This window comes from Globicephala melas, chromosome X (genome assembly GCF_963455315.2).
Source record: "Globicephala melas chromosome X, mGloMel1.2, whole genome shotgun sequence".
NCBI classification, from domain to species: domain Eukaryota; kingdom Metazoa; phylum Chordata; class Mammalia; order Artiodactyla; family Delphinidae; genus Globicephala; species Globicephala melas.
The window spans coordinates 58,015,154-58,303,511 of record NC_083335.1 but is presented as its reverse complement, the minus strand read 5'-3'; the positions used below and the strand labels follow the sequence as shown (position 1 = coordinate 58,303,511).

At 36.2% G+C, this 288,358-nt stretch overlaps 1 protein-coding gene across 6 annotated transcripts; it reads right to left on the bottom strand.

The window, feature by feature from the left end:
• Window positions 1-78,453: 78,453 nt before the first annotated feature.
• On the bottom strand, window positions 78,454-250,403 carry RPS6KA6 (ribosomal protein S6 kinase A6). 6 transcript variants are annotated; one of them, XM_070044684.1, is made up of 24 exons: window positions 250,284-250,403; window positions 249,825-250,094; window positions 248,061-248,170; window positions 218,408-218,467; window positions 182,068-182,184; window positions 175,101-175,182; window positions 174,355-174,435; window positions 163,913-163,992; window positions 153,363-153,469; window positions 153,032-153,069; window positions 145,816-145,958; window positions 143,139-143,209; window positions 142,816-142,904; window positions 141,737-141,795; window positions 139,943-140,045; window positions 139,182-139,312; window positions 138,619-138,741; window positions 137,999-138,088; window positions 136,659-136,817; window positions 134,206-134,367; window positions 129,492-129,568; window positions 127,583-127,700; window positions 85,515-85,655; window positions 78,454-84,238 (listed from the first exon to the last, which is right to left on the bottom strand). In XM_070044684.1, the coding sequence occupies exons 3-24, from the start codon at window positions 248,139-248,141 to the stop codon at window positions 84,113-84,115; spliced, it is 2,238 nt and encodes a 745-aa protein (XP_069900785.1). In that variant the 5' UTR covers window positions 248,142-248,170; window positions 249,825-250,094; window positions 250,284-250,403; the 3' UTR covers window positions 78,454-84,112. The 6 variants fall into 6 exon arrangements, with proteins under 6 accessions (XP_069900785.1, XP_060148431.1, XP_060148432.1 ...); XM_060292448.2 differs by lacking the exon at window positions 250,284-250,403 and having other exon boundaries at window positions 249,825-250,247; XM_060292449.1 differs by lacking the exons at window positions 248,061-248,170; window positions 249,825-250,094 and having other exon boundaries at window positions 250,284-250,344.
• Window positions 250,404-288,358: the final 37,955 nt, after the last annotated feature.

The following is a 288,358-nucleotide window of genomic DNA, read 5'->3' as shown; positions in this document are numbered from 1 at the left end:
AGATGCAAGAAAAGTTTAACAAAAACCTAGAAGAATTAAAGAACAAACAAACAGAGATGAACAATACAATAACTGAAATGAAAACTACACTAGAAGGAAGAAATAGCATAATTACTGAGATAGAAGAACAGATAAGTGACCTGGAAGACAGAATGGTGGAATTCACTGCTGTGGAACAGAATAAAGAAAAAAGAATGAAAAGAAATGAAGACAGCCTAAGAGACCTCTGGGACAACATTAAATGTAACAACATTTGCATAATAGGGGTCCCAGAAGGAGAAGAGAGAAAGGACCCAAGAAAATATTTGAAGATATTTTAGTAGAAAACTTCCCTAACATGGGAAAGGAAATAGCCACACAAGTCCAGAAAGTGCAGTGAGTCCCTACAGGATAAACCCAAAGAGAAACACACTGAGACACATAGTAATCAAATTGGCAAAAATTAAAGACAAAGAAAAATTATTGAAAGCAGCAAGGGAAAAATGACAAATAACATACACAGGAACTCCCATAAGGTTAACAGCTGATTTCCCAGCAGAAACTCTACAAGCCAGAAGGGAGTGGTATGATATACTTAAAGTGATGAAAGGGAAGAACCTGCGACCAAGATTACTCTACCCCACAAGGATCTCATTCAGATTCGATGGAGAAATCTAAAGCTTTACAGACAAGCATAAGCTAAAAGAATTCAGCACCACCAAACCAGCTCTCCAACAAATGCTAAAGGAACTTCCTTAAGTGGGAAACACAAGACAAGTAAAGGACCTACAAAAACAAACTCAAAACAATTATAAAAATGGTCATAGGAACATACATATCGATAATTACCTTAAACATGAATGGATTAAATGCTCCAACCAAAAGACACAGGCTTGCTGAATGGATATAAAAACAAGACACATATATATGCTGTCTACAAGAGACCCACTTCAGACATAGGGCCACATACAGACTTACATTGAGGGGATGGAAAAAGATATTCCATGCAGATGGAAATCAAAAGAAAGCTGGAGTAACAATACTCATATCAGATAAAATAGACTTTCAAATAAAGAATGTTACAAGAGACAAGGAAGGACACTACATAATGATCAAGGGATCAATCCAAGAAGAAGATATAACAATTATAAATATATATGCCCCCAACTTAGGAGCACCACAATACATAAGGCAACTGCTAACAGCTATAAAAGAGGAAACTGACAATAACAAAATAATAGTGGGGCACTTTAACACCTCACCTACACCAGTGGAAAGATCATCCAAAATGAAAATAAATAAGGAAATGGAAGCTTTAAATAACACAATAGACCAGATAGACGTAATTGATATTTATAGCACATTCCATCCAAAAATAGCAGATTACACTTTCTTCTCAAGTGAAAACAGAACATTCTCCAGGATAGAAAACATCTTGCATCACTAATCAAGCCTCAGTAAATTTAAGAAAATTGAAATCATATCAAACATCTTTTCTGACCAAAATGCTATTAGATTAGAAATTAATTACAGGGGGAAAAAAACACAAACACATAGAGACTAAACAATACGTTACTAAATAACCAAGAGATCACTGAAGAAATCAAAGAGGAAATCAAAAACTACAACAATCCAAAACCTATGGGATGCAGCAAAAGCAGTTCTAAGTGGAAAGTTTATAGTCCTTAAAGTCTACCTCAAGAAACAAGAAAAATCTTAATAAACCATCTAACCTTACACCTAAAGGCACTAGAGAAAGAAGAACAAACAAAACCCAAAGTTAGAAGAGGGAAAGAAATTATAATGATCAGAGCAGAAATAAATGAAATAGAAACTAAGAAAACAATAGCAAAGATCAGTAAAACTAAAAGCTCGTTCTTTGAGAAGATAAACAAAATTGATAAACCATTAGCCAGACGCATCACGAAACAGAGGGAGAGGACTCAAATCAAGACAAGGATGACCACTCTCACCACTATTTTTCAACATAGTTTTGGAAGTCCTAGCCATGGCAATCAGAGAAGAAAAAGAAATAAAAGGAATACAAATTGGAAAATAAGAAGTAAAACTGTCACTGTTTGCAGATGACATGATACTATACATAGAGAATCCTAAAGATGCTACCAGAAAACTACTAGAGCTAATCAATGAATTTGGTAAAGTTGCAGGATACAAAATTAATGCACAGAAATCTCTTGCATTCCTATACACTAATGATGAAAAATCTGAAAGAGAAATTAAGGAAACACTCCCATTTACCATTGCAACAAAAAGAATAAAATACCTAGGAATAAACCTACCCAGGGAGACAAAAGACCTATATGCAGAAAACTATAAGACACTGATAAAAGAAATTAAAGATGATACCAACAGATGGAGAGATATACCATGTTCCTGGACTGGAAGAATCAATATTGTGAAAATGACTATACTACCCAAAGGAAACTACAGATTCAATGCAATCCCTATCAAATTGCCAACGGCATTTTTTATGGAAATAGAACAAAACATCTTAAAATTTGTATGTGGATACAAAAGACCCCGAATAGCCAAAGCAGTATTGAGGGAAAAAAAACGGAGCTGGAGGAGTCAGACTCCCTGACTTCAGACTATACTACAAAGTTACAGTAATCAAGACAATATGGTACTGGCAAAAAAACATAAACACAGACCAATGGAACAAGATAGAAAGCCCAGAGCTAAACCCATGTACCTATGGTCAACTAATCTAAGACAAAGGAGGCAAGGATATACAATGGAGAAAAGACAGTCTCTTCAATAAGTTGTGCTGGGAAACCTGGACAACTACATGTAAAAAAATGAAATTAGAACACTCCCTAACACCATACACAAAAATAAACTCAAAATGGATTAGAGACCTAAATGTAAGACCAGACACTCTAAAACTCTTAGAGGAAAACGTAGGAAGAACACTCTTTGACATAAATCACAGCAAGATCTTTTTTGACCCATCTCCTACAGTAATGGAAATAAAAACAAAAATAAACAAATGCAACCTAATGAAACTTCAAACCTTTTGCCCAGCAAAGGAAACCCTAAGCAAGACTAAAAGACAACCCTCAGAATGGGAGAAAATATTTGCAACCAAATCAACGGACAAAGGATAAATCTCCAATATATATAAACAGCTCATGCAGTTCAATATTGAAAAAACAAACAACCCAATCCAAAAATGGGAAGAAGACCTAAACAGACATTTCTCCAAAGAAGAGATACAGATGGCCAGGAAGCACATGAAAAGCTGCTCAACATCACTAATTATTAGAGAAATGCAAATCAAAACTACAATGAGGTATCACCTCACACTGGTCAGAATGGTGATCATCAGAAAATCTACAAACAACAAATGCTGGAGAGGGTGTGGAGAAAAGGGAACCCTCTTGCACTGTTGGTGGGAATGTAAATTGATACAGCCACTATGGAGAACAGTATGGAGGTTCCTTAAAAAACTAAAAATAGAATTACCTTATGATCCAGCAATCCCACTACTGGGCATATTCCCAGAGAAAACCATAATTCAAAAAGACACATGCACCCCAATGTTCATTGCAGCAGTATTTACAATAGGAAGATCATGGAAACAACCTAGATGCCCATCGACAGATGAATGGATAAAGAATTTGTGGTACATCTATACAATGGAATATTACTCAGCCATAAAATGGAATGAAATTGGGTCATTTGTTGCGTTGTGGATGGATCTAGAGACTGTCAAACAGAGTGAAGTAAGTCAGAAAGAGAAAAACAAATATCGTATATTAACACATGTATGTAGATGGAACCTAAGAAAATGGTACAGATGAACAGATTTGCAGGGCAGATGTTGAGACATAGATGTAGAAAACAAACGTATGGACACCGAGGGGGGAAAGCCGCAGGGGGATAGGTGTGGGAGTGTGATGAATTGGGCAATTGGGATTGACATGTATACACTGATGTGTATAAAATTGATGACTAATAAGAACCTGCTGTTTAAAAAAAGAAATAAAATAAAATTTTAAATAAAGTTTGCCATTTCATGAAAAGAAAAACAACAACAAAAAAAAAAACCTTGGTTTTTATGAAGCTTCAAGCCAGAATGCTGATGATGAAATCAACCCCTCCCTAATTTAACAGTACTACATATGACTAAAGAAAGCTAAAGTCAGCAAAATGATAGGAACTTGATATGTTATTATTCAAGTGTTGTAACCCTCTTCAAATGTGTTTTGTTGGCATCCTTTTTAAATGGTCTTATTAAAGTTTGCTACAGGATCTGTCCTCTCCTCTCCTTCCCCAATCCCAGGCTTATTTACATATAATTGACACATAACATAATGTAAGTTTAAGTTGTATAGCATGATAATTAGATACATATATGTATTGTGAAATGATTACTACAGTAAAGTTAGTTAATACATTCATCACCTCAAATAATTACCGTTTTTGGTAATGAGAACATTTAAGAACATCTCTTAGCAATTTACAAGTATATAATGCAGTATTGTTAACTACAATCACCATGCTGAATATTAGATCCCTGGAATTTATTCATCTTTTAACTGGAAGTTTATACCATTTGACAAATATCTCTGCATTTCTCACAACCCCCAGCCCCTGGCAAACATCATTCTATTCTGTTTCTATGAGTTTGAGTTACATATTTTTTTAGATTCCACACAATAGTGAAACCTTTTGATATTTATTTTTCACTATCTGGTTTACTTCACTTACCATAATGTCCTCAAGTTCCACTCATGTTATCACAAGTGTCAGGATTTCCCATTTTTATGCCTGAATAATATTCCATATACACCACATTTCCTTTGTTTATTTATCCATGGATGAACACTTAAGTTGTTTCTATGCCTTGTCTACTGTAAATAATCTGCAATGAACATGGGGTGCAAATAACACTTTGAAATGGTAATGTCATTTCTTTGGGATATATACTCAGAAGTGGGATTGCTGAATGATATGACAGGTCTATCTTTAATTTTTTGAGGAATCTACATACTGTTTTTTATAGTTTTTGTATCAATTTACATTCTCATCAAAAGTTCATTAGGGTTCCCTTGTCTCCACATATTTGCCAACACTTGTTCTCTCTTATTATTTTGATAATAGCCATTCTAACATGTTTGAGGTGATATCTCATTATGATTTTGATTTGCTTTTGATTTTTATTTCCCTGATTATTATGGGAAATGATTATGATTACATGATTATTATGGATATTGATCATCTTTTCACATACCTGTTGGACATTTGTATGTTTTCTTTGGAAAAATGCCTATTCAGAATCTCTGCTCATTTTTAATTGGATTATTTTGGGGGATTGCTATTTATTTGTAGGAGTTTCTTATATACTTTGGATATTAACCCCATAACAGATATATGATTTGCAAATATTTTCTATTCTGTAGATTGCTTTTAATTTTGTTGATTATTGCTTTTGCTGTACAGAAACATCTTAGTATGATGTAGTCCCATTTGTTGATTTTTGCTTTGGTTGCCTATTGTTATAAAATTAAAAAAAAATCTTAGCCAAAAGCAATATCAAGGAGCTTTTCACCTGAGTTTTCTTCTAGGAATTTTACGGCTTTGGGTCTTACAATTCAGTCTTTAATCCATTTCAAGCTATTTTTTGTGAGTGGTGCAAGATAAGGTTCCTGTTTCATTCTTTTGCATGTGAATATCCAATTTTCCCAATATCATTTATTGAAAACTATCTTTTCCCCACTGAGCTTTTTTGGATTCCTAGTCAAATATTAGTTGACCATATATGCATTGGTTTCTTTCTGTACTCTGTTTTCTGCTCTATTGGTATATGTTTCTGTTTTTATGCCAGCACCATACTGCTTTGATTGCTAATGCACTATAATGCAGTTTGAAATCACAAAGTATGATGCCTCCAGCTTTGCTCTTCTCTCTAAAGATTGCTTTAGCTATTTGGTGTCTTTTGAGATTCTATACTAATTTTCATATTGCTTTATTCTATTTTTTGTGAGAAATGCTATTGGACTTTTGCAGGAATCAAAACAAATCTATAAATGGCTTCGGATGGTATGGACATTTTCACAATATTAATTCTTCTGATCCATGACTATGGGAAATCTTTCTATTTATTTGTATCTTCTTCAATTCATCTCATCAATGTCTCATATTTTTCAGTGTACAGACCTGTCAGCCCCTTGGTAACATTTATTCTTAAGTATTTTATTGTTTTTGGTGCTACTGTAAGAGGAATTATTTTATTTCTCTTTCAGATATTTCATTGTTAGTGTACAGAATAGCAAATAATTTTGCATGGTGATTTTGTATACTGCAACATTACTGAATTTGTTAATTCTTATAATTTTTTGGGTGGCAGCTTTGTGGTTTTCTATACATAAGATCATGCCATCTGCAAACAGAGACAATTTTACTTCTTTGTTTCTGATTTTTGTGGCTTTTGTTTCTTTTTTCTTACCTAATGGTTCTGGCTAATACTTCCCACACTATGTGGAATAGGAGTGGTAAGAGTGGGCACTTTTTCCTTGTTCCTAATTTTAGAGGGAAAGCTTTTAGCTTTACACCATTATGATGTTAGCCATGGGTTTACAATTTATGGCCCTTATTATGTTGAGGTACATTCCTTCTATACCAGTGTTGATAGCTTGTATCAAGAAAAGATGTTGAATTTTTTCAAATGCCTTTTCTACATCCATTAACAGGATCATACAATTTTTATCCTTTCTATTAATGTGGTGTACCACGTTCACTGATTTGCATATATTGAACTCTTCTTAGATTCCAGGGATAAATCTCACTTTTTCATGGTGTGTGATCTGTTTAATGTGCTGTTGGACTCACTTTGCTAGAATTTTATTGAGAATATTTGCATCTATATTCATCTCTTTACTTAGCCTGTAGTTTTCTTTTTTGTAATGTCTTTATCTGGGTTTTGGTATGAGAGTAATGCTGGCCTTATAAAAGGAGTGTTTCCTCCTTTTCAACTTTGTAGAAATGTTTTAGAATTCTTAATTAGTGCTGTTAATTCTTCTGTAAATATTTGATAGAATTTTGATCCCAGGGGTCTCTGTTTTTAATTTTTATTATTTATATTAGAACACAGTTGATTAATAATGTTGTTAGTTTCAAATGTATGGCAAAGTGATTCAGTTATACATATACATGTATCTATTCTTTTTTCAAATTCTTTTCCCATTTAGGTTATTACAGAATACGTTTCTCTTTGATGGGAAACTCTTGATTGCTGTTTCAATATCCTTAGTTGTTATTTGTCCTTTCAGACTTTCTATTTCTTTGTGTTTCACTCTTCATAGGCTTAATGTTTCTAGGAATTTATCCATTTCTCTTAGGTTATCTAATTTGTTGACATTTAATTTCTCACAGTAGATTTTATGTTCCCTTGTATTTCTGTGGTGTCAGTTGTAATGTCCCCACTTTCATTTGTCATTTTGTTTATTTGAATCTTCTTTTTTTTCTTGATTAGTCCAGCTAAAGATTTATCAATCTGGTGTATCTTTGCAAAAAAAATCTTAGTTTTATTAGTTTTTTTCTGTTGTCTTTCTTGTCTTTCTTTCACTTATATCTGTGCTAAATTTTATTATTTCCTTCTCTCTGCTAACTTTCGGTTTGTTCGTATTTTTTTCTAATTTCTTGAGGTGTAAAGTTATGTTGTTTATCTGAGACCTTTCTTTTTTTTATGTAAGCATTTATCACTCTAAACTTCTCTCTTAGAATGGCTTTTGCTGAATCCCATAAGTTTTAGTATGTTGTGTTTTCATTTTCATTTGTCTCTAAATATCCTTCTTATTTCTCTTTTGATTCCTTCTTTCACCCACTGTTTGTCAGGAGTATGCTGTTTAATTTCTATTTATTTTGTGGACTTTTGTGTTTTCCTCCTGCTGTTGATTTCTAATTTTATACTATTATGGTCAGAAAAGATTTTAAATATGCTTTTCATATTATTAAATTTCTTAAGGCTTCCTTTTTGTTCCAACATATGGTCTATCCTGGAAAATATTCCATGTGTGCTTGAGAAAAATGTGTATTCTGGTGCCGTTGGATGAAATGTTCTTTATATGTTTTTTCTGTCATGTCCATTTCATCCATAGTGTTACTCATTTCTGCGGTTTCTTTATTAATTTTCTGTCTGGATGATCTATCCAATGTTTAAGATGGAGTATTGAAGTCCACTACTATTATTGTAATTCTGTCTTATTCTCACTTACTTCTGTTAATATTTGCTATAAATATTTAGGCACTCTACTGTTGAGTGTATATATAATAGTTACATTCTCTTGATGAACTGATCCCTTTATCACTATATAGTGATATTCTTTGTCTCTTCTGACCAATTTTGACAGAAGGTCTATTTTATCTTTTTTAAGTATAGCACTCCTATTGTCTTTGGGTTACCATTTGCATTGAATATCTTTTAACATCTTTTCACTTTCAATATGCATCCTTAAAGCTAAAGCAAGTCTCTTGTAGGCTTGCTTTAGCTTGGATTTTACTTGGATCTTTTTTTTTGCCAAAAGTCTTACTTTCAGTTTCAAGGTTTGTTGGATTTGCTGGCAAAATAACCTCTATACACTCAGCTAAACAAGAATTTAGAGAGAGTTTAATGAATTAGCAAAGACTACGGTATATTAATTAAGAAAAGAATGGTAGACTCATCAAAAAATCTAGAAACAATAAATGCTGGAGTGTGTGTGGAGAAAAGGGAACACTCTTGCACTGCTGGTGGGAATGTGAATTGGTACAGCCACTGTGGAGAACAGTATGGAGGTTCCTTAAAAAACTACAAATAGAACTACCATATGACCCAGCAATCTCACTACTGGGCATATACCCTGAGAAAACCATAATTCAAAAAGAGCCATGCACCAAAATGTTCATTGAAGCTCTATTTACAATAGCCCAGAGATGGAAACAACCTAAGTGTCCATTATCAGATGAATGGATAAAGAAGATGTGGCACTTATATACAATGGAATATTACTCAGCCATAAAAAGAAACAAAATTGAGCTATTCGTAATGAGGTGGATAGACCTAGAGTCTGTCATACAGAGTGAAGTAAGTCAGAAAGAGAAAGACAAATACCATATGCTAACACATATATATATATATGGAATTTAAGAAAAAAATGTCATGAAGAACCTAGGAGTAAGACAGGAATAAAAACACAAACCTACTAGAGAATGGACTTGAGGATATGGGAAGGGGGAAAGGTAAGCTGTGACAAAGCAAGAGAGAGGCATGGACATATATACACTACCAAACATAAAGTAGATAGCTAGTGCGAAGCAGCCGCATAGCACAGGGAGATCAGCTCGGTGCTTTGTGACCGCCTGGAGGGGTGGGATAGGGAGGGTGAGAAGGAGGGAGACGCAAGAGGGAAGAGATATGGGAACATATGTATACGTATAACTGATTCACTTTGTTATAAAGCAGAAACTAACACACCATTGTAAAGCAATTATACTCCAATAAAGATGTAAAAAAAAAAAAAGAACACACGTAACAAATGTTGGTGAAGATGTGGAGAAAAGGGAACTCTTGTACACTGTTAATGGGAATGTAAATTGTTGTAGCCACTGTGGAAGACAGTATTAAGGTTCCTCAAAAAACAAAAATTAGAACTATCATATGACCCAGAAATTCTACTCTTGGGTATATATCCAAAGAAAACAAGAGTACTAATTTGAAAACATACAAGCACCCCAATGTTCACAGCAGCATGATTTACAATAGCTAAGACAAGGAAGCAAACTATGTGTCCATCAACAGATGAATTGATAAAGATGCAGTACATATATACAATGGAGTACTACTCAGCCATAAAAAAGAATGAAATTTTGCCATTTACAGCAACATGGATGGGCTTGTAGAGTAGACAGAAAAATACTGTATGCTAACACTTATATGTGGAATCTAAAAAGTACAACAAACTAGTGAATACAAAAAAGAATGAAAAGACTCACAGATATAGAGAACAAAGTAGTGGTTACAAGTTGGGAGAGAGAAGGTGGAGGGGCAATATAGGGGTAGGGTATTAAGAGGTACAAACTATTACGTATAAAATAACCTACAAGGATATATTGTACAACATGGGGAATATAGCCAATATTTTATAATAACTATAAATGGAGTGTAACCTTTAAAAATTGTGAATCACTATATTGTACACTTGTAACTTATATAATATGTACAACAACTATATTTCAATAAAAACTTTAAAAAAACAAGAATGGTATAACTAAGAAAGAATAGTAAAGGGAGAGGTTTATACATCACCGAATTGGAGAAGCACCTACATCCAGATCCAAGTAGTGCTGGGAAGTCCCAAGTGACAGCAATCTGGAGCCCCAGTTGGGAAGGGTCCTGGGTGGTGCATCCACCCCACAGGTGAGACTTCAGATTGGAGTTCTGGGGGCTTCCGTTTAGAATTCCAGGCCACAAAATGACATCAGTTTGCATGCAAAAATGCAACTCTGGATTCACTTTAACAATGCTGTTGGTTTCACCATGTGAGTCACAGTATTTTATAGACCCCGGGGGACTGGCCAGGTCCTCAGGGCTCAAGAAATTCCAAGACATATTCCCTTTCGTATTGTAAGTGCTGCTTGACTTGCTAGCAGCAATTCTTATGTGTGCAACCAGGCATGCAGTCCAGACAAAGTCACAGGTCAGTCAGAGGTCTGCTTCTGCCTCTGAAGCCTGAACAACACTACTTTATTAATTTTTCCAACAATCTTGTTTCTTCATAATTCAGCTACATTTTTGCTTTTTGATTGGTAATTTAGTCCATTTTGCCTTAAGTAATTATTGATAGATGAGGACTTACTATTGCAATTTTGTTAATTGTTTGCTGATTTTTTGTTCCTTCCTTCCTCACTGCTGTCTTGTTTTTTGATTTTTTTTGTAGTAGTATAGTTTAATTCCTTTCTCTTTATCTTTTGTGTATCTATTATAGTTTTTTTTTCTTTTTGGTTGCCATGAGGCTTACAAAAAGCATATTATAGATATAACAGTCTATTTTAAGTTGAAAACAACTTACCTTCAATCTCATACAAAAACTGTACAATTTTACTTCTCCCCTCATGTTTTATACAAATGAAGTCACACTATATTTTTTATATTGTGCATCTATTACCAAATTATTGTAGCTACAGTTATTTTTAATATTATTGTTTTCAACTTTTATACTAGAGATAAAAATAATTTACACATCACAACTACAGTATTAGGATATTTTGAATTTGACTAAATGTCAAATTCAAAAGGAACAGTCAGTTTTATACTTTTATATTGCTAATTAGTGTCATTTCATTTCTACTAGAAGAACTGTCTTTAGTATTTCATGTAAGGCAGATTTAGCAATCCCACTCCTGGGCCTATAACTGGAGAAAACTATAATTTGAAAAGATACATGCACCCCAATGTTCATAGCAGCACAATTTACAATAGCCAAAACATGGAAGCAACCTAAATGTCCATCAACAGATGAATGGATAAAGAAGATGCAGTATATATACACAGTGGAATATTACTCAGCCATAAAAATGAATGAAATTATTCCATTTAAAGCAACATGGATTGACCTAGAGATTATCATACTAAGTGAAATAAGTCAGGTAGAGAAAGAGAAATATCATATGATACCGCTTATATGTGTAATCTAAAAAATGATACAAATAAACTTACCTACAAAACAGAAAAAGGAACAGACCTTCAAGGTTCATCCATGTTGTTACAAATGGAAGGATTTCATTCTTTTTATGCGTGAGCAGTATTCCATTATACATCTATATAACTATGTATACAGATATACATAGATAACACATATTTTTCATCCATTCATTCATTGATAGATACTTGGGTTATTTCCATATCTTGGTTATATAATGCTGCAATGGACATGAGGGTGCATATATCCTTACAAATTAGTGTTTTTGTGTTCTTTAGATAAATATTCAGAAGTGGAATACCTGGGTCATATGGTAGTTCTATTTTTAATTTTTTGAGGAATCTTCATACTGTTTTCTGTAGTGGCTGCACCAATTTACAGTCCAACCACCAGTTTACAAGGGTTACTTTTTCTCCACATCTTCACCAACAGTTGTTATTATTTATCATTTCAATAATAGCCATTCTAACAGATGTGAGGTGATATCTCACTGTGATTTTGATTTGCATTTCCCTAATGATTAGTAATGCTGAGCATCTTTTCATGTGCCTTTTGACCATCTGTATGATCTCTTTGGAAAAATATTTATTTAAATCTTCTGCCAATTTTCTAATCAGATTGTTTGGTTTCTTGCTATTTAGTTGTTTGAGTTCTTTATATATTTTGGATATTAAAACTTTAGCAAACAAATTTGAAAATATTTTCTCCCATTTATTACATTGCCTTTTCATTTTGTTGGTGGTTTCATTTGCTTTCCTTTGCTGTGCAGCTTTTTAGTTTGATGTAGTTCCACATGTTTACTTTTGCTTTTGTTAGCTTTGTAGTATAGTTTGAAATCAGGGAGCATGATACCTCCAGATTGTTCTTTTTTTCTCAAGAATGTTTTGGCTATTCAGGATATGTTGTAATTCTTTACAGATTTTAGAATCATTTGTTCTAGCTCTGTGAAATATGCCATTGGAATTTTGATAAGGATTGTGCTAAATCTGTAGATTGCTTTGGGTAGTAGAAACATTTTAGCAATACTAATTCTTCCAAGCCATGAACATAAAATACATTTTCATTCATTTGTGTCACCTTCAATTTCTTTAATCAGTGTCATAGCTTTCAGTGTACAGGTCTGTTACCTCCTTATTGAAATTTATCCCTAGGTATTTTATTCTTTATGATGCAATTGTAAATGGGATGGTTTTCTTAATTTATCTTTCCGATAATTTGTTATTAGTGTATAGAAAAGCCATAGATGCCTGTATATTGGTTTTGGATCTGGTGACTTCACTGAATTTATTTATTAGTTCTAAAAGTTTTTAGTGGAGTCTTTAGGTTTTCCTATATTTAATATCATGTCATTTGCAGCTAGTGATAGGTTTACTTCTTCCTTTCTGATTTGGATGCCTTTTTTTTCTTGTCTAATTTCTGTGAGTAGGACTTTCAATACTGTGTTGAATAAATGTGGTGAGAGTGGGCATCCTTGTCTTGTTCTCTGATCTTAGAGGAAAATCTTTCAGCTTTTCACCACTGAGTATGATGTTAGCTGTGGCTTGTCATATATGGCCTTTAATATGTTGAGGTAAATTTCCTCTAAACCCATTTTGTTGAGAGTTTTTATCACAAATAGATGTTGAATTTTCTCAGTTGCTTTTTCTGCATTTATTGAGAGGATTTTATGGTTTGTGTCCTTCATTTTGTTAATGTGATGTATCATGTTGATTGATTTGTGGATGTTGAACCCTCCTTTCATCCCTGAAATAAATCACACTTTGTCATAGTGTATGATTCCTTAATGTATTGTAGGATTCAGTTTGCTAATACTTCGTTGAGGATTTTTGCATCTATGTTCCTCAAGATGATTGGGCACAACTTTTTACTAAGAAATCTGGGTGATGTGGTAAAGTTCCACCTTCTTTTCAGCAACACAGAATCATCAAATACATTCAAATTTTCCTAGTCTTTGACATTCATTAGGCCTTATGCCAGGCTGAAGGCACATAAAACCAACATTATAATTGAAGGTCACAGATTAATTCACTGAATTTAGTTATGGGTGAGGTATTTTAAATGTTGAAGATGATCTTCACCCTGCAAAATTTTCTACAATAATAACTAACCTTCACTGAACATTTTTGATATACCAAATTTTATGTTTTATGCTTTATATGGATGATCTCATCTAATCCTCAAAACCCAATGAATTGTGTTGTTATTATATCTGTTTCATAAATGAAGAAACCTAGATTCAGTAAATTTTAGTAATGTGCTTAGGGTCATAAAGGTAGTGTGTGTCAGATAAATTTCAAAGTCTACTCTTCTAACCACTGTGCTATGAAGCCTACATGAACTCTGAATTACAATAGCTATTAATAATATAAATTGGAACCACTGGTGACATAATGAAATTGTTGGTTTAAGGAGGAACCTATAATCACTGTAAGATACCTTTGAAGTTATTTCTCCACATTGATCCCAGAAAAAAAGAACCAACTGATTTGGGAGACAAAACATAGGGAAAGCCACCTTTGAAGCATGGAGCTCCAGGAACAAGTAGATTCCTTCTACATATCAAATTCAACCCCTGGAACTTAGATGATATCATATAGTGACATTTTTTTCCAAGAGAAACTTGAAAATATCTGGATGTTTTGAAATCTTCCAATATTTAAATATGGGTGATTATTTTTTTAAAAAAGCATTGTGTGGGTCAAACTAAACATGTGTGAAAGCAGTTTTCAGAATGTAGACCACCAGTCTGGAATCAATAGCTAATATATTCATGAAATATGAATATTTTAATCCTCAGAAATGACCCAATGAAAGGTGCTGTTATTAACTCCACCTCATAAATGAAACAACTAAGATTCAGTGATCTTTAATAATTTAACTAAGGTCACAGAGCTAGCAAGTGACAGAGGATATTATTGATTACTGATCTTAACTCTATCACTGGCTTGAAACTATCTTGACTCTGGTGAACACACTGAACAAGATAGCCCAATTTGTGTTTGGTCACCTTCAGCCCTGGAAAGTACAGTCTGGTTTATATATGATGTCTTTCAGCTTCATAAACTGGCCAAGTATAGTGACTTGAGCCTGGAGCTCAACATATATCTTAAATTTCAAGGACCTTGTTTAGGAGATTGAAGGTGTAATTCCACTTCTCTACTCCACATAGTTGATAAACTATGTTATAGAAGAGGACACAGGTACTTCATTTATTCATGCATTCACTCATGTATTTATATGAACACATATTAAGCATCAAGCACTATGCTGGACAATAGATATACACGGTCTACTACCTGTCAGTCTTCAATTTTCTCTATAGGAAACTAGGAAATAACCCAATCCAAGAAGTAGAAACAATCTAAAAGATTTGTGAAAACTTTATGTATCAAACCTCAAGGGAAAACAATGTTCAACATAAAATTGACAATTTTAACATAATTACAAATTAACTGCCCTTTGACCAATTTAACTTCTAAAACTTTATCCTATAGATATACTGACACATTTTATAAATGATAGATCTATAAAATTATTCATTATAGTATAGTCCGTAATGTCATTATAGTACAGATATCATAGAAATTAATGGAGTAAGAGTCTCCAAAATTTCTCTCCTCCATAAAAGCAGTGAGAAAGCTGGTAAAATAAAAGTCAGAAACCACTTTTTTTTTTTTTTGCAGTACGCGGGCCTCTCACTGTTGTGGCCTCTCCCATTGCGGAGCACAGGCTCCAGCTGCACAGGCTCAGTGTCCATGGCTCACGGGCCTAGCCGCTCCATGGCATGTGGGATCCTCCAGGATCGGGGCACGAACCCATGTCCCCTGCATTGGCAGGCAGTCTCTCAACCACTGTGCCACCAGGGAAGCCCAGAAACCACTTTTTTAGAATTCTAAAAATTAACCAGAGGCTTGCAGCAATCTGGGGAGTGTTTAGTTTTTGTAATGGCTTTAAATAAGTTATTTAAAATATTTTTGAAGAAGTAAGAAAACTATATTTTTAGAACTAAAGAAAAGAATATGAGAATGACTTTTCAGCAAAGGGAATATCAATAAAGAGGTAGAAATTATTTTTTTAGAAAACAATAACTAAATAGAAATTCTGGAGTTGAAAAGTATAATTATTTAAATAACTCCTCACCACAAGAGGTCAACAACAGTTTAAGCAGACAAAAGAAACAATCCATGAACTTGAAGATGGGTGAATTGATGTTACCAAGTCTGAGGAACAGAAAGAAAAATGATGAAGCAAAATGAACAGAGCCTCAGGGACCTATGGATACCATCAACCTATTAAAACACACATACTAGGAGTCCAGAAGGAAAGGAGAGAGAGGAGGTGAAAGAAAGACTATATGAAAAAATAACCTCACAAAACTTCAAAATTTGATGAAAACATTAATATATGTATCCAAAATCTCAAAAAATTCTAAGGTAAACTCAAAGAGATCATACCTAGACATGTTATTACCAATCTGTCTAAAGACATAAAGAAGATCTTGAAAGTAGCCAGGGAGAAGTTGACTCATTACATGCAGATGATTCTCAGTAGAGTGGGTTTCTCATCAGAAACCATAGAGGCCAAAAAGCACTGGAATGACATTTTCAAAGTGATAAAAGAAAAACACTGTCAACCAAAAATTCTATATCTAATAAAAGAAAGATTTTAATCAGTAACTCAATTTTCTGCCTTAAGGAATTAGTAAAACAAGAGCAAACTAAACCATAAGCAAGCAGAAAGAAAGGAAAAAATAAAGATTATAGTGGGAAAAAATGAAATGAAGGGTAGAAAAACAACAAACCAAAAGTTGATTCTTTGAAAATATTAAAAAGAAATTTAAAAGCCTTTATTTAGGAAAAATATAGAGAGCAGAAAAAAGATGACTAAAATTACTAAAATCAATAATGAAACAAAGAACATTCACATTACAGAAATAAAAAGGATTATAAGGTAATACAGCAAAAAATCTTATGTAAACAAATTACATAACTTAGAAAAAGAAAAATTCCTAGGAAGAGAGAAAATATCAAAACTGTATCCAAAGAAATGGGAAATCTGAATAAATCTACAAAAGTAAAGATATTTAATTAGTAATTTAAAAGCTACCAATAAGGTGTGACCAAATTGGCCGAGGAAGACCCTGAGCTCACCTCATCTCAGTGACACTCCAAAATCACAACTATTTACAGACTACTGATGAGGAGAACAACCTAACAACTAGTAGAAAAGATCTTCTACAACTACAGATGTAAAAAAAGGAACCACAAGAAGATGGGTGGAAAAGACAGAAACATGGTATAGTCAAGACCCACACCCCAGTATAGGTGACCCATAAATGTGAGGATAACCACAATTGTAGAGAGTCTTCCTAAGGAATGAAGGGTCTGGACCCTATATTAGTCTCCCCAACTCAAGGGTCCTGCATCAGGAAGAAATCCCAGAATATTTGGATTTGAAGGCTAGTGGGGATTGCTTTTGGGAGAGCAATAGGACTGTAGGAAATAGCGACTCTGCTTTTAAAATGTGCATACAAAATATCACATACTCTGAAACCCAGGGCAAAAGCAGTAATTTTAAAGGAACCTGGGTCAGACCTACTTGCTAATCTTGGAGAACCTCCTTGAGAAGCAAGAGGAAACTGGGACTCACCCTGGAGAAATAGAGATGGAAGCACCCATTTTGGGAAGCTAATTCTACCATGAGGGTACGGGTGCTGGCAAGTGCCATTTTGGATTCCTTCATCTAGCTTATAAGTACTAGGATCCAACCTGCCCACAAGCCAATCGGCACCAGTCCTGGGGTCCCCAGGCAAAACAACTAGCTTTACAGGGACACAACTAGCCTTGCAGCCTTCCCACCAGGAGGTTGACAGCTGCTGTAGGCCTCTCTGAGACTCCAGCCATCCCAGGACTTAGCCCTACCTACCAGACAACCCAGGATCTGGTACACCTTACAAGAGAACAAATACCAGCTCCAGGGCCCTCAGCCTGAGACCCTGGGATACAATACCATCCATCAGTGGGCTGGCACTAAGCCTAGGACACATCCTCACCCACCTGTGGGCAGGCACCAGCCCCTTGACTACCTGGGTCCTGGTACCACATACAAGGAGCAGAAACCAGCTCCCAGACATGTTGCATACCTCAGCCAGTAGTCCCAACCATCAGTGGGCTGGCACTAGCCCCAGTGACCTGGCCCTATCTATGAGCAGGTGGACCCCTGGCCCAATGCCAGCCACCCAAGGATATGTTTCTGTACATCAGTGGGCCAGCACTAGTACCAGTAAACCCTAGGGCTCCACAGCCAGTCATCCCAAGACCTGGCTCTGCTTACCAACAAGCTGGCATCAGCCATGGGGCTACTTGCCCCTGAATCCAGCCACCTGTGATGCAGCACTGCCCACCAGCAGCTGGCAGCCTTTGTCCTAGGTAAGGCCTGGAAAGCAACTGGGCCAGGAGCCAGTCATGCTTACCAGCATCCCCATTGTAATCAGCCCCACCACAACAGAAGGGCCCATGCAGTCCATATAAGGGGCACCCCTAGAGAATATAGTTCCTGTGAACAGAGGGGGTGTTCTGCTGGACACCACAGGACATCTCCTACATAAGACTACTTCTCAGAGATGCAGAAATGTAACCGACTTACTTAACACATAAAAATAAAAACAGAGAGTCAGACAAAACAAGACAAAAGAGGAATGTTTGGAAATGAAGAACAAAACAGAACCCTAGGAGAAGATCTAAGTGAAGAGGAGATAAGCAGTCTACCCAAAAAAGAGTTCAAGATAATGATGATAAAGATGATCAATGAACTTGGGGGAATGGATGAACACTGTGAGAAGTTTAACAAAGAGTTAAAATATATAAAGGAGAACTAAACAGAGCTGAAGGATACAATAATTGAAATTTAAAAATACACTGGATGTAATATACGTAATATACAGTAGATAATATAGAGAAATGGATCAACAATTTGGAAAACAGAATAGTGGAAATCAATCAAGCTGAACAGAAAAAATAAAATAAAATCTAGGACAGTTTAAGAAACCTTTGAAACAACACCAAGACTACTAAAATTCACATAATAGAAGTCTCAGAGAGAGAAGAGAGAGAAAGGGAAAGAACATATTAGAAGACATAATAGATAAAAACAACAAGTTATGTACAAGGGAACTCCCATTAGGCTATCAGTGGACTTTTCAGCAGAAACTGCAGACCAGAAGGAAGCCGCATGATATACTTAAAGTGATGGAAAGAGAGAAACCACAATTAAGAATACTCTACCTGGAAGGGCTATCATTCAGGTTTGAAGGAAAGACAAGCAAAAGCTAAAAGAGTTCAGCACCACTAAACCAGCTCTATGAGAAATGTTAAAAGAATTTCTCTAAGTGGAAAAAAAGGCCACAACAAAAATTTGAAAATTACAAAAGGAAAAATCTCATTGGTAAAGACAAGTATACAATAAATGTAGTAGATCAAACTTTTATAAAGCTAGTAAGAAGGTTAAAAGACAAATGAAGTAAAATCATCTATATCCACAATAAGTAGTTAAGGGATACACAAAACCAAAAGATGTAAAATATGATGTCAAAAACAGTAAATGTGGGAGTGGACTTAAGGGAGTTAAGGGATACACAAAACACAAAGTTATTAGATGGAAAGAAATAATAAAGATCAAAGCAGAAATAAATTAAATAGAGACTAAAAAACATAGAAAAGATCAATGAAACTTAGAGCTGATTCTTTGAAAAGATAAAATAATAAACATTTAGCCAGACTCATGAAGAAAAATGAGGGGGCCCAAATAAATAAAAGTCCAAAATGAAAAAGGAGAGTTACAACCAATACCACATAAATACAAAAGATCAAAAAGAGATTACTATGAAAAATTATATGCCAGTCAAATGGACAAGCTAGAAGAAATGGAAAATTTTCTAGTAATGCACAATCTCCCAAGACAGAATGAGAAAGAAATAGAAAATATGAACAGATCAATTATCAGTAATAAAATTGAATCACTAATAAAAAATACCTAACAATAAACAAAAGTCCAGGATAGATGGCTTCCCAGGTGAATTCTATCAGACATTTAAAGATGAGTTAACAACCATTCTTCTCAAACTATTCCAAGAAATTGCGGAGGAAAGAATGCTTCCAAATTCATTCTATGAGACCTGCATCACGCTGATACAAACACCAGAAAAAGATATCACAGAAAAAAAGTAAATTACAGCCCAATATCACTGATAAACATAAATGCAAAAATCCTCAAAAAATTATTAGCAAACCAAAATCAACAACACATTAAAAGGATGAAATTCCACGATCAAGTGGGATTTATCCCAAAGATGTAAAGGATGGTTCAATATCTGAAAATCAATTAATGTGATACACCACATTAACAAATTAAAGAATAAAAACCATATGATCATCTCAATAGATGCAGAAAAAGCTTTTGACAAAACTCAACATCCATTTATGTTAAAAACTCTCAAGAAAGTGTGTATAGAGGGATTAAACATCAACATAATAAGGGCCATATATGACAAGCCCACAGCTAACATCATACTCAATGGTGAAAAGCTGAAAGCATTTCCTCTAAGATCAGGAACAAGACAATGATACCCACCCTAGCCACTCTGATTGACTTTAGTATTGGAAGTCCTACCTACAGCAATCAGATAAGAAAAAGAAATAAAAGGAATCCCAGTTGGGAAGAAAGAAGTAAAATAGTCACTGTTTGTAGACGCCATAATACTATATATAGAAAATCCTAAAGAGACCACCAAGTAATTATTAGAACCCACTAATGAATTTGGTAAAGTTGCAGGATTCAAAATCAATATACAGAAATATGTTGTGTTTCTATATACTAACAATGAAAGATCAGAAAGAGAAATTGAGAAAACAATTTCATTTACAATTACACCAAAAGAATAAAATAACTAGAAATAAATCTAATGGAGGTAAAACACCTGTGCTCTGAAAATAAGACACAGATGAAAGAAATTAAAGACAGCACTAACAAATGGAAAGATATACTGTATTCATAGATTGGAAGAATTAATAATGTTAAAATGATCATACTACCCAAGGCAATCTAGATTCAAAATAATCCCTATCAAAATACCAATGGCATTTTACAGAGAACTAGAACAAGTAATTCTAAAGTTTTTATGTAAGACACAAAAGACCTGAACAGCCAAAACAATGATGATATAGAAGAACAAAACTAGAGATATCAGACTACTGATTTCAAATGATACTACAAAGCTACATTTAAGAAACCAGTATGGTACAGATACAAAAGCAGACACATAGATCAATGGAAAAGAATAGAGGGCCCAGAGATAAACCAATACTTATGTGGGCAATTAGTGTATGATAAAGGAGGCAAGAATATACAATGAGGATAAGACAGTCTCTTTAATAAATTATGCTGGGAAAACTGGACAACTACATGCAAAAAAATGTCAAATTGGACTACTTTCTCAAACAATATACAGAAATGAACTGAAAATGATTAAAGACTTAAATGTAAGACCTGAAATCATAAAACTTCTATAGGAAAACATGCACAGTACATTCTTTGACATAAGTCTTAGTAATATTTTTTTGGATATGTCTCCTCAGGCAAAGGAAACAAAGGCAAAAATAAACAAATTAGACTACATTACATTGAAAAGGTTTTGCAAAGCAAAGGAAACTAGGAACAAAATGAAAAAACTGCCTACTGAATGAGAGAGCATATTTGCAAAGGATGTATTTGAGAAGGGATTAAGATCCAAAACATACAAAGAACTCATACACCTCAACATCAAAAAACAAACAACCTAATTAAAAAATGGGCAGCAGACTTTAATAGACATTTTCCCAAAGAATACATACAGATGGCCAACAGGCACATGTAAAGGGGCTCAATATCACTAATCAAAACTAATCACCTCACACCTGTCAGAATGTTTATCATCAAAAAGGCAACAAATAACAATTGTTGGCAAGGATGTAGAGAAAAAGGAACCATCGTACACTGTTGGAGGGAATGTAAATTGGTGCTGGCAGCCAATCTGGAAAGCAGTATGAATATTCCTCTAAAAAATAACATAGAAGTACTACATGATCCAGAAATTCCACTCCTGTATATTTATCTGATGGAAATGAAAACACTAATTTGAATAGACATATGCACCCCTATGTTCACTGAAGTATTATTTACAATAGCCAAGATATGGAAGCAACTTAAGTGCCCATCAATAGATGAATGGATAAAGAAGATGTGATATATATGTATATATGTGTGTATATGTATACACACACACACACACACACAGTGGAATCACTATAATGTGTGTACCAGGAACTAATATTGTGTTTAGGTCAATTATACTTCAAAAGAAACCAAACAAGTGGGACTTCCCTGGGAGTCCAGTGGTTAAGACCCCATGCTTGCAATACAGGGGGCATAGGTTCAATCCCTGGTCAGGGAACTAAGATCCCACATGCCACGTGGTGTGGCCAAAACAAACAAACAAACAAACAAACAAACTCATAGAAACAATGATCAGATTTTCAGTTATCAGAGGTGGGGGTGCAGAGAAAGGGAATTAGATGAAGGTGGTCAAAAGGTACAAGTTTCCAGTTATAAGATAAACAAGTACTAGGGATATAATATACAACATGATAAACATATAACACTGCTGTATGTTATATATTAAAGTTGCTTAGAGAGTAATACTAAGAGATCTCATAACAAGGAAAATATGTTTCTCTATTTCTATAATTTTGTATCTATATGAGATGATGGATGTTCACTAAACTTACTGTGTTAATCACTTCATGATGTATATAAGTCAAATCATTATGCTGTACAACTTAAACTTATACAGTGCTGTATGCCAATTATATTGTAATAAAACTGTAAGGAAAAAATGAGTTAAAAAGTAAAATCTACCAACAAACAATTGTTCGGAACCAGATGGCTTAACTGGTAATTTCTACCTAACATTTAAATAAAGATTAACACCAATCCTTTAGAAATGCCTCCAAAAAATAAAAGGTAACACTTTCAAATTCATTCTATGAGGACAGTATTACCTTGATACCAAAACCAGACAAATATATCACAAGAAAGTAACACTACAGACCAATATCTGATATGAATGTAGACCCTCAAATCCTCAACATAATAACAAATAGAATCCAGGAATTTATAAAAATGATTATACACCATCACCAAGCGTGATTTATCCCTATATTGGAAATTGGTTCAACACACAAAAAAATCAATTAATATAATACACCATATTAATAGGATAAAGGACAAAAACCAGAAAAATGACAAAATTCAACACCTTTTCATGATAAACACTGAACAAATTCGAAATATAGGACAACTTTCTCAAACCGATAAAGGGCATCTATGAAAAACCTACAGCTACCAATGTACTTGCTGGTGAAAGATTGAATGCTTTCCCTCTAAATTTTGTAGCAAGACAAAGATTTTTGTCTCAACATTTCTATTTGAAATTGTACTGGAAGTTCAACTCAAGGCAATTAAACAAGAAACAGACATAAAAGGCATCCAGTTAGGTGAGGAAGAAGTAAAACTATCTCTATTTGAGGATGACATGATCTTATATAGAGACAATTCTAAGGAATCCACACAAAATATTACATGTAATAAACAAGTTCAGCAAAGTTGCAAGATACAAGATCAGTTTATAAAAATCAGTTCTACTTCTATACATTAAGAATTTAAATTCAAAAATGAAATTAAGAAAAAAATTCTATTTACTATAGTATCAAAAAGAATAAAATACTGAGGAATAAATTTAGCAAAAGAAGTACACTGAAAACTACAAAACATTGTTGAAAGAAATTAAAGAAGAACTTCATAAATAAAAAGACACTCTGTGTTTATTGATTGGAAGACTTAATATTATTAGAATGGCCATAATCCCCCAAATCAATCTATAGATTCAAGCAATCCCTATCTAAATTACAACTGCAAAAATGTGGAGAAATTGGAATTCTTGTATACTGCTGCTGGGAATGTAAAATGGTGCAGTCACTTTGGCAAACAGTCTGACAGTTCCTCATAATATTAGAGAGTTACCATAAGAACCAGTAATTTCACTCCTATATATGACCCAAGAACAATAAAAACATATGTCCACACAGGAACATATATACACCAACGTTCATTGCAGCATTATTTATAATGGTTAAAAATTTTAAAGAACCCAATTGTCAAACAATTGATGAATGGGTAAACTAAAGGTGTTATTCTATACAAAGAAATAATATTCAGCAATAAAAATGAAGTACTGATACATATTATAACATGGATGAACCTCAAAAACATTATGCTAAGTGAGAAAAGCAGAAACAGCTACATATTGTGTGATTCCATTTATATGAAATGTCTAAAACAAGTAAATCCATAGAGACAGAATGCAGATTAGTGGTTGCCAGGTGTAGGGGAGAGAAGGGAATGGGGAGAAAATACTAATGAGTACGGGATTTCTTTTGGGGGTATGATGAAAATGTTATGAAATTAGTTGTGATGGTAGTACAACTTTGTGAATATACTAAAAATCACTGAATCATACCCTTTTAAAGGGTGAATTTTATTTTTTCCAGTTCTATTGTTATATAACTGACACATAGCATTGTATTAGCTTAAGGTATACAACACAATTATATATATATATATATATATATATATCACATTTTCTTTATCCATATATTAGCTAATAAACATTTAAGTTTCCATGTCTTGGCCATTGTGAATATTGTTACAGTGAACCTGAAGGTGCAGATGTCTCTTTCTTAATAGTGATTTCATTTCCTTTGAATATATACCCAGAAGTGGAATTGCTGGATCATGTGGTAGTTTTATTTTTAATTTTTGAGGAATCTCCATACAGTTTTCCATAGTGACTGCACCAACTTACATTGCCACCAATAGTGCACAAGCGTTCTCTTTTCTCCACATCCTAGCCAGCACTTGCTATCTCTTGTCTTTTTGATGATAGCCATTCTAACAGATGAGAGGTGATATTTCATTGTGTTGGATTATATTTTTTAATTCATAAAATATAATTTTATTGTTTTAAATATTTTTCCAGCTTTATTGAGATACAATTGACAGAAAACTTTGTGTAAGTTTAAGGAGTACAGCAATGATAATTTGATATACATATATACTTTGAAATGATTACCACAATAAAGTTATTTAACACATCCATCACCTCACATAATTACAATTTGTGTGTGTGTGGTGAAAACATTTAAGTCTTGGCAAATTTCAGTATATAATACAAAACTGTTAACTATTGTCACCATGCTGGATTAGCTCCCCAGAACATGTTCATCTTAAAACTGGAAGTTTGTACACTTTGTGCAACATCTCCCCATTTCTCCCACCCTCCATGCCCTGGCAATCAACATTCTATTCTCTACTTCTGAGGTTTTTTTTTTAAATTCCGCATATAAGTGAGATCACACAGTATTTGTCTTCCTTTTTCTGTTTATTTCACTTAGCATAAGGCCCTCAAAGTCTTTCCATATTTTCACAAATGGCAGGCTTCCCTTCTTTTATATGGCTGAATAATATTCCAAAGAACCTGCCTATTTTCATATTGGGTTATTTGTTTTTTTGTTATTGAGTTGTAGAAGTTCCTTATATATTTCAGATAGTAGCTCCTTATGAGATATATGATTTGCAAATATTTTCTCTCATTCCATAAGTTAACTTTTAATTTTGTTGATTGTTTCCTTTGATGTGCAGAAGCAATCTGGATTTAAAACTTGAGGTTGTGGACTTCAAGCTGATGTCATGATGGAATGAGACTTAACTGGCCTAATAGCTTTTGCTTCCTCCCTCTGGGAGCCCTGAGCTGCCATTTTACAAGTCTGACAACCTCACTGGACAGAAATTGTCTACATGGCCCTGTATCTACATGGAGAAGGAGAGAGAAACAGAAGAGCCTGGTCTTTCAGCCATTCCTAACAAGACCATTCATATGAGTGAAGTCATCTTAGACCCACCTTAAAATCCCAATAGTCAGCTGAATAGCAGAGAGTGACCTCAGTCCATGTCACATGGAATAGAAGAATTATTCAGTCAAGTTCTGCATAAATTAATTACAGTCAGATACAGAACAGTGTATGGTGAGATATAGCCCTGTATGTGGACAGATACAGGATTGTGTATCATCAAACATAGACCTGTGTATAGCAAGATACAACCCTGTGTGTAGACAGATACAGACCTGTATGTGATCATGTGAAATACATATGCATATACATATACAAATGCATTGATATAGGTAGTCAGATATTGATTGATCCATGTGTTGTCAGACACAGGCCTGTGTTCACATATAGACACATATGTGCAATTGGATACAGACTAACATATCACTGAATATGTACATACATGAAGTCATACATCCACATGAGGTTGCATACAGATCTGAGTGTGTGGTGGGATACACACACGTGTATTGGTGAATACAAGCCTATGAAGGCTTGGATAAGGACATATCCTCATGACTTTGAGAATTGTGTGGTAATTCATCCCAGCAAAAGACACTAAGCCCTTTCTGACCAGCTCATTGAAAATGTGAGTCAAATGTAAATAAGAGAATCTTCTTTTTAAATAAGAAAACCAAAATGCAAGACTTATGTACAATCTATGGAGATGGTTACAAATTTTTATTGAGACATCAATTAATTTTTCACAATATATGTCTTATTCTGTTTGGTAAAAGAAGATATCAAAGCATGTAATATTCCACAAAGTAAATATGCAGAGTTGTGACATTCTAAATATATATATTTTTGTGATGAAAGAAATCAAAAGTGACACAAAGACATGGAAATATATACTGTGTTCTTGGATTGGAAGAATCAATGTTGTTAAAATTACCATACTACCTAAGGCAATCTACAGATTCAATGCAATCCCTATCAAATTAGCAATGGCATTTTTCACAGAAATAGAACAAAAATGTTTACAATTTGTATGGAAACACAAAAAAACCAGAATAGCCAAAACAATCTTGAGAAAGAAGAACAGAGCTGGAGGAATCACACTCCCTGACTTCAGACAATACTACAAAGAAACAATAATCAAAACAGTATGGTACTGGCACAAAAACAGACATATAGATCAAAGGAACAGGATCAAAAACACCAAGAAATAAACCCATACACCTATGATCAATTAATCTACAACAAAGGAGGCAAGAATATACAAAGCAGAAAAGACAGTCTCTTCAATAAGTGGTGCTGGGAAAACTGGACAGCTACATGTAAAAGAATGAAATTAGAACATTCTCTAACACCATATACAAAAATAAGTTCAAATAGATTAAAGATCTAAATGTAACACTGGATACTATAAAACTCCTAGAGGAAAACATAGGCAGAACACTCTTTGATATAAACAGCAGCAATAATTTTTTGGCTCTATCTCCTAGAGTAATGGAAATAAAAATAAACAAATGGGAACTAACTAAACTTAAAATCTTTTGCACAGCAAAGGAAATTATAAACAAAACAAAAATACAAACACCGACTGGGAGAAAATATTTGCAAATGAAGCTACAAACAAGAAATTAATTTCAAAAAAAATTACAAACAGCTCATATACCTTAATATCAAAGAAACAAACAACCCATTCAAAAAATGGGCAGAAGACCTAAAAAACATTTCTCCAAATAAGACATACAGATGGCCAACAGACACATGAAAAGATGCTCAGTATCACTAATTATTAGAAAAATGCATATCCAAACTACAATGAGGTATCACCTTACATCAGTCAGAATGGCCATAACTAAAAAATCTACAAATAATAAATGCTGGAGAGGGTGTGGAGGAAAAGGAAGCCTCCTACACTATTGGTGGGAATGTAAATTGGTACAGCCACTATGGAGAACGGTATGGAGGTTCCTTAAAAAACTAAAAATAGAGTTACCATATGATCCTGCAATCCCACTCCTGGGCATGTATCCTGAAAAATCTCTAATTCGAAAAGATACATGCATCCCAATATTCATAGCAGCTCTCTTTACAATAGCCAAGGCATGGAAGCAACCTAAATGTCCATCAACAGATGAATGGATAAAGAAGATGTGGCACATATATACAATGGAATATTACTCAGCCATTAAAAAAAATGAAACTGAGTTATCTGTAGTGAGGTGGATGGACCTAGAGTCTGTCATACAGATTGAAGTAAGTCAGAAAGAGAAAAACAAATACCATATGCTAACACATATATATGGAATCTAAAAAAAAAAAAGATTCTGACAAACCTAGGGACAGGATAGGAATAAAGACACAGATGTAGAAAATGGACTTGAGGACACAGGGAGGGGGAAGGATAAGCTGGGATGAAGTGAGAGAGTAGCATTGACATAGATCCACTACCAAATGTAAAATAGATAGCTAGTGGGAAGTAGCTGCATCGCACAGGGAGATCAGCTCAGTGCTTTGTGACCACCTAGAGGGGTGGGATAGGGAGGGTGGGAGGGAGATGCAAGAGGGAGAGGATATGGGGATATATATGTATACATATAGCTGCTTCACTTTGTTATACAGCAGAAGCTAACACAACATTGTAAAGCAATTATACTCCAATAAAGATGCTTAAAAAAAGAAAAAAAAGAATAAAATAATGTAATTTACAGCAACATGGATGGACCTAGAGATTATCATATTAAGTAAAGTAAGTCAGGCAGAGAAAGACAAGTATAATATATCACTAATATGTGTAATCTAAAAATATGATATAAATAAACTTATTTACAAAAGAGAAATAGACTCACAGACCTAGAATACAAACTTATTGTTACCAAAGGGTATTGCAGGGTGTGGGGGTAGCAATAAATTAGGAGTTTGGGATTGACATATACACACTACTATATATAAAATAGATAAACAACAAGGACTTGGAACTATAGCACATGGAACTATATTCAATACCTTGTGATAACGTATAATGGAAAAAAATCTGAAAAAGAATATATATATATATATAATATATATATATATGCTCACATGTATATATATATATGTATGTATAAGTGAATCACTTTGCTGTACACCTGAAACTAACACAATATTGTAAATTAACTATACTTCAATTTTAAAAATAGTTAAAAATAAATAAATATATTTTTATGGGAAGTTTTCAAACTTTATGAAATGACTCTAAAGTTTATCAGGAAAAATAAATATTTAGAAACGGCAGGAAGCATTTGAAAAATGTGAGTAATTAGTGGAGGTTATCCCTACCAGGTATAAGTACACATTAGAAATCCTTGACTATTGAAATATGTTAGTTGTAGGAGAATATATCAAAGTAGAAGGAGGAAGGGGCAGAGGGGAAAGAGGAGGAGAAAGAGGAAGAGAAATGGCACCAAAATTGAACCTTCTAGATGGTGTATAACCAGATATATTAAATAGAAAATTTTCAAAATATTACTTAATAATGTTGCCAGGTTATTTCACCTGTTTGGGATATATAGGCTTAGATGTTTCCTCATCAAACAAAAATACATTCTAGATGGGTTAAAAAATAAAGTGTTTTGAAAATTTATTAAAAAAACATGAGGCTAAAATTTATAAAAATCAGTGGAAGGAAATTGAATTTTCCAAGAGCAATGTGACGGAAAATATCAAAAAGTAAAAGCATATTAATATGTAAAATCTTTGTATAAAAATACCCATAATTATAACATAAATAATATATTTATAGCAAATGCCAAAAAAGAGTAAATATTTGTAGCAAATATGTATATTTAACATAGAAAGAGTTAATCAAAAGTTATCAATAAATATTCTAATTCCAATAGATCAAGAAGAATTCAAGTAATTGAGAAGTTTTGTGGAGTGAATTCTACATCCCATATATTGTGCAAGGAATAGAGAACACAAAGACAATTAGTAATTTTCCTGACTTCAGGGAGCTTATAAACCAATGAACATAGACAATTAACACATTTTTATCTCATCACTTGAAATAACTCTACAAATTTCAAACTTAATTAAATTTCTAACTTGGTCGATTTGGGCTGCTATTACAGAATACCACAGACTGAGTGGAACAACAAAATTTATTTTTCACACTTTCAGAGGCTTGGAAGTCCAAGATCAAGGTGCCAGCAGATTTCCTGTCTGGTGAGGGTCCACTTTCTGGTTCATAGACAGCCATCTTTTTGCTGTGTCCTCACATGGCAGAAGAGTCAGGTGAGCTCTCTGGGGTCTCTTATAAGTGCATTAATCCCATTCATGAGGTATCCACCTTCATGAAGTAATAATTTCCAAAAGGGCCCAACTCCAAATACAACCACATTATAAATTATTTAACTTATGAATTTGGACACAAGCTCTCAGTCTATAACAACACACAAAAGTAGGAGGAATTAATTATATGAACTCTGATAAACTCAAGTGCTTGATATTAATTGGTGAATAGTATTATGTTTGGGAAAATTTTGAGATAATATAATAAATCTCCATGTAATAATAATAGGGGTAAAACTCAGGATATGATGTTTCTCATACAGTTTGATTTACCATTGAAAATCACCCATTGCCCCATAGCCTAAAGCCCTCATGAATCCAGACTAAATAAGGGAGGCAGAATAATAAGTTCCTTTTGCCGCATGCTTCCAAACATAGTAAAGGGTGATAATATTTTGTTTCAAGCCTGACTTGGACAGAGAGAGGATTTTATGAATGATGTCTCTGTCAAATAAAACAATATATTCTGCCCTCTTTTTTTTTTTTCAAGTATTTACTATGAAGGTACAGTAATCAAAAGAATGGGGTTTTGGCGTAAGGACAGACATGTAGGAACAGTGTCTAGAAATAGACCCACACATATACAGGCCATTGGATTTTGACAAAGGTTCCATGATAATCCAATGGAGAATAGTCTTTCCCACAAACTTTTAAAAGATCCTGAACACTTACAAGATATACAAAAAATAATTCAAAATCATAGACCTAAATGGAAAAGCTAAACTATAAAATTTATAGAAGAAAACATAGGAAAACCTTTGTCACTTGTGTTAGGCAAAGTATTTTTAGACAAGACACTAAAAGCATGAACCACAAAAGAAAAAAAATTGGTAAACTGCACTACATCAAAATTTTAAATTTCTGCTGTTTAACATGAAAAAAACAAGCTATAGACTTAAGAGAAAATATTTCTATAACACATATCTGAGAAAAGACTTGTATCCAAAATAAATAAATGAATCTTCCAATTAAATTATAAGAAGGCAACCCTACAAAAACTGAACCAAAAATTTGAATAGATGTTTCACTAAAGTTATATGTATAGAAAATAAGCACGTGAAAATAAGCTTAGTATTATTTTTCATTACAAAAGTGCATATTAAAACCCCCAATTCAGGGGAGGGATAAATTAGGAGGTTGGGATTAACAGATACACACCACTATACATAAAATAGATAATCAACAAGGACCTACTGCATAACACAGGGAACTCTACTCAATATTCTGAAATAACCTATACAGGAAAAGAATCTGAAAAAGAATAGATACTTAACAATCTGTGTTTCATTAATAAGAGAGATGAGAATGGTATATGTTTCCAGTAACTTTCTTAAAAGTGATATACGAAATATCTGGTGTCAAGTCCTCTGGTGCATGTTTTTAAACTGAAGTATAATTGAGTTAAAAAATAATATTAGTTTCAGGTGTACAACATTTTGATTCAATATTTTTATAGATTGTACTCCATTTAAAGTTATTAGAAAATAATTGCTATATTTCTCTGTGCTCTACAATATATCCTTGCTGCTTATAAATTTTACAGATAGTAGTTTGTATCTCTTGAACACATACCCTTATCTCACCCCTCCCTCATTCCTTCTCCCTTCTGGTAACCACTAGTTTTTCTCTCTATCTGTGAGTCTGTTTCTGTTTCGCTATATAATCCCATTTTTTAATTTATTTAGGATCCATGTATAAGTGATTACATAGAATATTTCTCACTATCTGAATCATTTCACTAAGCATAATACTCTCTAAGTCCATTCACATAGTTGCAAATTTCATTTTTTATGGCTGAGTAATATTCCATTGTGTGTATATATATATATATATATATATATATATATATATATATATATATACAAAATCTTCTTTATCCATTCATCTGGTGATGCACATTTAGGCTGCTTCCATAATTTGGTTATTATAAATAATGCTGCTATGAACATTGAGGTGCATGTATCTTTTCTAATTAGTATTTTCATTTTATTCAGGTATATACCCAGGAGTAGAATTGCTGGGTCATATGGTAGTTCTTCTTTTAGTTTCTGAGAAACCTCCAAACTGTTTTTCACAGTGGCTGCACCAATTTACATTCCCACCAACTGTGTAAAAGCGTTCCCTGTTCTCAACATCCTTGCCAACATTTGTTATTTGTCATCGTTTTGATGATAGCCATTCTAACAGGTGTGAGGTGATATCTCACTGTGGTTTTGCATTTTTCTGATGATTAGTGATGAGCATCTTTTCATGTGCCTTTTGTCCATTTGTATGTCCTCTTTGGGAAAATGACTATTCAGTTCTTCTGCCCATTTTTAATGGAGTTGTTTGGGTTTTTTTGCTGTTGAACTGAGATATTTATATATTTTGGATATTAACCCTTTATCAGTCATAACATTTGCAAATATTTTCTCCAACTCAGTAGGTTGTCTTTCATTTTGTCGATGGCTTCCTTTGCTGTGCAAAAGTTTTTATATTTTATTATGCTGCATTTATTTATTTTTACTTTTCTTTTGTCTTAGGAGATAGGTCCAAAAAATATTGCTATGATTTATGTCAAAGAGTATTCTACCTATGTTTGCTTTGAGGACTTTTATGGTTTCTGGTCTTACAGTTAAATCTTTAATCTATTTTATTTTGTTTATGTATATGGTATGAGAAATTGTTCTAATCTCATTTTTTTCCATGTAGCTGTTCAATTTTCCAGCACCACTTATTGAAGATAATGTCTTTTTCCATTGTATATTCCTGCCTTCTTTGTTGTAGATTAATTAACCATAAGTGGGTGGGTTTATTACTGGGCTTCCTATTTTATTTCATTAACCTATGTGTATATTTTCATGGCAGTACAATTCTGTTTTGACTACTGTAGCATTCTAGTATAGTCTGAAATCAGGGAGCATGATACCTCCAGCTCTTTCTTTTTTCTCAGGATTTCTTTGGCAATTTGGGGTCTTTTATGGTTCCATAAAAAATTTCAGATTATTTGTCTAGTTCTGTGAAAAATGTCATGGGTATTTGATGGGGATTGCATTAAATCAGTAGATTGCTTTGAATACTATGGACATTTTAATAATATTAATTCTTCCAATCCAAGAACATAGGATACCTTTCCATTTCTTTATATCATCTTCACATTCATTCCTCAATGTTTTATAGTTTTCAGAGCATAGGTCTTTCACCTCCTTGGTTAAGTTTATCCCTAGGAATTTTATTCCTTTTTAATGTGAATTTAAATGGGATTGTCATCCTTTCTCTTTCTGATTGGTCATTAATATTGAATAGAAAAGCAACACATTTCTATATATCTTGTATCCTGCAACAGTACTGAAATCATTTTTTAGTTCTAATAACTTTGTAGTGCTTTTTGGGGAGACTTTGGGGTTTCCTACATGTCATCATGTCATCTGCAAATAATGACAGTTTTATTTCTTTCCTTCCAAACTACATGCCTGTTATTGCTTTTCCTTGTTTGATTCCTGTGCCTAGGACTTCTAATACTATGTGAAATAGAAGTGGTGAGAGTGGGCATCCTTTTCTTTCCCTGATTTAGAGGAAATGTTTTTAGATTTCACCATTGAGTGTGACGTTGTGGTAGGTTTGTCATAAATGGCCTTTATTATGTTGAGGTATGTTCCCACTATGTCCACTTCCAGGAGAGTTTTTATCATAAATCGTTGCTGAATTTTCTCAAAAGCTTTTTCTACATCTATTGAGATAATCACATGATTTTTATTCTTCAATTGGTTGCCTTATTGATTTTCTGTCTGGATAATCAATCCATTGATGCCAGTGGGGTGTTAAAGTCTCCTACTATTATTGTATTATTGCCCAGATCTCCCTTTATATCTGTTAGTATTTTCTATATGTAGGTGCCTCTATATTGGGTGCATATATGTTAATGAGTGTAATATCCTCTTCTTTTACTGATCCCTTTATCATTATATAATACCTGTCTTTCTTTATGGCATTCATTTTTTTTAAACATCATTATTGGAGTATAATTGCTTTACAATGGTGTGTTAGTTTCTACTTTATAACAAAGTGAATCAGCTATACATACACATATATATCCATATCTCTTCCCTCTTGTGTCTCCCTCCCACCCTCCCTATCCCACCCCTCTAGATGGTCACAAAGCACCAAGATAATCTCCATGTGCTATGCGGCTGCTTTCCACTAGCTATCTATTTTACATTTGGTAGCATATATTAGTCCATGCCAATCTCTCACTTCGTTCAAGCTTAACCTTCCCCTCCCCATCTCCTCAAGTCCCTTCTCTAAATCTGCATCATTATTCCTGTCCTGCCCCTGGGATCCTCACAACCATTTTTTGAAATATTCCGTATATGTAAGTTAGCATATGGTATTTGTTTTTCTCTTTCTGAATTACTTCACTATGTATGACAGACTCTAGGTCCATCCACCTCACTACAAATAACTCAAATTCGTTTCTTAGTATGGCTGAGTAATATTCAATTGTATATATGTGTCACATCTCCTATATCCATTCATCTGTCCATGGACACTTAGGTTGTTTCCATGTCCTGGCTATTGTAAACAGAGCTGCAATGAACATTTTGGTAAATGACTCATTTTGAAATATGGTATTCTCAGGATACATGCCAAGCAGGGGGATTGCTGGGTCATATGGTAGTTCTACTTGCAGTTTTTCAAGGAACCTCCATACTGTTCTCCATAGTGGCTGTACCAATTCACATTCCCACCAGAACTGCAAGAGTGTTCCGTTATCTCCACACCCTCTCCAGCATTTATTGTTTCTAGATTTTTTTGATGATGGCCATTCTGACTGGTGTGAGATGATATCTCATTGTAGCTTTGATTTGCATTTCTCTAATGATTAATGATGTTGAGCATTCTTTCATGTGTTTGCTGGTAGTCTGTGTATCTTCTTTGGAGAAATGTCTGTTTAGGTCTTCTGCCCATATTTGGATTGGATTTTTTGGTTTTTTGAGCTGCATGGGCTGCTTATAAATTTTGGAGATTAATCCTTTTTCAGTTGCTTCATTTGCAAATATTTTCTCCCATTCTGAGGGTTGTCTTTTGGTCTTTTTTATGGTTTCCTTTGCTGTGCAAAAGCTTTTAAGTTTCATGAGGTCCCATTTGTTTATTTTTGTTTTTATTTCCATTTCTCTAGGAGGTGGGTCAAAAAGGATCTTGCTGTGATTTGTGTCATAGAGTGTTCTGCCTATGTTTTCCTCTAAGAGTTTTATAGTCTCTGGCCTTACATTTAGGTATTTAATCCATTTTGAGCTTATTTTTGTGTATCGTGTTAGGGAGTGTTCTATTTTCATTCTTTTACATGCAGCTGTCCAGTTTTCCCAGCACCACTTATTGAAGAGGCTTTCTTTTCTCCATCGTATATTCTTGCCTTCTTTATCAAAAATAAGGTGACCATATGTGTGTGGGTTTGTCTCTGGGTTTCTATCCTGTTCCATTGACTTATATTTCTGTTTTAGTGCCATTACCATACTGTCTTGATTACCGTAGCTTTGTAATATAGTCTGAAGTCAGGGAGCCTGATTCCTCCAGTTTCATATTTCTTTCTCAAGATTGCTTTGGCTATTCGGGGTCTTTTGTGTTTCCATACAAATTGTGAAATTTTTTGTTCTAGTTCTGTGAAAAATGCCAGTAGTAGTTTGATAGGCATTGCAGGGAATCTGTAGATTGCTTTGGGTAGTAGAGTCATTTTCACAATGTTGATTCTTCCAATCCAAGAACATGGTACATCTTTCCATCTGTTTGTATCATCTTTAATTTCTTTCATCAGTGTCTTATAATTTTCTGCATACAGGTCTTTTGTCTCCTTAGGTAGTTTTATTCCTAGGTATTTTATTCTTTTTGTGGCAACCATATATGGGAGTGTTTCCTTAATTTCTCTTTCAGATTTTTCATCATTGGTGTATAGGAATGCAAGAGATTTCTGTGCATTAATTTTGTTTCCTGCTACTTTACCAAATTCATTCATTATCTCTAGTAGTTTTCTGGTAACATCTTTAGGATTCTCTATGTATTGTATCATGTCATCTGCAAACAATGACAGCTTTACTTCTTTTCTGATTTGGATTCCTTTTATTTCTTTTTCTTCTCTGATTGCTGTGGTTTAAACTTCCAAAACTATGCTGAATAATAATGGTGAGAGTGGGCAACCTTGTCCTTTTCATGATCTTAGTGGAAATGTTTTGTTTTTCACCATTAAAAACGATGTTGGCTGTGGGCTTGTCATATATGGCCTTTATTTTGTTAAGGTAAGTTCTGTCTCTCCCTACTTTCTGGAGGTTTTTTTTTTTTTATCATAAATGGGTGTTGAATTTTGTCAAAAAGTTTTTCTGCATCTATTGTGATGATCATATGGTTTTTATCCTTCAATTTGTTAATACGGTGTATCACATTGATTTATTTGCATATATTGCAGAATCCTTGCATTCCTGGGATAAGCTCCACTTGATCATGGTGTATGATCCTATTAATGTGCTGTTGGATTCTGTTTGCTAGTATTTTGTTGAGGATTTTTGCATCTCTGTTCATCATTGATATTGGCCTGTAGTTTTCTTTCTTTGTGACATCTTTGTCTGGTTTGGGTATCATGGTGATGGTGGCCTTGTAGAATGAGTTTGGGAGTATTCCTCTCTCTGCTATCTTTTGGAAGAGTTTGAAAAGGATAGGTGTTAGCTCTTCTCTAAATGTTTGATAGAATTCACCTGTGAAGCCAGCTGGTCCTGGGATTTTGTTTGTTGGAAGATTTTTAATCACTGCCTCAATTTCAGTGCTTGTGACTGGTCTGTTTATATTTTCTATTTCTTCCTTGTTCAGTCTAGGAAGGTTGTGCTTTTCTAAGAATTTGTCCATTTCTTCCAGCCTGTCCATTTTATTGGCATACTGTTGCTTGTAGAAATCTGTCATGATCCTTGTTGACCATTGAGGGGAGCCAGGTCTTTGTGTTGAGATGGAGACATCTGGGAGACCTCTTGCCAATTAATATTCCCTGGGGTTGGGACTTCTTTGGGAATCCAATGTCCTGGACTCAGCTCTCCCACCTCAGAGGCTCAGGTCTCACCCCTGTCCAGAGAACCATGACCCCGCAAGCTGTATGGTGTGGAAACAAAGGGAAAAATAAAGAAAACAAACAGACACACAGAAGGACACACACACACACACACACACACACACACACACACACACACATACACAAAGGAGAGAAAACAAAAAAGAAGAAAGCAACCAAATAAACGAACACAAAAGTGAAAACAAACACTGAAAATAAATAACAAAAGCATAAAACCCAAAACAAATTAAAAGCAGAAAGCAAACTCTAGGTAGGTCTCTGGACCTTCTGTGTGCACTGTGGGGCCAGCTCAGACTCTGACCTGGCCTTACTCCTCCATGTACTTGCCCCCAAAGTCCACAGGCTCAATTGTGGGAACACTCATTATCTATTCAGATATTCCACAGATGCAGGGTTTACCAGGCTGATTGCAGGGATTTAATCTGCTGTTCCTGCAACTGCACAGAGAGAGTTCCCTTTCTCTTCTTTGATCTCACTACCCCTGGAGTTCAAATTTGGTTTTGGCCCTGTCTCTGCACTGGGTCACCCTCAGGCGTCTGTTCCCCACCCAGGCAAGGGGGGGCAAAAGCAGTGGCTAATTAGGGCTCACTTGCTCACTCAGGCCAGGGAGAAGAAGGGATACGACAGTCACAATTAGGATATTCAGGGACTGACTTCAGCAGCAGAGACCAGCAGGAAGTTGCAACAGTCTGAGGTGTGCCATTTGCTCTCCCTGGGAATTTGGCCCCAGCTCGCAGGACCCTTGGCAGTGGTGGGTTGCACAGACTCCCATGAAGATTTGGTCGGTGACCTGTGCTTGCTCACAGGAACCCTGGTGGCAGCAGCGGCTGTGGTAGGTAGCCGTCGTGCCTACCTCTGGGGTCCTAGATAACAGCTGTGGCTTGCACCCAGTCCTAGAGGTCATGTAGGTGGTGCCCTGCTCTCTGTGAGCACACAGAGAAAGAAGCTCCTATGGCGGGCACACCCCTCTCCTCATGAACCCAAAACAATGGTCTTGCCTCTCTGGAAGGCCCAGGTTTCTTCCTGGACTCCCTCAGCTGTAGCGCACTAGCCCCCTCAGGCTGTCTTCATGCAGCCAACTGAAGTTCTCTTCCTGGGGTCTGACCTCTGCCTAAGCCTCAGCACCCAGTCCCCACCAACCCTGGCAGGCAAGCAAGCGTCTCAGGCTGGGGAGTGCTGGTTGGCACCGATCCTCTGTGCGGGATTCTCTCCATTTTGCCCTCTGCACTCTTTTTGCTGCACTCTCCCCTGAGGCTCTGAAGCTCTCCCATGTCCCTGCCAGCCAGGGGGCTACCTAATCTGTGGAAACTTTTCCTCCTTCACACCTCCCTCCCAGAGGTGCATGTCCTCTCCTAATTCCTTTGTCATTTTTTTTCTCCTGTTTTCTGTTGCCTTACCCAATTATTGGAGATTTTCTTGCCTTTTTGGAAGTCTGAGGTCTTCTGCCAGTGTTCAGTAGGTGTTCTGTATGAGTTGTTCCACATATAGATGTATTTTTGATGTATATGTGGGGAAGAAGGTAAGCTCCACATCTTACTCCTCTGCAATCTTCCCAAAACTCCCATCCTTTCACTTTCAATCTTTGTTTGTCTTTCACCCTAAAGTGAGTCTGTCATAGGCAGCATAATGTAGGTTCTTGGGGGGGTTTTTTATGCAATCTCTAACTCTGTGTCTTTTGATCAGCACATTTATCCCATTGACATTTAAAGTAATTATTGATAGGTATGTAATTACAGACATTTTAATCCTTGTTTTCCAGTTGTTTTTGTAGTTCTTCTTTGTTCATTTCTTCTTCTTTTTGTTTTTCATTCTGTGGTTTGATGATTTTCTTTTGTAGTATGCTTGAATTCCTTTCTTTTTATTCTCTGTGATTCTACTGTATGTTTTTGATTTGTGGTTATCATGTAGTACAAGTATGTTGGCCCATAACTATACATATCTGCTTTAAACTGATAGTCATTCAAGTTCAAACTCATTCTAAAAGATCTACATTTTTATACTCCCCTCCCCCACATTTTGTGATTTTGATATCCTATTTTACATCTTCATACTTACCCTTTTACTATTAATTGTGGTTATAATTGCTTTTACAATTGTTTGTTTTTTAATCTATGTACTGGTTTATTTAAGTGATCTTCAATCCTTTTATATATTTAGCTTTTGTATTGTTATTTTCCCTTTCCTATAGATTCTCACTTCTTTTCTATTTAGAGAAGACCCATCGATATTTATTTTATTGTAGGTTCAGTAGTTCCGAGTTGTTTTAGTTTTTTCTTGTCTGAGAAATTCTTTATCTCTCCTTCTATTCTAAATGATAATCTTGCTGGGTAGTGTATCCTACATTGCAGGCTTTTCTGTTTGAAGACTTTGCATATATCATGACACTCTGGCCTGCAAATTTCTTCAGAGAAATCAGCTGATAGCCTCACGGGGGTTCCTTTCTAACTGACTCTTTGTTTTTCTCTTGCTGCCTTTACAATCCTCTCTTTAAATTTCACCTTTTTAATTACAATATGTCTTGGTGTGAAATGGTTTGAGTTTGTCTTGTTTGGGACCCTCTGTGTTTCCTATAACTGGATACCTATTTCTTTCTTTAGGTTTGGACACTTTTCAGCCATAATTTCTTCAAATACATTTTTGATCTCCCCTCTCTCTCTTCTCCTTCTAGAACCCCTATTATGCATAGGTTGCCATACTTTATATTAACCCATAGGTCTCATATGTTGCTTTTACTTTTTTTTTTCACTTGTCTTTCTGTCTGTTGTTCTGATTGGATGATTTCTATTATTCTATCTTCCAGATCACTTATTTGTTTTTCTGTATTACTTAATGTGCAATAACATCACTTCTAGATTGGTTTTTATCTCAACAATTGACTTGTCTATTTTTGATTGGTTCATCTTTAAAGTTTCTAGTTCCTCGTTACAGTGATCTGCATTTCTATTGATAACCTTTCTTAATTCCTTTAGCATTGTAATTACCCTCTTTTTGAACTTGCAGTATAGTAGATTGGTGAGGTCTGTTTCCTTTTTGTTCTTTTAGGGGATTTCTCTTATTGTTTAAATTGGGAGTAGTTCCTCTGCATTTTCATTTTACCTAACTTCCTCTCTATATATAAATTTAGGAGAAACAGTTAACTACTGTGGCCTTGAAGGGGTGTTTTAATTTGGGAACATCCCTTTGTAGATTGTGTGTCCAATATATTTGGTGCAAAGGCTGGTTTTGGTATGGATGCCAGCCACATCTTTCCTCAGAATGTGCTGACTGTTATCCCCTTGATAGGGCATGTGGTTGGTGTTTTGGTGTCCAGAGACTGTGCTGGATGTGAGGCAGGTCTTCCTCTTTGCTTCATGGCTATCTCTGTACCTGTAACCTGTGTGGCATGGTGTCTGCTCTGCAATTGTTAAGGTAGAGGCCCTAAGGGTTGGAGTCCATTAGGCTCCATTGCCCTTGAGTAAATGTCCTACCTTAAAGGAAGTGATTGTTGAAGCATGTGAAGCCAATGAGGTCTCAGCAAACTTATGCACTGCCCATGTATGTGTCCATGGTTCTGCTCAGAAGCAGCCCAAGGTCGAGTCCTTTCTCTGCTGTGTTTGTCCCAGATCTGGTGCAAGACTTTGATGTGGAGTAGGCTGTGGTTTGCGATTTAGGGTTGTGGCTGAGGGAATTGAGTTGGCCTTTGTGCTTCCTGAGATCTGGGCTGCCTCTATGGCAGACTTCTCCCAGGACCTGTCTGCCCCAGATCTAGGGCTAAGCTACGGCATGGAGTGGGTGGAGGCAGGGTGCTTTTGCTGGGCAAGGAAACACTGCATATTCCTGTCCAGGTCCTGTCTGACCAAGATTCAGTGTTAGCACATTCTTGTGATGCCGACCACTGTGTACACTGACAGGGTTTGCCCATCTAGTTTCACCTCCTTGTGCACAAACTGACAGTGTCTACACAGACTTGCTACCCACACCAGTGCATGCACTGAATGGTGTCCACGGCTCTGCCTAGATCACACCCCAGGCACCTGGGTCTGTCTCTTTGTAGCTAGACTGAATCTTTGCCTTGATCTTGTGCTAGGCTGTGATGTGGAATGAGCAGAGCTGGGATGTTCACCCCCTCAGATTGGGAAATATAGTGAGGTGGCAGCAGCCAGTGCAAGGCTCTCTCTTCTCTGATTTTTAGCAAGCCAACATGCTCACACTCTTCATGAATAGAGTCTAGGTTTCTCCAGCCCTTCTATCTGTCTCAGTAGATTTCCCAGGAGGCAAGGGGGCTTGTCTCCTCTGTGCTGGACCTCAGGACTAGGTTTCCCAGATTGTGAGTTGACCTACTCACAACCCAGGGTGAGGGTCCACCTGTATGGATCTTCTTCTTCTTACAGATCCCTCCCAGGGGCACATGTCCTGACATGATGCCTTTATTTACTTGTCCTACCCAGTTACATGGAGATCTTTTTTGCAGCTTTGGTATTATAGGAGTTCTCCTGCCACTTTCCAGTTAGTTTTCCATGAGAATTTTTCCACGTGTAGATGTATTTTTGAGGTATTTGTAGGGGAAGGTGAGCTCCAAATCCTCCTATTCTGCTGTCTTGACCCCCTCTCAATAGTTATTTTAATAGTCATCTTTATTATGTGAATATACTGCAATACACTTAAGCCATCTTGTTTAACATTCAGTTTTGTTCTTTGTATTTGCCTTTGATTCATTTGACAAATATTTAATAAGTGTTTGCCATATGTCAGGCACTATGTATGTCACTAGGAATATAGCAGGGGTATGTGTGTGTGTTTGTGTGTGTGTGTGTGTGTGTGTGTGTGTGTGTGTGTGTAGTCTTCATAACGCTTCAGTTCAAGCTATTATAAATAATGCTACGACAAAAAAACTCGAATAATAAATCTATATCTGTCTTTTCTCAATATGTCTTTTGCATAGACTCTTAAGAGTGGAATTACTAAGTTAGAGGATATGAACATTACAAGGCTGTTGATATAAATTGCCAAATATCTCATTAGAAAGGTTGTATCATTTTATGAGCTTGTAAAAGTTATTCAGGCAGGCATCATGTCTGTCTTCCTTATACAACTATATTCTCATCACGTAAGACAATGCCTGGAACATTTTAGATGGTTTATACATGTTTTTAAAAAGTAAATGAGTAAACAAAACCTCATCAACAATCTATTAGATAGTGGCTATCTCACCTCTCTTCGCCATAATGTAGTTTAATGGCTAAAAGTGTACTTTCTAGCCAGGCTACCTGGTTGTGCATTTTTCCTTTGTTTCTTAGTAGCTTTGTGAGCTTGGGCAAATTACTTGACCTCTGTAAGTCTCAATTTTCTCATCTGTAAAGTGGAGCTAATGCAATTGTTGACCTCTTAGGGTTGTTGTAAAGGTTAATACACTGATCCTTAAATATTGCCTGCCATATAATAAGCACTCAATAAATGTTAACTCTAGCTATTTTTATAGTTTTTAAAATTCTATATTAAAAGACTAAATTTACCAGTATAGTATCTCATTGTTATATGCTGAAGTCACTTGATCATGATTATATATACACATTCTGAGTCTTAGAGTTTCTCTTATTAATTTGTATACATTCTGTGTTAAAAAAAAGAAAATGAAACAAGCAAACAAACCTTAGAATCTTGAGACATATAGATCTTTTTGAATTCTGATTCTATCACTAACTTTGTGAATTTGAGGGAGGTAATTAACTTCTCTGTGCCTCCATTATGTTGTCTATATCATGAAGATAGCAAAAACGTCTACTTTAAAAGCTTTTGCTAATGATTAAATGACCTATACTTACAAAGCACTTTTTAAACTTCCAGATATATAGTACAGTAATGGCTCAATCAGTGTTAGTTATTTCCACATCTCACCAAGACTGTGACCGTCCTCTTGTTTCAAAATCACTTTCCATCCCTATTCCTTTTCCCATACTACTTCTAGACTAGTCTTAACAAAGGACAGCTTTGCTCACGATATTTATCTCTCTCTGCTCAAAAACCTAGACTGTCTCCCCATTACTTACTAAATTAAGTCCAAACTTAGCCTAGCATTTTAAATCTTTCCACTTTCTGATTTCAAATTACCTTTACCGCCTTCTCTACATCAATGCCTCTTCCCCAAATTGGACCCCTTGCTGTTCTCTGAATCATCACTTTCACTTCTCCACACATTTACTGTTATGGACTGAGCATTTGTGTGCTCCTAAAATTCATAGGTTGAAGACCCAACCCCCAGCGCAATGGTATTAGGAGGTGGGGCTTTGGGGAAGTAATTAAGTTTAATGAGGTAATGAGGGTAGAACCCCCATGATGGTTTCAATGCCCTTATGAGAAGAGGGAGAGACACCAGAGCTTCCTATCTGTCCGCCATCTGCAAGCCATGAAAAAGCTCTAACCAGGAACCAAAACTGACTGGCACCTTAATCTTGGGCTTCCTAAACTTCAGAACTATAGAAATAAATGTCTGTTATTCAAGCCACCCAAGCCTATGGTATTTTGTTATGGCAAAACAACCTAAGACACTTACTTATGCTAATCTCTTTGCTTGAAATGCCTTTTATTCCATGTATATCTAGCAAAATTCATGCAAGTCTGATTCAAATGCCATCTGTTCCAAGTAAGGTTTCTTGTCCCCTTGATGAAAAGATGTGCTTAGTGCCTCCTCTGAAGACAAATTGCAGTACTTTGTATACTTGTGTTATCCTCCATGGGACAATAAGCTGCTTAAGGCAGGGACATTGTCTCCTTTATCTTCCAGTGCTAAATACCCAATCGGTGCTCAACATCAACTTGTTAAATTGAAAACCTAGTAATTATAACTGGAATGCAAAAAAGAAGACTAATTCCTGGGCTTGTTTCTCAGAATTCCAATACTAAGTTGCTTTGGTGAAAAGTAGGGGACTGTTGAATACGTTCTAGGAAGAAGATGAAAAGATTACTGAAAATATTTTTAGAAATGTATTTATTTGATAAAAAAAGTTTTATGGAGAACCTACTGGGTATATGTAAGGTGATTCTGTTGTAAGCATAGTCTTTGGTCCTAAAAGCTTAAAGCTTCTCAGACTAATATGTTTCAACTCATTTGCCAGGCAAGAGAGAAAGGGAGGCAGAGCAAGTGTGCAGGCAAGAATGGGTTAAAAAAAAACTTGCCAAAAGTTTTATAAAGATGCAATAGAGTTAGAGGGAGTAAAACAAAAACAAAACAGAAACTTGATTGAGATGTCCAAATACAAGAAAACCACAGAATTTCTCCCTTCTTCCTACCCTGGCAGCCTAGCCTGAATCACTCATTCATCTTTTATTCATTCATTTGTTCTATTCAACAAACGTTTACTGAGTGACTATTATGTGGAGAACTGTGCTTGGCCTGTAGGGGAGAAAAGGGAGCTCACAGTCTGGGAGCAGAGGTAGCTACATAAATAACAATTATACTAGCCAGACAGCATAAAGAGTGTGTATTCTGGGAGATCAAGAGAAGCAGGGGCCATTGGGCTGGAGTTAACTCACAGAGTGAAGCAAATCATAAAGTTTCTTCCTGCTGCTATTCAGGCAGCTCCAGAATCCGTGAGGAGCATCTCTGACATTTGTGGAAATTATGGCATTTGTGATCCTTTGACCGCATATTTTCTTGTCAGTTTTTCTCCAAACTGGTGCAAAAAGGGTTCGGGGTGGCATTTGGGGATTTTACTTCTCTTTGTTTTTGTTTTCATTCTTAAATTTGAATTCATTATATGTGCTGTCCATTCTTTCTCTGAATATGGTTTCCCCAATTTTAAAATGGTAGTTGGTAGGAAAAATACAGTACCATACACTACACAGCTTTTGCTTTATTGCCAGTGTTTCTGACACAGTCATGGATGCCTTTTTATTATAAAAGCCTAGCTGACCAGTTTTTCTGTACATCTGAGAGTTTGATTCATTATAATCAGCTGCCAAATAAGTTCTTATACAAATAATTCCTATCTAAAGAAGGTGTTTCATTTCTAGGGGTTTTATATCTTATGAGCCAGTCAACAGCACTTGTGGCACAGCTTCTAGGTGACAATGTATCAAGTGCTTTGAGGAATTTTTGAAACAGCACATGCAGCCCATGTGCACAAACAACAAAACACTCACAGCTATAATCAGCCATAAACGGCAAAAGATTCAGGATAAAGGGAGAAAGCAAGCCAGATCAAGCTAATGGAACTAGTAGGCTGACCACAGACCACCATTTGGTGGGCACCAGTGTCTCATCACAAAGGCAACTAAACATTCAAGTTACATCTGTCTGCTTCGTCTCAAATCATTGGGACAGATGGTCTCCATTCCTTAAGCCCTTTGCTTCTAGAACACAGCATGAAGAAGACAGATCTGGTGTTGGAATTGGATTGATGAAGATTTGAATCCTGGATCTGTCACGTACTAACTCTGTGGCTGTGAGTAATTAATTGATTTCCCTTCTCCCATTGTGCAGAATGGAGATGGCAATCACACCTGCTTCACTGAATTATTTTGAAAATTCAATGAAATTATAAATACAAAGTGCATGGAAGATAGTTTATGTACCCAACAAATACAAGCTCTTTTCCTTCTGACCTTTTCATGAGATGCAAAGAACACAGCATTTAGGAGTCAGAAGATATCAACTAGTTATGTGACTCTGGTCAAGTCATACAAACTTTCCAGGCCTCAGTTTTCTTACCTTACTTACAAACTTGTTGGAAGTGCTCCAGAGCAAAATGGATGAGAATATAAAATTATTTTGCAAAACCATTATGCAATGGAAATGTAAGGTGTTCTCATTAGTATGCTCAGCAGCACTTCTATTATCATGAGGAAGATAATCTAGTTATTGCCACTCTCCTAAATTTATTTTCAACCTTCCTTCCTCCTAAATTTATTTTCAACCTTCCTTCGTCCTAAATTTATTTTCTAATAGAATGAGTCAAACCTGCTGCTGTTGCTAATTAAAATGCTCTTATAGGTGAATGAAAATATCACTCGCCGTGTGCGTGTGTGTGTGTGTGTGTGTGTGTGTGTGTGTGTATGTGAATGGGTGATTGAGGGGTTGGGCGTTTCATATATCAATCTACTCTTTTAAGCACCTCATTTCTTGGAAGTTTGAATTTCAGGCCATTTTTTTTCCTCTGAGGCTCAGACTAAACTAATTAGATTTGTTTTGTCCAGTATGTGTGTTTCTTTTTCTTATAAATGTATTTTTATTGCAGAAGAAATTATGCAAACTAAAGAAAAGAATAAAGTAACCCATTGCCCTAGCACATCCACTGTGAACTTTTTGGCATTTTGATACTTTTGCCAAGTGTTTCTCTCCATTGTGAAGGTAGAAATAAAATCAAAAGGAGAGAACAATACACAGCTCAATAAAAAACAGATTTCCCTAAAATTAACAGCCATTCAGGAATCTTTTTTGCCTTGTCATTCTGTCCTATGCTCACAGGCAAGGACTCTCTTATACTCTGGATATTCCTTACAAAAGCCCTTGTCAAAGTGTGGTTTTAGAACCACCTGCATCAAAGTCATCTAAGAGCATGTTAAAAATGCGGTACCACAGGACCCACCCAAGACCCATTGAATTAGAACATCTCGCAGTGGTGCTGCCAAACTACATTTTTAACAGGCTCCCTAGATGATTCTATAACAATAATGAATGTCTCAAATAAATTTAATAGAAAAACTTTATAAAATATGCAAACATGGTAAAAAATTCAAACAGTTCAAAAGAGTATACAATGAAAAATAAACCTTCATATATCCCTGGTTGTACACTGCTCTCCTACCCAGACACAACCACTGTTACCCATTTGTTGAATACCCTCCTAGAAGTATTTTTTTAGCATATATAAGCATTACGACTATATAAATATGTATATGAATATGTATATGTGTATATATACATGTATATATATGCTTGATAATCTGCATGTCAATAAACTAGACAATTGTGATACACACTCCAGTTACACAATCATTATAGATACTGCCTAGTATAGTGTTTGGCATGGAATAGCTGCCCCAAATACTTTTTAAATTGAGATATAATTATAATATCATATATTTCACTCATTTAAAGTATAAAATTCAGTGGAATTTAGTATATTCACAATGTTGTGCAACTATCACCACTATTTAACTTGAGAACATTTTTATCATCCCCAAAAAGAAACCCCATACCCATTAGCAGTCACTCCCCATTCTTCTTTTCCCCCAGCCCCTGGCAACCACCAATCTACTTTCTGTCTCTTTGGAATTGATTATTTTTGACATTTCATATAAATGAAAACATACAGTAAGTGACTTCTTGTGTCTGGCTATGTGCACTTAGCATATTTTCAAGGTTCATCCTCATTGTACCATGTACTAGCACTTTATACTCACTTCCCTCAGCACCATTTGTTTAAAGACTATTCTTTTCTCCATTGAATTATTTTGGCATCCTGGTTGAAAACCAATTAACCACGAATACATCATATTATTTCTGGACTCTAAATTCTATTCCATTAATCTATAAATCTATTCTTATGCCAGTACCACAATGTATTTATTACTGTAACTTTGTAGCAAGTTTTGAAACCGGGAAATATGAGTCCTCCAATTTTATTCTTATTTTTCAAGACTGTTTTGGCTATTCTGGGTACCTTACATTTCCATATACATGATTTTTTTTCCATTTACTTAGGTCTTCTTTAATTTACTTCAACAATATTTGCAGTTTTTTTCCTTTTGTATTGAAGTATAGTTGATTTACAATGTTTCAGGTGCACAGCAAAGTAATTCAGGTACACACATATATTATATTATATATATATATATTTTTCAGATTCTTTTCCATTATAGGTTATTACAAAATATTCAATATACTTCTCTGGGCTGTACAGTAGGTCCTTGTTTATCTATTTTATATATAGTAGTGTGTATATGTTCATCTCAAATTCCTGACTTATCCCTCCCCCCTTTCTTTTTTGGTAACCATAAGTTTGTTTTCTATGTCTGTAAGTCTATTTCTGTTTTGTAAATAACTTGATTTGTATATTTTTTTAGATTCCACATATAAGTGATATTGTATGATATGTGTCTTTCTCTGTCTGACTTAGGAGACACTAGGTCCATCCATGTTGCTTCAAATGGCATTATTTCATTCTTCTTTATGGCTGAGTAATATTCCATTCATATGTATGTATGTGTATATATATGTATATATGTGTGTGTATATGTAACATATATATATGTGGTATATATATATATATATATATATATATATATATATATATATATATACCACATCTTCTTTTTCCATTCATCAATGGACATTTAGGTTGATTCCATTCTTGGCTATTATAAATAGTGCTCCTATGAACATTGGGGTGCATGTATCTTTTCGAATTAGAGTTTTCATCTTTTCCAGATATATGCTAAGGAGTGGAATTGCTGGATCATATGGTAGCTCTATTTTTAGTTTCTTAAGGAACCTCCATACTTTTCTCTATAGTGGCTGCACCAATTTACATTCCCACCAACAATGTACAAGAGCTCCTTTTTCTCCACACACCCTCCAGCATTTATTATTTGTAGACTTTATTTTTATCAGAGTATAGTTGCTTTACACTGTTGTGTTAGTTTCTGCTGTACAGCAAAGTGATACAGCCATGCATATACATATACCCCATTTTTCTGGATTTCCTTCCCATTTAGGTCACCACAGAGCACTGAGTAGACTTCCCTGTGCTACACAGTAGGTTCTCATTAGTTATCTATTTTATACATAATAGTGCATATATGTCAATCCCAATCTCCCAATTCATCCTACCCTCACCCTCTTTCCCCCTTGTTATTGATATGTTTGTTCTCTTCATCTGTGTCTCTATTTTTGCTTTGCAAATAAGATCATCTTTACCGTTTCTCTAGATTCCACATGTATGAGTTAATATATGATATTTCTTTTTCTCTTTCTGACTTACTTCACTCTGTATGACAGTCTCTAGGTCCATCCACGTCTCTGGAAATGACACAATTTTGTTCCTTTTTATGGCTAAGTAAGATTCCTTTGTATACATGTACCACATCTTCTTTATCCATTCATCTGTTGATGGACATTTAGGTTGCTTTCATGTCCTGGCTATTGTAAATACTGCCACAATGAACATTGGGGTGCATGTATCTTTTTGAATTATGGTTTTCTCTAGGTATATGCCCAGGAATGGGATTGCTGGTCACATGGTAGTTCTATTTTTAGTTTTTTAAGGAACCTCCATACTGTTCTCCATGGTGGCTGTATCAATTTACATTCCCACCAGCAGTGCAAGAGGGTTCCCTTTTCTCCACACCCTCTCCAGCATTTATTTTTTGTAGATTTTTTGATGATGGCCTTTCTGACTGGTATGAGGTGATACTTCATTGTAGTTTTGATTTGCATTTCTCTAATAATTAGTGATGTTGAGCATCTTTTCATGTGTTTGTTAACCACCTGTATGTCTTCTTTGGAGAAATATCTATCTACGTCCTCTGCCCAATTTTTGAATGGGTTGTTTGTTTCTTTGATATTGAGCTATATAAGCTGTATATTTTGGAAATTAATTCCTTGTCAGTTGCCTCATTTGCAAATGTCTTCTCCCGTTCTGTAGGTAGTCTTCTAGTTTTGTTTATGTTTCCCTTTGCTGTGCAAAAAGGTTTAAGTTTAATTAGGTCCTATTTCTTTATTTTTGCTTTTGTTTCCACTACTCTAGGAGATGAAGCTAAATTAATAATGCTGCCATTTTCAATTTTCTGCATACATGCTTTGAAGTTCTTTTGTCTACTTTATCCTTATATATTTTATTATTTTTAAGTTACAGTAAATGTAATTATTTTCTTAATTTCATTTTTGAATTGTTTATTCCTAGTGTATAGAAATATAATTGATTTTTGTATATTGATCTCATATCTTGCAACCTTGATGAACTCATTTGTTAGCTCTAATAGTTTTTTAGTTAATCCTTATGATGTTTTCTATATAGAAGATCATGTCATCTGCAAATAGAGGTAGTTTTATTTCTTCCTTTCCAATCATGGATTACTTTTATTTCATTCTTCTTCCTAATTGCCCTAGTTAGAATCTCTAGTACAATGTTGAATAAAAATGAGAGTCCTCATCCTTGTCTTATTTCTGATCTTATGGGGAAAACATCTAGTCTTTACCATGAAATATTAAGTTAGCTGTGGGATTTGTGTACAGGCACTCTATAAGGTTTAGGAAGTTCCTTTACATTCCTAGTATGTTGAGGGTTTTTACCATTAAAGGGTGTTGGATTTTAACAAATGCTTTTTTCTGTGTCTATTGAAATGAACATATGGTTTTTATCCATTAGTATAATAATATGGTATAGTACATTAATTGATTTTCACAGGTTGAACCAACCATGCAATCCAGGGATAAATCCCACTTGGTCATGATATATAATCCTTTTTATATGTTGTTGGATTTGTTTTTTTTTTTTAGTATTTTGTTAATGATTTCTGTGTCTATATTCATAAGCAAAATTGGTCTGTAGTTTTATTTTATTATCAGGTTTTGATATCAGACTAATACTGGCCTTAAAAAGTGAGTTGAGTGGCATTCCTTCCTCTTCTATTTTTTGGAAGAATGTGTGAAAATTTGGTATTAATCCTCTTGTTATTGATTTCTAATGACATACCATAGTCAGGGTAGATATTTGGTATGATTTCAATCTTCATGAATTTGCTAAGAATTGTTTTATGGCTTAACATGCGGTCTATCCTAGAAAATGTTCCATATGCTCTTGAGAAGAATGTGTATTCTGCTGTTGTCTGATGGATTGGATTGTTCTGTGTATGTCTGTTAGTGTTATTTGATCTATAGTGTTTTTCAAATTTGCTGTTTCCTTATTGATTCTCTGTCTGGATGATATATCCATTGTTGATAGTGGAGTACTGAAGTCCCCAGATACCACTGCATTACTGTTTATTTCTCCTTTTAGCTCTGTTCGCTTTTGCATTATATGTTTAGGTGCCCAATTTGGTGCATAAACATTTACAATTTTTATATCTTCTTGACATATTGTCCCTTCATCATTATATGACCTTCTTTGTCTTTTTTTTACTGATATAAGAATAGCTACCCCTGCCTTATTTGGTTATCATTTGCTTGAAATATCTTTTTCCATCCCCTCACTCTTAGTCTATGTGTGTCTTTAAGGCTAAAATGAGTCTCTTGTGGGCAGAATTGTGTTAGATTTTATTTATCCATTCAACCATTCTTTGTCTTTTAATTGGAGAATTTAATCTATTTACATTTAAAGTAATTATTGATAGGTAAGGAATTACTATTGCCATTTTGTTGATTTCTGGTTGTTTTGTAGATCCCTTGTTCCTTGCTTCTTAACTTGTTGTCTTTTTCTGTGTTTTTGATATCTTTTGGTATCAGTATGCTTTTACTTCTTTATCATGTTCTTTTGTGTAACTGCTTCAGGTTTTTCCTTTGTGGTTTCCATAAGGCTTACAAGAAAAACCTTAAAACACCCTGTTTTAAACTAATAACAACTTAACGTCAATAGTATTCATGAGTTTTACACTTTTACTTCTCCTCTCCTTCACATTTTAGGTTATTGATGCTACAATTTATATGTTTTATACTGTGTAACCAATAACAGATTATTGTAGACATGGTTATTTTTAGTATGTTTTTTTCTTAACTTTTAAACTGGTGTTGAAAGTGAATTACACACCACCATCACCATATTGCAGAATCTAACTTTAACAATATATTTACCATTACCACTGAGTTTTATGTTACCTTCTTATTTTATTTATTTATTTATTTTTCGGTACACAGGCCTCTCACTGTTGTGACCTCTCCCATTGCAGTGCACAGGCTCTGGACACGCAGGCTCAGTGGCCATGGCTCACGGGCCCAGCCGCTCCATGACATGTGGGATCTTCCCCGACCAGGGCACAAACCCGTGTCCCCTGCCTTGGCAGGTGGACTCTCAACCACTGCACTACCAGGGAAGCCCCTTTCTTATGTTTTTATGATGTTGATTATCATTCTTTTATTTCCACTCAAAGAACTCCCTTTAGGAAGATAGGTCTTAAAGGGGGTATGGCAGATCTAGTGGTGATGAACTCCTTTGGCTTTTGTTTGTTCAGAAAAACCTCTATCTCTATTTCTGAAGGACAGCTTTGACAGGCATAGAATACTTGATTGACTTATTTTCCAATATTTTGAATATATCTTTTCATTTTCTCCTGACCTGAAACATTTCTGTGAAAAAAGCCACTGATAGTCTTATGGGGGTTCCTTCGTATGTACTTAACTCTTTTCTCTTGTTGCTTTCAAAATTATTTCTTTATCTTTGGATTTTGACAATTTAATTATAATGTGTTTCAGTGTAAACTTATTCAGGTTCAACCTATTTGGCATCTTTTGGGCTTCATGGATCTGAATGTCTTCCCAGGTTTGGGAAGTTTTCGGCCACTATTGCTTTAAATATACTTTCTGTCCTGTTCTCTTTCTCTTTTCCTTTTGGAATTCCCATAATGAGGATATTGTTTCTTTTGTTTGTCTCTTATAAGTCCCACGGGCTTTCTTCACTCTTTTTCATTCTTTTTTCTTTTTGTTCCTCTAATTTCAAATGTCCTGTTTTCTAGGTCACTGATTCTTTCTTCTGTATGGTCAAGTCCACTTTTGAAGTTCTCTATTGATTCTTCACTCCAGTCATTGTATTTTTCAGCTCTGGAATCTCTGTTTAATTTTTTATTGTTTCTATTTCCTTGTTGAACTTCTCATTTTGCTCATTTATGGTTTACCTAATTTCATTTAACTGTCTGCCTGTGTATTCTTGTAGTTTACTAAACTACTTTAAGAGAATTAGTCTGAATTCTTTGTCTGACAGTTTATAGGTCTCCATTTATTTAGGGTCAGTTACTGGAGTTTTATTAATTTCCTTTTGTGTTGTCATGTTTATCTTATTTTTCATGATCCTTGATTTCTTAAAAGGGTATCTGTGATTTTTAGTAACTGGTCTCCTCTTTCAGACTTTACAGGTTTGCTTTGGCAGAGACAGTTCTTCAGCAGTCAGCTCAATTTGAGTGTCTGGGCATGTCTGCTGATAATGTCCTTCTGCAGGTGGGACTTGCTATAAAGGACTATTTAGGGGTGAGGTCACTGACCAAGCTCTGATATCTGGGGGAGGGAATGCTGCTGACTGAAAACAGTTGCATAGGACTGCTGTCTTGGTTCTCTGCCCAAGTGAGATGGAAGAATGGGCTCCATGGTTGACTGGGTTCTTTCATAAGGTTTTCTACACTGTCAGAACTGGATACTACACTCAGAAGTAGGCAGGGCTATGAATTGTCTTTCCTAATATGACAGGGCAGCAGGACAAGCCACAGGGCCTGCCCATCTTGCTGTTTGGAGACCAGAATTAGGCAGGACTCTGCATTGAATTCTACAGCCAGACAGGGACACCAGTTTTGCTCTGCAGATGAGGAAAGCCACAGGTTGTGCTCTCTGTTCAAGTGCCATTGTATGTAGTATTGGTTGGGCTATACAGCTTTGGCTATTTCTCTGGTCAGGCAGGCCAAAGACTGTATTCAGCAATGGGAGAAGCTATGAATTAGTTTCCCTGCCTGGGTGGAGGAGGAGAACCAGCTCTAAGGCTTGCAAGGTTTTTTTTTTTGTCATCTTGACTGAAGCCAACCTGTGTCCCAAGTAGTCTGGCCAAACAGGGATACTGGTCTTGCTCTGCAGATGATCAGCTCTGCCTGCTGAACTTTGTTCATGTGTCACTGAGCTACACAGCTTCCAGTTGTCCTGATCAGCCTTTTTGATCTGGCAGAGCTGTAAGTTACACTCAGTAGTTGACCAGGATATGACTCAGGTTCCCTGCCTGGGTGGGATAGGAAAGCTAGTTCCAAGCAACCTACCAGATATTCCAGATCAGGCATTTTGGTCAGGAGGGGCCAGGAGCTATACTCAGCAGTGGCAGGGATACGAATTAGCTCCCTGCATGTGTGGCATGGGAGGGCCCACTCGAAGCAGGCTCCCAGGTGTTCCAGATCAGACTTCCTGGTCAGGAGGGGGCCAGAAACTACACTCAGAAGTACGTGAGGTTGTGACTTAGTTCCCTTTCCTGGGAAGAGCAACTGAACTGACTCCACGTCCAGCAAGACTCTTTGCTTGTGATCTTGAATCAAGCCAACCTGATCCCCACATTCCCTGGTTGAACAGGGTACTGGCTTTGCTCTGTGGATGATCAGTTTTGCCTGTTGTACTCTCTGCTTGAACGTTGTTGGGCTACACAGCTTCCAGATATTCTAGCCAGCCTTTCTGGATCAGGTGGGGCTTGGAGCTACACTCAGAAGTTGGCAAGGTTATGACTCAGTTCCCCTGCCTTGGTGGGGGCCAACCAGATAACAGTGTTGATAATGTTCTTCTTCTGAGGACCCAAATCAAGCAGACCTGAACTTTGCCAAGTTCCCTGGTCAGACTGTGCCACCATTTGACTCTGCAGATGAGCAAAGCTGCTGGTTGGGACTACTACTTGGGTGCTGCAGGAAGGAACTTGGTTTGCTAAGATCTGAATGTTTGTTGTTTCAAGCCCTTCCCACCTTCTCCATCACAATCAGATTCCTAGTGGTCAAACCCTGCATATTCTGCCATATTCTCCACAGGGCAAGATCAGAGTGGGGGCTCCCTAGAAGTGGCACACGATGCTGGAGGAAATGGATGTCCTCCTGGGCTCTTTTTTCCCACTGGAGGAACTATAGACTCAGAGGGGCCTTCTCAGTGCAGCACTACACGCGTCTGGGGGAGAAGCAATGCAGTTTGCATGTAGCCACTCTTCTTATCCTTTTAATTCAGTCTGTCTTGGTCTCTGTAGTGCGTGAGGATGCTTCAGCCTCACATCCATGTTCTAGAATTTTCTCAGTGGTGTCTTGTCAATGAATAGCTGTTAGTTTTTCTTCTTGTGAGGGGAAATGAAGTCAGGAACAACCTATGTTGCCAGGTTGGTGACATCACTCCAGTATTAATTCTTTCTAAATGTTTGTCAGAATTCTCTAGGGAAGCCCCCTGAGCCTGTACTTTTCTTTGTGTGTAGTTGTTTTTATTACTAATTCAATATTTATACTTACTGTAGTTCTGTTCAGATTTTTCTATTTTTTCTTGAGCCAGTTTTAGTAGTGTGTTTTTCAAAGAATTGTTCATTTTATCTATGTTATCTATTTTACCAACATGTTCATGGTATTCCCTTATTATCCTTTTTATTTTGGTAAGATAAGAAATAACATCTTTTTCATTCCTGATATTAGTAACTTGAATTTTTTTTCTTAGTCAGTATAGCAAAGTTTTGTTTATTTTATTGAACTTTTCCAAGTACTAATTTTCTGTTTCTTCGATATTTCCTTATTACTTAAAAAAATTCTCTATTTCAATAAACCTACACACATACGGTCACCTTATCTTTGATAAAGGAGGCAGGAATGTACAGTGGAGAAAGGACAGCCTCTACAATAAGTGGTGCTGGGAAAACTGGACAGGTACATGTAAAAGTATGAGATTAGATCACTCCCTAACACCATACACAAAAATAAGTTCAAAATGGATTAAAGACCTAAATGTAAGGGCAGAAACTATCAAACTCTTAGAGAAAAACATAGGCAGAACACTCTATGACATAAACCACAGCAAGATCCTTTTTGACCCACCTCCTAGAGAAATGGAAATAAAAACAAAAATAAACAAATGGGACCTAATGAAACTTAAAAGCTTTTGCACAGCAAAGGAAACCATAAACAAGACCAAAAGACAACCCTCAGAATGGGAGAAAATATTTGCAAATGAAGCAACTGAAAAAGGATTAATCTCCAAAATTTATAAGCAGCCCATGCAGCTCAAAAAACCAAAAAATCCAATCCAAATATGGGCAGAAGACCTAAACAGACATTTCTCCAAAGAAGATACACAGACTACCAGCAAACACATGAAAGAATGCTCAACATCATTAATCATTAGAGAAATGCAAATCAAAGCTACAATGAGATATCATCTCACACCAGTCAGAATGGCCATCATCAAAAAACCTAGAAACAATAAATGCTGGAGAGGGTGTGGAGAAAAGGGAACACTCTTGCACTGCTGGTGGGAATGTGAATTGGTACAGCCACTATGGAGGTTCCTTAAAAAACTACAAATAGAACAACCATATGACCCAGCAATCCCACTACTGGGCATATACCCTGAGAAAACCATAATTTAAAAAGAGTCATGTACCAAAATGTTCATTGCAGCTCTATTTACAATAGCCCAGAGATGGAAATAACCTAAGTATCCATCATCAGATGAATGGGTAAAGAAGATGTAGCACATATATACAATGGAATATTACTCAGCCATTAAAAGAAACGAAATTGAGCTATTTGTAATGAGGTGGATAGACTTAGAGTCTGTCATACAACGTGAAGTAAGTCAGAAAGAGAAAGACAAATACCGTATGCTAACACATATATATATATGGAATTTAAGATAAAATTATGTCATGAAGAGCCTAGGGGTAAGACAGGAATAAAGACACAGACTTAGTAGAGAATGGACTTGAAGATATGGGGAAGTGGAAGGGTAAGCTGTGACAAAGCAAGAGAGAGGCATGGACATATATACGCTACCAAACATAAGGTACATAGCTAGTGGGAAGCAGCCGCATAGCACAGGGAGATCAGCTTGGTGCTTTGTGACTGCCTGCAGGGGTGGGATAGGGAGGGTGGGAGGGAGGGAGATGCAAGAGGGAGGAGATATGGGAACATATGTATATGTATAGCTGATTCATTTTGTTATAGAGCAGAAACTAGCACACCATTGTAAAGCAATTATACTCCACTAAAGATGTAAAAAAACCCAAACAAACAAATTCCTTGTGATCCTGCATGAAATAAGCTACAGCTATATAGTAACACAGGATTCTAATTTTTGAAATGAATGATAGATGATTCAATGAAGCATTGATAAAGGAAGGAAAAGCATGTTGCTTAAGGAAAAATTTCTTTATAACATGGGACAGATAGATAGGGATGCATGGAAAGAAATGAGGGAGGGATAGAGGGAGGAAGGAAGGATAGATGGGTGGATGGATGGGTAATAGGCAGATAAATTGATGGATGGATAAATGGATAAATGGACAGACAGACTGAGTTACCCTCATCCAAGGGCACAGCTAAGGTCGCTATAACATCAATAACTATGGTCATCCTGCACTGTGTCTCCATTCACTGAAATAACCCAGATTAGTAAAAGCAGCTGGCCTTTTCTGTTTTTGATTAGGAACTGGAAGAAAGCTATTCAAAAATGTTAGGATAATTCTAATATTTTGACACCAAACAGCTTCCGGATTAGGCAAATCAGAGAGGGAAACTACCTTACAAACTAAATGATTGTGTTGTTCTGGAGAATGGATAGCTCTTCAGATAAGAGAGAAAAGCAAAATCAGTTTGGTTCTGAGGCAAATGATGGGCACAGATGAAAAAAAAATGTGTCTATTGAGGAGAGACATCAGCGTATTCCAGATCTGAACATACATATCTGAAAACCTGTCTTCATAAAAACACATTTGGAAGGAGGCAGAAAGCTCTTCAGAGGCCCTTTATTTTACGGAAGGGAAAAGAGTGGTCCAAGTAGAGAAGTAAGCTGCTGGGCAAGGCCACAGGCTGGCTGGCGGGACAGCAACATGACCACTGGCATTGATCCAGCCATCCTGTTTCTCTGCCATGATGCCTCTGAACTCATCCTGAAACCTCTCCCTGTCTCAAACTGGGTCATCATCTCACTCCTATGGGCTAATGTACTATTCACTCTTAGTTCTTTCTTGCCAGTCCCACGGAGACAGCCCATTACTTATGATAGTGGCAGAAACCACCTGCCCCATGACCCACAATGTCAGAGGCAGCTCAGGGAGGACCCTCGACCCTGGCCAGGGACCTGGTTGCAGGTCAGATGTTTCACAAAGCTGCTCCTGTACTTCTTCTTAGGAAATCTCTGTCTATCCTGAAAAACATTCCAAAATGATGCACGTTACAGAAGGAATGAATATGAAAGTATTCATATGACAGCTGAACTAGCTTTTAAGCCATTTTACTTATAAACAGGATTTATCTGATTGGAGATGTGAAGGTGGCTTTTCTAGAGCTTTCCATCCCCCAAGAAATGCTTAGAGTGAAAAAAAATTAACTAAATGGTTTAGAGAAAAGAGAAGGGCTTGAGGGAAGTACTATTGATTTTTTTTTGGAAATTAGATTACCACATTATTGCTTTTTAGGAGGTTATATCCCTATTAAACAATAATTTATTCTTCAACAAACTTCTTTGACAAAAGTTTTGTAATTGGAAGCAGGAATGAATGACTGAAACTAAGCATGCTTTGCAAACAGTGAAATAAGGCAAACTGTATCCCCAAATAGTTAATAAATTATTAAATAGCTACAAAAAAGAAAAAAATATTCTCTATTTCACTTATTTCTGCTCTCATCTTTATCATTTCCTTCTTTCTGCTTGCTTTGGAGTTAGTTGTTTGCTCTGCTTGTTCTAGTGCCTTAAGATGGAAAATTAGGGTACTAATTTGGGATCTTCCTCCTATCCAGCCTAGATGTCAAAGAATACCATTTCAGTAGTGTATTCAACAGCAACCTAAATTTATTACTTTTTGATCCTGGGTAAATCCAAGAAACCACATTTGTCACTCTCGTACCTAGGCTGTAGAGCATCTTAGAAGTGCTGAGCTAGAGTGAAAATGCACATTAGGTCCCACATTCTTAGAAATTCAATATGATAGCTATTGGTATTTAAAATATACTTTTCAAGTTTTTCAACATTGAAGAATTGGCACTCACACATACATACTTAGTGGGAGTGAAAATTGATAACTTCCTGGAGGACAAATTGGCAATATCTTTCAAATTTTAAATGTATATCCTTGACGACCCTATGACCTAAAAATCCCACTTATAAGAATCTATCATGTGTGAATACTGATATAAATTCACATGGTTATTCTTTCTAGTATTGTTTATAACATGGGAAAATTGGATGTGTTTCAAAAGACTATCAATAACAGACTAAATGCATTATTGCACATCCACAGAATGGAACATTAGGTAGACATCGAACAAAATGAGGTATGTATTGTCGTGGAAAGAAATATTGTTAATTAAATAAAATCTCATTATGTTTGAAAAAATCAGGTATACAATATGTATAGTAAAGAAAAATGTGCACAAAATTATTTTTACATACATAAGAAAGTATTTGGAAAGATACACTCTAAAATATTAATGCAGGTTACTTTGAGGGGTGGAATGGAGAGAAAAGAGGTGGGTGGGGTGGGATTTGACTTCTTACTAAAACAGTTCAGTAATATTTGAGTTTGTTACAGTAAGCATGCATCCTTTCATAAAAAAATAGTAATAGTACCAGATTTTCACATTTTAAGTCAAGAACTAAACATTGATCTGTACACTGAACTGAAAGGTATAGGCACTCTATATCCCTCACTGTCTATAAAAGTTACGGGAAACAAAGTTGGGGTGACTGAAGATAACTTTCAAAGCCATACAATACCTTTTTCTGATGGTACAAACTGAATTTCTCTTACAAAGATTATCTTATTTCAATACCTATAATTTACATTGAAGGGCTCTTACTTTGATCTGATATTAAGCCTCTTTTTAGAAACACTCCTAAAAGTCTCCTACAATGGAGTTAAACTAATCTTCTTTAGAAAAAAGGTAACAATTCAACCACCTATTCTGTATGAGAGAATAGCCCAAGGCAAGGTTTTGGAGACAAGGTCCTGAGGAGGGGGAAGGAAATATGGAAAGCATAAGATGGTGAAAAATAAAAGGAAGAAACACAAGGGATGCCAAATATTCTGCTGTTTGGGTTTGGAGAGCTAAAGTGTATACTTCAGAAATAACTGGCAGAACTCACTTTCTTGGTGTGTACAGAGCTTTCACACACGGCTGCACTCTCTCCCCCAAACCTCACCCAACCTATGTTTCAGTGCCAGACAAAGTTAAATCAAGTAGGATGAGGTAAGAAAGGTTTAATTCTACTTGAGTTACCATTGACATTATCATTTATTTCACAAGTATAAAAACAAGCTACAGGGGACTGTTTCTGAAACAGAGTCTTTTCTCAAAAAACAGTAAAGTGTACCAACTAACTAAAAGGAAGCTCTGCTTAGTAGTTTAATTTTTCAGAGAGAGGAGTAAGGAAAAAAATTCCTTTCTTCTCCCACACAGGCTACTGTCTTCCTAATTAGGCTAATGAGAGATTTCTAGCCCTCTAAAACTCTGTGTCCTGAGTCAGTCTCCACTTAGCAAGGCCTCCCCATTTCACTGGTGCATAAGAATGAATTTGGCTTCTTAACCAGAGTTGAATGTACTCCACCCACACAAATTTAAAGCTCAAGAAGAGGCTCAATTTTTTTTGTCATGTCCATTTCTTCTCTTTTCTTAATTTCAAAGTCAAAAAAAAAAAAAAAAGAAAAAGAAAAAACAGGGCTATAGCCATAAAATTTCCTCTGCACTGACCATTGGGTATTCTTAGTGAACTGTAGGAGTACTGTTTATTAGGTAGAAATATCAGGGTCATTTTTAATCATCAATTATGTTAAACTAATCTCTCTGTGGCCACAGCACCCTAGACACATAGGACGCATTCTGACATATAATCTTAGAGGCTTACTGGCATTTTTTTCCTTGCTTTGTTAATTGCTACAAACTACTTACCTAGAATTTTATAAGAAAGTTCTCAAAGGACAGTGTATCCAATAATAACTCTCCAAGGATCATGACACTTCTAAAAGTAATTTCTAATTTTGTTTCTATAAGGTGTATATTTCCATAACACAATGACACCAATTTTTAAGATTGTAGATTCAACCCTACATCCAAAGACAAAGAAGATGCCACTACAAAATGGTAGGAGGGGGGCAATCATGATAAAATCAAATCCCATACATGCCAGCTGGGCAACCCACATACTGGAAAATAATTCTACCACAGAAGTTCTCCCATAGGAGTGGAAGTTCTGACTGAGCCCCACATGAGGCTCCCAGTCTGGGGTCTGGCAATGGGAGGGGGAGCCCCCAGAGAGTCTAGCATTGAAGGCCAGCAGGGATTGAACACAGGAAATACACAGGACTGGGGGAAACAGAAACTCTACTCTTGAAGGGCACACACAAGTCTTGTGCACACCAGGACCTGGGCAAGAAAGTGGTGATCTCATAAGTGACTGGGGCAGACTTACCTGATAGTAGTGGAGGGACCCCTGCAGAGATAGGGGGTGGTTATGGCTCACTGTGGGGAAAGGGACACTGGCAATGGCAGCTCTGGTGAGTGTCATTAATATGGGTCCTATAGAAGGCTGCCATTTTCTCACCAAGACCGGGCCCCACCCAACACCCTGCATGCTCCAGTGCTGGGACACCTTATGGCAGACAACCAATAAGTTGGGAACACAGCCCCAACAATCAGCAGAAAGGCTGCTTAAAATCTTCCTGAATAAACAGCTGCTTGATAATAAACAAATCCCCAGACACAGCCCTGACAACCAGAGGGATAAGACCCAGCTCAACTTGCCAGTGGGTGAGAAACAGTCCTTTGCACCAGGAATCCTGCACAAGCCTCTTAGCCTCATCCACCAAGGGGCAGACATAAGAAGATAGAAGAACTATAAACCTTCAGCATGCAGAAAGGAAACTGCAATCACAGAAAGTTGGACAAATGAGACAGCAGAGGAATATGTTCCAGAAGAAGGAAAAAGATAAAATCTCAGAAGAACAACTAGGTGAAGTGGAGATATACAATCTACCTGAAAAAGAATTCAGAGTAATGAGAGTAAAGATGATTCAGGATCTTGGAAAAAAATGGAGGCACCAATCGAGAAGATTCAAGAAATGTTTAAGAAAGACCTAGAAGAACTAAAGAAGAAACAGACAGAAACGAACAATACAATAAATGAAATAAAATGAAAAATAAACTAGAAGGAATCAATAGTAGAATAACTGAGGCAGAAGAATGGGTAAGTGGTCTGCCAGACAGAATGGTAGAAATCACTGCCATGGAACAAAATAAAGAAAAAATAATGGAAAAATGAGGACAGTCTAAGAGACCTCTGGGACAACATTAAACACACCAACATTTACATTATAGGGGTTCCCAGAAGGAAAACAGAAAGAGAAAGGAGAAAAGACCTGAGAGAATATTTGAAGAGATAATAGCTGAAAACGTCCCTAACATGGGAAAGGAAAGAGTCATCCAAATCCAGGAAGCACAAAGAGTCCCAGGCAAGATAAACTGAAGGAGGAACAGGCTGAGACACATAGTAATCAAATAGACAAAAATTAAAGACACAAAAAATATTAAAAGCAACAAGGGAAAAGCAACAAATAACATACAAGGGAACTCCAATAAGGTTATCAGCTGATTTCTCAGCAGAAATTCTTCAGGCCAGAAGCGAGTGGTATGATATACTTAAAGTGATGAAAGGGAAGAATCTACAAACAAGAATACTCTACCTAACAAAGTTCTCATTAAGATATGATGAAGTAATCAAAAACTTTACAGAAAACCAAAAGCTAAGAAAATTCAGTACCACCAGACCAGCTTTGCAATGAATGCTAAAGAAATTCTCTAGGTGGAAAAGAAAAGGTCAAAACTAAAAACAAGAAAATTATGAATGGAAAAGCTCACCAGTAAAGACAAACATACAGTAAATGTAGGAAACCATCTGCACACAAATATGATATCAAAACCAACAATGGTGAGGAGAGTACAAATACAGGTTGTTGGAAATGCATTTGATAGTAAATGACCAGCAACTTAAAACAGTCTTATTTATACATAGACTGCTATATCAAAACCTCATGATAAATGCAAAACAAAAATGTAAAATAGATACCACACAAAAAGAAAAAGGAATACAAAGACAACACGAAAATTAGTCATCAAATTTCAAGAGAAGAGAACAAAAGAGGAAAGGAAGAAAAAAGACCTATAAAAAAACAATCAAAACAATTAACAAAATGGTAGTAACAGCATATGTATTGATAGTTACCTTAAACATCAATGAATTAAAAGCTCCAACCAAAAGACATAGAGTGGCTGAATGGATACAAAAACAACAATCATATATATTCTGTCTACAAAAGACCAACTTCAGATCAAGGGACACATACGGACTGAAAGTATGGGGATGGAAAATTATATTCTGTACAAGTGGAAATCAAAAGAAACCTGGAGTAACAGTACTCATATCAGACAAAATAGACTTTAAAATAAAGACTGTTACAAGAGACAAGGAAGGACACTACATAATGATCAAGAGATCAATACAAGAAGAAGACAGGATTGCGGTTGGGTCTGAGCTCCTGTGGTGGGAGCACGAGGCCAAAAATGATAGACTAACAAGGAAGTTCAGACCCCAGGGAATATTAATCATTGTAAGGTCTCCCAGAGGTCCTCATCTCTGCACCAAGACCTGGCTCTACACAAGAGCCTGCAAACTCCAGTGCTAGAAGCCTCAGGGCAAAGAACCAGTAAGATAGGAAAGGAGCCCCATCCATCAAAAAAAAAATTAGATGCAAAAATATATGTTACTGAGGAAGGAGCAAGGTAAAAACCTACAAGACCAAACAAATGAAGAGGAAATAGACAACCTATGTGAAAAAAAATTCAGAGTAATGATAGTAAAGATGATTCAAAATCTCAGAAATGAATGGAAGAAATGATCAAGAAAATCAAAGAAATGTTTAACAAACACCTAGAAGAACTAAAGAAAAACCAAACAGTGATGAACAACACAATAACTGAAATGAAAAGTACAGTAGAAGGAATCTATAGCAGAGTGACTGAGGCAGAAGAACGAATAAGTGAGCACGAATTTAGAAACATGGAAATAACAGCTGAGGAGCAGAATAAAGAAAAAAGAATGAAAAGGATTGAGGACAGTATCAGAGACCTCTGGGACAAAACTAAATGCACCAACATTCAAATTATAGGGATCCCAGAAGAAGAAGAGAAAGAGAAAGGGTCTGGGAAAATATGTGAAGAGATTATAGTCAAAAACTTCTTAACATGAGAAAGGAAATAGCCACCCAAGTTCAGGAAGAGCAGAGAGTACCATACAGGGTAAACCCAAGGAGAAACACAGTGAGACACATATTAATCAACTAACAAAAATTAAACACAAAGAAAAAATATTAAAAGCAGCAAGGGAAAAGCAAAAAATAACAAACAAGGGAATCCCAGTAAGGTTATCAGCTGATTTTTCAGCAGAAACTCTGCAACCAGAAGGGAGTGGCAAGATGTATTTAAAGTGATGAAAGGAAAAAACCTACAACCAAGATTAATCTACCCAGCAAGGATCTTATACAGATTTGACAGAGAAATCAAAAGGTTTAGAGACAAGAAAAACATAAGAGAATTCAACATCACCAAACCAGCTTTACAACAAATATGAAAGGAAATTCTCTAGGTGGAAAACACAAGAGAAGAAAAAGACCCACAAAAACAAACCCAAAACAATTAAGAAAATGTTAATAGGAACATACATATCGATAATTACCATGAATGTAAATGGATTAAAGGCTCCAGCCAAAAGACACAGACTGGCTGAATGGATACAAAAACAAGAACTGTATATATGCTATCTACAAGAGACCGTCTTCAAACCTAGGGACACATACAGCATGAAAGTGAGGAGATGGAAAAATTTCCCAGGCAAATGGAAATAACAAGAAAGCTGGAAGGAGGACCTTCAAGATGGCAGGGGAGTAAGATATCGAGATCACCTTCCTCACCACAAATACATCAAAAATACATCTACATATGGAACAACTCCTATAGAACACCTACTGAACACTGGCAAAAGACCTCAGACTTCCCAAAAGTCAAGAAACTTGCCACATACCTGGCTAGGGCAAAAGAAAAAAGAAAAATCAGAGACAAAAAGTGTAAGGATGAGACCTTCACCTCTGGGAGGGAGCTGTAAAGGAGGAAAAGTTTCCACACACTAGGAAGCCCCTTCACTGGTGGAGACGGGGGTGGGGAGGGGGGAAGCTTCAGAACCACGGAGGATAACAAAGCAACAGGGGTGCAAAGGGCAAAGTAGACACATTCCAACACAGAAGATAGGTGCCAACCAACACTCACCAGCCTGAGAGGCTTCTCTGCTCACCCGCTGGGGCGGGTGGAGGCTGGGTGCTGAGGCTCAGGCTTCGGAGGTCAGATCCCAGGGAGAGGACTGGGGTTGGCTGCATGAACACAGCCTAAAGGGGGCTAGTGCACCACATCTAGCAGGGAGGGAGTCCAGGAAAATGTCTGGACCTGCCTAAAAGGCAAGAGACCATTGTTTCAGGGTGCTCGAGGAAAGGAGATTCAGAGCACCACCTAAACTAGATCAGAGACCGGTGCGAGCCATGGCTATCAGTGCAGACAACAGAGACGGGCATGAAATGCTAACACTGCTGCTACAACCACCAAGAATCCTGTGTGCAAGTACAGGTCACTATCCACACCTCCCCTCCCAGGAGCCTGTGCAGCCTGCCATTGGCAGGGTCCTGTGATCCAGGGACAACTTCCCCAGAAGAAAACATGGCATGCCTCAGGCTGTTGTAATGTCACGCCAGCATCTGACACCACAGGCTCACTCCGTATTGTGTATCCCTCCCTCCCCCAGGCCTGAGAGACCCAGAGCCCACTAATCAGCTGCACTTTTAACCCTCCCTGTCTGTGCAAAGAACAGATGCCAGAGGGCAACCTACATGCAGAGGCAGGGCCAAATCCAAAGCTGATCCTCAAGAGCTGTGCAAACAAACCAGAAAAAGGGAAATTTCTCCATGCAGCTTCAAGAGAAGTTGATTAAATTTCCACAATCAACTAGATGAACCCTGCAACTGTGGAATACATGAATAGACAAACAATGATGCCAAAATTGAGGTGGTGGACTTTAGGAGTAACTATACACTTGGGTTTTGCTGTATGTGACCAACTAGTTTCTGATTTATATATTTATCTTAGTTTAGTATTTAGCACTTGTTATCATTGGTGGATTTGATTATTGATTTGGTTGCTGTCTTATTTTTTAATTACTTTTAAATACTTTATTTTAATAATATTTCCTTAATTTTTATTTTAACAACTTTATTTTATTTTTCTTTCTTTCTTTTTGTTTTTCTCCCTTGTCTTCTGAGACGTGTGGCTGACAGGGTCTTGATGCTCTGGCTGGGTGTCAGGTCTGAGCCTCGGAGGTGGGAGAGCTGAGTGCAGGACACAGGCCCACCAGACATCTCCCGGCTCAACATAGTATCAATTGGCATGAGCCCTCCCAGAGATCTCCTTCTCAAAGCTACGACCCAGCTCCACTCAACAAGCAGCAAGCTCCAGTCCTGGACACCCCGTTCCAAACAACTAGCAAGACAGGAACACAAACCCACCCAATAGCAGAGAGGCTGCCTAAAATCATACTAAGTTCACACACGCCTCAAAACACACCACCCGACATGGCACTGCCCAACAGAAAGACAAGATCCAGTCACACCCACCAGAGCATAGGCACCAGTCCCCTCCACCGAGAAAACTACAAAAGCCACTGAGCCAACCTCAACCACTGGGGGCAGACACCAAAAATAACAGGAACTAAGAATGTGCATCCTGCAAAAAGGAGACCCCAAACACAGTAAGTTAAACAAAATGAGAAGACAGGAAAATACACAGCAGATGAAGAAGCAAGGTAAAAAACCTACCAGACTAAAGAAATGAAGAGGAAATAGGCAGTGTACATGAAAAATAATTCAGAGTAATGATAGTAAAGATGATCCAAAATCTTGGAAATAGAATAGAGAAAATACAAGAAACGTTTAACAAGGACCTAGAAGAACTAAAGAGCAAGCAAAGGAGGAGCTTCAAGATGGAGGAAGAGTAAGATGCAGAGATAACCTTCCTCCCCACAAATATATCAGAAATACATCTACATGTGGAACAACTCCTAAAAAACACCTACTGAATGCTGGCAGAAGACCTCAGACCTCCCAAAACGAAAGAAACACCCCACGTACCTGGGTAGGGCAAAAAAAACAAAACAAACAAACAAACAAAAAAAAAACAGAAACAAAAAAACAGAGACCAAAGAATAGGGACAGGACAAGCACCAGTGGGAGGGAGCTGTGAAAGAGGAAAGGTTTCCACACACTAGGAAGCCCCTTTGTGGGCAGAGACTGCGAGTGGTGGAGGGGGCTAGCTTTGGAGCCATGGAGGAGCACACAGCAACAGGGGTGCAGAGGAAAAAGAGAGATTCCTGCACAGAGGAGCGGTGCCAACCAGCACTCACCAGCCCGAGAGGCTTACCTGCTCATCCGCTGGGATGGGTGGGGGTTGGGGGCTGGGAGCTGAGGCTGGGGCTTCGGTTGGATCCCAGGGAGACGACTGGGGTTGGCTGCATGAACACAGCCTGAAGGGGGCTAGTGCGCCACAGCTAGCTGGGAGGGAGTCCGGGAAAAAGTCTGAAGCTGCCAAAGTGACTAGAGACTTTTTCTTGCCTCTTTGTTTCCTGGTGTGAGAGGAGAGGGGATTAAGAGCGCTGCTTAAAGGAGCTCCAGAGACGGGCGCAAGCTGCAGCTACCAGCGCAAACCCCAGAGATGGGCCTGAGACACTAAGGCTGCTGCTGCAGCCACAAAGAAGCCTGTGTGTAAGCACAGGTCACTATCAACATCTTCCCTCCTGGGAGCTTGTGCAGCCCGCCACTGCCAGGGTCCAGTGATCCAGGGACAACTTCCCCTGGAGAACACATGGCACAACTCAGGCTGATGCAATGTCATGCCGGCCTCTGTCATCGCAAGGTCACCCTGCATCCATACTGCTCCTTTCTCCCGGCATGAGTGAGCCAGAGCCCCAAAATCAGCTGCTCCTTTAACCCTGTCCTGTCTGAGAAAAAACAGAGGCCCTCAGGTGACCTACACGCAGAGGTGGGTCCAAATTCAAAGCTAAACCCCTGGAGGTGTGCAGACAAAGAAGAGAAAGGGAAATTTGTCCCAGCAGCCTCAGCAACAGCGGATTAAATATCCACAATCAACTTGATGTACCCTGCATCTGTGGAGTACTGGAATAGAAAACACATCACACCAAACTGAGGAGGTGGATTTTGGGAGCAACAATATATATATTTTTTCCCTTTTTCTCTTTTTGAGAGTGTATATGTGTAAGTATCGGGGTGTCATTTTTTCTGTATAGCTTTGCTTTCACCCTTTGTCCTAGGGTTCTGTCTGTCCGTTCTTTCATGGGTTTTTTTTAAATAACTTAAAAAAATTCTTTCTTAATAATTACTTTTCATTTTAATAACTTTATTTTATTATACTTTTAAATTTAATTTAATTTAATTTTTTCTTCTTTCTTTCTATCTTTTTTTTCTCCCTTTTATTCTGAGCCGTGTGGAGGACAGGCTCTTGGTGCTCCAGCCAGGCGTCAGGGCAGTGCAGCTGAGGTGGGAGAGTCAAGTTCAGGACACTAGTCCACAAGAGCCCTCCCTGCTCCACGTAATATCAAACGGTGGAAATCTCCCAGTGATCTCCATCTAAAGGCCAATACCCAGCTCCACTCACCACACAGCAAGCTACAGTGCAGGACACCCTATGCCAAACAACTAGCAAGACAGGAACACAACCCCATCAATCAGCAGAGAGGCTGCCTAAAATAATAATAACACCACAGCCACCCCAAAACACACCACCAGACATGGACCTGCCCACCAGAGGGACAAGATCAAGCCTCATCCACCAGAACACAGGCACTAGTCCCCTCCACCAGGAAGCCTACACAACCCACTGAACCAAACTTAGCCACTGGGGACAGACACCAAAAACAACGGGAACTACGAAACTGCAGCCTGTGAAAAGGAGACCCCAAACACAGTAAGTTAAGCAAAATGAGAAGACAGAGAAACACACAGCAGATGAAGGAGCAAAGCAAAAACCCACCAGACATAACAAATGAAGAGGAAATAGGCAGTCTACCTGAAAAAAAATTCAGAATAATGATAGTAAAGATGATCCAAAATCTTGGAAATAGAATGGAGAAAATACAAGAAATGCTTAAAAAGGACCTAGAAGAACTAAAGAGCAAACAAACAGTGATGAACAACAAAATAACTGAAATTAAAAATTCTCTAGAAGGAATCAATAGCAGAAAAACTGAGGCAGAAGAACGGACAAGTGACCTGGAATATAAAATATTGGAAATAACTACTGCAGAGCAGAATAAAGAAAAAAGAATGAAAAGAATTGAGTACAGTCTCAGAGACCTCTGGGACAACATGAAATGTACCAACAATTGAATTATAGGGATTGCAGAAGAAGAAGAGAAAAAGAAAGGGATGAAGAAAATATTTGAAGAGATTATAGTTGAAAACTTCCTGAATATGGGAAAGGAAATAGTTAATGAAGTCCAGGAAGCACAGAGATTCACATACAGGATAAATCCAAGGAGAAACATGGCAAGACATATATTAATCAAACTATCAAAAATTAAATACAAAGAAAACATATTAAAAGCAGCAAGTGAAAAACAACAGATAACACACAAGGGAATCCCCATAAGGATAACAGGTGATCTTTCAGCAGAAACTCTGCAAGCTAGAATAGAGTGGCAGGAAATATTTAAAGTGATGAAGGAGAAAAATCTACAACCAAGATTACTCTACCCAGCAAGGATCTCATTCAGATTTGACAAAGAAATTTAAATCTTTACAGAAAAAGCTAGGAGAATTCAGCAACACCAAACCAGGTTTACAACAAATGCTAAAGGAACTTCTCTAGGCAAGAAACACAAGAGAATGAAAAGACCTACAAAAGTAAACCCCCCAAAGTTAAGAAAAGGGTAACAGGAAAATACATATCGATAATTACCTTAAATGTAAAAAGATTAAATGCTCCAACCAAATGACATAGAGTGACTGACTGGTTACAAAAACAAGATCCATATATATGCTGTCTATAAGAGAACCACTTCAGAACTAGGGTCACATACAGACTGAAAGTGAGGGGATGGTAAAAGATATTCCATGCAAATGGAAATCAAAAGAAAGCTGGATTAGCAATTCTCATATAAGACAAAATAAACTTTAAAATATAGACTATTACAAGAGACAAAGTAGGATACTACATAATGATCAAGGGATCAATCCAAGTAGATATGACAATTGTAAATATTTATGCACGAAACACAGGAGCACCTCAATACATAAGGCAAATACTAACAGCCATAAAAGGGGAAATCGACAGTAACAGTATCATAGTAGGGGACTTTAACACCCCACTTTCACCAAAGGGCAGATCATCCAAAATGAAAATAAATAAGGAAACACAAGCTTTAAATGATACATTATACAACATGCACTTAGCCGATATTTATAGGACATTCCATCCAAAAACAACAGAATACACATTCTTCTGAAGTGCTCATGGAATATTCTCCAGGATAGATCATATCTTGGGTCACAAATCAAGCCTTGGTAAAAATAAGAAAATTGAAATCATATCAAGTATCTTTTGTGACCAAAATGCTATGAGACTAGATATCAATTACAGGAAAAAAATATGTAAGAAATACAAACACATGGAGGCTAAACAACACACTACTTAATAACCTAGAGAACCATGAAGAAATCAAAGAGGGAATCAAAAAATACCTAGAAACAAATGACAGTGAAAACATGATGATCCAAAACCTATGGGTTGCAGAAAAAGCAGTTCTAAGAGAGAAGTATATAGAAATACAACCTTCCTCAAGAAAAAAGAAACATCTCAAATAAACAACCTAACCTTACATCTAAAATAATTAGAGGAAGAAGAAGAACAACAACAAAAAAACCAAGTTAGCTGAAGGACAGAAATCATATAGATCAGATCAGAAATAAATGAAAAAGAAATGAAGGAAAAAATTGAAAAGATCAATAAAACTAAAAGCTGGTTCTTTGAGAAGATAAACAAAATTGATAACCCATTAGCCAGACTCATCAAAAAAAAAAAAAAGGGAGAGAAAAGAATCAAATCAACAGAATTAGAAATGAAAAAGGAGAAGTAACAACTGACACTGCAGTAATATAAATGATCATGAGGGATTACTACAAGCAACTCTATGCCAATAAAATGGACAACCTGGAAGAAATGGACAAATTCTTAGAAAAGCAGAACCTTCCATGACTGAACCAGGAAGAAATAGAAAATATAAACAGACCAATCACAAGCACTGAAATTGAAACTGTGACTAAAAATCTTCCAGCAAACAAAAGCCCAGGACCAGACGGCTTCACAAGCAAAGTCTATGAAACATTTACAGAAGAGCTAACATCTATCCTTCTCAAACTCTTCCAAAATATAGCAGAAGGGGAAACCCTCCCAAACTCATTCTATGAGACCACCATCACCCTGATATCAAAACCAGAAAAAGATGTCACAAAAAAAGCAAAGTACAGGCCAATATCACTGATGAACATAGATGAAAAATTCCTCAACAAAATACTGGCAAAAAAAATTTCAATAGCACATTAAAAGGGTCATACACCATGATAAAGTGGGGTTTATCCCAGGAATGCAGGACTTCTTTAAGATTCAGAAATCAATCAATTGACACACCATATTAACAAATTGAAGGATAAAACCATATGATAATCTGAATAGATGCAGTAAAACCTTTCAACAAAATGTAACACCCATTTATGATCAAAACTCTCCAAAAATTAGGTGTAGAGGGAACTTACCTCAACATAATAAAGGCTATGTATGACAAATCCACAGCTATCATCGTTCTCAATGGTGAATAACTGAAACCATTTCCACTAAGATCAGGAAGAAGACAAGGTTGCCCACTCTCACCACTATTACTCAACATAGTTTTGGAAGTTTTAGCCACAGCAATCAGAGTAGAAAAAGAAATAAAATGAATTGAAATTGGAAAACATTTAAAACTGTTACTGTTTACAGATGGCATGATACTATACATAGAGAATCCTAAAGATGCTACCAGAAAACTACTAGAGCTAATCAATGAATTCGTTAAAGTAACAGGATAAAAAATGAATGCACAGAAATCTCTTGCATTCGTATACAATAATGACAAAATCTATGAAAGAGAAATTAAGGAAACACTCCCATTTACCACTGCAACAAAAAGAATAAAAAACCTAGGAATAAACCTACCTAAGGAAACAAATGATCTGTATGCAGAAAACTTTAAGACACTGATGAAGGGAATTAAAGATGATACAAACAGATGATGACATATACCATGATCTTGGTTGGAAGAATCAGTATTGTGAAAATGACAATACTACCCAAAGAAATCTACAGATTCAATGCAATCCCTATCAAATTACCAGTGGCATTTTTTATAGAACTAGAACAAAAGATTTCAGAATTTGTATGGAAACTCAAAAGACCCCAAATAGTCAAAGCAATCTTGAGAAAGAAAAACGGAGATGGAGGAATCAGGCTCCCTGACTTCAGACTATACTACAAAGCTACAGTAATCAAGACATTATGGTACTGGCACAAAAACAGAAATATAGATCAATGGAAAAGGATAGAATGCCCATAGATAAACCCACCCACATATGGTCATCTTATTTTTGACAATGGTGGCAAGAATATATAATGAAGACAGTCTCTTCAAGAAGTGGTGTTGGGAAAACTGGACAGCTACATGTAAAAGAATGAAATTAGAACACTTCCTAACACCATACACAAAAATAAACTCAAAATGTATTAGAGACCTAAATATAAAGCCTGATACTCTAAAACTCTTAGAGGAAAACAGTCAGAACACTCTTTGCCATAAATTACAGCAAGATCTTTTTGGATCTCTCTCTTAGAGTAATGTAAATAAAAACAAAAATAAACAAATGGGACCTAATTAAACTCAAAAGCTTCTCACAGCAAAGGAAATCATAAACAAAAGAAAAGGAAAACCCACAGAATGGGAGAAAATATATGCAAACAATGCGACTGACAAGGGATTAATCTCCAAAATTCACAAAAAGTTCATGTGGCTCAATATCAAAAAAACAAACAACCTAATCAGAAGAATGAGCAGAAGACCACAACAGACATTTCTCCAAAGAAGATATACAGATGGCCAACAGGCACATGAAAAGATGCTCATCACCACTAATTATTAGAGAAATGCAAATAAAAACTACAATGAGGTATCACCTCACGCCAGTCAGAATGGCCATCATCAAAAAGACTACAAACAGTAAATGTTGGAGAGGGTGTGGAGAAAAGGGAATCCTCCTACGCTGTTAGTGGGAATGGAAATTGGTACAGCCACTGTGGAGAACAGTATGGAGGTTCCTTAAATATCTAAAAACAGATCTACCATATGACGCCACCATCCCACTCCTGGGCATATATCTGAAGAAAACCATGGCTCAAAATAATGCATGCACCTCAATGATCATTGCAGCTCTGTTTACAATAGTCAAAATGGAAGCAACCTAAATGTCCATCATCAGATGAATGGATAAAGAAGATGTGGTACATATATACAATGGAATATAACTCATTCATTAAAAAGAATGAAATAGGGCTTCCCTGGTGGCACAGTGGTTGAGAGTCCGCCTGCCGATGCATGGGACATGGGTTCGTGCCCCTGTCTGGGAAGATCCCACATGCCGTGGAGTGGCTGGGTCCGTGAGCCATGGCTGCTGAGCCAGCACATCCGGAGCCTGTGCTCCGCAACGGGAGAGGCCACAACACTGAGAGGCCCGAGTACCACAAAAAAAAAAAAAAAAAGAATGAAATAATGCCATTTGCAGCTACATGGATGGACCTGGAGATTATCGTACTAAGTGTAGTAAGTCACACAAAGGAAGACAATATCATATGATATTGCTTACATGCAGAATTAAAAAATAATAATACAAATGAACTTATTTACAAAATAGAAGCAGACTCAGAGAACGAACTTGTGTGGAAGGGTGGGGAGGAGGAATAGAGTGGGAGTATGGGATTGCCATATACACACAACTCTATTTAAAATAGATAACCAACAAGGACCTACTGTATAGCACAGAGAACTCTACTCAATATTCTGTAATAACCTAAATGGGAAAAGAATTTTAAAAAGAATAGATACATGTATATGTATAATTAAATCACTTTACAGTACACCTGAAACTAACACAGCACTGTTAATCAAGTATGTTCCAATATAAAATGAAAATTAAAAAAAATAATACAACACTGTAAAAAAATCTGTAAAAATCTGTAATCTCCAATAAAAATTGGAAAAGAACTTGAAAAATAATAGATACATGTATATGTACAACTGAATCACTTTGCTGTATGCCTGAAACTAACACAACATTGTTAATCAACTATACTCCAATACACAATAAAAATTTTAAAAAAGTACCGAAGTCCTTCAATATACTCGGCTGATGAGGCTAGGAACAACAGGTTATCTCATACATGCTGGGGAGAATGCAAAATAGCTTTATGACTTTGCAGGGAATTTTGGCAGTATGTAATAAAACTACATATTTACTTACCGTTCAATCGAGCAATCTCACTTTTAGAAATTTACTCTGACCATGCAACTTCAAAAATAAGAAAACTTATATACTCCCATGCTTTCACATTTATGTAGTTTCCAATATTTTACAATAACAAATTAAGCTGCCATAAATAACAGTAAAAAGGAATATGGAGGATATCTATAAACCTATACGAATTTCCAAAATATATTAAGTGTAAAAGCAAAGTGCAAGAGAACACAGAATATTCGATCTTTTATGCAAGAAAAGAGGGAAAATAATAAAGCATGCATGTATCTGTTTATCTTTACATAAAGAAACACTGAAAGGATGAACCAGAAAACAATGAAGTTGGCTACCTATAAGGGGTGTGGGAAAATGGGGTAGAGAGGATACTGAAGGGAGTGATAGTTCTCTGAGTATACCTTTCTGTACAGTTTTGACTTTTGAAAACACTGAAATTCTATGTATTCTTAAAAATAAAATTAATACAATAGGTGAAGATCGTCAAAAGGTTCAAACATCTAGCTATAAGATAAATAAGTAATGAGGATGTAATATACAGCATGGTGACCATAGTTAATACTGTATTGTATATTTGAAAGTTGTTAAGAAACTAGATCTTAAAAGTTCTCATCACAATAAAATAAATTATAACTTGTGTGGTGATGGATATTAAACTAAATTTATTCTGGTAATCATTTTGCAATATATACATATATCAAACCATTACGTTGTACACCTAAAACTAATACAAGCTTATATGTCAATTATATCTCAAATTAAATTAAATTAAACCAATAAGAATAGAAAGGGGGAGGTAAAATTCAAATGAAATTAAACAAACCCAAATGAACATCAAGTGAAAAACATAACCACACTAAAGAGAAACAACAACAAACTTAGTCATAAGTCATCCAGCATCCCTACCTGACTGAGGAAACTGCACGTCACCTAGAGTTCATGGTCCTGAAAGTACATTGTTTAAGTGGAAGATACTTTAAGTATTCTGTTTGGGGAAGAGTGGTATGTGAATTTTATGTAGACATAGGCATTTAGAAAAGTGTATATGTGGGAAGGATACTGGGTAGCCAATAGGGGAATAGCGGACATGATATGTTATGCTGCATCAATTTGCCCTTATTATGGCTACATCAATTTCCATCTGAAGGATCACTCCTCTTCCCATTTTCTATTCAAGTATTTCTTACAGAGTTGACTCTAGCCCCAAGAGTTAAACATGAGGGAAAAGGTAATGTTTGGACCTGTTACTGCCATCTTGCCATCATGTAGAGCCTGAGAATGGGTCAGCATTGAAAATAGATCTGAAGGATGGAGAAAAAATGTCCTCATGATACTGGCTAAGACATGAATCCAGTCAACAAACCCCCTTTGCTTGTTTAAGTCAGTTTGAGTTAGGTGTTAGCATTGCAACTAAAAAGATCCTAATGGATTTGCTACAACACCATGGTTAAAGACATTATTTAGTTCAGTGCCCCTTATATAAGGTTATCCTATGTTAAATACTTTCAAAACTTCAGCATCAGCAAAAAGCATCTCTTGCAGAACTGGCATGCTTCTTGTCACGTAATTGTTATCTAATCTGCTGAGTTTCTCTTCTTGCCTTCCCTGTCAGGAAGCTCAGAGCTCAATTTAATGTTCAATTAAATGACCTGTTAGCCCTGGCTCTCAGCACACTTTCCTTATCATTTTTCACAGTTTTGTTTTTGTGTTTCAATTTTAACGGCCTTATTGCATACATATTTATTACTATAAATAACCTTGAATCTCCTTTAGAAGAATGAAGAATAAAATCAGTAATAGTGTCTGGCAAGAAAACACACCATACATCTGTTAAGTAAAAATTGCAACTATTAACAAAGAGAATGTATTTTTTGTCAGAATCTGAATAATCAGAGGAAGTAAAATACAGTGGCTTACTTTACAATACTAAAAGAAAATGTAAAATACCTATGTTTAGAAAATATAACAAATGTATCTGAGAGTCTTGAAGCAAAAGGAGAGAGAAAGGCAAGGCTTGGCTCCTAACCTGTGCTTAGGCAGGGAGATGGGGCATGGAGATGAGGGAAAGAGATAAAGAAACAGAGGCTGTTGTAGGCTTGAATAGAGCAGGTTCTAATTCTAGAAAAATCCAGTGGTAAAAGAACATAAACCTTACCTTCACAAATAGGTCCCCAAAATTTTCAATCTATCTCTCCAAGTAAATAGGAGGGCACTGGGGGAATCATGGGAGAAACAAATTGTGGTCTGCTTCTTCTACCCCTCACCCTACCCTCCAAGTCAACCTAAGAAGATTAAACCAAGTTGAGCCTGGTAGGACTAAATTATTTCAGGACACCAGTCAACAAAAATGCATTCTTTATCCTGGTAGCTAATGTTTAAAAGACAAATGCAGAATGAAGTATACTTTAGTGGGAAGAAGTTTCTTAAAATATTATGATGTATAAGCAGTGATCAGATATTTTATTAAGGGATGGGGTAGATGGGAGGCATGAAAGAAGCAAAAGCATAAGAGTGATGAAAAAGATGTGGCCAATGAGAAAGCAAGTTTTGAAGTCTTCGCAAAGTTGTACTAGGGTCTATCTATTTACTTTTAGGAAGTTGAGAAAAACAGAAGAGGTACGTGGAGATTCTGACTGCCAGGCTCTAGATGCATTTCTGAACCTCATATGAAATTAAATTTCTACATGTGTATGCATAGCTGCTATAACCTAACATGGCCTACAAATGTTAGGGGATATAATTTCTGTTATTCTACTTGATTTCAAGCTTAAAATAAATTTTCCAATATTTAGAGACTAAGATTTTCATTTGTCCTTACTGTAGAAAAGATTAAGTTGTCACCTTAACTTACAGACAGATGAATTCTCCTGATAAGTCCTAAAAATACTGTAAGTTTTCATCTTTATTTTCTTGAATTCCCATGCCTTTTAATAACATTAGAAGAGTAATCCTAAAGTGGGAAAACATTACAGTTCAAATATCAAGGTTATATGCATAAACAAATGATATCTTGATACGCCTTTTTTACAACTGGCTCCTGAACAATGTATAGCAATTTTCAATGAAATATGAAAGAAGATATACGTGTGTATAAAAGCTGACACAATTTTATATCCATAAATGATCAAGCAAGGTCTAATGTAAAATGTTAGAAAGTTGCAGCCTTTTTATTTAGTACCCAGAGAATGCTAGTAATTTAACATGATATCTTGATAAATGTTGCTCACAGAGTTTTAACAAGAATAAAAATAAATAAAATTTCTATGTCATGTTTGGCATGCTGTAAATTCAAAATGATAGCTATTTCTTTAGCAGCACTATGAGGGGGAAAAACACTATAAATGCAGTACTGGATTTGGTCTTACACAAAAAATGTAATACAATAAAAACTTTAATGTCAAAAGGAACAGTATCTTAAAGAAAACATTTATAAAATAAATTATGGTATAAACTCCATAATGCAGGCAGAAAAAGAAAATACTAAAAATCTGACTACTGAGGACCTTTTCTTTCAATTTCAGCTTTTGAGTTTTTAAGTACACGTGAATCAAATATACACACAACTTCTACTTAATGCCATTTCTGTCTTGAGAAGTGCAAAAAACATCAGTAAATATCATATTTCTTACATCAGAAAATAAGCCGATGAATCCCAAAGTGCTTGGGAAGTGTTGGCAGGACAATTGTTTTTTTTTTTTTTTTTTTTGCCACTGTGGCTATAGCAAACTATGCTCTTTCTGCATAAATCCTATGTAACTCACAACTACCAACACTATTTACTGTTAAAAAAAAATCAAACACAGGAAAACCTCTTTTTCCTTTTCTTGTAGTACGGAATTTAATGCAAAATAAATTCTCATTTCCAAACCATGCTTGCATTTGGATATTTAATCAAAGTTTCTTGTATAACTTTTATTTATTTATTTTTAAAATATTTATTTATTTATTTATTTTTGGCTGTGTTGGGTCTTCATTGCTGTGAGCGGGCTTTCTCTAGCTGCAGCGAGTGGGAGCTACTCTTCCTTGCAGTGCGCGGGCTTCTCATTGCAGTGGCTTCTCTTTTTGTGGAGCATGGGCTCTAGGTGCACGGGCTTCAGTAGTTACAGCATGTGGACTCAGTAGTTGAGGCTCAGGGGCTCTAGAACACAGGCTCAGTAGTTATGGTGCTGGGCTTAGTTGCTCCACGGCATGTGGGATCTTCCTGGACCAGGGCTCGAACCCGTGTCCCCTGCATTGGCAGGCAGATTCTTAACCACTGCACCACCAGGGAAGTTCCCTTGTATAACTTTTAAAATGGTTGTTTCTTGCTACACTGCTTCCATGATGTTTAAAATGATTTTATCATACTAAAAAACAAACAACATTTTTGCTATAAGTGGTATCAATTTCAGAGGGAGAGAATTTGAAAAGAGAACTCAAATGTGACCTGAGAAATATTAGTTGATAGGAAAGAAAAGAAGCAAATAAATCTAATTGGTCACATTCTGACAATTTATTAAGAAACTAATGCACTTTGTACATTCTCTAAAACTGTCCCACATAAACTTAGATGCTTAATAAGACATTTTTTGACGAGTAAATTAGTTCATGTTATTACACAAACAAAATGAAAGCAAAAGTCATCCAAAGAAGTTCTATTGTACACGGTTTAGAAATGTGAATATAAAACAAATTCGAATGTGTCTATCATATACATATGTATATATACATATATATGTCTATATTCCTAAGCATTCAGCTAAGACTTCTTGCTGGTCAATAAACTAAAAGGTACATAATTTGTGGAATATTATCTAACTAAGCAATCTTGAATTTCTATATTATAAAAATTATTTTCCTTTGTGTTTTTCTTCATATTTCAAAGAAGCTTATGCCTATAATTTAGGGTTTACTATACCTTCAAGTATTAGCAATCAAACTGAATTTTAGATGATCAAGCTTTATCATTTCATTCAAATTATATGATGGACTTCACTATATTGTATGACTAAAACCAGGAACAGTGCATCCATGAGCATAATGTATTGATAATAATGTATTTGATAATAATCACTATCAATGACACTACACTCTTGCATAGGAAGGCAGGTAGCACACTACTGAATTATTCTGTTAATTCATTTTGAGATACACGCCAAAAATACTTGAATAAGCTTTGAAATGTAAGAACCTGTTCTAAAGGAGTTTAAGTGTAGTTGACAAATCTATACCTAATATGGCTTGCATTCTTGTTGAGGAATAACATTGTGATAAATAGGTTCCCTGTGTCCTGAAATCTAGTCAAAGGATCTGGAGACTTTGACTGCACTGATAGTTTGCATTCAATCTTTCTGTGCTCTTGTTTCTCTATCAATAAAATAGGAATAGAGTCTGGGGCTAGGGGGGAGACTACTTATGTTATATGGACTATGTAATATGAGAAACAAGAATACAGATAAATATGGGCTTAACAACAACTGCCTCCCTCCACACAATTCTGTCATAAAAGTTCATTGTGAAGTTCATTGTGATGAAAGAGCTTGGAAGTTTTTAAGAGAAAATGTAGATTGAGAAGTAGTAAGGAAGGAGCTGTGCAAAAAAACAAAAAACAAAAAAACCACAAAAAGGACACTTTTTTTTTTGATAATCTGATACTAGGGGCACGTTGTGTAAGTTCCTTGCCCCAAAATATCTTCCCTGATAATAACTGATTTTAAAATTATTCTCATCTGGCTAGACTGCCTGAAAATCCAGCAACTAGAAACTCATTTGATTAATGGACCTCTTCCTTGAAAAATGTCAAATTATCTATTAGCCACTGACAGGAAAATGTGAATTAATTTAATAAAATCGCTTTCCTTTCACCTTTTTAGCTGAAAATAGCTGCTCTGTGAGAATGGAAGTTCTGATTCATGGAAGGGGAAGGGTAGAGGTCCTTTTGGAGCACAGAATCCTTCTGGATTAAGCTTTAATAATTGGAGTCCTCTGTGAGCTACTCAAGTAGGATAGCATGCAAGAGCTGGAAAGTCAGGAGGAAGAGAATGTAGAGAATGCCAAAGACATACTTTGCCTAGTTTAAAGCCTAAGTTTTCTAGTTGATCTTAAAGCCAAGGTAAGTGGTTCTTTTCCTTCTTCATATATGAAGGGCCTCTTACTGTCAGGAAAATGCTACTCAATCAGTATGAATAAGTTTCTGTGGGAAGTACTATTTTAACATGACGTTTCAAAGAGGAGACATTATAGACCAGAAGTCCCCAACCTTTTTAGCACCAGGGACTGGTTTCATGGAAGACAATTTTTCCATGGATCGGGGGTGGGGGGGCGGGGTGGTTCAGGTGGTAATGCAAGTGATGGGGAGCGATGGGGAGCAGCAGATGAAGCTTCGCTCGCTTGCCCACCCACCGCTCACCTTCTGCTGTGTGGCCTGGTTCCTAACAGGCCGTAGACCGGTATGGGTCTGTGGCCCGGGGGATTGGGGACCCCTGTTATAAACACCAAGCATCTATTCTTAAGGTTTCAAGTTGCCTATACATATAAAATCTCTTTGGGCTAACCAGAGGTGCTATCAAAATGCTTTACTATGTTTAATTACCAATGGCAATGAATGACAAAAATCAAAGTTTAGGCATTCATGGATCTAAGAAAATAGGCTAAAGTTTGATTTTCATGAAAGAATTAAAACCATTGCTTTTTTCCACAAAATCACCAATACCAGCACTACATTTTAATTTTCATACAAATGGTTTCCTGAGTTTATTCATAATAATATGTGCTTTAGTACAATAGATGGTAAAGTCTATCTGGGAAAATCTGGTTTTTCCCTTCGAGAAAAACAATACAATATCCTCTCCTTTCCAGAACAACAATAAAACCCCCAAACTGTGCTATGATTAAATACTACCAAGAACCATCAACTAGAAAGAAAAGCAATGCAAAATAGTGTTCACAAATCCATTAGAAACCAAAGTATTCTAAAGTCTCAAAGAAAGGATTTGTTTATACTGGTTAAGTATTTGTAGAAATCCCATCAAAAAAATGTCCCGTTCATATCTGCTCTTGTTGCTCTAGAGTTCTAACCAAAATAGACATGGTTAGGTATCCCTACCTGGGTTCCTCCTACAGAATGAGGGTGTAATTTGAAGTTTTCCCTTATAATAAGGTTGCCCCCTACTACTGTTAAGCTACCATGTTTGAATTTTCCAGAAGAAAGCTCTCACAATTATTGGAAAAATCCACTAGCACATCTGCATCTTTTATACACTGTCAATCTTCACTGAGTGATAAGGAATCATGCTGTTCATTGCTTATTTCTGATCACGTTCCTTTCAGGAAGGGACTGTATGACATGATCTTTCTGAGCATACTCATTGAAAAATTAAGATCATCTACTTTCAAAAACTACTGATTATTGAAAGACTGAAAGTTATTTTGTGGTCATTTTTCATTTTCCAACTTTACTTACCCTAATTCTACTACTACAAAAGCATACATGGAAAGAGCATCTCTGTCCTGAAAAGCTGAACACCAAAATCTTACCTCTGAGTTTGTCATATCAATTCTGATAAGAAGATATAACATCACAAACAAGATAATGACAAGAGGAAAATAAGCCAGAATATAAGAACACAAACTGTCACACACAAGTACTTCTAGTAATAAAGCAAAATGAGGAAAGAAAAAGCCAAACTGGGACATAAAAATCTACAAGATATGATCCCAGTATGTATCTAAGTAATGTTTTACATGTAACACTAGATATTCTTTAATGTCTTTCCATTATTGCAAAAAGACACCTCAAAATAAGGATACATACTTTTATATATCACACACAAGAAACAGACCTTTGTGAATGGAATATACATCACTTACATTATAAAGAGAATTATGTATAGTTTCTTTTATTAAATACTGAAGTTACAAGTCTCCTAGACTAAATTGTATACTTCAGCACTCAATAATCACCTCTCTCTGAACTAAGCAAAATAAAATACACAGCAAACAGAATATCAAGCATGCACAAGTAGATCACTTATATTCACTAAAGAAAAGTATAATATCCTCCAGTTTACATTCATGAGTTCCTTCTGTCAGTAGCAGTAGCAGTAGCAGTAGCAGCAGTAGTAGTAGCAGTAATGGTATTTAAAGTAGTAGTAATGGTATTTTCTTCAACAACACAAAAAGATTCTTTCAAATTCCATCATTTAGAGAAAACAATACATACTACGCAGTGGTTCTGAATCATAAAATTTAATAATAGGACAAATTTGGCCAGAGCTTTTTATTATAAATATGATTTTAAAATGTGTTCAAATTTTATGCATATCATTAACATTACTTCCTATTTAAAAAGACTTTATCTTCTTGAAGTAAACTATTATGTAGCATTATCTAAAGTTTACTGAAGTGCATTATAACTATATGATGTGTGCTAAGCTCACAAGTCCACTATAGTAAAGTTTCAACTATATGACCATAGGATTAAAGATATATTAATATGCTACACTGTAATTCAAAGCACATGGAAGTCCAAAAAACAACAGTGTAGTTCATTATAAAGGGACAGATGATAATTAAATCCAATTGGTTAACTTGAAAGTCAGCTTACATAACACCAAGGTAGTGCCAACACCATGTACTTTATTTTCAAAGGCTTAACTATGACCTATTTAGTAGATTACAACACCAATATAAAGCCTTTGGCTAAAATTTTCTTCACTTGTACTACAATTCCATTAGATGTAAAATTTACAGAAGCCTTATGAAAACCTTTATTTCTAGATGAGGCCCTTTATGGATAATACACAGGTCTGTCGGCACACATTATCTGTGATTTAATTCTCCTGTAAAATTTAGCATCAACCATATTAGGAGTTAACATATTAGCATAAATGATTTTTTAATCTGGCACCAAACTACTATGTTTACATTTTAGTAACTACAGAGAGTCAAATGAACGGAGTCCTTTGGTTACACATAATAAGCTTCTACAATACATTTTTTGTTTGTTTTTCTTAAAAAAAAAAAAGAAGCCTATCCTTTCAGGATCTAATGTTAAAAAATACTGACATTGCTTGGCATTATACTATTATACTTCCATCTTAATTGTTGGTAATGATTCCCCAAGCCATTATTTTACACAACCAGAAAGACTATTAAAGTAACTTTATTTGAAAGGAACTTTAGAAGTTAGTGTGCAGAGAAGTTGGTAGGACCTTGTAGACACCAATTTTATACTTAAATAAACACTTGGACACTACTGAAAAACAATGCGGTATGAATATTGTGGACCTGTATATGTTTTTAATCTCACTCCCCCTTAAAAAAAGGAAGCTTAAACAGAATATTCAAGTAATGTAGTAGAAAACAATGCCTTTGATATAGGATTAGACAAAAAGCCACACATTTAAATTTTTATTCATCCAGTTAGGCTGAGGAACACTAAAAATCTTACAGACCAGTCGATGTTCGCTTTTTCATGCTCCGTCGTTGAGCTAAGCTTGAAGCAGCAACAGGCTCTAGGACTGGTTGAAAGGTCTTGTGAGTCAGGGCAGAATATGTGGCGACCACTGCTCCCTAAAATAATGAAAAATATCACAAAATGAATAACAATCTCTGGAAGTAAGAAAACTTCCACATTATATCATGAGAAATTTAACTAGACTACAACTTTTTCCCCCCAGGAAAATAATTGAGAATCCTTAATCTGTGCATTGATGCTCCCTTGATTAATTAACACTTGATTACTTGTATATTTTTTGCTTCAATAACTATGCTTCTTATAAATTTTTAAAACACTAAAATGTATTATTTTTATCAGTCTTTCAAAACTCTTTGAATTTGCTTTTAAATATCTTTTTAATCTTATTTTTAATAAGAATTGTATACATTTAAGGCATATAACATGTTATTTTGATATCTATAGTAAAATGATTACTACAGTCAAGCTAATCAACATATTTTCTCTTCACACAGTTATCACTTTTTGTGTGATGAGAGCACCTGAAATCTTAGAAAATTTCCAGTACTCAATATAGTATTATTAACTATAGTCATCAGGCTTCACATTAGATCTCTAGACTTATTCATCCTACATAACTGTAACTTTGTATACCTTAACAAATATCTCCCCATTTCCACCACCTCCGTGCCCCTGGTAACCACTGTTCTACTCTCTGTTTCTACATATATGACTTTTTTAGATTCCACATATAAGAGAGATCATGTACTATTTTTCTTTCTGTGTCTACATTATTTCACTTAACAATAATGTCTTATGGGTTCATCTATGTTGTGGCAAATGGCAAGATCTCCTTTTAAAAAGCTGAATAATATTCTATTATATATAATATATTCCATACACACACACACACACACACATATCACAATTTCTTTACCCTCAGAGATTATCTGCATTCCCATGTTCATTCCAGCAATATCACAATGGCCAAGATATGGAAACATCTTAGTGTCCATCAAGAGATAAATGGATAAAACACTAAACTTTAAAATCTAGGTTCAATGTCTATAAATATGGAAACCAATGGTTATTAATTTAGGAACCACTAGCCATCTTTTGGTTCCATACAAAACTTGAATTTAGTCTGCTCCTAGCCCCAGTATCTCTTAAGAGCAAGTCAAATACAATCAAGAAAATTTTATTTATCATCAGTAGGGCAGTAGCTAAAGAAGTTTGTTACTTAAAAAAGCAAACCAAAACAAAAAATCTATAAATATACCTTTAAAAAATAAAGATACTTTAAAGTAATTATATGTGTCATCAGTGGATGGCATGCAATGGCATTATTAGTATCAAGCATTTAGAAAGTGCTTAAAAGTATGTTTGTTTTACCTTAACAACATGTGATGTATCATTTCTACTTGGCTGATCATTTGGCAACTGATCTCTGTGGGTTATCCATGAGTGTTTTAATACTTGTTCTGTAGTGTACCGCTGCTGTGGGTCCATATGCAGCATATGGGAAAGCAAATCCTAAATTAAAATGAAAAAAATATATATATACATACATGAAACTACATATCATTAAAGGTTTTAATAAAATATATCATTTCACATTTTCTCAAAGTATGAGAGGATTAATAGCTTTGCAATCTGTTTTAGTTGACCTATCATTAGGGTAAACAAAACCCATATACTGCATAGTTAACTGTCAAAAGAGAATCTTAAAACAGATTTTTCAAAATACAGCATATCCTTATTTACCATTCTAAAATCAGGGGATACCAATGCTGTGTAACTTGAATGTGGTTAGTGAGGGAGGAGAAAAATGTAAAGTAGCAGGAACTATGGTGGAATATGCTAAATGGTCAGGAGGAGAAAGGAACTATAGATCTTTGCTGGTAATCTGGGCCCCAAAGTATAAGTGTATCTGTATACAGATACAACATCATAGAATGGGGGTCCCATGTTGTTAATATGCTCAGTAACTGGTGGTTTACTGTATAAAATACTAAAGAAAGCAAAACATAAATCCAAGGTTAGCAGCTGATTTCTAGCAATGTAGTGGTCAGAATATCATATATTTTTCATCAGAGTAAATGTAAATATGCTTATTTTCTCTATGTTGTAATAAAAACTTATAAATGTAATATAACCTCATAGTAAAACACAATTTTAAATTTATTAAATGATGTAACAATTTAAAATAAACTCTCTACCAAGCATCTTTTATAGAAAGGAGAATTAAACTCTCCTTAACAAGCATCTTCTAATATAGAAACAAAAGCATTTGTGAACTTTTTATCACTAGCAGAGGTAGTGAGAAACCAAAGACTACACTGTAATGTCAGAATTTGAAGAATAATGTAATTGGTTGAAACTATGTAGAGGAGTAGAACAACCAATCAAAAAAATCTATTGGAAAAAGAACATATGTGCAGAAATAAATGAAAAAATAATATTAAAAAGAACATAACAGTGAATTACATCAATAAAACAGACATAAATGATAATCATAAAAATGATTAAAGTTCCCAGAACTTCTGTGCCTCTGGCCAAGATGTAAAACCAGGAACTGGATTCACTCACCTGGTTGAAACCCAGCCCCTCCAAAAAAACATACCCATAAAATATAGGAAGCAACAGTTTTCAAGAGATCAGATATTAGGCAATGAAGGAAAGTAACCCCTAAAAGATGGGAAACAAATCAAGTAAGCCCTATGATTGCTCTAGCTTAGAACCTTGAAAGAGTTTTCAGGATGCTGGGTAGGTAAGGAAAACTCAGGCAGAGCCTGGCAGATTCCCTGTGGTGATGAAGCAGAACTGAGAGTCAGGGAAGACCAGGGCAGAAAAAGCAAGAAAGATTAATGAAGAGGTAAGAGGAGCAGAGAGAGAACCCTGTAGGGGGTCTCTTTCAAGTTTCTTCATTACAAACCCATATGTGGTGAAAAAAATAACAAAGGTCATGGGAAGAACTGTATGAAAGGATTAGAGGGAAATGGGAGTTCATACAGGGTGAAGAATATTGCCTGTTCCCACCAGTCAGACTGGAAAAATCTCATATTCATTGAGTATTTGGTAGAGAACTTGAAAGAAACCTGCCTGAGTAGTGAGTATCCCTAGATTAAACACTACTCTGGTCCTGCCTAAAAATATCTTAAAAGGAAGGCACAAAAGTATCAATTGTTTTCCCTAATTTAACTCAGAAAGTAGCTCAAGAATGGGAATACAAAAGCATCCAGCACTCACCAAGGTAAAATTCACTATGTCAAGCTTCTTATCCAAAATTACAAGGCATACAAAAGAGAAGGAAAATACAATGCAAAATGAAAAGAAAAAAATCAATCAATCAAAATTGACCCACAACTGAAACATATGTTCAAAAGTTAAGTAGAGAGACATAAAAAGAAACAAATAAAACAGAGATGAAAACTAAAATGTGAGACAAAAAAAAATAAAAAGAACCAAATAGGATTAATGGCAAATTTAAGATGGCAGGTAAAAAGACTGGTGAAGACACGGCAATAAACACTATAAAAAAGAAAAAAAAAGTGCAAAACAAGCAAGCAAAAAAGCAGAGCATCAATGAGCTATGGGACAACTTCAACTGACAAAGCACACAACTACAATTAGAGTCCCAGAAAGTAAGAGGGAAGAAAACAATATTTGAAGAAATAATGTCTCTAAAATTTCCAGATTTTATGGAAACTATGAACTCACATATCAAAGGTCAGTGAACCCCAAGTAAAAGAAATAAAGAAAATTACACCAAGGGACATCAAACCAAATTGCTCAAAACCCAAGACAGAGAAAACTTTAAAAGTAACTGAGAAAAGAAAAAGACATGTTACATATGATGAAACAAAGATAAAAATAAAAGCCCCATAGGCACATACATTAAGCTGCCCTGGGACAACCCCACCCACCAGTGGTGAGGTACCAGCCCTAGGTCCCCCCAGACCCTGCAGACAGTCACCTAGGCCCCTGGTCCCCCCTACTAACAAGGCAGCACCAGCCTTGGGACCACTGGGGCTGAACAGCCACTCATGCCAGGACCCAGCCCTGCCCAACAGTGGGCTGGCAGCCACCACAACACAGGGCCTGGCAACCAACTGGGCTGGGAGCCAGCCCTGTCTGCCAGCACACCCAGAGTAGTGGCCCCACCACAACAGAAGAACCCACGCAGCACACACATGGGGCACCCCTAGGACATATAGCTCTGGTGACCAGAGTGGAGTATGCTGATTGGCCCCATAGGATATCTCCTACATAATGCCACTTCTCCAAGATCAGGAAACATGACTGACCTACTTAATAAATAGAAATAAACACAGAGAACTGGGCAAAATGAGGAGACAGAGGAATATGTTCCAAACAAAGGAATAAGACAGAATCTCAGAAGAACTAAACAAACTGGAAGAGAGCAACCTACCCAATAAAGACTTCAAGGTAATGATCATAAAACTGCTCAATGAACTTGGGAGAATAATGGATGAACACAGTGAGAAGTCTAACAAAGAGTTACAAAGTATAAAGAACCATAAAACAGAGCTGAAGAATACAATAGTTGAAATTAAAAAAAAAATAACACTAAGAAGGAATCAAGAGTACATGACATAATACAGAGAAACAGATCAGTGAACTGAAAGACAGAATAATGTAAATCACCCAAGCTGAACAGAAAAAGGGAACAAAAGAATTTAAGAAATGAGGATAGCTTTTAAAAGATTTCTGGAAAAAATACCAAGAGTACAAATATTCACATTATAAGGGTCTCAAAGGAGAAGAGAGAAAGGGACGCAATTTATCTGAAGAAATATTAACTGGAAACTTCCCCTACCTGGGAAAGGAAATGGACATCCAGGTCCAGGAAGCAACTGAGTCCAAAACAAGCTGAACGAAAAGAGATCCACACCAAGGCACACTATAACTAAAACGGCAAAAATTATAGATAGGGAATCTTAAAAATGGCAAGAGAAAAACAACTAGTTACATACAAAGGGATTCCCATAAGACTTTCAGTTGACTTTTCAGCAGAACCTGCAAGCCAGAAGGGAGTGCCAAAGTGATGTATTCAAAGTGATGAAAGGACAAAACATACAACCAAGACTACTCTACCCAGCAAGGCTATCTTCAGATTTGAAGGCGAGAGAATGTTTTACAGAGAAGCAAGCACTAAAAGAGTTAGGTATCACTAAACCAATGGCTCTCCAAGAAATGCTAAAGGGACTTCTATAAGTAGCAAAGACAAGACCCAAACTAGAAATATAAAAATTACAAAAGGCAAAATCTCACTGGTAAAGGCAAAGGCACAGTAAAAGTCAACCACTTATAAAACTACTAGGAAGGTTAAAAGACAAGAGTGGTAAAATCACCTATATATACAAATAAAGTAGTTAAGAAATACACATAAAAACATGGAAAATATGATGTTAAAAACATTAAACATAAGAGGAGTATAAAAATGCAGCGTTTTTAGATGAGTTCAAACTTAAGAGATCATCAACTGAAAATAATCATATATATTGTGAAATACGAACATCATGGTAACCACAAAGCAAAAACCTGTAACAGACACACACACACACACACACACACACACACACACACACACGAGAGAGAGAGAGAGAGAGAGAAAGGAATCCAAACATAACACTAGTGATAATCATCAAATCACAAGGGAAGAGAGCAAAAGATGAAGAAAGATAAAAAAGACAAAAACAACCAGAAAAAAATTAACAAAATGGCAATAAGTATTGATACATACCTATTGATAATTATTTAAAATGTAAATAAATTAAATGTTCCAATCAAAATACATAGAAAGTGGCTGAATGACTAAAAAAAACAAGACCATCTATATGCTACCTATAAGAGACTCACTTCAGATGTAAACACATACAAAAACTGAATGTGACATGATAAAAAAGGTATTCCATCCAAATGGAAATGAAAAGAAAGCTGGGGTAGCAATACTTATATTAGATGAATAGACTTTGAAACAAAGACTGTAACAAGAGACAAAGAAGGACATTACATAATGATGAAGCGGTCAATCCAGCAAGATGTATATCAATTGTAAATATATATGAAACCAAAGTTGGAATACCTAAATACATAATGCAAATACTGATATTAAAAGACAAATTGACAGTAACACAATAATAGTAGTCAATGTCAATATAACACTTACATCAATGGAGAGATCATCCAGACAGAAAATCAATAAGGAAAAACTGGTTTTAAATGACACATTAGACTAGATGAAAATAATACAAATATACAGAACTTTTTTATCCAAAAACAAAAAAACACACATTTTTTTCAAGGGCACATGGAACATGCTCCAAAGACAGTTCACATGCTGGGTTGCAAAACAAGCCTCAATAAATTTAAGAAGACTGAAATCATATAAAGCATATTTTCCAACAATGGTATGAGACTAGAAATCAAGTACAAGAACAACAACAAAAAACTTCAAAAAAAAAAAAACCCACACATGTGGAGTCTAAACAACATGCACTAAACAACCAATGGATCACTGCAGAAATCAAAGAGGAAATCAAAAAATAATTAGAGACAAATGAAAGCAAAAACACAATGATCTACAATCTATGGGCCACAGCAAAAGCAGTTATTAGAGGGAAGTGGACAGTGATCCACACCTATATCAGGAAGCAAGAAAAATGCCAAACAATCTAACCTTACACTTAAAGGAACTAGAAAAAGAAGAAAGAAACAAAACTCAAAGTTAGTAGAAGGAAAGAAATAATAAAGATCAGAGCAGAAACAAATGAAATAGAGATTAAAAACCTCTAGCCAGACTCATCAAGAAAAAAAGAGAAAGAGCCCAAATCAATAAAATCAGAAGGGAAAGAGGATAAATAACTAATAGCACAGAAATAAAAAGGATCATAAGAGATTATTACAAACAGCTATACTCCAAAAAATGGACAATCTAGAAAAAAATGGATAAATTCCTAGAAACATACATTCTTCCAAGACTGAACCAGGAAGAACTAGAAAATGTGGACAGACCAATTACCAGTAATAAAACTGAATCAGTAATAAAAACAATTCCCAACAAACAAAAGTCCAGGACAAATGGCTTCACTGATGAATTCTAAAAACATTTAAATAAGAGTTAACACACATCCTTCTCAAAGAATTCCTAGAAAATTAAACAAAAAAGAATACTTTTGAACTCATTTTATAAGGCAAGCATAACCCTGATACCAAAACCAAAGATACCACCAAAGAAAGGAAAATTACAAGCTAATATCACTGATGAACATAGATAAAAACCCTCAATAAAATATTAGCAAACTAAATTGAACAACCTATTAAGTGGAACACAAAATGATAAAGTAGGATTTATCCCAGAGATGTAAAGGATGCTTCAGTATCTGCAAATCAATCAATGTGATACACCACATTAACAAATTGAAGAAGAAAAATCATATGATTATCTCAATAGATGCTGTAAATGCATTTGAAAAAAATTAAACATCATTTTTTTTTTTTTTTTTTTGGTATGCGGGCCTTTCACTGTTGTGGCCTCACCCATTGTGGAGAACAGACTCCGGACGCGCAGGCTCAGCGGCCATGGCTCACGGGCCTAGCCGCTCCGCGGCATGTGGGATCCTCCCTGACCGGGGCACGAACCCGTGTCCCCTGCATCGGCAGGCAGACTCTCAACGACTGCACCACCAGGGAAGCCCCTAAACATCATTTATGATAAAAACTCTAAACAAAGTTGGTATAGAGGTAATATACCTCAACATAATAAAGGCCATATATGACAAACCCACAGCTAGCATCATAGTCAATGATGAAATCTAAAAGTGTTTCCTCTAAAATCAGGAACAAGATAAAAACGTCCACTCTCACCACTTGTATTTAACATAGTACTAGAAGTCCTCACCAAAGGAATCAGACAAGGAAAAGAAATAAAATCAATAAAGAACACAGTCCTTAAGTGACACATTACACCAGATGGACTTAACTGATATCTATAGAGTGTTCCATCCAAAAGGATCAGAATACACATTCTTTTCAAGTGCACACTGAACAGTCTCCAGGATAGATCACATGCTAGGCAACAAAGCAAGCCTTGGTAAATTTAAGAAAATTGAAATCATATCTAGCATCTTTTCTAACCATGATGCTATGAGATTAGAAATCAACTACAAGAAAGAAACTGCAAAAAGAACCACAAGCACATGTAGGCTAAACAATATGCTCCTAATCAACCAATGGATCACTGAAGAAATCAAAGAAGAAATAAAAAAAAATACCTAGAGACAAGTGAAAATGAAAGCATGAAGATCCAAAAGATATGGGATGCAGCAAAAACAGTTCTAAGATGGAAGTTTATAGCAATACAAGCTTACCTCAGGAAACAAGACAAATCTCAAATAAGGAAGCTAACCTTACACCTAAAGGCACTGGAGAGAGAAGAACAAACAAAACCCAAAGGTAGTAGAAGGAAACACAAAGATCTGAGCAGAAATAAATTAAATAGACACTAAGAAAACAATAGAAAAGATTAATGAAACTAAAATCTGGTTCTTTGAAAAGATAAACAAAATTGATAAACCTTTAGCCGGACTCATCAAGAAAACAAGGGAAAGGGCCCAAATTAAGAAAATTAGAAATGAAAAAGGAGAAGTTTCAACGAACACCACAGAAATACAAAGGATCATGAGAGATTACTACAAGCAACTATATGCCAATAAAATGGACAACCTAGAAGAAATGGACAAACTCTTAGAAAGGTACAATCTCCCAAGACTTAATCAGGAAGAAATAGAAAATACGAATAGACCAATTACATGTAGTGAAATTGAATCTGTGATTTAAAGCTCTAAACAAAATCCCTATGACATTATTCAAAGAACTAGAACAAATAATCCTAAAATTTATATGGAACCATAAAAGACCCAGAATTGCCAAAGCAATCCTGAGGAAAAAGAACAAAGCAGGAGGCATAACCAACCCTCCCAGATTTCAGACACTACTATGAAGCTACAGTAATCAAAACAGCGTGGTACTGGCACAAAAGGAGACAGATCAATGGAACAGAGCAGAGAGCCCAGAAATAAACCCACACACCTATGTGCAATTAATCGTTGACAAGAGAGGCAAGAATATACAATGGGGAAAAGACAGTCTCTACAGCAAGTGATGCTGGGAAAGCTGGACAGTCACATGTAAATCAATGAAGCTAGAACACACTCTCTCACAACATACACAAAAATAAACTCAAAATGGCTTAAAGACTTAAATATAACACAAGATACTATAAAACTCCTAGAAGAGAGTGTAACAGGGAAGAGCCAATCCTGACTCCATGTTGGATCTGTTTCTTTACTTTAACCTTTGCTTCCTGTTACTTTTGTTCACTGACAGGATACTGTCTATACATAATGGCCTGCCTTGCGGAACCCTGCCCCTCTGCATGAATGTTAAACCAAAGTGCCTTTGTTCAGGGAAACATCCTGATCCTGTCTACCTGTGAATGGCTGCAAAAAAGAAGAAATTAACACATCTCCTCCCCAAGGCTGGCCATTCCAGGAGATATTTGCAAGACACAGCCTTTTTATTTTACTTCCTCACCTCCTCCCTCTTTCTCTTCTATAAAACAAGTGGGCATCCAGACCCCGATAAGATGGTTTTTTGGAGACATTAACCTGCCATCTTCTCGGTCTGCCAGCTTCCAAAAAAAAGTCATATTCCGTGCCTCAACACCTCATCTCCCAATTTATTGACCAGTCATGCGGCAAGCAGAGTGAGCATGGATTCGGTAACAAGAACACAGGCAAAACATTCTCTGACATACATTCTACTAATGTTTTCTTAGGTCAGTCTCACACAGCAACAGAAAAAAAAGCAAAAATAAATAGGACCTAGTCAAACATATAAGCTTTGGCACAGTAAAGGAAACCATAAACAAAACGAAAAGACAACCTACGGACTAGAAGAAAATATTTGCAAATCATGTAACCAACAAGGGTTTAATTTCCAAAATATACAAATAGCTCCTACAATTCAATAACAAAAAAACACAAATAACTCAAATGAAAAATGGGCAGAACACCTAAATAGACGTTTCTCCAAAGAAGACATACAGATGGCCAAAAGGCACATGAAAAGATGCTCATTATCACTAATTATTAGAGAAATGCAAATCAACATTACAATGAGGTATCATCTCAAACCAGGCAAAATGGCCATCATTAAAATGTCTACAAATAATAAATGCTAGAGAGGGTGTGGAGAAAAGGGAACCCTCTTACGCTGTTGGTGGGAATGTAAATTGGTGCAGCCATAATGGAAAACAGTACAGAGGTTCTCAAAAAACTAAAAATAAAGGTGCCATATGATCCAGCAATCCTACTCGTGGGCATATACCCAGGCAATACTATAATTCGAAAAGATACATTCACCTCTATGTTGATAGCAGCACTATGTACAATAGCCAAGACATGGAAGCAACCATTGCTAAGTGTCCATCAACAGATGAATGGATAAAGAAGTTCTGGTACATACGTAGAATGGAATATTACTCAGCCATAAAAAAATAATGAAATAATGCCATTTGCAGCAACGTGGATGGACCTGGATATTATCATGTTAAGTGAAGTAAGTCATAAAGAGAAAGACAAATACCATATGATATCACTTTTATGTGGAATCTAAAATAGAACACAAATGAACATACCTACGAAAAAAAACCTAACAAATACAGAGAAGAGACTTGTGGTTGCCAAGGTGGGGAGGGTGGGGGAAGGAAGGATTGGGAATTCTGGATTAGCAGATACAAACTATTATATGTAGGAGGGATAAACAACACGGTCCTACTGTATAGCACAGGGAACCATATTCAATATCCTGTGATAAACCATAATGGGGGACTTCCGGGAAGATGGCAGAAGAGTAAGACATGGAGATCAACTTCCTTCCCACAGATACACCAGAAATACATCTACACGTGGAACAACTCCTACAGAACACCTACTGAACACTGGCAGAAGACCTCAGACCTCCCAAAAGGCAAGAAACTACCCATGTACCTGGGTAGGGAAAAAGAAAAAAGAATAAACAGAGACAAAAGAATGGGGATGGGACCCGCACCAGTGGGAGGGAGCTGTGAAGGAGGAAAGGTTTCCACACACTAGGAGCCCCTTCGTGGGCAGAGATTGTGGGAGGCGGAGGGGGGGAGCTTCGGGGATGTGGAGGAGAGCGTAGCCACAGGGGTGTGGAGGGCAAAGCAGGGAGATTCCCACACAGAGGATCAGGGCCGACTGGCACTCACCAGCCCGAGAGGCTTGTCTGCTCCCCCGCCGGGATGGACGGGGCTGGGAGCTGAGGCTTGGGCTTCGGTTGGAACACAGGGAGAGGACTGGGGTTGGTGGCGTGAACACAGCCTGCAGGGGGTTAGTGCACCACGGCTGGATGGGAGGGAGTCTGGGGAAAAGTCTGGACCTGCCGAAGAGGCAAGGAACTTTTTCTTCCCTCTTTGATTCCTCAAGCGTGAGGAGAGGGGATTAAGAATGCTGCTTAAAGGAGCTCCAGAGACGGGTGTGAGCCGCGGCTAATAGCACGGACCCTAGAGACAGGCATGAGACACTAAGGCTGCTGCTGCTGCCACCAAGAAGCCTGTGTGCGAGCACAGGTCACTATCCACACCCCCCTTCCAGGGAGCCTGTGCAGCCCGCCACTGCCAGGGTCCTGTGATACAGGCACAACTCCCCAGGGAGAATGCACGGTGCGCATCAGGCTGGTGCAACGTCACGGTGGCCTCTGCCGCCGCAGGCTCGCCCCGCATTCCGTGTCCCTCCCTACCCCTGGCCTGAGTGAGCCAGAACCCCAGAATCAGCTGATCCTTTAACCTCATCCTATCTGAGCGAAGAATAGACGCCCTCCAGCGACCTACATGCAGAGGCGGGGCCAAATCCAAAGCTGAGCCCCTGGGAGCTGTGAGAACAAAGAAGAGAAAGGGAAATCTCTCCCAGCAGCCTCAGAAGCAGTGGATTAAAGCTCCACAATCAACTTGATGTACCCGGTATCTGTGGAAAACATGAATAGACAACGAATCATCCCAAATTAAGGAGGTGGACTTTGACAGCAAGATTTATGATTTTTTCCCCTTTTTCACTTTTTGTGTGTATGTGTATACTTCTGTGTGATTTTGTCTGTATAGTTTTGCTTCCACCATTTGTCCGAGGGTTCTATCCATTCGTATTTTTTAAAAAAAATTTTCTTAATAATTAGTTTTTATTTTAATAACTTTATTTTATTTTACTTTATCTTTGTTCTTTGTTTCCTTCCATCCCTCCTTTAGACAACGAATGATCCCAAATTGAGGAGGTGGACTTTGAGAGCATGATTTATGATTTTTTCCCCTTTTCCTCTTTTTGTGAGTGTTTATGTGTATGGTTCTGTGTGAGATTTTGTCTGTATAGCTTTGCTTCCATTTGACCCAGGGTTCTATGCGTCTGTTTTTTTGTTTTCTTTTTCTCTTAATAAATATTTTCTTTATTTTAATAACTTTATTATATTTTATCTTACTTTACTTTATTTTACTTTATCTTCTTTCTTTCTTTTCTCCTTCCTTCGCTGCTTCCTTCCACCCTCCCTCCTTCCCTCCATTCTTTTTTTCTTTCTTTCTTTCTTTTCTTCTTTCTTTCTTTCTTCCTTTCTTTCTTCTTCTACTAATTCTTTCTTTCTACTTTTTCTCCCTTTTCTCCTGAGCCATGTGGATGAAAGGCTCTTGGTGCTGCAGCCATGAGTTAGTGCTGTGCCTCTGAGGTGGGAGAGCCAACTTCAGGACACTGGTCCACAAGACGTCCCAGCTCCACATAATATCAAACAGTGAAAACCTCCCAGAGATCTCCACCTCAACACCAGCACCCAGCTTCACTCAACGACCAGCAAGCAACAGTGCCGGACATGCTATGCCAAACTACTAGCAAGAGAGGAACACAACACCACCCATTAGCAGAGAGGCTGACCAAAATCATAATAAGTCCACAGACACCCCAAAACACACAACCAGACGTGGACCTGCCCACCAGAAAGATAAGATCCAGCCTCAACCACCAGAACACAGGCACTAGTCCCCTCCACCAGGGGGACTACACAACCCACTGGACCAACATTGGCCACTGGGGACAGACATCAAAAACAACGGGAACTACGAACCTGCAGTCTGCAAAAAGGAGACACCCAAACACAGTAAGATAAGCAAAATGAGAAGACAGAAAAAACACACAGCAGATGAAGGAGCAAGATAAAAACCCACCAGACCTAACAAATGAAGAGAAAATAGGGAGTCTACCTGAAAAAGAATTCAGAAAAATGATAGTAAGGATGATCCAAGATCTTGGAAATAGAATAGACAAAATGCAGGAAACATTAAACAAGGATCTAGAAGAAATAAAGATGAAACAAACAATGATGAACAACAAAATAAATGAAGTGAAAAATACTCTAGATGGATTCAATAGCAGAATAACTGAGGCAGAAGAATGGATAAGTAATCTGGAAGATAGAATAGTGGAAATAACTACTGCAGAGCAGAATAAAGAAAAAAGAATGAAAAGAACTGAGGACGGTCTCAGAGACTTCTGAGAAAACATTAAATGCACCAACATTCGAATTGTAGGGGTTCCAGAAGAAGAGAAAACGAAAGCGACTGAGAAAATATTTGAAGAGATTATAGTTGAAAACCTCCCAAATATGGGAAAGGAAATAGTTAATCAAGTCCAGGAAGCACAGAGAGTCCCATACAGGATAAATCCAAGGAGAAATACGCCAAGACACATACTAATCAAACTGTCAAAAATTAAATACAAAGAAAACATATTAAAAGCAGCAAGGGAAAAACAACAAATAACACACAAGGGAATCCCCATAAGGTTAACAGTTGAACTTTCAGCAGAAACTCTTCAAGCCAGAAGAGACTGGCAAGACATATTTAATGTGATGAAGGAGAAAAATCTGCAAAAAAGATTACTCTACCCAGCAAAGATCTCATTCAGATTTGATGGAGAAATTAAAACCTTTAAAGACAAGCAAAAGCTGAGAGAGTTCAGCACCACCAAACCAGCTCAACAACAACTGCTAAAGGAACTTCTCTAGGCAAGAAACACAGGAGAAGGAAAAGACCTACAATAACAAACCCAAAACAATTAAGAAAATGGGAATAGGAACATACATATCGATAATCACCTTAAATGTAAATGGACTAAACGCTCCAACCAAAAGACACAGATTGGTGGAGTGGAGACAAAAACAAGATCCATATATTTGCTATCTACAAGAGACCCACTTCAGACCTAGAGACACATACAGACTGAAAGTAAGGGGATGGAAAAAGATATTTCATGCAAATAGAAACCAAAGGAGAGCTGGAGTAGCAATTCTCATATCAGACAAAATAGACTTTAAAATAAAGACTTTTAGAAGAGACAAAGAAGGACACTACATAATGATCAAGGGATCAACCCAAGAAGAAGATATAACAGTTGTAAATATTTATGCACCCAACATAGGAGCACCTCAATATAAAAGGCAAATACTAACAGCCATAAAAGGGGAAATCGACAGTAACACATTCATACTAGGGGATTTTAACACCCCAATTTTACCAATGAACAGATCATCCAAAATGAAAATAAATAAGGAAACACAAGCTTTAAATGACACATTAAACAAGATGGACTTAATTGATATTTATAGGACATTCCATTCAAAAACTACAGAATACACATTTTTCTCAAGTGCTCATGGAACATTCTCCAGGATAGATCATATCTTGGGTCACAAATCAAGCGCCTTGGTAAATTTAAGAAAATTGAAATTGTATCAAGTACCTTTTCCTACCACAACGCTATTAGACTAGATATCAATTAAAGGAAAAGATCTGTAAAAAATACAAACACATGGAGGCTAAACAATACACTACTTACTAACGAAGTGATCACTGAAGAAATAAAACAGGAAATAAAAAAATACCTAGAAACAAATGACAATGGAGACACGATGACCCAAAATCTATGGAATGCAGCAAAAGCAGTTCTAAGAGGGAAGTTTATAGCAATACACTCCTCCCTTAAGAAGCAGGAAACATCTCGAATAAACAACCTAACCTTGTGCCTAAAGCAATTAGAGAAAGAAGAGTTAAAAAAAAAACAAAGTTAGCAGAAGGAAAGAAATCATAAAAATCACATCAGAAATAAATGAAAAAGAAATGAAGGAAATGATAGCAAAGATCAATAAAACTAAAAGCTGGTTCTTTGAGAAGATAAACAAAATTGATAAACCATTAGCCAGACTCATCAAGAAAAAAAGGGAAAAGACTCAAATCAATAGAATTAGAAATGAAAAAGGAGAAGTAACAACTGACACTTCAGAAATACAAAAGATCATGAGAGATTACTACAAGCTAATCTATGCCAATAAAATGGACAACCTGGAAGAAATGGATAAATTCCTAGAAAGGCACAACCTGACAAGACTGAAGCAAGAAGAAATAGAATATATGAATAGACCAATCACAAGCACTGAAATTGAAACTGTGTTTAAAAATCTTCCAACAAAAGCCCAGGACCAGATGGCTTCACAGGCAAATTCTATCAATCATTTAGAGAAGAGCTAACACCTATGCTTCTCAAACTCTTCCAAAATATAGCAGAGGGAGGAACACTCCCAAACTCATACTACAAGGCCATTATCACCCTGATACCAAAACCAGACAAGGATGTCACAAAGAAAGAAAACTGCAGGCTAATATCACTGATGAACACCGATGCAAAAACCCTCAACAAAATACTAGCAAACAGAATCCAAAAGCACATTAAACGGATCATACACCATGATCAAGTGTGGTTTATTCCAGGAATGCAAGGATTCTTCAATATACGCAAATCAATCAACATGATACACTATATTAACAAATTGAAGGAGAAAAAACATATGATCATCTCAATAGATGGAGAGAAAGCTTTCGACACAATTCAACAACGATTTACGATAAAAACCCTCCAGAAATAGGCATAGAGGGAACTTTCCTCAACATAATAAAGGCCATATATGACAAACCCACAGCCAACATCATCCTCAATGGTGAAAAACTGAAAGCATTTCCACTAAGATCAGGAACAAGACAAGGTTGCCCACTCTTACCACTCTTATTCAACATAGTTTTGGACGTTTTAGCCACAGCAATCAGAGAAGAAAAGGAAATGAAAGGAATTCAAATCAGAAAAGAAGAAGTAAAGCTGTCACTGTTTGCAGATGACTTGATACTATACATAGAGAATCCTAAAGATGCTACCAGAAAACTACTAGAGCTAATCAATGAATTTGGTAAAGTAGCAGGATACAAAATTAATGCACAGAAATCTCTGGCATTCCTATATACTAATGATGAAAAATCTGAAAGTGAAATCAAGAAAACACACCCATTTACCATTGCAACAAAAAGAATAAAATATCTAGGAATAAACATACCTAAGGAGACAAAAGACCTGTATGCAGAAAATTATAAGACACTGATGAAAAAAATTAAAGATGATACAAATAGAGGGAGAGATATACCATGTTCTTGGATTGGAAGAATCAACATTGTGAAAATGACTCTACCACCCAAAGCAATCTATAGATTCAATGCAATCCCTATCAAACTACCACTGGCATTTTCCACAGAACTAGAACAAAAAATTTCACAATTTGTATGGAAACACAAAAGACCCCGAATAACCAAAGCAATCTTGAGAACGAAAAACGGAGCTGGAGGAATCAGGCTCCCTGACCTCAGACTATACTACAAAGCTACAGTAATCAAGACAGTATGGTAGTTGCAGAAAAACAGAAAGATCAATGGAACAGGATAGAAAGCCCAGAGATAAACCCACGCACATATGGACACCTTATCTTTGATAAAGGTGGCAGGAATGTACAGTGGAGAAAGGACAGCCTCTTCAATAACTGGTGCTGGGAAAACTGGACAGGTACATGTAAAAGTATGAAATTGGATTACTCCCTAACACCATACAAAAAATAAGCTCAAAATGGATTAAAGACCTAAATGTAAGGCTGGAAACTATCAAACTCTTAGAGGAAAACATAGGCAGAACACTCTATGACATAAATCACAGCAGGATCCTTTTTGACCCACCTCCTAGAAAAATGGAAATAAAAACAAAAATAAACAAATGGGACCTAATGGAACTTCAAAGCTGTTGCAGAGCAAAGGAAACCATAAACAAGACCAAAAGACAACCCTCAGAATGGGAGAAAATATTTGCAAATGAAGCAACTGACAAAGGATTAATCTCCAAAATTTACAAGCAGCTCATGCAGCTCAATAACAAAAAAATAAACAACCCAATCCAAAAATGGGCAGAAGACCTAAATAGACATTTATTCAAAGAAGATATACAGACTGCCAACAAACACATGAAAGAATGCTCAACATCATTAATCATTAGAGAAATGTAAATCAAAACTACAATGAGATATCATCTCACACCGGTCAGAATGGCCATCATCAAAAAACCTAGAAACAATAAATGCTGGAGAGGGTGTGGAGAAAAGGGAACATTCTTGCACTGCTGGTGGGAATGTGAATTGGTTCAGCCACTATGGAGAACAGTATGGAGGTTCCTTAAAAAACTACAATTAGAACAACCATATGACCCAGCAATCCCAGTACTGAGCATATACCCCAAGAAAACCAAAATTCAAAAAGAGTCATGTACCAAAATGTTCATTGCAGCTCTATTTACAATAGCTCAGAGATGGAAACAACCCAAGTGCCCATCATCGGATGAATGGATAAAGAGGATGTGGCATATATATACAATGGAATATTAGTCAGCCTTAAAAAGAAACGAAACTGAGCTATTTGTAATGAGGTGGATAGACCTAGAGTCTGTCATACAGAGTAAGTCAGAAAGAAAAAGACAAATACCGTATGCTAACACATATATATGGAATTTAAGAAAAAAAAATGTCATGAAGAACCTAGGGGTAAGACAGGAATAAAGATGCAGACCTACTGGAGAACGGACTTGAGGATATGGGGAGGGGGAAGGGTGAGCTGTGAAAGGGCGAGAGAGAGTCATGGACATATACACACTAACAAACGTAGTAAGGTAGATAGCTAGTGGGAAGCAGCCGCATGGCACAGGGATATTGGCTCGGTGCTTTGTGACAGCCTGGAGGGGTGGGATAGGGAGGGTGGGAGGGAGGGACACGCAAGAGGGAAGACATATGGGAACATATGTATATGTATAACTGATTCATTTTGTTATAAAGCAGAAACTAACACACCATTGTAAAGCAATTATACTCCAATAAAGATGTTAAAATAAAAAGATGTGGCACAAATATACAATGGAATATTACTCAGCCATAAAAAGAAACGAAAATTGAGCTATTTGTAAGGTGGTGGATTGACCTAGAGTCTGTCATACAGGGTGAAGTAAGTCAGAAAGAGAGAGTCAAATACCGTATGCTAACACGTATATACGGAATTTAAGAAAAAAAATGTCATGAAGAACCTAGGGGTGAAACAGGAATAAAGACACAGACCTACTAGAGAATGGACTTGAGGAAATGAGGAGGGGGTAGAGTAAGATGTGACAAAGCGAGAGGCATGGACATATATACACTACCAAACGTAAGGTAGATAGCTAGTGGGAAATAGCCGCATAGTACAGCGAGATCCGCTCGGTGCTTTGTGACCGCCTGGACAGGTGGGATAGGGAGGGTGGGAGGGAGGGAGACGCAAGAGGGAAGAGATATGGGAACATATGTATATATATATAACTGATTCATTTTGTTGTAAAGCAGAAAGTAACACACCATTGTAAAATAATTATACTCCAATAAAGATTTAAAAAAACATATTGGAAAAGAATATGAAAAAGAATCTATCTATCTATCTATCTATCTATATATATATATGTAACTGAGTCACTTTGCTGTACAGCAGAAATTAAACACAACATTGTGAATGAACTATACTTGAATATAATTACAAAAGAAACACTCCCAACAAATAAGAATCTTGGACCAGATGGCTATACAGGCGAATTCTACCAAACCTCGAGAGCACAATTAGCACCTATCCTTCTGAACCTAGTCCAAAATATTGCAGAGGGGCTTCCCTGGTGGTGCAGTGGTTGAGAGTCCTCCTGCCGATGCAGGTGACCTGGGTTCGTGCCTTGGTACAGGAAGATCCCAAACGCCACGGAGCGGCTGGGCCCGTGAGCCATGGCCGCTGAGCCTGCACATCTGGAGCTTGTGCTCCGCAATGGGAGAGGCCACAACAGTGAGAGGCCTGCATACCGAAAAAAATAAGAAAATAAAAATAAAAAACAAAAACAAAAATTGCAGAGGAAGGAACACATCCAAACTTATTCTGTGAGGCCACCATAACGCTGATACTAAAACCAGACAAAGATATCATAAAAAAAGAAAATTACAGGCCAATATCACCAATGAACAAAAGACACAAAAATTTTCAACAAAATATTAGCAACCTGAAAAAAATGATACATTAGAAGAATCATACAAGAAGATCAAATGGAATTCTTCCCAGGGATATGAGGATTTTTCAATATCTGCAAACCAAACATTGTGATACACCACACTGACAAGTTGAAGAATAAAAACCATATGATCATCTCAACAGATGCAGAAAAAGCTTTTGACAAAACTCAACATCAATTTATGATAAAAACTCTCCAAAAAGTGAGCATAGAGGGAACCTACCTCAACATAACAAAATCCATATGTGAAAAACCCACAGTTAACATCATACGCAACAGTGAAAAGCTGAAAGCTTTTCCTCTAAGATCAGGAACAAGACACGGATGTGCATTTTGCTACTTTTATTCAACATAGTGTTGGAAGTCCCATCCACGGCTATCAGAGAAGAAAAAGAAATAAAAGTAATTCAAATTGGAAAAGAAGTAAAATGGTCACTGCCTGCTGATGACATGATACTATACATAGAAAATCCTAAAGATGCTACCAGAAAACTACTAGACCTTATCGATGAATTTGGTAAAGTTTCAGGATACAAAATTAATGCACAGTAATCTCTTTCATTCCTATACACTAACAATGAAAGATCAGAAAGAGAAATTAAGGAAACATTCTCATTTACCACTGTATCAAAAAGAATAGGAGCTTTAAGATGGTGGAAGAGTAAGACGAGGAGATCACCTTCCTCCCCAGAGATACATCAGAAATACATATGCATGTGGAACTGCTCCAATAGAATACCTACTGAATGCTAGCAGAAGTCCTCAGACCTCCCAAACGGTGAGAAACTCCCCACGTACCTGGGTAGGGCAAAAGAAAAAAGAAAAAACAGAAACAAAGAATAGGGATGGGACCTGCACCTGGAGGGAACTGTGAAGGAGGAAAGGTATTCACACACTAGAAGCCCCTTCACAGGCAGAGACTGTGGGTGGTGGAGGGTGGAAGCTTCAGAGCCACCAAGGAGAGCACAGCAACAGGGGTGTGGAGGGCAAAGCGGAGAGATTCCTGCACAGAGGATCGGTGCCGACCCGCACTCTCCAGTCCGAGACGCTTGTCTGTTCACCCACCAGGGAGGGCGGGGGCTGGGAGATGAGGCTTGGGCTTCAGAGATCAGATCCCAGGGAGAGGACTGGGGTTGGTTACATGAACACAGGCTGAAGGGGGCTAGTGCACCACGGCTAACTTGGACGGAGTCCAGGAAATAGTCTGGACCTGCCGAAGAGGCAAGAGACTTTTTCTTCTCTGTTTCCTGGTGCGTGAGGAGACGGGATTAAGAGTGCCGATTGAAGGAGCTCAGAGATGGGTGCAAGCCAGCGCTATAAGCGTGGACCCAAGAGACGGGCATGAGATGCTAAGGCTGCTGCTGCAGCCACCAAGAAGCCTGTGTGTGAGCACAGGTCACTATCCATACCTCCCCTCCCAGGAGACTGTATAGCCCGCCACTGCCAGGGTCCTGAGTACCAAGGAAAACTTCCCTGGGAGAATGCACGGTGTGTCTCAGGCTGGTGCAACATCACGCCGGCTGCTGATGCCACAGGGTCGCCCCACATCCGTACCCTCCCTCCCCCCAGACTGAGTCATAGCTTCCGAATAAGCTGCTCCATTAACCCCATCCTGTCTGAGGCGGAACAGATGCCCTCAGGTGACCTACACGGAGAGGCGGGTACAAATCCAAAGCTGAGCCCCTGGAGCTGTGCGAACAAAGAAGAGAAAAGGAAATCTCTCCCAGCAGCCTCAGAAGGAGCAGATTAAATCTCCACAATCAACTTGAGGTACCCTGCATGTGTGGAATACCTGAATAGACAACGAATCATCCCAAATTGAGGGGGTGGAGTTTGGGAGTAAAGATATATTATTTTTGCCCCTTTTTCTCTTCTTGTGAATGTGTATGTATATGCTTCTGTGTGTGATTTTGTCTGCATAGCTTTGTTTTCACAATTTGTCCTAGGGTTCTCTCCATCCATTGTTTGTTTACTTTCTAAAAGTATTTTCTTAATAATTCTGTCTATTTTGTATTTTAGTAACCTTATTTTACTTTATTTTATTTTATCTTTTTTCTTTCGTTCGTTCTTTCTAAATTTTCTCCCCTTTATTCTATGCCATGCGGATGAAAGTCTCTTGGTGTTCCAGACAGGAGTCAGTGCTGTACTTCTGAGGTGGGAGAGCCAACTTCAGGACACTGGTCCACAAGACACCTCCAAGCTCCAGGTAATATCAAATGGGAAAAAACTCCCAGAGATCTCCATCTCAATGCCAAGACCCAACTCCACTCAACGACCAGCAAGCTACAGTGCTGGACACCCTATGCCAAACAACTAGCAGGACAGGAACACAGCACCATCCATTAGCAGAGAGGCTGCCTAAAATCACAATAAGGCCACAGACATCCCAAAATACACCACCAGACGTGGACATGCCCACCAGAAAGACAAGACGCAGCTTCATCCACCAGAACACAGGCACTAATCCCCTACAACAGGAGGCCTACATAACGAACTGAACCAAACTTAGCCACTAGGTACAGACACCAAAAACAACGGGAACTATAAACCTGCAGCCTGCGAAAAGCAGACCCCAAACACATTATGTTAAACAAAATGAGAAGACAGAAAAAACACACAGCAGATGAAGGATCAAGGTAAAAACCCAACAGACATAACATATGAAGAGGAAATAGGCAGTCTACCTGAAAAAGAATTCAGAATAATGATAGTAAATATGATCCAAAATCTTGGAAATATAATAGAGAAAATACAAGAAACTTTTAACAAGGACCTAGAAGAACTAAAGAGCTAACAAACAATGATGAACAACAAAATAAATGAAATTGAAAATTCTCTACAAGGGATCAATAGAAGAATAATGGAGGCAGAGGAATGGATAAGTGACCTGGAAGATAAAATAGTGGAAATTACTACTGCAGAGCATAATAAAGAAAAAAGAATGAAAAGAACTGAGGACAGTCTCAGAGACCTCTGGGACAACATTAAACACAACAACATTCGAATTATAGGTGTCCCACAAGAAGAAGAGAAATGGAAAGGGACTGAGAAAATATTTGAACAGATTATAATTGAAAACTTCCCTAATATGGGAAAGGAAATAGTTAATCAATTCCAGGAAGCACAGAGAGTCCCATACAGGATAAATGCAAGAGGAAATACGCCAAGACACATATTAATCAAGCTATCAAATATTAAATACAAAGAATATATATTAAAAGCAGCAAGGGAAAAACAACAAATAACACACAAGGGAATCCCCCCCCTAGGGTTAACTGCTGATCCTTCAGCAGTAACTCTGCAAGCCAAAAGGGACTGGCAGGAAATATTTAAAGTGATGAAGGAGAAACACCTACAACCAAGAGAACTGTATCCAGCAAGGATCTCGTTCAAATTTGATGGAGAAATGAAAACCATTACAGACAAGCAAAAGCTGAGAGGGTTCAGCATCACCAAACCAGCTTTACAACAAATGATAAAGGAACTTCTCTAGGCAAGAAATACAAGAGAAGGAAAAGACCTACAATAACAAACCCAAAACAATTAAGAAAATGGGAAAAGGAAGATACATATCGATAATAACCTTAAATGTAAATGGATAAAATGCCCCCAACAAAAGACGCAGACTGGCTGAATGGATACAAAAACAAGACCCATATATATGCTGTCTACAAGAGACCCACTCTGACCTAGGGACACATACAGACTGAAAGTGAGGGGATGGAAAAAAATATTCCATGCAAATGGAAATCAAAAGAAAGCTGGAGTAGCAATTCTCATATCAGACAAAATAGACTTTAAAATAAAGACTTTTAGAGGAGACAAAGCAGGACACTACATAATGATCAAGAGATTGATCCAAGAAGAAGATATAACAATTGTAAATATTTATGCACCCAACATAGGAGCACTTCAATACATAAGGGAAATACTAACAGCCATAAAAGGGAAAATCAACAGTAACACAATCATAGTAGGGGATTTTAACACCCCACATTCACCAATGGACAGATCATCCAAAAGGAAAATAAAAAAGGAAACACTAGCTTTAAATGATACATTAAACAAGATGGGATTAATTGATATTTATAGGACATTCCATCCAAAAAAAAATACAGAATACACATTCTTCTCATGTGATCATGCAACACTCTCCAGGATAGATCATATCTTGGGTCACAAATCATGGCTTGGTAAATTTAAGAATTATAAATTGTATCAAGTTATTTTCCGACCACAATGCTATAAGACTAGATATCAATTACAGGAAAAGATCTGTAAAAAATACAACACATGGAGGCTAAGCAATACACTACTTAATAACCAAGTGATCACTGAAGAAATCAAAGAGGAAATAAAAAAATACCTAGAAACAAATGACAATGGAGACATGACGACCCAAAACCTATGGGATGCAGAAAAAGCAGTTCTAAGAGGGAAGTTTATAGCAATACAATCCTACCTTAAGAAACAGGAAACATCTCAAATAAACAACCTAACCTTGCACCTAAAGCAATTAGAGAAAGAAGAACACAAAACCCCCAAAGTTAGCAGAAGGAAAGAAATCATAAATATCACATCAGAAATAAATGAAAATAAAATGAAGGAAACGATAGCAAAGATCAATAAAACTAAAAGCTGGTTCTTTGAGAAGATAAACTAAATTGATAAACCATTAGCCAGACTCATTAAGAAAAAAAGGGAGAAGACTCCAATCAATAGAATTAGAAATGAAAAAGGAGAAGTAACAACTGACACTGCAGAAATACAAAAGATCATGAGAGATTACTACAAGCAACTCTATGCCAATAAAATGGACAACCTGGAAGAAATGGACTATTTCTTAGAAATGCACAACCTTCCAAGACTGAACCAGGAAGAAATAGAAAATATGAAAAGACCAATCACAAGCACTGAAATTGAAACTGTGATTAAAAATCTTCCAACAACAAAAGCCCAGGACCAGACGGCTTCACAGGCGAATTCTATCAAACATTTAGAAAACAGCTAACACCTATCCTTCTCAAACTCTTCCAAAATATAACAGAGGGAGGAATACTCCCAAACTCATTCTACGAGGCCTCCATCACCCTAATACCAAAAGCACACAACGATGTCACAAGGAAAGAAAACTACAGGCCAATATCACTGCTGAACATAGATGCAAGAATCCTCAACACAATACTAGCAAACAGAATCCAACAGCACGTTAAAAGGATCATACACCATGATCAAGTGGGGTTTATCCCAGGAATGAAAGGATTCTTCAATATATGCAAATAAATCAATGTGATACACCATATTAACAAATTGAAGGAGAAAAATCATTTGGTCATCTAAATCAATGCAGAAAAAGCTTTTGACAAAATTCAACATGCATTTATGATAAAAACCCTTCAGAAAGTAGGCAGAGAGGGAACTTTCCTCAACATAATAAAGGCCACATATGACAAACCCACAGCCAACATCATCCTCAATGGTGAAAAACTGAAGCCATTTCCACTAAGATCGGGAAAAGACAAGGTTGCCCACTCTTACCACTAGTATTCAACATAGTTTTGGAAGTTTTCGCCACAACAATCAGAGAAGAAAAACAAATGAAAGGAATCCAAATTGGAAAAGAAGTAGTAAAGCTATCTCTGTTTGCAGATGACATAATACTATACATAGAGCATCCTAAAGATGCTACCAGAAAACAGCTAGAGCTAATCAATGAATTTGGTAAAGTAGCAGGATACAAGATAAATGCACAGAAATCTCTGCCATTCCTATACATTAGTGATGAAAAACCTGAAAGTGAAATCAAGAAAACACTTCCATTTAATACTACAACAACAAAAAAAATATCAAGGAATAAACGTACCTAAGGAGACAAAAGACCTGTATGCAGAAAATTATAAGACACTGATGAAAGAAATTAAAGGTGATACAAATATATGGAAAGATATACCATGTTCTTGGAGTGGAAGAATCAACATTGTGAAAATGACTCTTCTACACAAAGCAATCTACAGATTTAATGCAATCCCTATCAAACTACCACTGGCATTTTTCACAGAACTAGAACAAAAAAATTCACAATTTGTATAGAAACACAAAAGACCCCGAATAGCCAATGCAATCTTGAGAACGAAAAATGGAGCTGGAGGAATCAGGCGCCCTGACTTCAGACTATACTACAAAGTTACAGTAATCAAGACAGTATGGTACTGTCACAAAAACGGAAATATAGATCTATGGAACAGGATAGAAAACTCAGAGATAATCCCAAGTACGTATGGTCACCTTATCTTTGCCAAAGGAGGCAAGAATATACAGTGGAGAAAAGACAGCCTCTTCAATAAGTGCTGCTGGCAAAACTGGACAGGTACACATAAAAGTATGAAATTAGAACAGTCCCTAACAGCATACATGAAAGTAAACTCAAAATGGATTAAAGACCTAAATGTAAGGCCAGACACTATGAAACTCTTAGAGAAAATCATAGGCAGAACACTCTATGACATAAATCACAGCAAGATCCTTTTTGACCCACCTCTTAGAAAAATGGAAATAAAAACAAAAATAAACAAATGGGACCTAATGAAACTTAAAACCTTTGCACAGGAAAGGAAACCCTAAACAAAACCAAAGGACAACCCTTAGAATGGGAGAAAATATTTGCAAATGAAGCAACTGACAAAGGATTAATCTCCAAAATTTACATGAAGCTCATGCAGCTCAATATAAAAAAAAAAAATCCCAATTCAAAAATGGGCTGAAGACCTAAAGAGACATTTCTCCAAAGAAGATATACAGATTGACAACAAACAGATGAAAGAATGTTCAACATCATTAATAATTAGAGAAATGCAAATCAAAACTAAAATAAAATATTATTTCACACTGGTCAGAATGACCATCATCAAAAAATCTAGAAACAATGAATGCTGGAGAGGGTGTGGAGAAAAGGGAACACTCTTGCACTGTTGCTGGCAATGTAAATTGATACAGCCACTATGGAGAACAGTATGGAGGTTCCTTAAAAAAATAAAAATGGAACTACCATATGACCCAGCACTCCCACTACTGGGTATGTACCCTGCGAAAACCATAATTCAAAAAGAATCATGTACCAAAATGTTCATTGCAGCTCTACTTACAATAGCCAGGACATGGAAGCAACCTAGGTGTCCATCAATAGATGAATGGATAAAGAAGATGGGCACATATATACAATGGAATATTACTCAGCCATAAACAGAAACGAAATAGAGTTATTTGTAGTGAGGTGGATGGACCTAGAGTCTGTCATACAGAGTAAAGTAAGTCAGAAAGAGAAAAGCAAATACCGTATGCTAACACATATATATGTAATCTAAGAAAAAAACAAAAAAGGTCATGAAGAACCTAGGGGCAAGAGGGGAATAAAGATACAGACCTACTAGAAAATGGACTTGAGGATATGGGGAGGGAGAAGGATAAGCTGTGATAAAGTGAGAGAGTAGCATGGACCTATATATACTTCCAAACGTAAAATAGATAGCTAGTGGGAAGCAGCTGCAGAGCACAGGGAGATCAGCTCGGTGTTTTGTGACCACCTAGACGGGTGGGATAGGGAGTGTGGGAGGGAGGGAGATGCAAGTGGCAAGACATATGGGAACATATGTATATGTATAACTGATTCACTTTGTTATAAAGCAGAAACTAACACACCATTTTAAAGCAATTATACTCCAATATAGATGTTAAAAAAAAGAATAAAATACATAGGAATGAACTTACCTAAGGAGGCAAAAACCTGTACTCTGAAAACTGTAAGAAAATGATGAAAGCAATGGAAGATGACACAAACAGATGGAGAGATATACCATGTTCTTGTATTGGAAGAATCAATATTGTGAAAATGAATATACTACCCAAGGCTATCTACAGATTCAATGAAAACCCTATCAAATTACCAATGGCATTTTTCACAGAACTAGAACAAAAAATTTTTAAATTTGTATGGAAACACAAAAGAACCTGAATAGCCCAAACAAACTTTAGAAAGAAAAACAGAGCTGGAGGAATCACACTCTGTCTTCAGACTATACTACAAAGCTACAGTAATCAGAACAGTATGGTACTGGTACAAAAATAGAAATATATATCAATGGAATAAGATAGAAAGCCCAGAAATAAACACACACATCTTTGGTCAATTAATCTACACCAAGAGAGGCAAGAGGATAGAATGGAGAAAAGACAGTCTCTTTCATAAGTGGTGCTGGGAAAACTGGATAGATACATGTAAAAGAACGAAATTGGAATATTCTCGAACACCATACACAAAAATAAACTTAAAATGGATTAAAGAACTAAATGTGGGGTTTCCATGGTGGCACAGTGTTTAAGAATCCACCTGCCATCCATGAACACAGGTTCGAGCCTGGGTCTTGGAAGATCCCACATGCCATGGAGCAACTAAGTCTTTGTGCCACAACTTCTGGGCCTGTGCTTTACAGCCCGCGAGCCTAGAGCCTGTGCTCCACAAGAAGAGAAGCCACCTCAATGAGAAGCCCATGCACCTCAACGAACAGTAGCCCCCACTCCCACAACTACAGAAAGCCTGTGCACGGCAACAAAGACCCAACACATTCAGAAATAAATTAAATAAAATTTTAAAAAATGACCTAACTGTATGACTGGACACCATAAAACTCCTTGAGGAAAACACAGGCAGAACACTCTTTGACATAAATTGCAGCAATTTCTTTTTGGCTCTGTCTCCTAAAGTAATGAAAAAAAAAATAAACAAAAGGGACCTAATTAAACTTAAAACCTTTTGTACAGAAAAGGAAACCACAAACAAAATGAAAAGACATCTTATAGACTAATTAAAGGATTAATCTCTGAAATATACAAACAGCCCAGGTAGCTCAATATCAAAAAATGAAACAACCCAATCAATAAATAGGCAGAAAATCTAAATAGACATTTCTCCAAAGAAGACATACAGATGGCCAACAGGCACATGAAAAGATGTTTAACATTGCTAATTATTAGAGAAATACAAATCAAAACTACAATGAGGTATCACATCATACTGGTCAGGATGGTCATCATCAAAATGTCTACAAACAGTAAATGCTGGAGAGGGTGTGGAGAAAAGGAAACCCTCCTACGTTGTTGGTATAAATGTAAGTTGGTGCAGCCATTATGGAGAGCAGTATGGAGGTTCCTAAAAAAAATTAAAATATTGTTACCATACGATCCTGCAATCCTACTCCTGGGCATATATCTGGAGAAAACCATAAATCAAAAAGATACATGCATCCCAGTGTTCATTGCAGCACTATTTACAATAGCTAAGACTTGGAAACAACCTAAATGTCCATCAACAGATGAAATGAGAAAGATGTTTTATATACAATGAAATAATACTCAGCCATGAAGAAGAATGAAATAATGCCAATTGCAGCAACATGGATGGACCTAGAGATTATCATACTAAGTGAAGTAAGCCAGATAGAGAAAGACAAATATCATATCATTTATATGTGGAATGTAAAAAAAGGGATTCAAAATTAACATATTTATGAAACAGAAACAGATTTACAGATGTAGAAAACAAACTTATGGTTACCAAAGGGAAATGGTGGCGGGGGAGGGAAAAATTGTAGGTTTGGGAGTAATATATACACACTAATATATATAAAATAGATAAATAACAAGGACCTACTGTATAGCACAGGGAAGTATACTCAATATTTTGTAATAACCTATATGGGAAAATAATCTGAAAAAGAATATATACATGTATATATACAACTGAATCACTTTGCTGTTCACCTGAAACTAACACAGCATTGTAAATCAACTATACTTCAATTAAAAAAAAAAGAAATAAAATACATCAAATTGCAAGGGAAGGAGTAAAACTGTCACTATTTGCAGATGACATGATGCTATATAGAGAAAATTCATGTCTCCATTTATTAGAATAAATTTAGTAAAGTTGCAGGATACAAGATTAATATTCAGAAATCTACTGCTTTTCTATACATGAATAATAACCTATCAGAAAGAGAAAGCAAGAAAACAATCCCATTTAAAATCACATTAAAAAGAATAAAATACTTAGGAATAAACTTAACCTGGGAAGTGAAAGACTATCCTCTGAAAAGTGTAAAACATTGATGTAGGAAACTGAAGACAATAAAATGAAATGAAAGATATCCTTTGTTCTTGGATTGAAAGAATATTGTTAAAATGTCCATACTACCCAAAGCAATCTACATATTTAATGCAATCTCTATCAAAATACCCATGACATTTCTCGGAGAACTAGAACAAATAATCTTAAAATTTATATGGAACCAGAAAAGACCCCAAATTGCCAAAGCAATCTTGAGAAAAAATAACAAAGCTGTAGATATCATGCTCCCTGATGTCAAATTATACTACAAACCTACAGTAATCAAAAAATTATGGTACTGGCACAAAAACAGACACATAGATCAATGGAAAAGAACAAGCCCCAGAAACAAATTGATGCATATATGGTCAATTAATCTCCAACAAAGGAGGCAAAACAATACAGTGGGGAAAAGACAGTTTCTTCAATAAAAGGTGTTGAGAAAACTGAATAATTACATGCAAAAGAATCAAACTGGACTACTTTCTCACACTGTATACAATAAGAAACTAAAAATAGATTAAAGAATTAAGACCTGAAACCATAAAACTCCTAGAAGAAAACATAAACAGTACACTCTTTGACATCAGACATAGCAATATTCTTTGAACATGTGTCCTCAGGAAAAGGAAACAAAACCAAAAATTAAGAAATGGGACAACATCAAACTAAAAAAAAACTTTTGCACAGAAAAGGAAACTATCAAGAAAACAAAAAGGCTGCCTACTGAATGGAAGAAAATATTTGTAAATAATATTACTGATAAGGAGTTAACATCCAAAATACACAAACAACTCATACACTCAACAGCAAAAGAACAAAATCTGATTAAGAAATGGACAGGAGACCTGAATCAACATTTTTCCAAAGGCCTACAGATGGCCAGCAGACTAATGAAAAGATGCTCAACAACACTAATTATCAAGGAAATGAAAATCAAAACCACACTGAGATACCACCTCACATCTGTCAGAATGGTTATTATCAAAAAGACAACAAACAACAAGTGTTGGCGAGAATGTGAAGAAGTGTTGGGAGAGAATGTGGAGAAGAGGGATCCCTCATGCACTGTTGTTGGTAGGACTGTAAATTGGTGCAGCCACAAAGGAAAACAGTATTGAGGTTCCTCAACAAATTAAAAATAGAACTGCCATATGATCCAGCAACTTCATCTGGGTATTTACCCGAAGAAAACAAAAAACACTAATCCAAAAAGTTATATGCAGTCCAATGTTCATTGTGGCAATTTTTACAATAGCCAAGATATGGAAGCAACCTACATGTCCATCATTAACAAATGCATATATATGTGTATATATATGTGTGTATATATACACACACATTCAATGGAATTTTAATAAACCATTAAAAATGAAATCTTGCCATTTGCAAGAACATGAGTGGATCTAGAAGGTACTATGTGAAGTGAAATAAGTCAGAGAAAGACAAATACCACATGATATCACTTATATGTGGAATCTACAAAAACAAAATGAACACACATAACAAAACATAAACAGTGTTATAGATACAAAGAAGCAGGTGTTTGTGAGAGAGGAGGGGAGTACAGTGAAGAAAGAAATAGGTAAGGGAGATTAAGAGGTACAAACTTCTAGTTGTGCAATAAATGAGTCATGGGTATGAAATGTACAGTGTGGGAAATATAGTCAATCTTTGGTGACATATTGTAACTAGACATCGTGGTGACCAATTTGAAATTTATAGAAATATTGAATCACTATGTTGTGTAACAGGAACTTAACACAGTGTTGTAGGTCAATTATATTTCAAAAACAAACAAGCAAATTCATAGAAAAAGAGATCAGATTTGTGGTTACCAGAGGCAGGGTGTGGGGGAAATAGAACTGTGTGAAGTAGCTAAAAAGTACAAACTTCTAGTTACAAGATAAGTAAGTACTAAGGATGTAATATACAACATGATAAATATAATTAAAATGCTGTATATTTTATATGAAAGTTGTTAGAGTAAATTCTAAGAGTTCTCATTACAAGTAAAAAATTGGGTTTTATTTATTTAATTTTGTATCTATATGAGATGCTGTATGTTCACTAAACTTACTGTGACAAATATTTCATGATGTATATAAGTCAAATCATTATGTTGCACACCTTAATCTTATACAGTGCTGTATGTCAATTATATCTCAAAAAACTGGAAATTAAAAAAAAACACAAAGAAATGAAAATCTAGAATTTTATACTGAGTATCTTTCAATAATATCTTTCAATAATATCTTTCAATAATAATGGAGAAAATTACCAGGGATTAAGAAGGTCATTTCATAATGATAAAGGGGACAACTAATCAAGAGGTCAAATTTATAAACGATTTATGCACCTAAAAACAGAGCTTCAAAATACATGAAGCAAAAACTGATATATCTGAAAAGAGAAAAAGACCAATCCATAATTATGGTTGAAATATGAAAGTAGACATCACGACAATGTCTACAGACACTAATAGATTAGTAAGGAGATTTTATGAAAAACTTTATGACATCATATTCAACAATGAACAATTTCCTTGAAAGGAAAAGAATACCAATGCTCACTCAAGGAGAAATAAAGAAAACCCCAAGCCCAGATGAATTCACTGGTGAATTATAACTGTAAAATAAATAAAGGAAACCTCATTTAAAATGGAGTCTTGCCTATAGGTTGCCCTAGTTTGCTTGTCCTGAATTGCAATTCTCTGCTTCTCCCCAAATAAACTCATTTTCCTGGTAAAATAACTGGCTCTTCTGTTTTTTTTTTTAAGGTCAATATAACAAATATTTTAAAAGCAATTCCAATTCTAAATAATTCTTCCAGAAAATTGAAGAAGAGGTAATGTTTCCCAACTCATTTAATGAGGCCATTATTACCCTGATACCAAAATCAGAAAGATATTACAAGAAATCCACAAACCAAAATCCCTCATCAACATAATATAAAACTTGTGAACAAAAATTTAGCAAATCAAGTTCAGTTATATGTACATATAAAAAGGATAACATATCACGACGAAGTGTTTATCCTGGGGATACAAGGTTAGTTTAACAATTGAAAACCAATGTAATTATAAATGTTATAATAAAAAACAAAAAAAAACATGTAATTTACCTCAACAGATATACAAACAGCATTTGAAAAAATCCAACATCCATCCCTAAGAAAAATGTTCATCAAACTGGGAACAGAATGGAACTTCCTCAACCTAATTAAAAGCATCTATGTAAAATCACAGCCAACATCATACTTAATGGTAAAAAAATGAATGATTTCCCTCAAGACCAGGAACAAAATAAGAATGTCCATCCTCTTCACTTCTGTAACACTATACTGCAAGTTCTAGCCACTGAAAATAAAGAAAATACATCCATGAGAAAGAATTAAAACTCTTTATTCATGAATGGCATGATTGTGTACATTGAAAAACTGATGAAATCTACAAAAAAGCTATTAGAATGTCATTTTATCAAAGTTGTAGTATACAAGTTCAATATAAAAAAAATTGTATTTCTAAATACTAGCAGCAAAAAAAATTGGAACATGAAATTATAAACAATGCCATTTATGATAGCATGAAAAATAGGAAACAGGTAAAATACACAATAAAAGATGTGTAAGATGTGTACATTGACAACTATAAAACACTGATGAAATTAAAGAAGGTCTAACGAATTGGAAAGAGATACCATGTTCATGGATCAGAAGACTCAGTGTTGTTAAAATGTCAGTTCTCCCCCAATTGACTTATAGATCCAACCCCATCTCAATCAAAATCCTAGTAGCCTTTTTTGGTGGAAACTGAAAAGCTGACTCTAAAATTCATAAAGAAATGCAAAGGACACATTTCAAAACAACTCTGAATAAGCAGAAAACGGTTGGATGATTAGCAGTACCTAATTTCAAAACTTAATTATAAAGAAACAGTAATGAAGGCAGTGTGGCAACGGAGTAAAGACAGACAAACAGATTAATGGAACAGAATAGAAAGTACAGTAAGTCCCCCACATACAAACCTTTAAGTTGCGAACTTTCAAAGATGCGAACATGCATTCGCATGTCCAATCATGTACAAGTGGCTGTGCTTTTGTGTACTTTACTGTACAGTACTGTATAGAGTACAGTAGTACAGTATCTTTATTTCAAGCCCAGGATGTCTGGAAGTAAGTGTAAAAGCAGTGGTGATGTAGCTGGTACTGCTAAGAAGCGCCAGGAATTGGAAGCCCAGAGAAAGGACAAAGAGAGATAATAGGAAGAAGAAGTAACTGAAGAATCAAAGAGATTCACGACACAGGAAATGGCAAGGGGATTTTCTTTATTTGAGGAGGCACTGTTAGTTTCTGAGGCACAGGATCTGAATGTAGAATGGTACACGAAGGTTGCAGCAGCCGTTCAGAATGCAATCCAGTGCTGTGTCATTTATGACGAGAAAAAAAGAGCTACTACCAAGATATCACTGGATCATTTTTTCTAGAGGGTAGATAAAATTGAATCCAGCAAGGAACCAGAACCTGTGTCATCAACGTCAAGCATGAGTGAAATTGCAGCTTTCCCTCTGTCTCCTACTGCTGATGATCCTTCAGCTCTACCATCTCCCACCTCCTCTCCCTCCTCCAGTCAGTAACGCTTCTTACCTCTTCACTCAATGCCAATGCCCTGTATGCCAGCTGTTGTACTATACTACTGTACTTTTCAAGGTACTGTACAATTAAAAATGTTTTATTTTTTTGTTTGTTCATTTTTTATGTATCATTTGTGGGAAAATATTATAAAGCTATTACAGTACAGTACTATAGAGCCAATTCTGATAGTTGGGTACCTATGCTAACTTTGTTGGACTTACGAACAAACTGGACTTATGAACGTGCTCTTGGAGCGGAACTCGTTCATATGTAGGGGACTTAATTTATAGAAATAGAACCATGCATATTTAGGCAGCTGATTTTTGATCAAGATAGAAATGTAATTCCACAGAGAATGGATAGTATTTTCAACAAATGGTGCTAGAATAATCAGGTGTCTGTGTGGAAAATTTAGTTTTGAACCATATATTTGCACCAAAAACAAATACTGAATCAAAATGTATCATAGATCTAAAGATAAAACCTAAAACTATAAAACTTCTAAAAGAAAACACAGGGGCAAACACTTGAAATTTTGGGCAAGGCAAAGATTTCTTAGCTATAACACCAAAAATATGCTGCAGAGAAGAAAATAAAAGTGAAACACTGTCTTTATCAACATTAGAAACAATTAAGAGAATTAAATGACAATTTATAGACTGAGAGAAAATATTTGTAAGGCATAGCTCTGATAAAGGACTTACATCTAGACTATATTAGGAACTCTCAAAACTCAATAATAAAAAAAGTGACCAAAATAAAAGAAGAGGGTAAAAGATGTCAATGGGCAATTCAAAGAAGATAAATGGATGGCAAGTAAGCACATGAAAAATGCTCAACATCGTTAGTTACTAGGGAAGTGCAAATTAAAATAATATGAGATACCATTACATACATTTTAAAAGAGCTAAAATTAAAAAAGAATGATCATTATCAAGTGTTGGTGGGGGCTTCCCTGGTGGTCCAGTGGTTAAGAATCCACACTTCCAATGCAGGGGGCGCAGGTTCAAACCATGGTTGGGGAACTAAGATCCCACATGCTGTACGGCCAAAGAAGAAGAAAAAAAAACAAACAACAACAACAAAAAAACAAACAAATCAAGTATTGGCAAGGATATGGAAGAACTAAAACTCTCATACACTGCTGGTGGGAATGTAAAATGGTACAGGAACTAAAAAACAGTTTGGTGGTTTCTTAAAAAGTTAAATATATGATCCAATCATTCTACTCCTGAGTATTCATACAAAAATGAAAGGCATGCATCCATGTAAACACTTTCACATGGATACTCACTGCAGCTTTACTGGAATATCACAAAACTGCCAACAACCCAAATGTCCATCAACAGGTAAATGGACAAACTGTTGTGTATCCATACAATGGATTATTATTCAGTGATGTAAAGTAACAAAATATTGATACACTCCAACAACATGGATGAATCTCAAAATAATTATGAGAGAAAGAGACAAAAAAGAGTATACATTATATGCTTCCATTTATAATCATTTCGAGAAAATGTAAACTAACCCGTAGCATCAGACAGTAGGTCCCTGGTTGCCAGGGAGTGAGGGGCGGGGGATTGTGAGTTCAGGATGTGAGGCAGGAGGGAAGGATTATAAAGGAACATGAGGAAACTTTTAGGGGTGATGCATATGTTTATTATCTTGATTTTGTGATGGTTTCATTGGTGTGTAAATATGTCATGACATTAAATTATATACTCATTTTGTTGTGTAGCACCCCTCAGTAAAGTTGTTTTAAAAAATCAATGGTCTAGCCCAAAACAATAGGTTTCTCTACTCCCACTCACCAAAGTATGTTTCAACATATAAACTAACTATACATACTAAAATTTAACACTACTCTGCTCCTCATTAAACCTTATTTGAGCTTTAGTACTTTCCTGTGGATTCTGAGGGTTTACTGAAAGGTACAGGTAGTGATGGTGAGAGAATGAAAAAGAATTTTAGGAGATGGGCCTATACAAATATTGAAATATACTACTATGGCTTTAATTTCACTCATGAGGGTTTTTATTGCTAATGGGAATTTCAAAGATTAACATTTGATCATCAAAGTGCTTTATACATTCTTAATGATATTCGCTAACACTAACTGAACACTTATTATGACTATGTGCTACATTTATTAACCTGGTTTATCTTCATAACAACCCTGAGGTAGGTACTATTACTATCTTCACTTTACAGATGTGAAAACTAAGGCATGAAGAGGTTAAGCACCATTCCCAAGGTCACATAGCTTTTAAGTATGTAACACATAACTAGTAAGTAAGGATAGGCATCCAGGCAGTCAGTCAGAGTCTGGCTCATAAGTACTAAACTATACTACCTCTCAATCTTCCCTATTAAACTCAGTATTGATGTCTGAATTTTACATAATTAATTGCTGCTTTCTTTCTAAAGTAATAACTATCATATACACACAATAAGTGCTCAATGTTCACAGCACTAAGTAAGCATTCATGAAAAATATCAAAATCTGTTTCAGAAAAAAAAATCAGTTTTTCATAACAAAGTTCAACAATATTGCTTTATTATATATTCATTCAAAAAATTTAACTGAAATTAAGGACAGTTAAAGCTAAGATGGCCATACAATTTGTTATCCAAAATGGGAAAGTTGAGAGCCAAAGGCATAAACCAGGACTGTTCCAAGCAAACTGTGATATATGGTGAACCCTGTTAAAGCAAAAAGGATATAATTATTTCTGGGGTAAAATTCAGCTAAGTTATATAAGACTGAAATTGTCAATTTATATTTGGAGACAAAGACTGACTTCCAAAAACAAAGTGGATTCTCCTTAAATGAAAATGAAAATGCAGTAAACATGGCCATATCCTAAATGCTTATAAAACTTTTTAATTATTGTTTCCTTGGAAAGATGAACAAAATGCTGTTTAGTTTACAATATCAAATAGCTTCATAGCACAGTATCAACATTTTGCTACTTTCTTTTAAAGAACTTGAAGTTGTTTTAATAGGGCTTAATCTATCTTACTTCTTTTTAACCTCCCTGAAAAATAAGTAAAATCTCCTTGACAGAATGACGAGAGGATGGATGACAGATGAAAAAGCAAATGTGTCATTATCTTAGGTAATATTCACTGAATTTTCTTGATAGCTAAGAGGAAAATGAGCTCACCCACAGTACACAAAAATCTGTCCCTACATTATGAATAATTTTGCACTTTTTTCAAAGTAGATATAGTAGTGTTGGCCAGTTTTAAGAAAAGATACTGAGCTATGACAAGAATGATCACTTATATACAATCACTGGGTATTTAGTTAGATAATCTAGTTGGAAGAAAGCCATTACTAATTAAAATGATTAACTTAATCTAATCTAGACTTAAAGATTTCCTATTTTTTTAATATCCATTTTAAGTAAAAGTCAGCAAAACTCTAAATTCTTTGAACAAACACTAATACGGGAGAATAGCAATTTTCCTATTCTTCTCACAGTACTCAGATGGCAAATTCATTAAAGCTTGGAAACTACTGATTAATAATTCATCACTTCTATTTCAAATTTAATCATGTGACTGAGATAAACCATTATTTTCACTGCAGTTATTACTAATTATACTGCAAGCATTTTAATTTGGTCAAATGTATTACAATTCATACTTCCTCAGTATAAAAGACTGAGTTCCATACATAAGTAACACTTTCTGCCCTGATTAAAGGTAACAACAAATTATCCCTCACAATTAAATAAGAATAAAATTCTAATTATTGAATTTGCTAGTGCATTTCCCTAGCTTTGTTTAGACATTGTAGTCTTTCTCTAGTATTATTTGGCACAAGGTGTTTGAAAGCTATAGTACTAGAAGTTCTAGAAGTATTTCAGTATAGTGTTTTCGTTTTTGTTTTAAATTTTTATTGGAGTATAGTTGATTTACAATGTTGTGTTAGTTTCAGGTGTACAGCAAAGTGAATCAGTTATACATACATCATATATCCAATCTTTTTTTTTTTTACATTATTTTCCCATATAGGTCATTACAGAGTATTGAGTAGAATTCCTTGTGCTATACAGCAGGTTCTTATTAGTTATCTATTTTACATATAGTAGTGTGTATATGTCAATCCCAATCTCCAAATTCATCCCCCCCCATTATCCCCTGGTAACTGTAAGTTTGTTTTCTACATCTGTGACTCTACATCTATTTTGTAAATAAGTTTATTTGTACCTTTTTTTAGATTCCACATATAAGTGATATCATATGATATTTGTCTTCCTCTGACTTACTTCACTCAGCATGATAATCTCTAGGTCCATCCATGTTGCTGCAGTTGGCATTATTTTGTTCTTTTTTATGGCTGAGTAATATTCCATTGCACATATGTACCACATATTCTTTATCCATCCCTCTGTTGATGGACATTTAGATTGCTACCATGTCCTGGCTATCGTAAATAGTGTTGCAATGAACATTGGGGTGCATCTATCATTTTGAATTATGGTTTTGTCTGGGTATATGCCCAGGAGTGGGGATTGCTGGGTCGTATGGTAGCTCTATTTCTAGTTTTTTTAAAGAAGCTCCATACTGTTCTCCATAGTGGCTGTACCAATTTACATTCCCAACAACAGTGTAGGAGGGTTCTCTTTTCTCCACACCCTCTCCAGCATTTATTGTTTGTAGATTTTTCGATGATGGCCATTCTGACCGGTGTGAGGTGATACCTCATTGCAGTTTTGATTTGCACTTCTCTAATAATTTGTGATGTTGAGCATCTTTTTATGAGCTTTTTTTTGCCACCTGCATGTCTTCTTTGGAGAAATGTCTATTTAGATCTTCCACCCACTTTTTGATTGAGTTGTTTGTTTTTTTGATATTGAGCTACATGAGCTGTTCATATATTTTGGAGATTAATCCCTTGTTGGTTGCTCCATTTGCCAATATTTTCTCCCATTCTGAAGGCTGTCTTTTTGTTTTGTTTATGGTTTCCTTTGCTGTGCAAAAGCTTTTAAGTTTAATTAGATCTCACTTGTTTATTTTTGTTTTTAGTTTCATTACTCTAGAAGGTGGATCAAAAAAGATCTTGCTGCAATTTATGCCAAAGAGTGTTCTGCTTATGTTTTCCTCTAAGAGTTTTATAGTGTCCAGCCTTACATTTCAATATAGTGTTTTAACTGTAAAGCTGCTGTTCAATATAGACTAAGTAACAAGTAATAAGCTTTGGTATACTTAATTTCCATATTATAGGAAAGAAGTAGGTGAACGATAACACCTTTCCTCTGAGCCTTAAAGGGTTATAGACCTCTTTCTTCTCCATTCCATCCACATAATCCAAGCTAATCAAGCCTTTCTTCCTCCAGAAAGTCTTCCCTAACATGTGGTAGACTGAAAAGAGTACTGGAATGAAAATCAATTCCAGCTATGCCACTCAGTGTATGACCATGGACAAGATAAATTCTGCACACCTTGGTTTATCTCTCTGCAAAATGATGGACCAGATCCCACCTAGCTCTAGAAATCTATGACTTTTAAATATGTGAACAAAAAACTTCACTTAAAAGCAACTTCAAGCCAAAAATGGTAAAGAAATATTTACATAAAACCTGACCACTTATTTCGAATTTATAGCCATTCACAGTGGTACATATATACAATAGAATATTACTTAGCCATCAAAAGGAATGAAATTGGGTCATTTGTTGAGACGTGGATGGATCTGGAGACTGTCATACAGAGTGAAGTAAGTCAGAAAGAGAAAAACAAATACCGTATATTAACGCAGGTATGTGGAACCTAGAAAAATGGTACAGATGAACTGGTTTGCAGGGAAGAAATTGAGACACACATGTAGAGAACAAACGTATGGACACCAAAGGGGGAAAGCCGCGGGGGGCTGGGGGTGGTGGTGTGATGAATGGGGCGATTGGGATTGACATGTATACACTGATGTGTATAAAACTGATGACTAATAAGAACCTGCTGTATAAAAAAAAAAAGAAAGAACCAAAACAGCCAAGACAATTTTGAAGAGGAAGAAGATGTGGTAGTGATAAGGTGTGGAGACTTATTTATGCAATAACAAGACTTTTAAAATAAAAGTAGTGTAATGTTGGCATGGGAGTGGGCAAGTACCGTATGTCAATGTAACAGTTCAGAGTGCTCAAGAAATGACCCACATATAATGAGAACTTGGTGTTATTATAAATTGGCATTATATTGATTAATCAAAAAAAACCGACCACTTATTTCAAATTTATAGTCATTCACAATAGGAAAATATTTATATTTCTATATTGGACAAAAAAAAGCTTAGAGTGTAAATTAACAATGCAAGGTATACTTGAGGAAAAGATTAAATAGCTTGTGAAAAGAGTATTCAATTAAGTATTTATTATGCTAGGTATGATAGGAAATGCAAAAGTGAATATGACATTTAAAGCTCCCTGAGTGGGAAAAGTAAAAATGCATACAAATGAATATATAACCAGGGAGAAAGTGATTAAGTACTAATACTCTAATAAAAGTACATACAATGCAGTAATAGGAATGCAGTTGAGGAAAAGCACAAGTTGCTCTTTTTAAAGAAGGCAAGGGAGGAAGCCACAAATAACCGTCCTGTAAAAACTTCTACTGGGCAATTCTTTTTTTGGTCAAGGGTGTATGTATTTGAAATAAGTGACATTTTACTTACTTAAATTATTGTAAAATTTAGATAGAAATGCCTTGTAATTAATCAGGTATTACTGTGTTTATTTTTAATATATTGTGACACCATGAAAATTTCATTACTCTCTTGCCTCTTCTACTTTTGTTTTGTTTACCAGATTCTTCTCCTTGTCCCCACTGTTTAACAAAAGGGAAGCAGCAATGTCAATGTTCTCAATGCTGAAACTATTGTAGCAATAAGACACACAAAGCTAACATGACTTCCACTATCACCCCCACCCCCACCCCATTTAATTGAATGAACAAATTCTAGGAACTGTGCATGGACAGGAGGCAAACAGAATCATTTTCTATATGCTTCTGATAGTGATACTCACCAATGTCAAGAAAAGTACTGGAGGGAAAAACAACTTATAAGGAACTATAATTGAGTAAAACAATTGTCATGAGGTGACAGTAAATGTTACAGTTCTCCCAACTAAAGGGAACTAGTATAAGGAGTTATGGGTAACTGAACAATAGTTTACCTTCATCACTAATTTAAAACAGACAAGAAATTATCGAACTGTTAAAATGTACAGATTTTTTTTAAAGTTCATATAGCTCATTTGCTCAGTAATCTGCCACCATTTTCAGAAAAATTCCAAAGACAGAACTAAAGTAATTTAATCCATAAAAAGGGAATACATGAAAGACCTTGTGAAATATTTCAACATCCCCCAATATATTTTTCTATGTTAATTTCTCCAGAATATCAGACTAAATGAGTTAAGAATAAAACTGAATTTTGATATCTATTATTCCTTAAGCATTACACAGACGCAAACATAAAACACATAGAACATGGAAAACCAAAAATCTAAGCACAAGTGGCATATAAATCTCTATTTCAGCATTAGATTCACTGTTGCTAGTTATTTTTTTTTTAGAGGAACACAAGAGTTTCATGTGTATAGCTTTAAACATTGGAATTGTTCCTTGGGAAAATGTACTTTTTGACGCATGACCTGGCTGATTAGAAAATACATATATTTAATGAATAATATTAGTAGTTTAAATCACTTTATAAAGGGAAATCTGACAAATTATAAATAAACCAAATTGCATAGAAATGGAATTTTGGAATTGGAAGGAACCAAAGGGAGAACTTAATCCCCAAATTTTACAGATGAGCAAACTGAGGCAGGCAGTTAGTAGATCAAAAACTAGCACTCAGTTCTCTTGGCTTCCAATCAGGTGTTCCTTTTACTACACCACACAGCACACTTGTGTTATGGCTAAGATCCAAACACAATCCCCTCCCTGTGTTTCTAATGTTTGAAAGGTAATGATAATCAAATCCCTGATTTTTTTATTCTACAGTGATCAGGATACAAGATTTACTACATAATGTATCCTACAGATTAGCTAATGTCCCTGAGACAATTAGGTTTTATCATTAGCAGATATTAAATACAAGCAAATCCTTTTGTCTTAAAATGTTTTCTACTTCAAAATGTAGCTTAAAAGCTTCAGGGCCCTATAAACCACATGCTGACAACTTTGGGTTGTTGTTTTAAAACTTAAAATTTTTAGACTATAAATGTAAGAATTAATATTCAAGCCTTGACCTATTATTTTTTCCCTAAATTAAGTAAGGCCAGTTACTTTGAAACTTCACTAATAATGACAGCCACTAGCCACCTGTGGCTATTAAGCACTTTTAAAATGTAGGTACGTCCAAATTCAGACGGGCTATAAGTATAAAATACACACAAGAATTTGAAAAATTAGTATGAAAAAAGAATGTAAAATCTCACTAATTTTTAAAATATTGATTAGATGTTGAAATATTTTGGATATACCAGGTTAAATAAAATATATTATTAACATTAATTTTGCCTGTTTATTTTTTTTTAATGTGACTACTAGAAATTTTAAAATTACATAAGTGGCTTGCATATTGAACATTTCTATTGAACAGCTCTTAGCCATCAATCGTATATATCTAGGTACAACTGATAAAAAGTTTGTATATTCTCTAAGAATAAGTTAACATATAAAAATCACCTACATAATCACTAGTCAATGTCTGTGCTAAAGAAGATATGATGTGTAAAAACATATTAAATGCAGAAACCAACTTTAGTTGGCTTTATGTATTTTTCCTCAGTAGATTTACATTTTTGGTTTTGGTTAATACTGGAAGTGGTTTATATTCCCTGATCACATGTGAACTGATAAGAGAGAAATGTGTCCCAGAAGCATGGCAAAAAAAAAAAAAATTCAGCCTTTGTCTTCTTCAATCCACACATATATGTGAGTTGACTTAAAAACAAATACTGTGATTTAAAAACAAATACTGACATAAAACACCATCAGATACTCTGCGAATGCAGACTAGGCTATAACTTAAAGATTTCAGGAATTAACAGTAATTCAACAAAACAAAACATCTATAATTTATACCTTTGCTCCATCTGAAATACTGTCCCAGTTTCCACCACTCAAAGAGAACTTTCCATTGCCTATACGCAGCAGTATCTCTTCAGGAGTATCATTGGGGCCATTAGCAAATGGAGTATATCTATTAATAAAAAAAGATTTAAGTATACATAAGGGCCTAACATATATATTAAATCTAATTGAAAGTGATGAGTATAGAACTACAAGAATATATTTACTATAGCAAATTAAGAATACCACCTAAAATTTCCCTTTACTGTTCATATCAAATTTTATATTTCAAACAATAAACTTAATCCTAATGAATTATTTAATAAAATGAAGAGTCTTGCCTACAGCAATCATTTTTTTTTGCCTTTGATCAGTTAATCAATGTAAAATAAAATAAAGGTAGCTTTTTATGTAGCTCTACATTCTGAAAATCAGACCAGAATGAAACATGCAAATTTTATATTCTCACGGGCATAAGTTAGCAAACCAAATATACCTACTATGAAGAAATTGTTAATTTTATATATTCATAATATATTTATTGAATTGGCTCAAATTTATTCATTAGCATTTTATCAATATTATCAGTGAAAACAAGTTAACAATAGTTTTAATTAATGTTTATGAAAAACTGGTTAAATATTTATATCAATGTAACAGAAAAATCCTCTATAGCCATTAAAATTATTACATGGATCAGTATTCACAGACAGGAAGACAAATACATTGTATGAAGTTAAAATAGTTTAAAAAATAATTATAGAATGACAAAAAGTGATCAGTTTTATACCATTGTAACAAATGGAACTAAAAATGGTATTCAAATTTGGGAACAGAAAGACTTATGGTTAAAAAGTATGAGGAAGATGTCTTAATATGTTAATGTGTTAATTCTCTCATGTAACCATTAAGTTGACAAAAACACACATACATATGCACACACACAAAATGTTTTGTTTAGTCATAAAGTAAATATTTGAAAGCAGCTATCTAGAAATTGTATCCCATGGTTTGAAACCAATACTGCTGATTGCTGTTCACATGAAAACTTGAGCTACCCTTAACTTTAGCACTTGCTGTGGTCTATAACTATTTTGCCTATGTCTAAAAGTACGTGGAATATACTGACATGTAATTATCACCAAGCCAATAAATAATTTAGAGTCACCATTTTCATAACTTATCTTTATAAAGCTCCTGCTACATCAAGCATATTTAATTATACTAAATGGCTTCTTTAAAAACTCACACCTAAGTACAATTATATTATAATTCTTCAAATTTCATTCTACACATTAGACTTTGCTAAACCTAGCCTTTATCTACGGCTACACATTTTTACTCCTAAATAAAAGTGCTACTCATTATTAAAACAGCACTTGTATTATTTATAAATTAACAATATTAACACAATCCAATGGTTACATTTTTTAGTATTTCTTTATCCTTTTAAAAGAAGGCAGCTGTGCGTGTTTCTGTAGTTTAGTATTGTTACCACTTTATTTAGCTTTGTTATAAAGCTCGATCTTACTAAATCTCTATTGCCAAGAGAACCAAAATTCAAGTACTTAAAAAAAATTAACACCAGCAAGTTCAGGGGTAAGCATCTGCTGAACCATGAAATTATTTCATGCTCAAGTAAACATTTTCAAAAAGTAATGCACTCAAATGTAAAATATCAAAATAAAAATAAATGCTTTATTTTGAAGTTTTAGTTCTAACTGAACAATCTTGTAATTATATATCTAAATAATGCCTCCTTAAACACCTTATGTTTTTTTAATTTTATAAGTATATAATATTTTGAAATATTGATAGCATTTTCCTTAAGGTTATTTTCATCTGTCCTCTTTCTAGATGAAAATATACAGGTGAAATTCAAATAATGATGTGAATTAATTTGAGTATATAAATTTCTTACCCAGCCAACATTGTGTAAAAAAGGACTCCCAGACTCCAAATATCACAAGCAGCATCATAGCCTTGTTGCATAAGAACCTGAGAAAGAAATACTCATCTGGTACTACTCAGTATAAACTCAGTTTTCTCATCTAAAAGAAAGTTGTGCTTCTAATAATCTCACAAATGTTCACAATTTAGCTCATTTTAATCTTTTCAAAAATAAATTCACAATGTTAAAGGGAAAGTCTTCTGCAATTAACAAGCATTCAATAAGTGGCTATTAATGTGATTAAGCAACATGAGTGATACAAAAAAACAGCCTTTAAAGATATGATCCCTGACCTCAATGAGCTTTCACTCCTCCTCTCAGGAAATCCAGACACATCAAAATTTAAAATAATATGTATAGAGAGCTTAATATATTCTACACAGAGTACTGTCTTTTAACCCTAACACTGACTCTATGAGATAGATATTACTTCCATTTTGAAGATGAGGAAACTGACGTAAATGGTAAGTAATTTGCCCAATATCACAAAACTAGTGAGTAGTGGAGCAGGCATTCTTACTCTAGTGTCTGTGATTTTAATATCTATGATAATTGCCTCCTTATTACACAAGAGGTGGTAAGATAATATATAATCTCATGAAAGCAAGATGAATTTATATTTTATATACAAGGCTCATGTCTTAAAAAAATCAGTATATTTCTGGATCACAAACACACATTTGATAAATTCTGAATGGTTTTGTTAATTTTTCATATAATAATTTAGGTAGCTTTTTTCTTTTGAGACTAGTATTAATAAAAATCAAATAACATATTTATTATATATTCATGTGAATATTCTCTGTGAAGTTAATAGCTAGTCTGAGGTGAAATGAGGCCTTTTTTTAAATTTAGAAAAACAAGCCCACTGCTAAAGCCTTTAGACATAGGAACAAAATAGAAACATTATTAATGCGTTAACACTGGGGACTGTATAACCACCAGAATGGACATTTCATTTATAAAAGGCTAAAAATATTAATGTTTAGCTTTGACAATGGCCAGACTTGAATAATACGTATCTAACTAACTTAAAATTCAAGATATAATGTTTTTTTCATAGTCAAAGTGTATTTATAAGAGCACACGTATCTGCAAACTTGGGAAGCTGAATAGGCTATCAAAATACCTATTTAACTGGCTTATGTAAATAACACTAGTGGAGACTACAAAGGCCCTAATAAATAATGAGGTAGAGCTAAACAATTCACATCACGATAAGCCTAACCTGGCATCCTCTAGTGAAACATAAACCTCTCCTGCTTTTTTCCCTTATCTCTTTCCTTTTCTCATCACTTCCTTTTTTTTAAAAATACATTTATTTATTTAATTTATTTATAATTCTTGGCTGCATTGGGTCTTTGTTGCTGTGCGCAGGCTTTCTCTAGTTGCGGTGAGTGGGGGTTACTCTTCGTTGCGGTGCACGGGCTTCTCATTGCAGTGGCTTCTCTTGTTGTGGAGCATGGGCTCTAGGCATGTGGACTTCAGTAGTTGTGGCTTGTGGGCTTCAGTAGTTGTGGAGCACAGGCTCTAGAGCACAGGCTCAGTAGTTGTGGTGCACAGGCTTAGTTGCTCTGCGGCATGTTGGATCTTCCCGGACCAGGGCTCGAACCCATGTCCCCTGCATTGGCAGGAGGATTCTTAACCACTGCTACATCAGGGAAGCCCTCTCATCATTTCTTGCAGTTCTGGGCATCACCATGTTTTCCCTGGTTCCCTTAGGACAATATTTTTAAAGGTTCCCGGATGATCCAATGCAAAGCCAAGGCTGAGGGACTGCTTAGTGAACTAGTTGGACAGGCAAGGGTTAATCAGTGAGTCAGCTATAGGTATTTCATACTCCCAAAACCTTCAGAGTTAATGAGAAGAAAGGCACTGGAGGGATCATATTGCTTAATCTAATTAGGATCAATCATGAAAAACTTGGTTTAGCTTTACCACACACTTAAACCCATTTTGTATCTGTAAAGGAGAGGCAGTCTACTTTTGTTCTAGATCTCAATGTCCTATTAATAGTAAGAACATACAGCCATAAAAAAAAAAGGCAAGGTAGCGGGATGAAGGAAAGAGTACAATGTAGAAAGTAACGTGCTTCATACCTTCTTACTTGCATCAAGTTAAATACAAAGAAGATAGAAGTCAAAATTAAAGTAGTTAATGACTTTACTTTCTCTCTCATTTGGCTTCCCAAATCATCAAAATGTAAAATAGACAGAGATGCTCATTCAGATAAATTCATATTTGGAGGAAAACATATGACAGCCTAAAGCCAGAGCAAAGCAGGGTAATTTCACATTTACTTTTTAAAAAGAGTTGCAGGCATAGCATCCATCCAATATATTGTAAATTCCTTTAGTTCAGGATCATTCTTAGACCTCAGTAGACATTAAATGTCAGTTGAATAATATGATAGATTTGCTTTTATAAAAGAATAAATATTTTTTGAGATACATTAATTTTTGTGACATAGGTATAGTACAAAAGCACATCTATTAAGTAAATAAGCCTTAAGAGGTTGACTGAATTGATGCATATCAAAAAAGTGAATGAATATTCCTATTGTTCAGCTGAAATTAGTACTACTAATTAGTTTCTCTTTTAGCAAATAAGGGATCTTAATGAACTGTGATGAATAATGAATTTATACTCTCATAAATGCTATTATTTATTCAAATATCTGCATGGATACTTGAATCTTTCTGATTCTAGTTGAAAAGATAATGCATTTCACTTCACTAATAATTTTTGAAGGGGTCTGAAATTTTAGAAACAAATCTTACCCCAAACCTGTTTTACATTTATAACAATTTACAAATATGCATTGATTGCTAGCAGAGGCTTCAGCTCTTGATAATAAAACTTTTCAAAGCATTTTGAAAATACAAATTATAACCTAGCCAAAGGTAGTTCAGACACTAGAGGCATTAGTTACAGACAAGTGGTCTCCACAAGCCCACCTGAAAACCTTCACTATTACAATGGTGAGAGTGTCTTACTACAATGGAAGTCTGTTAGGATAAAAAGTATCAATGGGCTGTATTCTACTCTGCAGATTTGTACTCATTTACCTAGGAAAATGTTTACCTAGCCATTAATCTAAAAATGTTTACCTAACCATTAATCTAAACACAGACATACTGTATATTTTTCATTTTAATGAAATGAGAAATATACAGTATACCCTATATTTAACAGAAGAACCTTAATCTCAAATTTCTATCTTCCTATTCTATAAAACCATTAAAATGCCCTAGAAAAGCTAATTTTTTATGCCTAAGATATCTCTTACATCTGGGGGCAGTACAATAACCCCTTCTTGGATCATGCATGCATCCCAATTTTTGTTTTGGGACATACAGTTTCTATATATTTTAATGTGATAAAAATTTGTACATTCATTATTCTATGAATATAATTAAAATATAGATTAGAGCACATTCTCTGCATACATACACAATTTCTTACAGGGAAAATCTTATCATAAAAACCCTGTAAAGCAGGGTTCTTCCTCAACATTAACATCTTAAAGGAAGATTTAATAAATTTTAACATGGGAACTTTTCACTATTAGAAAGTTATTTTCCTATTTTCTATGTTTCTATTTTCATCACTAGAAATATTATTTTTCTAATAGCTACATTAAAATACAGATTTATTGATATTTCAATATAAGAAATATGCTGTGTCTTGTATTATATCTGATGTGCAATATTATCCATAAAGGACTAGTATTTAATGCAAAAAAAAACATGCACATGAGATAGGAATTCATCCTCAAATTATTTTATTCTTCTTCTGACTTGGAAAATTCAATTTTTCTAACCTGAGGATATCTGTGTATTTTCATTTGTGTTAAACATCCGATAATTCATATGACTTAGCATTATTCATAACATATAAGAACAGTTCTTGACTTTTACAAAGAAAACTTATAAACAATCTATATGACCAATGCCATCCCTGATTCATTTTTCATCACCCATACTTTCACTGCTGTGGGAGTTGCTACTGTCAAAGCTCCCATCCCCATTATCAGAACTGACAGACTGCTGGAGCTTGCCAAATGTGAAACGTGCACCCCTTGACTTCCTCATCTTCACCTTTCCTGTCTCTTCTAAGATCTACATACGAATGTTATTTGCCAAGAAAAACCCTACCGCTTATTAAAAAAACCCTGTGAAGCTGTTTTCTCCATGAATTAGAAGATCTTAAAGATAATCGGGGATGGCATTGCCCATGTTATGTATAATGCTAAACAATATAAATCACTTCATGTTCAGCACAAACCAAAATATCTGAAAATCTATCCTGGCTTTGTTACACAGTGAATGCTGATATTAAGTATTTTGAGCCTCAGTTTCCTCCTTTAGAATATTTAATATGTTTAAGGTGAGGTTATCTTCACTCTCTGCCCTGCTCTAAAAGGGTATGATTCTGAAACCACCATGTAACCCAGCAGAATAGAATAATCTGATTATTACATTCAGGTTGGTTTCAGATGCTAGTTATTAGTTTGAATATTTATATTGGGAGTTATCAGAATTCAATGATTTAAAGAGCTTTATAGCTGGGAAAGGACAAGATAACTCAGCTTTTACCTACCTACCATAACATATACATGATATCAAATACATTTAACTAAAGGAAAAGAATGAAAGGCAAATACTGAAGTTTTAAAGAATACCTCAGGTGCCACAAAGTTTGCAGTGTAGCATGGAGTTAAAAGAAGTCCATTTTCTCCTCGAAGTTGTTTTGCAAACCCAAAATCACAGATCCTAATGGAGTCTGCATTGGCTGATTCATCCACGTATAAAATATTACTGGGTTTAAGATCACGATGAACAACCTTGAACATTAAAAAAAAAAGCTTTACAATTCTATAGCTAACTAAATATCTGTGGAATAAAACATTGTAAGTTAATATATTTCCAGGAAAGGGAAATGTCTCAATCATAAAATTTTGAAAATGATACTTTCTCCAACCATGATGGCCCTGACAACCTGAAGTACACAGACAAAATTATCTCTATCAGACAGATGTGCCAGGTTTTTTATTTTTGTTTTTTTCTTTTTGCGGTACGTGGGCCCTCACTGTTGTGGCCTCTCCCGTTGTGGAGCACAGGCTCCAGACACGCAGGCTCAGCAGCCATGGCTCACGGGTCCAGCCGCTCCGTGGCATGTGGGATCCTCCTGGACCGGGGCACGAACCCGTGTCCCCTGCATCGGCAGGCGGACTCTCAACCACTGCGCCACCAGGGAAGCCCCAGATGTGCCAGTTTTTATCAAGCCACCAGTTTTGTTAACCACTTCCAATCTCAAAACTCAATTATCAGTTCCACTTGTAGATATAATGGACTAAGACCCTACTCAACACCCCCTCCCCACGGTAAACAACTATAAAACCTAAGTAGAAAAATCAACTACCTTGAAGGTACTGGGGAATGAGCAAAAGGAGACAAGACTCTGGTGGGGAGTACATACTTGTCACAAAGCAGATTTTTCAGCACAAACCCTCCTAAGAAAATTACCCACTGAAAACAAAACAAAAAATAATCACTGGAGAAAAATAACAGAATATAATAAATCTCCGTACGTTAATACACAAATGTGCAGTACACAATCCAAAATTATCTGATATACAAAGAACCCCTCCCCCCAAAACAGATCACAGTTTCAAGAAAAAAGAAAATCAATTCCAACTCCAATATAAACCATGTTGGACCTAACAGCAAGCATTTTAAAGTGGCTATTATTGTGATATGATAGATGTGCTAGGTAATGCTATGGTGGCAAAATAACATATAAATGTCTCAAATCAACATGTACACCTTAAACGTACACAATGTTGTATGTCAATTATAGCTCATCAAAATGCCTTTGTTCAACATTCACAAGACTAAATAAATATAAGAGAAATTTAAAAAAATAACGTAGTAAAACAAAACACTTTCAATGCATGAAAACTCGGCAGAAAAACAGAAACAGTAAGAACCAAATGAAATGCTAGAAATGGAAAATATTCTGAAATTCTCTGTGATGATTTTCTTTCTGATACACTATCTACTTCATTCAATCTAGTCCTATTTTTAATCAGCAGTTTACTACATTAAAAGGTCTTTCAAGACAAGGATCAAGACTTAAACCCATGGTTGAATCTGCAATACCTTTTATAATGTCTGGCATGTAGAAATGCTCAACACGTTTGTCATTAATTTACCTAATTGATGTAGTGTTTAATTTCTAAAATAATAAACAAAAGAGATGTTTATCATTTTCTTCTTCTCAAAAATTCTGGTCATCCTTTATTTTAGAGTGTGTTGATAAAGACAATCAAGGAATTAAATTATTATAGAACTACTCCTTTAGCATTATACAATTTACATTTCAAAATGCTGAAAACGTACTCTGTAAAACCACACTCAAAAATGAGTTCTGGCCCCTGTAGAATTTTCATTATGTCATTTCTGAGTCGTTCATTGTTTTATTGTTTATATGTAAGTGGGTACATATCTACTACTACAACTATTCAAACTTACATTTTTAAATTATTTGTGACTCTCTTTTCTTGTTTAGCTATATATATAATAAAAGTTACCTTGTTTTGATAACTCAGTTCATTTGCTTTCTTTATGAAGAGATAGGAAGCAAAATAACAGGCCTGCACCTCCACTAGAAATTTCAATATAGTAATACTTCAAATGTTTAAAATCCAAATTTCTTACTGTATTGGGGGAGGGGCTGGCAACAATCAAGTTATGCAGTCTTGCCAGAACTTTCATGCTAGGCATAGTATAATCTGAATAATATTCACAACATGCCCTTGGATAACTCTTTTATGTTTCACTTTTAAGTTTGATTAGGTTTAATAATTTAAAAGTCAAGGTTAGATATATAATTCAAACCACTTTTAAAACTAATATGCTATTAAATTAGGGCTAACAGGTAGAGTGAAGAAAATTAATAAGGTATTACCCAATTTCCTAATCCTATAACCTTCACTAAATTATGAATTTTATTAGGCTATTCCATATAAAAATATGTGATAAAAAGTAATTCATTTTAGGTGTCATATCCTATATATTATTTTGTGAAGATATAAGCCCCAGAATTAAAAGGAAGACTATAACTACAACTTACTCCTTGACAATGAAGATAGTCAACTGTGTTAGTTATTATAAACAGTACATCACTAGCTTCCCGTTCTGAAAAACATTTTTGTTTGAGAATACGGTCAAGTAGCTCTCCTCCTTTCATCAAATCCGTAACAAGGTAAACATATCTACCATCATCATAAACCTAAAAAAGAACATATTTTCAAAATGATATTATTTATAATTACAATTCTGAAATGTTTTAAATTATATTTACTTTGCTTTTCTAATGAACCTCTAGTGTTAAAAAATATTATTCCTTTAGTATTAATATAGTGCAGGCTCTATTGAAGGTTAAACTGGCTAAATGGACTCTTACACCATTCTGTGAGACCATGTTAAACATATAATTGTATTAGCTTTTGAAGTTTTCTGTTATACTTCATCAAAGAATATAAATGGAAAAATAGAACTTTGTGCCTCTCAAATGGCATCTGTCTCACTTTTTTACTGTATTATAGGCACTTTCCTTCCTTAATGATAGTAAGCTTCCTTCTGGCAGTAAATATATTATTTGTTTTTTAATATCTTCCCCATAGTCTATTATCTGACATGGTGTCTTAAATATTTGTTGAATTCAAATACTATATCAAGGAGAATATATTAAAAATATGTACACCCTTTTATTCAGAGCACGTGATATCTACATCTACACATACAAACACATATGTGTAGACATATATCTATCTATCCACACACATACATACATTTACATATATATAAAATACTATTTAAGGATTATAAATCAAAATGTATATCATATTATCTGAAACAAACTGATCAAGGTGATGGTTTATTGTCTGCCTTTTCTACAGAGGAAAGAGCATTATTTTCTTTACATGAAAAGTCAGCATTCAGTAACATCTATTACTATGAGTCATATGTTCACTTTTAAAAAAGTAGACTAATACTATTTCAGCCAAGCAACAATACACAGTGCTACAGCCAACTGCTGTACAATCAAGAAAGTAAAATCTCCTAGAATTTGGCAGATTCCCAATCTCCTGTATCTTCTATACTTGTAGTACTAGAGAATAATAAATGTTGCTGGTGATAATGTTAACTAGTTAACAGCTAGAATACATTCAAGTAATCAGGACACTCTCATTTACCAACCGTCATAGTTCCTTTCTGACGTTTTATAAGAAGGGTAGTAGTATAAAATCATCAGGGGAAAAAGAAGAACTGAAGTGGCAAATTTAAGAGTCTTAAGATTTTGTGGCATGAAAGTAAACATACCATGGACATGAAAAGTTTCAATAAGAAAATAAAGTGCCAAGTCATAACTTCATTAGCTTAGCTGATACACAGATTTTAAATACCTACATCCTTTAAAGTGATAATGTTAGGGTGTTGTCCATAGCGCATCAAAATTTCAATTTCTTCTGAGGGGTCTCTTTTACTTTTGTCAATGATCTAAGAAATAAGACAAGAAAAATCTCAGAGGAAAAATATTTTCTTTGTCTAAAAATGAATGACATAATTTAAATTTGGTTATATTTTCAAGCAAATAATAAAACTCCAGAGTAATGTTTGTCTCACATTATTTTAATATTTAAAAATTTCCTATAACTGAAACAATAAAAAACAGAGCACTTTCTTCAACATTATATTCCATCTAACTAAAACTATACTGATAATTTGATCCAAATGTGACAGTAATTGTCACAATTGCTCAATCTTAACATACTACATTAAAATAAAATTATTCAAAAGCAAGACATTCATGAAACACACTGTTCCTCCAAAATAAGTCTTTTTTTATTGAACAAAATAAAGTCTTGGAAAGAAATTCAAAATGAAAATATTAAGTCTTAAGAGGTTTTCCTCATCATTTTATCTTTGCTTTCTCCACTTGCTCCACTGAAAAACTGTCTGTCAGTTGACCTGCAATTTAACTTACACATATAAAACAAACAAAAAAAAGTTAGCCTCAGAGACAATACCTTCACTGCAAATTCCATGTTGGTAGCAGTGTGTATGCATCGTTTGCAAACAGAATAGGAGCCAACACCAATATCCTCTTTCAATTCATACGCTTCACCAAATTGTGCAGCATTTCCATTTATCTGTTTTTGTTAGAAAGTAAAATACAAAATAGAATGATATGGTTTCACATTTTTTATCTTCTCTCCTAAGTATACATTCTTCTTAAATCTTTTAAAAATCAAGAATAATTCTAGAGAAGTTTTATCAGTATTTATAAATGGTTTACACAGATTCTGAACTGATCCTAAATTGTAGACTTTCTAGATCCCCAAAGCCAATACAATAATTAAATCAACTAGCTAATACATCACCCATTACATTTTCTTGCCAAAAGAGATCACATAAATATAATTAAAGGTTACTACTGTCTGCTTTTTTCCAAAACATATGGAGACATCTTTAATTCATTATACAGAGATAAATGAAGCAGTTGAAAATCACTTAAAAACCACTGTAAATCCATTAGCAATAACTGAAAGAAATAATTATCCCCAATCTGAATAATCTAAGTGGAATTTACCTGAACAATTGGTAATACATTTGCACTTGTGATTGAAGTGATTTTGTATTCTTCTGCAATAGAAGTTGCAACAAAGCTGAATCCTTTGAAGAGTTGATGAGCATTAGCACTAGCTGGCAAACCAGGAGAATCTAATGTCCAAATAATTATATTTAATTAGAACTACACAGAATTTTATGATATGAAATGTGAACATTTCTTTGAATATAAAGGAAACCATTAAATGTTATCATCAGACATACTATATTAGGTATTTGATTTATTTTATATTATCTGTTTCCCCATACTATTATGCAAGCTCCATGTAGATTATAATTTTTGTCTGTTCTGTTCACTTCTACACTGTCACTGCTTAGTACATAGTATGTATTCAATATTTGTTGATGAATGTATGAAACAGATGCCAATAAAAGTAAACCTCATTAAATTGTAAACTATAAGAGTCAGAGTGATATATCTCATATCTTACCTCTTATCCCCATCCTTTAATGCATTAGCATGTCAAAAAACTTTTAAAGTAAGAAAAAAAGAAAACGTTCACCCTTTGCTCTAGTCTCTGCTTCCCTAGTAAATACTTCCCATGTAAAGCCTCTGTTTGAAAGGTGTCCAAGCAATGCTGTATATAGGATCCACACTTCCACACAGGGCAAACCACCCTCTGCAAACTTACAATTCTTTTAGTTTTTACCTAAGAAGCTAGTTTACTTTTTTAACCATCTAACTGAATAAAAGCCCTTATGTTACACATAAACATGCATTACCTTTAGGTGTTTTTGCAGTAAATTCAGGATCAAAACAAAAAGTATCATCTGGTTTTCCAGAAGCCGGTTTGAAAGGAGGCTGAACTTCTCTCTTATATAATTTCTAGAAGAAATAACAGAATAACACAGAAATGTATTAATACTTGAAAAATTATTAAAGCAGAACATGATATTCACAGTCCTTAACAGAAGACTCACAATTTCATAAATGAAATTTCAACAGGCTTCAGATACCTGTTAACCAAATTCTAACCTGTTAACCAAATTCTGTGTATCATCTAAACTTGAGAGATAATGTACAGAATCAAATGAGACCAAGAAACACAGCAGCAATGCCACAGGTTGCATTCACGAGGAATAATTCTGTTCAGTTTTGGATTTCAAAAACTGACTTGAATTCTCACTGGTAAAAAAACCATACAGAACATATCACAATGTTACCATGCAGAAATAACTAATAACATTCTAGGATATCAAAATTAATAATTAGTCTAACTCCAAGAAATATGCATTATACCTATTTTGTTTTCACATAATAATATGTATTAGATGCACTGATTAGAGCTCTTTTTATAGAACTCAAAAATTGAAACTTGTCTAACAATCTAACTTCCTAAAATTTATGTTTTGGAAAGACATATAAAATATCTTACAACATAACTATTTTTTGGAAATCTACTTTTTTAAAAGCTCACAGTCTCACAGTGAGGGAAAATTAATAGAGGATTACTTTAAAGTAATTTTCATTTATTTAAACATGTACACATTCCACTCTTATTATTTAAGAAGAATAAACAAATTGTTTAGATATAAAAATAATGGAAAAATCATTTCTAGTTTTTTCTAGTTAAAGAAAAAGGAAGAGCAGAGAAGCATTAGAAAAAAATGACAAGGGAATGCAAGGACACCGAAAGAGGGATGCACACAGATGTGACAAAGGGCAGACTCCCATGCAGTATGTTCACTGTGTGGCCTTTCAGGTTATTAATACTATTAATGTGTTGCAGTTTTACAACTATAAAAACTAAATCAAAATATTAACTTCTGAAACCTGTTCTACAAGCCAGAAGAAATAATAATTTGGTCAGTGACTAGTGGCTCTCTACCTCTGCCTTAGAAACCAAAAGAGACACTTTTTCTTTAGGGATAATTTTCAATACCAGTGCCAGAATTAAATAATCAAAAACACTTACCTATGATGATTAATAGTACATAAAATACATAAAGCTGAGTTGTAAACAACAATAAAAAGTGAGCTTTTCTAAGAAAAGCTCATTAGTCTGGGAGTTGCAACTTAAAAAAATTTAATACATGACTTTGCAGAATTTCACAGTGTTTCTGTTTTCATGTTCTCTCAAAATTTAGTAAAATACCTATATACAAAGATTTTCACTTCTTAACAAATTAAATTTGTTCTAATACATGACAAAGAACCATTTGAAATCAAATAACATCTTAGATTCTTTAGAATTCATTTTTCTATAAGAATCTGTCCTATGATTCATCCCCTTTCTCCTTTCTCTTCTTCCCCCCACATTCCCCAACCTAGAATAGGGGAGAATATTAACCATATTTAACAGGTAAGACAAATGAGCAACAAAAATTTACTACATATCATCCACACATCTACTGGTTCAAGGTAATTGCATGAAATGCTACACCTGTAAATAAAATCTCATACTAAAAATAAAACAAATGGATTAAGTTTATCAGCAAAGTCCATATATTACCATTTACTCTTGAGTTTTTGCTTTTATTAAAGGTACTCAGTAACGAACTTGCTACTGAACTTACATTCCAGTCAATATTTGCAAAAAAAAGATGTCTTTTGATTTCGTCAACTCCTTCTGAACCTATAAAAATGGAAAGCATTTTTTTACCAGTCTGAATTTTTTAATCTGCTTACCTGGCTTCCAGGCTATTATCTGTAAATAGGAGTACACACATTTCATAGATTCCTTGAAGTGAAAAGTTTACAATTTCTTATCTGATGTTTTATTAATTGGTCCTCTGAATTCAATATAATAAAAAAAATAGTTGATGTTCATGCTGAAGCACATAGGGTATCATGAAATACTAAAATACCTTCCGAATCAAATAAAAATCATGTCTAACATAGCATTAAAATTTAAGCAATTTTCATTTTCTTTTTTTTTTTTTTTTTTGCGGTACACCGGCCTCTCACTGTTGTGGCCTCTCCCGTTATGGAGCACAGGCTCTGGACGTGCAGGCTGAGCGGCCATGGCTCACGGGCCCAGCTGCTCCATGGCATGTGGTATCTTCCCGGACTGGGGCACGAACCTGTGTCCCCTGCATTGGCAGGCGGACTCTCAACCACTGCGCCACCAGGGAAGCCCCTTCATTTTCTTCATAATTCAATTTATGATCTCATATCTATAGGCCAAATTAAAAATGCAATGAATAAAGTGGCATCGAAATTTTAACACATGGACATAAACAGGATAATAGGATCACATTTGGATCCAGGGAAAGGCTACTAGAAAGTAGCCAAATAATGAGCAGTTATGGAAACATAACATTTATCTTGATGAATATTGGAAGGGACAAAATAATTATCTTCAAATATCTAAAAGGATTACCTATAGAAGGGAGAACTCTGTGAATTATGTCAAAAGAGACATTCATATGATATAATGATATACATTAAACATAAGTTCTGAATAACTAGACCACTCCATTTTTAATGATGGGTATAACAGAGTTTACTGGAATCTTTGCATACATAAAACATAGAATTCTACGTATAAACACATAACAGTAGTAAATGAACTTAGGCCAGAAAACATAAAGTCATAATTATTCTCCCAAAGCATGTAGTATATTGTTATAAAAGCTAAGAAAATAAATAATACCCAATCTATTTGCTGGATTCCTTTTGAATAACATCCTTAGAAGACTTTGTGCTTCAGCACTAAGAAACTGCGGCATTCCAAGTTTTGCTCTGGAAAAGAGGATTTCAGAAAATTTCATTTAAATCTAGCCATACTTCTAAATTTATAAATCCCAAAAATAATTTTAAAGAATGCTATCACAATGGCAAATAATGTCCCCTATACGGTGGAAGGGAATGAGACAGTGAAAAATGTTCTTTTGTGTCAAATGAAAACCATAACAAGTTTCTCAAAACTGAAAGCAAGGAATTTTTCCCAAAAGAAAAAAAAATGTTTACACTTACTTTAATATCATATTCATGGTCTCATTTCTGTCTTTACCTTGAAATGGCAGAGTACCAGTAAGCATTTCAAACTAAAACAAACAAAAAATACCACAAGTCAACTTATTAAAACTTAGAATTTACAATGAAATTCTTCAGGAAAAAAAATGAGACTTGTAATACATGATCATCAAATCATGCAGAATCTACATGATAGTAGGTCAAAACAGGACCAGAAAACTAGGTCACTTAAGGAAATACACCTCTGGTACCCCACAGTATATAGGCCAAATGAGAGGTGATTTGTAGCAAATGTAACCAACCATTTTTTCAATCCTAAATTCCTCAAACCAAAGCAATGTGGAAATAGACACAAGGCATTTTCTTTTAAAACAAAGATAAGCTTTTAAAGCAAACATTTAACAGTGAAAGAAAAGCAAAAATAAGTACTGAGCCATTTCAAATTCATACATGCTCAAGAAAGATAATCATTCTCATTCCCTTTGCTCTCTTTACGAAAAAAAAAGGAACCAAACAAGAAGCTACACACACAGATACACACACCACACACTGATATATGTATTTTAATTTGAGACAGTTGTACACAGCATAATGAAAACTTTTTCCCTAAGAGAGTTAATTGAAATGTGGATAACTAGAACATTAAATAATCATATTTAAAAGAAAAAGTAGGTCTGAAAATGAAGACCATTATAACTCACTAGAGAGAAACGTTTTCATATCCCTAATATTTAAATCTTAAGCTTAGATTCAAAAATGGCTTTGGCCTCAGTCCTCTGTTCATTTATTTGAACTTACAACCTTAGTTAGCTTATGCATTCAACTCTCTCCTGATGACTGATGACTCTCAAATCGATTCCAGTTTCAATCTCTCTCAATCCCCAGTTTTCCCTTCCAAATCTAAAGTAATGGTTCTCAACTGGAGCCTGAAGAGACAGGGGTAGGAGTCATAGAAAGGGAATGAAGACGAAGGGAAGTATGGTGTATGGGGATCGTCTTTCTCAAGCTCCAGTCCCCTGCCCCCAAACCTAAAATAATGGTTCTCTCCTGGGGACTGGAGGAATAAGAGGTGGAAAGGCAAGAACAAAAAGAAAAAGAGAAGGATAGTACATTGGAATCACACCTTCCCCTCAAATAAACTATATGCTGGCTGGCAGAGTAATTTTTTGTTGTTGCTGTTGTTGTTGTTGTTGTTGTTTTTTAAGGTCTTCAGATGATTCTGATGCTCTCTCCACTGCCCTCTCCTAATTCATTACTATCAAGGGGTTAAACACTAACCCACAGTAACCTATGCAACGTGTTAAAAATAAATTATTTCCCCACTTTCAAAATCATCTGTCCTTCCAAGCTATCTCTTTTCTATTGAACTACCTTTCTTTCGATCCCCTGAAGTTTTAGAGGTATCTCTATCTTTGACCTTTCCCCTCTGCTTCATCTGTGGCATTTAATCTGTTACTAAGGTCAGCCACTTCTTACCTTGAAATGTCTTTAAGATCTCCTTTTTTTCATTCTATAATCTTACAACTGTCTTCTAAGGAGAACTTCTTGGTCTCCCTACTTTCAGTTTCCTCCATTTGCAAGCCATTTATATAATGCTACCAAGGCTAATTTTCCTAAAATACATTTTTTCTCTAATTACTGTCGTGTTCAAGAATCTACAAAAGTTTCCAACCACCCAGAGAATTGCGTGCAAATCCTTATAGGCTTATAGCCTCATTTCCTCCACCTTCACCCTCATTCTCCACTACTACTCTAGTCAAACTGGTTCTCCAGGTCTTTCCTAATACTATCACAATACTATTCTTCTTGACACACAGCTATTTGAATTTTGTCCATTCTTTAGGGCTTAATTTAAGTTCTATCTCCTCCGCTTTTCTTACATCAACTTATATGAATTCTTGCCTTAACTTCTAAGGTATTTCCAGGCAGTTTATTTAGCTATTCCATTTGTTTCCCCAACCAGATAGCATGCTTTCTTAGGTCATGGAAAATGCCAAATATTGTACTTCTATCTGTTCCCACCCCACTGCCCTTACCAAATCCCAGGCTTATAATAGCCACTTAATATATTGATACATCATACGGTAATTCAGTGATAAAGAGGCAAAAATGGATTATCAGGCTTCTAGAGCAAATTGTATCTGATTCAACAGCTATTCACTGATCACCCTACTTAATACTACAAATTCTATGCTTAATCTTATGCCAAATCAGTCAGTCCATATGCTCATTATGCTAGATACTGTGGGAGATTATAAGTAGTAGAAGACAGGATTGCCCTCCTTAAGAGGTTTACAATCTTTCTAGGGACATGCTTGAAAAAATGTGACAATAAGATAATATACCATAAGGTGCTAAATTCTGTGATACCTAGTTAAAATACCATGTAACTACTAAACACAGTATTCTGAAATCTAAAATCTGGTAGGCCTTTATCTAAGTTTTAAATTTGAATAACTTGTAAAAGAATGCTGCCATTTACCTTTTAATCTAGCAACTAAAAGAAATCAGAACACCAAAACCCTAATTTTTATTGTATAACAGCTAGCCAATCAAGTTTTTTAACAGTCATGAACTTGAGAACCCTATTCTCACCTAACACATCCCAACACTCAGATTAAAATTCTAAACAATACTAATTGTATATTGGCATAATTAAAAAAAAAACACTACTTACCATAAGGACACCATATGACCACCAATCAGCGCTCTGGGAATGACCTCTTCTATTTACTACTTCAGGAGCCATATACTCCACTGTACCACAAAATGAGTAGGCCTTCTTCTCCTGATCTACTGATTCTTTGCTGAGTCCAAAATCTATAATAACAATATTACACAAAAAACATATCTGAAGATCTTCAGAAAATAGAAAATACCAAAAGAAACTAAACGATGAATTAAACCTACTCATGATGGCCTACGATTACCATTAAGAAAGCTCCTTACCTCAGTTAAACCTCATCCTCAAAATACATGTTTTCATGTCTATACAGGAATATGATTCAACAATTTTGAAAGGACAATTAAATTAAATCAACACTGTCATAGTGATCTAATTTTTAAAACAGACTAAGACAAAAAATGATAGTAATTTGCACTTTTTAAAATATTAGGAAAGCAAATTTTGCTTTGGTTTTGGTGAACTTCCACTTTGTTTTATGGTCTTAGAAGAGCTAAAGGTACTAATATATAAAAATCAATCTTATTTCTATATACCAGAGATAAAAAATTGAAAGGTGAAATTTTAAAAGTACTATTTATAACATCACCAAAAAACCCTCATGAAATCCACAGGTATAAATATACAAAGAATGCATATACAAGATCTGCATGCTGAAAACTATAAACATCAATGAAAGGAATCAGAGTAGATCTAAGTAAATGGAGAGAGATACTGGTCATGATTTGGAAGATTCAATGTTGTTAAAGATGTCAATTCTCCCTAAACTGATCTACAGAGTCAATGAAACATTAATAAAAATCCCAGCAAGATTTCTTCTGTAAAAATCAACAAGCTGAATTTAAAATTTATATAAAAAGACAAAGTAAATAGAATAGCCAAAACAATTCTGAATAAAAAAGGAAAATTCAAGGACTCACACTACCTGACTTCAATACTTACTATAAAGCTATAGTAATCAAGACAGCGTTGTACTGGAGAAAGACTACACACACACATACATATATGAATGCAACAAAACAGCGTCCAAGAATAGACTGACATATACAGTCGCTCTGCTATTCTTGTTTTAAAACTGCAAATTTGTTCCAATGCGATTGATACCTTATTGTTACCTTTCAGAGATTTATACCACTCCACAAATGTCCTTTGCTGTACTTTTCTGACAAAACTGACATTTAACACTAGAGTTTGCTTGGCGAATATAACATGAATTTCAAATTTCAGCTTGGTTTATGTGCAATTTTGCCCACAAGAAATAATAGGTGAAACACTAGAAAACTGCACCTAGTTGAACTGAGCCAAGCAGAAATACATACATGCACACACGTCAAATATCTACCAGCTATTTCAGCACATCATGTGTGTTACAAGCCACTTCTGTTCACCTGTAGTATTAGAACTCCCAATTCCAGATAATTTACCTCCCACTACTTCACAATAACTTACAAACTGCAACCTTTCTGATGCCAATTATAGAAGCAAATTTCAGGATTTTTTCAAGGTAAGGTATCATATTTATTGTAGTATTTATCTATTCTTAATCAGTTAGAACATATAAAACAATGCCATCATTTTTAACAGCCTCCTATCTTTCTTTAATGTGTCACTGGTTATATATTTTAGTGTTAAACCCCGAACACCATTTTCTCCATAAGTCATATTTTTTACTATGCAATTATGCATAGTACAGTGATTTTTAAGATCATATGTGTTGCATTATAACAGAACTGGCTATATATATAGCCAACTGATTTCTGACAAAGATGTAAAAGCAATTCCATGGAGAAAAGGTCAGTCTTTTCAACAAATGGTGCCAGAATAACAGAATATTGATATACAAAAATCCGTCCTCATACCATACCTCATAAACAAACATTAATTCAAAATGAATAATAGACCTAAGTGTAAAACCTAAAACTACACAATTTCCAAAAGAAATACAGGATAAAATCTTTGTGAGCTTGGGTTAGGCAAAGATTTCTTAGATACAACATCAAAAGTATAATCCAGGGCTTCCCTGGTGGTGCAGTGGTTAAGAATCTGCCTGCCAATGCAGGGGACATGAGTTCGAGCCCTGGTCCGGTAAGATCCCACATGCTGAGGAGCAACTAAGTCTGTGCGCCACAACTACAGAGCCTGCGCTCTAGAGCCCGTGAGCCACAACTACTGAAGCCCACATGCTACAACTACTGAAGCCCGTGCGCCTAGAGCCCGTGATCTGCAACAAGAGAAGACACTGCAATGGAAGCCCATGCAATGCAACGAAGAGTAGCCCCCGCTTGCCGCAACTAGAGAAAGCCTGGATGCAGCAACAAAGACCCAATGCAGCCAAAAATAAATAAATAAAATAAATATATATATTTTAAAAAGTATAATACATAAAAGAAAAAAGTTGATAACTGGATTTTATCAAAGTCAAAAAGTGCTCTTCAAAATATATTGTTCAGAAAATCAAAAAGAAACTAGAGACTGGGAGAAAATATTTGAAAATCACATATCATATAAAGGACTTGTATTCAGAGTATATTTTTAAAAACTCAAATTCAGTAATAAGAAAACAAACAACCCAATTTTTTTAATGGACAAAAAAACCTGAACAGACACTTCTCCAAAGAAATACATGAAAAGATGCTCAATGTCATCATTTGTTAGGGAAATGCAAAATAAAATCACAGTGAGGTACTACTCTATGCCTTTTACTAGAGCTAAAATAAAAAAATACTGACAATACCAAGTAATGGCACGGATGCAGAGCAACTGGAACTCTCATACATCGCTGATGGGTATGCAAAATGGTACAAGCACTTTGGAAAACAGTTTGGAGGTTTTTCATTAAGTTAAACACACACTTCCCATATGATCAACCAATCCCACCACTTGGGTATTTACTGATGTGAAATAAAAAATTATGTTCACATAAAACCTGTACAAAAATATTTCTAGTTGCTTTATTTGTCACTGTCAAAAACAGGAAACAACCCAAAAGCCCTTTTATTGGGGATTGGATAAACAAACCATGGTACCATCATAAAATGGAATACTACTCAGCAATAAAAAAAGAAATTACTGATACACACAACAATATAGATGAATCTCAAATGCATACTAAATAAATAAAGCCAGATTCAAAAGACTATATACTGTCTTCCTATTTATATTATTTTGTGGAAAAGGCAAAACCATAGGACCAGAAAGCAGATTGGTGGTTGTCAAGGGGTAAAGGGAGAATTGATTTATAATGGGAAAATTCTGGGGGGTGAGGGAACTGTTTTATATCTTGATGCTGACTGTATGCATTTGTCAAAGTTTGCAGAACTATACACAAAAAAGTAACTTTAAAAAATAAACTTTTGTATTTTGAGGCAACTGTAGACTCACACGCAATTATGTGAAATACTACAGAGATCCCGTTTACCCTTTAGCCAGTCTCCCCCATGGTATTATCTTACAAAGCTATATTACAACATCACAACCACAATAATGACAATGATGCAGTCAAGATACAAATTAGTTCCATTATCACAAGAACAATGAGTTTTACTCTATGTAAATTATACCTTAATTCTATAAATGAAAAAATTATAAGCCCTATAATTCTCTTTTAAAATAAAATACAATATTAATACTTAATTTTAGGACCCCTTGAAACTGATTTTTTAACCATAATCAATATTTTCATTTAAAAATTACTTATTCTTGTATAATAACTGAATGCATTATGATTTTCAGCATAATTTTAAAAAATCTTTTCAATGTACTATGCTCTTTCTCCACATTTTAAGGCTTTTAAACTCTGCAATTCCATTTCAAAATTAAATTTAATGAAACCTAGTCTCTGAGGTCAGTTCAGCTGAATATAACAACATACCTTGTAGAGAAGAACACTGGCTTCTTTGGCCAGTCCACAGAGAAGGAAGAGGGGAAGAGAATTTTCTTATCCTCTGTTACCTTTCAGAGATTACACCACTCCATAAAGGTCCTTTGCTGTACTATTTCTGACAAAACTGACATTTAACACTAGAATTTGCTCAGCAATCAACGGACAAAAATTTTTACAATAATAAGAGTTAGCTACAAGATTAAATAAGACATATGTTAATCAGTGTTTTTTCCAAAACACTAATTTGAAAAGAAAATGTAGAAATCAGCTATATAAAGGGTTTTTGGCGGGGGGGGGGTGAGATATACCTTTGTTTCCTTAAATGACTCTTTTAAAGATGTTAAATTTTAAAAGCATGTCCAAAACACAACACTTTTATGAGTATCTACTATATGTAAAAGTAATTTCAGTGCCTAATTTTCAGATAGCCATAAAAATTACTTAAAACTATTTTCTTATGTATACATTTTTTTCTTAAATATTCAGCTCAAGTACTGTGTGATTTAATTTCTGACACTGCATATTTTATCTTCCCTCTCTTTATCAAAATTACTTCTGAATTATGTCCCTCAGAAGTGATTCTGGAGACTCCAGATTCCCTTTCCCACCCAGGTTTGTGATACTCTTACATCCATCCTTGTCCAAATGCCCTGACCCTCCACATCCATAGCACCCTCTCCTCACACCTGATTCCCAGTTCTGGCCTCTCCTGCCTTTTCATTTACAGGGCTGTGTTGTTAATTGAGTTAATGTCTCAGAGAAATTAGATCCTTTGCCTAAAATGAGAACCCTAAGGGCTCACTGAAAGTACTACACATGACTTAGCACATTTACCAGACCAGCCAAAGCATGCAAACTTGAACAAGGAAAACTGAACTCAGGAAGAGACAGCTATGGAATCTTTCTGTCTGCTTCTAAAAAGATGCCAATGTGACCTGTGCTTCCTCTACAAATTCCACAGGCTGTGATAGAAATGAATAACATAGTTCACCAAATAAACCAAAAGAATAACCATAGTTCATCGAGCAAATAGTACTCGATGATAGTATTCAAAATGGAAGGAAGGAGATAGGAAGAGAAGGAGGGAAAAAAGGAAGGGAAGGAAGGAGGAAAAAGGCACAGCAGGTAAGAAAGCAAGAAAGGAAGAAAAAGAAAATAAAGAAAAAGAAAGGAAGTATAAAAATAAAAAGAAATTAAAGGAAAGAATGAAAAAAAATGAAATGTCTTAAAACACTTGCTATGAATGGTCACACTTTAACCAACCTTACTGGAATGTTGTGAGGTTACATCCATAAATTTATTATTCATTACAAGACTTTGAATTCTGTTATGATCATGAAACTGTAAATTATCTAATATTTATCATTGTGTACTTTCTTTAAAGAAATATTGGTGTCACTTTAAAGGAAAATAGATTAAATTGTTTAAAAATATATATAAATCACAGTTTCTTCCTGTCACAAGCCTTGTGTCCCTTGCTTATAAATTAACATTGATTCTAACTACTCTTTACTCCTCAGCCCGTTTAAGTCCAAAAGGTGTAAAAGCAGAATTCATATTATAAGACTAAATATAAAACAAGTTGACATCATTATTCACCCAATTAACCTTAATGTAGAAGAGAGATATAGGTAGAATTTATTCTACTCTTTCCCCACCTTTCTTCCTCACCCATGACAAAACAGGCATAACTTATTAAGAAAAATGAAAAGAATTAAATTCTAATTAGCATTGCAACTAAAGATTGACTGTTGTAAAATAAAAATTATGTATTATATAAAATTTCAAAACTCTACTGTTCTCTTCATATTTCTCTTCCTTATCCTCTTTGAATCTCTTTAAATCTGCTTTGCTTCTTTCATATAGTAGAAAGAGAATCAGGCTATGAATCAAAAAAAGATTTACTAAACTTTACTTGAACTTTGTCACATTTACTTGAGCTTTCAAGTTAACAACTTTATACTTTATTTTTACATTGAAGAAGTATACTTAGGAATTTAAAGCAACTTACCTTTAAAGTGTACTGGTCCAAAATTCTCTGTAAAGCCCACATCTTCATTTTATCTCTGTTTTAACATTCTGATAATTAAATACAGAATTTACTATCTATTTAAAACATAAGTAACCTTTTGAGATTGGCTCACTCAGCACAATGCCCTTGAGTCCATCCAAGTTGCTGTATATATCAAGAGTTATTTCCTTTTTATTGCTGGGTAGTATTCCATTGCATAGATGTATCACAGTTTGTTTATCCATTCACTCTCTGAAGGACATTTGGGACATTTCCAGCCTTGGGCTATTACAAACAGAGCTGCTATGAAAATTCATGTTTAGGTTTTTTGTGTGCATGTAAGTATTTATTTCTCTAGGATAAATGTTCAGGTGTGTGACTACTATACAGTTCTATTTATATCATATTCTTAAAATAACAAACTTAGAGATATAGAACAGATAAGTGGTTGCCAGGATTTAGGGAAGGTGGGAAGGGTGACTATAAATGGGCAGCACAGGAGAGTTCTTTTGTGGTTATAGATCAGTTTTGATTATTGATTGTGGTGATGGTATTTGACTCTACATATGTGAATAAAATGTCATGGAGATATACACAAAGATAAACAAAAAAAGAATATGTGCAAAAACTGGTGAAATTCAAGTAAAGTATATAGTCTAGTTAGTTGTAACTGTACCTATCAATTTCCTGGGTTTGATAATGCACTGTAATTTTGTAAAGTGTCACCATTGGGGGAAGCTGGGTGACGATACACAGGACCTCTTGGTACTATTTTTGCAACTTATTGTGAGTCTATAATTATTTTAAAAGTAAAGGTTTTTTTTAATGGTATAATAAGGATACCTTATGCCTAAAGGTCCTGTGAAAATTATCAGTGTTTCACATACAGTAAACACTCAACATTCAAAATAAAGTAAAATAAAATGTGTTTTTACAAAAGAAAGAATAAAATGAACCTCTTATTATGAAACACTTCGTTCAGAAGTTTATAATTCACTATATTTCAACTGTGATAACTACTTATGATAAATCTTTCAGCCTAGACTGAAACAAAAATGATGTGATTTTTCCTAGAAAACCAAATGTCATTTCTTAATGAGGACAGTGACTCTACCATATAATTTTTTGGTATTACAATTAGAGCATACTGAGAGTTATCTTATCCACCCTTTAAATGAATTTTAGTTCACCAAAGAAATAAACAAAATGCAAATTAAATCAAGAAAGAGGGAAAAGAACAGGCTTAGACAAATATATATATTAAAATAACAAAAAATATAAAACAGGCTTAGGGTAGAATGAGAAAATTTGCATACCTGTTAACTTGATATGTCCTATTTCATCAAGCAAAATGCTGTAAAGCAAAATTCACATTCAACAACGTGGGATAAAATATTTTTACATAAAACATTTACATAAAAATCATCATAAAAGAAGTCAATATCTATTTGATATACTGGAAAATTTTGAAATGACTAATTTAAAATCAATGGGTATCTTATGAAGATTACTTTTTAAAGTAAGTTTCATATAACTGCATAATTCACGTATATTTTCATATAATCTTTAAAATATAAGACTTAATGGAGAAAAAAGTAGTTATAGAAATACTGGTAACAGGGATACATAAAGACAATATAGCTTTACTTTTCTGGCTTCAGGTCTCTATATACAATTCCTAATCGGTGCAGATGATCCAAAGCAAGGGCCAGTTCTGCGAGGTAGAATTTCACATCTTCCTCTGTAAACAGAACCTAGAATAAAATAATAATTTACCATTTGATCTTTTTTTTTTTAAGGTTGAATTTATTTAAAATTTCTTCTTTAAAAACCAGTAAACAGACAAGTCTAGGCAAACAAGAAAATAAAAGAAGTATATAGATGGAACTAAACTATTTAAGAATCCTTCTCAGACTTCCCTGGTGGTGCAGTGGTTAAGAACCCGCCTGCCAATGAAGGGGAAACAGGTTGGAGCCCTGGTCCGAGAAGATCCCACATGCCGCGGAGCAACTAAGCCAGTGCGCCACAACCACTGATCCTGCGCTCTAAAGCCCTCAAGCCACAACTACTGACCCCATGTGCTGCAGCTACTGAAGCCCACGTGCCTAGAGCCCGTGCTCTGCAACAAGAGAAGCCACCATAATGAGAAGCCTGCACACCACAACGAAGAGTAGCCCTCGCTCACTGCAACTAGAGAAAGCCCGCATGCAGCAACGAAGACCCAATGCAGCCAAAAAATAAAAGTAAATAAATAAATTAAAATAAATAAAATAAAATATACTGAAAAATTTTTTTAAAAATCCTTCTCTTCAACATTTTAATGTAGATCTTCCTAAAACATATTATGTAGCTTGCATATCTTTTTACCCTGAATGTACTGCACAGGATTTACCTTTTTAAAAATGACTTAGTGTCATAATTCGGTTATTATATTTAGTACACTACTATATAGGGATGCTCTCAGGATCTTTGCAGTATATTAGATATTTTGTTTTAGCATTGGTAATTCCACTATTTCCACTATTTTCTCTTTCACTGTCTACTATCACTTCTCAGGAATTTTGCTTTTAGCAGCTCTACTAACCTAAAGCTTCAATTATACCAACAAAAGTTGTCAAATTAGTAACTCATATTAAACACGGTTCTAAACCCAATCTCTGACCTAAGGGGTAGCTCCAAGACTCTTCTGCTAGTAGAATACATGAGCTTAAAGGCACTGAATTCCTCAATCTTTTTCTGCCTGGGAACAGTGGTGCTATGATGAAGTGAAAAGTGCACTGGACTTAGAATTAGAATTAGCAGTGTAATGTTTGACATTTCACTTAGCCCTCGGGGCTTCAGTTTCCAAATCTGTAAAATAAGGATAATAGTATCTGCTACATCTACTTAACAAGGTTGTTTTAAGAGTCAGCTTAGTTTATGTGGGGAAAAATACTTTGTAAATTGTAAAATCCTATGTGTGTAACCATGAGGTATTATTGTTATAGGTTTATGTCTATATCCATTCAAAAGTGAGTGTTAATTTACACACAAAATTGGGCATTACTCAACCATTAGATGTAATTGTTAAGATTTATCAAGGGCTTCCAATTGGCAAAACAAATAACTTGTCTAGAAATTGGTTATTTTCATTAAAGAAATATCTAGATTATTAGGAAAACTCAAAATTTTAATGAAATATCATAAAATCTTATAACTGGCTTGCCCACTTAGAATTATGGCCACTGAATTACATTATGCAGACTCAGGTACTAGTAAAATTTCTGAGAATGAACAATGAAAGATAAATTTTGATATTATACCCACTTTTTAAAATGTTCTATAGAAAAACAGTGATTGTTCATTATCTAAGTTTCAGGAGAATTCATTTGAATATTATAATGGTAAAAGTATAAGAACATCATTTTCACTTGGTATTTTATTAAGAAGAAAAACAGATGTTACCTATTTCACTTCTGAGGAAGGCTAATCAAAACGTTCATGGAAATTTAACACATAAGAAAACCCTAAACAAAAGTCTTTCAAACGCTAAAAGAAGAAAACTGCCTAGTTTACAGTTTATGACAAGCATATTACCTTGTCATGAAATTGTCTCTGAGGAAAGCTTCATGATGGACACAAATAAGAAACTTATTAAGTAACTATCACGTGCCAGCCACTTTTCATTATGTTATTACAATCTGTTATTACAATCTTCTAAACAACCCTATGAGGTAGGTATTATCACCACCTTACATATGGAGACTCAGAGTGATAAAGTAACTTGCCTAGAAAAACACAGTAAGAAGCAGGCAGGATTTGAACTCAGAAATAATTGTCCCTAAGAACTACCTCTTCCCCAGAAGCCACTTCTGCCATATGTTATGTTACAACTTTTTAAGTTTCAGGTTCACTACCATTAATGTTTTTCTATTCACTAATTATCCTGAGTCTCCCCCTAAATAAAAATCATCTAAAGCCCCAGCACCGTGAGGAAAGGACTGCTAGTCTTTCTGTCTGCTCTTCAAGTCGTTCACGTATGTATCTATGAGGGTGTGTGTTTTAACATATTTGAGATCACACTACATAAACTATTTAGTGGCCTCCTTTTTCCCCACTTAATATTATATTATAGGCATTCTTCTATATCTTTAACTTATTAATAAAGAGTTTTCAATAGCTGTACAATCTCAACATACTAATTTACTATAATTTACCTAATGTTCATTTAGGTTATTTCCAGTTTTTCACTATTATAAATAACTCTGTAAATGCATATATATTTTTGATATTTATGGTTATTTCCCCAAAATGGATTTCTGAGAAATAAAAAAGCAAATACTAGGCAGTCAAGGAGAATAAATAGTCCAAGACTCTCGACATACAGAACAAAATTATTTGTCAAAGGGTTACAATAACTTACATTCCCATCAGCAGCTTATGAAAGCATTTGTCTTACCACATTCATGATAGCATTGAATATATCCTTTTAAAATATCTTTTCTAATTTGATATATAAAAATGGAATCAATTGTTCTGATTCTTAGGCTATATAATTTTCCATGTCTAGTGGCCTTTCCATTTTTTTAGTGAATTATCAGCAATGTTTTTGCCTATGTTCCATTATTTACTTACTGTTTTTTCAATTGGTACAAGCCCTTTAAATATTAAAAATGTCAGTCCTCCATCATATTATTTGTAAACATTTTCCCCACTTTGTGCTGGTTTTTGATGTTCAGTAATTCTTAATTTTATGTAGTCAAATTTATATATAATTTCTGTATGATTTTACTTCATTATTTTAATGATTTAGGAGACCTCCATTCAATAGTCAACTACACATTCAGTTGCATTTTCTTTTAGCATGAGAAGTTTTCCAGATTTAGCTCTTTAATGTAAGTAATATTTATCTTTGTATGTGGTAGTGATAACAATTTAAAATGTTTTTTTTCTGAAATTCCTAACCAATTTCTCATATACGGTTTACTGAACAATCAATCTCTTTGCCATTAACTTGTGATTCTTCCTCTATTATAATAATATATGGTAAGTCATATATACCAGAATATTCCTGGACTATACAGTATGTTTCTAATCTTGTGTTGATACTGTGATGGTTTGCTTATAGCAGTAGCTTTATAAAGTTTTAAACAAGAGGTAGGGCAAGGAAATGGTGTTCTTTATTTTCAAAATGTCTTAGTTCTTTTCACTTGTTTACTTTTCCAAACACGCTGATAAAATCATCTGTCAATTCAAACAAGAATTCCTATTGGGACTTTGTTTGAAATTTTGTTAAGTCTACAAATTGATTCTGGAAGAAATGGAAGTTTTATAATTCTCAGCCATTCATCTCATTGTATTTTCTTGACATTAGCAAAATATGGTATGATCTAAGAGGTGTGTGTGTGTGTGTGTGTGTGTGTGTTTGTGAGGAGAGAAATTTGGGGAGGTGCTGTTCCCTTTAAAATATATATGATATACATTATAAATTTCTTTAACAAATACAAAAATGTATTTTTAAAAGTCTTTTTCTAAGGCATAAAGTTCTCATTTTTGATGATATAGCAGTTTTTTGTACATACACATGAAGTATAACCAATAAAAAACTTATTAATAAGCTGTCTATAGAAGTAACCATTAAATCATTTCTTAGCAGCCTGTTCAATGAATATACGGATTTATTGTCTTTTGGGAAATGCATTTAAAATGCTTGTTCTTACCTAATATTCCAGACTTAGGAATCAAAACTTACTGACTGCATCTCTGTGCTAGTATGGGTTTAGATAGTCCCACATCGAGAATGGAGGTCTGAAGAGTTTAAAAGAAAATTAGAAATGACTACAAGTAAGAATTTCTCAAACATATTCTTCACGCTTCTACAATCTAACACAAGAAATCATGAATACTTGTTATACTATTGTCCCTCTGTGTCTTGGAACCAGCTTTTAATAAGGTCCTTTAAAGACCCACTGGGAAGGGGGTCCTAGACAGACCCCATCACGTACTGAACTCTGTTTTAGAGTAAAGAATATACCAAGGTCACAGTCTATGTTCATGCATGGAATGTTCTATACTGGAGGTAGACAGGTAGAGGCAGACAGAGAGACAGGTTTTAGCCACTTAAGCACTAGCTAGCATCCCAGAATCACACTGTTCCTTTCTCACAGCAAGTTCTAGAATTCTGAGAATCAAGAGTAGTTTTCTCATATTTTAATTATGGAAGTGAAATGTTGAACCACTATTACCCAATTAAAATTCTACTCCCAGACTACCACTTCAAGACAAAATAAGGTAGACAAAGACAGGATTTAATCTCCCATCTGAAACAACTAAAACACAGGACAAAATATATGAAATGACACTTTTCAAGACACTGGACATCGCAACAAAGGACAGTGAATATTGAGAGATGGAAACAACCATACAACTGTCCTAGCTCACTACCTGGAAAGAGTTCTTAAGCAGCAATGCAGGGAGGGCAAAGTCAGGCCAGAGCCTGGAAGGCTCCTGAGTTGATGAGATGGAGCTGAGAGAGTGGGGAGACAAGAAGGACAGAATTCATAAGATAGAGTACAGAAGGGAGAATTACAGAGAGAGAACCGTAGAGTTATGTAGATGGTCTCTCTCAAGTATTCAGCAGAGAAATGCTCAGCGCATGTGAGTGAGGAAACCTGAGCCAGAAAAATAACCAATGGAAGTATTAGAGGGACTAATCCATGGAACTCACACAGGGCCAGGAATAGTTCCTATTACCTCCACACAGAGCAGAAAACCTCATAATTCACAGGGCACTGGACAGAGTAATCAGATGCTTCACAGTGGTGTAAAATCATCCCGATTAGACACTGCTCTGGTCCAGTTGAACAATCTGAAATAAACTAGTTCCGCACAAATTCCAGAACAAAGTTCAATAATATTTATAGGAATACAAAACAATCCATCACCTAACAAGGTGAATTTCAGGATGTCTGCCATCCAATGAAGAATTCCCAATCATGGATCTAAGGAAACTACTTGAGCCCAGGAAAAGAACAACCCTAAAAGATTTTTAAAAAAGAATTCACAGAGCTCACAAAGGACCAGGATAAGTCCTGTACCAAACAGTGAGAGTGAAAAATCTCATAATTGATAGGCTGGTTAGAGTACTAAGAAGGGTCATGTTTCAGTATTGGGAAAAATTAATCCTAAATTCTGCTTTGGTACCACATAACAAAGGTTAAAAGCAAAACTCAACAGGTTACCTGCATCCCAGAACAAAGCTAAATACTACTTATAAGAAAACACAAGTATCTAGAGTACAAGAAAATTAAATTCATAACACCTGCCATCCAATAAAAAATGACCTGCCATCCAATAAAAAATGACCATACAACTATGCTGCCACTGAAGCACAAAAGCAACCATAGACAATACTTAAACAAATTGGTGTGGTTGTGTTCCAATAAAACTTTATTTACAAAAAAATCAACAGGCCATATTTGGCCTGAGACTATAGATTCCTGACTCCTGAGTTAAAAATTTATACTACAAACCCTAAAGCAACTATTAAAATAAGACAACAACAAAATGTTATTTTGATAAAAAGCCAACCAAAGGTATAAAAATAAAATCATGTAAAATAATTAATTAAAAATAAGGCAGCAGGGCTTCCCTGGTGGCGCAGGGGTTGAGAGTCCGCCTGCCGATGCAGGGGACACGGGTTCGTGCCCCAGTCCGGGAAGATCCCATATGCCGCAGAGTGGCTAGGCCTGTGAGCCATGGCCGCTGAGCCTGCATGTCCAGAGCCTGTGCTCCACAACGGGAGAGGCCACAACAGTGAGAGGCCCATGTACCACAAAAAAAAAAAAAAAAAAAAAGAGGCAGCAAAAGAGAAATAAAAGAACAAAGAACAGAAGGGACAAAAATAACTCCGTGAATAGAAAGATGGAGATTCAAACCCAACCATATCAATAGTCAGATTAAATGTTACAAGTCTGACACACCCATTAAAAAGCATAGATTTTCAGACTGTATAAAAGACAGGGACAATTACATGCTGCCTTAAGTACTGCACATTAAATATAAGGACAAATAGATTAAATAAAAATATGGAAAACAATATACTAAACTAACACTAATTTTTTAAAAACCTGGAGTGCCTGTATTAATATTGACGTAGATTTCAAAGCAAAGAACATTAGCAGGGATAAAATAAGTCATCTCATAATGACAAAGTGTAAATTCACTAAGAGGGAATGATAACCCTAAAGGTTTACACACTTAATAACAGAACTTTGAAATACATGAAGCAAAATCTGACAGAAATTCAAGAAGAAATAGATAAATCCATAATTATAGTAAAAGGTTTCAATCCCTGTCTCTCAAAAAATGTTAGAACATGTAGAGAAAAAATTAGGAAGAATATAGTAGACTTAATACCACTATCAACCAACTTAATCTAATGGACATTTACAGAACCTTCTACTACCCAAAAGCAGAATACACATTCTTCTCAAGTACACATGGAACATTTACCAAGATATACCATGTTCTGAAGCATAAAATAATTTAAGTGAATTTAAGAGAATTCAAGTCATACAAAGTGTGCTTTATGACTACAATAAAATTAATTTAGAAATCAATAATAGAAATTTATCTGGACACTGCCTAAATATTTTTAAATTAATTAGCATACTTCTAAATAACCCATGAGACAAAGAAGAAATAAAAGGAAATTAGAAAATACGGTGAACTAAAAGAAAATAAAAACATAACATATCAAAATTTGTGAGATGATGCTAAAGCAGTATTTAGAGGGAAACTTGTAACACTATATGCTTATATTAGAAAAGAAGAAAAGGTCTCAAATCAATAATTTCTGCTTCCATCTTAAAAACCAGAAAAGCTAGTGAAACACAAAATTAAGTAGAGAAAAATGAAGTAATAAAAATTAAAGTGGAAAACAATGAAACAGAAAACAAATACAATAGAAAAAATCAGTGAAACCAAAAGCTGGCTGATTCTCTAAGAAGAACAATAAAATTGATAAACCTCTAGCAAGGCTAAGTGAGATAAAAAAAGAAGACACAAAATACCAACATCAGGAATGATGATATCAACATCACTAACGATTCTATACCTATAAAAGTCATAAGGGGATATTATGAAAACTTTATGCCAGTGAATTTGATAACTTTGATGAAATGGACAAATTCCTTAAAAGACACAAGATACTAAAGCTCATTCAAAAAGAAAGATGAACCGAATGGCCCTAAGTATATTAAATAAATTGAATTTATAGTTAAACACCATACCATTAAAAAAACACTTCAGGCCCATATAGCTTCACTAGTGAATACTACCAATCATTTAATGACAATTTAACATTGAACTTTTCCAAAATATTGAAGAGGAGAAAATTCTACCCAACTCATTCTATGAAACCAGAATTGCTCAGACACCAAAATTAGATATAAACAATAAAGAAAACTACAGTCAAATATCTCTCATGAAAATAGATGCAAAAATTCTTAACAAACTTTTAGTAAATAACGTCCAATAATATGCAAAAAGGATAATACATCATGACTACATGGGGTTCATCCACAGAGGCAAAGCTGCTTCAACATTTGACAATCAATCAATGTAATTCACCATATTAAAATATTAAAGAAGAAAAAAACATGATCATTATCTCAATAACTGCAAAAAAAAAAGGATTTGACAAAATCTAACATACATTCCTGATAAAAACCCAACAAACTAGTAATAGAAGGGAACTTTCTCAACCTGATAAAGAACATGCAAAAAGACCTATACTTAACTTTGTAATTTATGGTGAAAATATGCTTTCCCCCCTAAAATCGGAAATAAGGCAAGAATGTCTGCTCTTACCAATACTTTTCAACACTGATCTGGAGGATCAAGCCAGTGTAACAAAGACAAATAAATGATGCCCATAATGGAAAAGAAGAAGTAAAACTCATGTGCAGACTACCAACAGAAAGTTCTAGTTGTAGTCTACCAAAAAGTTGCTAGATAAAATCAGTAATTTTAGTTATACTGTGGGATACAAAGTCCAATATACAAAAATAGTAATCATATTTCCATCCAATTTGAAAATAAAATTAAGAAAGTAATTCAAGTTACAACAGCATTTTTTAAAAAGAAAATACTTGGAGATAAATCTGACAAAAGACATGCAAGACCTGTACACTGAAAATGACAAGACACTGCCGAGAGAAATTACAGAAAACTTAAATAAATGGAGAGAGATACTATGTTCATGGATTGGAAGACTCAATACTGTGAAAATGTCAATTATCGGAAAATTGAACTACAGATTCAATACAATCCCAATCAAATTCCCAGCAGGCTTTTTTGTAGAAAGTGAAAAGCTGATTTTTAAATTGATATGGAAATGCAAAGGACCTGGAAGAGGCAAAACAACTTTGAAAAAGAAGAGCAAAGCTCAAGGATTTGCAGTACCTGACTTTAAGACATATTATAAAAGTACAGTAATCAAGAAAGTGTTGTATTGGCATAAAGACAGACAAACAGATCAACTGAACAGAACAGTGTCTACAAATAGATCTTCACATATACGGTCAATCGATTTTCAACAAAAAATGCAAGGTAATTGAGTGGAGAAAGCACAGTATTCTCCAATGATGCTGCTAAAACAATGAGATATCTATATACGATAAAAAGGACTTCAACACATATTTATCACCATATATGAAAATGAACTCAAAATTGATTATAAACATAAATGTAAAACCAGAAACTACAAAACTTCTAGAAAATATAAGAGAAAATCTTTGTGACCTAGGATTAGGCGAATATGCCTTAAGCAGGACACCAAAAAACACAATTCATAAAAGGAAAAAATATATATAAATCAGACTTCATCAAAATTAAGAACTTCTGCTTTTTGAAAGACCCTGTAAAGAGTATGAAAAGACAAGTCATAGACCAGAAGAAAATATTTTCAAACATACATGATAAAAGACTTACCATCCAAAATATATAAAGACTCAAAATTCAGTAAGAAAATTACCCAATAGAAAATGGGCCAAAGATTTAAACAGACATTTCATCAAAAAAGATAGATATATGTCAACTAAGCACATGAAGAGATGCGTAACATCATTAGTTATTAGGGTAATGCAATTCAAAACCACAATATGGTATCACTACACACTTACCAGATGTTCAAAATTAAAACAAGACTGACCATACCAAATGTTGGTAAGGAGATGGAGCAACTGAAACTCTCATATACTGCTGGTGGGAATGTAAAAATTATATAACAAATTATATAACAATTTTCTTTGGAAAACAGTTTGACAGTGTCTTTAAAATGTTAAAATATAGACCTACTATATAACCCAGTCATTATACTCTTAGGTATTTAACCATGAAAGACGAACACATGTCCATACAATCACTTGCACATGAAAGTTTGTAGCAGCTTTATTAGTAATATCCAAAAATTGCAAAAAAACACACATATCCATCAACAAGTGAATGAATAAACAAATCATTGTATATCCATACAGTGGAATACCACTCAGCAATAAAAAGGAACTACTGATACGTGCAACAACTTGGATGAATCTCAAAATAATTATGCTGAGTTTAAAAGCCAGACCAAAAAAAGAACACATACTATATGATTCCATTTATATAAAGTCCTAGAACATGCAAACCAAACAGTGACAGAAAGCAGATTGAGTAGGGGTCAGGCAGGAGGGAAGCATTAAAAAAGGGCATAAGAAAACTGTTGGGGATGATGAATAAACTAAATATTTTTATTGTGCTGATGGTTTCACAAGTTTATACAAATGTCAAAAATTATCAAAGCATGTACTTTAATATGTGCAGTTTAGTGTATGTCAACTGTACCTCCATGAAGCTGTTTTAAACATGAATAAATTAAACACTACTCCCAGAGGCATTTTGGTAGCTTGAGTAGCCAAAGTCCTAGGTTTGCCCCTAGCTACTTCATCCAGTTATTTATACTGATCTTGTGCCTAAGAGAAAAATGAGTAACACATTGAGATGATCTAAATGACAGGCAGACAGAAAATGCCATTAACTGGCACATTCACTAAATACTATGTAACAAAAAAAGAATAATTAAAATTTCCGTAGGAAAAAAATTAGCAAAAGAAAAAAAAAACAATTATTCTTAGTTTTGTTTCAATAAAGTATAGCAAAAATTTACAAATACTCACTTCTTTGGATAATCTTGTGAAGACATCTCCTCCCCTGAGAAAATCCAGTATTAAATACAGCTTCCCTTCAGTCTGAAAGGCTAATTAGAAATTAGAATGTAGTAATAATAATTTTTAAGGCTTACAAAGCTTAGCATAGTTTTTAATTAATATATATGTTTAGAATTTTATTACTGAACACTATAAAACAATTAAGCATTTACTCACATGGTTCATGATTGGATAACATTATCTCAAAATTAAAACTAGTGTTGAAAAAGCTATAAACCCCTTGCCAGAACATAATCAACCTTGGATGTAGCTTTACACAGAAACTTGTACCACCGTCGTTTTCCTGATTTATGGAGCACCATGTTCTACTGCAATTGCCTTAACTCTACTTCCCCACCTACTGAAAATCTACTAATTCTGTCAAGCTCAACAAAAATGCCACCCCCTCTATTTAGCTTTCTTCTATTAAGGATTTCCCTCTTTTCACATTTCCCTGTAGCATCCTTAACCTCTTCCCCATCAGAATTACTTGTTACTACTTTTGAGATCTCATTGCACTTCATTTATGTCTCTCTTATGGTACTTAATCCATTTTGATTTATACAATTAATTGGACTCACATGTCTGTGTTCCCTATAGATTATAAATTTCTTGAGATCAGAGATTATTTCACCTCTAGAGCCCACTGAATTGAATAGAATGTTTTGAACACAACTGGTCTTTAGTGATTAATCTAATGATATCCTAGAGACTCAAGGAAGGAAATCTTTAGATAATACGACTACTCTCATTCCATTAGGGTAATGGGGAATAAAAGAATAATAGGTGGAAAATTCTAGAGGAATTTTTACAGAGAGAGTTGGGTACATACTATAATGCATTATTTGTCAAAATTACCTAAGAATAAAATCAATAGCTGCTATCTTTTTAAATTTCAAAAATTGAGAGTGACATAGTAGATTGGATCAATGATTTAATAATGTATATGCCACTGAATTCTCCAGGAAAGCCAAATGCCACAATCTCATGCATACATTAAACTAGCAATGGAGCCATGATTAAAACTCAGAACTGCATGGATTAGAAGAATTAATATTGGTGACCCAAAGCAATCTACAGATACAATGCAATCACTATCAAAATAACAATGGCATTTTTCACAGAAATAGCACAAATAGTTTTAAAATTTGTATGGAGACACAAAAGACCCTGAATAGCAAAAACAATAATGGAAAAGAAGAATAAAGCTAGAGGCATCACACTTCCTGACTTTTAGACCATGCTAAAAGCTACAAAAATCAGAACAGTATGGTATGGTCACAAAAAGAGCCATACAGATCAATGGAACAGAATAGAGACCACAGAAATAAACCCATGCACTTATGGTCAATGAATCTACGACAAAGGAGGCAAGAATATACAATGGAGAAAAACAGTCTCTTCAATAAGTGGTGCTGGGAAAACTGGACAGCTGCATGTAAAAGAATGAAATTAGAAAATTCTCTAACACCACATACAAAAATAAGCTCAAAATGTATTAAAGACCTAAACCATAAAATTCCTAGAAGAGAACACAGGCAGAATACTCTTTGACATAAATCGTAGCAATGTTTTTTTTGGATCTGACTCCTCAGGAAATGGAAACAAAAGCAAAAATAAGCAAATGGGACCTAATTAAAATTAAAAGCTTTTGCACAGCAAAGGAAACCATCAATGAAATGAACAAACCTACTGAATGGGAGAAAATATTTGCAAATGATATGACCAATAAGGAATTCATATCCAAAATATATAAATAGCTCATATATCTCATCATCAGAAAAAACAAACAACCCAATTAAAAAGTGGGCAGAACACCTGAATGGACATTTTTCCAAAGAAGATATACAGATAGCCAACTAGCACATGAAAAGATGCTCAACATCGCTAATCATCAGAGTATCAAAACCCCATATCAAAACAACGATGACGTATCACCTCACACCTGTCAGAATGGCTATAATCAAAAAGTCTACAAATAACAAATGTTGGAGAAGATGTAGAGAAAAAGGAACTCTCATACACTGTCAATAGGAATGTAAATTGGTGCAGCCACTGTGGAAAACAGTATGGAGGTTCATCAAAAAAATAAAAAATATAACTATCATATGATCCAGCAATTCCACTCCTGGGTATATATATGAAGAAAAAGAAAATATTACCACAAAAAAATATATGCACCCCAATGTTCACAGCAACATTTTTTACAATAGCCAAGATAGGGAAGCAACCTAAGTGTCCATCAACAGGTGAATGGATAAAAAAGATGTGGTGGGAGGAATCGGGAAGATGGCAGAAGACTAAGACGTGGAGATCACCTTCCTCCCCACAGATACACCAGAAATACATCTACACGTGCAACAACTCCTACAGAACACCTACTGAACGCTGGCAGGAGACCACAGACCTCCCAAAAGGCAAGAAACTCCCCACGTACCTGGGTAGGGCAAAAGAATAAACAGAGACAAAAGAATAGGGATGGGACCCACACCAGTGGGAGGGAGCCATGAAGGAGGAAAGGTTTCCACACATTAGGAAGCCCCTTCTCAGGCGGAGACTGTAGGTGTCGGAGGTGGGAAGCCTCAGAGCAGCGGAGGAGAGCACAGCAACAGGGGTGCAGAAGGCAAAGCAGAGAGATTCCCACACAGAGGATTGGTGGAGACCAGCACACACCAGCACTAGAGGCTTGTCTGCTCACCCACCGGGGCGGGCGGGGCTGGGAGCTGAGGATCGGGTTTTGGTTGGAGCGCAGGAAGAGGACTGCGATTGGCGGCGTGAATACAGACTGCAGGGGGTTAGTGCACCACGGCTAGCCGGGAGGGAGTCCGGGGAAATGTCTGGACCTGATGAAGAGGCAAGAGACCTTTTCTTCCCTCTTTGTTTCCTGGTGCGTGAGGAGAGGGGATTAAGAGCGCTGCTTAAAGGAGCTCCAGAGACGGGCATGAGCCGCGGCTAATACTGTGGACCCCAGAGACGGTCATGAGATGCTAAGGCTGCTGCTGCGGCCACCAAGAAGCCTGTGTGTGAGAACAGGTCACTATCCACACCTTCCTTCCAGGGAGCCTGTGCAGCCCGCCACTGCCAGGGTCCCAGGATCCAGGGACAACTTCCCTGGGAGAACGCACTGCGCACCTCAGGCTGGTGCAACGTCCCGCCGCCCTCTGCCACTGCAAGCTCACCCTGCATCCGCACCCGTCCCTTCCTGTGGCTTGAGTGAGCCAGAGCCTCCGAAGCAGCTGCTCCTTTAACCCCTTCCTGTCTGAGTGAAGAAGACATGCCCTGCGGCGACCTACACGCAGAGGCAGGGCAAAATCCAAAGCTGAGCCCCAGGAGCTGTGCAAACAAAGAAGAGAAAGGGAAATCTCTCCCAGCAGCCTCAGAAGCAGCAGATTAAATCTCCACAATCAACTTGAAGTACCCTGCATCTGTAGAATATATGAATAGACAAAGAATCAGCCCAAATAGAGGAGGTGGATTTTGAGAGCAAGATTTATTATTTTTTTCCACTTTTCCTCTTTTTGTGAGTGTGTATGTGTATGCTTCTGTGTGAGATTTTATCTGTATAGCTTTCTTTCACCATTTGTCCTAGGGTTCTATCCATCCGTTTTGTTTTTTCTTTTAAAAAAGTTTCTTTCTTAATAATTATTTTTATTTTAATAACTATTTTATCTTACTTTATTTTATTTTATCCTTTCTTTCTCTCTGTATTTCTTTCTTTGTTTCATTCTTTCTTTCTTTCATTCTACATTTTCTCCCTTTTATTATGATTCATGTGGATGAAAGGCTCTTGGTGCTGTAGCCAGGAGTCAGTGCTGTGCTTCTGAGGTGGGAGAGCCAACTTCAGGACACTGGGCCACAAGAGACCTCCCAGCGCCACATAACATCAAAAGGCAAAAATCTCACAGAGATCTCCATCTCAACACCAGCACCCAGCTTCACTCAATGACCAGCAAGCTACAGTGCTTGACACCCTATGCCAAACAACTAGGAAGACAGGAACACAACCTCACCCATTAGCAGAGAGGCTGCCTAAAATCATAATAAGTCCACAGACACCCCAAAATACACCGCCAAACGTGGACCTGCCTACCAGAAAGACAAGATCCAGCCTCATCCACCAAAACACAGGTACTAGTCCCCTCCACCAGGAAGCCTACACAACCACTGAACCAACTTTAGCCACTGGGGACAGACACCAAAAAAAACAGGAACTATGAACCTGCAGCTGGCAAAACGGAGACCCCAAACACAGTAAGATAAGCAAAATGAGAAGAGAGATAAACACACAGCAGATGAAAGCGCAAGATAAAAACCCACCAGACCTAACAAATGAAGAGGAAATAGGCAGTCTATCTGAAGAAGAATTCAGAATAATGGTAGTAAAGATGACCCAAAATCTTGGAAATAAAATACACAATATGCAAGAAACATTTAACAAGGACCTAGAAGAACTAAAGATGAAACAAGCAATGATGAACAACACAGTTAATGAAATTAAAAATACTCCAGATGAGATCAATAGCAGAATAACTGAGGCAGAATAACGGATAAGTGACCTGGAAGACAAAATAGTGGAAATAACTACTGCAGAGCAGAAGAAAGAAAAAAGAATGAAAAGAACTGAGGACAGTCTCAGAGACCACTGGGACAACATTAAACGAACCAACACTCGAATTATAGGGGATCCAGAAGAAGAAGAGAAAAAGAAAGGGACTGAGAAAATATTTCAAGAGATTATAGTTGAAAACTTCCCTAATATGGGAAATGAAATAGTTAATCAAGTCCAGGAAGCACAGAGAGTCCCATAAAGGATAAATCCAAGGAGAAACATGCCAAGACATATATTAATCAAACTGTCAAAAATTAAATACAAAGAAAATATATTAAAAGCAGCAAGGGAAGAACAACAAATAACACACAGGGAATCCCCATAAGGTTAACAGCTGATCTTTCAGCAGAAACTGTGCAAGCGAGAAGGGAGTGGCAGGACATATTTAAAGTGATGAAGGAGAAAAACCTACAACCAAGATTACTCTACCCAGCAAGGATCTCATTCAGATTTGATGGAGAAATTAAAACATTTACAGACAAGCAAAAGCAGAGAGAGTTCAGCACCACCAAACCAGCTTTACAACAAATGCTAAAGGAACTTCTCTAGTCAAGAAACACAAGAGAAGGAAAAGACCTACAATAACAAACCCAAAACAATTAAGAAAATGGGAATAGGAACATACATATCGATAATTACCTTAAATGTCAATGGATTAAATGCTCCCACCAAAAGACACACACTGGCTGAATGGATACAAAAACAAGATCCATAAATATGTTGTCTACAAGAGACACACTTCAGGCCTAGAGACACATACAGACTGAAAGTGAGGGATTGGAAAAAAATATTCCATTCAAATGGAAAGGAAAAGAAAGCTGGAGTAGCAATTCTCACATCAGACAAAATAGACTTTAAAATACAGACTATTACAAGAGACAAAGAAGGACACTACATAATGATAAAGGGATCGATCCAAGAAGAAGATATAAGACTTGTAAATACTTATGCACCCAACATAGAAGCAGCTCAATACATAAGGCAAATACTAGCAGCCATAAAACGGGAAATCGACAATAACACATTCATAGTAGGGGGCTTTACCACCCCACTTTCACCAATGGACAGATCATCCAAAATGAAAATAAATAAGGAAACACAAGCTTTAAATGATACATTAAACAAGATGGACTTAATTGATATTTATACGACATTCCATCCAAAAGCAACAGAATACACATTTTTCTCAAGTGCTCATGGAACATTCTCCAGGATAGATCATATCTTGGGTCACAAATCAAGCCTTAGTAAATTTAAGACAATTGAAATTTTATCAAGTATCTTTCCCAACCACAACGCTATAAGACTAAATATCAATTACACGAAAAGATCTGTAAAAAATACAAACACATGGAGGCTAAACAATACATTACTTAATAACAAAGTGATCACTGAAGAAATCAAAGAGGAAATCAAAAAATACCTAGACAAATGACAATGGAGACACGATGACCCAAAACCTATGGGATGCAGCAAAAGCTGTTCTAAGAGGGAAGTTTATAGCAATACAATCCTACCTTAAGAAACAGGAAACATCTCGAATTAACAACCTAACCTTGCACCTAAAGCAATTAGAGAAAGAAGAACAAAAAAACCCAAAGTTAGCAGAAGGAAATAAATCATAAAGATCAGATCAGAAATAAATGAAAAAGAAATGAAGGAAACAATAGCAAAGATCACTAAAACTAAAAGCCGGTTCTTTGAGAATATAAACAAAATTGATAAACCATTAGTCAGACTCATCAAGAAAAAAAGGGTGAAGACTCCAACCAATAGTATCAGAAATGAAAAAGGACAAGTAACAACCGACACTGCAGAAATACAAAGATCATGAGAGATTACTACAGGCAACTCTATGCCAATAAAATGGACAACCTGGAAGAAATGGACAAAATCATAGAAATGCACAACCAGACAAGACTGAATCAGGAATAAATACAAAATATGAACAGACCAATCACAAGCACTGAAATTGAAAATGTGATTAAAAATCTTCCAACAAACAAAAGCCAAGGACCAGATGGCTTCACAAGCAAATTCTATCAAATATTTACTGAAGAGCTAACACCTATCCTTCTCAAACTCTTCCAAAATATAGCAGAGGGAGGAACACTTCCAAACTCATTCTATGAGGCCACCATCACCCTGATACCAAAACCAGAAAAGGATGTCACAAAGAAAGAAAACTACAGGCTAATATCACTGATGAACATAAATGCAAAAATCCTCAACGAAATACTAGCAAACAGAATGCAACAGCACATGAAAAGGACCATACACCACGATAAAGTGGGGTTTATTCCAGGAATGCAAGGATTCTTCAATATATGCAAATCGATCAATGTGATACACCAGATTAACAAATTGAAGGAGAAAAAATATATGCTCATCTCAATAGAGGCAGAGAAAGCTTTCGACAAAATTCAACACCCATTTATGATAAAAACCCTGCAGAAAGTAGGCACAGAGAGAACTTTCCTCAACACAATAAAGGGCATATATGACAAACCCACAGCCAACATCATCCTCAATGGTGAAAAACTGAAAGCATTTCCACTAAGATCAGGAACAAGACAAAGTTGCCCACTCTCACCACTCTTATTCAACATAGTTTTGGAAGTTTTAGCCACAACAATCAGAGAAGAAAAGGAAATAAAAGGAATCCAAATCGGAAAAGAAGAAGTAAAGCTGTCACTGTTTGCAGATGACTTGATACTATACATAGAGAATCCTAAAGATGCTACCAGAAAACTACTAAAGATAATCAATGAATTTGGTAAAGTGGCAGGATACAAAGTTAATGCACAGAAATCTCTGGCATTCCTAGATACTAATGATGAAAAATCTGAAAGTGAAATCAAGAAAACACTCCCATTTACCACTGTAACAAAAAGGATAAAATATCTAGGAATAAACCTACCTAAGGAGACAAAAGACCTGTATGCAGAAAATTATAAAACACTGATGAAAGAAACTAAAGATGATACAAATAGATGGAGAGATATACAATGTTGTTGGATTGGAAGAATCAACATTGTGAAAATGACTCTACTACCCAAAGCAATCTACAGATTCAATCCAATCCCTATCAAACTGCCACTGGCATTTTTCACAAAACTAGAACAAAAAATTTCACAATTTGTATGGAAACACAAAAGACGCCGAATAGCCAAAGGAATCTTGAGAACGAAAAAGGGAGCTGGAAGAATCAGGTTCCCTGACTTCAGACTATACTACAAAGCTACAGCACTCAAGACAGTATGGTACTGGCACAAAAACAGAAATATAGAGCAATGGAACAGGACAGAAAGCCCAGAGATAAACCCATGCACATATAATCACCTTAACTTGGATAATCAAGGCAGGAATGTACAGTGGAGAAAGGACAGACTCTTCAATAAGTGGTGCTGGGAAAACTGAACAGGTACATGTAAAAGTATGAGATTAGATCACTCCCTAACACCATACACAAAAATAAGCTCAGAATGGATTACAGACCTGAATATATGGCCAGAAACTATCAAACTATTAGAGGAAAACATAGGCAGCACTCTCTATGACATAAATCACAGCCATATCCTTTTTGACCCACCTTCTAGAGAAATGGAAATAAAAACAAAAATAAACAAATGAGACCTAATGAAACTTCAAAGCTTTTGCACAGCAAAGGAAACCATAAATAAGACCAAAAGACAACCCTCAGAATGGGAGAGAATATTTGCAAATGAAGCAACTGACAAAGGATTAATCTGCAAAATTTAAAAGCAGCTCATGCAGCTCAATAACAAGAAAAAGCCAAACAACCCAATCCAAAAATGGGCAGAAAATCTAAATAGACATTTCTCCAAAGAAGATATACAGATTGCCAACAAACACTTGAAAGAATGCTCAACATCATTAATCATTAGAGAAATGCAAATCAAAACTACAATGAGATATCATCTCACACCGGTCAGAATGGCCATCATCAAAAATCTAGAAACAATAAATGCTGGAGAGGGTGTGGAGAAAAGGGAACACTCTTGCACTGCTGGTGGGAATGTGAATTGGTACAGCCACTATGAAGAACAGTATGGAGGTTCCTTAAAAAACTAAAAATAGATCTACCATATGACCCAGCAATCCCACTACTGGGCATATACCCTGAGAAAACCATAATTCAAAAAGAGTCATGTACCAAAGTGTTCATTGCAGCTCTATTTACAATAGCCAGGAGATGCAAACAACCTAAGTGTCCATCATCGGATGAATGGATAAAGAAGATGTGGCACATATATACGATGGAATACTACTCAGCCATAAAAAGAAACAAAATTGAGTTATTTGTAGTGAGGGGCATGGACCTAGAGTCTGTCACACAGAGTGAAGTAATTCAGAAAGGGAAAGACAAATTCCATATGATAACACATATATATGGAATATAAGAAAAAACATATGTCATGAAGTACCTCTGGGTAAGACGGGAATAAAGACACAGACCTACTATAGAATGGACTTGCAGATATGGGGAGTGGGAAGGGTAAGCTGTGACAAAGTGAGAGAGTGGCATGGACATGTATACACTACCAAATGTAAAATAGATAGCTAGTGGGAAGCAGCCGTATAGCACAGGGAGATCAGCTCGGTGCTCTGTGACCACCTGGATGGGTGGGATAGGGAGTGTGGGAGGGAGGGAGATGCAAGAGGGAGGAGATATGGGAACATATGTATATGTATAAGTGATTCACTTTGTTATAAAGCAGAAACTAACACACCATTTTAAAGCAATTATTCTCCAATTAGAAAAAAATAAGAGAAAAACAAAAAGATGTGGCGTACACACACAAACACACACACACACACACACACAGATTATTAATCAGTCATAAAAAACAATGAAATATTGCCATTTCAACAACATGAATGGACATAGAGAATATTATACTTAGTGAAAATCAAAGACAAATATTATATGATATCACTTCTAAGTGGAATCTAAAAAATAAAACCAACTAGGGAATATAACTAAAAAGAAACAGACTCATAGATATAGAGAACAAACTAGTGTTTACCAATGGGGAGAGGGAGGGGGATGGGGCAAGATAGGGGTAGGGGATTAAGAGGTACAAACTACTATTTATAAAATAAGTAACCTACAAGGATATATAGTACAACACAAGGATTCATCACCAATATTTTATAGTAAATATAAATGGGATATAACCTTAAAATTGTGAAACACTATATTGTACACCTGAAACTTATATAATACTGTAAGTCAACTATATCGCAATTAAAAAAAAAAAAAAAACCTCAGAACTGTCTGACTCCAAATTCATGTTCTTTCCATTGTACCTATTGCTTCTCACTTGTATTCCTCTCCTGCCAAACATAAGAAAAAATAACTCAAATAGACTAATATACCATATGGTCCTCTTCAACAGAATGAGGAAGTAAGATTAATATGCTCATTATGAACATGTAAGAGGGGCCCTTCCAAACACAAAAATGTTTTGAAGAAATTGTCACAGTAGTTTATAGCCTAAGATCCCTGGAGGTATAGCCTAGTACAGAAATACTACTAGACAAGTAATCAGAAGACACTATCTTGTTACCTTAGACAAGTTAACCAACAAATACAGGAAAGACAACTAAAAGCTAGATATTAATTCTTATTTCAGATAAATACATTTTACATAGTTGAATGTATTAAATCATTCCATATTCATTTCCTGTTTGAAGTATTTATATCCTGTTATATTATTGTCTGAAAGGAAATCTTAGTTCTCTAATTCCATATTTTTTTTTAAAAAAGATTACATACCATAGTGCAACTTGACAATAAATGGATGATTTACTTCCACCAGTATATCCCTCTCCATCTTTGTCCGAACTCTGTCTCGAACTAAAAATTACAGAAGGGTAGAATATATTGCTCTCGTATATAATTTCAGTAGAGATCCCATCAGTAATTCACCCAACAAAAATACAGAAATATAAAACATAACTTTATAAGTGCCCAAATTTGCAGTCTATATTCCTAGACAGTAATTACCATATTCTCAGAAAGCTAACAAATTCAGTTTAGATCTAGAGATGTGTTAAGGAGATACAAAGTTATTTGGTGAATAAGCATTTATTATATATTAGTCTCCAAATTGTTCAAATGAGTTTATTGATTAAAACTGAGCACAGTGTTATTGTTATCACAGCCTGGAAGACAGTGTATATAAGTGTATGCAGGTGGCTGTGCTTTCTCAATATGCAATACCAAAACAGATAGAAAAAATAAGAATCTTGAAATAAAAGAATATAGTTTAATAAAATAAGTTCACTTTAAATAAAACATGTCACTTTTTATCCCATTAAATTTTTACTAGGGTACACTCTCACTAAATTAGGGTATATGCCAATATCAAACCTAGAAATATCACTTACCACTAGAAATCTGTAACAATTACTAATGTTAAAAGGAAACTAAATCTACTCATCTTATATAAGCAGTGCACAGCATATTTCTTAAAACAAGCTTTACCACATTCTATTTTAATAAGGTTTCCAATTTTCTACCTTTTAAAGAAGCTTTCTTTAACACCTTCATTGCATAGAGCTGTCCAGCATCAGGACCAGTCTTCTTTCTAACAAGAAAAACCTAATAGGAGAATTAAAATTAAAACAGTGAAATTCACATCCCAAGCCATTCCTGCTAAACATATACATTAGCACATACATACGGCCCTGCATTTTCTCTAATTTTATAAAGATATACCTTTCTCTATAAATTATACTTGGTTAATATTTTCTCACTTTCAGTCACTTAGTGAATCACACTCCCGTACATCCTATTGTGGAAAAGAAAATTTAAAAGAACATTTGAGAAGTTTCTGATGTAAGAGATAAATAATATAACGAAAGACAATTTGAGCTAAGGGAGCTCCTTATAAGACCCAAGCTCCTTTTTGTTACCTTAATAAGGAGCAAACAAATGTGATGACCATTAATTTGATACCTTCATTTCTACTTCCCTATTGGTCCATTTTAGAAGTTACCAGGTATTTTATTTTCTAATAAGAAATCAGGCAATTCTTATCTGTCTGCCAAGAAAAAGAATCAAGATGGCAAATATTTCAATAAAGAAATGAAAGTTAAATTATTTAAAGTTACCAAGTAAGCTTAAGTAATAATATCTCATATTTTCAAACCAGTATTATGACTCATTAAAAGCTAAGTTTTAAAAAGTCTCAGTTATGAAGATAATTATGAGTATATTACAGTTTTATGAGTTATTTATTAGCAAAGGGTTGTTTCAATTTTTTAACTATTTAGTAAAACGTGTTCACTGCCTTACCTGCCATCCTCAACTCTAACAAGTTCTATTCAAGTGTTGCTTAACTTTAAAATGTGGTCAAGTAACTAACTTGTTCACACAAAACTGCAGATGGGAGAGATTTTAACTAATTTTTTGTCTTGCCTCTTTCCTAAGGTAGAGCTTAAAACCCTTTAATCCAAATATTTTATGTGATAATTATGTATCAGCCAACTGGGCAGGTGAGGGGGTGGAATCTTTACTTCATTTAATCTCTGCTTCTCCTATTCTTTATATCAGACCTAAACTCAAGGACCATTTCAGGTTTACAGTTTTCATACTCATCTAGTGTAGTGCTTCTCACACTTTCTGTGTAGACCAACCAGTCTTTTTTCCCCCTTTTCTCCAAGTCCATTGCAGACCATACTTCTATAAAATATAATCAAAATGAATTATTTAGAAAATTGAAATTTAAATGTCATAAAATACAATCCCTTTTTATACTAATTGATTCTACACATAAAATTACTTTGTCAAATTTCTGTAAAAGTTGCTAAATGCTTACTCTCAGTTTTTGAACATGTCTTACAGTAAGCCAGTAACAGTTCATACCACACTTGGAGTAGACTAATCAAGAGAATTCACATATTAACAGATGGCTGGGTTTTGCAACATAAAACTATCTTTGGAGAAAAGAAAAGTTCAGGGCTTGAACCAAATCATAAAATTGCATATCACCATAAACATTTCTGTACTGAAAGAACTAACAAAGCTACTATCCTATGTTACTTTCATGTCTAATATCTACTCTGAACTCCAACAAGATCTCCCCAAACAATGTAGAACCCCAAGGAAGTGTGCATTGCCACAGAAGATTTCAGTAGCTTCATTCCATGGAGTTATTTTTAGTGCATTTAAACTTGGAGAGGATAGTCCTAAAAATCCATGATTTTTCACTGATGAAAATAGTAAGCAATGGAACAGAATGTCAAATTTAACACACCTATAGCCTACCCTCGGTCTCCTTTATAATGAAGATTCACTAGAAAATAAAATTAGTATTTTATAAATGAACAGTGCTAAATCAGGCTTTTTAATCACAGAAGAATATATTCAATCTGGGATAGAGAGAATACAAACACAAACTAGATTACCATGGGGTTCTAAATGTCATATAAAACTTATTGAGTGAGCTAAAGAAGCTATGACCCCAGATGCACATTTTCTTACCTGTATTTTTCAAGTTTTCTGCTGTTGGCAAACAAGTGGACTTGTACGTATTTGTATAGATGATTTCAGTCTATATCAGTTTTTTAAACAGCAGGTTAAATTAATTGCCATAACACACACACACACACACACACACACACACACACACGTTTCAAAGCTAAGCAAATGGCATTAACCCTAAGCACCAGACTTAAAGTTTTCATTCAGTTTTACTGACATGGGCAAATAAAGGTAGATAAACAGTTTCCTCTTTCCTAATCAATATCATGTGACCAAGATGTTGACAACAAAGGAGTCAAGTCATTTCGTGAGTGTTGACTACACCACAAGTAAGAGAACTACCTTTCTCAGTCTCTTCCAAGAAAGCAATTCTCAATATTTTTGGTCTCAAGAATTCTTTTACTTTGCTGTACAGTAGAAACTAACATAACATTGTAAAGCAGCTATACTCCAATAAATATTAAAAAAATAAAAATAAAAACCTTAAAGATGATAAACGTAATAAAAAAAAGAATTCTTTTACAATCCTAAAAATTACTGATGACTCTAAAGTACTTTTGTTTTTGTGGGTTTTATCTATTGATATTTACTATATTAAAAATTAAAACAGAAAAAAATTAACTATGTATTAATTCATTAAAAATAATAAATACCTGTTATATGTGAATATAAATATTTTTATACAGATAACTATATTTTTTCCAAAACAAAAAAATCAATGAGAAGATTGACACTGATCTACATTTTTGCAAGTCTCTAATATCTGGCTTAACAGAAGACAGTTGGATTCTCATATCTGCTTCTACATTCAATCTGTTGCAATTAAGTTATTTTGCTTAAATTATAAGAAGAAAATCAGGCCTCACACAGATATGTATTTGGAAAAGGGAGTACTATTTTAATAGCCTTTCCATATAATTGTAGTTATTCTTTTTTGATACGACACAAGAATTTGACAAGTGGCAGTTTCTTAAAGATTAGCTGCAATGAAAAATCTGAAACCACATCAATTAACTGTCCATATTCTTTTATATAATAATCCATGATCTACCTGACACTTTGAATGGATTTTGTACTGATGTCTGATTTGATAACATCATGTGTTTGGTCAACTCAAAAACATTGGGTCACTGAGTTATTCAGATCTTCCAAATGTTGACAGTAGCAATCTCATCAGGAAAGTCTTTTGAGTATTGAGAACAGTTGAGCCTACAGTGGCAAATAAAAATTTTCCAAAATTCTAATTTTTTGCTTCAAAGCTCGAATTTTATCATTGACAAAAATATTATCAGTTGTTTTCCATGAAATAACAGGTTCGCTCCATTCATTTTTGAGAAAACATCTACCAAATACCCAAGTCTAAGTAACCATAGTTTGTCGATCATTCTTTCAAGTAAAAATGCTTTTCCATGAAAAAAGTGTCTAATTTAGCTCACAACTCAAAAAATTACAAAAGTGCTCTGTCTTGAGACAATCATACTTTTGGTATGCAGCTAAAGTACTTTGTGTACTTCTCAATTTCATCACACAATATTAAGAAGATGTGTACTCAAGGGTTGATACTTGATAAATTTAATCACTGTTAAAACCTCATCGAGGACATTCTTAAGTAAAACACATTTTTTTAACTGTAAGTGGGTGACAGTGAAGAATATGATTACTGATGTAGTTTAAAATCACTTCCTTGACTGTGCCAAAGTGCCAAAAGTTTTACGAATAATATCTTAGTATTATAAAACAGTCTTGACCTTGAGAACCCCCTGAAAGTGTCCTGTGGATATCCAGGGGTAGTAGACCCCACTTTGAGAACCACTGTTCTAGAACACAGCCTTTAGTGGAGTTGAAAAGAATGGAATACAGAGGGTAAAAAGAGACAATTAAAGAAGAAAGAAAAACCCAAAGCACAAAGCAGCCACTTTTCCCCTATCTCTTAAAACACTCACTAGTATCTCAATATGGCATCTAATAGAAGCCATCATTCACAGTCTAGAGATATAACTGTTTATTTGTTCATTACCTGATTTGTTCTTTTCAGGTCTAATGAGTGAACTTTCCTAGGACAAGAAAACATCATGTCACTCTGCTCTCTTCCCATCATCAACTACAGAAGAAGCTGCATGACTTCAAACTACTGTTTCTAAAAACATCTATTTCCTGATCAGAGAGGTTTCTTTTCAGTCACTCTAATCCAATTCTCAGAAATTGTTCAGAAGAGAAATGAATGAGTGAATTACTCCAATATACTTTTCTCTCTGTCATATGGACTTTTATATTTTCCGTTAAGAAGTGTTTGCTGAAGTGAACTGCAGAACTGCACAGCTTTAACACTGATTGAAGAGAAAGGACCATTTGCAAGAAATTTTAAGTTGTAAACATATATTTTTAAAACTATCTCTTGATAGCTAATCAATTACTAAGGAGGGCAAGGGTTTGATATTTTCAAAAATCCATTTTTAAGTGCTATATTTAAAGGCTTTACTATCACAAAAGCAAAAATAATATGAAGCATGAATGTTAAAATGTATGTATGCTTTGTGTAAATGATTTGACATGTGAAATATACGAAAGGCTAGTCTGACAATGTCAAACATGTTTTCAAGTGTTTTATTTTATTGTGTTTTAAAATAAGTAATGTAAGTTGTTTGGTATACTTCATTTAAATTCACACATTACTTGATGTGCTTAGTACAGAATTTTATATGCATCTTTTATGATAATGCATGCTTCTTTAAAGTACAATTTTACAACTGATTTTCGTAGGATTTTCCCGATTAAATAGACTATATAGATGTTCAATGTCACAAAGCGTTATATAGGTTAAAATTCCATTTATTGCATTTTAACAATGGGACTTTCACAGAAAAACTTATAAATAAGACTGCAGCCCAAAGTTTCTTGGAATTGCTCCTACACTTATCTGATTCACAGCCTTGGCCAAATTCCTGAATAGGTTCAGCATATAACAAGTCCCACCCACACAATGCCTACGCAAATGACATAATACTGACAAGCAAGTATGTTCACATCCTAGGAAGAAAAAAATAAGCCACCTCCTTAATATTTCTTTGGTTGATGAACTGCACAAGGATCACTATTCTGTATTTTAGTATTAGGAATTTTTTAAAGGCTTCTATGATATCCTTGTTAAACCAAAGTTCCTGTACAAAGCTGAGTGTTCCCTGATTTTTTTAAGGACTGCATTGACAACTTGTCAGCGTGTTGCTATAATTAATGTGAAGATGTTACTGAAGACATTTCATTATGTTATACTGTATTTTCTTCATGAAGCCCCATAAGAAAAATTTCTCTGGTCTGTTTGATCTGTTTCTTAAAGATACTGTCAATAATCATACAATTAAATGTTTCAGCCTCTTTATAATGGCTGCCAAAATATTTGTCTTCACTTTTGCCCCATTTCTAGGCCCTTATACCATGCATCTGTGAACAACAGAGTTTATTCCTGGCTTCATCTCATCTTTCCTGCTCCAATTTTTCTGCTTCCATCATCTTCCCCACTTATTTTAAATTTTATTTTATTTAGTATTCATCTATGAAAGCCTTAAATCCTTTCTGGAACAAAGCTGGATATAAATAAATACACATATGAATAAATTTACATATATCAAATGACAAAACAAATACTTTTAATGGCTTGAAATGATTGCCTGGTGATATTTTATTTGAGTCGCTATGTAAGCATTTATATATTGGGGATGTAAAAGAACTTCATCTCTGTTCTAAAATTAACATCATAAAATATAATGTAAAATATTTGTTTATATACTGTACTTCTAGTAACTTTAAAAAATAAAGGTGTTCAAAATGCACATGCCTACTCTACAGGTCAGTTATATAAATACACCCCCCACACATACAATCTATTGAAAGCTCCTTCTAGTTTTACTCTCCCTAGCACAACTATTCAAGTCCTATCTCCTTGTCATCATATACCTCCTGTACCAATTCACTGCCAAACCATAATCCACCTTAGCTTGTACTTTTTGTGTCCTGAAAATGTTTCTCTATATTTTACATGTTGTATTCTATACCACACAGGTATCAGATTACTTTAAGACAATTATGTCTACTTTATATTAACCAATGTTGTTTTTTAAAGTGTTATACACAAACCAAGTGTTCAATAAATGTCTTTCTTTTATAATGTTTCAGAGCATAATAAATAAGCAATGCTCAACTTCCTTACTTTCCCCTTTGAAACTAAATCTCAGCCACCCTGAAATTAGTAGTTTCTCATTAACTTCCTCCCCTTAAATTGCCACTGTTGCTGTTTCCTAAAGGCTGTTACTTAATATGTGTATGCAATACTTTTCATGTCTTAGATGTTAGGTATACAAAAGTCAGGAACCAGACCTACATACATCTTTTCCAAGAATCATATACCATTAAGCCCTTAATAACCAATTTTAATAATGAGTGTCAGAGTTTATCTTCCTCAATTTTGCTTTTTCCCTTGAAATTTAAGCCCTTTGAAGGCAGGAGTTTCACATAATCCATATATCACCCAGTACTTACCATAGCTGTGCTTTACACACATATTTGCTTTAAAAGATGATAGATTAATTTATGTATTCAGTACATGAATTGATACATACATTCTGGCTTCTGTGATAGAGCTAAGGAATACAGATGAAATCACCAAGAAAGAAAGCTAAGGTCATGCCAGCATGTGAACAGAGAAACAAGATCTCTTTTACAAAATTCAAACTTTCTTGATTTAGGCAGCTAATAAATAGCATGCTATATTTTGTCCTAGAGATATCAGTGATCCCAGGGGATTAGAAAACCTTTATTATTACAGAGAAGAATAAAGAAATTGAACTAAAAATACAACAGAAATAAAAAGCAGTAAAATTAGAGCCGCCTTTGTGTGTATCCTTTGACAATTTAGAAACAGCACATTTATCAGATTTCTACCTATGTGTATACTTTTTTTGTTAAATGTTTAGAAGAAAAACAAATGGGGAAAAAGGCATCCATTACCTTTCCAAAGGATCCCTGACCAAGAACTTTGAGTAACTCAAATTGTGCAGGATCTGCTTTCTCATATCCTTCCTTAACGTGATGAGTAATAGGGATTTCTTTAACAACTCCTTCATCCTGAAAAAAGAAATCCAAGCAATACTCAAATATACTTACAACATCTTATTATTAGCTCCATTTAGAACCAGAAATCACAACAGAAATAATTTAATACCTAACTCCTTAAATCTAGCACAGAGTTTTATGGGCTACTAGCATCCCCATTTCCTGGGTTTTCTAACACATAGAGATAGAACATCACCACCACCACCCCTATTATATAATTTCATGTAAACAGAAGCATGTAAAATCTATGCTTCAGCTTCTGTTCCAACTAGGTAGAGACAGAAGTAAAACATCAACAACTAACAGAGTCTTAAGAACCTCAATGGAGTATGACTTATGAGGTAGATGCAGAGAAAGTCAAGAGAGAGATAAAACCTTGTAAATTGTGGGACATGACAAAAAATGTGAACCTCAAGAGTTCTTTTAAATAGTATTTCACTATACCATTTTAAGTAGTCAGTAATATATGAATATTTAAATGTCCAGCTAGCCATATCAATGAAAAAGAAACTAGCCTAGACAAACAAAATCTGCAAAGCCCAAAAATATGTTTCCAGGCCATGAGCCTACTTTTATTGAAACTTTATATATAAATTATATGCCAGATTTACTACCACCTGGGTCAGGCAGAAGGAAGTCACCTTGGAAGTGTTTCTGCTCCTTCATATAGGACTCTATATCAAGACTACGCTCAGGTGAACTGTAATTCTAGTCCCTAGCACAGTAGCTAGGATGAAAAAAAACCCCTCAAATGTATTATATATCACAAAATAACAAAAGCTGGGATATATTATCCAACCTTCTGACACTATAGGGGAGAAAACTGAGACACACAGAGTTTAAGTTCACATGACTAGTTAATCATGATGTCTAGAAGTCTTGGTAGCTTTCCATTATATCATATCAATTCTGGTCTGGATGGCAAGAATGTTCCCAATCCATTCACCCTTTAATTAACTGATTAATCAATGGCGACTGTGGTCATAATGGGCAAGAGCATGGTCCCAAGTAAGGGGGCTTCATGGCAGCTAAAATAACTGCCATGTTACATAAGTAGTCAGACATTTACTCTCAAAGAAGGGTATCCAGCAGAGGAGTTTTAGCTTTAGGTATTAAGAACCACTAATCAGTCAGAAATGAAGTATCTGTTCTGAAAATATGTCCATGGATGTTTCTTATACATCAAAAGAGTATTTCACTGGACTCTTTTTTTTTTATTTAACATCTTTATTGGAGTATAATTGCTTTACAATGGTGTGTTAGTTTCTGCTTTATATCAAAGTGAATCAGTTATACATATACATATGTTCCCATATCTCCTCCCTCTTGCGTCTCCCTCCCTCCCACCCTCTCTATCCCACCCCTCTAGGTGGTCACAAAACACCGAGCTGATCTCCCTGTGCTATGCGGCTGCTTCCCACTAGCTATCTATTTTATGTTTGGTAGTGTATATATGTCCATGCCACTCTCTCACTTTGTCACAGCTTTCCCTTCCCCCTCCCCATATCCTCAAGTCCATTCTCTAGTAGGTCTGTGTCTTTATTCCTGTCTTACCCCTAGGTTCTTCATGACTTTTTTTTTCTTAGATTCCATATATATGTGTTAGCATACGGTATTTGTTTTTCTCTTTCTGACTTACTTCACTCTGTATGACAGACTCTAGGTTCATCCACCTCACTACAAATAACAATTTCATTTCTTTTTATGGCTGAGTAATATTCCATTGTGTATATGTGCCACATCTTCTTTATCCATTCATCTGATGATGGACACTTAGGTTGCTTCCATCTCCTGGCTATTGTAAATAGAGCTGCAATGAACATTTTGGTACACAACTCTTTTTGAAATATGGTTTTCTCAGGGTATATGCCCAGTAGTGGGATTGCTGGGTCATATGGTAGTTCTATTTGTAGTTTTGTAAGGAACCTCCATACTGTTCTCCATAGTGGCTGTACCAATACACATTCCCACCAGCAGTGCAAGAGTGTTCCCTTTTCTCCACACCCTCTCCAGCATTTATTGTTTCTAGATTTTTTGATGATGGCCATTCTGACCGGTGTGAGATGATATCTCTTTGTAGTTTTGATTTGCATTTCTCTAATGATTAATGATGTGGAGCATTCTTTCATGTGTTTGTTGGCAATCTGTATATCTTCTTTGGAGAAATATCTATTTAGGTCTTCTGCCCATTTTTGGATTGGGTTGCTTTTTTTTTGTTATTGAGCTGCATGAGCTGCTTGTAAATTTTGGAGATTAATCCTTTGTCAGTTGCTTCATTTGCAAATATTTTCTCCCATTCTGAGGGTTTCACTGGACTCTTTTAAATAGCTATGAGAGTGAGTTTCCCCTTTTCAAGGCGTCTTTTTTGTAAAAAGTCAAGGACCTTTTTTAATGCACATACATATGTTCTGTAGCTGACATTTTGGAATTATATTAAAGTATGGCATATCTTTATGCACTTTTGCAATACATGTACATCAAAAGCAACGTCAAATTGTATACTCTTATTAATATTATTTTAACTGATTTTATACCACATATTATGAATGTAGTAATAGTCTTCAAAGAATGGTATATAACAAAAGCATACTGGAAGTTTTCTCCAGTGTAAAGAACACTGACGGAAGAGTCACAGCCTAATTTTTCCTCCTAGTTCTCCCATGCATAAGCTAAGCAGCCTTGGCCAAATCACAAACTACTCTACTTCAGTGTTCTCACATGACAAACAGATTATGTTAGACTGTTCTTTAAAGTCCCCTTCAAGTCTGTGATATTATATTGAACACAATATAATATTTTTATGTTTAAGAAGGCACTTCAGTTTCTGCCACATTTAAGATCATCATTATAAACATGGGTCATGACATCGGTTTTTAAAAACATTCAGAGCTAGGAAACAACTGTACTCTATCCTACTTAGTTTCACCAAACCTAAGCAAGTCTTCAAAAGGAAATGTCTGCTCAATGCCTCTTCTAATTAAAATCCACATATGCCCATCTTTTAAAAATGCAATATCTCTTTCAATTTTCAGCAGCATTACACTATAAAATTTCAAACATGAAAATGCTATAAGAGAAGACATCTTTTTCCAGCAGACAGCCAGCAAAGAATATTGTTACACTGTGTCCTAACAACTTATTACCTTGTCTTTCTCTCCCACTAGACAGGTAAGCAACCTGTATCCAAGTAATATCACATTCATGTCTGCATTCATAATGCTTAGCACAATATTTGTTTGACCTTATGGGAGCAGACAGCCAAAAAAATCCAACCAATTTCATAAAAAGGGAATGAAGAGAAACTTATTTTCTAAAATAAAGATTTGTAACAGTAAAATTAATCAATAAGAAACTTCAAAATTATTTTTAAATACCTTTTTAAATAACAGAAAAATATGTATGAATAATTTATTTTTAAACATATAAAGGTAATAGGGAAACAGGAGATTCATTCTGAATAATGGAATTATGTCAATTTTGAATATAACTGACTTTGTGATGACAATATATCTAAATTGAATAATATAAGCATTTTTCCTTAGATATGAGGAATATAAATAAACATTTTTCCAGATAATTCATGATTTGGCCACGCCACATGGCATGCAGGAACTTATTTACCCAACCAGGGATCAAACCCGCACTCCCTGCAGTGGAAGTGCAGACTCCTAACCACTGGACCACCATGGAATTCCTCATGATCAGTATTTTTATTACACTGTGTTGTACTCAACACAAATGAAGGGTATAATGACCCCAGAATCTGCACTTTTAAAAAAATGCTGATATTAACTTACTGATTGCTCATCTGCCTGTTATAGATATATGTTCCTAGACAAACAACTATATGTATATTACTAAATTATAGATAGTTTGCCTTTAAGTAGACAGTTGTTTACAATGCTCTAGTTTCAAAAAAATCACTTATAAAATATTCATTCAATATGCATGTTTGGTTCCCACCCTCAGAGATTATGGTTCATTAGAATTAGGATGGGGTGGGGGGAAGGAGTCAAGATGGCAGAATAGGAGGAGACAGAATTCATCTCTCCTGTCAAGTGCATAAAGAATACATCCACAAATGGAACAATTCTCATAAAGCACCGGATAAACATTAGTGGAAGACTTCAGACACCTAAAAGGACAAGAAAAACCCCCTTGCAATGGGGTAGGATGAAAGAAAGAAAAAAAGTAAAGGGGACTCAGGAAGGTGAAGTTCTTGTTGTTGTTTTAATTTTTTTTTAATATATATTTTTCTATTTTTACTTTGATTTTTTTTGTTGTTTTGTGTTTTTTTCTTGTATTTAGCCCTTTTTTCCATTTTTGATCATTTTTATGTGTTTTATGTTTCTTTGCTTTTTTTGATGTTTGCTTTCTGTTCTTATTCTGCTTTTCTTCTTTTTTTTTCCTAGTTTAGCCTTTATTGACTGCTTTCATTTTTGAGTTATTTTGTTTGTTCTCGTTTTATGTTTTCTTGGGGTTTTTGGTGTGTTTCTTTGTTTCTCTTTGTTTGCTTTTGTTTTAATCAATTGTCTTGGGTTTGGTTTGTATGTTTGTTTTCTTTCTTTTCCTGTGTTGTTGTTGTTGCAGTTTTTTGGGTTTTGTTTCTGCTATTTGCATTGGGTTTTGTCTGTCTGTTGGTTTTCTTTTCCCTTTTTTTCTTTTTTCTCTGGCCACAATGCGCTGCTTGCAGGCTCTTCATTCTCTGGCCAAGGGTCAGGGCTGGGCCTCCTGGGTGGGAGTACTGAGTCCAGGATGCTACATCACCAGAGGATTCCCAGGCCCAGGGAATATTAAAGTACCGTGTTTTTTTTTGTTTTTTGTTTTTGCAGTACACGGGCCTCTCACTGCTGTGGCCTCTCCCATCGCGGAGCACAGGCTCCGGACGCGCAGGCTCAGCGGCCATGGCTCACAGGTGCAGCCGCTCCGTGGCATGTGGTATCTTTGCAGACCGGGGCACGAACCCGTGTCCCCTGCATCAGCAGGCAGACTCTCAACCACTGCACCACCAGGGAAGCCCCAGGCCCAGGGAATATTAATTGGTGTGTGTTCTCCTGGAGGTATCCATCTCGACACCAAGCCCTGACTCCGCCCAACTGCCTGCAGGCTTTACTGCTTGACACCTCATGCCAAACAACCAGCAACAGAGGAACACAGCCAAACCCATCAGCAGACAGGCTCCTAAAATCGTACTAAGCTCACAGACACCCCAAAACACACTAACTGTTGGGGCCCTGCCTATCAGAGGGAAAAGACTCAGCTACACCCACCAAAGCACAGGCACCAGTCCCTCCCACCAGGAAGCCTACACAAACCCCTGCACAACCTCACCCACCAGGGGGCAGATAACAGAAGCGAAATGAACTACGACCCTGGAGCCTGCGGAAAGCAGACCATGAACACAGTAAGTCAGACAAAATGACAGAGAAATATGCTGCAGACAAAGAAGCAAGGTAAAATCCCACAAGACCAAATAATGAAGAGGAAAGAGGCAATCTACTTGACAAAGAATTCAGAGTAATGACAGTAAAGATGATACAAGATCGTGAAAATAAAATGGAGGTATGGATCAAGAAGATACAAGAAATGTTTAACAAGGACCTAGAGGAGTAAGAACAAACAATCAGTGATCAACAACACAATAAATGAAATGAAAAATACACTAGAAGGAATAAACAGCAGAATAACTAAGGCAGAAGAAGAGATAAGTGAGCTGGAAGACAGAATGGTGGAAATAACTGCCATGGAGAAGAATAAAGAAAAAAGAAAGAAAAAGAAACGAGGAACGTCTTAGAGACAGCACTGAATGCACCAACATCTGAATTATACGGGTCCCAGAAGAAGAAGCAGAAGAGAAAGTGTCTGAGAAAATATTTCAAGAGATTATAGTCAAAAACTTCCCTGAAATGGGAAAAGAAATAGTCACCCAGGTCCAGGAAGCACAGAGATTCCCATACAGGATAAAACCAAGGAGAAACATGCCAACACATATTAATCAAACTAACAAAATTAAATACAAAGAAAAAACATTAAAAGCAGTAAGGGTAAAGCAACAAATAACACACATGGGAATCCCCATAAGGATACAAGCTGATTTTTCAGCAAGAACTATGCAGCCAGAAGTGAGTGGCAGGATATATTTAACGTGATAAAAGGGAAAAACCTATAACCAAGATAACTCTACCAGTAAGGATCTCATTCACATTCGATGGAGAAATCAAAAGCTTCACAGACAACCACAAGCTAACAGAATTCAACACAACCAATCCAGCTTTACAACAAATGCTAAAGAAACTTCTCTAGGCGGGAAGTACAAGAGAAGAAAATGACCTACCAAAACAAACCTAAAGCAACGAACCTAAAGAGCTAACACCTATCTTTCTCAAACTCTTCCAAACAATTGCAGAGGGAGGAGCACTCCCAAGCTCATTCTACAAGGCCACTATCACCCTGATACCAAAACCAGAAAAAGATATCACAAAAAAGAAAATTACAGGCCAATATCACTGATGAACATATATGAAAAAATCCTCAATAAAATACTAGCAAATTGGATCGAGGGGAAGATGGCAGAAGAGTAAGATGTGGAGATCACCTTCCTCCCCACAGATACATCAGAAATACATCTACACGTGGAATAACTCCTACAGAACACATACTGAATGCTGGCAGAAGATCTCAGACCTCCCAAAAGGCAAGAAACTCCCCACATACCTGGGTAGGGCAAAAGAAAAAAAAACAGAGACAAAAGAATAGGGACAGGACCTGCACCAGTGGGAGGGAGCTGTGAAGGAGGAAAGGTTTCCACACACAAGAAGCCCCTTCACGGGCAGAGACTGCGGGTGGTGGAGGGGGGAAGCTTCGGCACTGTGGAGGAGAGCACAGCAACAGGGGTGCAGAGGGCAAAGTGGAGAGACTTCCGCACAGAGGATCGGTGCTGACCAGCACTCACCAGCACTATAGGCTTGCCTGCTCACCCACCGGGATGGGCGGGGCTAGGAGCTGAGGCTCGGGCTTCGGTCAGAGCGCAGGGAGACGACTGGCAGCGAGAACACAGCATGAAGGGGTTAGTGCACCACGGCTAGCCAGGAGGGAGTCCAGGAAAAAGTCTAGACCTGCAAATGAGTCAAGAGACTTTTTCTTCCCTCTTTGTTTCCTGGTGCGCGAGGAGAGGGGTTAAGAGCACTGCTTAAAGGAGCTCCAGAGATGGGCGCCAGCCATGGCTAACAGCGTGGACCCCAGAGACGGGCATGAGACGTTAAGGCTCCTGCTACTGCCACCAAGAAGTCTGTGTGCAAGCACGGGTCACTCTCCACACCTCCCTTCCGGGGAGCCTGTGCAACCCGCCTCTGCCAGGGTCCCGGGATACAGGGACAACTTCACCGGGAGAACACACGGCGCGCCTCACGCTGGGGCAAAGTCACGCTGGCCTTTGCCACCGTAGGCTTGTCCCGCACTCCATACCCCTCCCTCCGCCCGGCCGGAGTGAGCCGGATCCCCTGAATCAGTGGCTCCTTTAACCCCGTCCTGTCTGAGCGAAGAACAGACACCCTCAGGTGACCTACAAGCAGAGGCGGGGCCAAATCCAAAGCTGAGCCCCAGGAGCTGTGCGAACAAAGAAGAGAAAGGGAAATCTCTCCCAGCAGCCTCAGGAGCAGCGGATGAAATCTCCACAAACAACTTGATGTACCCTGCATCTGTGGAATACCTGAGTAGACAACGAATCATCCCAAATAGAGGAGGTGGACTTTGGGAGCAAGATTTATTATTTTAGCCCCTTTTCCTCTTTTTCTGAGTGTGTATGTGTATGCGGCTGTGTGAGATTTTGTCTGTATAGCTTTGTTTTCACCATTTGTCCTAGGGTTCTATCCATCTGTTTTTTCTTTTTTTTAACTTTTTAAAAAATCATTTTTCTTAATCATATTTTTTTTATTTTAATCACTTTATTTTATTTCACCTTACTTTATTTTATTTTCTTTTATCCTCTTTGTTTCTTTCTTTTTATTTGTTCGCACTTTTATTTTGAGCCATGTGGATGAAAGGCTCTTGGTGCTGCAGCCAGGAGTCAGTTCTGTGCCTCTGAGTTGGGAGAGCCAACTTCAGGACACTGGTCCACAAGAGACCTCCCAGCTCCACGTAATATCAAACAGCAAAAATCTCCCAGACATCTCTATCTCAACACCAACACCCAGCTTCATTCAATGACCAGCAAGCTACAGTGCTGGACACCCTATGCCAAACAACTAGCAAGACAGGAACACAACCCCATCCATTAGCAGAGAGGCTGCCTAAAATCATAGTAAGTCCAGAGACACCCAAAAACGCACCACCAGACGTGGAACTGCCCACCATCAACCACCAGAACACTGGCACTACTCCCCTCCACCAGGAAGTCTAAACAACACACTGAACCAACATTAGCCACTGGGGACAGACACCAAAAAACAATGTAAACTAAGAACCTGCAGCCTGCAAAAAGGGGAACCCAAACACAGTAAGATAAGCAAAATGAGAAGACAGAAAAACAAACAGCAGATGAAGGAACAAGATAAAAACCCACCAGACCTAACAAAGGAAGAGCAAATAGGCAGTGTACCTGAAAAAGTATTCAGAATAATGATAGTAAAGATGATCCAAAATCTTGTAAATAAAATAGAGAAAATGCAAGAAAAATTTAACAAGGACCTAGAAGAACTAAAGATGAAACATGCAATGATGAACAACACAATAAATGAAATTAAAAATACTCTAGAAAGGATCAATAGAAGAATAACTGAGACAGAAGAACAGATAAGTGACCTGGAAGATAAAATATTGGAAATAACTACTGCAGAGCAGATGAAATAAAAAACAATGAAAAGAATTGAGGACAGGTACAGAGACTTCTGGGAGAACATTAAACGCAACAACATTCGAATTATAGGGGTTCCAAAAGAAGAAGAGAAGAAGAAAGGGACTGAGAAAATATTTGAAGAGATTATAGTTGAAAACTTCCCTAATATGGGAAAGGAAATAGTTAATCAAGTCCAGGAAGCACAGAGAGCCCCAGACAGGATAAATCCAAGGAGAAACACACAAAGACACATATTAATCAAACTTTCAAAAATTAAATACAAAGAAAACATACTAAAAGCAGGAAGGGAAAAACACCAAATAACACACAAGGGAATCCGCACAAGGTTAACAGCTGATCTTTCAGGAGAAACTCTGTAAACCAGAAGGGAGTGGCAGGACATATTTAAAGTGATGAAGGAGAAAAACCTACAACCAAGATTACCCTACCCAGCAAGGATCTCATTCAGATTTGATGGAGAAATTAAAACATTTACAGACAAGCAAAAGTAGAGAGAGTTCAGCACCACCAAACCAGCTTTACAACAAATGCTAAAGGAACTTCTCTAGTCAAGAAAGACAAGAGAAGGAAAAGACCTACAATAACAAACCCAAAACAATTAAGAAAATGGGAATAGGAACATACATATCAATTATTACCTTAAAAGTAAATGGATTAAATGCTCCCACCAAAACACACACACTGCCTGAATGGATATAAAAACAAGACCCATATATATGCTGTCTACAAGACACCCACTTCAGACCTACGGACACATACAGACTGAAAGTGAGGAGATGGAAGAAGATATTCAATGCAAATGGAAATCAGAAGAAAGCTGGAGTAGCAATTCTCATATCAGAAAAAATAGACTTTAAAATACAGACTATTACAAGAGACAAAGAAGGACACTACATAATGATCAAGAGATCGATCCAAAGCGAATATATAACAATTGTATCTATTTATGGATGCAACACAGGAGCACCTCAATACATAAGGCAAATAGTAACAGCCATAAAAGGGGAAATTGACAGTGATACATTCATACTAGGGGCCTTTAACACCCCACTTTCACCAATGGACAGATCATCCAAAATGAAAATAAATAAGGAAACACAAGCTTTAAATGATACATTAAACAAGATGGACTTAATTGATATTTATAGGACATTCCATCCAAAAACAACAGAATACACATTTTTCTCAAGTGCTCATGGAACATTCTCCAGGATAGATCATATACATCATATCTTGGGTCACAAATCAAACCTTGGTAAATTTAAGAAAATTGAAATTTTATCAAGTATCTTTCCTGACCACAACGCTATAAGACTAGATATCAATTACACGAAAAGATCTGTAAAAACACAAACACATGGAGGCTAAACAATACACTACTTAATAACGAAGTGATCACTGAAGAAATCAAAGAGTAAACCAAAAAATACCTAGAAACAAAAGACAATGGAGACACAACGACCCAAAACCTATGGGATGCAGCAAAAGCAGTTCTAAGAGGGAAGCTTATAGCAGTACAATCCTACATTAAGAAACAGGAAACATTTCGAATAAACAACCTAACCTTGTACCTAAAGCAATTAGAGAAAGAAGAACAAAAAAACCCCAAAGTTAGCAGAAGAAAATAAATCATAATCTCAGAACTGAAATAAATGAAAAAGAAATGAAGGAAACAATAGCAAAGATCAATAAAACTAAAAGCTGTTTCTTTGAGAAGATAAACAAAATTGATAAACCATTAGCCAGACTCATCAAGAAAAAAAGAGTGAAGACTCAAATCAATAGAACTAGAAAAGAAAAAGGAGAAGTAACAACTGAAACTGCAGAAATACAAAAGATCATGAGAGATTACTACAAGCATCTCTATGCCAATAAAATGAACATCCTGGAAGAAATGGTCAAATTCTTAGAAATGCGCAACCTGACAAGACTGTATTTCAGGAAGAAATACAAAATATGAACAGACCAATCACAAGCACTGAAATTGAAACTGTGATTAAAAATCTTCCAGCAAACAAAGGCCCAGGACCAGATGGCTTCACAGGCAAATTCAATCAAACATTTAGAGAAGAGCAAACACCTATCTTTCTCAAACTCTTCCAAAATACAGCAGAGGGAGGAACACTTCCAAACTCATTCTACGAGGCCACCATCACCCTGATAACAAAACCAGACAAGGATGTCACAAAGAAAGAAAACTACAGGCCAATATCACTGATGAACATAGATGCAAAAATCCTCAACAAAATACTAGCAAACAGAATCCAAAAGCCCATTAAAAGGATCATACACCATGATAAAGTGGGGTTTATTCCAGGAATGCAAGGATTCTTCAATATACGCAAATCAATCAATGTGATACACCATATTAACCAATTGAAGGAGAAAAACCATATGGTCATCTCAATAGATGCAGAGAAAGCTTTCGACAAAATTCAACACCCATTTATGATAAAAACCCTGCAGAAAGTAGGCACAGAGGGAACTTTCCTCAACATAATAAAGGCCATATATGACAAACCCACAGTCAATATCATCCTCAACGGTGGAAAACTGAAAGCATTTCCACTAAGATCAGGATCAAGACAAGGTTGCCCACTCTCACCACTCTTATTCAACATAGTCTTGGAAGTTGTAGCCACAACAGTCAGAGAAGAAAAGGCAATAAAAGGAATCCAAATCAGAAAAGAAGAAGTAAAGCTGTCACTGTTTGCAGATGACATATACTATACATAGAGAATCCTAAAGATGCTACCAGAAAACTACGAGATCTAATCAATGAATTTGGTAAAGTAGCAGGATACAAAATTAATGCACAGAAATATCTGGCATTCCTATACACTCATGATGAATAATCTAAAAGTGAAATCAAGAAAACACTCCCATTTACCATTGCAACAAAAAGAATAAAATATCTAGGAATAAACCTACCGAAGGAGACAAAAGACCTGTATGCAGATAATTATAAGACACTGATGAAAGAAATTAAAGGTGGCACAAATAGATGGAGAGATATACCATGTTCTTGGATTGGAAGAATCAACACTGTGAAAATGACGCTACTACCCAAAGCAATCTACAGATTCAGTGCAATCCGTATCAAACTACCACTGGCATTTTTCACGGAACTAGAACAAAAATTTCAAAATTTGTATGGAAACACAAAAGACCCCGAATAGCCAAAGCAATCTTGAGAACGAAAAACCGAGCTTAAGGAATCAGGCTCCCTTCAGACTATACTACAAAGCTACAGTAATCCAGACAGTATGGTACTGGAACAAAAACCGAAATATAGATCAATGGAACAGGATAGAAAGCCCAGAGATAAACCCATGCACATATGGTCAACTTATCTTTGATAAACGAGGCAGGAATGTACACTGGAGAAAGGACAGCCTCTTCATTAAGTGGTGCTGGGAAAACTGGACAGGTACATATAAAAGTATGAGATTAGATTACTCCCTAACACCATACACAAAAATAAGCTCAAAATGGATTAAACACCTAAATGTAAGGCCAGAAACTGTCAAACCCTTAGAGGAAAACATAGGCAGAACACTCTATGACATAAATCACAGCAAGATCCTTTTTGACCCACCTCCTAGAGAAATGGAAATAAAAACAAAAATAAACAAATGGGACCTCATGAAACTTCAAAGCTTTTGCACAGCAAACAAAACCATAAACAAGGCCAAAAGACAACCCTCAGAATGGGAGAAAATATTTTCGAATGAAGCAACTGACAAAGGATTAATCTCCAAAATTTACAAGCAGCTCATGCACCTCAATGACAAAAAAATCAAACAACCCAATCCACAAATGGGCAGAAGATCTAAATAGACATTTCTCCAAAGAAGATATACAGACTGCCAACAAACACATGAAAGAATGCTCAACACCATTAATCATCAGAGAAATGCAAATCAAAACTACAATGAGATATCTTCTCACACCAGTCAGAATGGCCATCTTCAAAAAATCTAGAAACAATAACTGCTGGAGAGGGTGTGGAGAAAAGGGAACACTCTTGCACTTCTGGTGGGAATATGAATTGGTAAGGCCACTATGGAGAATAGTATGAAGGTTCCTTAAAGAACTACAAATAGAACTACCATATGACCCAGCAATCCCAATACTGGGCCTATACCCTGAGAAAACCATAATTCAAAAAGAGTCATGTACCAAAATGTTCATTACAGCTCTATTTACAATAGCCAGGAGATGGAACTAACCTAAATGTCCATCATCAGATGAATGGATAAAGAAGATGTGGCACATATATACAATGGAATATTACTCAGCCATAAAAAGAAACGAAATTGAGCTATTTATAATGAGGTGGATAGACCTAGAGTCTGTCATACAGAGTGAAGTGAGAAAGAGAAAGACAAATACCGTATGCTAACACATATATATGGAATCTAAGAAAAAAAATGTCATGAAGAACCTAGGGGTAAGACAGGAATAAAGACACAGACGTACTAGAGAATGGACTTGAGGATATGGGGAGGGGGAAGGGTAAGCTGTGACAAAGTGAGAGAGTGGCATGGACATATATACACTACCAAACGTAAAATAGGTATCTAGTGGGAAGCAGCCGCATAGCACAGGGAGATCAGCTCAGTGCTTTGTGACCACCTAGAGGGGTGGGAAATGGAGGGTGAGAGCTAGGGAGATGCAAGAAGGAAGAGATATGGGAACATATGTATATGTATAACTGATTCACTTTGTTATAAAGCAGAAACTAACACACCATTGTAAAGCAATTATACTCCCATAAAGATGTAAAAAAAAAAGAGTGAGATAGTGTAGTACAAAAAAAAATACTAGCTCAGGAAATCCAACAACACATTAAAAGGATCATACACCATGATCAAGTGGGATTTATTCTCAGGATGCAAGGATTCTTCAACATATGCAAATTAGTCAATGTGATACACCATATTAACAAACTGAAGAATAAAATCTATATGACCATCTCAATAGATGCAGAAAAAGCTTTTAACAAAATTCAGTACCCATTTATGATAAAAACTCTAAAGAAAGTGGCCAGAGGGAACCTACCTCAACATAATAAAAGCCATATATGACTAACCCACAGCAAAAATCATTCTCAATGGTGAAAATTGTAAAGCATTTCCTCTAGTATCAGGAACAAGATGAGGATATCCAATCTCGCCACTATTACTCAACATAGCTTTGGAAGTCCCAGCCACGGCTATCAGAGAAGAAAAAGAAATAAAAGTAATCCAAACTGGAAAAGAAAAAGTGAAACTGTCACTGTTTACAGATGACATGATACTATACATGGAAAATCCTAAATATGCCACCACAAACCTACTAGAGCTAATCAATGAATTTAGTAAAGTCACAGGATACAAAATTAATACACACATATCTCCTGCATTCCTATACACTAAGAACAAAAGATCAGAAAGAGAAATTAAGGAAACAATCCCAATTACCACTGCAACAAAAAGAATAAAATACCTAGGAATAAACCTACCTAAGGAAGCAAAAGACCTGTATGCACAAAACTGTAAGATACTGATAAAAGAAATCAAAGATGACACAAACAGATTGAGAGATATACCATGCTCGTGGTTGGAAGAGTCAGTATTGTGAAAATGACTACACTACCCAAAGCAATCTACAGATTCAATGCAATCCTATCAAATTACGAACAGCATTTTTCACAGAATTAGAACAAAAATATTTACAATTTGTAATGGAAACACAAAAGACCCCGAATAGTCAAAGCAATCTTGAGAAAGGAAACCTGAGCTGGAGACATCAGGCTCCCTGACTTCAGGCTATACTATAAAACTACAGTAATCAAGACAGTATGGTACTGGCACAAAAAGGGAAATATAGATCAATGGAAAAGGACAGAAAGTCTAGAGATAAACCCATGCACCTACAGTAACCTAATCTATGACAAAGGGTGCAAGAATATACAATGGAGAAAAGACAGCCTCTTTAATAAGTGGTGCTGGGAAAACTGGACAGCTACATGTAAAAGAATGAAATTAGAATACCCCCTAACAACATACATAAAAATAAGCTCAAAATGGATTAAAGATCTAAATGTAAGGCAAGACACTATCATACTCTTAGAGGAAACACAGCAGAACACTCTTTGACATAAATTGCAGGAAGATCTTTTTTTAACCCACCTTCTAGAGTAATAAGAATAAAAACAAAAATAAACAAATGGGACCTAAATAAACTTAAAAGCTTTTGTGCAGTAAGTGAAACCATAAACAAGATGAAAAGATAACCCTCAGAATGGGGGAAAATATTTACCAATGAAGCAACTGACACGGATTAATCTCCAAAATATACAAACAGCTCATGCAACTCAATATCAAAAACAAAATCCAATCAAAAAATGGGTGGAAGACCTAAATAGACATTTCTCCAAAGAAGACATACAGATGGCCAACAAACACATGAAAAGACACTCAACATCACTAATTATTAGAGAAATGTATGTCAAATCTACAATGAGGTATCACCTCACACTGGTCAGAATGGCCATCATCAAAAATCTACAAACAATAAATACTGGAGAGCGTATGGAGAAAAGGGAACCCTCTTGCACTGCTGGTGGGAATGTAAATTGATACAGTCACCATGGAGGACAGTATGGAGGTTCCTTAAAACACTAAAAATAGAATTACCATATGACCCAGCAATCCCACTACTGGGCATATACCCAGAGAAAACCATATTTCAAAAAGATACATGCTTCCCTGGTGGCACAGTAGTTGAGAGTCTGCTTGCCGATGCAAGGGACACGGGTTCGTGCCCTGGTCCCTGAAGGTCCCAAATGCCGCGGAGCAGCTGGGCCCGTGAGCCATGGCCACTGAGCCTGCGCGTCCGGAGCCTGGGCTCCGCAACTGGAGAGGCCACAGCAGTGAGAGGCCTGTGTATCACACACACACACACAAAAGATACACACACCCCAATTGTTCACTGCAGCACCATTTAAAATAGCCAGGACATGGAAGCAGCCTATATGTCTATCAACAGAGGAATGGGTAAATATGATATGGTACATGTATACAATGGAATATTACTCAGCCATTCAAAGGACCAAAATTGGGTCATTTGTAGAGACGTGGATGGACGTAGAGACTGTCATACAGAGTGAAGTAAGTCAGAAAGAGAAAAACAAATATTGTATATTAACACATATATGTGGAATCTAGAAAAATGGTATAGATGATCTTACTTGTAAAGCAGAAATAGAGACACAGACGTAGAGAACAAGAGTATGCATACCAAGGAGGAAAGGGTGGGGGTGGGATGAACTGGGAGATTGGGATTGACATATATACACTACTATGTATAAAATAGATAACTAATGAGAACCTACTGTATACCACAGGGAACTCTACTTGGTGCTCTGTTGTGACCTAAATGGTAAGGAAATCCAAAAAAGAGGGGATATATTATGTATACATATGGCTGATTCACTTTGCTGTACAGCAGCAACTGACACAGCAGCCTAAAGAATCTATATTCCAAAAAAAAAAAAAAAGGATGTAGGATGGGGCTCAGGCATATGTATTTTTTAAAATGTTCCCAGATGATTCTAATAAATTGTCAGAATTGGGGAACACTATTTAGGTGCTTCTAAGATATATAGTTAGATTGATAGATAGATGTGCACACAAATATATACACACATATACACACACACACACACAAATGGCTACTTATTACAGAAGTGCTGTTGTATTTGTATGCCACTAGCTCTTTTGTAGTGCCAAATTATCTGGTATCCTCCTGTTCCATCACTTCCAATATTGGTCTTTCTTATTTCATCTTCTCCCTGCCCCATTCTTGTCTATTGCCTAAAAATTCTCAGCTTTCCCGAGGTTATATTTATTGATGCTTACTATTAAAATATTCTTTTTTTTTTCTCATCTGCAATCCTCCTTCCTCCCTCTACCTTCCTTTCTTCTGGTTCTGCACCATTCTGAAAGCTTAAGAGTGTCAGCAATCTAGCTCAAAATAAGGTAGTAATGTACTTATCAGTGATCCATTTGTTTTTCCTGAGTGAATCATCTTCCAAAAAATTCTTCCTATTCTGGTACAATAAAGTTGTGATATATCACCTTCTCTTCTCATAATACACTCTTTTCTCTATATTCTCTCACTCAAAAAATCAACAACATTCATGAAGCACATGCTATGTATCAGGCACTATACTACACACTGGGGATACAGAGATAAAATGTGGACTTGAGGAGAGCAAATGTTGTTAGAAATATCATGTCCCTTAATAAAACAAAAAGGTATACAATGTTATGGGATGAAACATGTCCCCTCAAATGCATATGCTGAAGTCCTAACCCATAGTACCTCAGAATGTGACTGTATTTGGAGATAGGGCCTTTAAAGAGGTAATTAAGGTAAAATTAGGTCAATAGGGTGGGCCCTAATCCAATATGACTGGTGTTCTTATAAGAAGAAGAGATTAGGCACAGACACACACAGAGGAAAAAGCATGTGAAGGCATAGGGAGAAGACAACCATCTACAAGCAAAGCAGAGAGGTCTCAGAAGAAACAAACCCTGCCAACACCTTGATCTCGAATTTGCCTCTAGAATTGTGAGAAAACAAATTTGTTATTTAAGTCACCTAGTATGTGATACTTAGTTATGACAGCCCTAGAAAACTTATACTCAGTATACCTAATCATAGGTATCTGTGTAAAAAAAGTTGGTACTATAAAATTAAGATTTAATGACTTTGAAATAGGGACTACTATTCTTTCCAACATCAAATGACAAATTTGAGGCAAGGATCATTATATGTTAGATGTTTTTTTTTGATCTTCATAGTAATTGTTGATAAACAGAAAAACTATGAAGGCTTAACCACAACCAAAATAATGTGCTCTGACCTCTAAAATCTGCAATCATCTTTTTCAATTCAGGGAGCCAACAATGCTATAACACTGGAGAAACATACTGTGATGACAATCTATTAGGAAGCCATACTATATAACTCTATTACAACAGTTTCATAGGACTGTGGAACTCAGCATAGATACCCACAGAAAACACACAAAACAAAAGGAGGGATTTTTAAAGCCTAAATTTTTTGGTTTTTATGTAATAATGCAACATCCACCTACCTGTTCAAACATTTGCTTTATTTGTGGATAGATAGGCCAGTTTGATCACTCTGAAATTCCAAGAAGCATTAAAACTACAGATTTGTTAGAAGATACATGCAGAGCTCTGGAAAAGCATCTTGACATACCGTTTTCATGCAATGAATAATCCAGGGTCATTGAAAACCAAGCCAAGTGTCAGCATACTTTGAAAGAAGGCTAACAGTAATAATAATTTACATGTCAAAACGCCACTAGAGTGAACTAAACACATCAAATGATGTACACACTGGAAAGTAATTGCAGGATACTTAGGTTTGCAAAATTGTATCAATTTGTAGTGATGTCTGAAAAACAAAAAAGGGTGACAAACTAGTTCCCACTGGGGTTGGTTTATTCTATTCAATACTTACTAGAGTCAGCTCTTTAGTTCCCTCATATATAAAATGGGAATAAAACCTACCCAATCCATTTCAGATCTTGGTTATAAGAGTCAACTGAGAATTCTGAAACACCACAAAACACCTATAAAAATTAAAGCTATTAAACTTATTTGTACTATTAACCTTTGCATCCCTTGTGGTGCAGCATACAACTCCACTTTATAGTTGCTGCCCACCAACATTTAACTGAACAATAATTGTTTTGCAAATCTGTAGTAGAAGGGTTCCAATTATTATTAATTTTTAAAGAATTATTTATTTATTTATTTATTTTTGGTTGCATTGGGTCTTCACTGCGGCACGCGGGCTTTCTCTAGTTGTGGTGAGCAGGGGCAACTCTTTGTTGTGGTGCGCAGGCTTCTCATTGTGGTGGCTTCTCTTGTTGAGGAGCATGGGCTCTAGGTGCGTGGGCTTCAGTAGTTGTGGCACGCGGGCTCAGTAGTTGTGGCTCACAGGCTCTAGAGTGCAGACTCAATAGTTGTGGCACATGGGCTTAGATGCTCCGTGGCATGTGGGATCTTCCCGGACCAGGGATCGAACCCGTGTCCCCTGCATTGGCAGGCGTATTCTTAACCACTGTGCCACCAGGGAAGTCCCCCAATTACTTTCTAAACAGGGTGAGTGAATAAAAAGCAGAAGCAAGCATCAACTTTGAAAGGGAAGAAAAATACTGAAGCAGAGAAAGGCTAAATGTCCATCAAAATGGAAAGACAAATAGTGGAACGAAAAACACCATATAAGGAGCAGACCCTCCATCTTAAAATACTCCCTACTTATGGCTACACAAAAGTTTAAGTAAAACACCCTTGTGAGACTATTTTTTAAAAGATTCTTATGAGAGATACACGTCAAGAATGGTTTCTAAAATTCGAAACTGATGACTTAAAAATGTCAGGAAATCAGTTTTATTTTTTGAATATATATTTTCAGTTAAAAGTTACATTTACATTTCTGGATAATAAAAATATAAATCAAATTAGAGACTAAAATATTGCTGACCTTGTGCTAATAAAATATACAAAATCTTCTTTTAAAATTTCTAAAACACTGGTAGCATTAAAAATATGTACTTTATTTCAGGGAATGATAACCATTCCATACAAACTTTAAAAGTAAATATAGGGGAGACCTTCAAGATGGTGGAGGAGTAAGACGTGGAGATCACCTTCCTCCCCACAAATACATCAGAAATACATCTACATGTGGAACAACTCCTACAGAACACCTACTGAACGCTGGCAGAAGACCGCAGATTTCCCAAAAGGCAAGAAACTCCCCACATACCTGGGAAGGGCAAAAGAAAAAACAGAGACAAAAGAATAGGGACAGGATCTGCACCTCTGGGAGGGAGCTGTGAAGGAGGAAAAGTTTCCACACAATAGGAAGCTCCTTCACTGGCAAAGACAGGGTGTGATGGGGGGGAAGCTTCAGAGCCATGGCGGAGAGTGCAGCAACAGGGGTGCAGAGGGCAAAGCAGAGAGATTCCTGCACAGAGGATCAGTGCCGACCAGTACTCACCAGCCTGAGAGGCTTCTCTGCTCACCTGCCAGGACGAGTGGGGGCTGGAAGCTGAGGCTCCAGCTTCCGAGGTCAGATCCCAGGGAGACGACTGTGGTTGGCTGCGTGAACACACCCTGAAGTGGCTAGTGTGCCACAGCTCGCCAGGAGGGAGACCGGGAAAAAGTCTGGAACTGCCTAAGAGGCAAGAGACCATTGTTTCGGGGTGTAAGAGAAGAGGGGATTCAGAGTACTGCTTAAATGATCTCCAGAGATGGGCATGAGCCACGGCTATCAGTGCAGACACCAGAGACAGGCATGACACACTAAGGTTGCTGCTGCAGCCACCAAGAAGCCTGTGTGCAAGCACAGGTCACTATCCACACTTCACCTCCCAGGAGCATGTGCAGCCCATCACTGCCAGGATCCCATGAGCCAGGAACAACTTCCCTGGGAGAACACACAGCGCACCTCAGGCTGTTGCAACGTTACTCCAGCCTCTGCCTCCGCAGGCTCACCCTGCATTCCACACCCTGCCTTTCCCCCGACCTGTGTGAGCCAGAGCCTCTAATCACCTGGTACTTTAACCCCATCCTGTCTGAGAGAAGAACAGACGCCCTCAGTGGACCTACACACAGAGGCAGGGCCAAATCCAAAGCTGAACCCCAGGAGCTCTGTGAACAAAGAAGAGAAAGGGAAATTTCTCCCAGCAGCCTCAGGAGCAGCAGATTAAATCTCCACAATCAACTTGATGTACCCTGCATCTCTGGGATACCTGAACAGACAACAAATCATCCTAAAATTGAGGCAGTGGACTTTGGAAGCAACTGTAGACTTGGGGTTTGCTTTCTGCATCTAATTTCTTTCTGGTTTTATGTTTATCTTAGTTTAGTATTTAGAGTTTATTATCATTGGTAGATTTGGTTATTGATTTGGTTGCTCTCTTCCTTTTAAAATGTTTTTATATATAGCTATTTTTTTTCCTTTTTCCCTTTTTGTGATGGTGTATGTGTATGCTTCTTTGTGTGATTTTCTCTGTATACCTTTGCTTTAACCATTTGTCCAAGGGTTCTGTCTGTCCGTTTTTTTAATTATGTTTTACATTTCTTTTAATTTTAATAATTATCTAAAATTTTTATTTTAATAACTTTATTGTATTGTATTATATTGTATGTTTTTCTTTCTTTCTTTCTTTTTTCTCCATTTTCTTCTGAGCCGTGTGGCTGACAGGATCTTGGTGCTCCAGCCAGGTGTCAGGCCTGTGAGTCTGAGGTGGAGAGCCGATTGCAGGACATTGGTCCACCAGAAACCTCCCAGGTCTATGTAATATCAAATGGTGAAAGCTCTCCCAGAGCTCTCCATCTCAATGCTAAGACCCAGTTCTACTCAATGACCAGCAAGCTACAGTGCTGGACAAGCTATGCAAAACAACTAGCAAGACAGGAACAAACCCACACCCATTAGCAGAGAGGCTGCCTAAAATCAAAATAAGGTTACAGACACCCCAAAGATAAACCACCGGACATGGTCCTTCCCACAAGAAAGACAAGATCCAGCCGCATGCACCATAACACAGGCACCAGCCCCCTCCACCAGGGAGCCTACACAACCCACTGAACCAACCTTAGCCACTAGGAGCAGACACCAAAAACAAAGGGAACTACGAACCTGCAGTCTGCAAAAGGGAGACCCCAAACACAGTAAGGTAAGCAAAATGAGAAGACACAGAAATACACAGCAGATGAAGGAGCAAGGTAAAAACCCACCAGACCAAACAAATGAAGAGGAAATAGACACTCTACCTGGAAAAAAACAGAGTAATGATAGAAAAGATGATCCAAAATCTTAGAAATACAATGAAGAAGCTACAAGAAACGTTTAGAAAGAACTGAGAAGAACTAAAGAGCAAACAAACAATAATGAGCAACACAATAAATTAAATTTAAAATTCTCTAGAAGAAATTGACAGCAGAGTAACTGAGGCAGAAGAACGGATAAGTGACTTGGAAGATAAAACAGTGGAAATAACTACTGCAGAGCAAACAAAGGAAAAAAAGAATAAAAATAATTGAGGACAGTCTCAGAGACCTCTGGGACAACATTAAATGCACCAACATTCTAATTATCGGGGTCCCAGAAGAGGAAGAGAAAAAGAAAGGTACTGAGAAATTATTTGAAGAGATTATAGTTGAAAACTTCCTTAAAATGGGAAAGGAAATAGTCAATCAAGTCCAGGAAGTGCAGCGAGTCCCATACAGGATAAATCTAAGGAGAAACAAGCAACACACATATTAAACAAAGTATCAAAAATTAAATACAAAGAAAACATATTAAAAGCAGCAAAAGAAAAACAAAAAGTAACATACAAGGGAATCCCCATAAGGTTAGCTACTGAACTTTCAGCAGAAACTCTTCAAGGCAGAAGGGAAAGTCAGGACATATTTAAAGTGATGAAAGGGAAAAACATAAACCAAGATTACCCAGCAAGGTTCTCATTCAGATTCGAAGGAAAAATTAAAACTTTGACAAACAAGCAAAAGCTAAGAGAATTCAGCAGCACCAAACCAGCTTTACAACAAATGCTAAAGGAACTTCTCTAGGCAGGAAACATAACAGAAGGAAAAGACCGACAATAAACCAAAACAATTAAGAAAATGGTAATAGGAACATACATATTGGTAACTACCTTAAACGTAAATGGATTAAATGCTCCAACCAAAAGACATAAACTGGACAAGTGGATAAAAAACAAGACCCGTATGTATACTGTCTACAAGAGGCCCACTTTAGATCTAGGGACACATACAGACTAAAAGTGAAGGGATGGAAAAAGTTATTCCATGCAAATGGAAATCAAAAGAAAGCTAGTGTAGCAATTCTCATGTCAGAAAAACTGGACTTTAAAATAAAGACTATTACAAGAGACAAAGAAGGACACTACCTAATGATCAAGGGATCAATCCAAGAAGAAGATATAACAATTGTAAATATTTATGCACCCAACATAGGAGCACCTCAATACATAAGAAAAATACTAAGAGCCTTAAAAGGGGAAATTGACAATAACACAAGCATAGAAGGGGACTTTAACACCCCACTTTCACCAATGGACAGATCATCCAAAATGAAAAAAATAAGGAAACACAAGCTTTGAATTATACAAGATGGACTTAATTTATATATATATATATATATATATATATATATACACACACACACATATAAGACATTTTATCCAAAAACAAGAGAATACACTTTCTTCTCAAGTACTCATGGAACATTCTCCAAGATAGATCATATCTTGGGTCACAAATAAAGCCTTGGTAAATTAAAGAAAACTGAATTTGTATCAAGTATTTTTTCCGACCATAACACTATGAGACTAGGATCAATTGCAGGAAAAAAACTGTAAAAAATACAAACACATGGAGGCCAAACAATCCACTACTAAATAACCAAGAGATCACTGAAGAAATCAAAGAGGAAAAAAAATACCTAGAAACAATTGACAATGAAAACAGGATGACCCAAAACCTATGGGATTCACCAAAAGCAGTTCTAAGAGGGAAGTTTACAGCAATACAATCCTACCTCAAGAAACAAGAAACATTTCAAATAAACAACCAAACATTACACCTAAAGCAACTAGAGAAAGGAGAAAAAAAAAAAACCCCAAAGTTAGCAGAAGGAAAGAAATCATAAAGATCACATCAGAAATAAATGAAAAAGAAATGAAGGAAACAATAGCAAAGATTAATAAAACTAAATGCTGGTTCTTTGAGAAGATAAACAAAATTGATAAACCATTATCCAGACTCATCAAGAAAAAAAGGGAGAAGACTCAAATCAATACAATTAGAAATAAAAAACGAGAAGTAACAACTGCCATGGCACAAATACAAAGGATCATGAGAGATTACTACAAGCAACTCTATGCAAATAAAATGGACAACCTGGAAGAAATGGACAAATTTTTAAAAACCACAACCTTCTGAGACTGAACCAGGAAGAAATAGAAAATATGAACAGACCAATCACAAGCACTGAAATTGGGACTGTGATTAAAAACCTTCCAAGAAACAAAATCCCAGGACCAGATGGCTTCACAAGAAAATTCTATCAAACATTTAGAGAACAGCTAAAACCTATCCTTCTCAAAATCTTCCAAAATATACCAGAGGGAGAAACACTCCCAAACTCATTCTAGGAGGCCACCATCACCGTGATAACAAAACCAGAAAAAGATGTCACAAAGAAAGAAAACTAAAGGCCAATAACACTGATGAACATAGATGCAAAAATCCTCAGCAAAATACTAGCAAACAGAATCCCCAGCACATTAAGAGGATCATACACCATGATCAAGTGGGGTGTATCCCAGGAATGCAAGGATTCTACAACATATTCAAATCAATCAATGTGATACAACATATTAACTAATTCAAGGAGAAAAACCATATGACCATCTCAATAGATGGAAAAAAAGCTTTGGACAAAATTCAACACCCATTTGTGATAAGAACCCCACAGAAAGTAGGCATAGAGGGAACTTACCTCAACATAATAAAGGCCATATATGACAAACCCACAGCCAACATCATTCTCAATGGTCAAAAACTGAAACTGTTTCTTCTAAGATCAGGAAAAAGACAAGGTTGTCCACTCTCACCACTATTAATTAACATAGTTTTGGAAGTTTTAGCCACAGTGGTCAGACAAGGAAAAGAAATAAAAGGAATCCAAATCGGAAAAGCAGAAGAAAAACTGTCACTGTTTGAAGATGACATGATACTATACATAGAGAATCCTAAAGGTGCTCCAGAAATCTACTAGGCCTAATCAATGAATTTGGTAAAGTAGCAGGATACAAAATTAATGCACAGAAATCTCTTGCATTCCTATACATTCATGATGAAAAACCTGAAAGGAAATTAAGGAAACACTCCCATTTACCATTGCAACAAAAAGAATAAAATAGCTAGGAATAAACCTACGTAAGGAGACAAGAGACCTCTATTTAGAAAACTATAGGACAATGATGAAACAACTTAAAGATGACACAAACAGATGGAGAGATATACCACGTTCTTGGATTAGGAGAATCAATATTGTGGAAATGACTGTACTACCCAAAGCAATCTACAGATTCAATGTACTCCCTATCAAACTACCAATGGCATTTTTCACAGAAGTAGAACAAAAAAATCCACAATTTGTATGCAAACACAAAAAACCTGAAATAGTGAAAGCAATCCTGAGAAAGAAAAACGGAGCTGGAGGAATCAGGCTCCCAGACTTTAGACTATATTACAAAGCTACAGTAATCAAGACAGTATGGTACTGGCACAAAAACAGAAATATAGATCAATGGAACAGGATAGAAAGCCCAGAGATAAACCCCATCACATATGGTAACCTTATTTTTGAAAAAGGGGGCAAGAATATCCAATGAAGAATAGACAGCCTCTTCAATAAGTGGTGCTGGGAAAACTGGACAGTTACATATAAAAGAATGAAATTAGAACACTCCCTACCACCATACACAAAAATAAACTCAAAATGTATTAAAGACCTAAATGTAAGACCAGACACTATAAAACTCTTAGAGGAAAACATAGGCAGAACACTCTCTGACATAAATCACAGCAAGATCCTTTTTGACCCAACTCCTAGAGAAATGGAAATAAAAACAAAAGTAAACAAATGGTACTTAATGAAACTTAAAAGCTTTTGCACAGTAAAGGAAAACATAAACAAGACAAAAAGTCAACCCTCAGAATGGGAGAAAATATTGGCAAATGAAGCAACAGACAAATTAGTAATCTCAAAAATTTACAAGTAGCACATGTAGCTCAATATCAAGAAAACAAACAACCCAATCCAAAAATTGATTGAAGACCTAAATAGACATTTCTCCAAAGAACATATACAGATTGTCAACAAACACATGAACGGATGCTCAACATCACTAATCAATAGAGAAATGCAAATCAAAACTACAATGAGGTATCACCTCACACCAGTCAGATGTCCATCATCAAAAGCTCTACAAATAATAAATGCTGGAGAGGATGTGGAGAAAAGGGAACCATCTTGCACTGTTGATGGGAATGTAAATTGATACAGCCACTATGGAGAACAGTATGGAAGTTCCTTAAAAAACTAAAAATAGAACTACCATACGACCCAGCAATCCCACTACTGAGCATATACCCTGAGAAAATCATAATTCAAAAAATGTCATGTATCACAGTGTTCATTGCAGCTCTATTTACAATAGCCAGGACATGTTAGCAACCTAAGTGTCCATCAACAGATGACTGAATTAAGAAGATGTGGAACATATATACAATAGAATATTACTCAGCCGAAAAGAGAAATGAAATTGAGTTATTTGTAGTGAGGTGGATGGACCTAGAGTCTGTCATGAAGAGTGAAGTCAGAAAGAGAAAAACAAATACCTTATGTTTACACATATATATGGAATCTAAAAAAGAAAATAAATGGTTCTGAAAAACTTAGAGTCCAGACAGGAATAAAGACACAGATGTAGTGAATGTAATTGAGGACATGGGGAGGTGGAAGGGTAAGCTGAAACGAAGTGAGAGAGTGTCATGGACATGTGTGTGTGTGTGTGTATATATATATATATATATATATATATATATACTATCAAATGTAAACAAGATAGCTAGTGGGAAGCAGCTACATAGCACAGGGAGATCAGCTCAGTGCTTTGTGACCACCTAGAAGGCTGGGATAGGGAGGGTGGGAGGAAGACGCAAGAGGGAGGAGACATGGGGATATATGTACAGCTGATTCAGTTTGTTATAAAGCAGAAACTAATACAACATTGTAAAGCAATTATACTTCAATAAAGTTGTTAAAAAAAAGATATAGCCACTCTTTGCAACACACACACACACACACACAAAATTAAATATAAATGGGTCATAATCTACCAAATATGATACCTATGCTTATTTTGACAATGTAAAAAATTAACTCATTTCAGTCATCTACTAATGAAAAATCATAATGTATTTTTTCTAACCTGGAGAGTGTTTGGAGAATTATGGGACCAAATGGTGAAATATGATATCAGGTATGTTTTACCAGTGACCTATTACTGAATGCTTACCAAATGTGAAGGCTGTCTTCAGCCCTCAGGGAGATGGACAAATTCCTCATAACAAATCTAGACATATTAAAATTGTATTAACTATAATTCAGCTTTGCCAATCATATGCTATATATATGGAGTGTGGGAAGCATTTTATTTAATTTTGCTTGTTTTAATTGAGGAAATCAAATGGCCATGAAAGTCTAAAGTGACAATAATTTCAATGGAGCAGACTGGTTATCTAAAACACTCAATCACAAAGCAGCATCAGGCCAGGATAGGCAATAGGTAAACTTCAAATTTAAAGAATACTGTTTCAAAGAATCTATGCATCATACAGCAGTCTCTACAATCGACCATTATGTAAAAAAATAAAAAAAAACAAAGCCACCCACAAAAAAACACACAGCTGCCAGCATCACATTGGAATAGACAACCACAACAATAAATAAATAAATAAATAAAAACAAATCCTATATATGAAAATATTAAAAAGGGGGAAGATAAATTTATATGGTTGAGAAACACTTAGGATTAGAAACCAAGATGGGGGAGTAAAAGAACGTGCTCTCACTCCGTCTTCTGAGAACACCAGAATCACAACTAGCTGCTGGACAATCATCAAAACGAAGACACTGGAACTCACCAAAAAAGATACCCCACATCCAAAAACAAAGGAGAAGCCAGAATGAGATGGTAGGAGGGGTGCAATCACAGTAAAATCAAATCCCATAACTGGTGGGTTGGTGACTCACAGACTGGAGAACACTTATACCACAAAAGTCCACCCACTGGACTGAAGGATCTGAGCCCCATGTCAGGCTTCCCAACCTGGAGGTCCAGCAACAGGAGGAGGAATTCCTAGAGAATCAGACTTTGAAGGCTACTGGGATTTGATTGCAGGACTTCAACAGGACTCGGGGAAACAGAGACTCCACTCTTGGAAGGCACACAGAAAGTAGTGTGCGCATCGGGACCCAGGGGAAGGAGCAGTGACCCCAGGGGACACTGAAACACACCAAACTGCTAGTGTTGGAGGGTCTCCTGCAGAGGTGGGGGATGGCTGTGGCTCACCGTGGGGACAAGGACACTGGCAGCAGAAGCTCTGGGAAATATTCCTTGGTGTGAGTCCTCCCAGAGTCAGCCATTAGCCCCACCAAAGAGCCCAGGTAGGCTCCAGTGTTGGGTTGCCTCAGGCCAAACAACCAACAGGGAGGGAACCCAGACCCACTCATCAGCAGTCAAGTAGATTCAAGGTTTACTGAGCTCTGCCCAGGAGAGCAACAGTCAGCTCTACCCACCACCGGTCCCTCCCATCAGGAAACTTGCACAAGCCTCTTAGATAGCCTCATCCACCAGAGGGCAGACAGCAGAAACAAGAAGAACTACAATCCTGCAGCCTGTGGAAGAAAAACCACATTCACATAAAGGTAGACAAGATGAAAAGGCAGAGGGCTAGGTACCAGATGAAGGAACAAGATAAAACTCCAGAAAAACAACTAAATGAAGTGGAGATAGGCAACCTTCCAGAAAATGAATTCAGAATAATGATAGTGAAGATGATCCAGGACCTCGGAAAAACAATGGAGGCAAAGATTGAGAAGATGCAAGAAATGTTTAACAAAGACCTAGAAGAATTAAAGAACAAACAAACAGAGATGAACAATACAATAACTGAAATGAAAACTACACAAGAAGGAAGCAATAGAACAATTACTGAGACAGAAGAACAGATAAGTGACCTGGAAGACAGAATGGTGGAATTCACTGCTGTGGAACAGAATAAAGAGAAAAGAATGAAAAGAAATGAAGACAGCCTAAGAGACCTCTGCGACAAAATTAACCACAACAACATTCGCATTATAGTGGTCCCAGAAGGAGAAGAGAGAGAGAAAGGACCCGAGAAAATATTTGAAGAGATTATAGTCAAAAACTTCCCTAACATGGGAAAGCAAATAGCCACCAAAGTCCAGGAAATGCAGAGAGTCCCATACAGGAGGAGCCCAAGGAGAAACACACTGAGACACATAGTAATTAAATTGGCAAATATTAAAGACAAAGAAAACTTATGGAAAGCAGCAAGGGAAAAACAACAAAACTCACACAAGGTAAGTCCCATAATGTTAGCAGCTGATTTCTCAGCACAAACTGTACAAGCCAGAGGAGAGTGACATGATATACTTAAAGTGATGAAAGGGAAGAACCTACAACCAACATTACTCTACCTGGCAAGGATCTCATTCAGATTCGATGGAGAAATCAAAAGCTTTACACACAAGCAAAAGCTAAGAGAATTCAGCACCACCAAACCAGCTCTACAACAAATGCTAAAGGAACTTCTCTAAGTGGGAAACACAAGAGAAGAAAAGGACCTACAAAAACAAACCCACAACAAACAAGAAAATTGTCATAGGAACATACATATCAATAATTACATTAAACATGAATGGATTAAATGCTCCAACCAAAAGACACAGGCTGGCTTAATGGATAGAAAAACAATAACCATCTATATGCTGTCTACAAGAGACCCACTTCAGACATAGGGACACATACAGACTAAAAGGGAGGGGATGGAAAAAGATATTCCATGCAAATGGAAATCAAAGGAAAGCTGAGTAGCAATACTCATATAAGATAAAATAGACATTAAAATAAAGAATGTTACAAGAGACAAGGAAGGACACTACATAATGATCAAGGGATCAATTCAAGAAGAGGATGTAACAATTATAAATATATATGCACCCAACACAGGAGCACCACAATACATAAGGCAACTGCAAACAGCTATAAAAGGGGATATCGACAGTAACATAATAATAGCGGGGGACTTTAACACCTCCCTTACACCAATGGACAGATCATCCAAAATGAAAATAAATATGGAAACAGAAGCTTTAAATGACACAATAGACGAGATAGATTTAATTGATATCTATAGGACATACCATCCAAAAACAGCAGGTTACATTTTCTTCTCAAGTGCGCACAGAACATTCTCCAGGATAGATCACATCTTGGGTCACAAATCAAGCCTCAGTAAAGTTAAGAAAATTGAAATCATATCAAGCATCTTTTCTGACCACAACGCCATGAGATTAGAAATCAATTACAGAGAAAAAAGACATAACAAACACAAACATATGGAGGTTAAACAATACGTTACTAAATAACCAAGAGATCACCGAAGAAATCAAAGAGGAAATCAAAAGATACCTAGAGACAAATGACGATGAAAACACGACGATCCCAAACCTATGGGATGCAGCAAAAGCAGTTCTAAGAGGGAAGTTTATCACTATACAAGCCTACCTCAAGAAACAAGAAAAATCTCAGTCTAACCTTACACCTAAGAGAACTAGAGAAAGAAGAACAAACAAAACCCAAAGTCAGCAGAAAGAAAGAAATCATAGAGATCAGAGCAGAGATAAATGAAATGGAAACAAAGAAAACAATAGCAAAGATCAATAAACCTAAAAGCTTGTTCTTTGAGAAGATAAACCAAATTGATAAACCATTAGCCAGACTCATCAAGAAAAAGAGGGAGAGGACTCAAATCAATAAAATTTGAAATGAGAAAGAAGTTACAACAGACACCGCAGAAATACAAAGCATCCTAAGAGACTACTATAAGCAACTCTATGCCAATAAAATGGACAACCTGGAAGAAATAGACAAATTCTTAGAAAGGTGTAGCCTTCCAAGACTGAACCAGGAAGAAATAGAAAGTAGGAACAGACCAATCACAAGTAATGAAACTGAAACTGTGATTAAAAATCTTCCAACAAACAAAAGTCCAGGACCAGATGGCTTCACAGGTGAATTCTATCAAACATTTAGACAAGAGCTAACACCCATCCTTCTCAAACTCTTCCAAAACATTGCAGAGTAAGGAACACTCCCATACTCATTCTATGAGGTCACCATCACACTGATACCAAAACCAGACAAAGATACTACAAAAAAAGAAAATTACAGACCAATATCACTGATGAATATAGATGCAAAAATCCTCAACAAAATACTAGCAGACAGATTCCAACAACACATTAAAGGATCATACACCATGATCAAGTGGGATTCATCCCAGGGATGCAAGGATTCTTCAATATATGTAAATCAATCAGTGTGATAAACCATATTAACAAATTGAAGAACAAAAACCATATGATCATCTCAATAGATGCAGAAAAAGCTTTTGACAAAATTCAACACGCATTTATGATAAAAACTCTCCAGAAAGTGGCATAGAGGGAACCTAATTCAACATAATAAATGCAATATACAACAAACCCACAGCAAACATCATTCTCAATGGTAAAAAACTGAAATCATTTCCTCTTAGATTAGGAACAAGACAAGGATGTCCACTCTCACCACTATTATTCAACATAGTTTTGGAATTCCTAGCCATGGCAATGAGAGAAGAAAAAGAAATGAAAGGAACACAAATTGGAAAAGAAGAAGTAAAACTGTCACTGTTTGCACATGACATGATACTATGTATAGAGAATCCTAAAGATGCCACCAGAAAACTACTAGAGCTAATCAATTAATTTGGTAAAGTTGCAGGATACAAAATTAATGCACAGAAATTTCTTGCATTCCTATACATTAATGATGAAAAATCTGAAAGAGAAATTAAGGAAACACTCCTATTTACCATAGCAACAAAAATAATAAACTACCTTGGAATAAACCTACCTAGGGAGACAAAAGACCTGTATGCAGAAAACTATAAGACACTGATGAAAGAAATGAAAGATGATAGCAACAGATGGAGAGATATACCATGTTCTTGGATTGGAAGAATCAATATTTTGAAAATGACTATACTACCCAAAGCAATCTACAGATTCAATGCAATCCCTATCAAATTACCAATGGCATTTTTTATGGAACTAGGACAAAAAAATCTTAAAATTTGTATGGAGAAACAGAAGACCCCGAATAGCCAAAACAGTCTTGAGGGAAAAAAACGGAGCTGGAGGAGTCAGACTCCCTGACTTCAGACTATACTACAAAGCTACAGTAATCAAGACAATATGGTACTGGCACAAAAACAGAAACATAGATCAATGGAAAAAGATAGAGAGCCCAGAGATAAACCCACGCACCTATGGTCAACTAATCTATGACAAAGGTGCCAAGGATATACAATGGAGAAAAGACAGTCTCTTCAATAAGTGGTGCTGGGAAAACTGGACAGCTACATGTAAAAGAATGAAATTAGAACAATCCCTAACACCATACACAAAAATAAACTCAAAATGGATTAGAGACCTAAATGTAAGAACAGACACTCTAAAACTCTTAGAGGAAAACATAGGAAGAACTCTCTCTGACATAAATCACAGCAAGATCTTTTTTGACCCACCTCCTACAGTAATGAAAGTAAAAACAAAAATAAACAAATGGGACCTAATAGAACTTCAAAGCTTTTGCACAGAAAAGGAAACAATAAGATGAAAAGAGAACCCTCAGAATGGGAGAAAATATTTGCAAACAAATGAACGGACAAAAGATTAATATCCAAAATATATAAACAGCTCATGCAGCTCAATATTAAAAAAAACAAAAACCTAATCCAAAACTGGGCAGAAGACCTAAATAGATATTTTTCCAAAGAAGACATACAGATGGCCAAGAAGCACATGACAAGCTGCTCAACATCACTAATTATTAGAGAAATGCAAATCAAAACTACAATAAGGTATCACCTCACACTGGTCAGAATGGCCATCATCAAAATCTACAAACAGTAAATGCTGGAGAGGGTGTGGAGAAAAGGGAACCCTCTTGCACTGTTGGTGGGAATGTAAATTGATACAGCCACTGTGGAGAACAGTATGGAGGTTCCTTAAAAAACTAAAAATAGAATTACCATATTACCCAGCAATCCCACTACTGGGCATATACCCAGATAGAACCATAATTCAAAATACACATGCACCCCAATGTTCATTGCAGCACTATTTACAATAGCCAGGTCATGGAAGCAACCTAAATGCACATCGACAGATGAATGGATAAAGAAGATGTGGTACATATATACAATGGAATATTACACAGCCATAAAAAGGAACGAAATCGGGTGATTTGTTGAGAATTGGATGGATCTAAAGACTGTTATACAGAGTGAAGTAAGTCAGAAAGAGAAAAACAAATATCGTATATTAACACATATATGTGGAACCTAGAAAAATGGTACAGATGAACTGGTTTGCAGGGCAGAAATTGAGACACAGATGTAGAGAACAAACATATGGACACCAAAGGGGGGGAAAGCGGCAGGGTTTGGGTGTGGATGTGTGATGAACTGGGCGATTGGGATTGACACGTATACACTGATGTGTATAAAATTGATGAGTAATAAGGACCTGCTGTATAAAAGAATAAAGTAAAATTCGAAAATTAAAAAAAAAAAAAACCCAACACTCACAATGACCCCAACTCTGGCCACATACTAAGCCCTGACACCTGGCACAGGATGAGGTTTAACCCCAGTGGCAGACAAGCCCTAAATCTTAGTAGCCCCTGGACATATGCTCAGGCCCCAAATTCTCCCATGAACCCAGTCTTTCATGTGGAAAATTAAACCTCTCTAGCCCTGCTACAGTTCCCAAACTTAGCCCTACTCTCCAAAACTTTCCCTACAAAAAACCCACTGGGTTTTCTAAAGATTCTTACTACTAGAATCTAGAGGCACAAGAAAACAGATGGACTAAACAGATGGGAAAGGCCCCCGAGTGGTAAGCTTGTTGATGCTGGAAGGTCCCTTAGAGAGCATCCCACCTCATCCCCTCATTTTACAGCCAGGCCCAGAGAAGTTAATAAGTAACTTGCTCAAGGTCACACAGTGAGTCCACAGCAGAACCAGAATGGGAACCCAGGCCTCCTCTCAATCCAGTGCTCTCTCTGTCCTGCCTCCCTCAGAGAGAGTAGGGAGCATCACTCATCTGGTAAAACAGCTCCCAGAATTTCCTTTGGGAACCCACTTTTCCCCTGTTCTCTACCCAGGATTTTGGTCAAATCCAATCCACGCAGCACCAAGTATTCCCATGGCCCTGTGATCAGTTATGGGCTAGACTCAGGAGCCAGGTGAGGCAAGGCAAAATAATTTTAAAATAAAATAAAATTTATATGGTTAGTGTTTCTTATCACCCAGATCATTTAACTGACACAAAATGAATATTTGAACTCTCACACAGCAGAAATACATAATGTTTTAAGGACCAATAACTCAGGCCACAAATTAAATCAAATCCTTGGAAGTGATTCTAGGTTCCTTATTCTGCAAAACTTTAGATTCCCCTTTCTAGCCATTGAAGTTGACTGCCTAATGTAAATCACATTAACATCGAGCACTATATTTTTACTGTCTTTCCATTAAAACTGTACTTCTTGGCTCATTTTTTAAGATTAATTTTTATTGGAATATAGTTGATTTACAATGCTGTGTTAGTTTCTGCTGTACAGCAAAGTGAATCAGTTATACATATACATACATCGACTACTTTTTAGATTCTTTTCCCATATAGGTCATTACAGAGTATCGAGTAGAGTTCCCTGTGCTATACAGTAGGTTCTTATTAGTTATCTATTTTATATATAGTAGTGTGTATATGTCAATCACAATCTCCCAATTTATCCCTCCCCCCTTCCCCTTTGGTAACCATAAGTTTGTTTTCTACATCTGTGACTCTGTTTAGTAAATAAGTTCTTTTGTACCATCATTTTTTTAATTAAATTTAGAAAGGTAAATATTTAGCAATAACCCTATGTATATGTCTATGTGTTTACATTGGCTACACATGTACACATACATACATACACACACACATTTTTTTCCCTCCTGTGTTGTGGGGCATGGTATTTCTCTGTTAATTTATTAATACTGAAATGCACACTTCCCCATTGCCTTTGTATTTCCTTACACTCTATTGTTTATAAACTAACAACATAAATATTACTATGCCTTAGCGCATATGATCTGCAGATAAAGCTCTAGATGATTTTGATAGAAGTTTACATTTAATTACATTCAAAATTAACATAAAAGTTATTATGTAAATTACAAAAGCTAAAATGACAACATTTTACCTCCCATCTTGTTAATCAGAACTGAGATTATTGTTATAACGTCATTATCTGCAGAGAAAGTTGATTTTTACATAGGACAATTCAAAGGAGAGTCTTGGACAAACCCAATTTTAATCTCTCTGCTGGTTCCTATCTGAGAAAAATTCACTTTAACCGGTTTCAGGGGGAAAATAAAGACATGAAGGATGATTTTATCCACAACTAAATAAGAAAAGAACAGTGCTTGCCTTATTTTCCACTTCTTTGCATCTACACAATACACAACTGGCCTAACATGAGGCACACTGGGTCATTAAGCCTTGATTCTGCTACTTGTTAGTTTTATGGCCTAGTATAAATCATAATAACCTCTACAGGTCTCAGTAGACTTATCTATACAATGAAGGTATTATAGAATACTATCTCTGAGGCTCCTTCCAGGTTTAAACAAAATCTACAATTCTATGAAAATATCTACAGAAATGATAATCAAAATAACAACATCGATGGGGATGTCTACTTTAGTCAGACCCTCCCTAAAATCTTAAGAACTCTCTTCTGTATAACTAGATCTTGTAAAATGAGAGACTAGGATTGCAGGCCTTGCATAGAATGACCTAATAGCTAAGCAGTCTTTTAAACTAGTTAGAAATTTCTGAAATAATTTACATGCAATCCTTTTTGAAAGCCAGGAAATAGATTTTAAATGACCTCAGTTTATCCTTTTAGTTAAATGTTTTCTCGTTAGATCTCCTTTCTACCCTAAAGTTGAAGACAGTCTTATTTAATTCAGTGGATTCTATATTTAAATAATCCAGTTACTCATATACTGGTAATAAAAATTTCATCCATTACATTTAAAATGCATAAATTTCATGGCATGCAAATTATGCCCCAATAAAGTTGTTAAAAAAAAACTTTATGGATAAGAATTTCTGGCAAGAAAATCTGGCCTATATTTTGAACTGTTGCCGTTTTATTAATAATTGAATTTGCTTATTAACTTACCTAAATACATTTCTTTGATAGATTTTCTCCTTTCATATTATTCTCTTTCCTTATAGTCTAAAAATGTAGCTTAATAAGTTAACATGGGTACTTACTTGGCAAGAATCTGCTTCTCCCTCTTCCATTGGCTCATCAACCATTTTAAGACCATTCACCTGAAAAATATTGTTCAAAAACTGAAGTTCAAGAGTAATAGAACAAGAGTAGTAACTAAGAAAAATATAACCCTAGGCACTGCCCTTCACAATTTAACAAGATCCACACTTACTGAAACACAAAAGGACAAAGGACACATAGAAGGTACTTAAAAAAGGAACATTATTAATATGATTTCCAGATTGTCTTTGAAAATCCTTGAATTTCAGAGCTGTGTATTTCATTTCATATTGTTTAGAGCTTTGCTATGGTGAATGAACATATACTGAACATATGACCTGTATACATTCACTAGGACTGTCCCAAACCAAATATATATGAGACAGGAAAAATACCACAGAGGAAATTTATTGTGAGGATATATTCAAAGCAAATTAGGATGGGAAGAGTTTCATATAATTGCACTGTTGTGAATTCCTTTCCTTTCGATCAGTTCAATTAAAATTTGAGTTACTCTACAGAAGAAATAATAAACTATAGGAGAAAAATATAAATGGCCATGGAAACAAAATTATTTCAAAATACAAAGCTTAGTGTATAATACTACTCTTCAAGCAATACTTCAGGAATGAGTAAGCATAGAGAACTTAGATCAAGGGTCTGCAAGCTGTAGCCCATGGGCCAAATCTGGCCCACTGTTTTTATAAATAATATTTAACTGGAACACAGACACATCCATTTGTTTCCATGTTATCTATGGCTGCTTTCTCACTTCAACAGCAGAGTTGAACAGTTGACAGAGAACCTATGCCTGCAAAGCCTAAAATATTTACTGTTTGGCCCTTTACAGAAAATGTCTGCCAACCACTGATTTAAAATGTTTGAAAATTAAGCAACAGCAAGATGGTCTAAAAAATAAATTTTACCACTGTCTATTTATGAGTCCACAGAAAATTTTTTAAATATTAAAAAAGAAAGAGAGAAGAAAAAAGTAAATTAAATAGAGCTTCTGACGACAGCCAAGATGGAATAAGACCATCTCTCCTCTGATTATTAACTAAAAACTTTGGACAAAACACAAAAAGCAACTACCTGAGGACTCTGAAAACTAAATAATAGCAAGCAGATTAGGAAGGGAAATCAAAATTTGAATAGTAACTAGTACTCTGGTGAGTTTCTTGGGTTTATTTTTCACCTTTATCTCTTGATTTTGAACCAAGGAGAGACTGAGTCATGGAACACCTGTATGAACAAAATTTCCAAGAGAAATCCCACTTCCTAAACAGAGGACCAGAAAAAGACACACTTTTAAGCTGGTGAGCATAATGAGAACCCTACGTTTTCTTTCTTTCCCACTTTTTTCCCCTTTTTTGACTGCCATTCCTGCTCCAAGGCAAGCCTCATTCATGAGAAAACCTCTCTCTCTGGTCAGAGGAACCAGAAAAAGAGGCTCGTATAAGAATAGTATGGGGAGTAATCCCTGTTGTTGTTTTTTTCACTCTCTCCTTCACTTCATCCCAACAGGCAGCCCCAACAGTGCAAAGCTATGTAACAGCATGAAAGGCTAAGACTATGCAAGAAATTCAAATTTCTGGTCAGAGGAAGAAGAATAAAAGGTCCATGTCAACTGGAGAATCCGTAGAGGAAATCATGGAGGAGATCAAATGGGAAAAGGATATTCCCTAATTCTGTGTATGAACAGACACAGTCCTGGCCTCAACAGCAAACTGCACATGTGTGGAATAGAACCAAAGAAGTCTAAAACAGGCTTTGAAAATGGAACTGCAATATCAATCACTGCTCAAGTCTCAGACTAAACCACTGACTTAGCACAGGCACTAAGTGGCAAATGCAGGGTGCTGACCCAAACACTCTGAAAACATATTTAACATTGGAACCAACATCCAAAAGGGAGAGATAAAACTTGGGAGTCTGAACCTAACCACACAGACTGTCTGCTGAAACAATCAAAATCAGCAGGTATCAATTCCAGGACAACTCCAATGTTGAAATAGCTAACAAGGACTTTAAGCAGTTATTATAACTATGCTCTTTTGGGTGAAAATAAATACACTTGAATGGGAAGATTAAAAGTTATAGACAGAGAAAAAGAAATTATAAAAAATCAAATGTAAATAACTTTAAAACTAAAAATTACAATGTATGAAATATTTTTAAAATGCTGGATGGGCTCAATAAAAGAATGGAGATGGCAGAGGAAATCATAAATGAAGACAGATCAATAGAAATTAACCAATATGAAGAAGAGAGTGAAAATTATTAAAAGCAAATGAACAGAGTCTTAGAGACACGTGGAACAATATCAGAAGATCTAAAATCTATATCATTAACATCACAGAAAAAAATTAAATAAATAATGGCAATTCAATTCACATAAAATGTTAAGAGGAAAGTCTGTAGAGACAGAAGGTAAATCAGTGGTTCCTTAGGGCTGGGGGATGGGGAGATGGGGGTGATAGCTAAAACTATAGTAAAAGCTTTCTATTTGATGTGACAAAGAAGTTCTAAAATTGACTGTGGTGATAGTTGTACATATTTGTGAACTGTATACTAAGTATACACAAGGTTGTCCATTTTAAAAGGGTGAATTATGTGATATGTGAATTATGCTTCAATAAAGCTATTTTTTTAAAAAAAAGGCTGAGAATTTCCCAAATTTGGTGAAAACTATAAATTTACAGTTTTAAGAAGCTCAGTGAAACCCAAAAGGTATAAAATTAAAGAAAGCCACCTCAAGACATACCTGAATTAAACTACTCTAAATCAAAAGAAAAAAGGAAGAAGTTTTGAAAGTAATGAGAGAAAAACACATTACATAGACATCAACTTAAATAACTGCAGACTTCTTATGAGAAATCATGGAGGTCAGAAACCAGTAAGAGAATATTTACCTGAGATAAATGGAAACTTATGTTAACATAAAAATCTCTATACATGAATGTGTATAGCAGCTTTGTTCATAACTTTTTTGGAAACATTCCAGATGTCCTTCAATGTGGAGAAAGAATAGAATACTACTCAATAAAAAGGAAAAGACTATTGATACTTGTAACAACATGGATAAATTTTAAATGCATTGTGATGACAAAGAATCCAAACCCAAAAGGCTAAATATTGTATGATTACATGTATATGAGACTGAAAAATGCTATAGGGAAAGAATTCATATCACTGGTTTCCAGGGGAAGGGGAGAGAGGAAGGCGGAATACTATCCAGCAATGAAAAGGAATTATCTATTGATATATTCAACAACATGGGTGAATCTCAAATACATTATATAGTAAATGGGAAAAAACAGCCTTAAAAGGCTACATACTGTATGATTCCATTTATAGGACATTCTTGAAAAGGTAAAACTATAAGGCATGGAGAATGGATTAGCAGTTGTCAGAGGTTAGGCCCAGGGGTAGGCACCAATGGGAATCACAGGGGGTGGCGGGGGGGAATGATGGGACTAATCTATACCTTGATTGTGGTGGTGGTTACACAACTCTACGTATTTGTCCAAGCTCAGAACCTTACATGAAAAAGAGTGAATTTTACTGTAGGTAAATTTTAAAATTAACTTATTAAATAGTAATTTACCCTGCATTATTTACTTGGCTAGCATCTTTCTTCTAAAATCTCAACAAGAACCAAATAAATGATGGTTCATCACCAATTATGTCCTTATCTTACTTGACCTTGCTGTAGCATGTCACAGTTGACCAACCACTGTCTTCTATTTGCGTTTTTGTGGTACCATACTTTAATTTTCTTTTACTCCAATTTCTTTGCTCTTTTCAGTATCCTTGAAACATTGTAGATCCTCAGGAAATGGACTTGGCTCACCTTCTCATCTCGCTCCTCATTCTTTCCCCAGATAGCTAATTTACTGACATGACTAACATTTACTCAGACACTACTCTTCTGAGCTCCTGATCCATATAACGAACTGCCTATTTGACATTTCCACTTGCTCATCTCACATGTCTCAAAAATAACCAATACAAAAACAAATTAGTGATCTCCCCCACACACACACATAAATCTGCTTTCCCCCAGGGTTCCCGATTTCAATAAACAGCACCACTATTTATCATCTTAACTCAAAAGCACATATAGACTATGGGGAATGAAAAAAAACACGGTAATGAAATCATCACTAGCATATAGGAAAAGGCACATTCAGCAAGAGAGTCCACAAACCAATATTAAGACAGAAATACTGAAATTTCAGAATACTGAAATTTTACTACAAAATGGCTCTCAGGACTATCTGTAGAAAAAGGTAATACTGCTTTCCTCTGTTACCTCAGTTACTGGTTACTTCCAATTCATACCATCTTATGATTAATTTAGCATTAAGCATAAGAATATTCATTCCTATAAAGGACCTCAGTATTCAGTGATATTTACTATAAATTAAGTCATTTTTACCTGCATGAAAACAAAAACATTTTCAGAATTCTCTGGGATGATAAACCTTTATTTCAAAAATAAAATTTATAATTTGAAAAAGCAGGCAGATAGGCTGTTTTCCCCAATTAAGTGCCAAATAGGGAAGAAAAAAATTCCTACATAAGATTCTGAAAAGCTTATCAACAATTATAAAGATAGTAATAATTTACTCAAATACTCAAACCCAAGTGAACACCCTCTCATATCAGAGCCTAGTGGAGAATTCTTTTAAATTATTTTCATCCTCTCAGAAAATAATTAAATAGACCACTTTAAAAGATTCTGGACAAATAGAAATACTAAACTGAGTCAAAGTACTCACCTGATCTCAGAAAATCATATAGGTCACCCCAAAACTATCATTTTCTTACTGCTAATGACAAAAGCAGCTCATCATGGAAAATTAAACTGAGAAAAAATATTTTCCCTTCAGATCCTTAGAATTGGAGGTGGTGTGGGAAATGAACACATAAGTGCACAGAGTTTTGTAAAAAGACTGCAATCTGGCCATGCTAACACTATTAAGCATACATCTGTTTCTCAGTGTCAAACTCAAGAAGCTCATGACTTGGTGTTGACAGATATACTGAAGAAAGAAGTAGAGAGATAAACAAGCAAGGAAGAACAAGGTACAAGGTAAGTGAGAAGTATGGGTGATGTAAATCATTAACAAAACATACCTAGGACACCAGTATTCACAACAAATTTGATAGTATTATAAACTTTCAAGTAGTCTCCAGGATCCCCAAATTCCACCCAGTAGACAAAAGTCCTATATTTATATAGTACCTAATGTTAAAAATGTTTAAGAAGTTCACATATAAAGAAAATGTTCTCTCTCAAATAAGCTTCATGTTTACAGGTTAGTTGCTAAAAGATTCAGAAACAAGAGTTCTTCAATTATTTTCACTTCATTTAAATAGCTACAGCAAATCAGATCTAAATTTGGAGGTGGGTCCACATCTGCCTAAAACAAAGGTCTTTGTCTGTATATAGACATACTTCAGAAATATTGCAGGTTCAGTTCTAGACCACCACAATAAAGAGATTATTGCAATAAAGCAAGTCACACAAATGTTTTGGTTTCCCAATGCATATAAAAGTTATGTTTACACTATATTGTAGTCTATTAAGTGTGCAATAGCATTGTCTTAAAAAACAATGTACATACCTTAATTTAAAAATAGTTTATTGCTAAAAACTTCTAACCATCATCTGAGCCTTCAGTGAATTGTAGCAGTAACATCAAAGATCACTGATCACAGATCTTAGCTGCCGACATGCCATCCAGACTAAGGAAGACCCAAACACTTAAGGGCCATGTGAGCCATAGCCATGACTGCACTGGCAAACACGAGAAGTATCCAGGAGGCCAGGGTAATGCTGGTGGCATGCATCAACACAGGATCAACTTTTACAAATATCATCCAGGTTACTTTGGGAAAGTTGGTATGAGTTGTGAAAAGAACTATGTCAGGAATGAATGACATGTGACCTGAGGACCTCCATGTTTGCTGTTCATGCTGGACTTTTGCTGAACGCTCTAAGTTAAAACTGCTGAATAGTTCCTGTGTTGCTAAAAGCAAAGAATAATGCTGAGAACTGGATTTTTTCTGGACTAAAGAAAACAAACCTTTCCCTAGTAATGAATGAGATACATTTCAAAACCCAATTGCATGTAAAGAACAATTTTACCCTCCAATCCAAATTCTTAGTAAACAACCTATGAAAACCTATGCTAACTGCCCTCTTTTTCCTATTAAAAAACCTGTTATTTTCTTCCAGTGGGACACTATTCTGGGTTCCTCCAGAATCTGTGATCCCCGAATTGCAATTCTAAGACCCCAAATAAACTGTCTTTCTACCTCTTTACAGTTTATGGTCCTTTTGGTTGACATTTTTGGTGTCAGAATTGGGATCCAAAGCAGTCTTCCTCCCATCTCCAAAGCCGCCGTGGATTCGAGCAAGATACTTGCATGAACCCCTTGTGCTCTGTCGCCTCCCCAGTGGCGTTGGGTCTGGGTAATAAGTCCTCTCAGTCCCAAACTCCCCTCCTAGGTTGAGAGTCAGGCCCATATTGTGGGTGTCTTTTGTTTGGTCAATTGCTTAAGGGCTTGCTCCCTTTTGGTGAGTGCACTATAATGGGATGTTCATAGTCTAAGACTGTTTTGGGGGAGGATTCTCGCCCATCTGGGCCTCCAGCTGGGTACCTGTACAAAAAGTATGGTGCTGCCTCTTGTGCTTAGCTAGATGAATGGCAATGGTATACCAGAGATAACATCTGGCTACAATGGGGAACTTCTGAAATTTCAAAATTGGTCTTTTTATGTGCACAATTAGAAGCTAAAGGGTTTAAAACTAAACAAATAGAATGGGAAGCCTATTTCAATTAGTACATTGAAGCCTCCCAGTGAGCTCATGAAACCCAAAAGGTTTGCAAATCTAAAACTGCTTCACTTCAGGATACTGTTTCCAAACTCACTGCTGCAAATAAAGATCTATGTTCTCATCTAAATACTCCAGAAAAGGCTCAAGGGCCCTCTTCCTCCCCTCTTTCTCCTTTGGCTCCTACGTATCCTAAACTTGCTGAGCTGCCATTCTATCTTTCTGTTTCTCCTATTCCTCCTCCAAAATCTTTACCCCCACCTCCTAGCCCTCCAATAAAAACCTTTCCCTTTGTCACTACTTTGAACACTGATGGCATTTGCCATCTGGTAGACTACAGGCCTTCATCCCCTGCAGAATTACGGGTCATAGCCAAGGAATTTCCCAAGGTCACTGAGGATCCCCTCCGCTTTGCAGAAGAATTTAACCTTGTGATATAAACCTATGATCCAGGCTTCTCTGACTTGTATCAACTAAAAGGAATCTTAGTTGGAGAAAATCAAGCCAGACACTGCAAACTACTGCCAGCTGGCTTCACCCTTTAGATGATATCCACAGAAAGGATATCAGTGTGATGGCACCAGCTTCTCAGGTGGCTCAAGCCCTTCATGAAGCAATTCCTTAGGCTTTTCCGCACCCCACTGACGGGAAAATTCAGTCTACTACACAAAGACCTGATAAAACTGTCCATGATTATCATTCATACCTAAAATTAGTATTCTGGGAAAACTCCAGACTACATGCTGGGGTAAACAATATTCAACCCTCTTTAATTCAATCTTTGTTGGGTACTAGATGAGGAACTTGGACTGCTGATGAAATGGGTACGATCAAATTGGGAAACAGTGGTCTCTCCTGATCTAGTCAATTTGGCTAATCAGCTATCTAACAATCAAATGTACAAAAAAAGTAAGACCACTAAAATCATGAATTTGCAACTGCATCAACTGGCTGCTGCTGCTCAGTGACCACCTCAATGGAAAGACCAGAGTTCCCATAAGGGCCACTTCCAGGAGCCAAGTGCCCACCACTATTGTAAGTAGACTGGCCACTGGAAGAATTGCCTAAAGTTAAAAAGAAGGTCCTATTAGCAGCCCGAGACCCCTTGCTCTGACTTTTTTCATGAACTTTCTGAGAAATTTGAGAAGTGCCTCCTTTTTGTAGACTCATGAATAGGGATGCTCTGAGGAAAGTGTCGGGGTCTTCCCAGTACTCCCATTGGGAGAACTGGACCTTTTTATAGGAGCCACGGCTATTACTGTTCTTATGGACACAGGAGCAACTTTGTCTGTCTTGAATCCCACCAGCCTCAAGGCCCCCCTTCTTCAGAGTACAGAAAAAGTACAAATGGTGGCCCCCTTGTCTTTCAAGATAAGCTCTCTTTAGGGAACTCACCAGTTCCTTCTTGCTCCTTCTGCTCATGTACACCTTTTGGGCTGAGACCTCCTGGAAAAATTAAAACCTAATATTTCCTCTTTCCCAAAAGGGGAAATACACTTACATATCCTTGACTCCTCAAGATCTACTTCTAACTCTAGTCCTAATATTGAGATCCCCTCCTTGCTCCTGTCTTGTCAACTCCCAATCACAAGGATTTGCTAAATTCTGTTCTTCCTATCTATGGCCCACCTCTTTAAATAACATAGGATGCATTCATTCAGCACCACCAATTAAGATCCAGGTAGACCCTAATAAAACTTTGCCTCACCTCGGATGACACCCTCTCAGGCTTGAGGTCCTGGAAGGAATTTATCTCAATGTAGAGGCACACCTCCAGAAGGGCCTAATGAGCCCATGCCCCAGTACCTGCAACACACCAATTCTTCCCGTATGCAAGCCTCATGGTCAAGGTTGGCATTTTGTTCAAGATCTTCAAGCTATAAACAATACAGTCATACCGTGTCACCCTGTGGTCCCCAACCCTCATACCATTCTCAAGTTAATCCCTCTAAACACACAGTTCTTTACAGTCAGAGATTTATGTAGTGCTTTCTTCAGCATTCCTTTCCACCCAGATAGTCAGTACCTGTTTGCCTTTATGTGGGAAGGACATCAATTTACTTGGACCGTTATGCCTCAGAGCTACACAGACAGCCCTACTTATTTTTCACAGATCCTGAGACAAGACTTGGCCAATTTATATTTTTCCCAAGGCTCTACTTTACTCCAATATGGTGATGACCTTTTGTTATGCTCCCCCCATTGAGAAAGCAAGCCTCAAGGATAGCCTACAGCTCCTCACTCAGCTAGCACATAAAGAACATAAGGTCTCAAGGGCTAAGTTCCAATTTGTTCGAGATATAAACAAAGAAGAGCAAAGAGTGTTTCTGCTCACCACCCAGTTCTACAAGGATTAAGACACAACCCACTGCAGTCACTGACCAACAGCACGGTCTGAGAGGAAATTAAGACAATAACAGGATGCTCTGTGCTTTGGACAAGCAGGCCCCTTAAATAGTTAGATATATATCTCAGGAAGAATTTTAATGAACCCAGATTCTTGCATCTTCCCATACATAGAAAAGCACTGAAATCATAACTTGAGATATCTGTTCTTCGTGACTAGCAGTAATCTTTAAGGAAGATGCATTATGCTTGCCTGCACATATTCTCCAGCTAAAAAATCATATATATACTGGCTTCTCCCCTACCTCCGTGGAGCAGTTCCCTCAGACCTATGGAGAGGCTGTCTCCTGGGCATATAAAAAGGTGTTCATTAAGGTCCTTGAATAAAACTTCAACTCACAACTCTTATGTTGTGTGTTTTTCTTTAAGTCAGCAAAACCAAGGTAGGATGCTTGAGTCATTTGTTTACCCCTCAAAGGCTAATGCTGGATACTACACACATCCAAGGCATATCACAGTTTCCCCTTCCTGTCACCAAATGCCAGTTGAGAGGCTTTTCCGGGCTAGCAGGCTATTATAGGAGTTGGGTCCCCAATTTCTCCTTTTATGCAAAACCCTTTTATTCCCTTTTAAAGGACAAGAGACACAATCCTCTTGTTTAGAATCATGAGGCTGAGTCAGCTTTTAAAACTTTAAAAACTCAGTTGGCCACAGCCCCTGCTTTAGGAAATCCTAATTATTCTCTTCCCTTTATACTATGAAGTTAATGGAAATACCCTTGGAGTGCTCGTTCAGCTGCACGGAGACAAAAGCATGCCTATCGGCTATCATAGCCAACAGTTGGAACCCTTAACTCAAGGACTTCCACCTTGCCTTTGAGCAACAGCAGCCACTGCTGCCCTTCTGCAGACTACAGAACAGACAGTTATAGGGTCTTCTTTACAAGTGTTTGTCTCTCACTCTGTTGAGATACTCAGTAACTCACACTATACACAACACAATCTGCTAGCTGACTTACATCTTATGAAATCTTATTGCTTTCCTCTCCAAATGTCACTTTGTCTCACTGTAACTCCCTAAATACTGCTATTCTCTTACCATCACCAAGAGATGAGACCCCACATGACTGCATAACCACAACTGATCTTTTGACTAGTCCACATCCAGATTTACAAGAAACACCTTTAGACGACTCCGATGCTTCTTAGTTTTCCGATGACCTCTACTTACGAAATGATGATGGGCATCTGAAAACTGGGTATGCTATCACTATTCCCTTCACTTTAATAGAATCCAATGCTTGGCCCTTTACTTCTTCAGCCCAACAAGCTGAACTATAAGCACTCACTCATGCCTGTACTCTGGGCTCTGGCAAACACACTAACATTTACACAGAAAGCAGGTATGCTTTTAGAGTAGCTCATGACTTTGGAATGCTTTGGAAACAGAGGTCTCCTGACCTCAGGGGGGAATTAAATTTAAAGTGGCCCCTTTATTAAGGCCTTACAGGATGCAATCTTGCTCACAACAACTGACAATAATAATGGTCCTAGCATGTCCCAAAGACAACACTGAGGAAGGAAAGGGGACTAATGAGCAGATAGAGCCACTAAGGTGGCAGCATTACAAGATTCAGGCTCCATAAAGGAACCTCCTCCTGTTGGTCATTCTATTTACACCATGTTACCTACTACTTGGAAGGACACCAAGATTGAAAGGGTATTATCAGAGATGGGCAATTGCATGCTATAGCTAAGGAACAGAGGTGAGTTTCTGAAGGATGCACATTTGATCAACATACTGGGCTTTGGTATGGGCCAAATGGTTGCCCTGCTCTTTCTGAAGTCACTCAAGAAACCATGTTAAGATTAACATATGAAATGACTCATTGGGGAACTGATAAAATGAAAGCCTGGGGAAAACAATACTTTTTGAAACCTTTTCCCACAGTAGCAACCAAAATATGTCAGAGGTGTCAGATCTGTCCTAAGTAAAACCTACTCATACTTCTCAAGGCCACTTTCCTTTGCCTCCTTGTTCCTTTGCTGTCTGGCAACTGGATTCTATCCAGCTGCCTCACTCTCAAGGATACAGATATGTTCTGGTGATGGTCTGCATGTATTCCCATTGGTTAGAAGCATTTCCTTACAAACGAGCAAATGCCCTTGCAGTAGACAAAATACTGTTGGAAAGGACTATTCCTACTTGGGGAATGCCCTTGGAATTACATAAAGATAAAGGTACCCACTTCACTGGACAAATTCTAAATGCTGTTTGTGATCTGGCCTGTATTACATTTCCACTGTGCCTATCATCTTCAATCTTCTGGTCTAGTAGAAAGACCAATGGCATAATCAAAACTCAATTGGCAAAACTCTCTAAGGCCTTCAGCCTTCGTTGGCTTAAATTGCTACCCATAGTTCTATTAAACTGAAGATCTATACCCTTTGGAAAACAGAAACTGTCACCATTTGAAATAATCACTGGAAGGCCCATGATTCACGACTCAGGACTGTATGAGCCACTTCTAGTCGAGGGAGACCTTTTACATTATTGTTAAAGTCTCATTACAGCTCTAAAGAAAAATGAGCACCTGGTTGAAAAATCTTTTCACACTGTGCTCCCAGGGGACAAAGGTATAGACCACCACAATTTACAACCAGGGGACTATGTTTATTGGAAAAGACATCTTTTAAAGGACTCCTTACGGCCCAGATGGAAGGGACCCTATCATAATACTTTTAACCAACCCCTATGCTGCTAAACTTAAAAGCACTGATTTTTGGATTCATTTTTCACATTTTAAAAAGGTGTTTCCACCTGAGTGGGCCTCTGAAACAGTTGGAGACCTAAAGCTGAAATTGACCCAGAAGTGAAACAGATGACACCTGATATAGATGGCTCTTCCAAGACTCTGGACCAGGCCAGTACTCTCCATGATCCCCAGAAATGAAATTTCTCTCATTACCCTTGTTCTAATTGTGGTCACCATAGAGTTGTGATATCTCCTTCATCATGTAATATCTGGTGATGCATCAACCTACCACTCTCCTTATACTCCTTCTTATATTAGACACATTTTCAAAGAGTGAAAATTTTCATGAATGGGTTTACACCTAGAATGACAGTTCAGAAAAAGTGACCCTGGCCCTTTGGTCCCCTAATTTTGAAGGACTGGAGAACTGAACTTTTGGGACTCTTCCTTGTGGCTACAGGTTTCTTAATGCTCTGTGCCCTACTACATACAGTGGGCATCCTCTGTTGGTGGTAATTCTATGAAAACCATAGATCTTGCTTTAACTCTGCTGGGAATAAGCCTCTGGCCCCAATTCTTGGCCATCTGATTAATCTGTTCAGCTTGGGATTCTTTCAATAACCAAGGCCAATGAGGCACCCTTACTCCCCTTTATATTAAAATGGCTGACTTTTCTTGGCATAGTTCTTTCACTAGAGTTATGTTGTTATAATGTCTCTCTTAATATCCATACAGACCCCTTACGCCTGGGAAAATAATCCCTTAGTCCACATTTCCCAAAGTCTAGCCACTGCAGGAAATCAAACAGACTGTTGGATATATCATCAGTGCTCCAGACTACTCACTGAGTACTGAGATCCCCTTACCTTAGTTACCTCCAATCTTACTGGTATCCCCCTACCATGTCTTGTTTAGAATTCATCTATTCTCCTAGCATATTGTGTCCATCTACTCAAATCCACAGTTCCCTTTCCCTGTTTGGTCAACAGAACTAGACCAAATGCCCAACAGTTCCTTAGGAACATTTGTTCCAAGAGAATCCTGAGGTTACCTGGAAACATCAGATCCAGCTTCCAAACACCCACATTTACCTCACTGTGCAACAACAAAACATATTATCATGATAACCCCCATTTTGTTTTCAGGATTAATATAATGTTCTTAAAGCAGCTGGCACAGTGTCTGACATGTGCTCAATAAATACCTGATGTGTGAATGTTTTCTTGCCAAAAAGAAAATACAGGAAAAAAGTATATGAAACATTTTAGTTAATAATTCACCAAAGGTGCATAATGCTACCTGTGTGCAAAATAATATATCTGTGAGTCAAAACTTACTGCTACATCATCATATGCTACTGATTTAATAGATTTAGTTTTGACATTCTATCGTGGGAACATTACTCTTAAATAATGATAGAATCATTTTTGGTCAACTTGAAAACAATCTTCCAAATCAACCCATAAAGGTACATACATTCATGCACAGATGCCTTACTTTAAGAATCACAAATTGGAGTGAAGTGAGAAGTTATCTTTGCATATTTTTACTATAACACACTTTATCAATTTCACTAACAGTCTTTTAGTTGGGCATTTCCAAAAATAAGTCTTTTTGTTTTGCTTTCCACATAGAAGGTTTAATTTGTATCCTGAGTTTTAAACTACTAAATATTTTCAAAGGTTTATTAATAGTTATGGCCATTTCCCCAGTAGACTTTTTATATTTTTAATATTTTAGATTGAATTCTACAATCAACAGACTACTTATAGATGATTTGATAGCACCTGCAATATTCATTAAAATGATTTGCTTTGATCTTTATGGTTTTCTAATTATACAATATTCCTGTTGTTTTTATCCCAATAGGTTAGTCCTTTCAAACATACCCACCTAACCACTGTCACTGTTTCAGGGAAGATTTAAGAAAGGGCAATTGTGTTTCAAATCGATCTGAAAGAGTTATTATTTGGGTTTTTTTTTTGCCTGCACCACACGGCTTGTGAGATCTTAGTTCCCTGACCAGGGATAGGAAGAGTGGAGTCTTTTTTTTTTTTTTTTTAACATTTTTATTGACGTATAATTGCTTTACAATGGTGGGTTAGTTTCTGCTGCACAAGAAAATGAATCAGCTATAAGTATACATATATCCCCATATCCCCTCCCTCTTGCGTCTCCCTCCCACCCTCCCTATCCCACCCCTCTAGGTGGTCACAAACCACCTAGCTGATCTCCCTGCGCTATGCGGCTGCTTCCCACTAGCTATCTATTTTACATTTGGTAGTATATATATGCCCATGCCACTCTCTCACTTTGTCACAGCTTACCCTTCCCCTTCCCCATATCCTCAAGTCCACGTGCTAGTAGGTCACACACTGGACAGCACAGGAATTCCTCTGAAAGAGTTATCTTTTTAAAAGAGAGTCTCGGGTTGGGAAAAAGAGAACCACCTCTGAGCTATTCGGTTAGTCAGGTATTTAAAAACAAATATGAGACTCTGCTATAAAGTAAAATAGCTGATAAAACACATCCATGTTCAAATCAAAGCATAATAACAGAGTCCAAATTTAAATATGAATGATCATTGAAGTATTTACCATTTCAGGTTACCTGTGCTTTTTTCTTTCGTATTGTTGACAATAACGTTATTTTTTAAATTAATTTTTATTGGAGTATAGTTGCTTTACAATGTTGTGTTAATTTCTACTGCAGAGCAAAATGAATCAGCCATACATACGCATATATCCCCATCTTTCTGGATTTCCCTCCCATTTAGGACACCACAGTGAATTAAGTACAGTTCCCTGTGCTATACAGTATGTTCCCTTCAGTTGTCTATTTTATTTATAGTATCAATAGTGTATATGTGTCAATCCCAATATCCCAATTCTTCCCACTCCATCCCTTTCCCCCTTGCTATCCATACATTTATCCTCTGTGTCCCTATTTCTGCCTGGCAAATAAGGTCATCTTTACCATTTTCTAGATTCCACATATATGCGTTAATATACAATATTTGTTTTTTGTTTTCTCTTTCTGACTTACTTCACTCTGTATGACACTCTCTAGGTCCATCCACATCTCTACAAATGACCCAATTTCGTTCCTTTTAATGGCTGAGTAATATTCCATTGTGTATATGTACCACATATTATTTATCCATTCCTCTGTTGATGGACATTTAGGTTGCTTCCACATCCTGACTATTGTAAATAGTGCTGCTATGAACACTGGGGTGCATGTGTCTTTTTTTAACATCTTTATTAGAGTATAATTGCTTTACAATGGCGTGTTAGTTTCTGCTGTATAACAAAGTGAATCAGCTATACATATACATATATCCCCATATCTCCTCCCTCTTGCATCTCCCTCCCACACTCCTTATCCCACCCCTCTAGGTAGACACAAATAACCGAGCTGATCTCCCTGTGCTATGTGGCTGCTTCTCACTATCTATCTATTTTACATTTGGTAGTGTATATATGTCCATGCCATTCTCTCACTTCATTCTAGCTTACCCTTCCCCCTCCCCGTGTCCTCAAGTCCATTCTCTATATCTGTCTTTATTCCTGTCCTGTCCCTAGGTTCTTCAGAATCACTTTTTTTTTTAGATTCCATATATATGTGTTAGCATACAGTATTTGTTTCTTCTCTTTCTGACTTACTTCACTCTGTATGACAGTCCCTAGGTCCATCCACCTCACTACATATAACTCAATTTCGTTTCTTTTTATGGCTGAGTAATATTCCATTGTATATATGTGCCACAACTTCTTTATCCATTCATCTATCAATGGACACTTAGGTTGCTTCCATGTCCTGGCTATTGTAAATAGAGCTGCAAGGAACATTGTGGTACATGACTCTTTTTGAATTATGATTTTCTCAGGGTATATGCCCAGTAGTGGGACTACTGGGTCATACAGTAGTTTTATTTTTAGTATTTTAAGGAACCTCCATATTGTTTTCCATAGTGGCTGTATCAATTTACATTCCCACAAACAGTTTAAGAGGATTCCCTTTTCTCCACACCCTCTCCAGCATTTACTGTTTGTAGATTTTGATGATGGCCATTCTGACCAGTGTGAGGTGATACCTCACTGTAGTTTTGATTTGCATTTCTCTAATCATTAGTGATGTTGAGCATCTTTTCATATGTTTGTTGGCCATCTATATGTCTTCTTTGGAGAAGTGTCTATTTGGGTATTCTACCATTTTTTGATTGAGTTGTTTGTTTTTTTGTTATTGAGCTGCATGAGCTGCTTGTATATTTTGGAGATTCAAAGCAATCCCTATCAAATTACCAATGGCATTTTTCACAGAACTAGAAAAAAAATTTACCATTTGTATGGAAACACAAAAGACCCTGAATAGCCAAAGCAATCTTGAGAAAGAAAAATGGAGCTGGAGGAATCAGGCTCCCTGACTTCAGACTATACTACAAACCTACAGTAATCAAGACAGCATGGTACCGGCACAAAAACAGAAATATAGATCAATGGAACAGGATAGAAAGCACAGAGATAAATCCACACACCTATGGTCCCCTTATCTATGACAAAGGAGGCAAAAATATATTGGGTTGGCCAAAAAGTTCCTTCAGTTTTAAAGTAAAAATAAAAGACACATTTTTTATTTTCACCAAGAACTTTATTGGACAACATATTCACCATTTTCTTCCACTACCTTCTTCCATTTTTCAGGCAATTTCATAATTCCATCTTCCCAAAACTTTTTATTTTTTTGAGCAAAAGAACTCTTCCAGGTGCCTTTTACAGTCTTCCAGGGAATTGAAATTTTTTCCATTAAGAGGATTTTGTAAAGACTGAAATAAATCTGAAGGTGCAATATCTGATGAATATGACAGATGAATCAGAACTTCCCAGCCAAGCTGTAACAGATTTTGCCTGGTCATCAAAGAAACATGCAGTCTTGCATTATTCTGATGGAAGATTATGCATTTTCTGTTGACTAATTCTGGACGCTTTTTGTCGGGTGCTGCTTTCAGTTGGTCTACTTGGGAGCAACATTTGTTGGAATTAATGATTTGGTTTTCTGGAAGGAGCTCATATTAGAAGACTCCCTTCCAATCCCAACATATACACAACATCACCTTCTTTGGATGAAGACTGGCCTTTAGTGTGGTTGGTGGTGGTGCATTTCACTTGCCCCACAATCTCTTCCATTCCACATTATTGTACTGTATCCACTTTTCATGGCCCATCACAATTTGTTTTAAAAACAGAACGTTCTTGTTACATTTCAGTAGAGAATTGCATGCAGAAATACGGTCAAGAAGGTTTTTTTCGCTTCACATATGTGGAACCCAAACATTAAAGTGATTCACATAACCAAGCTGGTGCGAATGATTTTCAGTGCTTGATTTGGATATTTTGAGTATGTTGGATATCTCCCACATGGCATAATGTTGATTGTTCTCAATTAATGTCTCGAGTTGATCGCTATCAACTTCAACTGATCTACCAGACTGTGGAGCATCATCCAGCAAGAAATCTCCAGCACAAAACTTCACAAACCAGTTTTGACATGTTTGATCAATCACAGCACAAATCTGTTTTTGCACTTCAGTTGCGCTTTTACCTTTCTTGAAATAATAAAGCATAATACACTGAAAACGTTGCTTTTTTCCTTTCATCTTCAATATTAAAATGGCTACACAAAAATTCACCTATTTTGATAAGATTTTTTTTACATGCATGCTATGACAGCTGTCACAATGCAATCTAACAAAAATGTTTTGAATGAAGTTAACGACAACTAAGCACTACTAGAGCCATCTTACAGAAAAAACTGAACGGAACTTTTGGCCAACCCAATATAATGGAGAAAAGACAGCCTCGTCATTAGGTGGTGCTGAGAAAACTGGACAGCTAAATGTAGAAGAATGAAATTAGAACACCCCCTAACACCATACACAAAAATAAACTCAAAACGTTCCTATTCCATTTTTTAAATTGTTTTGGGTTTGTTATTGTAGGTCTTTTTCTTCTCTTGTGTTTCTTTCCTAGAGAGGTTCCTTTAGCATTTGTTGTAAAGCTGGTTTGGTGGTGCTGAACTCTCTCAGCTTTTGCTTTTCTGTAAAGGTTTTCATTTCTCCATCAAATCTGAATGAGATCCTTGCTGTGTAGAGTAATCCTGGCTGTAGGTTTTTCTCCTTCATCACTTTAAATATGTCCTGCCACTCCCTTCTGGCTTGCAGAGTTTCTGCTGAAAGATCAGCTGTTAACCTTATGGGGATTCCCTTGTGTGTTATTTGTTGTTTTTCCCTTGCTGCTTTTAATATGTTTTCTTTGTATTTAATTTTTGACAGTTTGATTAATATGTGTCTTGGCATGTTTCTCCTTGGATTTATCCTATATGGGACTCTCTGTGCTTCCTGGACTTGATTAACTATTTCCTTTCCCATATTAGGGAAGTTTTCAACTATAATCTCTTGAAATATTTTCTCAGTCCCTTTCTTTTTCTCTTCTTCTTCTGGAACCCCTATAATTCGAATGTTGGTACATTTAACATTGTCCCAGAGGTCTCTGAGACTGTCCTCAGTTCTTTTCATTCTTTTTTCTTTCTTCTGCTCTGCAGTAGTTATTTCCACTATTTTATTTTCCAGGTCACTTATCCATTCTTCTGCCTCAGTAATTCTGCTAATGATCCCTTCTAGAGTATTTTTAATTTCATTTATTGTGTTGTTCACCGTTGCTTGTTTCCTCTTTAGTTCTTCTAGGTCCTTGTTAAATGTTTCTTGCATTTTGTCTATTCTATTTCCAAGATTTTGGACCATCTTTACTATCATTATTCTGAATTATTTTTCAGGTAGACTGCCTATTTCCTCTTCATTTGTTAGGTCTGGTGGGTTTTTATCTTGCGTTTTCATCTGCTGTGTGTTTTTCTGTCTTCTCATTTTGCTTATCCTACCGTGTTTGGGGTCTCCGTTTTGCAGGCTGCAGGTTCATAGTTCCTGTTGTTTTTGGTGTCTGTCCCCAGTGGCTAAAGTTGGTTCAGTGGGTTGTGTAGGCTTCCTGGTGGAGGGGACTAGTGCCTGTGTTCTGGTGGATGAGGCTGGATCTTGTCTTTCTGGTGGGCAGGTCCACATCTACTGGTGTGTTTTGGGGTATCTGTGGCCTTATTATGATTTTAGGCAGCCTCTCTGCTAATGGGTGGGGTTGTGTTCCTGTCTTGCTAGTTGTTTGCTAGGGTGTCCAGCACTGTAGCTTTCTGGTCGTTGAGTGAAGCTGGGTGCTGGTGTTGATATGGAGATATCTGGGAGATTTTCGCCATTTGATATTACGTGGAGCTGGGAGGTCTCTTGTGGACCAGTGTCCTGAAGTTGGCTCTCCCTCCTCAGAGGCACAGCACTGACTCCTGGCTGGAGCACCAAGAGCCTTTCATCCACACGGCTCAGAATAAAAGGGAGAAAAAGTAGAAAGAAAGAAAGAAAGAAAGAGGATAAAATAAAATAAAATAAAGATAAAAGAAAATAAAGTTATTGAAATAAAAAATAAAAAAATAATTATTAAGAAAAAAAATTTTTTTTAAAGTAAGGAAAAAAAAAACAGACAGACAGAACCCTAGGACAAATGATGAAAGCAAAGCTATACAGACAAAATCTCAAACAGAAGCATACACATACACACTCACAGAAAGAGGAAAAGTGGAAAAAATAATAAATCTTGCTCTCAAAGTCCACCTCCTCAGTTTGGGATGTTTCGTTGCCTATTCAGGTATTCCACAGATGCAGGCTACATCATGTTGATTGTGGAGATTTAATCCACTGCTCCTGAGGTTGCTGGGAGATATTTCCCTTTCTTTCCTTTGTTCGCTCAGCTCCCGGGGCTCACCTTTGGATTTGGCCCCGCCTCTGCGTGTAGGTCGCCAGAGGGCATCTGTTCTTTGCTCAGACAGGACAGGGTTAAAGGAGCAGCTGATTCAAGGGCTCTGGCTCACTCAGGCCGGGGTGAGGGAGGGGCACATAATTCAAAAAGGGTCATGTACCAAAATGTTCATTGCAGCTCTATTTACAATAGCCAGGAGATGGAAGCAACCTAAGTGTCCATCATTGGATGACTGGATAAAGAAGATGTGGCACATATATAAAATGGAATATTCCTCAGCCATAAAAAGAGATGAAATTGAGTTATTTGTAGTGAGGTGGATGGACCTAGAGTCTGTCATACAGAGTGAAGTAAGTCAGAAAGAGAAAGACAAATACCGTATGCTAACACATATATATATGGAATCTAAGAGAAAAAAAATGTCATGAAGAACCTAGGGGTAAGATGGGAATAAAGACACAGACCTACTAGAGAATGGACTTGAGGATATGGGGAGGGGGAAGGTAAGCTCTGACAAAGTGAGAGAGTGGCATGGACATATATACACTACCAAACGTAAAATAGATAGCTAGTGGGAAGCAGCCACATAGCACAGGGAGATCAGCTCAGTGCTTTGTGACCAGCTAGAGGGGTGGGATAGGGAGGGTAGGAGGGAGGGCTACGCAAGAGGGAAGAGATATGGGAACATATGTATATGTATAACTGATTCACTTTGTTATAAAGCAGAAACTAACACACCATTGGAAAGCAATTATACTCCAAAAAAGATGTCAAAAAAACCTATAGATAACATCATAAAAAAATAAAATAAAATAAAGTCAAAATGGATTAAAGACCTAAATGTAAGGCCAGACACTGTAGAACTCTTAGAGGAAAATATAGGCATAACACTCTTTGACATAAATTGCAGCGAGATCTTTTTTGACCCTCCTCCTAGAGTAATGAAAACAAAAACGAAAATAAACACATGGGACCTATTAAATTTAAAAGTTTTTGCACAGCAAAGGAAACCATAAATAATACAAAAAGCAACCCTAAAGATGGGAGAAAATATTTGCAAACAAAGCAACTGACAAAGGATTAATCTCTAAAATACCTGTGCTTTTGAATGTTAACTCACCTTTATCAAGACTCAATGTCACATCTTCCCTTTTTTCCTTCCACCTTACCACACACAGACTTCTATCCATAAATACTGTCTTACTTAGGTGTCTGTCGCATTCCTCTATCACACTGTAAGTTCCCTGAGGAAAGGATCATGTCTTATGACTCTTGTAACCCCAATATCTAGCATATTATCTATAATATAATTGATCCTGGAAAAATATTTGTGGAATGGAATGACTGAATTTGTAATCTGAAAGAATTAAATGTAAAAATAACTTCAGTAATAAGTAGCTGCTATAGGTTTTCCTTAGTTTTTATTAATTTTCTTACTTGAAACATTTAAAAGCAACTTTGAAACTTAATTTCATGAAGTATTTCCAGTAGTCATTTTGCTTATCATTTCTGACTGAATTTTAAATTCTAACAGCCAACAGAAATTGAACTTCTTCAAAATCATTTTGAAAACACATAGCTTTGGTCATTCGTAAGATATTTTTCAGAAAAAAATGATAAATTCTTGATAATTCATATACTGCATGGGAGTTATTTCAAAGGTTCATTTTTTTTTTTCAGTAAGGTTCATAACCCTAAATTTTGTCAGCAGATAAGTACAAACTTAACTTTGCAAACCACATTTTAAAGCCAGTTGTCTAAACTGGGCCCCATAGGCTAATTTTTTTTTAATATTTTTAAAGGATTGTTTAAAACATATTCAATAGAGATTATAAAAGGCAAACAAACTCTAAAATATTTATCTGACTCTTAACAGAAAAAGTTTACCACTCCTTGGTCTAAACTATATAATTTTTTAGTAATTAGAAGCATTTACTTTTAAAAATGCACAAAAGAGTACCAAATTGGCCTAGCAAAGAAATAACAAACTAAAATTATCTACTCTATGGGATTATAATTGCTGCAGTACACACAAATATTGCTTCATCCAGATTATATTCATAATTTCATACCACTCCACCTGTATTTTCAATTTACTTTTACTCCAATGTCCCTTGTACCCTGTAAATTAAAAAAAAAAAAGGCCATCAGAATGGATTCTTATTTTCCATGCTTTTTGAAACCAATAACTTTATTGACAGAAACTTGTGATAATCACCTCCCTTAAGGCAGGAAGAAGAGTATGTTAGATTTTTAGAAGTTGTTAGCCCTAATAAGAGACTAATGAATATTTAGTTCACTTTTTGGAACTGGCATAATTCAGTCAAATCATTTTCAGTATTTCACTGGGTCATACTAAGTGTTACAAGGATTTAAAACAAATAGAGTCAAGTACACTGCTTTTTAAAAACAAAGAATCTAAAAATGTAAAAACTGAAATAATGATGATGACATTTCTGTTTCTCTCAAATTAAAAAGAAACAATGACTCTAAAGTTACTAAATTTATTCAATTGGGATGAGTCTTCAAAATAATACCCTAATTCAGGATCACTCTGTATCTTCAGAGACGTTGTTATTTCTAGAAAAAGAGTCATGCCATGGCCCTCTTAATAATCTCTCTGCAACACAGAGCCCAAAAGTTTAAATAAAAGGGCCTAAGTCAGTCCTATGTTATCTAGCCAAGCCCATGTTTCCCAGCCACTGCTTACATTATCTGTTAAAATTGGTCACATAAGCTATTATTTATCTTGCTACCCAGCTTCTGAATAATCTCATTATGAAAACAATGAGGATAAACCTAATTTCAAAATTTTACTACTACTACTACAATAGCCATTTATGTTCTCTGCCATATTTTAGCATACACCTCAGAAACTTGGAGGTGAAATATACAAGATCAAACACAACCATCACTAGCAACTTGAAGGGTAACTTGCTAACCCAGAAAACCAACATGTAGACTCTTCATTATTTCTATATCAATAACTAAGAGACCCAAATTCAAAGACAATTCATTAAGAAAATATATTTCCTTTCCCATGTAGCAAAAATGGCTGTAGAAGAGTACTAAATAAAAGCAAAAGGGACACATGCCCCCAAATAATAATCTTCCTCAACTGCCATAATCCACTGCCAGGAGTGGAGGTACATAAAGCAAAATTAAGACAAATAGAATTGCCATACATACTGAGGCTCCACTCTTGATAGCTGATTTGAATAGGAGGAAATCTATTAATATTTTTTAAAACTATCAATATTTTTAAAAAGCAAAGGAGTTGGAAGGAGTTATCAGTGAACCTGTGAGTAATTTCACAGGAGTATGGAATTAAGACATTAATACCCCAGAAAAATTAAAATTTTAAAAAGCTTTCTGTCAGCCTAAATGTGTTGGTCTTTGTGACATAATATACTGTCCTTTCAGACATTTCCTTGTGACTATGAAGAATGGATGGATATACAGTTAATTGGTTTTCAGTTATCACAGTAGAAACCCGGAGCAATAACCAAATGAATCCTATCTAGTAACTAACACAATAACTTACACAGGTAGGCATTTAATGATCATTTGCTTAATTAATGCATGCAAAATAATATTTAGAACCAATTAAAACCAATCTAAGTATCATCATGCTTTTAAAAGGACTGGTAGTTGTGCAAATGATAGGTTACTATGAGTTGAGCTAAGCATATCAATATTATATATACATTAGAAGGTATCTGTGGAACATTTTAAAACTTTGGTCCAGTGACAGTAAAGCAGCTTCCCTGGTTACTGTTCAGGCAGGAATATGTTTACTCTGTGTGGTTGAAATCAGAGCTAATGACTTTAATGGTTCTAAATAGCTCCAAAATGTTCCCCATGCCAAGGCACTGGCCATCTGGCCAGTCTCATAGGAACTACAACATATGCTTTGGAAATTTTACTTTCAAAGGATACACGTATTGTGTGTAGTACAGATGAATGCACATATATATATGACATGTGTACACACATAGCATTCTTTAGCAGTAATTCTTCTCACCGTAGTAACTTCTTAGAGATATGAGGTCCATGAAATTTCATTAAAATATAACCTTGGGGAATGTGAGATAAGTCTAAATTGTCCGTTGAGTTATTTATCTGGCTAAAAGAAGTACTTTGTCTAGGACACCTAAATCTTAGAGTTAAGACAAGAGTTGAAAACAATAAATTTATTATTCTTGTCAAATATTATACATAAAGAACATTTTATTTAATTCCTAAAATAATCAGAGATAAACACATTAATTTCCATTTTATATATGAGGAAACTGAAGACCTTTACTCTGCTTCTGCACTTTTCTCAGAAATCAGTTGAGCCTATTTGTGTATATCTGTTTCTGGGTTCCCTATTCTGTTCCACCGATCTATGTGTCTATTCTTCCAATACCACACTGCCTTAATTACTTGTTACTGCATTACCATCCCATATAGAGTGATTTCTTGCACTTTAGTCTTCTTTTTCAATATTGTTATAGATATTCTAGGTCCTGTACTTTTACATATGAAATTTAGAATAAACTTGTCTATGTCTACATAAAACCTTGTTGGATTTTATTGACCTTCATTTTGAGTAAAAATAGCTATTGAATCAGCAGCTCTGATTTACTGATCTGATATGGTTGTCAACAACTTGTCTGTATCTTCTCCTTATCTTCAATATCATCCTTATAAGGGAGACAACAATGTATAGAGGAAAAAGCATGAATTTAAAACGATCTACATTCAAATTCCAGCTGTGCCTTCCACTGATTTATATGTCTTTCTCATCTGTCTAAAAGATGAGATGTATCAAAAAGATACACCTTTTCTCACCAAACTGTTTTGAAGAGTGAATAAAACTGAAAAGATAATACATGCTCAATAAATGTCATTTATTTCTCCCTTAAGTTAAGCGATACATTTAAGATGGAATGGAGTCCAATGTCTTTTTGGGTAAAAAAATTTACACTGGGTGTTAAAATTACTATTTCCTCTTAAAGTCTGTCCCCAACCACTTTATAGGAGAGAGAGACAGGTCCTATAGTAAGAATAATTATTTGCCGCCTTTGAAATTTTTGTTAGAGATGTGATAGGATATTTTATTCACAACGGAGTCACTATCCCCTTACTTAGCTAGAAATAAGGTATGCAGATTATTTAGCTTCCAAATTATAAGGCTAAACTGTATCAAAAATCAGCTGGGACACTATATTTTTTTTCTCTTATGGAAAAGCAAATTCCTCAAAACTACACAGCAAGAGCATACAAGACAGTTCAAATACTTCCTTTGCCCCAGTCATATCTTAGAACAACAACAGAATAAAACATACAGAAAATCATTACAATTCACAGAAAATTTATTTTAGAGCTAATTGCTAGCTTAGGAACTGATATGCTTTTTTCCTGTTGAATAATGAGAACTATATGACTATTTCTCTTTTTACTTTGGCCTAGAGCTATGGTTCTTTATCCTTGGCTGTACATCATAATCATCTGGGAAATGATGCCCAGGCACCCACCAGATAGTTAAATATGAATCTCTGTGTTAGGCACTAGCATGGAAAAAAATTTTTTTTAATTCCCAGGTATATCTGATCTATAGTCAGAACTGAGAACTACCAGCCCAAGGAAATTCAAGGCCAAATTTGCAATTCAACTATATTTTAAATGTGTAGCAAACCTCTAGAACCTGCTTACCTGTGTTCTAGTTCGCCCTCCAACTCCATCCTCCATCCTTTCCATATACCTTCTACTTTATGTTTTCCTGTATCCTGAATATCAAAATGATTTTTATTGGATTTTATTTCCTATAAACCATCTCAAATACTTGATGAAATGAAGCAAGGAGTAAGCAAAACACACTCTCCCTCTCAATCTCTCTCTCTCTCTCTCTCTCACACACACACACACACACACACACACACACACACACACACACAGCAGGACCTACTTCAAATGTACAGATATAAGTTAAAATCCAGCAGCAAAATCAGTTACATAGAATGCCTCCAGGGCAATTCAGAAAACATCTCTATTATCTACAAAAGCCAGTTTAAGCTTAGCTCTAAATCTCTCTCCCATTCAACTCCCTCCCCACCTAAAAACAAACAAAATAAAACAATATAGACAAAGAAAAAAAACTACTATCATCAAGAACAGTAAATAATCTTTAGAAATACCATAAATGTGTAAATATTATACTGCAAATTCTGACAAAGTACTAAAATGTAAGATTTCAAGATTCGAAGTACTTACCAGATCCTGAGAACTGCTGCTAAAGATAATGACAGCATCCACCAAGAGAGAAATAACAAGAAGGGAAAAAATCTTATACTTCCCTCTCAAAATTATACATGAGAGAGACTGAGAGGGGTGGTACTGAAACAACAATATGGCCTGAGAAAGCAACGGCACCAAGTCAGGCCTTATTTTGGAATGGTGAGGTAATGATTACCTCTTGATGAAATAATCAAGGTAGGGAAATATAGAGGTCCTGCCCTGAAGGAACTGACCTGAATATTTCCAGACCAGGCTGGTTCAAAGGAAGATAGTCTTGGAGAAACTGGGAAGGCACCAGTGGTGGTGAAGGGTCAGGGCCCTGTTGGCCACTCCCCACTTTCCAGTCCAAATAAACCTGGTGAAAGTATATAAGAAATACAGATGTCCCTGTTCTCTTTTCCACATTCTAGAAAGAAGCACCAGTCACTATTTTCAGCACAGCCCTCTGCACTGGGGCTGCTATTTAAGATGAATATTGATAAAGCAAAAATTACAGGCCTGAGCACCATTTTAAAAGCACTGAAAAACTTTTTAGCTAGTAGTAAGTGCATTCACCATTAGTAGTAAAGATTTTAAACATGCCAAGCATAACCAGAAATCTTTAGAGTGGCTTGCTCTTGTTCAAGACACTATGGTGGTGGGGGGGTCATTTTAGCTTTCTATCTCCCTATGCTGCAAATATCTATTTATATTTGTCCAGTGGCTAGCATAGACCCTTTTATTGGCAGACAAGCATTAAATATCTGTTATATTGAATTAAGTCCTACCACAACATTCCTAATTTCTCTTACTCCCCAACATCTAATCAGTTGCCAAACTATTTTAAGTCTGCAAGGTATCTCCCATCAGTCTTCACCTTTTACCCCTTCTGTCCTAGTTTAAAAATCTCATTACTACTTCCACTGATTAATATTCCCTACCCTCAGTCTCTCCCCATCTCCAATCTATCCTATACACTGCCATCCATTATCGCCAGCATAGGTCTGGTCATGTCATTCATGAACTCAAAAATCTTCAGTAGCTCCCATTTACAGAACAACACTGAAAACCGTTAAACTAGCTTTAAAAGCCCCATACAATCTGGGCCTTGCCTACCTTTAGATGAATACCTCATCTCACACTATATCCCCATTCTCACATCACAGACATATCCTAGCAATATCAGATTCCTCCTTCCTCCAAGAACACCTCCATGCCTTTGTTTATATTGTCCCCATCCACCAGAAATATGTTCCTTTAATCTGTCTGTGAAAATATAATCCACTCTCCAACGCCCTGCTCGAATTCCACCTGTTTCACAAGGCCTTACTAGATCCATCCCTAAACCACCACCACAACCACCCCATTGTTGATGGTCTTGTGATCCGTATAATAGCAGTTTCTGTGTATGTCTATCTAGCCCACGTGAATGTAAACCCATGGGGCTGGGATGGGATTCAGGATGTTATATCTTTAGACACTTCACATTACAATGCTATGTACTTCACTGCCTTGTACCAAATAAACACTTCATGAATTGAACCAATTCCTACCATGACAAAAGTTTAGAATAGGAAAAAATAAATGTCAGTGAAACACCTCACTGGCCAGTTATAACAAATTAAATTATTTTTCTCTCTTTATCCCCCAAAGTAGTCCTAAATATGACTTCATATTTCATCCTTAATCATCCTGTGATTACAAATGTGATCACCATACTTAAATGAAATAATCAGATCTACGAAGGAGGTCTTAAGAAAAACTGCTCATAAAAGGGAAAGCTGGAGCTATGACCATGGCTATCTAAATCCTAAGATTTTAACATAGTTGACAATAATTCAGAGTTTAGGGGCAGAGCAAGGGGCATGATGATGACTGTGGGGAAAGAGAAGGAACTGGAGGCCTACTATGTGCAAAGCACCTTGCCAAGTGAATTAAACACAGTACAGTATTCAGTTTTTACATAACAACTCTTGAAGATGGTTCTTCTCCCATTTACAGATGAAGAAATTGAGGCTCAGAGAGGTTAGGTAACTTGCATTGGGCCACATAGCTAGTATACGTTGGAGGTGAGATTGGAACCCAGATTAAACTGGGCTCCAAAGCCCATATTCTTTCCCCTATTACTACAGGGTCTCATGAAGTTAATTAAAACTAGCAGTTTTTCCCAATCTGACATATATTTGACATCCTAGTTAAATTTTTAGAGTCTGTGGCTTTAGCTCCAAACTGTTTTTAGCAGTGAACTGTATTATTTTCAAAGCTAACTTCTTAAACAAAAGCAGTATTGCTAAAGAAATAAGTACCAATTAAAATTTAATATAATATGATGATATGATATAATATACAATTTGAAAACTCTATAGTAAACTCCATCAGGAACCAAGCACTCCCTCACCAAAACACAAAACGCACAAACCATGTACATGGCACTACCTCATGAAAAGTCCACTTTACTAAAACAGGCTATTCTTAATGACCCTTGTCCAGGAATGACCAATACCTATCACACCTCCTAATTCTTGCTTGAAACCTCTGAAACATTTTCCCACAGGACAATTTTACAAACAGTGATTAGGCTCTTCATCATTATACCTCTTCCCTGATCCTGACAGAATCCAGGCAACAGGTAAAATATGGCTGCCTGAGGGTTGATACCCTTTGAAGTCCTTATTCCCAGTAGACCTAATTGAGACAGTCCCTGTAAGAGTTCTCACAACCAAAGCTTCTTGCTTATCCTATTTCCCCTCTCCCAAGAACCCTCTTCTCAGGAGTCAATAGAGCCCATATTTCCATTTTTCAGGCCCATTCTCCACCTCTCACTGGAGCCGACCTAATTCTTGTTTGAAACCTCTGACACATTTTCCCATAGGACAATTTTACAAACAATGATTAGACTCTTCATCACTATACCTCACTATTGTGCACTGGTCTAAAAATGTAACTATCCTTAATAATTTTTTTCCTGTGAAAAAATATGTTGAGTCTAAACAACCAACTCTCACACTTCTGAATGATAATTCAAAGGTTAACAGCTGCCCATGAAACAAGACAGGTAAAAGATGTTGAAAAACACTCCACAATATATAATAGTGTATATAATCTTTAATTTTACCAAGATTTAACACACACAGAAATAGACATTAAAGTTTCCTTTGACATTAAAGTTAACAGATTCTTACTTACATTTTCTTTAAGGACTCCAACACATTTTCAAAAAATATATTCTACAATGAAAGCACCCTTAGTCCTAAAAACTATCACGATTGAGGGCTGCAAAGCTCATGCTCAAGGTTAACATTTCTAAAGCCAACATCAACAAACATGTAATTAAAATAAATATAAATTCTGGGAAGTAAAATTGTTTCCTTCTTATCAAAAGAATACCATTATAAACAAACATCAATAACAACAACAACAACAACAACAACAACAAAACCCTCTTCTAAATACTAAGCAGGTCTAAGCAGATTCAGATGTAGCATTTAGTTTTCACCAAGAATATTTTTAATTAAGTCACTTGCAGGGTTAAATCTAACCAATCATAACTGTTTTAGACAAAGAAGGCAGAAATACTATCTTTACCACATTACCTTCACCTTTCGTTTTACTTCATAGGGATTAACAATTTCCACTCCAGTATTTTTCCAAATTGCTGAGGTAGAGAGACCCATTGTTAAATCTCTATAATACCTAAAACATACTGCAAACAATAAAAAAAACCATATGCAGTAATTACAATTTAAAACATTTCTACATTCAAAGTTAACAAAAATAATGAGTAGGCATGCGAAAGCTCCCCCCCCCATCCCAACCTTATATCCAAGCATTTAACTGTTTTTATAAACCAGATGCCTGGAACTACAAGTCAATAGATTACATACATAAATAAAACAAAATTCCTCTCCCCTTGAATAGTCTTCTAGAAAATTCTTGCAACTATGAAACATTCCAAGAAGAAATAAACCCCTCTTCATTTATCCCATTCTTAAGAGATGTAGAATATTAAAATGTACTTAGGAATTCCTTATTGTACTAGTAAAATATTTCCTATAAGTAGAGAGGGTTCAACTTTAGACTCCTTCCATGTTTCCACTACATTTCTTGTTAAATGTTATTCTGGCATGTAACTTTAACCCCAGTTCACTTGGAAATTTGAAAAGAAAAAAGAACAAGTTAGACAGCAGTCCAACGTGTATTTTTAAGGATGAAGCAAGTACTTCAAGACAAATTTGCACCTAGAGATGTGGAGGCTTGCAAGTCCTACCTCAAAATATCCTACTGTGAATCAATTTGGCATTCAGTATTTTTAGGTCTGTGATTGTGATGGTCTCTACTGTACTACTAGGCTGTCAATGATTAGGTTATCAGAAAAATATCTGACTTTCTATCCACAAAGTCTCGTTTTTGTGTTTAAATGTCTCTTGCTTTAATAACAAGAACAACAAACAACAAAGCAGCAGTAATAAAAACAAAGTACCTGTGCACATCTAAGTTCTCACTGTACAGCTGACCAAAGCCCAACCAGAACAGTTTCAAAGTAAGAAGAACGGAAAAGAGGCGAACCAAAATACTTCGGTTGAACCTCGCTGTCTTACCAAAGATTGGTCTCATAAGGGCTGGGGTTTACTTTGCGTGTTCTTTTACTGACCAACGGGGCGGGGACAACAGTTGGGCAAGGGAGAAGGGGCGGGAGGAAGAGGGCAGTAGAATTCAGGGGACCGCAAAGGAGGTTGCAGAACATCACCTGAATGTAGATAAAGAAACCTCGCCTCCAGTTAATCTCCACTTAGGTTGTTACAAAGAACCACAATAAGCCACAAAGAAATGAGAAAAGTAAGGAGCACTCATCCCTATGTGCATATCTCCCCATAGTTTGTCACTCTGCTGTGTTTCTGTTGCGCTGGGTTCCTAAGGCGCCCGGGGTTCAATAGAGAGCTGCAGTCAGCAGCTGTCCCCCAAAATGTTCCCAACTAGCAAACTTGGCGCAGCGTAGAAAGAGGGACACGCGGAGCCAGGCGCGGCACCTGGCGCCTCCCCCAGTTCCACTTCAGGTCGCAAAGTGAAGAAACTTAGTCACAACTCTGGCGTGGCCCGCGAGGCAGTCACTCCGCCCGAGGCCGAGCCCGGGCCCGGGCTGCACTCACTCCCAACTCGAGAGCCCGCCGCCCAGTCCCCGCCGGCTCCCAGGCGAAAGCTCGGTTTGGGCAGAGCGTGCTCCGCCGCCCCGCAGCCTCAAGGAGGCTGGCCTGGGCACTTCGCTTCCCAGCCCCACGCCCCTTCTCTCTCGGGCCCCCGGCAATGGTCCTGAGAGAAGGAGGGTGGCAGCTCCAGCCCCTCTTGGCCACCGCACTAACCTCGCAGCTGCTTGCGCTGCCGCCGAACAGCTCCATTTCTCGGTCCCAGAGCTCGTCTTGAGGAGCGAACGGTAGCATCGCCCCTTCAGGAGCACTCGAACAGGAGCTGCCAACCGCCCGCGCGGCCGCGCATCCCGTCTTTGGAGCTTGCCTGCCACTGCCGCCGCCGCTGCCGCCGCCGGGATCCCCAGCCTTGCCTTCTGCGACAGCTGCCCTCGCCGTGGGGTCCCTCAGAGACTCGGAGCGAGGGGTCGCCGCCGCCGCAGGCTGCTGCTCCCCATAGAGAAGACAACTCTGTGCTGCCTCTCCAAGAGCTGCCGCTTGGCTCGTGCTCACCACTGCCGCCGCTGCAGCCTCCGCGACAGTCGCTCAGCGGTGACTCCCCCCGCGTCCACCCCGCTTCCTCGGGCCCCCTCCCAGCTCCCAGTTCTATCAATATGGCGGCAGCGGCGGCTTTACCTGTGCGGCGCCTGGAACCCCCCACCGCGGCGGCACAGCAGCGTCACCCGAACGTCAATGGAGATTCCCCAGCCTGGGGTGAAGGGGGGTGGTGGGAAAGAGGGGGTGGGTGGGTGTGGGAGACGGCGTGGTGGGGGGTGGGAAAGAGGGGAGGGGGGCGTGCTGGGCGGGGGAGGCGGGAGAGGAGTAGTAAAATCCTGGGCTAGCTCCTCGGTAAACCTGCCCTCTCCACGGAGCATGCGCGGCGCTGTTCACACATGCTCAGCAGGCCCTCTCAAGTCTACCGAGCAGTCTTGCCGGCGGGAGGATTCTCAAAAAGGTTGGGGGAACCGGGGACCCTCCTGAGCGTTGGAGGGGTCAGTGTCAGGGGAGGACTCCAGGAATATCTGCTTGCCGGGCTCGCAAAAGCAGGCGCCCTATACACCCAACCACGCCCGTTTTGGTACTTAGTGACAAATACTAGGGCGGGGGTTTTAATCCATTTTACATTATCCTCCTAGAAGCTGGTGACAGGAATAAAATCCTTTTAAAATAAATCAATACACCTGCGCTCCCTAACTCCCGGCCCCCCGCTTGTTCCGCTCACGGTGTTGGTGTTTACGCTGGTTGTCTTCATATTATTGATGACACACAATGTTTCCAGTATTCACATACACCACCACTTATTGGACTCTACTTGTGGCAGTAAAGGCAGAATGTATGAAGCTAACCTCACCTCCACCCTGCTCTGAGTATATTGGACCTATAGTGACAGTAATTATCATTTTTCTCTCTTCTCCAAATCAAACATTTACTGCTTTGCTACTCTAAGCCACACGCTGTACTAGGCGCTAGCAATTTAACTGAGATAAAGGACAGCCTCATACACGGGAGATGATCAAGATCCTGCTCATGGAAATACTTCAGAACTTAAAGTTAAAAAGTTATTCCATATTTGACACTTAAAAGAACTTAAAAAGCAACTGTAACAGCGACGAAGCCAGCTCAGTATCTTGGAGAGGTTTCTAATGGTAGACATAAAGCACCCCCTCCCACCTACTACACCTAGGGCTGTGGTGCTGTGCTCGCGGAAAACGTTGAACTGTGCCCTCTATTTATTTCACCATCTAGTGTCCAGCGTTAGCAAAGTAAAGCGGACCACAGAGATTGTCCCTGAATCGCAAACAAAGATCACTAGTAGGTCACTCCCACCTACTCTGCTTAAAATTCCAGGGAGAAAGTGAGCTTTATGAATATGATTCTGTGAAAATGAAAGTTTTGAAAGTAGTGGGGGCATGGGGCTATAAACAGTGAAAATATGTGAGTGTGTGCGCACACGCACATAAACTCCCCTTTGGCTGAACTGACAACGGTCTTAGGCCAATGCTTCTGAGATTTGGATATCATCTTTTCTTGCCTACTCAAAGGCTTTGTTCTGCAATCCCCCACCCGCCCCTTTCACAACATCTATTTTCCTCCCTTTACTGGACATTTCCCAACAACAAAAAACATGCTGTTACTGACTTCAACTTGCTGGACCACTCATTAGCATTTGATGCAGTTCATGACTCTTTAAACATTTTCTTCACTTGGCCCCCAGAACAAAACATTGTTCATTTTCCTCCTCCATCATTGGCTATTTCTTCTCAGTGTCCTTTGCCAGATCATCCTTCGCCTTCCTAATCTCTAAAAGTTGGAACTTCAGGGCTTAGTCCTTGACCTCTACCTTCCCCAACATTCTAGGCATTTCCATATCCCATCCTGTTCCATGGCTTTAAATCCCATCTGTATGCTGAGGACTCTCAAATTTTACCTCCAACCATAAACTCTTTCTTGAAATCAAGACTTGTACATGCAACTGCCTATTCTGTTTGGATACCTGGTAGGGATCTCAAACAACCCATTCAAACTGAATTCTTGATTCGACCCTAACCAACCAGCTCCTCACCTCGTCTTCTTCAGAATAATTAATGACCTCCACCATCCACTAGTTTTTTGCTCAAATGTCACCTCAGAGTCTTTCTATGACCATCCATTTTAAAACACCATCCCATAACTATCTAACCTCACCCTGCTTTTTCTTCATAACACCAATCAACATGTGGTATATTATTTATTTATGTATTTATTCCCTCCAGCACCTAGCACAATAATTGGAACATAATGAGGCTTAGTAAATATTTTCTGAATGAATGAATTTGTCCTTTGCTCTTGTTTTATGCATTTGATAAATACACCACATCAACTATATTAAGGAGCTTCCTCACTATGAATGTATTACTCTGCTTCTATATACAATTTAACCTTCATATATGTTCATTCATTCAACATTCCCCTTAGCATATAAACATATATATGCCTCTCTTATTAAAAAATTAATGAAAATCCCTTCCTCAACTCAATGATTTTAATAGACTCCCATTTTTCAAATCTTCCATCAGTTAACAAGTCTTTTTTCTTCTATCTCAAATATTTTTTCAATGTCTGCTCTATCCCACTGCCATTGACTCAGTCCACCTTGTAAAATATTTACTTGAACCAATGATAACAATGATTCCTCTTAACTGATCTCTCTGACTCTAAATTTATACTGTCCCCAATCCATCCTCCTCACTTGGCAGCCCATTGATCAAAATTCTCCAATGTTTCTTCTATCATCTCCAGTAAAATATCCAAACTCCTTAGCTCTAAATGCAAATGTTTAAATGTTTTCCCCATCTGGTCTCTGACTATCTTCCTAGCTTCATCTACCAGTTCATATTCCAGTCAAATTTATGCATATGTTATTGTCTCCTCCCTATCTTAGTATTCCTAGACAACTTTATCTTAATAGCAGTCAACATTAACTACTACTTACTGAGAGCTGACTATGCTCCAGACATATGCTCTTCATGAATTCATTTAGCCCACATAACAACTTGTGAAAATTTATATTATCTATATTTTACAGACGAGGAACCTGAGCCTAAGGTTCAGTGATTTCCCCAAGACCTCACAGATATTAAATGAAAAATCTAGAATTAAAACCAGGTCTACCTGGTGTCAAACCTTCTACCCCACTCTGGTGCTCTGTGAAACCTCTCTGAGCTTAACTTCCCCTCTTCATTCCATCCTTCCACTCATCCCAGGGATAAATTAGTCACCCATTCCTCTGTACTTCCATAATATCTTTTCCATATACTAATTTTAGCACTTCTTTATCTTTCTTTACCAGAGAACTTTGAGCTGTTTTATGTTACTGTATTAACATATTGAGCTCTGCATTCACAGCATATGGCTGGTGCTCAATAAATATGTTGGATGGACAAACAACACGTCTCTACTTTAGCCAGACACTGTATTAAAGCTGTGATCTGATATAAAAATGTATGACAGTACTTAACTCTGCAAAGTTTAATGCCTATTTGTTCTGTGTTGACTCCCTGTATAAAAGATGTATTGTCTGATTTTAAGTTATTAGTAACCAGGGACTATTAGATCTAATTTCTACTAGCCGAGAAGACCCTTGAATTGTTGGTGAAAAATATGATGACTTTACTTAAGCACAAAGGCATATACTAAGGAAGACTGGAACTTCTAAATCTTCTACAAAGTACATGAAGAGTGGAAATTCTAAATCTTCTACAAAGTACACACAGCAGAGTTTGTTGCTTTCCCTTCAGTCTTCAGGACATTTTTGCCTCAAAATTTCTATATGCCTATGTATCTCTGGATTTCCAATTATTGTAGCATAGCATTAAAAGTTTACAAAATATTTGGCAATATTTTGGTGGTTCTGTAACTGGGATGTACTATAACTAGTTTCTAAATAATATATTGTTCAAAATAACTATACTCCAATATAAAATACATTTAAAAATTAAGAAAATAATGCTCAGCTACAAAAACTAAAAAAAAAAAAAGATAAGATGGACTCTACCATCATTAGAGCATGTTTTCTGAGTATTTCCAGGACTAGGGAAAGGGTACACAAACCTCCACACTGACTTCTTTGGCCTGTGACAAATGGCACACACTGGATGATCAGGGTCAGGTGTGAAAGTGGGTGATCATGCAATTTAGCTGAAAAAAGTTAACTGACCCATATGGAGATAAAACACAACCCATCTTGGCTCCACTAAGGGGGTGTGAAATATGAACCAAGGACCGTTGATCAGAAGATCACATAACACCCACAGATCCTACATTGTGGTTCTGATTCCAAAACTGTGACATATACAAAGTAATGCATATTTAGGGTATAATTACAGAAAGAGCCACACAATCTCTCAGTAATCTCTGCTTAGTTCCCCGAAGTTTATAATCCATAGCTGGAAAGTGATGAGCCAACACAGAGCATAAAAGCACTATTAGAAAGATATTCAAATATTTTATTTTGGAGATACTCTGATTGAAAAATATAAAAACGGGATCTATGTAGAGAAACAGGAAACGTTTGTTTTAGCAAATACTTATATTTAAATCATTCCTTAGGATTGTCAGATAACTTTTGTTCTCTAAAAATACTAAGTAACTTCGGTCCCTCTACAAATCAACTTCAAAAGGGGGAGCAAGTCACACATTCTTGTGAAATATGTTTCATTATTGCATTTTTGTTGAGATGAATGAGATTAAACAGTAAATAGATGATAGATATGACCATAGTTTAGTAGTTATTCCTCTTTGGACAGTAAAGTTTATAGTACACAGAGAGTAAAATCACTTAATAATACTAGAGAGGGGGAAGAGTATTAACCATTGTTTGTAGTCTAACTCCTAAGATTTTTATGAAAGATACTTACCTTTTACCATTTAGCTAGAACTCCAACTCATTTCATTTTAACAATGGCACAGGTTACAAAGGAGTTCTTCTGTATTATGTACAAGCAAAATATCAAAAAGTAAAATTTTATTTTCTTTTTATTTCTAAATACCTTTAAATCCAGCCAACATATTTGGTTATAATGACATTTTCTGGAAAAAAAAAACAGCTGATCTTAATAGTGGGTTTGCCAAAATGTTAGAATGATGGATCTACTAAACAGGAAATGAATTCCGAGGATGACATACATAAATGTAATAACCAGCCATAGTTGACAAAACAGATACATTTTTATAAGCCCAAGCAATAGCACCAGATTTGAAGGTAATCTGGCTGCCCACATCCTTCACAGCATTATTAACCAAGGTAAAGCCAATTAATTTGACTGGTTATATAATGTTTCTTCCCTAGCTCACAATTTTTCAATTGGGTCCCTTGCAAATCTTAGAATTTTTTTGAGGAGAGTTCTTTCTGAGATAAAAGTGGACCATTCTTTGATTAAGGATATGAGAGTAATCATGTTACCCTGCTAAGACTTCAAACATAACTCATAAATCTGTAAAGCAATAAAAAATGTAAATTTGTGCATCCACCAATTTACCTAGTGTCAGACTGTCTTTTGCATATAATTTTCAAGACTCTTGTCACCTACAATAAAACATGTGATTAGAGTTCCCATGACTGAGGTAATGATAAAAGATTTCCCTGGGCCCATCCATACATGTTCACTAGGTTCCCCTGGTATTTAAAGTTTCTAAATAGGAATTATATTAAACTGAACCAGATGATTTCAGACTTATGGTCATGGTCTTATTAACATTGTACTCTAAGTCGTTGGTAAGATTTGTGCACATCAGAATCACCTGCAGGGCTCTGTCAAAACACAGGTTGCTGAGCCCCAGTATTTCTGATTCATTAAATCTGGATTGGGGACTGACTGTTTGCATTCCTACCAAGTTCCCAGGTAATACTGATGCTGCTGGTCTTAGAGTCAAACTTTGAGAACCACTGTTTTAAGTTAGAATAAGCCAAAGTAAGAGACAGATATTTTAGAGAGTAATTTTGTTCAAAAAGCCTATATGATTCATTCAAATTTCAGATTTTTAAACTCATATAAAAAATTATAGGTATTGGACAGTAAATGCGAATTTAAACTGCAAAAAAAAATCTACAAAGGAAATCTTATAAAAGGTACAAACTCCACTGAAGCCCTTTAAGACCTCATTATATAAAAACAGTTGGCAAGCTAACAAATTATTATTAGTATATACAGTTGAAGGTAATAAAAGTGCCTTTTTTGTGATGCCCTATATTAGGAGTTCAACTGGGAAAACAGGCAAATTTGGGGGTGGCTACAGAAGAAAAAGATATATATGTATATATATTCAGATTCAGATTGGGCACAGACCGGGACAGGTGACAAAGCTTCTAGGTTACTTATGGTCAACAAGTCAGAGATAAGCAAGTTGAAATTAGGAAGATACATAGATATTGATATGGGCAGAGGGTTCTTGTCCAGGGGATCAGGACAACTTCAGGTAAACGTAGTGTAGTACCCTGGATAGCTCCCTGGAGGAGAATTTGCTTTGAGTTTAAGTCTAGCCTCACCAAAGACTTTTTATTTTCTATTTAGAACCTCACACTTTGTTAGAATTATGAATGTTCAAGGAGCTCACACATTTATGAAAGGGGACCCCGTGGATACTAGGGGGCAGAGGATTATTTTAATTTCCCAAGTAACATTCAGAACCCGTATCAGAGACATCTAGAATCCCAAGTAGGCCTATGTCAGGGTCCTGACATATTTAGACAAAACAAGACATTTAAAACCAATAATTGGAGACAGGAGAAGATGGCGGAAGAGTAGGATGCGGAGATCACCTTCCTCCCCACAGATACATCAGAAATACATCTACACTTGGAACTGCTCCTATAAAACACACACTGAATGCTGGCATAAGACCTCAGACCTCCCAAAAGGCAAGAAGCTCCCCAACGTACCTGGGTAGGGCAAAAGAAAAAACAGAGACAAAAGAATAGGGAAGGGACCTGCACCAGTGGGAGGGAGCTGTGAAGGAGGAAAGGTTTCCAGACACCAGAAGCCCCTTCACGGATGGAGACTGCGGGTGGCAGAGGGGGGAAGTTTCGGAACCATGGAGGAGAGCACAGCAACAGGGGTGCAGAGGGCAAAGCAGAGAGATTCCAGCACAGAGAATCGGTGCCAACCGGCACTCACCAGCCCGAGAGGCTTGTCTGCTCACCCGCTGGGACGGGCGGGGTCTGGGAGCTGAGGCTCGGGCTTCCGAGCTTAGATCCCAGGGAGAGGACTGGGGTTGGTGGTGTGAACACAGCCTGAAGGGGTTAGTGCACCATGGCTAGCTGGGAAGGAGCCCAGGAAAAATCTGGAGCTGCCGAAGAGACAAGAGACTTTTTCTTGCCTCTTTGTTTCCTGGTGCGTGAGGAGAGGTGATTAAGAACGCTGCTTAAAGGAACTCCAGAGACGGGCGCGAGCCGCAGCTACCAGCGCGGACCCCAGAGACGGGCATGAGACGCTAAGGCTGCTGCTGCCGCCACCAAGAAGGCTGTGTGTGAGCACAGGTCACTATCCCCACCGCCCCTCCCGGGAGCCCATGCAGCCTGCCACTGCCAGGGTCCCGAGATCCAGGGACAACTTCCCCGGGAGAACGCACGGGACGCCACAGGCTGGTGCAACGTCACGCTGGCCTCTGCCGCCGCAGGATCGTCCTGCATCCGTACCCCTCGCTCCCCCAGGCCTGAGTGAGACGGAGCCCCTGAATCGCGGCTCCTTTAACCCCGTCCTGTCTGAGCAAAGAACAGATGCCCTCAGGCGACCTAAACGCAGAGGCGGGGCCAAATCCAAAGGTGAACCGCAAGAGCTGTGCGAACAAACAAGAGAAAGGGAAATCTCTCCCAGCAGCCTCAGAAGCACCGGATTAAATCTTCACAATCAACTTGATGTAGCCTGCATCTGTGGAATACCTGAATAGACAAGGAATCATCCCAAATTGAGGAGGTGGACTTTGAGAGCAAGATAGATTATTTTTTCCCCTTTTCCTCTTCTTGTGAGTGTGTATGTGTATGCTACTGTGTGAGATTTTGTCTATATAGCATTGCTTTCACCATTTGTCCTAGGGATCCGTACGTCCGTATTTTTCTTTGTTTTTTACTTTTTAATTTTTTTTTCTTTTTGACCCACCTCCTAGAGAAATGGAAATAAAAACAAAAATAAACAAATGGGACCTAATGAAACTTAAAAGCTTTTGCACAGCAAAGGAAACCATAAACAAGACCAAAAGACAATCCTCAGAATGGGAGAAAATATTTGCAAATGAAGCAACTGACAAAGGATTAATCTCCAAAATTTACAAGCAGCTCATTCAGCTCAATAACCAAAAAACAAACAACCCAATCCAAAAATGGGCAGAAGACCTAAATAGACATTTCTCCAAAAAAGATATACGGATTGCTAACAAACACATGAAAGAATGCTCAACATCATTAATCATTAGAGAAATGCAAATCAAAACTAAAATGAGATATCATCTCACACCAGTCAGAATGGCCATCATCAAAAAATCTAGAAACAATAAATGCTGGAGAGGGTGTGGAGAAAAGGGAACACTCTTGCACTGCTGGTGGGAATGTACATTGATACAGCCACTATGGAAAACAGTATGGAGGTTCCTTAAAAAACTACAAATAGAACTACCATATGACCCAGCAATCCCACAACCGGTCATATACCCCGAGAAAACCATAATTCAAAAAGAGTCATGTACCAAAATGTTCATTGCAGCTCTATTTACAATACTCAGGAGATGGAAGCAACCTAAGTGTCCATCATCAGATGAATGGATAAAGAAGGTGTGGCACATATATACAATGGAATATTACTCAGCTATAAAAAGAAACGAAATTGAGTTATTTGTAGTGAGGTGGATGGACCTTGAGTCTGTCATACAGAGTGAAGTAAGTCAGAAAGGGAAAAAAAAATACTGTATGCTAACAGATATATATGGAATCTAAGAAAAAAAAAAACAGCTCATGAAGAACCTAGGGGTAAGATGGGAATAAAGACACAGACCTACTAGAGAATGGACTTGAGGATATGGGAAGGGTAAGCTGTGACAAAGTGAAAGAGTGACATGGACATATATACACTACGAAATGTAAAATGGATAGCTAGTGGGAAGCAGCCACACGGCACAGGGAGATCAGCTCGGTGCTTTGTGACCACCTAGAAGGGTGGAATAGGGAAGGAGGGAGGGAGGGGGAGGCAAGAGGGAAGAGATATGGGAACATATGTATATGTATAACTGATTCACTTTGTTATAAAGCAGAAACTAACACACCATTGTAAAGCAATTATACTCCAATAAAGATGCTAAAAAATAAAACAAATTTTTTTCCTTAATAATTATTTTTTAATTTAATAACTTTATTTATTTTATCGTCTTTCTTTCTTTTTTCTTTCATTTTCTCTACCTTCTATTTTGAGCCGTGTTGAGAAGAGTCTCTTGGTGCTCCAGCCAGGCGTGAGGGCTGTGCCACTGAGGTGGGAGAGCCAACTACAGGACACTGGTCCACAAGAATACTCCCAGCTGCATGTAAAATCAAATGACAAAAATCTTCCAGAGATCTCCATCTCAACACCAACACCCAGCTTCACTCAATGACCAGCAAGCTACAGTGCTGGACACCCTATGCCAAACAACTAGCAACACAGTAACACAGACACATCCATTAGCAGAGAGGCTGCCTAAAATCATAATAAGGCCACAGACACCCCAAAACACACCACGAGACGTGGACCTGCCCACCAGAAAGACAAGATCCACCCTCTTCCACCAGAACACAGGCACTAGTCCCCTCCACCAGGAACCCTACACTGCAACAACCTTAGCCACTGGGGACAGACACCGAAAACAACGGGAACTACGAACCTGCACCTGCTCAAAGTAAACCCCAAACACAGTAGGATAAGCAAAATGAAAACACAGAAAAACTCACAGCAGATGAAGCAGCAAGGTAAAAACCCACCAGACCTAACAAATGAAGAGGAAATAGGTAGTCTACCTGAAAAAGAATTCAGAAGAATGATAATAAAGATGATCCAAAATCTTGGAAATAGAATAGAGAAAATGCAAGAAATATTTAACAAGGACATAGAAGAACTAAAGAGGAAACAAACAACGATGAACAACACAATAAAGGAAGTATAAAATACTCTAGAAGGTATCAATAGCAGAATAACTGAGGCAGAAGAACGGATAAGTGACCTGGAAGATAAAATAGTGGAAATAACTACTGCAGAGCAGAAAAAAGAAAAAAAAAAATGAAAAGAACTGAGGACAGTCTCAGAGACCCCTGGGAAAACATTAAATGCACCAACATTTGAATTATAGGGGTCCCAAAGGAGAAGAGAATAAGAAAGGGACTTAGAAAATACTGAAAGTAATTATAGGTGACAACTTCCCTAATATGGGAAATGAAATAGTTAATCAAGTCCAGGAAGCACAGAGAGTCCCATACAGGATAAATCCAAGGAGAAACACACAAAGACACATATTAATCCAACTGTCAAAAATTAAATACAAAGAAAACATATTAAAAGCAGCAAGGGAAAAACAAAAAATAACACAGAAGGGTATGGTTAACAGCTGATCTTTCAGCAGAAACTCTGCAAGACAGAAGGGAGTGGCAGGACATATTTAAAGTGATGAGGAAGAGAAACCTACAACCAAGATTACTCTACCCAGCAAAGATCTCATTCAGATTTGATGGAGAAATTAAAAATTTTAAGGACAAGCAAAAGCTGAGAGAGTACAGCACTACCAAACGAGCTTTACAACAAATGCTAAAGGAATATCTCTAGGCAACAAACACAAGAGAAGGAAAAGACCTACAATAACAAACCCAAAACAATTAAGAAAATGGTAATAGGAACATACATATCGATAATTACCTTAAATGTAAATGGATAAAATGCTCCCACCGAAAGACACAGACTGGCTGAATGGATACAAAAACAAGACCCATATATATGCTCTCTACAAGAGACCCACTTCAGACCTAGGGACACATACAGACTGAAAGGGAGGGGATGGAAAATGATATTCCATGCAAATGGAAATCAGAAGAAAGCTGGAGTAGCAATTCTCATATCAGACAAAACAGGCTTTAAAATAAAATTACAAGAGACAAAGAAGGACACTACATAATGATCAAGGGATCAATCCAAGAAGAAGATATAACAATTGGAAATATTTTTGCTCCCAACATAGGAGCTCCTCAATACATAAGGCAAATTCTAACAACCATAAAGGGGGAAATCGACAGTAACACAATCATAGTAGGGGAATTTAACAACCCACTTTCACCAATGGACAGATCATCCAAGATGCAAATATATAAGGAAACAAAAGCTTTAAATGATACATTAAACAAGATGGACTTAATTGATATTTATAGGATATTCTATCCAAAAACAACAGAATACACATTTTTATCAAGTGCTCATGGAACATTCTCCAGGATAGATCATATCTTGGGTCACAAATCTAGCCTTGGTAAATTTAGGAAAATTGAAATCATATCAAATATCTTTTCTGACAAGAACGCTATGAGACTAGATATCAATTACAGGAAAAGATCTGTAAAAAATACAAACACATGGAGGCTAAACAATACACTACTTAATAGCGAAGTGATCACTGAAAAAATCAAAGAGGAAATCAAAAAATACCTAGAAACAAATGAAAATGGAGACACGACAACCCAAAACCTATGGGATGCAGCAAAAGCAGTTCTAAGAGGGAAGTTTACAGCAATACAATCCTACCTTAAGAAACAGGAAACATCTTGAATAAACAACCGAACCTTACACCTAAAGCAATTAGAGAAAGAAGAAAAAAACACCCCAAAGTTAGCAGAAGGAAAGAAATCATAAAGATCAGATCAGAAGTAAAGGAAAAAGAAATGAAGGAAACTATAGTGAAGACCAATAAAACTAAAAGCGGGTCTTTGAGAAGATAAACAAAATTGATAAATCATTAGCCAGATTCATCAAGAAAAAAAGGGAGAAGACTCAAATCAATAGAATTAGAAATAAAAAAGGAAAAGTAACAACTGACACTGCAGAAATACAAAGAATCATGAGAGATTACTAAATGCAACTCTATGTAAATAAAATGGACAACCTGGAAGAAATGGACAAATTCTTAGAAATGCACAACATGCCGAGACTGAACCAGGAAGAAATAGAAAATATGAACAGATCAATCACAGGCACTGAGGTTGAAACTGTGTTTAAAAATCTTCCAACATACAAAAGCCCAGGACCAGATGGCTTCACAGGTGAAATCTATCAAACATTTAGAGAAGAGCTAACACCTATCCTTCTCAAATTCTTCCAAAATATAACAGAGCGAGGAACACTCCCAAAGTCATTCTACAAAGCCACCATCACACTGATACCAAATCCAGACAAAGAGGTTACAAAGAAAGAAAACTAGAGGCCCATATCACTGATGAACATAGATGCAAAAATCCTCAACAAAACACTAGCAAACAGAATCCAACAGCACATTAAAAGGATCATACACCATGATCAAGTGGGGTTTATTCCAGGAATGCAAGGATTCTTCAATATATGCAAATAAATCAATGTGATACACCATATTAACAAATTGAAGGAAGAAAGCCGTATGATCCTCTCAATAGATGCAGAGAAAGCTTTTGCCAAAATTCAATACCCATTTATGATAAAAACCTTGCAGAAAGTAGGCATAGTGGGAATTTTCCTCAACATAATAAAGGCCATATATGACAAACCCATAGCCAACATCGTCGTCAATGGTGAAAAGCTGAAACCCTTCCCACTAATATCAGGAACAAGACATGGTTACCCACTCTCACGACTCTTATTCAACATAGCTTTGGAAGTTTTAGCTGCATCAATCAGAGAAGAAAAAGAAATAAAAGGAATCCAAATCGGCAAAGAAGAAGTAAAGCTGTCACTGTTTGCAGATGACATGATACTATACATAGAGAATCCTACAGATGCTGCAGGAAAACTACTAGAGCTAATCAATGAATTTGGTAAAGTAGCAGGATACAAAATTAATGCACAGAAATCTCTGGCATTCCTATACACTAATGATGAAAAATCTGAAAGTGAAATCAAGAAAACAATCCCATTTTCCACTGCAACAAAAAGAATAAAATATCGAGGAATAAACCTACCTAAGTAGACAAAAGACCTGTATGCAGAAATTTATAAAACACTGATGAAAGAAATTAAAGATGATACAAATAGAGGGAGAGATATACCATGTTCTTGGATTGGAAGAATCAACACTGTGAAAATGACTCTACTACCCAAAGCAATCTACAGAATCAGTGCAATCCGTATCAAACTACCACTGGCATTTTTCACAGAACTAGAACAAAAAATTTCACAATTTTCATGGAAACACAAAAGACACCGAATAGCCAAACAATATTGAGAATGAAAAACAGAGCTGTGGAATCAGGTGCCCTGACTTCAGACTATACTACAAAGCTACAGTAATCAAGACAGTATGGTACTGGCACAAAAACAGAAATATAGATCAATGGAACAGGAGAGAAAGCCTAGAGATAAACCCAAGCACATATGGTAACCTTATCTTTGATAAAGGAGGCAAGAATATACAGTGGAGAAAAGACAGCCTCTTCAGTAAGTGGTGCTGGGAAAACTGGACAGTTACATGTAAATGTATGAAATTAGAGCACTCGCTAACACCATACACAAAAATAAACTCAAAATGTATTAAAGACCTAAATGTAAGGCCAGACACTATCAAACTCTTAGAGGAAAACATAGGCAGAACACTCTATGACATAAATCACAGCAAATCCTTATTTTTAAAGTGCAGGCTCATCGGCCATGGCTTACAGGCCCAGCCGCTCTGTGGCATGTGGGATCCTCCCGCACCAGGGCACGAATCCATGTCCCTCACATCAGCAGGCAGACTCTCAACCACTGCGTCACCAGGGAAGCCCCGCAAGATCCTTTTTGGCCCCCCTTCTAGAGAAAGGGAAATAAAAACAAAAATAAACAAATGGGACCTAATGAAACTTAAAAGCTTTTGCACAGCAAAGGAAACCATAAACAATACCAAAAGACAACACTCAGAATGGGAGAAAATATTTGCAAATGAAGCAACTGACAAAGGATTAATCTCCAAAATTTACAAGCAGCTCATGCAGCTCAATAACAAAAAAACAAACAACCCAATCCGAAAATGGGCAGAAAACCTAAATAGACATTTCTCCAAAAAAGATATACAGATTGCCAGCAAACACATGAAAGAATGCTCAAAACCATTAATCATTAGAGAAATGCAAATCAAAACTACAATGAGGTATCATCTCATAGCTGTTAGAATGGCCATCATCAAAAAAATCTTGAAACATTAAATGCTGGAGAGGGTGTGGAGAAAAGGGAACACTCTTGCACTGTTGGTGGGAATGTAAATTGATACAGCCACTATGGAGAACAGTATGCAGGTTCCTTAAATAACTACGAATAGAACTACCATACGACCCAGCAATCCCACTACTGGGAATATACCGTGAGAAAACCATAATTCAAAAAGAGTCATGTACCAAAATATTCATTGCAGCTCTATTTACAATAGCCAGGACCTGGAAACAACCTAAGTGTCCATCAACAGATAAATGGATAAAGAAGATGTGGCACATATATATAATGGAATATTACTCAGTCATAAAACAAAACGAAATTGAGTTATTTGTAGTGAGGTGGATGGACCTTGAGTCTGTCATACAGAGTGAAGTAAGTCAGAAAGAGAAAAACAAATACCTTATGCTAACACATATGTATGGAATCTAAGAAAAGGAAAAAAAAGGTCATGAAGAACCTAGGTGTAAGACAGGAATAAAGACACAGACCTACTAGAGAATGGACTTGAGGATATGGGGAGGGGGAAGGGTAAGCTGTGACAAAGTGAGAGAGTGGCATGGACATATATACACTACGAAACGTAAAATAGATAGCTAGTAGGAAGCAGCTGCATTGCGCAGGGATATCAGCTAGGTGGTTTGTGACCACCTAGAGGGGTGGGGTATTGAGGGTAGGAGGGAGGGAGACACAAGAGGGAAGAAATATGGGAACATATGTATATGTATAACTGATTCACTTTTTTATAAAGCAGAAACTAACACACCATTGTAAAGCAATTATACTCCAATAAAGGTGTTAAAATAAAAAAACAATAATTGGCTTTCCATCCTAAAACTGAAGATTATTTTTATTATTTTGTTCCTGCATTTATTGGTTCAGAGTTCATTTAGCTCCTAAATTATTTATTGAATTGACCTGAAGTCTAGTTTCAAGAGATTTTCAAAGTGAATGTTATAGAGAATAATCTTGTAACTCTTTAGCACACTCTTAGAAAATACAGCCTATATAATCAGGAAAAGTTCTTAAAGGCAACACAGTTTCTACCTAACTTCTGTGCTTTCTACATCTTTGAGTATGATCTAGTATATGTAATTGGACATTTAATACAAGCAAGATAAAATGTATTTTTAAAATAAAAATTGTATATGCTTAAGGTGTTCACTACGATAATTCGATATACATAGTGAAAGGTTTACTACAGTCAAGCTAATTAACATATATTCTCACATTTACCATTTTTGATGTCTGATGAGAGCACCTGAAATCTATTCTCTTAGCAAATTTCCAGGATTCAATACAGTATTATTAACTAGAGTCATCATGTTGAAGATAATCTCTAGACCTATTCATCCTACATAACTGCAACTTTGTACCCTTTGAACAATATTTCCCCATTTCCTTCACCTCTTTGCCGTTGGTAACTACCATTCTCCTCTCAGTTTCCATGTATTCAACTTTTGTGTGTGTGTGTGTGGTACGCAGGCCTCTCACCGCTGTGGCCTCTCCCGCCGTGGAGCACAGGCTCCAGACGCGCAGGCCCAGCGGCCATGGCCCATGTTCCCAGCCACTCTGCGGCACGTGGGATCCTCCCGGACCGGGGCATGAGCCCATGTCCCCTGCATCGGCAGGCGGGCTCCCAACCACTGTTCCACCACGGAAGCCCTATTCAACTTTTTTAGATTTTACGTATAAGTGAGACCATGCAGTACTTTGTTTTTGTGGCTGACTTATTTCACTTGGCATAATGTCCTTCAGATTCATCCATATTGTTACAAATGGCAGGAGTTCCTTATTTTTTATGATTGAATAATATTTCAAATATCACATTTTCTTAATCCACTCATCCATCAATAGACGCTTAGGTCATTTCCATATCTTGACTACTGTGACTAATGCCGAAATGAATATGGGAGTCCAGATATCTCTTTGAAGTACTAATTTCATTTCCTTTGTGTATATACCCTGAAGAGGGATTACTGGTTCATATGGTAATTCAATTTTTAGTAAAATTGACCCTTAATCAGAGGTCCTGCAATGGCATTTCTTATCTTTTGGATTTTAATCCCTTTCAAGAAAAGAATTTAAGTTAAAGCCTTACTTAAATTAATAGCTATTCAAAATGAATCTAATTTCATACCTTAGAAACACTTTGTTGTTTATCAAATGGCATTTAAATGAGAAAAAATCTCATTAAAAACATAAATATTATACCTTAACTCAAGGAAGATTTGACCTCCTTTTAAAAATAATAAAATATTAACATTGCAATACATCTTAGAACTAAAATAGATGACTAGGCTTATACACAAGGACATACAGTGCCAAAGGAAACTCCTATATGACCTCTCCTTAAATATTCTTTAAACAAATTGATTTTTTAAAAGATATCACCCAGAATTCCACTTCAGCCTAGGATGTAGAAAAGATGGTAACTGCATCATTTCTGTCCTAACAACAACAAAAAAGGCAAATAAAGAACAAAGTAATAACTTTTCTTGAACCCGTCAGAAAGCTGAGGTTACAGGGCAACAGAGTAGCCTAAAATCCAAAGACAAGGCTTCCAAGGAGAGATGGAATGCTAGCACTGGTTCACCCGTAGCACAACACAGGAGTAAAAGATATATGATGCCATAAAGCAGTAAGGAGAATTGAGTTAAATTTTAAAATGATTTTTCTAAAGTCCAAATGTGGAGTGCCATGATATTATAAAACTTGGAACTGCAAAGACCAGGGAAGTTTGCATCCACTCTCAGGCTGTTCTCCACAGACTTACACCTGGTGATCATGAGAAAGATGGGTGGCAGGGCAGAACACCAGGTAAAGCCTCTCTGAATATTGCAGGCCTGGAAGAGAGGGGAAGCCATTGCTACAGAAAAGGCAAAAATTCTGCACAAATGCTACTAGCTGGTAGGGGGAGGTGCGGCAGTGCACACTGTTGCCCCTCAGGAAATGTGTGAACACCCACTGTTTCCAAAGAAGGGTAAAAGGAAAAAAAAATCCCCCTGTTCCTTAGGAGAGTGGCAGAAAGCTGTCCCAGACCCAGACAATTAGAGGCTTCCTAGCAATGAGAAGGGGCAGAAAACTCTCCTTCAAAGGCCCACCAAAGGCAATATTTAGGCAATATTTAGCTGCCATGCAGAGGAGAGGCAGTATGGCTGAGAAAACTCCACTCTGGTAAACCAAGGTACACAAGGTCTGTCTAAGACTGAGGCTACACCGCGACAACAGAGAAATCCCCTTGTCCTACCACTATGCTAGCATGTACCAAATAAAAAGCAACAGCAAATTAATTTAATATGGATCATATTGTAAAATTTAAAATTATAAAACTTTTAGAAGAAAGCATACGAAAAATATTTGTGACTTAGGGTCACAAGTCATAGATGAAGAGTTCTTAAATATGACATCAAAGCTATGATCCATAGAAGAACAAATTGATAAATTAGACTTCATCTAATTAAATTTTTTTCTGCAAAAGATCCTATTAAAAGTATGAAAACATAAGCCACAAACTGGGGGAAATGTTTGCAAATTACGTGTCTGACAAAAGCCTTGATCCAGAATATATAAAGAATTCTGTAAACTCAAAAGGAAAAAAAATACCAAAAACATTGAATTTAAAAATAGGAAAAATACTAGAACAAACACTCCACCAGACAGAACATATGTGCCAATAAGCACATGAAAAGATATTCAACACTGACAACATCAAATGCTGGCAATGATGTAGAACAACAGGAACTCTCATTCATTGCTAATGGAAATGCAGAATGGTACAAGCTACTCTGGAAGACAGTTTGCCAGTTTCTTAAAAAACTTAACATGCTCTTAACATATGATCCAGATATTGTGCTCCTTGCTATTTACCCAAAGGAACTGAGAACTTATGTCTACACAAAACCCTGCACATGGATGTTTATAGCAGCTTTATTAATAATTGCCAAAACTTGGAATCAATCAAGATGCCCTTCAGTAGGTGAGTGGATACATAAACTGTGGTATATCCAGATAATATATTATTCAGTGCTAAGAAGAAATAAGCTATCAAGCCATTAAAATATATGGAAGAACCTTAAATGTATATTACTAAGTTAAAGAAGTCAATCTGAAAAGATTATGATTTCAATTATATGACATTCTGGAAAAGGCAAATCTATGGAGACCATAAAAAGAACAATGGTTATCAGGAGTCAGTGAGGAGGAAGGGATAAATAGGTGGAGCAAAGAGGATTTTTAGGGCAGTGAAACTATTCTGTGTGATACTATAATAGTGGATACGGGCCATTACATATTGGTCAAAACCCATAGAATGTACACCACCAAGAGTGAACACTAAAGCAAACTATGGACTTTAGTGATAATGATGTTTCAGTGTAGGTCCATCAGTTGTAACAAATGCATCTGGTGTGAGATGTTGATAGTGGGAGAGGCTGTTCATATATACAGGCAGGGAGTATATGAGAAATCTCTGTATTTTTCTCCCAACTTTGCTGTGAGCCTAAAATTGCTCTTTAAAGTGTCTATTTTTTAAAAAATAAGATATTCAACTGCTATGGTATGAATGTTTTTGTCTCCCCAATATTAGATAAATACTTAGAATCGATAGCATTAAATGCTTATATTAGAAAAGAAGAAACTTCTCAAATAAATAACCTAAAGTTCTACCTTAATAAAGTAGTAAAAGGAGAACAAATTGAGCTCAAAGCAAGCAGAAAGAAGGAAATAATAAAAATAAGACTGAAAATCAATGAAATTGAAGACAGAAAACAATATAGAAAATCAATAGAACCAAAATCTGATACTTTTTGAAAAGGTGAATCAAATTTATCAGCCACTGTCTTCACCAATCAAGAAAAAAAGGTAGAAGGCACAAGCTACAGATATCAAGAATGAAGTAAGAAATATCACTAAAAATTCTAGATATATGAAAAGTATAATAAAGGATACTAAATCAACTTTATGCCAATAAATCCAATAGATAAGAGTGACCAGTTTCTTTCATTTTATATTTTTTAAATTTTTTACTTAAAAAAAATTATATTGGAGTATAGTTGATTTATAATGTTGTGTTAGTTATGACCAGTTACTTGAAAGAAGCAAACAAAAGCTCACTCAAGATTCAGTGGAATATTATTCAGCTATAAAAGGAATGAAATATTGAAACATGCTACAACATGGATGAACCTTGAAAACATTATGCAAAATGAAAGAAGCCAGACACAAAGGACCACATATTGCATGATTCCATTTATTTATTTATTTTTAATTTTTGGCTGTGTGTGGACTTTTCTCTAGTTGTGGTGAGAGGGGGCTACTCTTCATTGCACTGCGTGGGCTTCTCATTGTGGTGGCTTCTCTTGTTGTGAAGCACGGGCTCTAGGAGTGCAGGCTTCAGAAGTTGCAGCATGCAGGCCCTAGAGCACGCAGGCTTCAGTAGTTGTGGCATGCAGGCTCAGTAGTTGTGGCTCATGGGCTCTAGAGCACGGGCTCAGTAGTTGTGGTGCATGGGCTTAGCTGCTCCGCAGCATGTGGGATCTTCCCAGACCAGGGATCGAACCAGTGTCCCTTGCATTGGCAGGCAGATTCTTAACCACTGCACCACCAGGGAAGTCCCCTATGATTACATTTATATAAATGTCCAAAATAGGCAAGTTCATAAAGATAGAAAGTAGATTAGTAGTTTCCAGGGGCTGGGGGGATGGGAAAATGAGGAGTGACTACTAATGGGTAGTGGGTTTCTTTTGGGGGAGATGAAAATGTGCTGGAATTATATAGTGGTGTCAGTGATAAAATCTCGTATATATACTAAATTCTACACTTCAAAAGGGTGAATTTTATAGTATGTGAATTATATATCAATAAAAATAAATAGATATCATGAATATAATCCTGTATCTATTAGAGTAATGAATTCATAGTTAAAAACATTCCAACAAAGAAAATTTAGGTCCAGATAGCTCAATAGGTGAGTTCTAACACATATTTAGTTAATAACTAATACCAGTTCTACACAAGCTCTTCCAGAAAATAAAAGGAGGAAACACTTTCCAAGTTATTTTTAATTCCAATATTAACCTGATACCAAAACAGAGAGAAATAACAAGAAAATAAAAATACAGTATACTTCAAGAACATAGAAGCAAATATCTTCTCCAAAATATGAGCAGAGTCCACAAGTAAATTAAAAAAAATAAAAGGCATTATGGCCAAAAGATATTTCTCATGAGAATGAAAGATTAGTCCAATATTGGAAACACAATCAGTGTACTTCAACAAATTAAGAGACTGAAGAAGAAAAAATCGCATTGTTTCAATGACGCAGAAAAAGCATTTGACAAAATCTGACATCCATTCATGATAAAAACTCTCAGAAAATTAAGAACAGAAAGAAACTTCCTCAACCTGAATAAGGACATCTATGAAAAACATACAGCTAACTTCATACTCAATGATAAAATACCAAATGCTTTCCCCCTAAGATCATGACCAAGATCATCAGCATTATTTATAATAGCCAATACATGGAGCCAACCTAAGTGCCCATCAATGGACAAATGGATAAAGATGTAAGATACACACACACAAACACACACACACACACACACACACACACACACACACACACACAACGGAATGCTACTCAGCCATAAAGATGAAATCTTGCCATTTGTGACAACATGGATGAAACTTGAGGGTATTATGCTAAGTGAAATAAGTCACATGGGGAAAGACAAATACCATATGATTTCACTTGTATGTGGAATATAAAAAAACAAATCAACAGAAAACAAAAACAAAATAAATGAACAAATGAAGCCAAACAAAAACAAACATGTTGATACTGAGAACAGAGTAGTGGTTACCAGAGCGAAAGGGGTGGGGAGGAGGGTGAAATGCGTAAAGGTGGTCAACCAGATGGTTATGGATGGAAACTAAAATGTTGTGTGTGTGAGCACACTGCAGTGTATACAGAAGTAGAAATATAATGTTGTACGCTTGAAACTTATATAATGTTATAAACCAATGTTACCTTAAATTAAAAAAAAAAAAGTCAGGGAGAAGAAAGGTAAGAATGTCCATTCTCACCACTGCTGTTTGACATTACACTGGCACTTCCAGCCAATGAAATATGAGATGAAAAATAACTAAAAGGCATATAGATTGGAAAGGAAAAATTAAAACTCTTTATTCATAGAAAACGAGTATCTCCTCAGAAAAACCAAAAATATATATTAAAAATCTACTAGAACTAGTAAGTGAGTTTATCAAGGTAACAGGTTACAAGACCAATATGAAAAAATCATTTTTATGTCTAAATACTAGCAACAAAGAATTGGAAATTAATATTAAATAAACTACCATTTATAATAGCATAAAAGAATGTGGAACACTTAGATATAAACCTAACAAAATATTTTCAGACTTTATGTGATGAAACTACAAAGCACTGATGAAAGAAATCAAAGAAAACCTCTGTACATGGAGAGATGGACTGCATTTGGATTCAAAGTCTCAATATTATTAACATAATTTTCTCCAATATACTCTATTGATTCAATGCAATTCAAATGAGAATCCCAGCACGATTTTTATAGAAATTTGTAAGCTGATACTACAATTGATATAGAAAGGCAAAAGACCTAGAATAACCAAAACAACTCAAAAACAAGAGTTAAAAAATGTGCAGTGTCAGACTTCAAGACTTATAAAAATACAGTAATCTAGAGAGTGTATTATTAGATATAGATCAATGGAACACATATAGACTCAGAAATAGAACCATACATGCATAGTCAACTGTTTACAAAGTTGGAAAAGCAATTCAGTGGAGAAAGAGTAGACTTTTCAACAACAGGTGGTGTAAAAATTGGGTATCCATGTGGAAGAAAATGACCTTTGATCCACTCCTTATAGCATATACAAAGAGTAACTCAATATGGATCATAAACATGAATGTAATACCTAAAACTATAAAATTCCTAGAAGAAAGAATGTAAAAAGGAAGAAAAATTTTGTGACATTTTTAAGGCAAATGTTTCTTAGATTTAACACTAAAAGCATTATCCATAAAAGAAAAAATTGGACTTCATCAAAATTTAAAATGTCTGCTCTTGTAAGATATGATTAAGAGAATGAAGAGACAAGCCACAGGGTAGGAGAAAATGTTTGCAAATCATATATCTGACAAAGGATTTGTATCCAGAATACATAAGGAACTCTCAAAACCCAATAATAAAAAGAAAAATAACTTTTTAAAAGTGCAAATTGTTTGAACAGACAACTCACCAAAAAGATATACTGATGAAGAAAAAGCATATGAGAAAATGCTAAACACAATTAGTCATTAGGGAAATCCACATGAAAATCACAATATGATGCCACTGAGCACCTATTAGGGATTGAATGTTTCTTTTCTCCCAAAATTCATATTTTGAAACCATAACACCAATGTGATGGTATTAGGAAATGGGGCCTTTGGGAAATAATTGGGTCATGAGGGTGGAGCCCTCATAAATGGGATTAGTGCCCTTATAAAAGGGACTCAAGAGAGCTCTCTTGTCCTTTTTCTGCCGTGTGAGGATGTAATGAGAAGACAGCCATCTAAGAACCAGGAGGTGGGCCCTCGCCAGACACCAGATCTGCCAGCACCTTAGTTTTGGACTTCCCAGCCTCAAGAAATGTGAAAAATAAATGCTCTTTGTTTAAGCCTCTCAATCTATGGTATTTTGTTGTAGCAGCCCAAATGGACTAAGACAATACCTAATAGTATGACTAAAAAAACAAACAAGAAAAACCTGACAATACCAAAAGCTAAAGAGAACACACAGCAACTGGAACAGTCTTTGATTGCTAAGTGGAATGCAAAATTTTACAGCCACTTAGGAAAACAGTTTCCTGTAAAGTTAAACATGTAATTATCAAATAACCTAGCACCTTACTTCTAGATTTATCCAAGGAAATTAAAATATATTTTCACATAATAACTTGCATGTGAATGATTATAGCAGCTTTAATCCTAATCTCCAAAAACTGGAAACCACCAAAATGCCTTTCAACTGGAAAATGGATAAATAAACTGTGGTATATTGAAAGGAATATTAGTCAGAAATAAAAATGAAGGAACCACTGGTACCTGCAACACATGAATGAAGTGTAAATACATTATTTTAAGTGAAAAATCATACCCTCAAAAAGCTTCATACTCTCTTATACCTTTTGTGTGACAACTTGGTAAAGGCAAACTGTAGGGGCAGAAAACAGATTAGTGGTTGCCAGGGGCTGGAGGTGAAAGGAAGGGCTTTGTTCAAAGAGGCAGATGTTTTGGTGGGTGATGGAAAAGTTATGTATTTTTGATTATATGTCTTTATGTGTTTATCAAAACATAGAACTATACCCTAAAATAGTGTTTTATTGTATAAAAAGTATCCTTCAATAAACCTGACTTTTAAAAAGGGCATCAAACAGACCAAAATAAAGGAAATACACACACACACACAAAATGTGAACAATAGTAAAGGGTAATGTAAAGAGAGTTGAGGAGTGTGTAAGGAAGTACAAAGAGTGGATTTTGCAAAAGGGCATTTTGAGGCCCAAGGAAAGTATTTAAAGGGCAGGAAACCTTGTGACCAAACTAGCCTTGTTACCTTGGTTATGGGTGTGGGTGTTTATGTGCTAATTATACAAGAATACCTCAAATCCTTTTAGCAATAGCCTGTTCTGTCACCTGATTTTTCCCTCCCACTAACATACTGAGTCACTGTCCTTCCAGAGTATTTGTGCAGTGCAAGCAACACATTCCCTACAATAGTGCACAGCATCCTAAAATGGGAGGCCCAGAGGGATAGCTCTGATATGCTACACCCTAGCATCAACTGTTCCACCTAAAAAATTTTTGTTGGATATACCCAGAAAGGAGCACAATCAAATTTAGATATTTTACATTTTATATATGTTTCTTTAAATGAGGCCACAGTAGAGCATAAATTGCTTTATTAAATGGCAAAGAAATTGCTTACCTTTTAACATATTTTACAAAAGGAATAAAAATCATTATTTGAATGATCTTAATTTCCTTTAGAAAGTGTTTGAAATATGTATAGTTAAGAATGTATGTTTGGGAAAGACAATATCGTTAAAATGTAACATTCATATTCAATATCAGAGAAATAAATATGCTGTACATACAGATTTAATAAACACCGATATTGCAAATATTTTCTTAAAGTAAAAGCTAACGCTACTTCTTGCACACTGCCTTTTGTAGTTTCTTATGACCATTTAAGCCTGTGCACATTCTCACATTATCACAAATTCAAGATGGAAGTATTTCAGAGAAAGAAGCAACACTTTAATCTTCTTTGAAAAGAAAAGATAGCTATAATACCAGTCTTCTCAGTAACTAACATCTCTTTCAAACAGGTGGCTACATGCCATTGCTAATTATCCCATTGCTTAATCTTAATTGTACCTCTTTTTAGAAGGTAGATTAGTAGTGAAAGAATTGTATTATTTATTAATACTTTGTTTACATATATAATTTATTTACTCTGCCTATGCCCCAAAACAATTTGAGGAGCCACATTGTTTAAACTCACTGGAGCAAAGAAATAGGAATTAAATAAGTGACTCAAATTAATAGAAATTAAATTATCCATAGATGTCATCCATCCTCTTTGCTTGCAAAACATAAAATCTGTAATAACAAGCTGATTGCCTCCACAATACCTCATCTCCTTCAACCTCCCTTCCCAACCCCCTCCTGCTTCTGCCTTCCCACTTCCTTCTCTCCCTATTCCATGTTCAGGCTTCCTGAGCCCCTTTGCACTCTCTCCATGCCCTTCTACCGTGCTTCTTCCCTCAAGAACTCACCCTTTCTCTCTCCTTTGCATTCTCTCCTTACTCCCTCATTCCCTTCTCATCAGGCCCAGTCCCCTAACCTTTTGCCACCTTCTCACTCATTCCTTATGTCTGCCCTGATCTCCTGCCCTCCCTCCCTTCTCCTCTTAGGCCCTCATCTGATTTGGGGAACACTCATTTACTACCTCCCTATTACTACTTTGATTACCAACTCTTAGCTGCCACTATGCCTTCTAAACACTCCCACCTGCCTTTCAGTGTGTCTTTTTATTATCTGCAACTAAACTTATTCCAAAGTGGCCATCCCACTGGGCGTGTTAGACTCCAGTTATTCGCCTCTCATGGCATATGGTCTATCATGCTTTCCTCTGAGTTCCCATTCTGACATAAACAGTGGTGATCATATATTCTGATTGCTATTCTTCTTACAACAGAATATAATGTAAACATGGATGCTAGAACATCTGAGTATCTTTAATAAAATGGGTAAAGAATTATTTAGAACATATTATATGTTACATAATCCAATTTCCAATTTTATTAAGGTGGTAGAAATAATATTCCCTTGCTGACCAACAAGCAGGTTTTTAATACAAGGAATTTGAAAAAAATGTATCACATCTCCTGAAAAGACTTGATTTCAATACAGAAGTGATACATGTAATATCAAGTTGCATATGGAAACCTTCCAATTCTACTCATGTTCTATGATAGTGATTTATATTGCCTGGATAAGGTAGCATTGTGGGACTTCCCTGGTGGCACAGTGGTTAAGAATCTGCCTGCCAATGCAGGGGACACGGGTTTGAGCCCTGGTCCGGGAAGATCGCACATCCCACGGAGCGACTAGACCCGTGCGCCACAACTACTGAGCCTGCGTGCCTAGAGCCCGTGCTCCGGAACAAGAGAAGCCACCACAATGAGAAGCCCGCGCACCACAACGAAGAGTAGCCACCGCTCACCGCAACTAGAGAAAGCCCGCACGTAGCAACAGACCCAATGCAGCCAAAATTAAATAAATAAATAAATTTTTTTTAAAAGATAGCATTGTGAAGTCTAAATACATTTCTCCTTTAGTCATTGGGGTGGAGAACTGGTAGTAGGTAAGCTTTGAAAAAGAAATGATCAATAATTTATGCAAAAGGAGAAAGAACTTTGAGCACAGAAGATTTTTCAGGCAGAGAAAAGTACTCTGTATGGTATTATAATGATGGATACATGTTATTATACATTTTTCCAAACCTATAGAATATAAAGCACTAAGATTGAACTCTACAGTAAACTATGGGCTGTGGGTGATTATGATGTATCAGTGTAGGTTTATCCATGGTTAAAAAAAAAAAAAAGTACCGTTCTGGTGAGTGATGTTGATAATGGAGAAGGCTATGCATGTGTGGCAGCAGGGGATATATGGGAATCCGTATCTCCCTCTCAATATTGCTATAAACCTAAAAGTGTTCTTAAAATTTTTTCTTAATAAAAGAAACTACAACTTAGGGCTATACTCTCTTCAAATTCCTGAAAACGTAGTGACTATCATAAAATCTCTATTAAATCACTTGTCTTGCAATACTGAGCTCCAGTTACCTGAAAGAGTCAGTATAGTACATGTAGTCAGAAAAATTTTCATCCCGACATCAGCAAGGAAAGAGGGGTCATCAGACTATTAGGCCTTCATAATGGCCCACCCATGGCTACCATCTGCTACTGGCAGAGGGCATTCTTAATCCATTTACCCACCCATAGTATGCTTTTCTTCCTAGCATACTGAATCTCTCTCCTACTACAGAGATTTCAGGCAGTTGCTACTTTGGTAAACTCTATATGAATGACTAGACAGAAGAGTGGAGTCTTTAGAATTTATTCAGTACTTGCATCTATGTTAGCTCTTCAATTAAGGATACTTTTCAGTCTTAATTGTGTTACTCTGATATGGCTATCCATCTACTCAGGCCTGAATTAATGTAACCCATTTGTTTCATCTGAATTATAGAAAGAGAACAATGCACTATTGATCTCAACTTGATTAGAACCAGCACTAAAACCTTTATCAGAAGCACAGGGCTGTGCTTAGATTAGATCACCTCCACCTAGCATAGAAGCTAATATACTTGCAATTTTAAAGCAAATTACTTTCACTTTTCTACTTATACTTCTAACAATAATCTGCATTTTGATTTACATGCCTAAAGGATAAATTAGAATTAGATCAATTATATATGGTAAGTCCCATTTACCTGAATAAAGATCCTGATTTAGAAATATTCATTCATTATGATAAATAATCCTATCTTGTTTTCAGAGATAAAAATCAAGCTGCCCGAAAATATTTAATGAACCTGACCTTATAACCATTATAGAAATGAACTGTGTATCATCCCTGACATATGTTCTGGCAGGTCTTCTTTTTCAATCATTGGAAGAACTTGTTTATAGCTAAAATATTTATGGTTGTTCCCTGCTTTAGTCTGTCCTAGAACTAAGTGAATAAAATAAGTAAGGATAATTTATAGAAAACAAAATACAAGTAAAATATCACAATATAAAACTTGTTTTACATTGCCAGTACTTCTCCCCATCGAGCCTGAGTTGTCAGTATTATGGTCAAATACAAGGCTGCAAGGAGGCTGGCTTGACCCCAAAGGAAAAATCAGAGAGTGACAATTTCTTCAACTCCCTTCTAGTGTAGAATGCCATTTTTCTAAAACAGATTTTTTCAGGGGGCAAGGGGGAGGTAGGAACTCCTAGTCTAAAGAAGGCATAGACTTTTGTCCCCAAGGGCTGGGAGTCTTTAAAGCCAGAAAAGCTCACTCTGTGTATAGTATGTCAAGAAAAGGCCGTAACCACTGTGTTGCCAGAAGTATTTGGCTACAAACTTTTGTCAGCACAACGAATCCATTTGGAAATCCCCGCATTGTAGCATCTGGTCCAGGATGAGCTACTCTTTCTGCAAAACCTTCAGTAGAAGATATCTCTGCCAAACCCCACCCTCCATTCCTTTACTTTCACTTCCTGCCCATTTCTTCAGATAATACCTTATTGCTACAGAAGATTCCTTTACTATTTGTTCCTTCCAGACCTATCTCTATCAGACCTAATCTCTGTTTAACCTACTACTTTTGGTTATTCATTTACATTCTCCTCTTTCTTGATCCAGCCTAGGACCAACTCTACAGGGAAGATCCTAGCCCTCATCCTGGGTACAAGATGGTCTCACCCACAGTTATTCTGTGCAGAAATAGAAATTAGCTGCCAGAAGCCTTGTTTTGGACACATAATTTACGAGATATTCCTTTCACAATGTCCTAAGTGTGCATAAGTAGAGGAATCCTCAACAGTTCCATCTTGATTCTGCTTTATGTTTATTATTAAGGTATCTTCATAGCGTTGTTATGAAGCTCAAGTAAAATAATACATGTGTAAGAGCTCTGCAAATAAAATATTAGAGAAATACAATAAATTATGCCATTTAATTATTTAATTTTCTGTTTCAATGGATCATTTTTCCAGCTGACTTTCATAGTCATTTGCAGTATCTTATTTTGTAGTTACAGATTTAATAATATGTAGTGTAATATGAAATCTGCAATATGTATTTTTTATCTTGGTGTAGTTAAAGTCACAAATCTATTCTCTAATCTAACACTATCAGGAGAGATAAAAGTTGCCCTTGGTAGAGAGCATATTACCTCTTCAAAATATTATTCACCAATTTCTGTATTAATTCATTCTTCTATTAACCCAACAAATATTTTCTAAGCATCTACAGGCACTCTACTAGGTAGTGGTGATAGAGAAATGAACAAAACATGGTAGCTTATGTTGATAAACAGTCTAGAAAATGTAATGTGATATCCTGGATGGAAACCCAGAACAACAAAAAAAAAACATTAAATAAAAACTTAGGAAATCTGAATAAATTATGGGCTTTAGTTAGTAATTATGTATCAATATCAGTTGTGACAAATGTACCTATTAATGTAAAATGTTAACAATAGAGGAAATTGGTGTGGGATATATGGAAACTCTCTGTACTATCTTCACAACTTTTCTGTAAATCTAAAACAGTTTTAGAGTAAAAAGTTTATTACAAATGAAATGGTCTAGTGGGAGAAGAATACTGGAGAATGGATAAATAAAAGTATATCTGTGTGATAAATTTTATAATTATAGGTATAATGTGATTTAGGAGTACGGGAAAGGCGACAGTACTCAGTGTTGTGGCAATTGGGGACAGCCTCAGTGACAGAGATCTTTGGAGAGTTTCCAAGAGATTAGTCTTTAAGGGAAAATGGAGATTTGCTTGCATCTGTCCTGAAGATGGAAGGAGGGAGAGCAGGGAAAGGGGAAGATTAGTGGAGATATTCTAGGCAAAAGGAAACAGCATATACAAAAGTCTTAAAGCATGAGAAAGCCTGTTGCTTTGGGGGGACTGAATATAATTTCTTTGTGTTGGAACAGAAGGTGAGTTTGTGTTTATGTGTATGTGTGTTTTGGCATGCATGATACATAATGTTTCTGAAAAGTATGGATTTACAATGCAGTCACTTCTGTTCGTGTCCATTGTATTCACTCTGGCAATTTGACCATTTTCTCTTGGTAGATCACTTGTTCTACCTTTTCCTGTTATTTCATCTACATATGATTATCCAAGTAGTTAAATGATGGAAATTAGCAATATTTAGCACTCAACTGAGATATATTATTTCCTCAACGATGAATGGTCATTTCCCAGAATAGAACTAATGCAAGGTGGGTTTGACCGACTTTTGAAAGATTCCAGACAATTGGGGATTGCAGATTTCATCAGGGAACAATATACTATAAATATTTATGCCAGAGTGCTCACACCAAACACTCAACAGGATGATCCATTTCAGATTGTGTCTGAAAGATTATAAAATATGTTTGGGCCTCACTATATTTCATTTTAGCTTCTCTCTCGATGTATCTTTCAAGTTCTCTCATAACTTTATGACCTTTCCTCAGTCTTCTATGATGACTCCTCTTTCTCTGAGCACCTCTAAAATATAGACATTTTTTCCCTTTTATTTCTCTCTCTCTCTCTCTCTCTCACTCTCTCTCTCTCATACTCTCTCTCTCATATCCAATCCATCATCTACTCCTATAGCTTCAACCAGCCCATTATACCATTATACACTGATAACTCCTAAATCAATGTCTTCAGTCAGACCCTCTCCCTGACTCTGAGTGTAATCTTTGAACACCTGCTAAACACCTTTACATGAAATCCCTCAGTCATTTCAAATTCAATGTGTAACCAACCAAATTCATTATTTCTCCCCATCATCTTCCACACAGCCATTTATGTTAGAAACATTGTAATTATCTTTCACTTCTCTGCCTTCCTCATTTCCCACATGCAGTTGACAAGTTCAGTCAGTTCTCCACAAATGAAACCATCCTATCTCCTTTTCTGAAAACATTCACCAGATCTTCAATATGCCTAAAATAAAATCCAAACTCCTTTCAATGGCCTATTAGGCTCTGTGTATCTCTCCAGCCTAATTTTACTACTAAATTCCAGTAACACTGACCCTTTTCCCACCTTCTTCCCCATGCCTCAGATTTTGCTTAGCTAATTCCTACTCATCCATGGGTGCCCAATGTAACTGCTCCCTTCCTTTCCTTAGGAAAGCTTTTTCTGGCTCCACCCCTTCCACTAGATTAGAATCTCCTGCCAAACACTTTCAAGCCACTCTATTTTACTTTTGTATCACTTATTAATAATAATTTTACTAATATCTATTGAAAACTTACTATGGGACAGGTGATTTTTATATCTCTATTTAATAGATGAGGAGGATTTGAAAGGTTAAATAACTTGTCCTAGGTCACACAACTAACTGAGAGAACCTAGATTCAATTCCCAGCTGTTTCAGAGCCAGTGCTCTGAACTACCATATTGTACTGCATCAACTTCACTGGGACAAGAACTATATTTGTCTTGTTCGATGCTGTATCTTCAACAGCCAAGTTAGTTTCTGACACATATAAGGGGCTCAATAAATCTTTGTGAAAAAATTAAATGCATGTATAAATGAATTTCTTAGATCTGTCCTCTCCTCTCCATTCCTCCTTTTACTGGTCCCCACAATAATTTTTCATCTGGACTATTTCAAGAGCCTCCAAATAGTCTCCTTAACTTGCTTTCTGGACCTAAACTGGGAGTCTAACTTGTGAAGCCTCTGAGACTCCTCTTTTTATCTCTCTGGCTTCTCACATGCGCCTTTCCCCTGAAGATATGGTAGGAGATCAAGATATGTCCCAACCTTCAGAAGTTTACAGTCTAATGTGGGAGACAGACTCATATGTCAGAAATATTGATAGAAAGCAGATTGTATGTTGTCATTATGGAAAAGGAAAAGATTTATTCTTACAAGATGAGAAAATAAAAGAAGGCTTTTTAGAATTTAAGATTTAAGTTGGACTTTGAAGGAAGGGTAAGATGATCTTCCTAACATATATATCTGATCACATCATCTCCTGGCTTAAAAAGCCTTCACCGACTTCCCATCACATTCAGAATTAAATCTAAACTCAGTAGCATATAAGACCCTCTATGAACTGGTACCTGTATACCTCTCCAGCCTCATCTTCTGACAATTCTCCATTTACTTCTTGTATTTCCTTAACTATGTCATGTTGCTTAAGTTTATGTGTCTTGGTATAAGCCATTTCTGTACTTCTCCCTTCTCCTCCTTACCTACTCAAATGACTCCTAAATTTCTGTTGTAGCCTACTTCAAGGAACCCTTCCTCTCTGAAGCCTTCTTAACTCAACATATCATGCCAAATTCCTCTCCTTTTTGTTCTGATAACATCACATGCCTTTCCCTCAGAGCACTTATAGTCTGTATACATACAAGTATTGTGATATCATTTTATTATTATCTGAGTCTTCCACTAAAATGTAAACTATAAGATGATAAGGCCATATCTGCTTTTTCTCACCACTGCATATTTCCATCATCCAGCACAGCACCTAGCACATAGTAAATGCTCAATAAACAATTTTTGGATGAATAAATATTGATCCTTTGTGTCACTTCTTTACTTTGTACATATCTCTCTTATTGCACTTACCTGTGTACATGACTATTCTACTATCTTGAAAGCAGAGCGGTTTTGATGAAATTACATACATGATATAGATGGAAGTGCCAAGAAAAGGCTTTATACATTTGCATGTTTTTTTCTATAAGTGAGGAAAATTGGGCCCAGATTAAAAGATTTTCCCAAAGTCACACAGCTAGTAAATATTACAAATTGGCTTCCAAATAAACCTTGTAACATAATAAATGTATTCAGAAACAGTGGCATCTATTCACTAACAATTTTTTTAATAGCTACTTCTCTATATAGACTTTCTGTCATCAACAAGTAGCAGTGTGATGTATCTTCTGACAGACTTGGATTTAAATTATGGCTTGTACCACATGTTGGCTATGTGATATTGGGAAATTTACTTAAGTTCTCTTAACTTCCAATTCCTCAATTTTTATGTTTATGTAACTGAAGCTATCTTGTAGAGTAGTTGTGAGAATTATAAAAGATAATATATGGAAATGCCCACTAGCAATTGGAAGGAGGGGGAGGTGGGGATGGAAGGTGCCATAGTAATGGTTAATTTTTGCAAATGTATGCCCATTCTGTTACTAATTTATATTGATCACACTAGGCCAAAATTTATATAATTGTGTTGTCTGTTTTTCTGTAGTTATACAAACACCCTCAATTTCAAAATTCTAAATTCACTGACTCTACAACTTATTCCATAGTCATGTTATCTGGGCTGATTTGCTTTCCTGTTTTCTTGATTTGCTAAGTAATGATTATAAATTAATTATGTTGCATTTTCTATTGTTTTAAAGCTCCGTTCAGCAATAAATGACTATTGTTGCCCTATTTCAGCTCACTGAAATAATGATACATGTTTGTAGCGGAGAAAAAAACCCTCCAATTACTCAGCCACCACTGTTTGTTGCCACTTGTTAGTATGCTGTGTATTATTTGACTTGCTGCCATTTCAAATGCTAATTTTAGAGGCTATTTTTCCTTATTACACATTTTTGGTACAATACCACACCAGTAACTATAGACAGCTTAGAATCTCTGTTATCTTTTCTCCTTTTTTAATAAGCTTGTTTTCACAAGGATAGTTTAGAATTGCTATTTGTCTTCAAACAATGCCTTTCTTATCAGGAATCAGTATACTATACATTGCATTAATTAGCATTATTGCAGTTAATGTTCACACACACATACACCAACAAATAATTTGAGAATTTAGGCAGTTTCTCAACAAATTTTACATTTGTAAATGTTTAACACCAACATTCTTTCCAGTTTTCAAGCAAAACTCACATTTTGCTTAAAATATTCAGGTACTATAATTGAGGTCAAACAGGTCATCTTTTTGTTTAAATCATGTGGATAATTGCTCCAATTCTTCGCTTCACTTTGAGTGAAACAACTAATTGAGTGAAACTTCCACTGAAAATTTCAGTGAAAAAAAAATAGTCACAAACCAGTGTTGAGTATCTTTAAGCCCAAACAAGTTGCTAATTGCCTGAAATTACCAGTTGTTTGGTTATCCAGCCTTAGTGCATTTAGATATAGCCGTGGTGAAATTGGAATAAAGAAAAATAAGCATCCCTTCAGCATGCCTACCACAGTGCTCAATCATATATATTCAGTGAGTTAGAACATTAAAAATTCTTACTTTTCTTCAATTGCTCATTTTATCTCTTGAAATAAGTTTATGTTATGAGAATTTATGTCAGTACAGAATAAAAAATGAGTTGAGGGGCAGCTTAGTAGCTCACTTTATTTTAGCAATTACCACAAATATCTACTTTGGACTTGGAGAAAAATTCTAGAGAAAGAAAACTAAGTAAAACTAGAATAATCTGATAAACCAGAAATGTGATGATTAAATAGAAATATTTTCACATATATCATGTTTATGTTGTTAGAACACAGCCTAGGATAAACAAATTACAAGTGCGTAGACACATTAAGAACTGAAAAAAAAAAGGTCATTGTTAAATATTTACAAATGTAAAAGAGCTTGGGAAATCTTAAAGTCTATGAAACTGTTTAACAACACCCCTGAGGGCAAATGTTATCAAAATTATAATGAGAAACAAAATAGATGTTTAGGAATCCAATTTTCTCCTTTGAACTGTTGATGCCAACGCAAATGAATCTTATTTCACAGACTTCTATTATTTAAAAGGCTTTCCAAAAATCTACTAATAGATTCACTTTGCCATATGGCCAATCTGCAATAAAGTCATTTCATAAAGTTAGCTGTTTGCTCTATTCAAAGAAATCTCAAAAGGGAAAATTTTTAAATCTATCTTTACTATTAAAGAAGTCTACTTTTTCCTTACTGTAGAGTGAGAAGTGTTATTACATAAAAACAAACTTCTGATTGCCCCACTATAATTAAAGCTTATCTCCTCTGGTCTGACTTGAGTGGATATGTTGAACAGTTGCCTGACCCACCCCTTCCACTCCTCATATGATATCTTTCCAACTATTTGAAGACGTGGTTAAGCTAACCCTTCAGTTCTCTTAGGCTTATTTTACAGAGAAAATTTTCTAAATCTTTCAAAGGAATCACTTTGGCTAGCTTACCCTGGTCCTTCTCTAAATACCCCACATCTCATTTAAGCCATAGATACTTAAGCAATATATTATAGAATATATATTATATATAGAATATATTATCATATAGAAGACATGATAAAAACCTAACTAATACAGAATACAAAAAGAACATTACATCTCAGCCCTTTCATGCTATTAATTTATCTCTATATCTATATAGGAGATAATGTTCACCATTTTCAGCCATATGGCACTTTATTACTGACGTTTTGACTCATGACTCCCACAGTCCCAAGGCAATTATTTCCTATACTTATACATACCAATCCAGAATCATCTTGTACTCATTTCTGTAATCTGGTATTCCTCCCTAAGTGAGTTTGCCTTTAATAGACTTTGTTTTGTTTATTTTTACCCACTTCAGCTTGTCAAAATTGTTTGGAATCCCAATCTTATCCCACCTCCTCAATCCCCCACACCCACCCACAAAGGCAGAATTCTTTGGACTTGTATGAGTTCCTTAGAAAAACTCTCAAGCATGATAAACCTATTTAGCAGATCTGCACAGTCATGATACTAAGACACTCAACATTTCCCAAATTTTTGCCCCTTAGTCACAGCTTAATAAAACCCAAAGCCTTGGGCGTTCCCTGGTGGTCCAGTGGTTAAGAATCTGCCTTCCAATGCAGGGGATGTGGGTTCGATCCCTGGCCGGGGAACTAAGATCCCATATGCTGCAGGGGAACTAAGCCCGTATGCTGCAACTAGTGAGCCTGCGTGCTCTAGAGCCTGCACACCACAAACTAGAAAGAAGCCTGTGCACCGCAACGAAGAGCCCACTTGCCACAACGAAAGATCCCACATGCCACAAAGACCCAACACAGCCAAATAAATAAAAAATAAAAATAAAAGCCGAGATGGCTAAAGCATTATTTAAAAACAAAACAAAACAAAAAACAACCCAAAGCCCTGTTTCTAGATGTTCTTACCTGATTCTCAGGTCCCCAATGATATTTGAAGTGTGGAAGGCAACAGCACAGGCTTAAATTGGAGTTGGACCTATTGCCAGACGCTCTACTATGTGTCCTTCTAGAACTCATTGTGCCTCAAAGTGGATACTATCTATAAGTGTGTTCCCCCTGGAGTACAGCCTGAAAAAAAACATGTGACTGGGATGGAGAACAGTGGTGGAGCTGGAAAACACACCAGTTCAATGAATGGGAAGGGAGAGGAGATGGAGTGGGGGAAGAAGTTTCCAGAATAGGTGATCTTACCTTAACCCTTACTCTCTGGGGATGCAGAAAGTTTTATGCTTGCTGTAACAATAATAATAATAATAATGCAACTCTTTAGGTTAACTCTCTCTCTTGGACAAGGGGAAGAGAAGGCAGGAGAAAAATTGAATGAGACTTCACCCTCTATAAAGCCTGGGTTTTACGTATTTCTCAGGCACGGAAGGAGAAAATAGGCTGAATTATTCCCTTTTCATCTATTTTCTCCTGGGATCTTCACTTACTCTTTCTCACTTAAATTCCTGGCATTCCCATCTCAGAACTTTCTCTATCCCTGGGCAGTTCCTGGCATAAATATACCCTTCCACCTCAGCTCAGACCTTCTGGGCCTCCAGCCAACTGGCATGTCTCTTCTATCAATAATTAGATTATCCCTAATTATACAGCATTTAGATGTTACAAATATCATCATGAGTAATTAATTTGGACTGTGAACCTGATCGACAGCATCTACTATGCCATTCACATTCAATATATACTAAGTTACAATAAACCAGGGTATTATTATGTCAGTGTAAGTTTGTGCTGAAACTTAAAATAGATAATACCAAGTATTAAGCGTTTGGAGAGATTGAAGTATGTACTAATTGAAAAGATACTTGGCATTTCAGTTTCCCTAGTATTGATGTAGGTAAAGTTGATTTGCAGTTTTAAGCACTTAGATTTATGTGGGACAGAGGACAGCTGGAGTCTGACATTGAAATTTTATTTTATTTATTTATAACATACTATACGTACTTCTAAAAATGATTAGAGGCAGCAGCTGACATTGAATTGGAGATGTGCTTTCATCAATTACTCTTGAAGTATTTCATTCAAATATTTTTTTAAAAGATTCTGTATATTTGCACCATTTCTATTTTTACTTAAATATCCCCAAATAACTAGGTTGAAAAATGGTTGTATCCTTTTTATAGGAGTATTTAGTGATGATGAGGATTACAAAGTGTATTGCTGCAAGAGCAGATCTTTATTTTAAGGAATGGATGGGTGATAGAACATTTTTCTCCATCAAACTAATGTGTCCCTATCTCCCTCCTTTTCAACTCTCTCCAATAACACAATGTGATTCAAAAAAAAAAAAGAGTTCACCCTATTAGAGGTAGATATGACTTCTATATGACATTGTCTTTTTCCTCATTCATCAGCATTACTTTTTTTTTTTGCGGTACGTGGGCCTCTCACCGTTGTGGCCTCTCCCACTGCAGAGCACAGGCTCCGGACGCGCAGGCTCAGCGGCCATGGCCCACGGGCCCAGCCGCTCCGCGGCATGCGGGATCCTCCCAGACCGGGGCACGAACCCACGTCCCCCGCATCGGCAGGCGGACTCCCACCAACTGCGCCACCAGGGAAGCCCAGCATTACTTTTTGAAAACATTTCTTCACATTTGTTAGAATCCATTACCAAGGCCACCAAATTCATGACTGTTAATGACCCTGGATTGAATTAATAGTTGGCTATAAGCCTTGTAGCTGATATGAAGAAGAAAATGCAAGAAGAAACGAAAAAGAATCTAGGCTAGACAATCAGCTAGATGCTTTACACAATTTAAATCCTCAAAATCATAAAGTAGATAATATCCCCATTTTGCAGGTAAGAAAACTAAAGTTCAGAGAGGTTAAGTACCCACGGCTAATTAGTGGCATAGTTCACACTGGAATTGAAATCTGAGCCCAAAGGCTGTGTCTTTTCCATCTCTCACCACTCTGGTAAAGGGAGAACATAATGAAGAATGAGGCACAAAAACAGAAACTAATTTCCAATAGAGTGGCTACTCATTCCTTTCCCCACTATTCTTCTATTTTGACTGAACAATAAAACAAAATAATATAGTTTCTCTATTCAGTTCCAAAATATTTTTGCAGAGTTGAACGATTTCTAAATAAATTATGTTTATAAAAATGGATTCAGAGTTTTCTTTCCTGGATTTAGAAATAAAGAACAGAAAAATGAATCCTAAGGATTAAACCTTAGAACTGTTATTTCTAAGCATTAAATGCCATTAATATTCCAAGCC

Coding starts and splice junctions, on each gene's coding strand:
- RPS6KA6 (XM_070044684.1), bottom strand. CDS start 248,141: ATGGGTCTCTCTACCTCAGCAATTTGGAAAAATACTGGAGTGGAAATT. Junction 182,185..218,407: donor GAGAAGCAGATTCTTGCCAA/GTAAGTACCCAT, acceptor TTCTTTTTTCAG/GATGAAGGAGTTGTTAAAGA. Junction 136,818..137,998: donor ACATTATCACTTTAAAGGAT/GTAGGTATTTAA, acceptor GTTCTTTTTTAG/GTTTATGATGATGGTAGATA.